Source organism: Callithrix jacchus, chromosome 13, assembly GCF_049354715.1.
Source record: "Callithrix jacchus isolate 240 chromosome 13, calJac240_pri, whole genome shotgun sequence".
Taxonomy (NCBI): domain Eukaryota; kingdom Metazoa; phylum Chordata; class Mammalia; order Primates; family Cebidae; genus Callithrix; species Callithrix jacchus.
The window spans coordinates 85,031,893-85,320,250 of record NC_133514.1 but is presented as its reverse complement, the minus strand read 5'-3'; the positions used below and the strand labels follow the sequence as shown (position 1 = coordinate 85,320,250).

General features: G+C 37.1%; 1 protein-coding gene, 1 long non-coding RNA gene, 1 other non-coding gene and 1 pseudogene across 3 annotated transcripts; 2 read left to right on the top strand and 2 right to left on the bottom strand.

Moving 5' to 3' along the window:
* Window positions 1-64,221: 64,221 nt before the first annotated feature.
* Window positions 64,222-107,521, bottom strand: LOC118146879 (uncharacterized). The gene is made up of 3 exons (XR_004733002.3): window positions 107,230-107,521; window positions 80,211-80,290; window positions 64,222-79,939 (listed from the first exon to the last, which is right to left on the bottom strand). It is a non-coding gene; the product is annotated as an uncharacterized LOC118146879 (long non-coding RNA).
* Window positions 107,522-107,624: 103 nt separating this feature from the next.
* LOC100412053 (thioredoxin domain-containing protein 15 pseudogene) lies at window positions 107,625-109,550 on the top strand (annotated as a pseudogene).
* A 37,470-nt stretch (window positions 109,551-147,020) lies between these two features.
* On the bottom strand, window positions 147,021-277,037 carry PIK3C3 (phosphatidylinositol 3-kinase catalytic subunit type 3). Its single transcript, XM_002757195.7, has 25 exons — window positions 276,882-277,037; window positions 273,303-273,491; window positions 268,402-268,545; window positions 259,329-259,458; window positions 241,367-241,453; window positions 238,728-238,823; window positions 235,994-236,065; window positions 234,052-234,156; window positions 233,335-233,427; window positions 225,470-225,655; window positions 216,789-216,943; window positions 214,740-214,830; window positions 209,718-209,785; window positions 201,739-201,844; window positions 199,795-199,911; window positions 195,397-195,528; window positions 191,190-191,318; window positions 190,533-190,602; window positions 188,782-188,846; window positions 186,018-186,102; window positions 184,289-184,363; window positions 171,570-171,738; window positions 165,907-165,997; window positions 163,313-163,438; window positions 147,021-150,162 (listed from the first exon to the last, which is right to left on the bottom strand). Exons 1-25 carry the CDS (start codon window positions 276,947-276,949, stop codon window positions 150,148-150,150), a joined length of 2,664 nt encoding a protein of 887 aa, XP_002757241.1. The 5' UTR covers window positions 276,950-277,037; the 3' UTR covers window positions 147,021-150,147.
* LOC118147050 (U7 small nuclear RNA) lies at window positions 262,634-262,695 on the top strand. Its single transcript, XR_004733223.1, has one exon. It is a non-coding gene; the product is annotated as a U7 small nuclear RNA (small nuclear RNA).
* Window positions 277,038-288,358: the final 11,321 nt, after the last annotated feature.

Genomic DNA, 288,358 nt, shown 5'->3' with positions numbered 1-288,358 from the left:
CGCCTGGCCTAATATCTTATTTTAATGTGAGAATAATATTTTATCCTAAGTATGTAGCATATTTAACAATTTGTTATAAATGTAGGCATTTTTTCTAATATTCCTTATTTTTAAAAAAGGAACATTGCAATGAATTTCCTTGAATATAAGTTTTCATTTACTCCTATAAAAACACCATTTCTTTAAACATGATTAGTGCCTTGGAGGGTATGAAGGTTTTTAAGGCTTTGATACATATTGCCAAATGTTTTTCCAATAATTGCACCAAATTTCTCACCTGCTTTGTATGGTATTGCTTGTCTTTCTTCATCTTCACCAGCTGTATATTTTATTGTTATTCAAATCTATGCCAATTAATAGGCAAAAACTAGTTCTCTTTAAATTTTGTATTTTTAATTACTCATAAATTTTTTATACTTACTAAGAATTTATTTCTTGCTTTCTATAAATTTAACCTTTTATAATTCTTATATTAAAATATATTTGGCCAGCCAAAAAAAATAACGAGGCAAGTAGTCAGACTAAAAAGCATGTTAGTTGAAATGCACATAGATTACCTGTAAAGTTTTATCCCACAATTTGTTCTGAATTGTTGACTAACTCATCCACGTTTTCTCAAACACAAATAGTTCTTCTCCTCCACCTCATGTCTCTTTCTTTCTGCCATTTCCAGAGCTGTATTTCAGTGTCACCTTCTCCAAGAAACTTCCGCAACTCTTTTTTGTCTTTTGCTTTTTTCCTCCAATTACACTACAGGCATCTTTGTTGCTAGGACTTGAGTGTAATTTTTCATTAAAATCTTCAGTCTCTAATATTATATTCAGGGCCAGGCTTGCAGCAAGTCCTCAATGACTGGAAGATTCCATACCATCGGTTTTATTAAGAGGGGCTTGCACTTGAGGAAGAGGAATATGCACTCTTCCTTTGCAGTAAACTCATAGAATAAAGTTCATCCTGCCTACAGGGCCATTCTATCTAATATGTTAATGACCTTCATTCTATTTTATTGATATTACATCCTTTATTAATATCTAACAAGTAGTTTTTAGTCCCCACTTTTCTGTGCTCAGCTGAAAGAGGGGAGTAAGGAGAAATATCTGTTTCCCCAGAAACGAGGACAACCCAAGACCTAGCCATTTACTACCTATGACGAAGAATCTCAGAACAAGAACACAGGATTAAAAGCCATCTAAAGCAACACTGATATCTTCTTAAATGTCAGTTCAGTGATCTAAATCAGAAGAAATTAATTGAATCTATTTTTGTCTGGCACATTTACTGACGGTGTAAAGCCTAGGGTCAATTTTGCCAAGTTTGGTTTAGGGATGCAGGTAGAGTTAACACTTGAAGCTCTGCCAATGTACTGGCCTCCTTAGTCTTTCAGAGCACAGGATGGAGTCAGGGGCCAAGTCTGAAGTCCACAGATCCTGCAGCAAGTCTGGTCATGCCAAGAGTGCTTTAGGTAAATTACAAATCAGAATATTTAACTTTACAAAACAAGCTAATTGGTAAAACAGTGGAAGACCTGTAAGTGACAACATAATTCTGTTATTTTATCTCCAAAATGTTGGATTACTGCATCCAGTAAGTGCCCTTAATACAACCAAGTCCTAGTTTTTAAGATTATCAGTCAATTGACAGGAAAGCTGTGAGGTAGGAAGGAAGAGTCTGCATCATCAAATTTAAAGGCAAAGGCTAAAAAGCTCAACCACTGAAGATGAATTCAAGATAAAGATGTGGTCCAGTATGTTTCAGCAACAGTCAGAAGAGCCCTGGGTTGGAGATCCGCTTCTGCTCTCTAATTAATTATGTGACCCTGAAAAGGTCATTAAATCTCTGCCTGCATTGTTTTCCTCATATGTGGTCCCACTGTTAATTTTAAGATCTCTTGTCATTTTAAATCCTGACACTCAATTACTCCACTCTGTTTTTAGCACAAACCAATCCTCTTTGTTTTTTGTCCCACGGTGGACATGTCTATAAAGCAAAGATGGTGACACCTGTTCTAACCTAAATGACACATGAGATCCTGGCTTGGTAAGTGCTGTGGGATATGCTCTAAGTGTTCCAAGAGAATAAGGCAAAGCCATCATTACCATCATTTTCAAAACTTCCGCCTTTTTGAAGGGCTGGAATTCAAGCCTCTATGTCTCATTTTGTTGTTTCCTTCAGGAAAGGGCACTGGCTTTGCATAGATTATTCCAGAAAGATGTAGAGAGAGTAGCTGGCTAGGACTAACCATGAGTGACCCAGGCTATTTCTTATACCAGCAAAATGAAGATAACATTTGTAATTGCCTAAAACTTATCATGGAGCTTTCGCAAACATTATTTTATTCTGTCCTTACAGCAGTGAAGATTTTTATCCACTGTTAGTGATAAGAAAACAGAATCACCAAAAAGTTAAAATATTTTCTTTAACTCACACAACTCTTTAGAAGACCTGAAACTGAGCCTATATATCCTAACACATGGCCTGAGATTGGTCCTAGAAATGACAGGGTCCTCGATATCCACTCTTGACTGCCTGTTAATTGAATCATCTCTGAAGCCATTTCCTACTCCCTACAGGGCACAATCAAGCTCTTCTCAGGGGTTTCATAATTCTTCTTAAAAATGTTTAATCAAGCATATTCACATGGCTATTTATTTTTGTATCTATCTTCCTCACTGGACTGTTAGTTTTCTAAAGCTTAGGAAACCACATTTAGAGTCATAGGCTCTGACACAGTGGCTCCCGTAAGCTGGGGCTCAGCAAACAGTGCTAAAATACCTTACCAACAAACAAGTCATGAAAGATGTAGAAGAGTGTGAAGTAAAGGTGGGGGCAGGAGGAGAGAAAGGAAGGTCGGGGAGAGGGAGAAGGCAGAAGAGAGGCTGGCTGACTGGCTGTGCAGTGTCGGACCACATGCCAAACCCAAAAAGCTCATTGGAAATGTTTGCTGCTGAGTTTGCCCACCCACATTCAATTCACCACCATTAACAGTTGAACATGGATGTAGTTGCAAATGTTTCACCCAAACACAACGAAAATGGCAAAAAGGAAGAGGGCATCTGTATTAGGGTTCTCTACAGGGACTGGACTAATAGGATAGATGTATATATTAAACGGAGTTTATTAAGTATTGACTCACATGATCACACCATGAAGTCCCAAAATAGGCCAACTGCAAGCTCAGGAGCCAGGGCAGGAAGCATCCAGCACAGGAGAAGGATGGAGGCCAGAAGACTCAGCAAGTCTAGCCCTTCCATGTTCTTCTGCCTGCTTTTATCCTAGCTGTGCTGGCAGCTGATTAGATGGTGTCCACCCAGATTGAGGGTGGGTCTGCCTCTCCCAGTCCACTGACTCAAATGTTAATCTCCTTTGGTAACAACCTCACAGGCACACCCAGGAACAATACTTTGTATCCTTCAGTCCAATCAAGTTGACACTCAGTATTAATTATCCCAGCATTTCTGTTTGCATTCACCATGGCTGTCCACAGTTACTTCATTTTAGAGTGATAAGGCATATAATAGACTCATCTTTTGGGGTAGAACAAAGAAGGCCAATCATTTAACTAAAAATGGGAAACACAGGAAAACAAAGACAATGGCTATCATCTTGTCATACACAGGCACACACATATACACACAAAAGTACAGTACACACACACACACACATTTAGAAGCTTTTGTAAGTAAAATCAAAATACTCATACCCATCATGAATAATTATAAAGTGACTCATTCACCACTCCCTCTTTTCTCCAGCCATGCCTAATGCATAGTACTGTGCCTGGCATATAGCAGGTACTCTAAATGTTTGAGTGACTGAATTAGTGTGTGTAAAATAAATAAGTATAGTGGGGCCATTAGTTTATTTAAGCAGATGTTTTCTTGCTGAGAAAAAAATACTATTACCCATTACTCATATATACTGCAGTGATATCTCCATATCCACTAAATAATCAGTCTCTACTAAGAATAGGTCACCAGGTTATCTTAAAAAGATTTGGAATGAAGCAAAAACATTTTATTCTGCATATATTCCTATACTGCTGTTGAGAAGAATAACATTCAGTTCACTAGACTGCAATGATCATGTTGTCAGTATACATTTGTTTCAGACATATTCTTTGTAATTATTGAATACTGAGAGGCTATTATGTATCACAGTCTGTGTGGCATGCTAGAAATCAGGTAGTAAGACATATATGGTCTCTGCTTCTATAGTAATAGAGAAAAATAATTCCTTGTTTTGATTTTTAAACTACAAAGGAATATTAAAGCAACATTTAATTTTTCCTACATGAGCCTTTCATACTACAAGCATGTTATAAACTCCTATGATTATTTCCCTTTGTGTAAAAAGGACACAAGTTCACTTCCTTTTTAATAATTATTAATATTCTTGTTTTTCCAGGAAGCAAAACATTAGTTTGTTTCTACTTTCACACTCTGGAACTTTACCTCCCAAATTAACAGACACCATAAAAGTTCTTTTATACCCAATTTCAGTGCTTTGGAGAAGCCCTGTCACTCCCTGAAAGCTGGTGGGAAATTAAACCTTATTGAGCTAAACTATCTTAATAGCTAAAAATCTCCTGTCAATAAAACTATAGTTTTTAAAATTATTTCTATATGTTTTGGGGGAACAGGTGGCGTTTGGTTACATGAATAAGTTCCTTAGTGGTGATTTCTGAGATTTTGGTGCACCCATCACCTAAGCAGTGTACACTGTACCCAATGTATATAGTCTTTTCTCTCTTGCCCCCCTCTGAACCTTTTCCTTAAGTCCCCAGAGTTCACTGTATCATTCTTATGCCTTTGCATTTTCATAGCTTTGCTCCCACTTATGAATGAGACCATACAGTGTTTGGTTTTTTATTCCTGAGTTACTTCAAGTAGAATAATGATCTCCAGTTCCATCCAGTTTGCTGCAAATGCCATTATTTTGTTTCTTTTTTATGGCTCAGTAGTATTCCATGGTGTGTGTGTATATCTCATATGTTCTTTATCCACTCATTGATTGATGGGCATTTGGGCTGTGTGTGTGTGTGTATCATATTTTCTTTATCCACTCATTGATTGACGGGCATTTGGGCTGGCTCCATATTTTTCCAATTGCGAATTGTGCTACTATAAACGCGCATATGCAGGTATCGTTTTTGTATAATTACTTCATTTCCTCTGGGTACATACCCAGTAACAGGATTGCTGGATCAAATGGTAGTTCTACTTTTAGTTCTTTAAGAAATCTTCACAGTGTTTTCCATAGGGGTTGTACTAGTTTATAGTCCTACCAACCAGCAGTGTAAAAGTGTTCCGTTTTCACCACAGTCATGCCAACATCTATTATATTTGGATTTTTTTTATTATGACCACTCTTGTAGAAGTAAGGTGGTATCACATTGTGGTTTTGATTTATATTTCCATGATCATTAGTGAAGTTGAGCTGTTTTTCATATGTTTGTTTACCATTTCTACACCTTTTTTAAAGAATCAGCTATTCATGTCCTTAGCCCACTTTTTACCGGAATTGTTTGGTGTTTTTGTTGATTTGTTTTTCTGATTCATTTGAGTTCCTTATAGATTCTGGATTCCTTTGTCAGATGTACAGATTGCGAAGGTTCTCCCTCATTGTGGGTTGTTTACTCTACTGATTGTTTCTTTTCTATGCAGAAGCTTTTTAGTTTTATTAAGTCTCATTTATTTATTTCTGTTTTTGATGCATTTGCTTACGGGTTCTTGGTTATGAATTCATTTATTTATTTCTGTTTTTGATGCATTTGCTTATGGGTTCTTGGTTATGAATTCCTTGTCTAAGCCAGTGTCTTGAGGGTTTTTCTGATGTTATCTTCTAGAATTTTTATGGTTTCAGGTCTTAGATTCAAATCTTCTATCAATCTTTTATTGATTTTTGAATGAGGTAAGAGATAAGGATCCAGTTTCATTCCTCTACACATGGCTGGCCAGTTATCCCAGCACCATTTGTTGAATAGTATGTCTGTTCATTCCCCACTTTACGTTTTTGTTTGCTTTGTTGAAGATCAGTTGGCTATAAGTATTTGGTTTTATTTCTAGGTTCTCTATTCTGTTCTATTGATTTTACTTTTATATAATAAAACATATTTTTATGTTTATACCTGCCTATTTTTATAGCAGTACCATGCTGACAAACTATAATATTCAAATACAGAAAATCACCAAGAAGCATTACTCATATAGTGATCAATTATCACACAACATTTATTGTTTAGGCCATTGGCAAGGTCAATGACTAATACTTTAAGCAGTTAAGATGAAAACTTGTACAAAAAACAAACGAACCTGAAAAACTTGCACCTAACTCAGAGATAAGTATTTTCGGGAATATTAACACTTAAGTTAACTCGTTTCCCAGCCCACATCAGATTGGAGGTAGCTAAAAAGAAAATGCAGGAGGGAGCAGCCACATGAAGACACAATTACAGCAGTAGAAAGCAAAATAATCATAGCTTAAACAATAGCAATGTTAACAGGCAACAAGTAGTTAATGTGCTATGCCCTTGACTTTCATTCCTCTCGACAACCCACGTGTAGCTCTATCATAAGGCACCTACCATGTACATTCTCTCTAATTCTTACAAGTTGGCATTATTGTACCCAATTTATAACTGATGAAACTGTGGTTCAGAGAAACTAAATAATTTGCGACAAGATTCCTTAACAAGCAAGCAAGGAGTCAGAATGTGGACCTGGCCCAAAGTAAAGTGACTGTAAATCCCAGTTTGAATAAGCGGTCTTATCTTATTCCTGTTGTCCTGCTTAAATAATAACAGTGCCCTAGTTTGGATGTTGAGTTACATGGACCCCTATCCAAAGGGCACATCCTGTATCCAGCCAGTTGGCCACACCTTCTCCACACAATAGTGTCCTTCAAAGCTGACTCCTTGACACTGAGGCAAAAGAAGCATAGCTGTAAAAACGAACCTGAAACACTAAAAATGCATGCCAATGCAGACCATTGAGAGAAGAGGAAGCATGGTTTATTCAGTTTAATTATTTCCAAAAGCAGGAATCTATTAAGGAACTAGAAAATACCTACACAATGACACCATCCCCCCCAAAAATGGTTAGATATATTAAATGTAAACGGAAGAGTATGTAACACATTATAAAAGAATTTTTATCCCAAATTATTAGAGGTTAACTTTTGAACCTAAAGAGGGTAAGTTTTAATTGTCTATAAAATTCACTGTTTTTTGACCCTTTCTTTTTTAAATCATAGTCCAAAGAAAAATTACTGTATTTTTCCCCCACAAAAGGCTTCCCCCTCCCACACTCACAAAAACATTGCTTCTCACTTCAGTCTCCAAAAGTCTGAGTTCAAATACTCACCACATGCTGTGTGATCTTAGACAAGAGTCTTGTCCCTCCTCACCCTGTTATCTGTAAAATTAAGACAATAGCTATACCTAGCTCACCAGAATGCATGGAGGTTGCTATAAAAGCATGGATGTAAAGCACATGGAAAAGTAGACAGTATTTAGCACATAGGCAGTGCTTAGCAATTTTACTTACACTGATGAATATTAACCTTGTTAATATTTCTAATGATAACCCCAGTTCAAGTCCTTTTTCCCTTTGAAAAGTGAACCCCCAAGTAGAAGAAAAATGTTCTAAATCTAGCCAAAATCATACTGACACAAGCATGTATAAAATATTCCCCAAACAGGCTTACAATTCAAAGACAAAGCAGTCTAAAGCACCTAGACCAACCACTCTATTTTATAGAAAAGGAAAATGGAAACAGAGAGATGATATGACTTCCTGAACACTTAAAACCAACTGAGTGGCAAAGGTGGATATTACAGACATCATGCCGAAAATGTCCTGAATACAGAAAGAGCATGGGCCTTCGTGAGGAATAAAGCTTATCTTTCACATGGTAGCTGTGTAACCTCAGGCAATAATACTTAACTTCTGAAGCTTGTTATTCTCTGTTGACAAAAATAAGGATCAGAGTTTTCCTTTGTCAGGGTATTCTGAGGAATAAAAGAACACACAAAGAGCCAGGAGTCACACTCCTACAATACGGTAGCTGTCTGAAGTGGTATAGCTGCTAGAGGGAATTGGTCACTGTCTACCAAACCATGAGATGTACAAATTTTTCCACACATGCATTCCATTTCTAGAATGTATCCTCTGGGAAGATATGTATGGATGTTTACTGAAGCTTTATCTATATTAACCACCACCAAAAAAATTAAATCTCTCTCAAGAGGAAAATGCTGCTAACAATAAAAAATAAAGAGTAAGGAAGATTTATATGAAGTGCAAATAGTAAGCCATCTAAAATTAAGCAAATTAGAATGTCATTGAAAAATGTGCAGAGTAGATTTTGAACTTATGTATGATGAAATGAAACATAAGGATATGAATGTGTATATGTGTATACAGATGCAATTGTTAATAGTTACAGCTGATGAAACTAGAGGTCTTTGAGAAAAAAAGAAATAAAAATAATTTTGACCATTTATCACATATACTCCCATATCTTTTAAAATTTGTATCATATGAATGTACTCATATGTTGTTTATATAACAGAAAAAATATAGCATGCCTAGCATATAGAGGATATTAAATACCTATTTCTGCCTATATACCCCAATGCTCAGTGTTACAATGTTTATTACTATAATTGATATTTCTACCATTGTCATTATCACTTCCAACACAATTTTTAAAGACAAATCTTGTTTCAGGGGCTACTCTATCCCATTAGAGAGCTTTTCCACCAAGTTGCAGATCTGGCTGTTCATTTATGACCTGCACTAAAGGTCTACATCCCACAGCCTGAGCTAAGGGATGAACAAAGGTTAATAAAAACACATAAAGTCAAGGCAGGAGGAGTCTCCCTTGCCTCTGTTTGTGGTGTCATTTGTCTCCCTGTTAAAATGCAATAAAGACAATAAAAGGAAATCGGCTGTGGAAAATGAAAGAGCCCTCTATTCATAAAAATGGTTCAAATGAGAAAAGTCTTTTAATGGGGATAAGACGACTACCATGCAAAGCAGTGGGAGAGGGACACATAAAACCCTTAGGACAATTCATTAACCACAAATTATTGTAGGCAGCTCAAATCTTTTCCTCCAAAGCAGGTTTATGTTCTAACCATCAGCATGATAGATGCCTTCAAGCAAATTCTCAGACTGATGCAAAGACGGTAGGCAAAAGCAAGATATTTGAATACAGGATCTGCCCTAGCAGTATGAGGGTCCTCAGAAGAAACATGACTCTGTAACAGACATGATAAAGGAAGCATGATAAACGGTGTCAGTAGAAGGCCACCAGACTCAACTATAGATCTGACTTCTTGCTCCACTTCAACTAACTCACGCCCCTGAATAAACAAATCCAAGACCTTGGGGAAGCTAATCACCTTGTTTTTGGACCACCTCACCTAAAATGAAGATAATAATATGTGCCTAACCTATCTGTCACAGATTTTATGATGCTTAGATTATTTCTTTAAATAAAAATATATGTATAATGACTCCAAATTGCTCCTATTCAATCATACCAGCCACTCAGACACCACACAGCCTGCACCCATTAAAAGAGCAAACCTGCTCTCAGCAACATTTGACCCTTCATTTACTACCACCTATACTTTCCCTCTTCCTCCCCATTTCTAAGCTTGCAGCATAATTTCAAATTAAACTGTATGTTGAAAAGCTCTACAGTGAATAGAAACAAAATGCACTTTTGTTTTTCAACATACAGTTTAACTTACATTTTTATCCCACCACCTTGTTAGAGGACTAAAATCTGAGATCGTAGATGAAGGTTTTGGCAGACTCCTTTATGTTCTAAGTGGCACACTATGAATCTGTGCTTAATCTGTAGGCCTCTAGCCATGTCCATCTGCCTCTTTCCACCCTTCAAAATCAAAGGCTGAGATCTCTCCACCCTTCAAAATCAAAGACATCAGTGCCACCCTTTCCTGTACTCCACATCTAGTCCAAGGAAATACTCACATTTTCTTTACCCCATGCTATAGTTTGAATGCATCTCCCAAATTTCATGTGTTGAAAACTTAATCCCCAATGTGGCAGCATTGAAAGGTGGGATCAATCCTTAATAGTTGATCGGACCATGAGGACTCTGTCCTCTTGAATAGATTAATCCATTCATGGATTAATGGATTATCACGGGGTATAACTGGCAGCTTTGTAAGAAGAGGAAGAGAAACCTGAGCCGGCATGTCAGTGCTCTCAGCCACCCCACTATATGATGCCCTGCAGCACCTTGGGACTGCAGAGAGCCCCTATGAGCAAAAAGGCTTTCACCAGATGTATCTCTCAACCTGGGACTTCTCAGCCTCCAGAACTGAAAGAAATTCCTTTTATTTATAAATTACCTAGCTTCAGGTATTCTGTTATAAGCAACAGAAAACTGACTAAGAGAACCCACAACCTCTGAGGGGCAGGCCAAGCTCAGTAATGCCTTCTTCTGGTCCTGCCACTAAAGCAATATGGAAGCCATACGCTGTAACCCACAATTACAGGGAATATCCTTGAAAGTCATGTCAGTGGTCCCACTGGAGCTTGAAACATCTCACTTTAAGTATTGATAGCTTCAGCCTAATCTTCTCATTTTTTTTCTCTCCATTGGCAATCCACACTTCACAAGATGAATGAGAACTCACATTCAGAAATAGAGCCCTGGCCAGGTGTGGTAGCTCAGGCCTGTAATCCCAGCACTTTGGGATGCTGAGACAGACAGATCACCCGAGGTCGGGAATTCAAGGCCATCCTGGCTAACATCGTGAAGCCCCATCTCTACTAAAAATACAAATATTAGCTGGGTGTGGTGGGACACACCTGTAATCCCAGCTACTCAGAAGGCTGAGGCACTAGAACTGCTTGAACCTGGAAGGCAGAGGTTATAGGGAGCCGAGATCACAGGCCAGTACATTCCAGCCTAGGCGACAAGGCGAGACTCTGTCTCAAAAAAAGAAAATCAGAAGCAGGGTTCTGCAGTTTGACAAGGGTTTTAATTGGCAAGGAAAGCTGCAGTAAAGTTCACTAGGTTAGATTGATTAAGGCATAGAGAGTTTTAGTCATTTGGAAATGATTTCTATTGCAAAGCATCAAAACCAAAGAGTCTGTACAATTGGGTGCCTGAAGGTCTGTTTCCACTCTGCCACCAGCTAAGAACAAAAGGAAGAGGCTCACCGCTTAAGGACATCAATTTCTCTCTATGTACATGTTTTTCTGAGACAGCTGGACAAAAATGAAAACTTTTCACACTACGTTTGTTCTTCAGGCTCATGTAGGAACCCACCATACCCCAGAACAGTCATGCATGAGACAGGTCAAAACTCAGTAATATTCCGAATTCTGCCTCTCATTCTTCTACAGCTTTGCTGTTCACCATTATTAATTGACATCAGCTAAACTAACTAAACTAAACTAACTACAACTAAACTAAACTAACTAAACTAAAAGTACTTATTTGATACACTGTATTAACCCAACCTCCATCTTTTCTTGGATAGCAAAGTAAAGTGTATTTTACAAACAGGGAGTTCAGATCATCAGCGGGCTGTCAAGTCGATAATGCTTCTGAAAAACACACACAAAACTAAAACAAAACAGAAGAGCACTGCCCTCAGGCATAACTGCTTTGTAGAGTCAGATCATGCTTGATTGGTTATGGCTAATTCCTTGATCTGCATGGGTGAAGTTGCCTATTTGTAAAATAATTAGGCTAAATTTAATAATCTCTAAGGCTACTTCCAGATCTAAAAGTCCCCATCAACATCACTCTGTAAGATGCTGTTTTTATCTTTAACATATCTTGCAGATTTTAACAGGAGTTTAGGAAAATACAGGATGAGTTGCCCCACTGTGGCCTTGGTTGTTCATCTGTTCATGGGAACTAGGGTCAGATAGAGTAAACATGACGTTATATTCAGGAAATCCGAGGGTGTCTATAAGAACAGCATATCTAGTCTTTATCTTCTTCAGGCAATCTGTTTCACTTTTTGTGTTTTTGTTAAATGTATTAGAGAATTATAACGGTAATGGCTATCACTAGAAGGCAAACTCCATAAGGGCAAGGAACTTCTTTCTATTTTATTCTCTGCTGCCTCTTATTTTTTAAAAACAGATTTATAGAGATATAATTAATGCATTATAAAATTCAACTACTTAAAATATATGTTTCAATGTGATTTTCTTTTTTTTAGTATATTCAGAGTTGTAGACCTACCACAAGACCTTCAATTGGGAAAATAAGAATGTTCTGGGTTTAAATAGTGGTGGTGGTTTCACAATACAGTAATACTTAATGCTACTGAATTGTACAGTTTAGAACGGTTACTATAGCAAAGTTTCTGTTGTGTGTATTTTACCACAATATGAAATTCCCTCCCCCAAAATAAACCCCACTGAAGTACTTTTTAACATCATTTATGTTTTCATTCTGCAGCTCAAGTGTTATCACTATTTACTGACTTGATTCCTTACAGAATATTCATCTTTGAAATTACTTGGGCAGTAGTTTTCTCCAGGCAATGAAATTAGAGGAAATTTCCCCTTCTTCTTCAGATCTATCTCTATTTTCTAAAATAATTATGCATAATTTCTTAGACAGAAAACAATTATAAACATTATTTTTTAAATATTAGGAATATATGGAATTAGAACTTTGGAGTGAAAAATTAGAAAGGGCTTTTAAGAATACAAGGAAGATATAAACCTTTTGGAGATAATGCCTTCTCCTATGGCATTGCACCACATGCTTTTATGCTTATGGCTCATTTGTGAAATGTAAAGTTTTGCATTTATCCTACCTTTTCTATACAATCTGTGTTACTTGGTTTATAAAATGTCTATTGGTAAACATATTTCAGAAATATATCCATAGATAACCCTATATATATCTAGTAGATGTATAAGAATAATAGATTTAGCACAGCTTCCTTTTGCAACCTTTAATGAATTGATGGAGCTAATCACTGATCATCACCAGCTGCTAAAAGAGAGACAACCAGACAGTAAATGCTTAATAAGAAAAAAACACAACAACCTTTATCAAGTAGAATTGCTACAAATAAACCTACCTGAATCTGATTAAACCACTAGCACCAATGCTCAATTTACATGAAAAGCAGAGACTAGAGAACGAAGTTAAGCAACACCATGGTAATACAATTGCCAAAACTCTACAGGATAAATAACCTAGTTCCTTGAACACTGAAAAGAATTAATAATGTTCGGACTTAATTCACACAAATGATTGCAAAGATATAATAGTTATAAGAGAATTTGAAATTTGAATAAAGGCTAGGTACTTGAGGATATAAACAAATTATTAGTTTTACTTGTGACAGTGCAACTGTAGTTCTTTAAGGTATTATCTTTTGGAAATGCACACTGAAATTATTTTCAAAGAAATAATTTGATTTCTGGGACTTGCTTCAAAAAATACTCAGTGAGTTTAAGTGAATAAACATATTAATGAAAGAATATTTGTCATGACTGTATAATTTCTGAAGCTGGGTAATGAGTACATGATCATTTATTTTGCTATTATTTCTACTTTTGCATATGATTGAAAATTTCATAATACCTTAAGAATGTATTTTTCAAAAAAAATGTAATGGAAGAAGGGGTATTTGGAAGGTTTTGTTTGTTCATTTGTTTTCTAGATTCACTTTTATTCTTTTGAGTTTGAATAATGTACAAGATATAATTCACCAGAGTAAAATTTTCTAACTAGGTGCCTCTACTTACCACTGCCATATATATAAACTGAAGGAGGAACTTTTTCATGACCAGCCTTCTGGGAATTGCATAAATGTGATAGATCTGGAACACGCTCCACAGTGCATGGGCTGATGTCATGTGGCTCTCTTGTAAATGGGAAGAAATTATGAAATGGTAGAAAATGCTCAATTTTGCAACTGTTTTTGAAAATCTTTAATATTACTTATTTTAAAAGTACATTAGTACATCTGACATAAAGTCAGAATGTAAACTGCATCAGGTTGTGAGCAGAATTATGGTGTGATAAAAATGTGCAGCAGAACTGGACAGTGAAACAGCTCTGAATTTCATTGAAATGTGTTGTATCATTGATCATGGGTATAAAGCACAGCATATTTAGGGATTTGGCAAAAGAGAATGTACAGATTTTTTTCCCTAGGGCAAGCAGACATACTCTGGCACCTGAAAAAAATATATAAATATATTGCAGAAAAAAAAATCACCACCAATATATTATAAAATATACAGTGCAGTGTAAAACACACACACACACACACACACACACACACACAAACTCAAATCGTTTTAAGTAAATATATTTGTGGTAATGCTGACACTACTATTATCTGAGGGTGATGCACGTATATTGTTAGGCAAAGTGAATAATTATATTCATATTATTAAGAACCAGGAATTTTGACATATAAAAGATACATATGTAAGATCACAGAGATTACATAAAAATCCTTATAATACTAAATTTAAATCTGAAGTTTTTTATCAGGTGAATTTGTGATGTATTTTATCATATACATTTAAAAAGTATCAAAATTGGTAGCAAAGACTTCTCCCTAGCAACCAGATGATGATTTATGAACATAATTTTCTACTAAACAAATGAACAAAAAAGGGAAAAATATGGACGGAGCTTTACATCCACAGAGAAGTGGAGAGATCAACAAATCCTCTTCTATGTATGGACTGCGGCAGGAAATATATAAGATCAATTTGGAACAACTGTAGTGCCAGAAAAGAAGAATATGTTCTTACCAAACAAGAGCAACAACAACAAGAAAATAAAAAGCAACAAAATTACAATGGTGGAACATATCGAAGGGACACAGGGACAACTGATGGAGCTTCCGATAACCACACCTGGAAAAATTCAAGCAAAAAAATAAAATAATACCAAATTATAACCCAAAGTATAAAATAAATAAGTCCATATCGATGTAAAAAATTATTGAATACCTAGATAATTGGGGGAGAATTTTTCATGCAAAATTACAAGTAATTTCTATTGCTAGTCCCCCCTCAAGATATAGAGAATAACTCTTCTCTCTTCAAATATAGGATATACCTAGTGACTTTCTTTTAAATAATAGAATACAGAAATGGAGAAGAAAAAAAAAACTTTACAGTGAGGTCTGACAAACTTGTTAGCCATGTGATCAAGGTCAACACCAACAGTGATATGTTGGTTAATAATATGATAAAATGGCATGTTTTTAATAATCTTTTCCCCAAAAACACATAATCTCCATCTAATCATAAAAAAAAGCAGCAGACAAATCCTAGAAGAATATTCTACAAAATACCTGTACATTAATCCTGAAAACTGTCAAGATCATCAAAAACAAGGAAAGTCTAAGAAACTGTCATTGCTAGGAAGAGCCTAAGGAGACATGGTGATTAAATGTAATGTGATATACTTGAAATAATTATTAAACAGAAAAAGAACATTTGGTAACAACTAAGCAAATATAAAAAATTTACAGACTTTAGTCAATAATGCCTCTATATAAGATCATTAATTGCAACAAAGAATAATGTAAGATGTTAATAATAGGGAATACTGGGTATAAAGTTTATAGGAATTATCTGTAATAATTTTACAACTCTCTGTAAATCTAAAACTGTTCTAAAAATAAAGTTTATTTAAACAAGAACATTTTAAGAAACAATCAATGAAGCTTCCTAATTTGATTAAAAGCACTTATCTACAGATACAAGATAATGAAACCCAAATAGACTAAAAGCAAAGAGATAAACACCTCAACACATCCTAAGCAAAGTGCAGTAAAACAAAGACAAAAGAAAATCTTGAAAGCAGCAAGACACATTGTGCACAGGAATTACTGGTACTATTTAAAGTTGACTTTGATCAGAAACAATACAGGCAAAAAGGCATTGGAAGAATATATGCAAAGTGCTGTCAACAAAGAATTATCTAACCAACAAGTCTATTCTTAAAAAAAGGAAAGCAAAAATAAAACATTCCCAAATACACAAAGATTGAGAGACATCATTGTTAATAGATCTGTACGGAAGAAGCACTAAAAGGAAGTCCTTCAGCCTGAAGGGCAATAATACCAGATGGCAGTTTAAATTCACAGACAGAAATGAAGAGTCACAAAAATGATAAAAGTATAGGGAAGTAAAAGACTGCATATTTTCTAAATTGTATAATTAAAAATAAGGTTGTATAGGGTAATAAGAATACTACTGTATTAGGGGTTTATAATTTATAGGGAGATTAGAAGAAATTAAGCTATTTTAGAAGATAGCTACTACATTTTTCTGGAATTAGGTCAGTATTTACTTGAAGTAGATTGTAACAAATTGAGATGTATACTGTAATTTATTATGACTACTAACAAAATAATTCCACAAATTTTGTTTGTTTTTTGTTTTGTTTTAAGACAGGGTCTTTCTCTGTCACCCATGCTGGAGTGCTGTGGTGCAAACACAGCTCACTGCGGCCTCAGCCTCCCAGGTTCAAGTGATATTCTGCCTCAGCCTCCCATGTAGCTGAGACCACAGGTGCACACCACCATGCCCAGATAACTTTTCGATTTTTTATAGAGACAGGGTCTTCTTTGTTGCCCAGGGTGGTCTTCAACCTCTGGGCTCAAGTAATTCTCCCACCTCAGCCTATCAAAGTGCTGGGCTTACAGGCACGACCTACCATGTCTGGCCAAAAATGTAGTCTTAAAAAAAAATCAGCAGCTAATAGAAGATGTTTTGATCAACGTGGGATCCTAAGAGTAAAAGAAAAAATGACAAGGAAAATTAGAAAATATCTTGAACTTGTGTTCATGGGAATGATAGGAGCTGGGAAAAGTAGAAGCCAGGTGGCAGCACTTAATAATCATAAGCAAGGTGGTAAAAATTACCATAATAGGCAGCAAAGTTGGAATGGCAGCTAGGGCAGGGCTACTCAGTGGAAATGGTAAGAAAACACAGCATTCCTAGGAACAACATGGACAATCATTAAGGCCATTGCTTAACAAATCATAATGAGAAGAGATAATAAATGGATGCACAGAGCTGAGATTATCCACTTAATGGATTTGGCCAGTTTCCAGACCTAAGTCAATTCTCAGACTCAGAACCATCAACTGAAGAAGAGGCCAGCTCTTGATAAAGAAGGACTCTGTAACACCACAGGAAGTAGGCACAATAGTGTTCTTCACAGACCCTTTGAAATGGGATTTATTGCTCTTTATTTGGATAAACATGTCCTGGAGAAAGACAAATAACTAGATATTTGTTGTATCTACTGTCTGGATACAACGAAGACAGTTGTATATAGGATATAAAGTTAATGCTGAGAATCAGATATCCGCAGAAGTGTTTATGGTACCCTGTTAGAGTCTGAGTCCCCAGTAATAAATCTACTATTGGCCCAGAGCTATCTCACAGTGGGTTCAATAACTCCAGAAGCCCATCTGGTAGTTATTTCTTTTCTTAAAAAAATTATTTATTATATTTTAAGTTCTGGGGTACATGTACAGATCATGCAGATTTGTTACATAGGTATACACATGCCATGGTCGTGGTTTGCTACATCCATGGCCCCATCATCTACATTAGGTATTTCTCCTAATGCTCTTCCTCCTCAATCCCCCCACCCCCTGCTATTCATCCCCTAGCCCCCCACTCTCCAGGACCCAGTGTGTGACATTCCCCTCCCTGTATCTGATACTTTGCAGCCATAAAAAAGGATGAGTTCACATCCTTTGCAGGAACATGGATGAAACTGGAAACCATCATTCTCAGCAAATTGACACAAGAACAGAAAACCAAACACCTAGTTCTCACTCATAAGTGGGTGTTGAACAATGAGAACATACAGACACAGGTAGTTATTTCTTAGTTAAAAAATATATGACTAGAAAGGACATACACTGCAGTTAAGAAAATTCATATTGGCTCCTTGACCTACGAAGTGAAAGCTAATGTGTAGGAAAAGTCAAAACGGAAAGCATCTGAAATTTCTCCCTTCAGTCAAGGTAGTAATTTCTTTAAACAGTATTGTATTCTGTGGGAGAAAAAAATGCAATTAGTGATACTTTCCAAGACAAAAAAAAAATCAAGTGACCCTAAGATCATAACTGCCCACTGAATACTCCAAACTGTTAGATGCATCAAATCAAAAGATTGGGCAAGGCCAATAACAGTAAATCAAAAAGTGGAACTGCTATATCAGAAGTCAGGCTTGAGCAAATCCATGGGGCTCATACCTATGGTCTTAAGATACATTTCTCATGGAAGAGAAAGAAGTCCAAGCTTGATTCATGGATGAATTAGATTGAAATATAGGTAGAAACCAAAAATAGACCACTGCTTCATGACAGCCCCTTGAAGGAGTGGCTTTGCAAGAAAACAATTAGAAGTCCTCTCAATGGCAAAGATTCAGATGAAGCAACTTGCCATTCACTTTGAGTAGAATGTGAAGTGGCCCAAGGGAAGGCTAAACGTGTACTATGTGAGGTGGTAGATGACTTGCCTATCTGGTTAGAGGCCTTGAAGTTGCAACATTGGAAAGCTAGTATAAGAATGTCTTGGAAAGAGGCAAATGTTAGACTTAGGGTAGTGGACACAAAGTGTGTGAATTTTGATATTGATTTTAAGGCCCCAGAGAAATCATCAACTGCAAAAGAGGTTCAACCAACCAAGTGGAGAAGATGCCTTTACCAGTATATGTCAGTTAGCCTCTCTTCTCAGACATCCAGGGACATGCACAATGGAATCAAGAATAAATTACCTACAACAGGAGGTTAGGAAAATGGAAGATAGGAGGCAGGACTAAACTGCAGCTCGCACTTGGATGGACAGAACAGCATGGGGAGACTCACATTGTGAACCTTTCTCTCCAAGAACTATCACTGGAACATACCAGGAAAAGCCAAGAAAATCCACAGATCCTTTGAAAGAAGCAGATTGCTTCTGCATATCCTCAGAGATAGTCCAAAAACTGTGAGTACCCAAAGTGTGAAAGTGTGAAAAAGGGCTCGTCCACTCCAAACACACCCTCACTGAGGAACCTGAAGGTCTGAATCACGGGAGAAGAATTTGATCTTACCTGGAGCTGAGACAAGTTTAGATATCTAAGCAAACTACAGGGGTAGAACCAGCAGGAAGCACTATGTGAGCTCTCTCAGATCCCAGGGAAGCCATTTCTGACTTTGTTCCAAAAACATCTCTGGGATGGGCTGCCAAAGAAATTGGAAAAAGACCACAGGGAGAAGGAAACTTCCAGCTGAACTTTGTAACAATTTTGACCACACATGAACTTTCCTACACAGAACTTGTAGGAGAAGGTGAATCTGGAGTGCACACACAACACCACTGAAGCCATAGCAGGTGGAGGGGCATGAAACCTGAAAGCCCTGCTTACTTCACAACCAGGAGGCTGGCAGCCTAGGGCAAGTTCTCAGCCCTTCTCACCTGCTGCCTGGAAACAAACTGTGCTATTGCGGTGCATGGTGGAAGTGAACTCAGTCTTTGGGGTTGTGTGGGAGCTGGGTGAGGCCTGTTACTGCCAGCTTTCCCTTACTTCCTTGGTGACCTGCATGATACAGCAGAGGCAGCCATAATCCCCCTTGGAACATAACTCCATTGGTCTGGGAATGACTATCCCCAACAGAAGCTGCAGCAAGCCCCACCCAAAGAGGGTCTGAGCTCAGTCATGGGCCTAACTAGCCCTGTTCCAACCTGATGGTCTTTCTCTACCCATCCTGGTTGCTGAAGACAAAGGACATATTTTCCTTGGAGTTCTAGGACCCCATACACCACTCAATTCTCCCTATACTACCACAGCCGAAGCTATCTTGAAAGTGCCATCTTCTGGCAAGAGGCCAACCAGCACAAAACTAGTTCAATAAACAAAACTATTAATACAACTAAAGATCCTCACAGAGACCCTTTCACTCCCCTATCACCTCCACCAGAGGAGGTGCTGCTATCCATGGCTGAGATTCCTGAAGATGATTTACACCACAGGACTCTGTGCAGACACCTCCCAGTACCAGTCTGGAGCCCAATAGCTCCACTTGGCTATATCCAGAAAAGAAATAACAATCTCTAAAGTTTGGCTCCCACTAAATCATGTCCCTAGGGAAAAAAAGGGAGAGCACCACATCAAGGGAGGACACGGTGGGACAAAATAATCTGAACAGCAGCCCCTGAGCCCCAGATCTTCCCTTTGAAATAGTCTACCAAAATGAGAAGGAACCAGAAAAACAATTCTGGTAGTATAACAAAACAAGTTTCTTTAACCCCTGCAAAATCACACTCGCTCCCCAGCAGTGGATCCAAACCAAGAAGAAATCCCTGAATTGCCAGAAAAGGAATTTGGAAGGTCTGTTATTAAGCTAATCAAGGAGGCACCAGAGAAAGGTGAAATACAACTTAATGATATCAAAAACATAATATAAGATATGAAGGAAAAATCTTCAGTGAAATAGCATGAATAAAAAAATATCACAACTTTTGGAAATAAAGAACACACTTAGAGAAATGCAAAATGCACTGGAAAATCTCTGCAATTAAATTATACAAGCAGAAGAAAGAACTTCAGAGCTCAAAGACAAAGGTTTCAAACTAACCACATCCAACAAAGACAAAAAGAATCCAAAAACATGAACAAAGCCCCCAAGAATCTGAGATTTTATTAAATGACCAAACCTATGAATAATTGGTGTTCCTGAGAAAGAAGAGAAACCTAGACGTCTAGAAAACATATTTGAGGGAATAATAGAGGAGAACATCCCTGGCCTTGGTAGGGACCTAGACATCCAAATACAAGAACCTCAAAGAACACTTGGGAAATGTATTGCAAAAGGATCATAGCTTAGGCATATAGTCATCAGGTTATATAAAGTCAAGATGAAGGAAAAGAATCTTAAGATCTGTGAGGCAGAAGTACCAGGTAACCTATAAAGGAAAATATATTAGCTTAACACCAGATTTCTTAGCAGAAACCCTACAAGCTAGAAGGGATTGGGACCCTACCTTCAGCATCCTTAAACAAAACGACTAGCTAAGCATTTTGTATACTGTGAAACTAAGCTTCATAAATGAAGGGAAAATACCATCTTTCTCAGACAAACAAACGCTGAGAGAATTCTTCACTACCAATCCAGCACTACACAAACTAATAAACAGAGCTCTAAATCTTGAAACAAATCCTCAAAATACACAAAAATAGAACCTCCTGAAAGCATAAATGTCACAGGGCCTATGAAACAAAAACACAATAAATTTAAAACAACAACAACAACAAGACATCCAGGCAACAAATAGCATGATGAATAGAATAGTACCTCATATCTCAATACTAACATTAAATGTAAATGGTTTAAATGCTTCACTTAAAAGATACGGAATGGCAGAATGGATAGGAATTCACCAACCAAGTATCTCCTATCCTTAAGAGACTCACCTAACACACTAAGGACTCACATATACTTAAGATAAAGTGATGGAAAAAGATATTCCCTGCAAATCGACACCCAAAGCAAGCAGGAATAGCCCTTCTTACATCAGACAAAACAAACTTTAAAGAAACAGCAGTTTAAAAAGACAAAGAGAAACATTACATAATGATAAATGGACTTGTCCAACAGGAAAATATAACAATCCTAAATATATATGCAACTAACACTGAAGCTCCCAAAATTATAAAACTACTACTACTAGACCTAAGAAATAAAATAAACAACACAGTAATAGCGGGGGACTTCAATTCTCCTCTGATAGCAATAGACAGGTCATCAAGACAGAAGGTCAACAAAGAAGCAATGGATTTAAAGTATACCCTATAACAAATGGACTTAACAGATATATTCAGAATATTGTACCCAACAACTGCAGAATATACATTCTATTCATCTGCACATGGAACATTTTCCTGGATAGACCGACCATATAATAGGCCACTAAACAAGTCTCAATAAATTTTTAAAAATTGAAATTATATCAAGTACTTTCTTAACCACAGTAAAATAAAGATGGAAATCAACTCCAGAATGAACCCTCAAAATCATACAAATACATGGAAAATAAATAACATCTTCCTGAATGATTACTGGGCCAACAAAGAAATCAAGATCGAAATTTAAAAATTAATTGAACTGAATAATAATAGTGATACAACCTATCAAAACGTCCGGGAATCAGCAAAAGTGGTGCTAAGAAAAAAGTTCATAGCCTGAAATGCCTGCATTGAAAAGTCTAAAAAGCACGAATAGACAATCTAAGGTAACACCTCCAGGAACTAGAGTAACAAGAACAAACCAAATCCAAACCCAGCAGAAGAAAAAAAATAACAGAGATCACAGCAGAACTAAATAAAATTAAAACAAAAAATATAAAAGATAAATGAAACAAAAAGCTGCTTCTTCAAAAAGATAAATAAAATTGATAGACCATTAGTAAGATTAACCAAGAAAAAGAAAAGACAATATCCACATAAACTCAGTTAGAAACAACATGGGAGATATTACAACAGATACCACAGAAATACAAAAGATCATTCAAGGCTACCATGACCACTATGAACAACTTTATGTGTATAAACTAGAAAACCTAGAAGAGACAGATAAATTTCTGGAAATATACAAGCCTCCTAGATTAAAACAGAAAGAACTAGAAACACTGAAAAGATCAATAACAAGCAGTGAGGTTAAAATGGTAATTTAAAAATTGCCAGCAAAAATAAAAAAATAAAAAATAAAAATCCAAGACCAGACAGATTCACTGCCAAATTCTATTAGACATTCAGAGAAGAATTGGTACCAATTCTGTTGACACTACTCCACAAGACAGAGAAAAAAGTAATCCTCCCTACATTATTCTATGAAGCCAGTATCACCCTAATACCAAAACTAGGAAAGAACATAACAAAAGAAGAAAACTACAGACCAATATCCCTAATGAATATAGATGCAAAAATCCTTAACAAAATACTAGTTAAATGAATCCAACAGCATATCAACAAGATAATCCAACATGATCAAGTGGGTTTCCCAGAGGGACAGTTTAACATATACAAGTCAATAACTGTGATACACCACATAAGCAGAATTAAAAACAAAAGTGGCATGATCATCTCTATAGACGAAGAAAAAGCATTTAACAAAATCCAGCATCCCTTTATGATCAAAACCCTCAACAAAATTGGCATAGAAGGTACAAATCTTAATGTAATAAAAGCCATCTATGACAAACACACAGCCTACATAATACTAAATGGGGAAACTTGAAATCATCCCCCCTGAAAACTGAAACAAAAAAGGATTCCCACTCTCACCACTTCTACTTCTATTCAACATAGCACTGGAAGCCCTAGCCAGATCAATCAGACAAGAGAAAGAAAGAAAGGGCAATCAAATCAGTAAAGGGGAAATCAAACTGTCACTGTTGGCTGATGATATGTGTATACCTAGACAACCTTAAAGACTCCAAAAACTCCTAGAACTGATAAATGAATTCAGAAAAGTTTCAGGATACAAACTTTATGTACATAAATAAGTAGTTCTGCTATACACTAACAGCAACCAAGCTGAGAGACAAATCAAGAACTCAATCCCTTTGACAATAGCCGCAAAAAAATAAAAATAAAATACTTAGAAATATACCTAACCAAGGAGGTGAAAGACCTCCTCAAGGAAAATTACAAAACATTGCTGTAAGAACTTATAGCACAAACAAATGGAAACACATCCCATGTTCGTAGATGAGTAGAATCAGTATTGTGAAAATGACTGTACTGCCAAAAGCAATCTAAAAATTCAATGTGATTCCCATCTAAATATTACCATTATTCTTCAAAGAACTAGAAAAAAAATCCTAAAATTCATATGGAACCAGTAAAGAGTTTGTATAGCCAAAGCAAGACAAACCAAAAAGAACAAATCTGGAAGCATCACATTACCTGACTTCAAACTATGCTATAAGGCCATAGTCACCAAAATAGTATGGTACTGGTATAAAAATAGGCACATAGACCAATAGAGGAGAATAGAGAACCTAGAAATAAAGCCAAACACTTACAACCAACTGATCTTTGACAAAGCAAACAAAACCATAAAGTACACCCTAGTTAACAAATGGTGCTGGGATAATTGCCAAGCCACATGTAGAATAATGAAACTGGATCCTCATCTCACATTATGTAAACTTCAACTCAAGATAGATTCATGACTTATATTTAAAACATGAAACCATAAATATTCTAGAAGATATCATAGGAAAAACCCTTCAAGACATTGGCTTAGGCAAAGACTTCATGATCAAGAACCCAAAAGCAAACACCACAAAAACAAAGATAAATAGTGGGACTTAATTAAAGTAAAAAGCTTCCTCACAGCAAGAGAAACAATCAGCAGAGTAAACAGACAACCCAGAGTGGGAGAAAATATTTTCAGTCTATACATATGACATAGAACTAATATCCGGAATCTACAAGGAACTCAAATAAATCAAGAAAAAATAATCCCATTGAAAATTGGGGGCTAAGGACATGAATAGAAAATTCTCAAAAGAAGATACACGAAAGGCAAACAAACATATGAAAAAATGCTCAACATCACTAATGATCAGGAAAATGAAAATCAAAACCACAGTGCAATATCACCTTAATCCCGCAAGAACAGCCATAATCAAAAAATAATATGTTGGCATGGATGTAATGAAAAGGGAACACTTTTACACTGCTGGTCAGTAGGACTAATACACCCCCTATGGAAAACAGTGTGGAGACTCCTTAAAGAAGTAAAAGTAGAACTACTATTTGATCCAGCAACCCCACTCCTGGGTATCTACCATATGTAGGTATCTAAGAAGTCATTATACAACAAAGATACCTATACATGCATATTTATAGCAGCATAATTCACAATTGCAAAAACATAGAACCCACCCAAATGCCCAATGATCAATGAGTGAATAAAGAAATTGTGGTCTATATTAGAATACTTCTCAGCCATAAAAAATGAATGAAATAATGGTATTCACAGTGACCTGGCTGGAAATGGAGACCATTATTCTAAATGAAGTAAATTGGAATGGAAAACCAAACATCGCCTGTTCTCACTTATATAAGTGGGAGCTAAGCTATGAGGATGTAAAGGCATAAGAATGATACTAAGGACCCTGGGGACTTGAGAGAAAGGGTAGAAGGTGTCTGAAGGATAAAAGACTACAAATTGGGTACAGTGTATTCTGCTTGGGTGATGGGTGAACCAAAATCTCAGAAATAACCACTGAATAAATTATTCATGTAACAGTACATCATCTGTTCACCAAAAAACAATGGAAATAAAAATAAAGAAAATGAATTAGCTAAAATGGCAGACACAAGTGCTATGATGGCTTAAAATATGATCTCACTAGGGCTGATCAAGTCATTAAAAATGTCCATTCTCTCAGCAATAGAGGCCAATGATGATACTTCAGTACGACACTAAACCTCAAGTAGAACAGAGTCTTGGTGGCAAGTTCATTACACTGGATAAACTACCTTGAATATAGAGAAGTCTTAGTTTGAATGGCATTGTTACATACTAGCTCAGAGTTTACCTTTGCTACCCACAAGCCCTCCACTACCATTACTATCTCTATTAGATTTTAAGGACTACCATAACAAACTGTCACAAAAATAGGTGGCTTAAACAGCAACCTATTTGTACACAGTTCTGATGTCCAGAAGTCTAAAATTGCAGATGGGTTCCTAGACTCAATTCCATGTCCCTCCCTGAGGAAGATTACAGTTCACTCCTCTTGCCTAGCTCTAAGTAGCTACTGGCAATCCTTGTCCTTCCTGTTTGGTAGATGCATCACCACATCCCTGCTTCTGTCTTTACATCGTCTTATTCTCTCTATCTTCTTCCCTTCTATTTTCTTAAAAGAATTCTTGTTTATGAATTTAAACCCTCCCCTAGTCCTAAGATGATGATTTTTGCCTGGTCACTTTTAATTATTTCTGTTCTTCTAGGTATAGGGCTGTGTGATCATCAAAGGCATAAAAATATTGGTAAGTTTTAGTGAAACATAGTGTCAAACACCATAGCTCCTTCGCTTTTACCTCCCTAAACATTTTCTAGGAAGAGGTCTTCTAATAGGTGCTAAGCACATGTGTTGGTGCTATGCTTATGCTAATTCTGATTGGCTAAAATCTGTTGGGAAAAATTATAAAACCTTATACTGGTGCATTTGTTTATAAAATTGCTAAAAACGAAATGTTTCTTCATCTCTCCTCATATCTTTAGACACCCTTCTCATGCAAATGGACCATTCCCTTATTTTCAGAAACCAAGTAAACATTTGTTGACTCACCACTTCAAAGGTGCCTCAGGACCAGAGTGATCCCCTTCATATTTTCCAGAAAAAACATAGCCACAGTGTTTCATTCCAAGGGGATCTATACTCAGCTATTTGTATTTTAGTGTTCATTCAACTACATTCAATCTTTTCAGATTGTGAGCCTCCTATATTAGCTACCACAATGCTGGTATTTTATATTTACTGGATAGTTGAGTAGATAAATGAAATAATAAATGAACAAATTAATACATGAAAAAATATTTATGTCCTGTCAAAGTAGAGGTGAATCATTTTCACTATAAATCAATGATGTTGTCAAATCATTGCCCCACAGACAGTGCAGAACATAAATTCATTTAATTGATGTTCTACGTGGATGAAGACTGCTTTCCAAATAAATGGGTCCAGACTCCCATTATGAATACTTGGCTGTGGTGCCGTGCTGTGCTTTCTGTAAAAAGCAATTGTTATGAGGGCCAAAAGAGAACTGCTGTGAAACCTGATGGGACTTTAACTCTAACCAGTTTCCAAATTATAAAGTGATTGCTTTTGGGTTTCTACTATTTCCCATTCTCATTACACTTTTGTCATCAGAATGGATTTATGTGGTGCCATATTCTGCACACATTACAATGTTTGTCAAGATAATGAATAGTCTGAAAATTTGAATTTCCAATACAGTCAGTGAATTATGAAAGTGAGTCTTAAAATATTTCCTCCCTCTGTTCACTTACCCAACAAGCTCGGCGTTCCCTCCTCTCAAAGCCTAACTGTTGCCAGGAAGAGGGCCGAGAGGTCAGCAAAGCAAAGATTAGAATACTGAAAAGGTCAGCATGGCAAGGCCACTTCTTTAATTCACACCACATATTAGACATTAAAATTCTAGGTCCTCACTCTTATGACAAATGAGAATAAAAATAGCGTAAAATTAATCGGCAACACTTCTTAAAGTGACAAATGGTTACTAATTTCTTTGGTATTCATTACAATAACATTAATCATGAAAAGCTCTTTGAATGTGAAAGTAGCCGTTACGTGCAGTTCCATAGGAATTTGGTGGTAATTTAGCATTCATTAATGTCCATTTACAATGAAGTGTTACTATATTAATCCACTTTTCTGTGACAAAACCTGTAATAGGCGAAAGACACAATGCCTGTTCCTTCTGTAGTCTTTCCATTTCAATTGTAAAGCCAACTTATGTCTTCAGTTGAGACTAAAATTTTAAGTGATCTCCTGATTATTGTGGCTAGTCTTTGAGTCCAAGGTTTAAAGAACATGAAAAATCAAGATGATTCTGGGTATCAAGAAGCATAATACAGTTTTTAAAACTTACGTCAAAGATGAGTTTTTACATTAGCTACAGGTTCCTCTAGCCAACTCAGTGACACTGAATGTAGGACTCCGTCTTAGAGGTAAGTAGCTTGATACTATTTCATGCCTCGAACCCTACCTCTGCTTCTGGCTTGCTGTCTTGTTGAAAGTGGTTAAAATGAATAGATAATATCCATTCTGATTACAAAGAGTACAATGTTAATGGAAAATATTAGAAACCTAAAGCAATGGCTATTGTCTGGTAAAAAACAAACAACTCTCTACTGGAATAATAGTCAACTTTTCAATAATAATAGTAATAATCATCATCAATGACTACTATTGGACATGTATTCCAGGCATTACTGTAAGAAATTAACATCCATTCGCTAATTAAATTCTTTAAAAACTTTAGAAATACATCACTAATATTATCCCTATTTTACATAGATTAGGAGAGGAACACAGGACATGCAACCAGCAACTGACTGAGCTAAAATTGAAACCTGCCAGCCTGGATCCAGAGTCTACCTTCTGAGGAATTATACTTTGCTGCCTCTTATCTTGCCAGATAGGCTGTTTGCAAGAACACAGAGTAAGATGGTAAACAAAGTAACAGGACAAACACACACACACACACACACACACACACACACACACACACACACACACAAATACTTCCTTCAATTTCCTAAGGATTCTAGAACAAGAAATTTGTCCCTGTAAATGAGAGCTTTCCAAAACATGAGTGCTGCAACAGGTTCCAGGAGATATGATGCCTTTGGCCCTGAGGCAGCCGACGGTAGCCAAAGCCAGGTCAGTTGCAACCCCAATCTGCATCTTCCAGGCTCCTTGCAGCATATTGGAGAGAAGCAGAGTCTGAGGTACTACATGCCTCCGGGTTACTGGCAAGACGAGTGATGTCTGTCATTGCTGCTGTGTGTCAGTTAGGCTGAATGCAGACAGGGAGATGCTGTATTACTTGGCATTACACCTCAGAAGCCAGCTGCAAAGCACAGCCCTGCTGTGGAAATGGAGGAAAGAGCCAACAAAGCTTTTAGAAGAGGTCATGTTGTGAATGGTCAAGGAGTGCTATCCAGCCCAAGGTGTGGCCAGTTGGGAGTGATGGTGGGGGCATGAGAGGATATGGGAGGCCAGACACAAGTACCTGGTGTGCTAAATGCCAGGCAGCACCCTGACTCCCTGCCTTCATAGATTTCAAAACTTCTATCAATTTGCAGCCGATGAGCCCTTTTATTAGAATCCAAACTATCTGCAGTGTGACAGCTCTAACAATGCACTCCCATTCTACAAATTAGAACTCCATCATTATTTCTAAATACTTGATATGAAAAAGTTCAATTAGATTTGAATCCTTTCACATTATCACAGGAAATGTCAACATTTTAGTCCATGAAAGAAAAGGAAGGGCTGTTAGATCCTTCTACGTAATGTCAACTGTTGTAAATTGTGGAACAATCACAAAAAAAGTTATAAGTTTTTTGTAAAACCATTTGTGGAATAAAGTTTCTTTGTCTACAGAGACAATGAAGACTTTGAAGACATCATTAAAAACTCTTTTCAGAAATTGTATGTCATCATTTCAAGCATGAACCCTCACATTAAAAAGGTACATTCATGGAAGAAAGCTCAGTTTTCATAATAAAATAGAAATTCATCTGAAATTTTGTAAATATTTAATAATATCTTCCTTTTTTGCATTTACTGTTCTTATATACTATAAAGAAAAGGTAATGACTGTTTTAGCTAAGCCCTGTAAGAATTTCCTAAATCCTCTCAGCATACCCCAGAATGCCATACAAATACTCTCAGGCTTTCCCCAGGGTTCTCGGAAGAGAAGACACAACAGGAGCTTGCAAAAATCACCCAAGGAAGAACAGAGAGCTTTGAAGCCTTCCTAAATGTTTTAAAAATTTATTATGCCCATAAAGACCTTTTAAAGTGATAAATTCTCACCAGATTAAAAGGTAAACTCAGCTGAGCATAGGGAATCAGGTTTTGAACTTGACAGGCCAAGGAGGCTGCCTAGAGCCTGACAAAACCTCTCTTTGAAAATCCTTGCAATGCACATGCAAGTACTTGGCAGCTATACTAGGGAGGAGGCATTTATTTTCATTCATACTATAAAATCCCCGTCTTCCTAGAGGATTGCTATGCATCTACAGCATCACCACCCTGATTATATCTTTAGTAACAAAAAAGTGAACATGTATTCTGAGGCTGCCCATAAAGCCTGGTGGTCCTAGTTACACATGAGCCTTTGTGAGTATGGGCCACCCCATGTGTGAGGGAGACAGTAAGTACTTCTGCTACCCACTGCCACCTCCCTTATTTAGGTAGGGGTGAATGCCTATGGAGGAGTCTTGAGATTTCCTTGAAGAAAGAAATGTCTTTTTCATAATAGTAGAAAAGTCAGATGGCATAGAGATTCCCTCTGCCATATATTCACTGAGTTTATTGGACAAAATACTTAACCATATTGAAACCGTTTCCTCATCTCTAAAATGGAAATAGACTTACCTATGTCATATGGTCTTTGTAAAGATTCATGGGAATAAGGTTCATTAGGTCCAATAATGCAAGGTCTTCAATACATTTTAACCAATAAAATGATTACCATTATTAATGTTTCTTGAATGAAATTGTTAAAAGTATCATTTAAAGTGTTAACTAACTTCAAAAGTTCTATTTTTTTCCTGAATTGATAAAGTCACAAGATAATGTGTATGTAAATAAATGTGACAATTTTCTCATCAAAGCAATGGGCTCTGTAATTCTCTCCCTTAGTCCTAAAACTCTCAGGTGAGTTTATTGCTAGTTTCTTTCCCTTTTTCCTCGTCATCCCTTATGCCCTAACAGGAGATGCCAGAAAAACCTCCCTGTAATATTGGCTCCCTTTTTGTTTCCTGAAGTAGACTGAATTGGCACATCTGAAGCTTATGATCTATCCTTTAAGCTGCAGGCTCCTCCACTGATCTTTACAGCCAGTTATGAAAGCTTCTGATTCAGGACCATCTCACTTTTCTAACTGTCTTAGTCTATTCAAACTGCTATAACAAAATACCTTAGACTGGGTAATTTATAAACAACAGAAGTGTATTTCTCATAGTTCTTGAGGCTAGGCAGTGCAAGATCGAGGTGCCAGCAGATTCAGCATCTGGGAAGGGTCATGTTCCTCACCAGTGCTACCTTCTGGCTGACCTCACATGGCAGAAGGGGCAAACAAACTTCTGTGGGTCTTTTTAATAACAGCACCAATCCCATGCAGGAGGGTTTTGCCCTCATGCCCTAATCACCTCCTAGTTTCCTACCTCCTATTAGAGATCAGTTTTCAACATACAAATTTAAAGGTGATCCATTCAGAGCATAGCAGTTACATTTTCTTCTGTTCTTACTTTTCCTGCCCTTAGGAATACTCACTCCCCTTGCATCTACTTCTAAGAATAGTTGACTACCTGCCTTGACTCACTGATTTTCAGACCTTAGCTGCCCCAACCCCTGGATTTCCCCTAATTTTAAAGCCCCAAAGTTTGTATTCACTCATTTCTCAGTCATCAGACCAACCCCTTTCTTTTTGCCCACCATCATGGTTCAAGTAGCTGTTACTCTGCCACTGAAATTTCTCCCTTATTCCCTTCCATCACATTTCCTTTCACTCCCTCCATGAGGAGGGTCACAAGAAATCTTTTGCTCTTTCTGAAAGATGGTGAGATCCAAACATAACATATTGAAGACCTGAGAGCTACCCCATAACTGTGGATTCTCCTCCCTCCTGCCTTTGTTTTAAACAGCCAGCATGGAAATGCATGGGACCTATAAGGTTAAAAAAAAGGCATATTGTAAGAGTTTATAAAGAGTTTCATGATAACGATGTAAAAACAATTATGTTTTCCTGCACTTTACTTGTGTCTAGCCCAATGTCTACATGTTGTAGATGTTCCATAAATATTTGCTGCTTACATTTATCAGTTAATGAGTGTATGAATAAAATACTGGATGGCAATATACCCAAATGGTTATCTTTGAGTGATAGGATTATAAATCCTTGTTGTTTTTCCCTACTTTTCTATATTTTTCAAGTTTACTATAATCATCATGCATGGCTTATGCAATTGCAAAAACACTTTACTGGAAAAAGTAATAGTCAAAGACATTCTTAGTACATATGGAGATTACCCTATAAAACACTTTTTGAAACCAAGCACAAAAGAGTACATATTGTATTACCCCATTACATAAATTTCACAAACAGGCAGAATAAACTCATGGTACTAGAGGATGGTGGTGACCTTTGTTGGGAACTAGTTAACTTTGATTTCTTTATCCGATGCTAACTACATCAGTGTATTCATTTTGTGGAAATTGGAAATGTACACATATGTGTACTTTTCTGCATCAATACTAAACTTTAATAGAAAGGTTACCTTTGAAACTTAAAAACAAAACGAATCGTCTTTCAAGTAAAATGCTTCAGAAGAAAACAGTTTTATTTTAAAGTTTTAATCTACTGATTCTAACCTCATTCTATTCATAGAAAAGAAATATAGGTATGAAAATAAAGAAGAGAATAAGTATCACTCCACAGCACTTGAGTAATATTTGAAGTGAAAAAGTATTACATGGGAAGGAGTGATTCTTGCCATGTTAAAACTCAAGTTTTCAGTCTTTAAAAACAGTTGTGGAATTACCTAATAGGCTAATACAATTGGAATAGGTAATATTTACTTTTTCTGTACTTAAAATATGATGTATTAGAATTCTGACCTTGCTCTCTCTAAGGTGGCTGCTCTCACTCTCAAAACCAAAAGCCTTTTTATACTCACTGGTTGTATTAGTCTGTTCTCATGCTGCTGATAAAGATATACTTGAGAGACTGGGTAATTTATAAAGAAAAAGAGGTTTAATGTACTCACAGTTCCACATGGCTGGGAAGGCCTCACAATCATGAAGGAAGGCAAAAGGCATGCCTTACATGGTGGTAGGCAAGAGAGAAATGCGAATCAAGCTAAAGGGGAAATCCCTTATAAAAACATCAGATTTCGTGATATTTATTTACTATCATGAGAATGGTATGGGGTAAACTACTCCCATGATTCAATTATCTCCCACTTGTTCCCTCTTTCTACACATGAGAATTATGGGAGCCACAATTCAAGATGAGATTTGGGTGGGGACACAACCAAACCATATCATTCTCACCCTGACCCCTCCCAAATCTCACATCCTCACATTTCAAAATGAATCATGCCTTCCCAACAGTGCCTCAGTCTCAATTCATTTCAGCATTAACTCAAAAGTCCACAGTCCAAAGTCTCATGTGAGAAAAGGCAAATTCCTTCCATCAATGAACCTGTATAGCCAAAAGCAAGTTTGTTATTTCCTAGATACAATGGGATTACAGCCATTCCAAATGGGAGAAATTGGCCAAAGCAAAGGGGATACAGGCCCCATGCAAGTCCAAAATCCAGTGGGGCAGTCAAATCTTAAAGCTCCAAAATGATCTCCTTGATTCCATGTCTCAAATCCAGGTCATGCTAATGCAAGAGGTGGGTTCCCATGGTCTTGGGCAGCACCGCCCTGGTGGCTTTGCACGGTACAGCCTCCTTCCCAGATGTTTTCATGGGCTAGTGTTGAGTGTCTATCACTTTTCCAGGTGTACAGTGCAAACTGTCAGTGGCTCTGCCATTCTGAATTCTGGAGGATGGTGGCCCTATTCTCACAGCTCCAGTAGGCAGTGCCCCAGTGGTGACTGTGTGTGGAGGCTTCAACCTCACATTTCCCTTCCATACTGCCCTAGCAGAGGTTCTCTATGAGGGCTTCACCCCTGCAGCAAACTTCTGCCTGAACATCCATGCATTTCCATACATCCTCTGAAATCTAGTCGGAAGTTTCCAAACCTCATTTCTTGACTTCTGTGCACCTACAGCCTCCAGAACACCATGTGGAAGCTGCCAAGGCTTGGGGCTTGCACCGCGTGAAGCCACAGCCTGAGCTGTACCTTGGTCCCTTTTAACCATGGCTAGAGTGGCTGGGATGCAGGGCACTAAGTCCCTAGGCTGCACCCAGCAGGGGGATCCTTGACCTGACCCACAGAACCATTTTTTTCTCCTAGGCCTTATGAACTGTGATGGGAGGGGCTGCCACAAAGGTCTCTGACTTGTCCTGGAGACATTTTCCCCATTTTCTTGTTGATTAACCTTTGGCTTCTCGTTGCTTATACAGATTTCTGCAGCTGGCTTGAATTTCTCCTCAGAAAATGGGCTTTTTTTTCCTATGGCATTGTTAGGTGGCAAATTTTCTGAACTTTTATGCCCTGTGTCTCTTTTAAAACAGAATTCTTTTAATAGCATGCAAGTCACCATTTGAATGTTTTGCTGCTTAGAAATTTCTTCTGCCAGATTCCCCAAATCATCTCCCTCAAATGCAAAGCTCCACAAATCTCTAGAGCAGAGGCAAAATGCCACCAGCCTCTTTGCTAAAACATAACAAGAGTCACCTTTACTCTAGGTCCCAACAAGTTCTTCATCACCATCTGAGACCACCTCAGCCTGGATTTCATTATCAGCATTTTGGTCAAAGCCATTCAGCAACTTTATAGGGAGTTCCAAACTTTCCCACATTTTCCTGTCTTCTTCTGAGTCCTCCAAACTGTTCCAACCTCTGTCTGTTACCCAGTTCCAAAGTTGCTTTCACATTTTTTAGTATCTTTACACAATGCCCCACTCTACAGGTACCAGCTTACTGTATTAGTCTGTTCTCACACTGCTGATAAAGATATATCCAAGATTGGGTAATTTATAAAAAAAAAAAAAAAGGTGTAATGAACTCATAATTCCACATGGCTGGGGAGGCCTCACAATCATAGCTGAAGTTAAAAAGCACGTCTTACAAGGCAGCAGGCAAGAATGAAATGAGAACCAAGTGGAAGGAATTTCCCCTTATAAAACTTTCAGATCTCATGAGACTTATTCACTACCACAAGAACAATGTAGGGAAGCCACTCCCATGATTCAATTATCTCCCACCTGGTCCCTCCCACAACACATGGGAGTTATAGGAGCTAAAATTCAAGATAAGATTTGAGTGGGGACACAGCCAAACCATACCACTGGTTAATTTAGAAAAGACTTTAGAAACTACCATTCCCATATTCTTGTTACTAGAGAAGTGCTCATGTTGGGAATCACTCAGACCTTGACCTTGTCTAGCACCTTTTATTTCGTAATGGCAAGAAGTGCCTTATCTCATTTGAGTCCTGTGGACCTACAAGCCTGTTGTCTAATGAACTCCCTCAACTCCACCCTGGAAACTTTCCCTGGGCACCTAACAAAAGCTAAACTGTGTCCGGGTACTCTTTCCAAGCAGGACAGGCTGTGCACAAACCCAGTTTCCCACAAGATCAGCAGGTGCTAAGAGTTGACATGTAAGATACAAGTGCTTGGGGCTGAAGCAGTCTGTTTGTCCCCTGATGAAAGGCCTGATCTAATAATCTCCCATTTAAAAGGAAAGCAAGGTCAGCATGGTAACTTATGCCTGTAATCCCAGCACTTTGGGAGGCAGAGGCAGGCACATCACTTGAGGTCAGGAGTTTGAGACCAGCCTGGATAATAAGGCAACACTCTTTCTCTACTAAAAATACAAAAATTAGCCAGGTGTGGTGCATGCCTGTAATCCCAGCTACTCCAGAGGCTAAGGCTTGAGAATCGCTTGAGCCTGAGAGGTGGAGGTTGCGGTGAGCCAAGACCATGCCATTGCACTCCAGTCTTGGTGACAGAGCGAGACTTTGTCTCAATAAATAAATAAAAAAACAAAAGTAAAGAAAAGTAAAGGAAAGCAAAGGAGGGTGAGGTCCCTCTCCTACAGCCCATGTCCAGTGAGCATAACTGAGATGTTTCCCTCTGCCAAGAGAAAGGGGGACCCACCAAACCAGGCACACGATTGGTGTTCACCTGAGCCCTATGAACAACAGGCCTCCAAAAAATATCCAGTGTAACAGATACGGAGCACTATCTCCTTTAGAGATTCTCAATCCTATCTCTAATTACGGTGTCATCAGGAGCCCAAGCTACACCCTCAGCTCTATCCATCACTGGGATTCAGAAATGTTTGGCAGGTAATTTATTAAAAGGTAAGTAAATTGAAAAGATTATGAGGGAGTTCTGAAGAAATGTCAAAAATATGGAAAAATATTTCACTTTACCACCAATTAAAAATAAAAATACAATAGCATTTCATATCAAAATTAGAAAAATTATTACAAAATCAGTAATTTAACCATTAGAACTCAACGTTATGCCATGTCTACATTGTTGGCACATAAACACTTTAAAAGGCAATATAAATACATGTAACTTGATATATATCCATTTGATTAATATTCCTACTTTTTGACCTAATTCAGGTAATTTTTATTAAGAAAATTTTTTTTTAAATAGTCATTGCAGCATTATCTAAACTATATTTTCTTTAAAAAATTAAGTGAACTATTAAAGTCAATAAAATATGTAGGTTTTTAAAAATAATTGCAATGAACTCTATGTAACTACAAGGAAAAGTGTGTATGTAACTACAAGGAAAAGTGTGTAACATAACTAAAAAGTTTAGATTCAGAAATGTACAATTCCTATTATAATTACATACAACATGGTTGTATACCAATCAAAATGGAAAGAAAACAATATGCTAAAATGAAGTCAGCTATTCTCTTAGGCTTATAAATTGGGATAATTTATGTATTTTAAAAATACATTGAACTGGCCGTGTGCAGTGGCTCACACCTGTAATCCCAGCACTTTGGGAGGCCGAGGCAGGTGGATCATGAGGTCAAGATCGAGATCATCCTGGTCAACATGGTGAAACCCCGTCTCTACTAAAAATGCAAAAAAATAGCTGGGCATGGTGGCGCATGCCTGTAGTCCCAGCTACTCAGGAGGCTGAGGCAGGAGAATTGCCTGAACCCAGGAGGCAGAGGTTGTGGTGAGCCGAGATCGCACCATTGCACTCCAGCCTGGGTAACAGGAGCAAAACTCCGTCTCAAAAAAAAAAAAAAGAAAGAAAAGAAAAAAAAATACATAGAACTCTATTCGTTTGGGCAATAAAAATACATTTAACTGGACAATTACCTCTTAGACATTATTGCAAATTCTATAAACAACAAAATACACTTTATTTTGTCACACTAATAATATAACAAAATCAAAGATATTTTACGCAAATACTTAGAAACTGTAGAATAATGGAAAAGTCACTTAAACTTTCTGAACTTTTATTTCCTTCTTTATGAAATGGATATGTAATACCTGTCACTTAGATCTCACAGATTTTATACTGCTCAAGTGAGTCAATGCATATTAAATTGCTTGTAAATTATGCGTTAAAAATAGAATTTGATACACCCAGGTATTGAAAGTTTAATGTAAAATTCACACGATGGGGAGATTTTGATCCTTGAATTATATGCCAATGTTATTTGGAAATTAATAGCTAGAATAAATAAAACAACTATTATTTAATTAATAAACACTAAGTTTCAGGCAAGAGTTGACAATTTACATACATTTTCCCTCCTTTTGTAACAATTAGTAAGATAGATGTATTCAGGAAATTGAGGCTAAGGAATGGTTAAGGAATTCATCAAAGACAATAAAGCCAATAATGACCAATATCTAGTTTAGCCGGAGTTTAAGTGAAAATTTCAGGTTAGCTCAAAGTCCAGTATCAACCAATTATGTGATGCTGACTTTTTGCAGTTTCTATAATCTTAGCTTATTTTAGTAGAAGTGTTATATTTTGAAAACAGGTAACAATATCACAACCACACTGAGGGATCACAGTGTTAGGGTTAGGGTTGTATGCAGAAGCCATTTTTGAGAAGACATATCAATAAACAATAAAACCAGAATGCAGACACAATGGTAAAGAATTGGGAAACCATGCCATAGAAAAAGCAATTGAAGAAATCAGTGATGGTTTGAAATGGAGAAGAAAAAAAAAAATAACCACAGGGCTGCCATCTTGAAGTAGACTCAGATTAATCCTTTGGGCATAAAGAACCATATATAAATCAACAACTGGAATGGTAGATCACAACAACTTCATTCTAAGAAAGAATACTATCTTTCGAGGCAATGAGCTTACAGGAAAAGTCATTTTCGATTACTGATTACTGCCTAGTTTAAACTGCAAACTATAAAATGGGTCAATGTATGATAGTTTGTGTGTGCCAGTGTGTGTGGATATTTGTGTTTGCATATGAATGGTTAGCAGAATGCTGAAAATTCAATACATCAGCCACCAACATAAAACTTAATTCCCCTAAAGAAAAATTTTTGTGAAGGGTAATGGGAAAAGAATGCAGTGGGTCTGAGAATATCCTCTGAAAATTAAAGAGTATGACAAGGATCTTAAGAGCCATGTGAGCACAAGAGTGTATTTAAAAAAAAAAATGAAATAGCACTTTGCTGAGACGGGAAAAAAAGAAACAAAAAACTCTACAATCAATACATGAGACTTCCAGTTGGAAAGTCAATTGTACTTGTAGTAATACTTCCTCATGGTCTCAAGGTGAGCATCAACAGTATATTTTTTAAAAATCTATCATTAGAGGGCTTCACAAAGAAGCTGAAGTACCTACTACAATAGAAAAATTTCCTGCAAAGAGCAAGAGATAGGCTCATATAACCTTGAAGAAGGCTTCAAGCCTCAATATCAATAATTCAATGACGTGGGTATTTTTAGTTACAGCCCTCTTCTGAAAAAGATATGTATTATAGTCACATTTATTTTAGGTTATGCCAAGCTCTCTTAATTGCATGACGTTTGGGGCAGGGGTTTGGTGAACTTGACATAATAAGACAGAGAAACTGAGTTGTTGTTCTTTTTAATCTGATTCACTTGGTTCTTTTATCTTGCACTTTCTTTCCAAATAGTTTTTTATGTATCTTTATTGGCTTCACTAGAGTAAAAAGTACCTTAAGTACATTCTTTAGTAGGTACAGCCAGCACGGGGTCCAGCATAAAGTTTTGTATAAAAAAATGAATACCATGTATACTGACAAGATAGATAAGTGAATGAAATGGTAGGACACCAGCTATCCTCAATTTCTGTAAGTGGAATAAAATGTAAGTCTATCATGTTTAATAGTCCTTACTACCCTCATAAATTTTCTTTCTGAAAAATTCTACTTATAAGTTAACATTTGTTAAATAAATGCTATTTTTCATTGATTTATGTGATACATTGTGATACATTTCAAAATGCTCTCATTCATTTACGTGCAATTAATCTCCAATGGAAAATGACCTTTAATAACCTATAACCTTTTAACTATATATTTCAGTCTTAAAGCTTTACCATTAAACTTTAACAACTGAAAAAAGCTGAATAGCAGGGAAGAGTACAGAGAGTTAACACCATAATTAATTATCAAAACTATTCCACATTGAGAAAAATCATAGTAATGAAACAGAAAATACAAAAGCTTTGTGTTTAAACCCTGGCTCATGTACCTAACTTTTTCAGTGCCTAAATTTTCTGGTTTAGAAAATAAGAAAGCACCTGTTGCATAGGACCTGTTTGGTTTGAGAATTAAAATATTATACCAAATAGCCTGTCACAGAGTAAATACTCACTAAACAAACCTTTCTTTCTTTAGTCTCTAGATTGCAGAGTACATGGCATTTTTGTGTGATGCTAGTATTCTGGGGATGGTGAAGGAAGAAAGAAGTTTTTAAGAACTGTAACCCTTAAGCTGTTAATTCCCACTGTTATGGACTGCACTGTGTCCTGCCCTAAAATTCATATGTTAAAGCCCTAACCCTCAGTGTGACTGCATTTGGGTTGGAGCCTATGAGGAAGTAACAAAGGTTAAGTGAAATCACAAAGTGAAATCATCCAACAGAACTGATGTCTCTCTAAGAAAAGGAAGAAACATCAGCGCCTGCTAGCCCACTCTCTCACAAGCACAGGTGAAAGGCCATGTAAGAGAACAGCCAGAAGCTGGTCATCTGCAAGCCAGCAACAGATCCCTAACCAGAAACAACCCAGAACACACTTTGACGTTGGACTTCTAGGTTCCAGAACAGTGAGAAAATAAATTTCTGTTGTTTAAGCCCCCACCCTGTGGTATTTTATTATGGCAGCCTGAGCAGACTAATACATCTGCACACAAGAGTTCTAGCTTATAATTAGAGTTGGCGGTGAAGCAGGCAAATATCTCAAGGTGTCATTGGAAATTAAAGTGTCCTTTTGACGATTCATGTTTTACAAGAAGATGAAGGTAGAGGTTATTTGCATTGGCTGGCATGACAAGCTGGAATTCTGATTCCTACCTGGTATTCCAGGACCATTGTTTTTCTCTGGCCATGAAATTCACCTCTCCAAGTAGAAATTGACCTCCCGGCCATGCCTTCATCAGCATCATGTTCACCCACAGACAGACCTTTTGCCTTGCCTTCGCCACACAACATACATATATTTCTTTACCCCGTCTCCTTCCCTACTCTTCTGATGCTAACCCCACACCAAATGTAGTTAATATAGGAAGATCACATGTTGTCATTCATTTGTGTTTTTCCTTCAAATGAATCACGTCTTAAGCAGTAAGCAAGCCTTTAATTCCTGCCACAACAGAGAAATATGTTTGTCATCATTTATAGGCTATAACTGAGGGTTAGCTTTAAGTAGCACTTTTACATATTATTGAGCACAAAATATTATCTTGATATTACAATTGGTAATTCTGGGGCTGCTTCTGAATTTATACAGAGCCCCATTCTCTGCTGAGCTGACAGGACATATGCTACAATTACCACTTGCCAAGACGGAAAGCATACGTGCCCCTTTCAAAAGTCCTTCCCGAATTTAGTGATGGTGTTTTCTAAGGTCCATAGTCAGCCTTCTGCACCCAGACAGTTACAAAAAGAGGAAATACAGCTTTTGGAAATAACCCTCCTTAACTTTCCTCTATCTTCAGAAGTGCCCAGTTTAATAGTATATTGCTTTACTCCTTGAGAATGGACTCACGCAAAGTTTTTAGAGAGTAATTTCCCTTCCTAGGAGCATGTGAATTCTACAAGAATGCTCCAGAGAAGGCATTGTGTAAGCTCCAGTGTGCACAGTTCTTAGTTTATATTCCAACAGAAGAGAATCCTGAAATGAAGATTAAAGTGTAAGAATGTATTTAGAAGGCAATTCTAGAAAACTGGTAGAAGAGTAGGGAGGTGAAGAAAGAAAGAAAATGGCTAATAAAGGGTGTGTCCTCAAGCAGGTTGCCACTGTAGACAACTGGAGCTTAATTTATCTTGGGAACTAGAAAATAGTTTAGAACATGGGCCTCAAAACTATCCCACTTCATAAGGATGGGAATGTGGGTATTTACTATCCACCCAAAGGGAAATGGAGAATATATGGGCAATGTTGGCTTGCTCAGTGGCTTCAGGAGCCAGGTAACACTCAGGCAGAGCTGCAGGTGCAGGTAGACTGAAGTTTGGAAGTCATGCATAAAGCGTCATTGCTTCGGGGATGTGGGTAGGGAATTGACAATGTCAGCTAAAGGGTCCTATTTCTTATTGATTTATTGATAAATTAGCTGCTTCCTTTAAAAAGTGATTAGAATCTCACAAATGTACATTTAATGAGATAAAAAAGTATTGCATAGTTTGTAATAAGCCTAAGAGCCTTCTAACAGTGAGAAATTTTGAACTACATGTAGATTCAAGAGGTTAATATGCTTGAACCGTTTAAGGATCTTGATTATAATCACAGCACAATCTGATAAGCGATCTTTGACAAAAGAATCTCCTAAACAAATGCAAACTTCAGCCCAAGCACTATTTGAACACCAGAAATACTAACCAAGATTGAATTTGTAAAGGATTTTGTTGGTCTGTTGCTTTTCTATATGACAGTAACTTTTTAAGTGGTCACTGCACATTAGCTAGAAGAAATTTAGCTGTTTTCCATTTTTCCAGATGAAATGCAGCATTTTAGCAATTGTCTCTGCCCAGATTGCAGCTTTCTGCAACTCCTTCTTGGCTACTTAATAGGATACAAAGGACTTCCTGTCTGATCTGATCAATTCTGCAAAACAAGCTGCCTTTACATGTCAACTACAGTTTCAGAACGCCCGAGGTGAACAGGCAACTTTTCTGTGGCCTTATTAAAGATATTTAAAAATAGAATACTTGTCCTTCTTTCTAAATATCTTCCTGGGTTTCATATCAGACTCAGGAGGCAATAAGCAACTGCTTGAAAGAAATGCCATCAGTGTGGCATATTCCACATACAGAGTCTCTTAAAGTCTAAAACAAGTATTTGTTGCTTGCATTCCTGAATGTCTGCTTGATTAGTCAAACCTTTTTCGGTTTTCTAGGTTTTTTTTTTTTTTTTTTTGATACTTTGTCTTACTCTGTCATCCAGGCTAGAGTGCAGTGGCACAATCTTGGCTCACTGCAACCTCCAACTCCCTGATTCAATCAATTCCCCTGCCTCAGCCTCCCAAGTAACTGAGATTACAGGCACCCACCACAGCTAATTTTTTGCCCAGCTAATTTTTTTTTTTGTATTTTTAGTAGAGACAGGGTTTGCCATGTTGGCCAGGCTGGTCTTGAACTCCTGACCTCAGGTGATCCACCCTCCTTGGCTTCCCAAAGTGCTAGGATTACAGGCATGAGCCACCGTGCCCAGCCTGTTTTCTAAATTAAAGAAATATGTGTTGCATAATTTTCACAAAGTCAGGTAACTGGACTTTCAAAATAATTATGTAAGTTTTTCCAATACAAAAACTCATTAAGTTTTGACTAGTTGCTTTGTGTAAAACAGGGGTTCACATTTCTATAACTACCTTAGTGAATATAGTTATATCAGGTGTCAAATTTGTCTCAAGGGCTCCAATTGCATTTGTACTCAAAATTTTTGTTTTTTATTCCAAGACCTAAAAAATTAGATTGGAAAATTCTCTATTCTTTTAGAGCCCCTTAACTAGCTGAATTGAAACACATAAATGAATAATTTAAGAAAGATTTATTGAACACTTGTTACACAGACAACCTATGCTTGGCTTTGTGCAGAAGAGAGAAAAGCAAAGGAAAAAGAAAGGGAAGGACTTGTACACATATCACTGTGCTGTCTGCTTTGCCTGCATTGTGTAATCTTCCCATCAATTGTATTTGGTAGTTATTATAATGCTTGTTTTCCAAAAGAGAAGGAACTAAGCTTCAAAGCTCAATATAAATATCCTTTCCCCATTAAATTTCTTTGGCACCTCTATAAAAAATAACCATATACGTGTGGATGTGCCTTCAAAGAGAAACCCTAAGTTACCTTTAAAATTACAGAACAGATTGTGAAAATATGAGATTGGATAGCAATTTTTTAATGTATTGTAGAATAATTCATTGAAAAGTTATGTGTTGATATGCCTGTTACATTTTTGAATCTGAATTTGCAATTAATAATTTCACAAGTTTAGCACCAAAAATTTGTTCATTAAAGGGCATGTTCAAGTTCTGTCCTTGAGGGGTTCATTGGCCAGAAGGAATAGGTAGCATATTTAATTCATACTCACCATACCAAATAAAAACTGGTAAGGGCAATAAGAGACAGCTAAAGGTATTTGAAGACATTGAGAAAGGTGAAAGTATTCTGTTTTTTTCAGTGGGAAGGGGAAGAGAACCTTAAGGGGAACCTTAAGTTTACCCTTCCCACTGAAGAGAACAGAAGGGTAGGATTTACACACACAGAAGTGAGGAAAAGTGAATTCCAGCAGGAATAAAATGCATGAGCAGAGGCATGATAACAAAAAAGCATGGGGCACATCACAAGAACAAAATTTAAACTGAAAAAAAATGTGAGTAATAGTATGTTTTCTATTCCAGAATGTTCTGTGAAGATAATGATGTTTAAACAGTCAGCTTATCTGGAGGAAAATGAGCCAGTAAAAAAAAATTAAAAAATAAGAATTCCAAATTCCAGTATCTTGCCCAGTCCACCATACCCACTCAATCAACTTAAAATGGAAAATTCAAAGAAAATAAATTATTTCTGTAAAACAATTTAACATTTCAGGTAGAAAGTATACAAAACTAGAGACCCAGGTCAAACCACCTTTCTCCAAAAAGTCTTCCCTGGACTTTTTCAGACCTTGAGCTTCTCTGAAAACTAACAACTTCATCACAGCGACTTATCAAGAGACAGCAGTTTCCCCTTACCCAAAAGGGATTCACTCCAAGACCCCGAGTGGATACCTGAAAACCACAGGTTGTGCTGAATTCTGTATAGACTACTTTTTTCTACTACACCTACACACCTATAATAAAATGTCATTTATAAATTACGTGCAATAAGAGATTAACGCCAATAACTTATAATTATAACAATATTACAGCCTCACTACCACTGTGGCTTGGGGCCATTGTTAGGTCAAATAAGGGTTACCTGAACATAGAAACTACAGTATGTCTGATCTGATAACCCAGACAGTTCCTCAGTGACTAATGGGCAGCGAGCCTCTACAGCCTTTATGTTGAACAAAGGGATGATTTGCGTGCTGAGCACAATGGGCAATTTCATCATGGTATTCAGAATGGCACCCAATGTAAAATGTATGTTTTGTTTATTTCTGGAATTTTCTATATAATGTTTTTATACTCTGGTTGACTTCAGAAACCACAAAAAGTGAAACTCTGGATTTCACCTGGACCCTTAGATACCAGATATTATCCTGTGTATTTAGCTCCTAAATATCTCTTCCTTGTTTGAATACACATTTCTACCTTTTGGCTGACAACATTTCTCATAGTGTACTTTTAGTGTACATACATACAGGAAATATCTTCTTCCAGAAATACTTTTGTTTTGTGCTTCATCCAGCAAAGGTTGCGAATGTTGTTGGAATTAAGGTTATTTCTCAAAGGCTAATCTGTTTGTGGTTTGTTTTGAAGCAGCATGCTATCATTCTTTTTATAGCTCCATATCAGGTTTATGTATAATTCAATCAATACCTTGGGGCACACTATTTGATGATTACAATAAAAAAAGAGATCTATTTCGTTGTTCTTTGTGAAGCTACTTTCATTATCACGTGTCACTCAGTTGCAAGAGTTTATGGGACCATTTACACCCAACGGACACTTTAAACATACGGTTTTTATGACACGTAAACTCCAAGATAAATGAAAACATTTTAAAAAGATATTAGGATCCTTTCCTTGGTCTTTGATTGATATGACTGGGGATAGTAAAAAGGATTTTCTTTTGTATAGTCCTGCCTGTTACAAGTCGCCAGAGAAATGGTGCTGAGATGAAGTGTTCAAAATAGCTAATGGTTCGAGCTTGTTCACTCAGCACCAGCAGGGTCCCTAAAGCTGAAAGTAAAAATTGAAAAACAGGCAAATGATTTTTTAACCACTATACAAATACTTCAGGTTAATTAGGCAAATACATTTTGTACCCTTTCTATAAGATGGGTTCAAATGTGGTGAATGGCTACCCCTCTGCTCTTAAATAGCAGCCCCCATGAATTATTGCTCCCCAAAAGCATCATTTTTAATAGAGCAATGAACTGTTTATTACAAATAGTTACAAATATATTGATTTTTGTGTTTTTATTCTTTTATTAACTTCAACTTTTACTTTAGATTAAGGGGTACACACACAGGTTCCATGGGGCAAATTGCGTGATGCTTAGGCTTGGAGTCCCAGTAATCCAGTCACTCAGGAAGTAGACATAGTACCCAACAGATACTTCTTCAGCCCATGCCTCTCTCTTCCTCCCCCTTCTACTGGTCCCCAGTGTCTACTCTTCCCATCTTTATTTTCATGTGTATTCAATGTTTAGCTTCCGCTTATAAGTGAGAACATGTGGTATTTGGTTTTCTGTTTCTGGATTAGTTTACTTTGAATAATGATCTCCAGCTCTATCCAGTTGCGGCATATTACATGATTTTGTTCTTTTTTAAATCTACACAGTATTCCATGATGTATATGTTCCATATTTTCTTCATCCAATCCCTTGTTGGTGGGTACCTAGGTTGCTTCCATGTCTTCACTATTGTGGATAATGCTGCAATGAACATACGAATGCATGTGTCTTGATAGAATAAATTATTTTTTCCTTTGGGTATGTACCCAGTAATGGAATTTCTGGGTGGAATGACAGTTCTATTTTAAGTTCTTTGAGAAATCTCTAAGCCCTTTCCATAGTAGCGGAACTCGTTTGCATCCCCACCAACAGTGTATTAAGCATTCTCATTTCTCCACAGCCTCCCTAACATCTGTTGTTTTTTGATTTTCCATTGTATTTATTTGTATTAATTTATTTTGAGACAAAGTCTTACTCTGTTGCTCTGGCTGGGGTGCAGTGGTGTGATCCCTGCTCACTGCAACCTCGGCCTCATAGGTTCAACTGATTCTCTTCCCTCAGCCTCCCAAGTAGCTAGGATTATAGGTATGCACCACCACTCCCAGCGAATTTTTGTATTTTTTTGTAGAGACAAGGTTTTGCCATGTTAGCTAGGCTGCTTCAGAATTCAAGTGACCCACCTCAAGTGATCCAACCACCTCATCCTCCCAAAGTGTTGGGATTACAGGTGTGAGCCACTGCATCGGCCTTGTTTTTTGCCTTTTTAATGATAGCATTCTGAGTAGTGTGAGATGATATCTCACTTTAGTTTTGATTTGCATTTTTCTGATGATTGGTGATGTTTCTTGGCCACAAAAGCATCATTTCTTGAGTCATGAGTCTATTTTGGCCTCCAAGAAAATTATTTAAAATGCAAGCCCTTTTAATTGGACAAATTTGAATATAAACTACATGTTAGGTACTACCATTGTATCAGTGTTAAATTTTTTAATTTGATGAATTTTAATGTGTGGTTATGTAAAAAAAAATCAAAAAGTCTTGTCTTCTTAGGAACTATACGCTGAAGGGATGAAGAGTCATGACCTCTGCAAATTACTCTCAAATGGTTCAGCAAGATGATGATGATCATCATCAAGATTATGACAAGAATAAATATTGTGACTATTTTATGTAATAAAGAGATAAAGCAAATGTGTCAAGATCTTAACAATGGATTGCATTTAAGTGAAGGAATATGGGATTCCTTCCCATAATGTCATATTCTGGTAACTTTAGGTGTGAAAATTTTTTTAATAAAAAATTTATTTGAGCAGGATTAAGGATCTGCCTGACCACAGAAGCACCCACAGAAAATAGTATCCAAGTGATACCTAAAGGAACAACTGGTCCCTGAATGCCCCTTTGCAATTTATTTCTTTAAACCAAGCCATTGCTGTGCTGCATTTCCTCCAGTACCTGTAAACTTCCAGCATACTCCTCCGCATCTCTAAGTATCTATTCTAGTCATTGTCATCACATGACTTGGTGGCATTTTCTTCACCTCCAGGTTAACCTGTTGACAATATATATCCTAACTTGCTGTCTCAGAAGAAGATGTGTCTTTACCACCTCCGTTATTCACCCACCAATTGCCAACAAGCTAATATCATATTCTATCTTCCTTCCTCCAGGATCTGCTCTATCAATGATGCTTGCCCCTCTTGTGACACTAGACTCTCCACTCAGCCTATTCCGACTTATCCCCTCCTCTTGACCACTCCCTGCCTCCCCTGCCTCCTTTCACAACTTTTAAAGTATAAAAAAAAGTGACAATGAGATACCCCCAACAAAGAAACAGGGGAGGGGAAGGAAATGAGAATTAAACTAAAACCATGCCTGGATCACATGTTATGGATCAAAGTGGAAATCTCCAAGTTACTTTAAAGAGACTTAATGCTTCTAAGGTCATAAAGATTTGGTAAAAACAGGGTAAGTAATATCAGCATAGTTACAGAAACAGTGTGGTAATTACCTAGAAGGTAAGTTCAGAAATACAGTAAAGAAGAAACAAAGACAAAACTATGGTGATAGAAATCAGAACATTGGTTGCCACAGAGTAGAGGGGATGGAGGAGATTGAGTATAAAAAGGCAAAGGGGAACATTTTAGGGTAACAGAAATATTCTAAATCTTGGTTATGGTGAAGATTACAAGACGGCACACATTTGTCAAAACTCATCGAATTGCACTTGTAGAATTAGTAAATTTTACTGTAGGCAAATATAAGTCAACAAAGTTACTTTTAAAAGTATACCAGTTTTTATTAGTAGTAACAAGATTAGGAAGACACAGCTCGCAACTGATTATCACATACCTATAGAAAAGACCCCCGCTTAAGAAGCTGTATAATGAAAACGTGTACACCCTTCTGTTGTACCCCTCAGGGCCAGAGTGCCCTTCCCAGTCAGTGGTAGTTGCTCAGAAACTGCCTTTCTCTGGGAGCTTCTACACTGCACAGAAGGCTTACTGTATGACATGTCACAGTAAAATTATCCTTTACTTTATTTGAATATACTGAGAATTTCCCTCTTGCTCAGAGTATACGCATGACATTATAGCCTTTTCAGAGAGCTGAAAGGACACACACAAACTTATTTGTTATAGATATCATCTCACTCACACTGAGCTTAAAATGACCAATAACAGCACTAAAACTATGTCCTTCACATTTCTTTCTCTATTTCACTGGGGGTGGGAGGGTAAGACAAAGAAAAAATATGCTCTAATTGTATCCAGAATGGATTTTTCTCTTTTGTTAGGTTCAAATAACAAACCTAGGAAATTTTAAATCCTGGAAGGCCATCTGTCAGCAACTGGTTCCCCAGAGACCAAGAAAAAGCTTTCATTTAGCTGAAGACTGCTATAGGCAGCCACATACCCGCCTGAGAAAATACATCATTTTTTGCAAGTGTGAAAATGACTGCTAAGGGGAGTTGGAGCCCTAGTTACGTGCCCCATTTCAGAGCCTTCAGCTCCAGCTGCAGGGACCAAATAAGACAGTGATGGCCCTGGGGATTTCAGAATTTAGTTTCCTTCTGACAGCCTCAGAAACCCCAGGCCACACTGAGGAAGAAGAACTGCCTCTGTCACTAGCTCAAAAAACTCTTCAATGGCAGGGGCCCAATCTTGGCTCCAAAGGATGCCCTGCTGGTCCCTCACTTATCTTCCCTAAATGAGTGAATACTGCCATAAAAGGTAGCTCTAGACAAACAGCTGCAGGCAAAGAAACTCTCTTCATCTTGACTTAGCATCCCCCTAAGCTGCCTGCATGCTCCCAGCTTAGTGGAATTCCTGACCTTGTAGCCCTAACCCCCATCTGCCCTGCCTCTTCCCACATCCCCTCAGCCTCATATCTTGGCAACACCGAGACTGAACAGGCACAACATGATTCTACTGCTTATTTCACATTCATGAATATGTTCAGAGATGTTATTACCTAGATTTACAAATCATAATTTGGCATATCATTTCTGACATAAAATACAGAAGTCTAAAAGAAAAAAATTCAGCGCCTCCCTCAGACCTTCAATAAGAGTTACATAGGTACTCGTAGGTACATAGGTACAGTACAATAGTGAGAAAGGAAACCCTCAGCTATTCTGAGACACAAATGCTAGATGGTCAGCTGGGTCCACACTCAAGCTCATCACTGCTAGAACTGTTACACCTAGCTCTCAGCACATACAATTCAAATTTGTGCCTTAAACCTGGTGCAAATGGCCAGGGAGCCCCAGAGTCCAAAACACAGAAGGCCAAGACTGTTAAATCTCAGACCACTGAGGCTCCTTTATCACCTCCAGCCCCTGTGTACCCATTAGGCCCATCCAACTCCAGAGAGAGAGTGGCAACCCCAGGCTACCCAAGATCTCAGCTTGACTAGCTTAGCCCACCTGCACAAGAAGCAGAACAGACTCCTTGCTGTTGAAGGGCACCCAGGGTTCATATCTGTGCCAAGTAGTTAGGCTGATATGGAGACATTCCAGTTGAATGCTCCTGATGGCCAGAGGCACAACCTTTTTCTCCTCTGAAGGTTGTAAAGTTGTCTTTGTGTTGTGGTGGAGTCCTGTTGGTTTTCATTTATATTTTTCACTGTCACATTGCCTATTCTCTCCACCTCACCATTACAAGCCAATCCCATTAAATCATGCCTAGTTTCCCAGGCTCAACCCCAGAGGCCAGATAGATAGACACTAAAACACCACCTATATTTTCCTCTTGTATTATTTTTTAGAAACATCAGTGAGTCCCTTTGATCTAAAACATCGTATTAGTTCATTCTCACACTGCTATAAGGATACTACCCGAAATTGGGTCATCTATAAACAAAGGAGGTTTAACTGACTCACAGTTATGCTTGGCTGGGAAGGCCTCAGGAAACTTATAATCATGTCAGAAGGGGAAGCAGACACCTTTTTCACCAGGAGGCAAAAGAGAGACGTGCAAGCAGGTGAAATACCAGACGCTTTTAAAACCATCAGATCTCGTGAGAACTCGCTCACTATCACGAGAATAGCATGGAGAAACCGCCCCCACGATTCAATCACTTCCCACTGGGTCTCTCTCCTGACACATGGCAATTAGAGGGATTACAATTTAAGGTGAGATTTGAGTGGGACACAGCCAAACCCTATCAAATATCAACTCCAAATGTCTTGGCCCATCTTTGATTGTCCCCCTACCCCACACATCCTCTCTCTCCATTTTCCAGCACTTACCTTCAACTCCAGCTGGACAGATTTACTCACTTGTCCTTATTTACTCTGATTGGTACTCGAATCTTTTCTCCCTGTCCAATTTTCTCCTTTCTTGTCTCTGGTATAGAAACCACACCCTCCCTTTTACTTCATGGCCCAGAACAAGACTTAGGTTCTCAATGAAGCATTCCTGAAATGTCTTCAGCTGTCACTGTCTTTTTCCTCCTTTTCTGGTGTCTTAATGCCGACACAGGTTAGCACGTCATTGTTAGGAAACTGTTTCCACATGTGTGTTTCTCTGAACTTTGAGATTTACCCTGTATCGTTCTAATGGCTGCAGAGTGCTAGACACCTGTGGGAGACTTCCCAATTGATTTCTGGGCTGAATCAATTTGAGAACAATTGTTTCCAGCTACTTTGTTGTCTCTGAAAAAAAATTATACTTAATCCACTCAGAGTGGTGCTCAAAATGCAGTAATCACCCTGTGAAATATTCCCATTTCCCATGGGATTTGACATTTTTACCCAGGAGAACATCGCTCATCTTTTATACTGCTACTCCATGGCCTTGACAAATAGAGTTCACCTCAAATCTCCCTTCAAACCATATTTAAACCTCCCCCCTTCCAGCAAAGACTCTAGGCTAGATCTCATTGAGCCAGTCAGCTTTGCTAATTTGTAACCAATTTTTGATTTACTAAATGCCAGCATTCAGCTGGAGGACAGATGGAAAAGCCGCAGGTAACTGCTGACCTTCTGATTAGAGGGATAAGATAACCATACCTGATTTCACATTCAGATTATCTACAGAGATTGGATATGAAAGATCTTTCCCAGGGTTGCAGGGAGGAAAGAAAGCATATGGCCCCAAAACGGCATGTGGCTAAAGGATTTATAAATTAACAGAAGGAGGGATTTATTATAACCTTCAAGGCAGGTAAGAAATATGCTGGTGCTGTGCTTTTCTGAAAACCCGAATGCCATTCCGAGAAGGCTAGTTCTAACAGAGAACTTTTATTCTCTAAATAACGAGGATATAGTATTACCAATGAGGCCTTTAGTTCCTAATGACAGGTACTGGTGACTGCTATCACTAAAGCATCCTGAAAACCTGTGGCTGCTCTGTGGCGAGCAGACCAACTTCAGGCTCAATTGTGCAATACGGGTGTTTGATTTGTTCCCTTCTCACCTCCCCTTTTCCTTTCTCCTTCCTTTGTGTCCATATCTCTTCCAAATCCCTTTCCCAGATCCTCTGTGGCTATCTCCCATGTTAGCCATCTGTGATGGTTAATATTGAGTGTCAACTTGATTAGATTGAAGGGTGCAAAGTACTGATCCTGGGTGTGTACAAAAGGGAGTTGCCAAAGGAGATTAACATTGAGTCAGTGGACTGGGAAAGGCAGATCCACCTTCAATCTGGGTGGGCACTATTTAATAAGGTGACAGTGCAGCCAGAATAAAAGCAAGCAGAAGAACGTGGAAAGATTAGACTTGACGGGACACGGAGGCACAGGCCTGTAATCCCAGAGCTTTGGGAAGCCGAAGTGGGTGGATCACTTGAGGTCAGAAGTTTGTTCCAGACCAGTCTAGCCAAGATGGTGAAACCCTGTATCTACTAAAAATACAAAAATGAGCCCGGCATTTTGGTGTGTGCTTGTAATCTCAGCTACTTGGGAGGGTGAGTCAGGAGAATTGCTTGAACCAGGAAAGCATAGGTTGCAGTGAGCCGAGATCACACCACTGCACTCCAGCTTGGGTGACAGAGGGCAATTTCATCTCAAAAAAAAAAAAAAATTAGACTGGCTTAGCCTCCAAGCCTGCATCTTTCTCCCATGCTGGATGCTTGTTGCCCTTAACCATCAGTTTGAAGTTCTTCAGCTTTGGGAACTTGGACTGGCTTCCTTGCTCCTCAGCTTGCAGATGGTCTATTGTGGGATCTCACCTTGTGATCTTGTGAATTAATACACTCCTTAATACACTCCCCTTTATGTAAACATTTGTCCTATAGAATAGGAGTGGTAAGACAGGGTATCTTTGTCTTGTGCCTGTTTTCAAAGGGAATGATTCCAGTTTTTGCCCATTCAGTATGATATTGGCTGTGGGTTTGTCATAAATAGCTCTTATTTTGAAATACGTCCCATCAATACCTAGTTTATTGAGAGATTTTAGCATGAAGGGCTATAGAACCAAAAAAGAGCCTGCATAGCCAAGACAATCCTAAGCAAAAAGAGAACGCTGGAGGCATCAGGCTACCTGACTTCAAACCATATTACAAGGCTACGGTAACAAAAACTTGGTACTGGTACCAAAACAGATATACACACCAATAAAGCAGAACAGAGGCCTCAGAAATAATCCCACACATCTATAACCATCCTATCTTTGACAAATCTGACAAAATCAAGCAATGAGAAAAGGATTCGGTATTCAATAAATGGTGTTGGGAAAACTGGCTAGCCATATGCGGAAAGCTGAAACTGGATCCCTTCCTTACACCTTATACAAAAATTAATTCAAGATGGATTAAAGACTTAAACTTAAGACCTAAAACCATAAAAACCCTATAAGAAAACCTAGGCAAAATCATTCAGGACATAGGCGTGGGCAAGGACTTCATGACTAAAACACCAAAAGCAATGGCAACAAAAGCCAAAGTAGACAAATGGGATCTAATTACCAAAGAGCTTCTGCACAGCAAAAGAAACTATCATCAGAGTGAACAGGCAACCTACAGAAAGGGAGAAAATTTTTGCAGTCTACCTATCTGACAAAGAGCTAATAATCAGAATCTATAAACAACTTAAACAAATTTACAAGAAAAAAAAAAACATCAAAAAGTGGGCAAAGGATATGAACAGACAATTCTCAAAAGAAGACATTTATCCAGCCAACAAACATGAAAAAAAGCTCGTCATCAAGAGCCATTAGAGAAATGCAAACCAAAACTAGAGTGAGATACTATCTCACAGCAGTTAGAACAGCAATCATTAAAAAGTCAGAGAACAACAGATCCTGGAGAAGATGTGGAGAAATAAGAATGCTTATACACTGTTGGTGGGAGTGTAAATTAGTTCAACCATTGTGGAAGACAGTGTGGTGATTCCTCAAGGATTTAGAACTAGAAATACCATTTGATCCAGCAATTCCATTACTGGGTATTTATCCAAAGGATTATAAATCATTCTACTATAAAGATACATGCACATGTATGTTTATTTAAGCACTGTTTACAATAGCAGACTTGGAACCAACCCAAATGCCCATGAGTGAAAGACTGGATAAAGAAAGTGTGAAACATATACACCATGGAATACTATGCAGCCATAAAAAAGATGAGTTCATGTCCTTTTCAGGGACATGGATGAAGCAGGAAACCATCATTCTCAGCAAACACAAGAACAGAAAACCAAACACCACATGTTCTCACTCATAAGTGGGAGTTGAACAATGAGGAACACATGGACACAGAGAGAGGAACATCACACACTGGAAACTGTCGGGGGTCGGGGTCAGGAGGAGAGATAGCATTAGGAGAAATACCTAATGTAAATGATAGGTTGATGGGTGCAGCAAACCATCATGGCACATGTATACCTATGCGACAAACCTGCGCATTCGCACATGTACTCCAAAAATTAAAATTTTAAAAAAGACAGTTTCTGAAATTGTGTAGAGTTTGGTAGCACAGACAAGGTAGCTATAGGAGACTCCGATGTGATTCTGAGGAGCAGCATCAAACAGGCATAGTGGGTGCCTCCAAAGAGGAAGAGTAGTGGCCAGGAATGAGTTGGGTGGGCTACCAGTCTGAAGGGTTCTCTGGATTGGGGAAAAGCAACCAAGGTGAATTCTGGAGAACCACTTGGTTGTTAGTCATGTAGATGTCGTGTCTGGCTCAGCATAACAGGAGGGGAAGACTTTGCCTTTTCCAGAGTGTCTTCTGGGGAAGCCACAAAAATGAGCTGCACTAACCTATCACAAATGAACTTCAGCCTCAAAGGGCCTCCTGGATGGCTAGCAACAGAGAAAGCTAAATTTTCTTCTGTAGATTTCTTTTTTTTTTTTTTAAGTAAAAAAATGACTACTTGCTATTTATGTATGTCCCAAGGAAATGCAGAATTACATCTTTAATCACACTTTTTTTCCTATGAGTCTATTTTTATATTCACCACAGACTAGTAATATTTCTTCTTCAGAGATTATCTAGAAGGATTGCACTGTCATTAGAAGCTTCATGTATTCACATTAGAATAATGTAGACCAAGTACAGACATGACAGCATGCCAAGGGTATTTGTGGACTGGAAAACAGGACAAGCCACAGAGCCTACATGAGATGTGCCAGAGAGTGCCTACATAGTATGCTGAATAAAAAGAGGTGCAACTAGAAGGGCGAATCTGGGCCTGGATGCCCAGGAGGCTCACTGTTGGATAAGAAGATTGAGATACAACACTGGTGGAGCATTTTCTCGTTACCTCATTCAGACGACAGAGCAACCTCACAAGGCTGGTGTTTCACTTCTCCACATTTACAAGTGCAGAAACTATGGCTCAGAGAAACTAAGTACCTTGCTCAAGATGGGAAATCAAGCCAATAACAGCTAGGATTTGAACTCACTCCTGTACACCTCAAAGTGTGTTGTACTCTTATCTCTACTGCTAAAAGAAAAACCTTAAACAAATTAAATTTGACAGAGTTTAATTGAGCAAAGAACCATTCTTGAATCAGGCATCCCTCAAGCCAGAACAGGTTCAGAAAAACTCTGGCACTGCCAGGTAGTTGAAGAAGATTTAAAGAAAGAAAAAGGAAAGTGACACAGAGGTACAGAAACAGTGGGATTGGTTACAGCTCAGCCTTTGCCATATTTGAATGTGGTTTGAACAGTTGGCCACCTCTGATTGGCACCAGAGTAGGTTATAGTCTGTTTACACATCCAATTACATGTACACGATGCACAAAGAAACGTTTAGACAGAACTTATAGTATGTAAGGAAACAGCTTTAGGGTAAATTGTACTTAATACTACCCAGCAACACTCTATTCAGTTTGTGTTTAAACACTGGAGACACTGAGAGAGGTGATTTGGAAACATATAGGTGGCTGTTAGTGGAAAAATTGAATACCATAAGCCCCAAAATTATGCTAAAAGCCATCTAGTTTTCTGTGTTTAGGGAAAGTTTTAGTTTGACATTACCAGCCAAAAAAAAAAAAGGTATTCAATCCAAAAAGACTCTGAGAGAAGTGATTTCACACTCTTGAATGGCGGTAATACTTTTTTTTTAATTGTCTTGTTGTTAAGTGTATCTGTTCATTAGTTTTACCTAAGTCCCTCTAGGTATGAAAGAATTCCTCCTAATTAACTGAATGATAGAACAAATGTCTCCACTGCCATTTTTATTTATGGCATAATTTTCTCATCTCCGAAGAACGTGCTGTAGACTCATTGTCTTTTGGAAATATGGACCATCTAAGCTTGTAGATGCTCAATAACACTCCAAATGTGTTTATTCAAGCACTTTTCTCCTAATTATTAAGTTTGGGTGTATTTCAAGGGACATTTACTCCAACTCCGAGTCATTTAATTTGAGCTCATTCACATCTAGAAGTAGACTGCAAGAAATATTTGCTTTTTAGGTGGTATCAGAGTTACCACATTCCTTAGAACTTAGTTCACTGGGTCAGGAGAAAATGAAAATGCCAGTTTTCAAGCAAATTTTTGTTCTTTGAGAATTAAAGAATGGGTTGTTGGCAAACGGCAGTTGCTTTCTAACTACTTTCTGTGCTGAAATTTGAGTCACTCCCCACATTTAAGAACACACAAAAGGCAAAGGAATGAGTTAATTTTGTTGTCTGTGTTACTCTCTCTTCTGCCCTATACTCATGTCCCTGGGTCAGTATTCATGTTTTTGCCCTGAGGCCAAACTGTGCTCTTTTTTTTAATGCAGCACATTTCCACATGAACCTCTTAGAAAAAGTCAGCATTCAATAAAGAAAAGCCAAGTCAGAAATAAATCATAATATTAAGTTACAGAGGAGCAAGGCTGAATACTGAACAACTGGTACACCATGATAACACAATTTAGGGCAGTCATAAGTAAAATCCAGGTCAGTGTCAGGAAGTCATGCAGGGTGTTCCTTGCTGAACAAAGAGATACTATGTAAATTACAAATCAAATGAAGAGTACATGCAGGATATTTTATCCCATCTGCAGATCAGCCAACCTTCATATCACATATGATATTTTTCCCTGCATTCTTGGCACTAAAAAGTAAAATTCAAATAAGTGATCTTTCAACTGAGATGTATCCTCCACATTTCTTATTGAAATAGTTGAGAAGAATATACAACATTAGCCCTTACTGGAATAATGCAACACCCAGGGCTGGATAGCAGGATATTTTAGATGTGAGGCATAATATGGCCTGAATTTTTTGCATTTTCCTTTGGATCTATGAATGACTGCAAAATTCCTAAAGAAAAAAGGTGATCTTGTACCCCAGATTAAATTTTCCTGCTGGCTATACAGGTAGGCACTCAATTTCTCCTAGTTGGTTAATCAGGTATTGGGTGACCTGGTCCCTCCTAACTTCTCCAGATTGTCTCCAGCTACTCACCTTCAGGTAGACGAAATTTTTCAAAACAGACTCTGTTTTTGCAGGATGTTGTGCCTTGACACATCTGATAGTTATAGAACACCTACCCCATGACTGCCTATGTGGTGAACAAAATCTTCCCTCTTCTGGGAATTTGTTTTATATCACCATGCTCCACAATATTTAGCTAATTTAATCAGTTGCATTGACTAAATAGAAGCCATTGTTTAGTCATCTTCATTCCTCTAACCCCAAGAAAAGGCCTGGAACCCTTTAGAAATTGCTAGATGCGTGTTTTTAGTATGCTGAATAAAAAGCTCCCTAATATGACGAAGTCATCAAGACTCCCACCACATTCACAGCCAAGAGAAATCTAATGTTTTCAAGGTTTTGGGGGGAAATCTACTATTTCCAAGGTTTTGACACTTATTTTATTCATATACCCGTTTTTACTTGGCTAGAGGTGAGACCAACATGTTTCATATCTTCTAAGAAATACAACTGCAAGTCTGTAAGTGGAAGGAAAAAAAACCAACACAATCCACAATCTAGAGGCTCTATGATGCCTGTATTTGATGTGAGGTGGAGTTTGAAACCCTCCAGTGTTTAGATTCCATGATTACACAGCTACATTTATTTAATAAATATATTATATTAAAGACAAAGCTCTAATTACTTTTGGTAAATAGGAACTCTGTTGAAATGAACTTATGGGAGCTTGCAGATTTTTTTTTTTTTGAGATGGAGTTTCGCTCTTGATACTCAGGCCGGAGTGCAATGGCACTATCTCAGCTCACCGCAACCTCCGCCTCCTGGGTTCAGGCAATTCTCCTGCCTCAGCCTCCTGAGTAGCTGGGATTATAGGCATGTGCCACCACGCCCAGCTAATTTTTTGTATTTTTAATAGAGACAGGGTTTCACCATGTTGACCAGGATGGTCTCGATCTCTTGACCTCCTGATCCACCTGCCTCGGCCTCCAAAAGTGCTGGGATTACAGGCTTTAGTTACCGTGCCCGGCCTGAACTTGCAGATTTTTATCTTGGCATTGTATCCACAAGTCAGCAAATATTCACTGGTGACTTACTATGTGTTTGGTACAATATAAAACTAAACACAATTTTTTTTTCTTATGCTGGTTGCCCCCAAAATTCCAGAACTACAACTTTTCACTAGAAAGAAAAAAGAAACTCTTTGCAGAAAGCACAATTTAAGCCAAATAGGTCAAGCTGGTAAACTTTACATTTTGACGGTATTATGGAGAACATTCTGTGCCATTTTGAAGTAATTTAGAGATTGTGTGATACACGACACACTGATGTCCCCATCATTGCCTTCTACTGAAAGAGAGAAAATCAATTCTCTTCCCCTGCATCTTGTCTTCCTAATTCCTGCTAAATGTACACAATAGCAATTCTCTTTGGGGAGATTTTATCATGGCAGGAGAAGAGGATTGCTGATACAATGGCATTAATAACTATTAAAAAATGTAGGCTGAGATCATGGAGGAAAATCTATTCTGACAAGCATCTCCTGAGAGGAATTATCATTCATTTAGACAGTTAAAACCCTCCTTTACCTCTCCATCCTACACATGCAGCCTGGTCATGAGGAATCCTCAACAAAGAAGGCCAGATGTCCTGATTAGGTCTTTCTCCAAATTAATAGTGGATTCCCCAGGCTTTGCCTTCCTGATAAGCAAGAAAAGTTGCAATCCAGTTTTGTCTTGCACGAGGGAAAATAAAACTGGCTTTCTCAATGATGTGCATCCCCAGGGCCTTTGTGATGAATCAGCTTGCATAGATTCCTTCTTTGACCTTATTAAGGACAGACACAGCAGATAATTTTAATAATGCAGCCTTCAATAGATCAAGAGTATTGCTTCCAAAGACTGCAAAGCTGAAAAGACTGATTAATGTTGTTTCTTTGGGGAAGGGATCTGAGAATGCTATATGAAGGTGGAGCAATTTAACTAGAACTTGGAGAATAAAATGCTTGTCTTAATTTTTCTTTATCTTATTTGGGTGACTCACACTACAAATTCAAAGCACACACTTACCCTGGCATTTGGAACCATAATCAGTTCGTGATCAATGGAGCCCTAATGAGAACAGCCTGCTGAGCAGTCACAATAATCACCTTTCGGACAATCAATAGAGAAGGAAATGTGAAAAGAGTTGGATATCAGGTATTTCTCTAATCACCCCTAATCAGAGGGCTGTGGTATGTATTCCAGAGATTTTTGATAAGTAGACAATATCAGAATTTTTTGCAATAATTGCATAATTAAGATGAATGGCCTATATGGCCAGCAGTATATTAGATACCAGGAATGGAAACCCCTTTCTAGGTTTGAAAGAAGTAACTAATCTTTCCTTGGGGCTGAATACTATAAATTAAGTGCTGAATTTAACTTTACCAGAAATAGATGTTTGAAAGAAGAAAAGCTGTATTTGTTCAAAATATCCCCCGTAATAGCAACTAAAACAATAATAAAAAAAATCCACTACCTCCTTCTCAATAGCCAGAGAAACACCCAGTGATTGACCAGAGTCAGTTTCAGTCAGAGTCAAATTTCATATGACTGGCCACAAATTCCTCCCAGAGCCTGCTGTGATGTTCTTCAATTATCCTGCTTCTGAACACTCGTTCTGAAGCGAGAATTCTGACATCCCCCAGCACTGAGAGCAATAGAAATTGAAGTTTGGTACATGTTCTGTCTGTAGTCTACCCAAGTAGCAGCAAGAAATAGAGGTGACACTGTCCTGCCACCAGCTGTGTGACCTTCAGCAAGTTACCTAGCCTTTATGAGCTTCAATTTCCTCAAGGCTAAAATGAGGATGTGATAAGCATCCAAGTTCCTCACAGATCTGAAATTCAGGATCTACAATGATCTGAGCAGCTTGCTTGTGGGGCCATTTTTACTGGAGTGTTAATTCTTTTTACAATGAGCTACAATTACACATTTGGCAGGTCTGGCCCTGCTGTCCTTCCCAAGGAAGCATGAAGCCAGATGACTACTAGCTACATATGGTGAGAAAATAATCAGATAAACAATGAAACATCAGAACATTTGAGCTATTTCCAAATCCCATCTCTCTCTCTCTCCCCCTTCATCCCTCCCTCTCTCTCTTGCTCTCCCTCTCTCTCACCTCTATCTCATATCTCATCCACCTTCCTTTTTCCCTCTCTCCTACCCCCCTCTCCCTCCCTCCCTCCCTTCCTTCTTTCCTTTCCTTCCTTCCTTTTTAAAATATGAATTTAGCACTACTATTTGCCAGTTCCTGTACAGAGACTGTGTTCAGACATAGTCTCTGCACTCATGAAGCATTCATGATAGCCTGAGGGAATATAGACATTAATAAAATAATCATTCAAACATAAGATACAAATATTAAAGGTCTATAAGGGAAGACGCAGGTACAGAGTGTTCAGGATATGTATATGCATCACACAATACTCGATTAATAACCAATAAGTATTCCTGGACACTGCTGCAAAGAATGAGTCATGATGATCATCTCAATGAAGGCACCACTTCTCTGCTGTTTAATACCACATGGACAACCAAATGCTCCCTAATAAAACGTCAACTTTCCAATCTCATTTTCAATAATCCCAAAAGTTGTATCAAGGCTGTGTCAGTTGATCTGTTGTTTAAAACAATGCTATAATTTCAGTCACTTTCATCTTCAGCAGAGTTTGGTAGCCTGGAGAAAACTGAGGCTTTACACCCCAGAGGTAAGGAAATCAATTGTTTTGTTTACAATGTGGTTGGGGAAATAAAAATATCTGGCTTAATCTTAATGCCTTTCCTTCTTGGAAAAGATGCCCTGTATAAATATATGTATGTACATGTTATTATGTTAACATTGCAAATGGGAAATCACACAGAGAGAGCTAAGTATGCCCATAAAGACAGAACAGAGCACCTGCCGACACTCTCCATTAGAGGCTATCTCTTGCCCACAGTAGGGTCTCACCATCAAGTGTGATTTCCTCTTGGTTTAACTTAACCTTAAACCAGTCTTAAAGTGAACTAAGGCTTCAGTAATTTGGATTGTACCAATTGAAACCTGAATAATTCTGACTCAAGTTGAAGCCTTTTTCTAAGTTGTCTGTGAGGGGAGTTTTGCTAAGTATATTGATATTGAAAAGTAAAATGCTGGGAACTGGAGAGAAATATTTTTAAATATTTGTAAATGATATGCAAGCATCTTTTAAAACAAGTTTTCTGTGGAACACTTGAAAAATGCTTCATTTAAATTTTCCTTTGAACTTGGGGTAGTAAGCTTGAAGTTAAAAATAGTTTACATGTCATATTCGGCATGTAAACTTTCCAAACTCATTTTTGGAAATAATATTATCTTGTTACCCCCAAAATATTGAACATGTGTGATGAATGTAGTGTCCTAATCCACTGTTCCCATAGAGATGTTTAATAATTTCTGAAAGTAAACATGTACATCTATTATGTATGAATTTTAAAATTAAATTTAAAAAATAATGAATTTTTAAAATGTTTGCAGGAAATGTCATGCTACTTACATTTCGCACAATGAGGGAACCCATTTTCAACCAGGACTTCAAGAAGTAAGTCCTTGTATAAATGGAGTTAATCACACCTCCTGAACCCTCAAACACCACAATTCATACAGAAATTACTTCACCAAGAAGACCCAGGTCACAAAATGTTGTAATTTCACAAAGCTGAGGTAGCTATGCTCAGAGACCACTGGAGTGGCAGAAACTCTTTCACAACTAACAACGAATAAAAGTTAGATCTATAAAGCCTTTACTCTCAGTAACTGTTTAAGCATAGTCTATACCTTAGTAATAGTGCCATTACCCAAGAGTAAGATGTATTAACATCCAACTTAGAGAAAAGAACACTGTGCTGCAAACAAAAGAAAATAAAACCAGCAATCCCATTACTGGGTATATACCCAAAGGATTATAAATCATTCTATTATAAAGACACATATGTTCATTGTGGCACTATTTACAATAGCAAAGACGTTGAACCAACCCAAATGCTCATCAATGATAGACTGGACAAGGAAAATGTGGCACATATACACCATGGAATACTATGCAGCCATAAAAATGGTGAGTTATTGTCCTTTGAAAGGGCATGGATGAATAATGAAACCATCATTCTCAGCAAACTGACACAAGAGCAGAAAATCAAACACAACATGGTCTCACTCACAGACAGGTGTTGAACAATGAGAATACATGGACACAAGGAGGGGAGCATCACACACTGGGGTCTGTTTGGGGGGGATGGGGAGGAATAGTGGGGAGTGGGGAGGTTGGGGAGGAATAACATGGGGAGAAATGCCAGATATAAGTAACGCAGGATGGAGGCAGCAAACCACATTGCCATGTGTGTACCTATGCTACAACCCTGCATGATCTGCACATGAATCCCAGAACCTAAAGTACAATAAAAAGAAAAGAAAAGAAAGCCTGGATCCAAACTGGTCCCTTAGCCACATCACTTCAGTCAGTCGTCATTGGCCTTCCTGGAGAAATAAGAACTATTGATAGCAATTTTCACACATTATGTTTATATCCTTTTCTGTTCACTCTAAAACATGGCACCAAATATTTATTTAATAAAATGTTTCTCTATGCAAAATACAAGTGACAGCTAACTTCTCAGCCAATTAGAAAGGGCTGAGAAAGAATGCCTTTGATCGGCTCACCACAACCTCCACCTCCTGGGTTCAGGCAATTCTCTTGCCTCAGCCTCCTGAGTAGCAGGGATTACAGGCACGCGCCACTGTGCCCAGCTAATTTTTTTGTATTTTTAGTAGAGACGGGGTTTCACCATGTTGACCAGGATGGTCTCGGTCTCTTGACCTCGTGATCCACCCGCCTCGGCCTCCCAAAGTGCTGGGATTACAGGCATGAGCCACCGCACCCGGCCCTGTCTTCATAAGTCTTAATTTTAAAAAGAAAAAGTCCCTTTGGTTTAGTTGAGCTAGACAACCCCATGGTATCACTGGAAGCATGATTTTCTGGTGCCTGGCTAGGGTAAAACAGTAACAAGATCCTTGACAAATTCTGTTTCAACTAGCCTAATTTATGCTTGGATGTACAATAGGTTTTAATAGTCTATATTGCATTTGTATTGTATTTAGTAATTTTCCCAAAACCATTCTAAAAGAGAAATGAAAGATAACAAAATTTTGATTTGTATTTTTATGAGCCCTCTCTAATGTTTGCTTTTGTGTAAGTTTTATAACATTTAGATTAGGATAGTAAAATATGTTATTAAAAATAACTAAGAACAGCAGGGTACAGTGGCATGTGCCTGTAATATCAGCTACTTGAAAGCATGAGGTGGAAGGATTGCTTGAATCCAGGAGTTCAAGACCAGCCTGGAAAACAGCAAAAACTTGTCTCATAAAAAAACAAACAGAATAATTGGGATATGTATTGGAAAGTGTTTAGCACGCATGCGTAAGATTAAAAAAAGAAATTCGGGGACCATTGCTCTGTACAAAAGATCCTTGAAAAAGAAAGACCATATCTTATTTTGCTTTACATATTCAGAGCCTAGCTAAGTTGCTAGAAAATAGTAGACAGTCCATAAGCATATACTGAATAAATGAAAGAATGATGTTATAAATGAAAACAGCTATAAACTTTGTATTCTTTACCATGTAAGAGCAAATTTTCACCAATTAAGAACAAAACTTCAGGACCCAATCATAAGCAACAACTTCTATGATAGCAATCATCAGCCTCCTTCTACACAGGATACAAAGCCTGAATTCATCAGCCCCTCCTGAGTCATCAAACCCCTTTGGAGAAGTCCCTGTAATTGTCTAAGGAATGTTGGCCTTTCTCATTTGCAGGCTCACTCGAACACAGACATATTTTCACCTTGTCATGCTGAGTAAGAATTCTCAGATGTTGAAGAAATTTGTAGCCCCTAAGAAGGAAGGCAGCTATCTAGTGTAAGCTGAGCAAACATTATCCAGCCCCAAATGTGCCCTTCTTACCACCTGTCATAAATCTGGCCTTTCCCCTTTTGCCTTATCTCTGGCTTTGTTGTAATTTCTCCCAAGTAATAGGGTGGGTTTTTGCTTTCCCAACACTCCTTCTGATTTTATTCTCTCTCCACCTGTGATAGACCTACGTCTACAAACCACAGCCAATAAAGGGCTGACTGCTGCCTCATGTGGGTTGCTGTCCAAGGTACTACACCGTGATGGGCTCTAAATAGAATAAAAATGAATACCTATGTGTGGAGGCTTTTTTTTTTTTTTTTTTTTTTTTTTGAGGAAGTGCATTGTGCAGTTGCCCAGTCAGCAGAAAATCTGATCTGGCATTGTGTTTTTCTGTCTCAAAGGATAGATCTTGGTCCCATAGTTTGTCCAGCAGCACTGGCCTTCATGAGCAAATCAGAACTACTGATCGCAATTTTCACACATCATATTTGTATCCTTTCTGTTCACTCTAATAAATGGCACCAAATATTTATTTAATAAATTTTTTCTCTACACAAAGTAGGAGTGGCAGCTATCTTCTCAGCCAACTAGAAAGGCCTGAGAGAGAATGCCTTTGCTTTTTTGGAATGAAAAGCTTCAAATGGCCAGAGGTCTTGGATATGACACAGATGAAGGTGGCTTTTCAGGAGGTGAAGGGGGTGCATAGAAAAATAAAATATGATTCCTGACTTCAAGTGGCTTACCATTTGATTGTTAGGTCTCTCATATAGGCATCAACTAAAAATGCAAAGCAGCGTAATTTCCATCATTCCATTGATGCCAGTGGGTAAATGTTATAGACACTTCAGAGGATATAGAGGCAAACATTGGCTATAGCAGTCAATTACATTATCAGTGAAGACACAACTTGCTTAGAGTCAAGAAAAAGTAGGACTTTGAAAGTCACAGAGGAAAAGGGTGTACTAGAGGAGAAGAACTCTGTAAACAGAGGTATAGAGAACTAAAGTATAAGAAAATAAGGCATAACTTAAGGTACCACAAAAAAATCAGTAAAAAATATCAATGGTGTGAGAGGCAAGAGTCAAGGGCTTTGAAAACAGATGGAAAATAACAAGCAAAAATGAGTCAAATATCTAAATGCAAATGAAATAAAATTATAAACTTTAGAGCAGAGAAGGTTTTTCTAACTATAACTAAAAACCCAGATGCCACAAGAGAAAAGAATGACAAATGTGAACACATAAAAATAAAATCTTTTGTTTTGCAAAAAGCATCACTGACAGCCAAGAGAAATGACAGACAGAAAAAAAAATGCAGCCTACATTGTAGACAAAGAGCTAAGATAATTATACAGAGTTCCTAGAAATCTAGAAAAGAGAGACCAACCATCCAATAGAGAATAGGCAACAGACAACAACAACAAATTACAAGGTTTCTTTAAAAATAGGAGCAGACTTTCAATATCACACATATACTAAAAGAAACACAAATGAAAGCTCTAACAATATACTATGTTTTACCTAAAATTTCATGATACACTCTGTAGTTGAATATTAGAATATAGATACTACAGTGCATGGTTTAATACTGCTGGTGAGGTTGCACAATGATACCATTTCTGAGGATGAGAATTTAGCAATACCTAACAAAATGACAAATGGATTTTTCCTTTCACCCTACAATTCCACTTCTAGGACTCTATGCCACATATACACCTGCACAAGGGTGAAATGGCATTTTTACATGATTGTTCACTGTAATAAGGGAATACTAAGAAGAATCTAAGTATCAAGCAAGATGAGACAGGTTAGTTATGGTGTACCCTCAAGAAAGAGTGTTTGCAAGGATATTTTAAGTGAGAATAATATTTATGTACTGATATAGCAAAATCACAATAACTATCACAGAATAACCAACAGCAAGACATAGAAGAGTATGCATAGGATATGAAAAACTGTATTTATGTAAACACAAGATTAGAATCAAAAACAAGAAACTATTAAATTATTGCACAAATTGGCAAGTGGGAAATAATGAAAGCAAAATATTTACATGCATGCATTTTGTGTTGTTTGGTCTTTTAATTATGTAAATATATTAACTTTTTCAAGAAAATTATATTCGGAAAATAACCTCTCAATTTGAAAACAAATTTAACTAAAGGAACCTAACTGTATATCAAATTGTTAACAGCAAAATTATTTCATTTGAAGAACTCAAAAACACAGTATTTTGATTATCAGTATGTAGTGTGATACACAAATGACTTCATAATTTTTCAGATATATATTTAAAGACCCTGAAGTCCTAGAAGCACCATAACTTCAAACAGCAATTAAGATTCTTCATGTCCAGGTATGGCCCTATTACCATTCCCATGGATGGGGGTTGACAGGGGGAACAAGGCTCCTTGGAGAAATGGTTGATTTCAAGTCGGGGGCAGAGTAAGAGCAAAGTGAGTTGAGTTTAGGACTTCTTGCTCCAGAAAGCAAAGAAGCCTGCAAAGACAAATGGGGCTGTGACAAACAGACCGGGAGCCAGTGTGGAGCCATAGGTCAAAGTCGTGACAATCTCAACGTCAAAAAAAAAAAAAAAATGAGTTTAGTAGATTGAAACAGATTGAATCAATGAAAAGTCAATGAATCTATAATCATATTTTAGAAAGAAAGTCATAGAAATCTCATTTGTCACCATTTGAGGTAGGTATTAAAACAACTCTTTGAAAACTGGGAAATAAAGTGAAAGAATTGATTGTTTTTTCTCCCTTTCTGCTAGTAACTGGGTTTCAGAATAACGAAATTGCCCACCTGGTGAAGAAACCTTTTCTACATAGAAATCCTGGCTGATAAATAAAGAGTAGTGGGATTCTAAAACATTGTAGAAACCCTAATGAAACTAACTGCTTATTATCAATTGGTGTGTGATTTGCACAGTAATACTTCCATATAGTGCAAACTAATACCACACAGATTACTTTCTAGTCCCAAAAGAAAGGGGTTAATCTACAATGGAGGGAGTAAATTATTATCACAGTAATCCAAGGTCCATGTTAGTATCACTAATGATGGGTCAATGAAGTATTATGTGTCTTCCAGTGTACTACAACCTCATATATCTGAAATCAATTAAAATCAGCCATAAATGTTTAATTTTAATGCATTAAGCCTTTCAACATAATTTCTAGGATATGGGACACATGTGAAATGTAAGAAACTTATGTGCTAAATGATACCACAAGCCAGACAGATACAGAAGGTAGTACATTCCATAGGACAAATGACCTATTTATTATCATTAACAATCCGTGCCACAAAAGAAAAAAATGAGGCTGGGCACAGTGGCTCACACCTATAATCATAGCACTATGGGAGGACGAGGTAGGCGGATCACTTATGGCCAGGAATTTGAGACCAGTCTGAGCAACATGACAAAACCCTGTCTCTACTAAAAATACAAAAAATTAGCCAGGCCTGGTGTCACATGCTTGTAGTCACAGTTACACTGGAGGCTAAGGCACAAGAATTGCTTGAACCTTGGAGGCAGAGGTTGCAGTGAGCCGAGATTGCACCACTATACTCCAGCCTGGGTGTCAGAGTGAGACTCCATCTCAAAAAGAAAATTAAAAAAAAAGAAGCAAAGAAGCAAGGGGTTGCTCTTCTGCTTTTCTGGATTAAAAGAGACTAGGGACAAACAGGGGCAAAGGTGAGTTACTAATGTTTCACAACCAATTTAGAGTGATGAGGAGCCTTTGATTTGCAATATTGGCTGATTTCGATATTGTAAATACTTCTCCATTCACATTTCAAGCTACCAATGTGACATCAACTAACTCATAAAATTCCTGAAAGTTTAACAACTGAGTCTTGTGGGAGGTATAAGCCAGTTGCAATGTCACTACTTAAATGACATCACAACCTGGCTCAGTGTGGTCCTAGATTGATACAGGAGAAACCAACTGCACAAGTCATCTGAATGCCATCTGGGAGAATATTTGATGAGCTTATAATATAATAAAATGGAAAGGTAGACATCATTAGAAAAAGAAGGAGGTTATGAAAAAGGGTGTATAGTATGCTCTCATTTTGATATAAAACATTGCAAATATGCTAAAGTGGATATTCAACAAGGTGCTAACAGTGGTGACTTCTGGAATGATGAAAATATGCTAGTTCTTTTTTTCATTTATCTAAGATTTTCTAATGCACCTCCACCAATACTATAACATTTGGTTGTAATATTATGGTGATATTAAGAGAGATGATAACGAGGCAAAACACATTTTGGAGCAGGGAGGTACACTAATAGTGTCTGGGGGATCAACGCATCTACCTTTTCCTTGGAGGGGCCTTTTCTGGCCAGATGACCTATTTGGGGCTCCTGAAAAAGAAACTGGCTGCACTTGTAGAAGTTTGCAAATAAAGTAGGAACTCACAACTTGTATGTTTTCCTCTTTCTTTTTGAGTCCTGTGTGACCACTGAAGTCCAATCCATTGTGAGTTCTCCCTCAGCTTAAGTCTGCCAGAGCAATTTTTCATTGGTTTATTCCCTCAGTCACTTACTCCTTTACTCCACCAATTGGTCTCCATGCCTTCACTAAGTATTCCAAGCTACTTAGGGAAGCTCAACTTGGCATGAAAATATGGATGCATGATCCTAGCCCCCAGCAACACACTTGGAATTCGACATAGTCTTCTTACTCTTCCCCATCATGAAAGTGCTTTGAAGACAAGGGCCATCATTCCCACTTCTTTGTTTCTATTGAAAAGTTCAGCATAGAACTATTTACATATTAATAATTCATAAAATAATTACTGACTATGAAATGGACTCACTGTTTTTGCAACTTCCTGAGAAAATAATTAAACATACTAACCAGTACAAGCCATGGGCTGGTTATCTCCAGACATTTTTGATCATGTACTCTCCTAAGTAAGGAAAAATAAATACAAACTGAGCATTGTTTCTCAACATATGTACATTTCTCTATAAATTATATACATGTACCACCATGCTAACATAATTTTTTATTATCTTTAGATGATATTTATTTGCACACACTGGAAAATACTGGGCTAAACTAGCCTTCCTTTTGTCTTTTTCCTCCCTAAATCCTCATTGACAAGTATAAAACTCTCCAGAAAAGGAAAGAGATGGCAATTGCAGCAACCTGAGTTAAAGGCAGTTTTCCCAGCCCCCAGCCCCACCCACTACATCTGAAGGATATGTCACTTGATGGGTGTTGTGCTTATGTATCTTCCACCTACACACAAACTTCACATACCTCTTCAATCTGGAATGTAAGCCAAGTAAATACAACTTTGTTACCCAATGCATAAATAATATCAGCCACCATTCAACTTCCAAATGACTCCTGATACACTCTCTTCACATTGCACAGAGATGTGAAGAGAAAATAACTTTGAGCTAGTATCATTTTGGCAGGGAGCTAACTCAGTGATTTTCATCTGGATGAAATAAGGAAGAAGTATCAGGACTTGTCTATTACCCATGCAGGTGAGATAGGAATAGAAACATCCGCTCCGTCAAATTGAATGGCCTCCTGCTTTAGCACTCTTAGACTCTGGTTTAACATCAAGATGTCCCAGGCTTTAAATGAAATGTCAAATATAATTTGGCTCTGGATTCCCAAGATATATGATTGCCCTTGGAGAAAACTTGATAACTCAGCGTTCCTGTGTCAAATGAGTATCTACCTGATGGCACACTCTATAAAGCTGGTCTCCCGCTCTCCCTCCACCACATAAAAAGCCTCAGCCAGCCTGATGAGCCAGGTTCCATTCCTTGCTCTAATGGGCATGGGACTCCACAAAAAGGAAAAAAAAAAAAAACTTTTATGTCCATGAGGCAAAGGCCACTGTTCAGAGTTCTCATTGGCAATCTAATCTGCACAGAATATGATAACTCAGTATTGGAATGCATAGACTTTTAAGGTCTTTTGATGCAGTTAGCCATGTCCATGACAGCACATCACATACATCCCCTTCCCTTAAAAGTCCTCTTACTGAGATGTTCCTATTATCACCTCCTCTAGCTTGGCATTAATTTTCTTCATTGTGGGAGAGTCAGGCTAAGCCCCAAAATTCAACTGAAAAAACAAGTAAAGACAAAGAAAAAAATATATAAAGCAGGCTGCTTCTTTCACGCAAAAGAAATTCAGCCTAAACTTGAAGAACTGAGGGGTTGAGTATGCATCAGGCAGCTGTGAGACGAAGAAGATAAAGCAGTGAATGTGATCAAAAGACTCAGAATCTGGTCCACAGTAGACAAAGAAATCTGACAGCCTTAGCTTTGAGTGTACATACACATTTTAATGGAGTTTGATCTACAGCAAAGGGCCTTTGTCTTATTGACACATTACAATGCCAGAAAGTCTGAACTGCAGTTGGAATGCTATATGTAAATATGGCCATGACATATGTATCTGAAAAGGGCAATGAACCATCCTGATATGAACATACTGATGATTCCTTACTGAGCACTTAAAATGAGCCTGACAATTTTGATCCATTATCTCGAATGCTCAGAACAACAAAGAAAGATATTATGGATTGGATTGTGCCTCCTCCCAACAAAGATATTTTGAGGTCCTAACCCCCAGTATCCCAGAATGTGGCCTTGTTAGGAAATAAAGTCTTTATAAAGGTAATCAAGTTAAAATGAAGCCATTAGAGTGGGCTCTAATCCAGTATGACTGGTGTCCTTATTAAAAACGGAAATTTGATTCAGAGACACACACAGAGAAAAGATGATGTGAAGACACAGGGAGACCACCAGGTGATGACACAGGATCGGAGTGATGCATCTGCAAGCCAAGGAATGCATGGGGCTAACAGAAACTAGGCTAACAGAAGCTAGGAGACCCAGAGCAGATCCTTTCTCAGTGCCTTTAGAGAGAGCATGGCACAACCAACACCTGAATTTTAGACTTTTAGCCTCTGCAACTGTGAGATGATAATTGTTTCTTATTCTAAACCACCCAGTTTGTAGTAATTTCTTATAGAAGCACTAGGAAACTAATACTGAAGGCAATATTACCATGTTTTTGCTACGAATGTGGAAACTGAGATAGAGTTCAAATTCAGCTCCATCTGACTCCAGAGCTCATACTCAAGCAACTGCAGCAATGTTTCCAAACTGGTTTCCATGGGCCCTGGAGTTTCAAAAATATGTGCCTGAGGTTCCAAACACGCAACCCCCAAAATTCTTACTTTTCCATTTGCATTTCAATGGTATTAGAAATGTTGAGTGTATATGGACTTATCTTAATTGCCATCTAATAATCAAACAATGGCCCACAAATTTCATGGCTTGCTAGCAAGAGGAGAAGCAGAGAAAGGGATGGCAGATTTACCTGAGTCTCAAAGGAGAAGAATATCTGAGGGTGCCTCCACGTCCTACTTCCTCTCAGGACAAGCTTGAAAGATGAATAAAGGACTGCTTAGTTCACCTCAGGAAACTGGATCCTAGAGATCTTAGAATTCAATTCCTAGGTCTCAAGCATGGCCCAAAGGGACCAGAGCAGTGGACTTGAAGTTGCTTTGAAATGTGGATAAGGCTGTCTCGCTGATAATTAACAGGCCAATGGCCTACATGCTTTGTCACTGCCTGAGACCCACCTCCCAAAACCTCTGCTCAACCTTTAGTGAATGTGTCAGCTGAGATTCAGGAACCCTAAAAAAAACTAGACTAATATTCTTGCAAGCCTAATGAGAGGATGGAGGCTCAACCTTATTCAATCTGAATGTAAGTATAGGAAGTAATGCTACATATCTGACACAACAAAATGGCCTATATGCCTATATGATTAATATAATAATTAATAATTTTAATAATTATCTAGGTCAATACTTTGGTTCTAAAATTAATTTTTTATTTAAAAAGAAATTTGAACATGACTAGGTTTAAAATGCATGGCATCATTCAGTGTTGCCGCCTTTGGTTGCAACTAACAGATTAGCATGGATTAATCCACCTGCTAGCTAGCTGTCACCTTGGAAACAGAGGAGCAGAGCCCTGAGGGATGAAACAAGTGGATTTATAGACTTAAATCACAATTCCAGAAAACCAGAGAAGAAATGTCACAAGTAATTCAAAATTAATTGCCAAATGACTTGCACAAACATGAACTGCTTAACAATAAGAGTTCTCTACGTTTTCGAAGGTTAGAAGGTTATCGAACATTTTCATGTATCTTACTTCATTCAGTCTTGTGGAGGTGACCAAAATTAGATTGTGGCCATATGACCCTGTTCAATTCACTACCAAATAAATCTTTTCCCCTCCATTTACCAGTGGCTGTCAACCTTCTAGAAGGAAACATGGAAGGCAAAGAGATTGAGGAACACAAGACAACAGAGTAATCTAAGGAATATGTAAGAGGGCAAATTTTGAAGGTACATGAGATTACCTGGGGGACCTCTTAATTGTTGTTCCTGACTCTGTCCTTTGGCTCCTTCTAACTAGAAAATCACTTCACCATATCCCCTCTGAGAAGCTCTTCACAGCCCCACTTCCTTGTTCTGCCTCCAAGCTGCCTCTGCAGTCTTGACTCCCTTCTTCCTGCAGATGACCGGCCACTGTGCTGTGCTGAGTTCACTAAGCCCTTTTATTGTCAACAAGCATGCTCTCATGTCTCTGCCCAGTGTTCCCCCTCACTCCCCTTCCTGATGACCCTCCATTTATTCTCCTAGAGCCGGGTCCTCCCCATGCCTGGCTGCTGGAGGCACTCCTGTCTCTTTCTCCCGATGAATCTGTTCAGCAGCATTGCTCCATTTCAACAATTTCCAACATGGTCCAGAATCATTTGTATTTAATAAAATGTGTCTCTCGTTGTCCTAGAATCTGGGCTAAAACTGAGGACAACATAGTCCTCATACATACTAAAGGAAGAGAAGCTGAAGACCACTACATCGTCCAGGCTGTGTGAAAGACATTAGACATGTGAAAGGAGGCTCAGGAAGGAATTGAAAGTATGTGGCTTTTCTCAACAAAAAGCTGGGGAAGAAGCTTGAAGAGCATCCTTTGTAGATCCTGGGGGTGGCTGCAGGCTGGAGGCCCACGACCCCAGAAAGGTTTACTGTGCCATGAACCACAAGGCCTCATGGCAGCTGGGGATTCCAATGAAGCATAGTTAGTGATTGTAGGTGAGCTTGAGTTTGGGGGTATATGTGGACAGAGAGAATGGAGCCTACTTCCCATGACAAGACTTTGGCAGCATACCACCAGAGCAGTCCAGGATGGCAGGGAGGAGCAGCAGGTAGCAGGAGAGCAGTGTTGGGCTTGAAGAATATATGTGAATTTCCTCTGGACCCAGTGCATGGCTCAATGGGTAGAGAACGGCTAAGCTTAAGGCAACTTAATGGGATCCTACCCAAGAGGGCTCCATGCCTGGGATTGATCTCAGAGGGGCAGGGGATAGAAGGAGATTCCAAAGGGTCAGTGAGAACATGTGGCACCTGCATCAGGAAACTACACTGCAGAAATCCCCATGTTGAGGGTAGGGTGTTGTGCAGGAAAACCCTATGAACAGCTTACCATAGCCTCTGAACACCTGCTACAGCCAGGAGCACTGACGCCTGTACTACAAGCCATTAGCCATGTAAGTCCATGTTTCCTTTGTTCTTCCAATGTCTGTTTCCTCGTATCCCTTCCCATATCCCACAGGGCAGAATGTAAAGAAATGTGAAGCAGAAGTGAAAAAAAAAAGTGAAGGAAGATTGGGGAGAAACCATATTGGACCCCACTCTGCTCTCCAAGGTGCAATCTGAAGGAAGGAAAGAAGCTTGAAATTAAACATGAACTTGAAGCTTTAAAAAAGTCAGAATTAGGCTTTTTAAACCTAGAAGGGACTCTATATTGTCAAAAATGGGTTGAAAGGATTGAACACTTATGGAATCTGCTCAAGATGTCATCAAACTGCAAAGAAAGGAAATGAGAAAAGATAAAGCATATTGAAGGAAATGAGAGGGAAAAAATGCCATTTCCTGTTTATACTCTAGAAAGCTCAATCCAAGTAATAAATTAATTTTTTTACATTTGTATTTATATATGTATATAGTCTGTAGCTTTTTGAGGAATGAATCATATTTGTTCATTTTAATATCCTCAGCCTCTGGCCACCCACTTCCAATGAGATGAAGATGAAGAGCTGTCTGCAAGGCCAGAAATGTCACAACCTGGAGCATACGCAAGTCTCAGCCATCAGACGCAGGAACCCAGGGCCCACACTTTGCTCTCTTTTTCCACTACCATCACTTCCAATCATCACCGTGAACCCAGGTGGAATCCTAAGAGGACCCAGAGTCATTACAGAGGCTCCTTTCATCCTTCCAACTCTACTTGTCTTCCAAAGGTCCACAGAGAGGGGGTGATAAATCCTATGGCCAAGGACATACACCCATATGTCACTCGCCTCCTTTGCCTGCAGGTTTCTACCTGCTAGCTGTGTCCAAATGACAAATGCATTCAATATGAAAATGGCACCTCCCAAGTCATCTTTTATAAAAATGACTTCTTTGCACACCCACACTTGTGTGAGGTCCCACCAGCAAATGGAATTTCTTTGGGAGAACTTGAAGGTAAAGGGGATAGCTTTGGAGCATTTTCCTGGATAAATTGCTTAAAGAAAGTGGCCTTATTATCTATTAGTGTCTAACAAACTACCCCAAACTGTAGTGGTTTAAAATTTAATTTTGATTTGACTCACACTTATGTGGGTCAGGAATTTAGAATAGGTTCAACTGGGTGGCTGAAGGGGCTGGGACAGCTGAGGCAGGCAGATGCCCATTTAATATGGTATCTTCAATTACTTCCCTGAAGCCTGGGCTGGGGTGCCCAGCTGTTGGGTCTATCTGATGGCTAGGAGCCCAGCTCTGGCTGTCAGCTGGAGAGCTGACACTTGGTCAGACAAGATGGTATAAGTCTTCATACGACTAATATCAGAAATGCCAGAATTTCATTTCTGCCACATTCTGTTGGTCAAACAAATCACTGAGAAAGCAGAGTTAGACTCCATCTCTCAATGACAAGAACAGCAAAGAATCTGTTACCATTTTAATCTACCACAGGTTTGTCGAGAAGCATTCTATGTGAAGGGCTGGTGGCTCCCTCTTTAGCTGCTGCTTTTTTCACCTGATTTTTACATAAACACTGTATAGAATAGACATGGTAGTGAGATGAAAAGCTCTGCCTTTTGATGCCCAGAGTTAACCAATTGTTATCACCTTGAACAAGTCATCTAACTTCTGTGTGTGTTAGAAAATGTAGGTTGTCCCTAGGTTTCAGTAGATTTAGAATTCACAAATGCAGAGTATGTAAACCAAACCTAGCCTACGTGTTTGTTCGGTGTGAACTTTGCTTTAATATACATATACGTGTATATTTGTGTGCATAAACATATACATACATATGTTAAACCAAATATCTACTTAACTGACATATTTAAAAACTGAGTGATGCCATATAAAATTCAGAAGATCTGGTGACACTAGAAATGTATTAAAACATAGCAAGAAGTGCCTGGAATTTAGGGTCCAGTGCCTTCTTTTGATGGCATACACACTGTCTGGTCTGTTCACATCACTCACATATGCCTCAGGAAAGGGCTAGACAAGCATCAGAGTTTGCTTCTCTACCACATAGTGTAATGTTTAAGAGTGCACAGATGTTGGCTTTGATGGCATATGTTCAAATCCTGGCTCTGCCACTTGCAAGCTATGCTGAAGGCAATGTTGAAGATGAAACATGCAGCAGCAGGCCACCCACATCAATTTTCAAGGCAAAAGTTAATCTTGTTTGTGCCCCAGCTGACTGGCATCTAACAGCAGAAACAATAGCCAACACCATAGACACCTCAATTGATACTGCTTATACCATTGTAACTGGAAAATTAAAGGTGAGCAAAGTTTCCAGTCAATGAGTGCCTAAATCATTGCACCCAGATCAGCTGCAGACAAGAACACAACTTTAGAAGGAAATCATAAATAAGTGGGATCAAGATCCTAAAGCATTTCTTTGAAGAGTTGTAACAGAAGATGAAATATGTCATTATCAGTGCAATCCTGAAGACAAAGTGCAATCAAAGCAATGGATACCAAAAGACGGAAGTGGTCTAGTCAGAATAAAAGTGGATTGGTCAAGAGCAAAGGTCATGGCAACAATTTTTTGGAATACTCAAGGCATTTTGCTTGCTGATTTTCTAGAGGGCCACACAATGATACATCCACTTATTATGAGAGTGTTTTGAGAAACTTAGCCAAAACTTTAACAGAAAGACACCCTGTAAAAATTTCCCAGGGAGTCCTACTTCACCAGGACAATGCTCCTGCTCATTCTTCTCCTCAAACAAGGGCAATTTGGAAAGAGTTTTGATGGGAAACTGATTTGGCTCCTTCTGACTTCTGCTTGTTTCCTAATCAAAAAAAAAAATCTATAGAAGGCACCCATTTTTCTTCAGTTAACAATGTGAAAAAGACGGCATTGACCTGGTTAAATTCCCAGGACTCTCTGTTCTTTAGGGATGAACTAAATGACTAGAATTATTGCTACAAAAGTGTCTTGACCTTCATGAAATTTATTTCGAGAAATAAAGTTTATAATTTAATTCCACAAACTTTTTCAAGTCCCCACGTGTTTATTATTATTCTTCTGGGATCTGGCAGAACACTCATTTGTTTATTATGTAGAGAACATTTCTCATAGAGTCACCAGTTCTCTTTTGAATACATTAGAGTAGAAAACTTACTTTTATTTGTGACAATCTTGTACCAATTCATTCCATGGTTATTAATTCTAGTCTCAGAAAGTTCTTTCTTTTTTTTGAGACGGAATTGCACTCTTGTTACCCAGGCTGGAGTGCGATGGCACGATCTCGGCTCACCACAATCTCCGCCCCCTGGGTTCAGGCAATTCTCCTGCCTCAGCCTCCTGAGTAGCTGGGATTACAGGCACGTGCCACCATGCCCAGCTAATTTTTTGTAATTTTTAGTAGAGACGGGGTTTCACCATATTGACCAGGATGGTCTCGATCTGTTGATCTCGTGATCCACCCGCCTCGGCCTCCCAAAGTGCTGGGATTACAAGAAAGTTCTTTCTTACATTAACACTACACAAAAGTTATTGTGCCATCTCACCACATAAATGAATTTCCTCATTTCTGTGCAGCTCCAAAAAACTCATATTCTATACTTTTCTTTTAGAATCTATATACTTCCTGGTTTTATCATTTAACTAATTTTTTTTTTCAAATTCCATGTGCCAGATTCTGTTCAAGAGGCCAAGAATACAATAATGAATAACACCCAGCTTCTGCACAACAGAAGCTTAGAGATCAGTGTGCATGTATTATAGGATGCTACATGCTGTCTTTTATATTATCCTGTAATATACCCATAATTACCCATAATTCTGCCTTTTATGTCTCTCCTGTGTTATCATTTATTAGGTGCATCTGCTAGCCTTATATTGATTGATCCACAGAAGAACTCTGTGAAATAAACTTTATTATTTGGAAATGAGATTTTAGAGTTTTAGAGATAAGAAAATTCAGGTTTGTGCACTGCTTTCTCTACGCCAGCCCTCTGACCCGTCTCCAGAAGTTAATCAGCAAACTATGTCTGAGCTAAGGAGGGTCTGGAATAGCTCTGGTCAACACTGTTCCCAGTGCTGAGCAGCCAGTTTAGGAAAAAGACAAAGTAGCCTGAAATATGATGTTTAAATACTTAGTATGGACATAAGTGCTTAAAAAGTGAAAAATTCAGCAATGATCCACATGATTACTCCATAATATTCAAATCCGAGGTTTGTCCTTTTGCATCTATTCGAGTGTTTTATGATATGAGTAGTACAACTCTGGATGAATGAAGCCTATAGCAGAAATTAGATGACCTGGCACGTGACAGATCAGAAAGATCACTGAATCTATAAGTTCAAGCTTTTGTTCCTCCCTATTTAGCTAAGTAACTGTCACTGGATCTGTAAAATCCTTACCAACAGTGTCAGGGACATAAAGGGAACTCAAGGATATCTTTTATATAAATAAATAAAACAAAGGATGCTTAAGAGAGATCACAAACAGAGTGATAGTGTCATTTATACTTCATAAAGATGGAATTACAGTAAAATTACATGGCTCCATGAATAAGTGTCTGATTATGACTCAGAATCTTCTTCTGGATCCTAAATTTACCCCTTTTCCAAAGCAACCACTTATTCTGTCTGAAGATTCTTCTTGGTGCAATTTATATGCTGTAATGGGATAGGAATTAGGTTGCAAAAGAAGACATCAAAGTTATCTAATACGTAATAAAAAAAACCTTGACTAAGTCACTCTGAACACAAGAGAAAAGGACTACCCTTGACCCCTTGACCATGCCTGGTCACTTCTGAATGAATGTCTGTTTGATACCTGTACTTTTAGAAACATTTTGCAAGTACAATTGATATTAGAGGTCCAAACTCCCTAAAAAAAAACAATTTAGGATGTTCCCTTGGCTCACTTGCACATTCAAAAACTCAAATTCTTGGAAACTGGAAATATGACCACTGAGCTTTCTCTCAGCCTGCACCATGTTGCTCACACCTAATGAAACTCTCATTGTTTCCACATTACTCAATGTAGTTGGGATCAACAGTCTAGGATTTTCCTCAATAAGCTTGCTAGATAAGTCTTCAACTGAATTCACATTTTAATGAAATTGAATATAGAAAGTGTATGAACAACAAAAAGGTGAGCATTAAATCCTGAATCCTCTAAGGTGTAAATCAAAAAAATAATAAGGCCTGGAATAGTTAGCTTCAATGGGATATAGCACTAGAGGACCCTGCTAAGATGAGGAAGTTTTTAGTGTGCTTTTGATTTGCATTTCTCTAATGGCCAGTGGTGATGAGCATTTTTTCATATGTTTCTTGGCCACATAAATGTCTTCTTTTGAAAAGTGTCTGTTCATATCTTTTGCCCACTTTTTGATGGGGTTGTTTTTTTCTTGTATATTTGTTTTAGTTCTTTGTCAATTCTAGATATTAGCCCTTTGTCAGATGGGTAGCTTGCAAAAATTCTTTCTCATTCTGTTGGTTGCCAGTTAGAATGGCAATCATTAAAAAAATCTGGAGACAACACGTGCTGGAGAGGATGTGGAGAAATAGGAATACTTTTATACTGTTGATGGAAGTGCAAATTAGTTCAACCATTGTGGAGGACAGTATGGTGATTCCTCAAGGATCTAGAAATAGAAATACCATTTGACCCAGGAATCTCATTACTGGGTATATACCCAAAGGATTATAAATTGATCTGTAATAAAGACACATTCACACGTATGTTCATTGCGGCACTGTTTACACTAGCAAAGACTTGGAACCAACCCAAATGCTCATCAAAGAGACTGGATAAAGAAAATGTGGCAGATATACACCATGGAATACTGTTCAGCCATAAAAAGGATGAGTTCGTGTCCTTTGCAGGGACATGGATGAATCTGGGAACCATCATCCTCAGCAAACTAACACAAGAACAGAAAACCAAACACCACATGTTCTCACTCATAAGTGGATGTGGAACAATGAGAACACATGGACACAGGGAGAGGAACATCACACATTGGGGTCTTTTGGGGGGTCGGGGACTAGGGGAGGGATAGCAGGGGGTAGGGAGATTGGGGAGGGATAACATTAGGAGAAATACCTAATGTAGGTGACAGGGGGATGGAGGCAACAAACCACCATGGCCTGTGTATACCTATGTAACAATCCTGCAAGATCTGCACATGTACCCCAAAACTTAAAGTAAAATAAAATTTTTTTAAAAAGATGAGGAAGTTTTCAAAGACATGTTTTCGTAAGTGGGAAGGCAGGATACCAGAGACAGACCTTTTGAAACTCACTGTTCCATTTAAGGAAAGCCACAAGTACAGAAAATCCTGCGGCTACCTTCAGCTTTCTTTCTCTGCAGCCTTCTTTCAGAATTATCAACTGGAAAAACCACTAAACAAGTAAATACAGCACCTTAGATTTTAGCGGTCCTTATAGTTACTAGCGATGTAAGCCTAATTCAGGCCTTTTGTCTCCACGATCCTCAGCAGCTCTATCTGTAAAATAAAGAGGGTGGTTACGATGGTCTCTCAGGACCTTTTGAGCTCTAAGGTCTTTTGAATCAATAATTCTACTCCCTGTGATGTCCAAGAGTATAATTATTCACCAAATTTGATTATAACTTCTGAGAAACTGCTGGGTGGAGGGAAGAACAGAGGCAGCAGGGGACTTGGTTCAGAAAGACTCTCTCAATGTTTTAGGGCTTGATAGGGGGCCATGACTGTTAATATTAGAATCTACGAATAGGGTTTGGTGACATACACTTACTTCCGTGGTGAAGATTGTGCCTGGCCAACTGCCACTTAGTTAAAGGTAGAGAACACAATCTACCATCAATCAGTGAGAACCTGGAAAGAATAAAGGATTGGAGGGGGTAAAATACCGCAAAAAGTCATGATGATGCAGAGTATTCAAAAATCCGAATCATTCATGCATTTCTCATTTATCTTTCATCATATATTTAGCCTTTTTATGTGCAAATAATTAAAATAATGCTAAAAAACACCTTTCTATATGAATCGTGCTTTATAATTTTAAAGCCAGTTTTATTTTATAGTTTAATTGTTTTAACACCTTGATGGGGCACACATGGCAGAGTAGCATTATTCTGCTTAAAGGAAGAGGAGAGCAAAGCTCAGAGAGGTTAATAAATATTGAAGAGCTAATTAACAAGTCACAATCGACCTTCAGGTCTTCTTATTCCTATTTCTTATGTTCCTCCTGTTAAATAACAGACATGATCATCTGCTCCTACTACAAGTTTCTATTTTTGTCCTAACAAGCTGGGGGTCTTGGGCCCCATCTCATTAAGGCACCCTTTCCTTCATGTGAGAATGAAGGTTGAAGATAAAATTCATACAGAAGTTTAGATTTTGCCCAAGAGGAGATGGGAATGTGCATTTTCTCTTCAAGAGTTAATGCATCTTTGAATGCACCACACAAGGAGCATAGATGAAAAGACTGAAGTTGGGCTCCTGGGTTTGACACTAGCTTTACATCAGTTTCTTCAGGCCTCAGGCCTCAGACCTAACATCTGTCAAATAGGTGATAACACATGCACAATCCAATGTAGAGCTTTTTTTTTCTAGTATGAAATCAAGTGGCGTATATAGAACCCCCTTGAAAACAAGACTTGAACCCATAAATGTGTGGTATGGTTATATGGTTGTTCAATGTGTGGCTGAGGGAATAGATAGTAGCCAATACTGGCTTGACTTCAGGCCTGGAGATCAAGCAAGTCCAGATGAAAGGGATTTGGATCCATTTCCTAAACAAAGAAGCAACGTCCAGAAGCAGCTCAAAGCTTAGAAAATAAGGAACAGTTGGTCTCACAGCTTGGCCAGGCAGGAGGGTTGGCAGAGATCCTCAGATCATTGTGCTCTGCCTAGTGAATTGAGTGGGCCTCACCAGGGGCTGGATGTTAGCCTCCTTCCGGCTGGAGAGAAGCAGTGGGGGGTTGTGACCACCTGTTCCCTCAGAATGTCACTGTACTTCTTGCACATTTTCCTACACAGGCGAAGTCCAAGCCAGGCCCTTGGAAAAATCACAAAACAAAAAATCTGCCTTCATTCTTCCTCATTTTTTCTTCAGTCTTCCCATTTTCCCAACTCATAGTGACTTTCCAGTGATGCCCAGTGGCCCCTGATGGGTCACACCCCTGACTCTAGTGGCTTACCAGACTAGCCTGTGAAGATCTCACCATGTGTCCCAGATATCTCTGTTCCTCACACCCAAATTCATTGACTTAGTACTACCCCTTTCTCATCCTGCTTTCAGCAAGTGAGCTGGAAGTCTGCGCTGATAAGTAGCTTGTACTGAAGAACTTATAAAAGACAATCAAATTAAAAAGTAAATCCTCTCATGAATACTAGTACATTAACAATATGCTCTTAAATAATGTTACTAAAAGAAAGAATGAATGAATGAATGAATGAATGCCAAATGGATCACATCAAAAAAAATCAAAAAGATCATAGGGTTGCTATTTTGAGACCACGGCTTAAGTAGAATTAAGAATTCTCCACTAAAAATCTCTCGTTTCTTGATCCTGATAAAGTTTTTCTTAAAAATTCAAATCTTTAACAACCAAAAAGTATATCTTATGTATGTGTGTGTATATATATATATATGTTGTATATATTTATTATATAATATATATTTATTTTTAAAATTATATATAGTAGCTTTTATCAATTTCAAATAGTGAGTAGAAGGCTATATTTCTTAGTTAAGAAATAAGTAAAATGTTCTGTGAAAACATCAAATGGACAGCACAATATTAATAAAACAAGTGGCTTTATGGCTGAGCGACACATGTAGTTAACTCTAGCTGTGCAGCTAGATTAATTCTGCTTAATAAACTCTTCATCAAACCAAGACCTGATGTCTTTGTCTTAACCCTTAGTAGATTCACAGACTCCTGAGTCTATCCGTCATCTCCAAGAAAGCATCTGAGGACTTGACACCTGCCTAGTTGTTCAATACCTTGGTAGTTGCTCTATATCCTTGCTACAGAATGATCCATACTGGACAGAAATCCAAAGATGCAGCATACAGTGGGCATGTATTTTCTTCTAAACACCTGACATCCCTTCCTTAGGCGAACTGTCTCATCGCCATGCCATATGGTTTTAGTCAGCACCAGCTTAGGTCCTCTATGAGGTAGACATCAAGCCAGCAATAAAAAGCAAGATATTTATTGGAGAAAACACTCTGAAGGTTAAGAGAGAGAGCAGGAATAAGGCAAGGAGAACCTTCATTCAGACTACAAAGTGATTTTGGTATCTATAAAAGTAGAAAGGGAAGAAGGGATTAGATAGGAAGAAGCTTAGACTATAGGGAAGTTAGGAGATTGTCTCAGCTAGGCCAGTGGGAGGAATCCCTCATCTGGCTGGAATGACTGGGTTTGAGTATACCCACTGTGCTTAGTCATTGGCTGGAGGAGCCCAGTGAAAACCTGGCCTGGTGTGAAAGACATAGTGGGTCCCTAGGTGTGGCAGCTAAAAGCTGTCAATCAGCTGTGCTCCCTACAGCAGGTTCTCTGAAAGGGAGATCTGAATGGGACACTTCCACCACTGCTGTATAATGGGACTATCAGTCATACAACCCAATTGACAAAGAGAGGGAACTATCCAAACAAGGCCAATCAAAGCATTTCTCTAGAGTTGATATGCAGACAGTAGCAGGAAATTAGCTCCTTTTTCCACTGGAGAATCTGAAGGAGGTGAATCTAGGGCTGCCAACTTTCCTTAGGACATGCGGAATCCAAACTGCATCAAGGAAAAAATATGATCAAACCCCAGAAGAAAGCAAAGTTCAAACTGGGGAGAAAAGGGAGCCCCGAAGTTAGAAGCCGCTAAATATCATTTTCCCCTTTATTCTAGTTTGAGTTGTATTTCTGCTGCAACTAAAAAGTACTCTCCCTAATACCTAATACTGCTTTCACTGTAATTATCACAGTATATTAGAGCTTGAAAGGCCTTTAGAGGTCATGTAGTTCTCTTACTGCACATTACAATAACCTGAGGAACTTAGTTTTGATACCAAATGCAGGACCTCATTCTAGTCTAATTAAATCAGAATCTCTGTAAGTGGAGCCCATGCACCAGTTTATTCTTTTAAATTATCTAAGTGGTTCTGATGTTTATTCAGGATTCAGACCAATGGTTTTGTCAGACATTCATTTTGCAGATATGAAAGTTGAGGTTTAAACATAGAAACTGATGGGTCCCAAATGCACACGAGACAGAGCCAGAAGTTAAACTCAAATCTTTTTACTTCTAAGCTGATGCCTTTTATTAAAATTATAATATGGCATCTTATTTGAGAAACAAACTTTTTTTCATCTCTGAGTAAAAATTCTTTATTCTTTTTTAATAAAATGTTTAATTCTTGTGAAAAACCCTCTGTTCTTTAAGAAGCCTAAGTTACTATCTCTCCTGATACTTAGAGTTATTTATATATTTATCAAAACAGGATGAAGTTACCACTCCCTGAAACAAGACCCAAATACAAAGTGGAGAGTGCATTCCCCCACCAGCACAAGTAAGTACTCCACCTTCCTGACTGATGGGAATCCATTCCGCCCCCTTAGAGCTGTAGGCTGCTTATCCCTGGAGAGCAAGTAGAGAGGGATTCTAAACTGAACCATGCCATCATGCTGAGCAGGAGCAATTAGGCAAAGAAGATTGCTGACTTTCACTGTAAGCTACTCTGACACACAAGAGCCATTGGGTTTCAATACCCTGATATGAATAACCATCTTCTTTGCTCTTGCAAAAAAATAATTCCTACAATTCAATTGCTTTTATCAAATTGGTCTGAAAAACCACCCTATTTTTGAGTCTTCTTTCTACAGGCATTTCATTGTCACTAAACACACCATCATTCAAAATATTATTAGAAAAAAGCAGAATGCAAAAGGATCAGTGTGGTATGATCATAACCAAGTAAAATAAATAGAAAAGCAAAAGTCTGGGGGGATACTCTCTAGGGCTTTTTGCAGCCTTGTAATTCAATGATTTCATCACTCCAAAATTCCTCTCATCTCTCAAGCTTTTCCAAGCAAGTGGTCCTCTACTTAATCTTTGTTTGAAGTTAGGCCTTTTGTAATCATATGGACAGTGAAAGTGACCTTCCAGATCCAGAAAAAATCCACCTATAGATTGATCACAGCACACATTACTTCTATGACATCCTGTCTACTGACTTCCATTAGTCGCCTGATGTTGATAGCTTTGAAATGCCCTTGTTTATTTAAAATTTTCTGCTTTTTTCATTGTTGTTAGTGGAAATCTACTTTTCCCTAACACCTCAACTTCACAAAACAAACCACTGCCATGGCAGAAGGTACACTCAATAACAACGTATTGATTTTGTATTTCCAGGGGAATGCTTTTCCTCCCTTATCATTTTGTTCCTGGTAGAGCTTGGTTTTTACCTGAGAATATAGTGTTTGTACCAAAAGTACTCTTCCTTCATAGAAAAGTTACTTTTGAAATAGAACTGTGCACAGGAATAAAAAATAATTGTACTCTGTGATAGAGAAGTAATGCTTTTCTGCTTTTATGAAGAGCAAATTGGGCCAGATGTTCTTTCATTTCTGTATTTGGTTGGTTACTTATTAGTTCCCTAGGAGAGAAATGGAATTTCTAAAAGGTGAAGAGAATAAAAGAAATTTTTCCAATGTGTATTATCAAAAATGTGGTAACTCATGTTCAAGAGGCCATAAAACTCTCCTGTATTAGATAATGTGGTTGATGAAAATACCAAAGATGAAACCAGAGTCAGAAATAAAAATCTGGGGCCAGGTTTTCTCTTATTTACAGTTCAAGGCAAATAATGACTGAAGACATGCACTCTCTACTGAAGAATTTACAAAACATGCAACGTCAATTAATGAAAGATAAGTAGAGCAAGAGGTTTTTGTAGGAATTATGTAACGAGCATAAAATCCCTAGTACTCAGGAACTCAACAAATGTCAGCTTTATTTCACACATATGAAACCCCCTGCCAACGGATAGAGAAGTTGCAGATCAGCATAGGCTTGGAAAGGCAGGAAACAGAATACTAAAGGCTTGATGTGCTCTCAGAAAGGTGGGTAGGATTTCTAAAGTCCATTAACAGGGAACTTTGGCAATTGTCTCACTATGTCAACAGTAGAAAGTAATAATAATACCATGTAAGTCAAAAATAATGGTTTGAATCTCACATTTCCATTTTTTTTAAATTTTTTATTGCATTTTAGGTTTGGGGGTACATGTGCAGAACGTGCAAGACAGTTGCATAGGTACACACATGGCAGTGTGTTTTGCTTCCTTTCTCTTTTTCACCCACATTCCCTTCTTTTAAACTTTGATCACGACTAGCTCCATTTTGTAAAAATCTCAATCCCTTTATGCATTAAAAAAAGGTTAATATAACCTGCCCTACTTTTTTTTTTTTTTTTTTTTGAGACAATCTTGCTCTATCACCCAGGCCGGAGTGCAGTGGCATGATCTCAGCTCATTGCAATCTCTTCGCCTCCCAGGTTCAAGCAATTCTCCTGCCTCAGCCTCCCAAGTAGCTGGGATTATAAGCACCCACCGCCACGTCCAGCAAAGTTTTTTTTTTTTTTGAGACAAAGTCTTGTTCTGTCAGGCAGGCTGGAGTGCAGTGGTGCGATCTCAGGTCACTGCAGCCTCTGCCTCCTGGTTCAAGCAAGTCTCCTGCCTCAGCCTCCCGAGTAGCTGGAATTATAGCACCTATCAGGATACCTGGTTAATTTTTGTATTTTTAGTAGAGATGCCATGTTGGCCAGGCTGGTCTCAAACTCCTGATATTTTGTATTTTTAATAAATATGGGTTTTTACCATGTTGGCCAGACTGGTCTCGAACTCCTGAACTCAGATGATCCACCCTCATTGGCCTTCCAAAATTCTGGGATTATAGGCGTGAGCCACCACTCCCAGCCTACCTGCCCTACTTTCAAATTATCTTGTTTTATGAAAAGGGATACTTGACATAAATAAATTTTATAAAACTTAGAGGGCCTTAGAAATAAAAGTTAATAACATTTATCACCCAAGCATACATTGAGAGCCTGGGCTTGGATCACAGGGCACAACTGTGAGTAGCCTGGCCATTTCCCTTCAACAGTTTGCAATGAAGTAAAGTGGGACGAGAGAGGTAAGTGAGGTTTCACAAAAGAGGTGTCGTATAAGCAGGTTATTGAAAGATAAAAAGTAGCTCACCAGTGACAGAATGCCACAGGGTTGGGAGAAGGAATGGCTGAAAGAGGGACTTGAGAGGATTCCAAAGGTAGAAATAACATGAACTAAAATAAGTTCAGTTCAATCAAATATATATGTCCAGAACTGAGTAATTAAGATGAATATGATATAGGTTCTGCTCCTATAGATAAACAAGGTCAATGCAATGTGGTATATCCCATGAGAGAAGTGTGACCATGAAGGGTGCTGCTGGTGAGTCAGTCAATTAGCAAAATGTTAGTTAGGTGACATGAAGATGTAGATTACATCTCAGACCAAAAAACCAGCTTCTGTGAGGACATGTAATCTGCAGGGAGGAAAAATGGCCAGTTTAGGGGAATGCAGAGAGCCAGACAATATGTTTTATTGATGGTGGTGAAAAATACAGATGGCTTATGTATTGCTTTCAACAGAAAACTAAGGAGCTTATTCTTTATCCCGTAGGTGGTAGGATACAGAATAAAATATTCTAAGCAGATAAATGATAGTGTTAGGAAGAATACTTCTGGCAGCAGGAAGTTGGCTATACTGTGGTAGAGAATACTTCAGCTGTGAAAATAAACCAGGGCTAAAATGGTGATGACTCAGACTAAACTAGGCAGGAGAAATGTAATGAACAGACATATTTTTCTCATCTATCAGATGGAGGTGGAGTTCTTTCACAGGATCAACTGAAGGTGTTAACTAATAGAAATTTATTTTGTTCTTTATGTTGAAACTCCCATGCCTTTTAATAATATAAAATCAAAATAGCAGAAATATGGATTAAAAGATTGGATAGATACATTAATTATGAGAGCACCAACTGGTAAAACATCTGTTGGCATCTCAGTGGTTCAACCCAATAGAAGCTTGTTTCTTGTTTTTGCAAAGCCCCATGACAGTGGTGGTAGGGAAGATGTTGAGGTCATCAGCCACAGTCACTCACAAACCTGGGTCCACAGAGGCTCTGACTTCTTCAATACATGCTATTTCCAAGACTGCCTTGGGAGTTGACATCTAAGTCATGATGAAAGAGAAGAGCTTGCTTCTACATCACTGCTCACATTATAGCCATTAACAAGAACCAGCCACATGGTCACACTTAGCTACAAGGGAGGCTGGAAAAAGAATGTGGTACAATGTGTGTGGGACACCAACCATCTCTGCCACAGCAGGCATTGTCACTTAGGGAGGCTACAATCGCAGTGTGCCCAGAATTTTCCAGCTTGGGCACTGAAAGTCCCATGTCCTGAAAACTCCCCTTCCTTCCAGGCAAACTGGAATCATTGTTATACTATTAATTAAAAATAAATTAACCGTTTAAAATAATAATTTAGCAAGTGGGCAAAATTGCCTTTATATGCATCCAAGAGTTTTACAGATGGTACAAAAACCTGAGTAGGTGATTGAAAACACTCATTTTGTTTTTATAACTTCAACTTTTAGATTCGGGGGTACATGTGCAGGTTTGTTACCTTGGTATATTACATGTAACTGATGTTTGGGATATAATGGATTCCATCACTCAGGTACTAAGCATGGTACACAATAGTTTTTCAACCCTTACCATTCTTACTTCCTATCTAATGGTCCTCAATGTCAATTGTTGTCATCTTTACATCCAAGAGTACACAACGTTTAGCTCCCACTTTTAAGTGAGACATGAAGTAATTGGTTTTCTGTTCCTGTATTAAGTTGCTTAAGATAATGGCCTCCAGGTGCATCCATGTTGTTGTAAAAAAAATGATTTTGTTCTTTGTATGGAAGCATAGTATTCCATGTTGTATATGTACCACATTTTCTTTATCCAATCTCCTGTTGATGAGCACCTAGGTTGATTCCATGTCTTCACTAATATGAAGAGTCCTGGGACAAATATGAGTGCATGTGTTTTTTTGGTATAACAGTGTACTTTCTTTTGGATGTATTCCCAGTAATGGGATTGCTGGGTGGAATGGTAGTTGTGTTTTAAGTTCCTTGAGAAATCTCCAAACTACTTTCCACAGTAGTTGAAATAATTTACATTCCCACCAACAGTGTATAAGCATTCTGTTTTCTCCACAGCCTCGCCAGCATCTGTTGTATGTTGCCTTTTTAATAACAGCCATTCTAATTTGTGTGAGATGGTATTTCATTTTGGTTTTGATTTGCATTAATTTAATGATTAGTGATGTTGGACTTTTTTCATGTGTTTTTTAGCCATTTGTATGGCTTCTTTTGAGAGATATCTGTTCACATCTTTGCACATTTTTAATGGTTTTTTCTTGTATGATTGTTTAAGTTACTTATAGATTCTGGAAATTAGACATTTGTTGGATGCATTGTTTGTGAATATTTTCTCCCATTCTGTAGGTGGTCTCTTTACTATGTTGATAGTTTATTTTGCTGTTCAGCAGTGCAAAAACAGACTAATATATATGGTTTTGGTTTTTATTTAGTTTACGTGGTGAATCACATTTGTTGATTTGCCTATGTTGAACCAATCTTGCATCTCAACAATTATGCCTACTTCATCATGGTGAATTGACTTTTTGGTGTGCTGCTGGATTCACTTCGCTAGTATTTTGTCAAAAGTCCCTGCCAGATTTTAGGTTGTGCACTCCTTATGAGAATCTACCTAATGCCAGATGATCTGAAGTAGAACAGTTTCACCCCAAAACCATCTCCCCTCCCTTGCTACCATCCTTAGAAAAGTTTTATTCCACAAAACTGGTCCCTGGTGCCAAAAAGGTTGGGAACTGCTGCATTATAGAATGCTGGGTAGTTCTTTTGTCTTTGCTTCTACAGCCCTATGAATGTCTGTCAGTAGTTTTTTTTTTTTTGAGACGGAATTTCGCTCTTGTTACCCAGGCTGGAGTGCAATGGCGCAATCTCGGCTCACCGCAACCTCCGCCTCCTGGGTTCAGGCAATTCTCCTGCCTCAGCCTCCCGAGTAGCTGGGATTACAGGCACGCACCACCGTGCCCAGCTAATTTTTTGTATTTTTAGTAGAGACGGGGTTTCACCATGTTGACCAGGATGGTCCCGATCTGCTGACCTCATGATCCACCCGCCTCGGCCTCCCAAAGTGCTGGGATTACAGGCTTGAGCCACCGCGCCCGGCCTGTCAGTAGTTTTATATTGGGCTGTGCAGTTGGACTTACAAGCCAGTACATGGGGCTTATGGGTAAGAGTCAATTGCTGTCAAAGCAGCTGGGTGTTTACTCAATCCTTGTTTATTGGCAGAAGCTGTTACCTCAGGGAATAAGCTGATTTATGAGGTGCACTGTGGTCAGAGCTTTCTCTTCAGCCCTAGAGGGGTAGGGAACAAGATGGTCAGGGCTGCACCCAACAGGTCTACTAGTCCACCAATGGCAGGCACAAGAACCAGCACCAAAGGAGAATCCACCAAGTGCCCAGAGGTGTGCATAGATGTGAAGCTGGGAGCCTTCCTTGACCCCAAGTTCCCTGCACAGGAATGGGGGACAGCCTAAACTCCTGATCCAGGAAAGTACATGCTCTGGATGCTTGAAAATCTGCTGCGTATAAAGTGGAGAGGGCCCCCTCCCCAAACCCCACATGAGGATCTCTGCAAAGAAAACATGGGGCTGCTCAGCCTGCTGTTTCAGGCGACTAGTACACCAAATGCCTAGAGATGTGCTTGGGCATAGAGTGGAAGGGGCCCCCCTGCTCCAAGATCTCTGCACAGTATGGGTGGGGTGACTTAGGCTGCTGAATCAGGCAAGCAGTTGTTCTGAATGCCTGGGGCTCTCCCTGGGTATAAAGCAGAGAGGGTCCTCTTGAACCAGCATCTCTACAAAGGAAGGGTGGCGCAGTTTAGGCTACTGATTCATGTGAGTGAGTGTTCCAAATGCCTAGATAGCTGTCTGGGCATGAAGTAGAGATGGCCTCACTGGACCATGATCTATGCACAGGAAGAGTGGGGAAGCTCATACTGCTGATCCAGGTGAGGGGGGTGACCTGGATACCTGGAGATGTGCCTAGATGTGAAGCAGAGAGAACCCCACTGCACCACAATCTTAGTGTAGCAGGCTGGAGCACCCAGCAATGGCACACACAGACCAGTTCCACGGTGTCAAGCTGGTCCTGGCAGCAAGTTCCATCATCCAGGAGAAAATGCAGCTATAGCAGCTCTCCTCCCATCCCAGGCCGGCAACAGGGCAGGGCACAATTCCACTGCCTATTGTGAGGTACTTTCCACAGTTCTGGTTGTGGAGGTGCCTATCCTGCTGCAGAGAAGGTGCTCTAATCTCTGGTCCAAGACTAAAATTCATGCATGGCCATGCTGTCAAGTCACCAAAGAATGGCTGATTTTGATCTGGGCCAAAACCCTGTCCTGCTCTTGTTTCCTGACCTGAGAACACACCTGCAATTTTTCCCAGTGTGTTTCTCCTAAAACATTTCCAAGCCTCTCCTCAAGTTAGTTTCAGGGCTTGGCAGAAACACAATGTTATCCTTCAACTTAAGTTGCTCAGATCCCCAGTGGAAAGTTGAGTCACAAAAAGAGGCTAACTCTCACATACTGAGAATTCACTCACTTTTATCAGCCCGATACCATCACTGGGGCTGTTTGCCTGCATTCTCCTCCCCAGGATCTGGGGTGTCCTTCATGATTCCAATGGATTTCCATTTTCCTTCTTTAATTAAATCTCCCAAAGTTTATCTTTAGGCACTGTTTTGCTGTTTCCAAGTGGCTGAGGCATATTAAAAGCCTATAATTCATCATCTTGGGGGAAAAAAACACTTCTTTTAGAAATGTAGATATTAAGCAATTTATGCTTCAGCATACATTGAAAAGATCATTAGAGTGATTAAGCACTCAATAGCTGACCATTAAGCCTAACTCTGAATTGGACCAATGAGGAGACTAAGGCCCAGAGAAGAGAGACACCTGTCCTACCTCTTGCAGTATTAGTGGTTGCTATGGTTTGAAATGGACGTGTCCTCCAAAGACTCATATGATAGAAACTTAATCTCCAAGTCAATAATATTAAGAGGCAGGGCCTTTAGGAGGTGATTAAGTCATGAGGCCTCTATCCTCATGAATGGATTAGTGCCTTTATAAAATGGCTCGAGGGAACTAGCTAGCTCCTTTTAGCCTTTTGCCCTCCTGCTTTTTGCCATGTGAGGCTACAACAACAAGGTGCCATCTTGGAAGCAAAGAGCAGCCCTCACCACATACTAAATCTACTGGCAACTTGATCTTGGACTTCTTAGCCTCCACTCCTGTGAGTAATAATTTTCTGTTATTTATAAATTACCCAGTCTCAGATATTTTGTTACAGCAACACAAAGTGGGGAGGACAGTGGCAGATAAAGGAGAACAGCCCCATTCTTGTGACTCTAATACTCTCTTGTGACTCCAGAATTACACTCTAGAAACTATCAGTAATCCTCAAGAAAGATCAAGATACAGAGCAAAGATCAAGATGTGCACCTGACAGAAGTGGCAGAAGCTCTCAGGTTATGGCTCTTCTACTCTCTCATAGGGAGAAGTACAAATCCTTCATCCATCAGGCATGCCTTCAATGACAAGTGTTCACTGAACCCTGCTCAGATCACACATTCTCTGACAAATGTTCACTGAACCCTGCTATAAATGAGCCCCACTGCTAGAAGCTGAAAATACAGAACAAATAAATCCGAGGCCTGTGATAGGTCTAAAATGAGTCCTTGTCAAGGCGAGCAATACTTTGCTGAAGTGGACAGCAAATTCATAAGCATGGACCCACTGGCTAGTGGAAACTGCAATTCCCTTTGCTGTTAAGTCTGAAATGCTATCCATGGCACTGTCCCATCTCATGTGCTCCCTGGGGTCAAAACATTGATTTGAAATTCAGTTTCCCTTAGAGAAAGTCTTTTAAACTTTGCCTTGTCAACTCTCTCTGGGAGCTAGGTCCTTCCCACAAATCTATAGTTACTGACTAGGGCCCTGCTCAAAACCAGACTGATATCCTGACAAGAGTTTGTCTTCAAGGATTCCTACTGCTCAAAGACATTTACTGCTATATTTTACTCCATCAGAGTATCTTGGATTCTGCTTGAATTAAATCTCAATTTGCCATGCATTTGTATCCAACCATTCACACTACAGGCCACGTATTTAGGGGTTAACTTGGTCAATTCTTCCAGTCATAACACTGCCTGATTCAAGGTATTCTCTTTCACATGCTCTGTGCTGCAGTCCCAGAAATGCCTTAGATCAAGATCACCTGAGACAAAACAAAAGCAACAGCTAAAATGAAATAAGGGTTCCCTGGATACTGGTTGCAAAGTAACAGAATGTAAAACAGCATGGGCAGATGCCACACAAAGTGGAGCCCCTGAGACAAGCAGAACCCAGATAGATGGTTGTTTAGATACTGCTTCATTTTACCCAAAGATTATTCAAACTGGACTCAGCTGTTCCAAATAAATCATTTGGGTGTGGAACTGTTGTGAGTATTCTCCACCTACAGCCATCAGGTTTATTTGTGTTCCAACCTATCATTATGGTTCTCATAACAGGAAGCAAAGTAAAACAGAAATAGACTAGCCAGAACCATCAAGGTGGAGCTCCTCCTTCCTCTAATGAGCCACTAGCAGTCAAATAAATGATGCTTTGTGATAATGCACACATATTGCCGTAGCCATGGAAACACACTTAGCAACAAAGAGATCTTGACCTTTCCCCATCTGTTTAGAATCTTCACAATGACACATTAATTTCAGCATATGAAAACAAAAAAGAAGGGATAAATGTTACATTTCATCAATATAATTCTTAGGCAGCACCAAGCTCAGTGTAGATAAAACTCATAGATGAGGATGAAATGATGCAGTTAGCTTAAGTCCAATACTACAAGGTGGAACCTGGGTGATATTTTACTAGAATAAGCTATTTGACTCAGATATGTTCTGCTTACCAAGAGGTTCCTGGAAAGGCTCCAAAACTAGGCAGAGATGGAAAGCTTTAAGAGAAAACACTAGCTAATATAAATACTCCCAAGAGAAAAAAACAAAGATCTAGAATAACTAAAATTCTGTGAGAGTGAAAGCTTTTTTTCCATTTAGCTATTGTTACTAGCCTAAGGCTGAAGACAATGGAGACAGATTCAGTATAATTCTAATCAATCCAATACACTTTTAAGGAGGCTGTCTCTGTTTTCATAGATAGCTAAGAATGGAGTATAGAGGAAACATACAACATAGGTTCTGTCTCTAAGATAGTACAGTGCTTGAAAATATAGAGAGAGTAATTCAACTCAAAGGCAAAAACCCCATGAAAAGGGAGATGAACATTGCAGAAGTAGTACGGTAAGGCCCCTGAATTAAGTGTCACTTGAGCTAAACTTGAACATATAAGGACTTAAAAAAATTAACTCCCGTGAGTAGACAGATAAGTCAAAGATGTATTTAGCTCTTTAATTAAGGAATCAGCATTATGACAAAGCTGATGTGATGAAGGATGTGAGAAAATGATGTATGTTAGTGGGGAACAAAATCAGATTACAAACATAGATCAAAAACTGACCATGTCTTTTTTTCTTTTCATTTATTTATTTTTAATTGATTAATTTATTTACCCTTAACACTAATATAAATTAGACTTTCAAAAATATTTTGAAATTAAATTTCAAAACCAGAAGTTTTCAAAGAGAACATAGCATGTAATTAATAAAATTAATTAAAATTAATTTTTTATATAATACAAATTTGGTTTTTTTTAGTTTTTATTATTTTTTTCAATAACTTGCTCTACTTCCTCCCAAAGGATTTCAGTCCAATCAAAAATGTTGCATATCACTCTCTTCAACATCAATTTCTGGAGAACCTAATTAGTGACAATACCCCATAGGTAAATCAGATAGAATTCATTTTACAGCATTTTTTTCCTAAACAGTATTAGTTTTATTAATTGAGCCTCTTCCATTTTTCTTTCTTGATAAAACTTTAATGACTTAGGTAAGTATAAAGTTACTTTATACACAATGATTCAAATACTGATCTTATTAGCTTTTGCAGCTTTATTTTAAAAATTAATAATATGTCTTCCTGAACAGTTCATTGACTCATTGACTGTCTCCACTGTAACAATTCATTTTCTCAGTAAAAATGAGAGAACGAGATCAGAATATGGATATGTTGCAATAGGTGGAGCCATGAAACAAAAATAAGAAGTAACATGTTTTCAAGTTTTTTTCAAATTTGCTTTACTATTTTTCTTCCTTTTTAAATTATACTTTAAGTTCTGGGGTGCATGTGAAGAAAGCACAGGTTTGTTACATAGGTATACACGTGCCATAGTGGTTTGCTGCATTCATCACTTTGTCATCTACATTAGGTATTTCTCCTAATGCTATCCCTCCATTACCCTCCCACACACTGACAGGCCCTGGTATGTGATGTTCCCTCTTTGTGTCCAGGTGTTCTCATTTTTCGACTCCCACTTATGAGTGAGAACATGTGGTGTTTAGTTTACTGTTCTTGTGTTAGTTTGCTGAAAATGATGGTTTCCTGCTTCATCCATGTCCCTCAAAAGGACATAAAATCATCCTTTTTATGGCTGAATAGTATTCCATGGTGTATATGTGCCACAGTTTCTTTATCCAGTCTACCAGTGATGGGCATTTGGGTTAGTACCAAGTCTTTGCTATTGTGAACAGTGCCACAATGAACATACATGTGCATGTGTCTTTATAACAGAATGACTTATAATCCTTTGGGTATATACTCAGTAATGGGATTACTGGGTTAAATGGTATTTCTAGTTCTAGATCCTTGAGGAATCACCACACTGTCTTCTACAATGGTTGGGCTAATTTACACTCCCACCAACAGTGTAAGAGCATTCCCTTTTCTCTACATCCTCTCCAGCATCTGTTGTCTCCTGACTTTTTAATGATTTCTATTTTAACTGGTGTGAGATAGTATCACATTGTGGTTTTGATTTGAATTTCTCTAATTACCAGTGATGATGAGCTTTTTTTTCATATATTTGCTGGCTGTATAAATATCTCCTTTTGAAAATGTCTGCTCATATTCTTTGCCCACTTTTTAATGGGGTTATTTGTTTTTTTTTCTTGTAAATTTGTTTAAGTTCTTTGTAGATTCTGGATATTAGACCTTTGTCAGATGGAGAGATTGCAAAAAACGTCTCCCATTCAGTAGGTTGTCTGTTCACACTGATGATAGTTTCTTTTGCTGTGCAGGAGCACTTTACTTTAATTAGATCCTATTTGTCTATTTTGGCTTTTGTTGCCTTTGCTTTTGATGTTTTAGTCATGAAATATCTGTCCATGCCTATGTCCTGAATGGTATTGCCTAGGTTTTCTTCTAGGGATTTTATGGTTTTAGTTCTTATGTTTAAGTATTTAATCCATCTTGAGTTAATTTTTGTATTAAGATATAAGGAAGAGATCCAGTTTCAGCTTTCATAATATGGCTAGCTAGTTTTCCCAATACCATTTATTAAATAAGGAATACTTTCCACATTCCTTGTTTTTGTCAGATTTGTCAAAGATCAGATGGTTGTAGATGTGTGGTGTTATTTCTGAGGCCTCTGTTCTGTTCCCTTGGTCTATATATCTGTTTTGGTACCAGTACCATGCTGTTTTGATTACTGTAGCCTTGTAGTATAGTTTGAAGTCAGGTAATGTGATGCCTCCAGCTTTGTTCTTTTTGCTTAGGTTTCTCTTGGCTATCCAGGCTCTTTTTTGGTTCCATATGAAATTTAACATTGTTTTTTCCAATTCTGTGGAGAAAGTCAATGGTAGCTTGATGGGGATAGTATTGCATCTATAAATTACTCTGGGCAGTATGGCCATTTTCACAATACTGATTCTTCCTACTCATGAGCATGGAATGTTTTTCCAGCTGTTTGTGTCCTCTCTCATTTCCTTGAGCAGTGGTGGTTTGTAGTTCTCCTTAAAAAGGTCCTTCACATCCCTTTTGAGTTGTATTCCTAGGTATTTTATTCTTTTTGTAGCAATTGTGAATGGGAGTTCACTCATGATTTAGCTCTCTGTTTGTCTGTTATTCGTGTATAGAAATGCTTGTGATTTTTGTACACTGCTTTCATATCCTGAGACTTTGCTGAAGTTGCTTATTAGCTTAAGGAGATTTTGGGCTGAGACAATGGGCTCTTCTAAATACACAATCATGTCATCTGCAAAAAGAGACAATTTGACTTTCTCCTTCCCTAACTGAGTATGCTTTATTTCTTTACCTTGCCTGATTGCTCTGGCCAGAACTTCCAAAACTATGCTAAACAGGAGTGGTGATAGAGAACATCCTTGCCTTGTGCTGGGGAAACTGGCAATGTCTTACTAGTCAATTAAACCACAGTATTTGAAGGTATCTTTTTTACCCAATAAAAATTATTTGCAACATATCAATCTTCTACAATCTAGCATCAACTGTGAAGAATCTGAACCCTAATCAAATAAATAATAAGCTGAAGAAAAGTTACTTTCCTCAAGAGATTTGTTGGGTGGCTTTGTTGTAAAACACTCTAGTATGACATTGAAAGGGCATACAGTATGATTCTGCCTTATTTTTAAATTTTGGATAATTATTCTGAACAATAGTGGAAAAGAGGTAGAGAACAAAAGTGAAAACGAAAATCAATAAAAGAAAGAGTTAGGATGACAAGATCCTAAGCTTGTCCTTTGCTTAAGTACATTATTAGGAGAAAAATAACTCTCAGCTGTGGACTGATTGGAGAAAACAGGATTCAGTTTCAATCTGAAAAATATAGGATTGAGTATATAATCTTTTACAGCATCAGAAATATGCTAAGCATCTTTTTTTCATTTACTAAAAATTCTTGTGGGTAGGTTTCTAACAGACTAACAATGTGGTAGAAAGTCATTGTTGAAATTTACTGATCCCATTGAAAAAAATTAAGTAAGAGTTACATATGAAAAGGAATTTGATTATTTGGTGCTATTTGCCTGAGAAAAAAATCTAAAATGGACAACACTTACTATTTTTAATTAAGAAGTAACTAATATATTCAATACAACCGATATATACTGAAAATATATATTACTCTTACACTCACGTTCATGCCAATTCGAATGAAAGAAGGGGAAAATGTAGGAAAAGGCAAAGAAATGAAAGAAAGAGTAGAAAGAAAAAATAAGAGTAAATTATCAGACAGGAATCAAAGGAACAAAAATGAAGAGTAGGAAGAAACAAGGAAAAGGAGCAGCTGAGACAGGAGGAATCAGAAAAAGTCACAAACTATCAAGAAAGAGGAACAAGGAAGAAGAAACATGTGAAGATTTTAAAAGAGATGAGCCAACAATGAGATACCACTACATAGCTATTAGAATAGTCAAAATCTAGACTATTGACAACAACAAATGCTGGGAGGATGTGGGACAACAAGAACTCTTATTCACTCTTGGTAGAAATACAAAATAATACAGTCACTTTGGAGGACAGTTTGGCAGTTTCTTATAAAACTAACTTTACTATATGTTTTAAGCTGCTTTGGGCTTCTGTAACAGAATACCACAGACTGGGTGGCTTGAACAACAAACATTCATTTCTCAAAGTTCTAGAGGCTGGAATTCCAAGATCAGGGTGTCTGCATGGTTGTGTTCCCAGTGGGAGCCCTCCTCCTCATTCACAGACCTCTGCCTTTTTAAAGTATTCTCACATAGCAGAGAGAGAGATTATTTCTCTTGTATATCTTCGGTATGAGAATGCTCTCTCATTACCTCATTACCTCCTCAAAACCCTACCTTCAAGTACTGTCACACACATTAGTGTTTCAACACACAAATTGAATTTTTGGTGCCATCAACAAACTTTCAGTCATAGCACCATATGATTCTGAAATTGTGCTCCTTCACATTTACCTGAAAAAGCTGAAAACGTATGTCTACAAAAGAAAACCTGCACAGGAATATTTATAGCAGCCTTATTCCTAATTGCCAAAAATTGGAAGTGACAAAGATGTCCCTTCTGTAGGGGATTGAATAAACTATGGTACATCTAGACAGTGGAATACTATTCAGCACTAAAAAGAAATGAGCTAACATCATACTGAATAGGCAAAAGCTGGAAGCATTCCCTTTGAAAACTTATACAAGTCTGCCCTTTCCACCACTCTTATTCAACATAGCATTGGAAGTCCTGAACAGAAAGAAATAAAGGGAATCCGAATAGGAAGAGAGGAAGCCAAACTATCCCTGTTTGTTGATGACCTGTTTATATATCTATAAAACCCCACAGTCTCACCTTAAAGCTCCTTTAGCTGACAAACAACTTTAGCAAAGTTTTAGAATACAAAGATCAACATAAAAAAATTACTAGCATTCTTACACACCAGTAGCCAAACAGAGAGCCAAATCATGATGAATTTCATTCACAACGACCACAAAAAGAATAAAATACCTAGGAATACAGCTAACCAAAGAGGTGGAAGGTTTCTATAATGATAGTTACAAAACATTGCTCGAAGAAATCAGAGATGACATAAACGAATGGAAAAACATTTCATGCTCATGAATCAGAAGAATCAAAATCATTAAAATGGCCTTAAGGTCTAAAACAATTTATAGATCCAATGCTATTCCTATCAAACTATCAATGACATTCTTCACAGAACTAGAAAAGATTATTAAAAAATTTATATGAAACCAAAAGCCCGAATAGCCAAGACAATCCTAAGCAAAAAGAACAAAGCTGGAGATATAATGCTGCCCAACTTCAAACTATATTACAGGGCTACAGTAACCAAAACAGCATGGCATTGGTACAAAAACTATCAAATAAACCAAAGGAAACAGAATAGAGAGTCCAAATATAAAGCCACACACCTATAACCATTTGATCTTTGACAAACCTGACAAAAACAAGCAGTGGGGAAAGGACTCCCTAATACAATAAATGGTGCTGAGATAACTCACTAGCCATATGCAGAAGATTGAAACTGGACCCCTTCCTTACAGCATATATAAAAATCAACTCAAGATGGAAAAAAGACTTAAATTTAAAACCCATACTATAAAAACCTTGGAAGACAACCGAGCCAATATCATCCTAGACATAGAAACTGGCAAAGATTTCATGATGAAGATGACAAAACTAATCATAACAAAAGCAAAAATTGACTAGTGACTCTAATTAAACTTCAGAGTTTCTGCACAGCAAAAGAAACTATCAACAGAGTAAACAGACAACCTACAGAATGGGAGAAAATATTTGCAAACTATGTATCTGACAAAGATCTAATATCCAGCATCTATAAGGAACTTAAACAAATTTACAAGAAAAAAATTCAACTTCATTAAAAAGTGGGCAAAGGATATACACAGACACTTTTCAAAAGAAGACATACATGTGGCCAACAAGCATATGAAAAAAAGCTCAGCGTCACTGATCATTAGAAAATTGCAAATCAAAACCACAATGAGATGCCATCTCATACCAGTTAGAATGGCTAGTACTAAAAAGCCAAAAAATAAATACTGGCAAGGTTGTGGAGGAAATATACTCTTATACACTCTTGGTGAGAGTATAGCTTAATTCAACCATTGTGGAAAGTAGTGTGGCAATTCCTCAAAGAGGTAAAAACAGAACTACCATTCGATCCAGCAATCCCATTACTGGGTATATACCCAAAGGAATATAAATTGTTCCATCATAAAGACACAGGTACACATATGTTCATTGCATTACTATACAAAATAGCAAAGACAGGGAATCAACCTAAATGCCTATCAATGGTAGACTGACTGAAGAAAATACCATGGAATACTACATAGCCATAAAAAAGAATGACCTTATTCCCTTTGCACCAACATGGATGGAGCTGGAAGCCATCATCCTTAGCAAACTAACACAGGAACAGAAAACCAAATACCACAGCTTTTCACTTACAAGTAGCTACTAAGTGATGGGAACACATGGACACAAAGAAGGGAACAACATACATTGGTGCCTACTTGAGGGTAGAGAATGGGAAGAGGAAGAGAATCAGAAAAAAATATTATTAAAGACAGTGGGGTCGCCCATTCTTTGTTCACATCCCCTTCTTGTCAAGTGACTTATATAACTGGAAGGTGACAGAAATTAAAGAGAGGGCCAAAACACCAAGTGCTGGAACAAACTTTATTAAAAGCAAGGGAAAAGCTGCTGGGCTGCACCCAAAATTGGCGCGCAGCACCCATGGCGTGGCAAAGGGAATTTTTATGGCTTACTAGCTGGCAGATACATCCAGTGTGAGGGGCTGTGCAGAAGGGGAGGGTCTGGGAAACTGCTGAGTTTAATAGTTCCTGGGAGGGGGTCATGCTAGGAAACTGCTAAGAGAGTTTCCGGGAGGGCTTTGTGCTGGAGAACTGCTAAGATGGCGAGAGCAGGAGGGTTAGGAACCTGCTGAGATGGAAAGTTCCTCGGGAGGGAGTCATGCTTGGAGGCTGGGGAACTTGAGGTGGCAGCCAGGTTTTACAATGGAATAAATTCTGTCAGAAGGCTCAACATTCCCCGTTCTCTGAGAAGCCCCAGACTTTGACAGGGCTCTTAAAATCTGTACTCCAGACTCATAGCCCCACTTGGGACGACTGCCAACAATTATTACTGATTCTGTTCACCACAGAGGAAAGAGGCAAAATTAGACAAGAAGCGTTGAAAGCCATCACAGGTCCAGGGAGAGGAACAGTAAAAACAAAAACAGAAAAAACAAAAACCGGGACCAAATTGAAAAGGTTTTTCCCTCTACCCGACCCCAATGGGACCCCAACACCTTGGGCGGTCACCAGGCTCTGAACACTTTTCACCAGTATCTTTTAGAAGGGGTTAGAGGAGCAGTCCACAAGTCCACTAACCTCTCCGAGGTAGGGACTGTAACTCAGGGTCTGCAGGAGTCACTGGTTGCCTTCCTTAAGTGGTCTACAAGAGTTTATGGCACCTACACTCCTATTGACCCTGAGGCTCCAGAAAATCAGCAGGCCATCAATCTGGCTTTTGTTTCCCAGTCAGCCCCAAATATTAAAAGAAAGTTACAGAAGTTAGAGGGAATAAAGGTAACCCAATTGCTGGGAATTGCCCAGAAAGTTTTTAAAACAGGGATACTCCTGGAGCCACACAAAACTAAAAAGTTACTAAGGCAGTAATAGCAGCCGTTCAGGAGACACAAGTCATTCCACAAGGGCAGGGGGCCTTGCAAAAGGGCCCCTGGGGTCCCTGGCCCCTGTTAGGAAGAAACCAATGTGCATACTGTAAAAAAGAAAATCATTAGAAAAAATGAATGCCACGAGAGAAAAAGACCAGTAACCACTCAGGAAAAGCCACCGAGGTCTATCCTCAATTTAGAAGGTCAGGATTGACGGGGCCGGGGCTTTTATTTACTAAGTCCCCAGGAGCCCAGGGTCACTTTAAGAGTTGGGGACAAACCTGTCAGCTTCTTAGTCAACACCGGGGTGGCCCACTAGGTCCTTAGCCTCTGGGACCACCATCCAGTAAAAAACAATTATCCAGGGGGCCACAGGGAAAACCACAACAAGCCCTTGGACCACCAGCCTACTCGTTGATCTGGGGAACGGCACCATCATTCCAGAGTGTCCGTAGCCACTCCTACGATGGGACTTACTTCACAAACTTCAAGCAAGTATTTCTTTCTGTGGGAGTCGGGCTTGCCTCTCAATTCCTCCTCCCTTGACATCAGGGCCACCTCAGCAAATCCTCATCACCTGTGCTCTGTCAGACGAGTATCTCTTGCAGGAAGCTCTATCCTCAGAGGCAGATTAACCACCAACATCAGACCTCCTCTGCCAGTTCCAAGAAGATGTACCAGGAGTATGGACTGAGACAAATCCCTCAGGCTTGGCAAGTCGCCGTATCCCAGTCTTAGTCCAGCTATTGGCAATGGCAACTCCAGTCCAGGTACAATACCCCACGAGCCAGGAAACCAGATGGGGAATTGCTCCACATATAACCAGACTCCTACAAGGAGGGAACCTTACTACCTGTAAGTCCCCCTAGAATACCCACTTGCTCCCCATCTTAAAACCAGGCACAAAGGACTATCGGCCTGTACAGGACTTAAGAAAGGTAAACAAATGAGTGAAAACTGTTCAGCCTACGGTTCCAATCCATACACGCTCCTAAGTCTCTTGGGCCCAGAACACCACCATTACACTGTCTTGGATCTTAAGGATGCATTCTTTTGCATCCCACTGGCCTCTGTTAGCCAGCCCATATTTGCTTTTGAATAGGCTGACCCCGATACTGGGGTCTCAGGGCAACTCACTTGGACAAGACTGCCTCAAGGGTTCAAAAACTCCCCTACTCTGATGAGGCACTTAGCCAAGATCTTGCCACCTTCCAAGCTGAGTCCCCCAAGTGTACCCTACTCCAATATGTGGATGACTTACTCTTGGCTACAAAAACCCAGGAGGCCTATAAACAGACCACCCAGTCATTATTAAAGACCATAGAGACTTTGGGTTATCGGGTCTCAGCTAAAAAGGCCCAACTCTACTAACCGAAAGTTACTCACCTGGGCTATATCATAGAGAAGGCAAACTGACACTGGCACCCAGCCAAGTCCAAGTGGTGCTGCAAATACCCACCCCCACCCAAGAAACACCAAGAGAATTCCTTGGGGTGGTAGGGTACTGCAGGCTATGGATTTTGGGATTCCTCAAGATAGCAAGGCATGCCTGCACTGGAGGAAATCAGCCCTTGACATGGACAGAGATAGAGCAATGGGCTTTTGACAAGCTCAAGACTGCCCTGACTACGGCCCCAGCCTTGGCCTTGCCAGACATCTCTAAACCCTTCCGGTTGCTTGTGCATGAAAAACAGGGAGTTGCTAAGGGGGTACTCACCCAGACGTTGGGACCATGGTCCCAGCCAGTCACCTATCTTTCAAAATGTCTTGATCCCATAGCCTCTGAGTGGCCACCTTGTCTGAGGTTGGTGACAGCTACAGCCCTGTTAGTCAAGGAGGCAGACAAACTAACCTTGGGGAAGGAGTTAAATTTAGTGGTACCTCATGGTGGAGTCACTACTCCGTGGAGCTCCGGTAAAATGAATGTCAAATGCCAGCGTAGTCCAATATCACACCTTACTTTTGGACCAGCCCCGCATAAAGTTTTTAAAGGCTACAGTTTTAAACCCCACCACACTGCTACCTGACAGTGAGCTGGAGGAGCCCATACACGACTGCCAACAGACACGGACGTCCTCCACGCTGCTTGACCAGACCTCACCAACATCCCTATGCAGAACCCAGAGGAGGTACTGTATGTGGATGGCAGCAGTTTCATGGTCGATGGAGTCAGGTATGCTGGGGCAGCCATAGTCACCCTAGAGCGGGTTGTCTGGGCTCAGGCTCTTCCACATGGAACCTCGGCCCAAAAGGCAGAACTCATAGCTCTGACAAAGGCCTTAGACTGGGCGGAGGGAAAAATTGTTAACAGCTATATGGATAGCCGATATGCCTTCACAACGGCTCATGTACATGGAGCCATTTATAAAGGAAGAGGACTACTTACCTCAGAGGGAAAAACCATCAAAAAATAAGAAGAAATCCTAGCCCTACTAGAAGCTATATAGAAGCCCAAGGCAGTGGCATTAATACACTGCAAAGGACACCAGAAGGGAGATTCACCAGAGGCCAGGGGAAATAGGGCAGCTGACCTACGAGCCAGACAGGCAGCCCTGGGACCAGTAAAACCTCTGACTCTTTTGTAACTCTGCCGGCCCCAACCCTGCCCCCTACCCCTACATACTGACCTGATGAAGAAAACTTTGCTAAAGAACAAGGGACAACACAAAATTCCACAGGAGGGTGGATTCTACTGGACACAAGGACTGTGGTCCCCAAGGCTCTTGGAGGGGCCCTAGTTAAGGACGCACACTAGGCCACTCACTTAGGACACACCAAACTAACTGAGCTGCTAAGAGCCAAATAATACATTCCCCACTTACATGAGCTTATCAAGAAAATTACCACTCGGTGTGATGTATGTGCCCGAGTAAATCTGGGAGGGAACAGGTCTAGCTGGGTAGGAGTAAAAGTCAGGGAGACTAGCCCTGGGTAGCACTGGGAAGTAGATTTCACTGAAATAAAACCCCCAGCAAATGGCTATAAATACCTCCTGGTGTTTATAGATACGTTCTCTGGATGGGTTGAGGCCTTCCCCACTAGGTCCAAGACTGCTTTGGTGGTCACAAAAAACTATTACAGGACCTTGTTCCTCAGTTTGGCCTCCCTCTAACGCTGGGGTCAGACAATGGGCCCACCTTTACTGCACAAATTTCACAGGGCCTAGCCAAGGCCCTGGGTATACTCTGGAAATTACACTGTGCTTATCATCCTCAGAGTTCAGGGCAAATGAATGAACCTGACCCTAAAAGAAACCCTGAAAAGTTTATCCTAGAGACTGGTGAAAACTGGGTCAGCCTGCTTCCATTTGTTCTCCTCCTCATCCGATGCACACCCTATCAGAAAGACTTCTTCCCTTTTGAAACCATGTTCGGCAAGCCCCCTCCCTTACTCCCCAGACCCGCAGATACTGTGCATGCTAAAATCCATAACTATAGACTCCTTAAGTCCTTACAGGCACTTCAGTCTGTTCAATCCCAGGTACACCAGCTCATTAAAGACACCCATCTCACCCCATTGGACCTCGAAGACCAGCCGACACACCTCTTCCAGCCTGGAGACTCTGTCCTTGGTAAAAGATTCGCCACCTCTGGCCTCACCCCTCGTTAGAAGGGACCCTACATGGTTATCCTGACCACACCCACCATACTCAAGGTGGACGAACTAACGGCCTGGATTCATCAAAACCACGTTAAGAGTGCCTCACTGGAAGGACAATGGAGCGTCAAACACCTTCCCCTACAACCTGCCCTTGAAGAGAACACAACCCTGTTAACCTTGTGGTCCTCAGCTCACCACCTCCTCAACAAATCTAACCCAGATTTAGGAAAAGACTGTTGGCTCTGTCTAAACCCTCAACCACTGTTTTATACCAGGTTGGCTTCCCAATTACCTGCCAATCTGACCAATTCTTCATGCTCCCAATCCATACTCCATTTAACCCTGGGAGACATAGAGGGTCTGGGCACTGCTACCACTCCCCAAATTATACCCTTGCAGGTTCTCCCTATGGGCACTACTGTAATGTCTCCCACAATGTAATCTTTAATGGTAAAAACCTTTACTATCAGGCCCCAGATACCACTTGGTTAGCCTGCACTTTTGGCCTCACCAACTGCATTTCCACATACCAATTCAGCAGCTCTGCTCCCATACTCTGCACCCCAGTACACATCCTCCCCAGAGGTGACATTTATAATGTCCAACAGGAACCTAACCTCCTGGTCCCCTCAGATATTACTGCCAGATGGAAGCAAGTCCCTATCGTCATCCCTCTACTGGTTAGATTAGGCATTGCTGGCTCCACCCCAGTTGGAATATCAGCTCTTATAACTGGGGACCAAAATTTTAAAGCTCTCTCGCAGCACATAGATACTGATTTAAGCCACTTGGAAAACTCCATTTCCCAACTCACTGAACAGGTTGAGTCTTTGGCTGAAATGGTCCTCCAAAACAGGTGAGGACTAGATTTTCTATTCTTAAAACAAGGGGGGTTATGTGCCGCCCTTAATGAACAATGTTGCTTCTATGCCAATAGGTCAGGCCTCATCTGAGAGAGCCTCTCCCTGGCCAGACAGAATCTCAAAACCAGAAAACAACTTGGAGAGGCTTCAGAAAGTTGGTATCAAAAATGTTTTCCTGGTCCTCTTGGCTCACTTCCCTCCTCACAGGCCTGGTGGGACCTCTGGCCCTACTCCTACTGGGACTTAGGTTTGGCCCCTGCCTCCTAAACCAACTGCTCAGGCTCATGAAAGCTAGGGTAGACTCCGTAAAATTAATGATATTAAGGTCTCAATATGGGCCCTTAGAACAAACAATACTGAACTGTTGGAGGAATCAGTGATTCAATTCCTGTAAATAAAACAAGGGGGAATGTGACACGGTAATCGCCCAAAAACTGCATACCTTGACCATACCTCGGCTTCCATTGAAACTGCTCTGTAACCCTAATGTGACAGGCAAGCAGTACAAACCCATGCCATCTTGGCCCCTCCAACTTGCAATAAGTAATTAACGGCTGTAATTTCCACCCTACCCAGACAATGTGTAAACTAACGCTTATCTTGACTTCTGTGAACCACTTATGTAACAATCGGAATGTCCAAAGTCCCCTGGCCCTCGGAATGTCCGGAGCCCCTCACCCTCATCTCCACCCAGGAGGTGATTTACAGAATCCACTGGCCCTCGGAATGTCTGAAGCCCCTCACCCCCACCCCCGCCCCTCACCCTCACCCCTGAGGCAGTTTATGGGCATAAAAGGTCTTGACACCCTCCTTTCCAGGGCCACTGGTTGGAGAGACTCGAGTCCTCCGTGGCCACTGGCAATGAAGACCCTGCAATTTGGCATACTTTTGTCTTGGTGTTGACTTTCTATGCTCACTCCAGTACAACACATGTACCTCAGAACTTAAGAAAATAATAAATTCAAGTAAGATAACAAATGAAAACCTGTTGGCAGGAGTTTGGCAGCCTACCATCCTCAGGCACGGCAGCTGTTGTCAGATTGAACGGCTAGGGGCTACACCCTCATGAGTGCAGGACACAGGGATGGTTCTGAAGCCAGCCTCTTCTACTCTCCTCCTTCGCTGACAGAACCTTCTCCCTGGGACTCCAAGATGGCGCTCGCCACAGCTGCCAGGTATTAAGATGATGGGGCGGGGCCACGCCCGCGCTCCCATGCTCTCCTCCCCCAGCCTTTCTTGGGCAGGCAGCACCACTCGCTGTAGCCTGCCGGTTGCCTTTTGGCCTGGGCGGCGGTCCTGGCTGCTGGCCGACTACCGCCCCACATCATAAAGCTCCGCATCATGCGGCTCCAAGTACTGCTGTGGGTGCTGAGGCTTCCTGTCCGCAGCGCCAAGGTTGCAGAGGAAAGTGGTCACTTATGGTGGAGGAGCAGCCAGCTCATCCTCTCCAGGTAGGGGCTGTGTACCTGGATGAGGAGGAGCTCCCACATGACCAGATGGGCCAGGACAGGGCAGCAGAAGAGGCCGATGCGGTGCCAGGGTTGGATACTCAAGGCGATCGCAGGGTGATGCTGTCTGTGATTTCTGGGGAAGTTGAGGACAAAGTGAGTTCAGAGCCTACTGGCAGCACCTGTAGCACTGGAGGAGCTGAGGACTCAAGGTGCAACCTCCCAGGAGGACTCAAAGTGCAACCTCCGTGAGAGCCTTTTCTCTCTGGACGGTGCTGGAGCACACTTCCCTGATAAAGAAGAGGAGAATTACACTGAGCCAGAAGTGGTGGAATCGGACGCAGCCCAGACAGAAGACTCCAATAGCACTGAAAGTCTGAAATCCCCAAAAGTGAACTGTGAGGAGAGAACCATTACGGGATTAGGAAATTTCACTCTGAAAATTTTAAATATGTCACAGCCTTTCTACCAGGTTTGGCACTGTAGCCATTCCTAATATTTTGTTATTTCAAGGAGCTAAACCAGTGGCTAGATTTAATCATACAGATCGAACATTGGAAACACTGAAAATCTTCATTTTTAATCAGGCAGGTATAGAAGCCAAGAAGAATGTGGTTGTAACTCAAGCCAACCAAATAGGCCCTCTTCCCAGCACTTTGATAAAAAGTGTGGACTGGTTGCTTGTATTTTCCTTATTCTTTTTAATTAGTTTTATTATGTATGCTACCATTCGAACTGAGAGTATTCTATGGCTCATTCCAGGACAAGAGCAGGAACATGTGGAGTAGTGATGGACTGAAAGAAGTTGGAAAGAGGAACCTCAATCCTTTGTTTCAGAAATTAGGGCCACAGTTTCATACATTTTCTCCAGTGAAGTGTTGACTTGAAACTTCAGTCCGATTAAAAGAATCATGCATTTGTTGAACTACTGAAAGTATAAAAATATTATAAACTGGTGTTTTAACTAGTATTGCAATAAGTAAATGCAAAAATATTCAGTAGAGTGCACAATTCTTGTTTTTGCTACATGAACGTAATTCAGTTTGAAAGGTGAAGATGTATTCTGGCATAATAGTGAGTAGAATGACATGCTTACTATACAGAAGGCAAAAATAGGACTCTCAGATTACAGTTTTAGGAAACCCTTGATTCCTTATATATGTTTAAGAAGGTTAGTTTTCTGTTTCTTTGCAACCGTTTTTTCCAGAGTCCATAGCAGGAAAGTATGTAACTAGAATTGGTTAGTGTGACCCCTCAAGTAGCAAGTGAAAGAAAATAAAAGAGTCAAATGCCAAAAAAAAAAAAAAAAAAAAAACTTCCTGGGCCTGCCTTTTATCCTCAGCTCCAAACACAACCAACTCTGCCTTTAAGAGGTTAGTACAAGTTAGATAGAGGGTACTAGGAAGTTTTCTGCTTTTAATTTCTGCTTAATGACTTATTGGCCAGGGCACTACCACATCGTCTTACTTAACAGCCTTTCCTGCACTATAAACCGTGCTTTGCGCCCAGGTCGCCCACAAACCCTACGATTAAGCGATCGTTTGTCCTCGGGAGCTTGACAGAAACAGGAGTCTGAGGCGGGCTGGGAGGAGCCCAGATTTATTAAAGTAATAAATAACCTGGAAGCCCCCACCAAGCTGCCTCCTCCCCCTTCTTATTTACTTCCTTTCTGGCTTCTGAGATGGGGGACTTAATTGCTTGGAAAGAGAGTTGCCTAAGAACTGCATAGCACTTGCATCCCAGAAACAATAAAATAAAACTGGGAGGCTCTAGGGCTACAGCTTAATAACCACTCTGCTGCTGGCTGGGCTGGGTTTCTCAGCAAGCACTCATCACATGTTTCTAGTAGAGCAGCACTCACTCTTGTGCACATAAATGCACTCAGTGAGGCAGAGATGCATCAGGCTGGCCAAAGGGAGGCTCTCTAAGATGAGGTTCTTCTTCACCTTGTCATTTGTTTATCTCTTTTTATTTTTTTAATTATAGTTTTTTTAAGAAAATTATTTGGCAAACATAACTTTAGAAGTAGAAATTCTTGAACATTGCCTTGTACTTAATATTTTTAAATACCTGTCTTCTCTGTATTCTCATTCGATCATAAATTTTTAGATCATCATCATAAAATATATGTGTGTGGCTCAGAAACAACTTATCTAGCCAGAACTCATCTGAATGTTCTGATAGTAGCCAAAACATTATATTATCTAAAAGCATTACATAAGGAAAGCAATTTTCTAAAAAGTCAAAATAGACATTTCATATGTATACATGCCAGTGCTCACTTTTTCTCTCTTACACAGAATTCTTACAAATGTATTTTTTTGCTTTCTTAGCCAGCCTACAAAGTAGTAATACTTCTTATAGGCTTATTATTAGAGCCAGTCACTATTCTTTCCTACTTCACTTGTTTGAGTTAAGCTTGTGAAATTTATATAGCATAAACCATTTTAAAGTGAATAATTCAATAGAAGTTAGTACATTCATAATGTTTTGCAATTACCACCTCCATCTAGTTCCAAATGTTTCATCACCCTAAAACTCCATACCCATTAAGCAATCATTCCCTACTTCCTCCTTTCCCCATCCGTGGCAACCTCCAATTTGCTTTCTGTTCCTACGAAGTCGTCTATATATTTCATACAAATAGAATCATACCACATGTAGCCTTCTGCGTCTGGCTTCTTTGACTTAGATAACTGTCTCCAAGATTCATTTACATTGTAGCAGGTCAGTATTTCATTTTCTTTTGTAGTTAAATAATATTCCATTGTATGGATATACCATGTTATTTATCCATTTGTTCATTGATGAACATGGGTTGTATTGTCAATAGTGCAGACATAAATATTTCTATATAATATATATTAGAATACCTTTCAGTTAGAATCTGCTTGCAATTCTCTTCAGTATATCCACGGGTAAAATTTCTGGGTCATATGGTATTTTTATGCTTTACATTTTCAGAAACGGCCAAACTGTTTTTCACAGTGGCTGCATCATTTTGCATACCCACCAGCAATGTATGAGGGTTTGAATTTCTCTGGTTTCTGTAATTTTATTTCACTCACAATTCCTACCAATATATTTATCTACTTTCCCTGCCCCTAGTCTAGAAAGTAGTTCTACTTTTTGCAGGCTCTGTATTAGGGGCCAGTCACTTTTTTTTTTTTTTTCCTTCCCGTATACAAGTTAAGTTTGTTCCCGGAAATGCATGCACCTACTTCTAGCAGTTCACAGCATTGCCCAGAAGCTGAAAATTACCATTCAAACTTAAGCAAAGTTGCTGTGAAGAAACTTTAATTTTTCAAGTGTCAAGTTCTAAAAAGGTAGTTTCAGATATGCAAACTTCCCCAAATTTTTATATACTATTCCAACCCAGACTGCCGAGACAGGCTTATTCAGGGCTATTATTGTCAGGTTTTCTGCTGTGGTACATTTTTTTTTAACAGGAAGGATATGTTCCACCAAAATAAAAGATGAAACCAAGTAAGAAGAAAGCATAAAATCTGAGAAACAGAAAATCCAAACTTGCTAAACATCAAAGAAGTTTCCAAAATGACAGCAAAAAGTCTCAGGATGACACTGAAAATAATTCCCTAGAAAACAACAGGCAAAAATAAAAGGAAAATGGAAGTCTCCAGGTGGGATGACTCCAGGCCATAAAAAAAAAAAAAAAAAAAACGAAATTGCTAGATTACCTTCTATAATTAACTGGGTAAAAAATTGTACTGAAGACTATTGAAATGAGAGAAAAACAATTTAGTGCAAAGAAAAGTAACCAGATTAAAAATCAAAGAAATCACTAATTAATCACTTAAGATATACAAGAATATGAAAAGGAACAAAGTACACTATAGATATAAGGATGCAAATACAATTATTAACAGAAATTTATAATATAAAATTATATCAGAAGTATAGAGAGAGGAAGCAAAAGAGTTGATGGTATAAGAGAGTTTTATGGTCAAGTACCATTAAAAAATACACAATTGAGTACATCTAAAATTAATGAAATAGAAGATAGCAATGTATATCAGTGTTTCAGTTATTTATTAACATAAAACAAATTCTTCCAAAATCCAGCAATTTAGTACAATAGTCATCATTTTATTATCTCACATGTATGGAACTGGTTCTGCCAGTTGGCCAGGGCCTCAGTTAGGATGGCTGGCTGAAGAACCTACCTGTGGCTTCTCTACATTCCATGAATTACTGTATAGCCTGGCAGCTTCAGATTTCTTACATGGTAGATTAGGACTCTGAAGGCAATTGCCCCAGGAGGCTCATGTGGAAGCTGAACCAGTTCTTATGACCTAGTCATTGAAGTCACAAAGTATTACTTCACCACAGTCACACTCCCACCTTGATCCAGAGAGAAGAAACACAGACACCACATCTCAGTGGGAGGAGCATCAATGTTACATTGCAAGAAGAGCACATGAGATGTTTATCTTATTGAAAAATATAGTTTGCCACACTTATTATTTAGAAAGAAAATATTAAAGCAAGGAAAGAGAAACTAATAATCATGTTTGCTTCTGGTGAGAGAAATTGGGGGCAGATTGTGAAACTATTTTACTTCTTAAAATAGTTGCATACATTACTTGATGAGATATATATATATATTTAAAGAAATAAGCTGGTATTCCTCTCTAAATGGGTACGTGAAGCCTCAGGCGCTCCAAGGACGTACAGCTGGTTTATGTCAGAGCTGTCAGAGCAAACATATGTCAGACTTATGAAAGTTCTGTGTCTCACTTTGCACTCTTCATAGGCATCACAGCTCAAATACCACCAACCTAAAAAGACGACATCCGTTGTTTGGAACAGTCTTCTTATGTGACAATAAGAACCCCTCATTCTATGACATTTGTATCCACCACAAAATGGCCCAAATCCTTAGTATGTGCCTAACATGGATTCAGGCATATAGGGAGTCAATGATTAAATCTCCTGGTCAATATAAGTCTAGTTAGTTAAAAGAAATCTAAGACGCTATCTTAATAAATTAGTTATTTGAGATAGTACCAAAAGTAATATTGAATCTTTGAATCCATGAACCAATGGAATTGACACTTAGAGATCATTTCATTATTCAAAAATTATCTTTGCTGTTTTATGGGTTTTTTTTTTTTTTTTTCAAACCATTTGCTCTAATGAGATTACCCTGAACAGCGTAAAATGTTAAATGAGGTGGCTGCAGTGGGAATTAGGAGAATTCTTAGGTCCCTGCTCAAATATCAGGGATCTGGAATCGAAGCCAGTTTAATTAGTAGTTTTTGTTATGTTATGCCAATATTTTTTTAATCTATTAAACAGAGACACCTACCTATAACCTGCAATTCCCTTCCTTTTGAATGTTTTGCTTTCATCTCTGCCACTCTTCAACACAGTTAATATATTATAAATCATTAATGCATTTTGATATCTGCCAACACTATAGATATTGGACGTGAGAAGGAAGCCTTAAGTGCCGTTATTGTGCCAAAAATCTAGAAAAGCCCACTGTTTATAAAGAACTGCCCAGTGCAACTCTCCCTGAGTTAAGTTCACATAATATAGCACACTGAGTGGTTGAAACTGGAAGGGAATTTTGAAAAGTTTCCCTGAGAGAAGAGGTTTTCCTCTTTCTTATATTAACCTTGTTCCTAATTTCTGTTTCAAAGCTAGGATGGAGATGCTCACACTCTGGATTCGACATCATAATATTATGACATCAACTTTTCTCAGAATCCTCTGAATCAGAGAGATTTTTGACTTTTTATGAATTTTTTCCAGGGCTACTACAAAAGGAGTTCTAGCTCTAGGGCAAAAAATAGGAGGTCCTTTTTCGAGGAAGGGCTAGATGTATGCAAATCCACATGCACACATTTTACATCCAAATGACCCCAGCTCTATTTCTTCATTTAACATGAAGTAAATTATTTGATGTCTGCACGTCTGATGTCTATAGCCTGTATCAAGATCTATGATACATGAAAAGCAATATCTTCTCTGTGATTTCATTGTATTGTATCTAACACCAAGGTCTATATGGATCAATTCCCTCCACATCTCAGTTTCCTGTTTCCATATGTAAAATGAGAGATTTTTGATCTTTAAAAATCCTTCCAATTATAACATTGTCTAGGTCTCTGAAAGTAAAATCAATCATTCTGAGATTTGGCTGCATGGAACATTGTATGCAGGTGGAAGAAAGTTCAGCTTCAGAAAGACTCAGGAAGCAATCGACTTTGTCGTTGGAAAAGAGGTAAGATTTGGTGGAAATTCGTGAAAAGGATTCATTTCTTCCCATTGTCCCATGAAGAAAGCTAAAAACAGACATTGTACGGTTGTCCTAGCTGCATATTTTAAGGTCCTCTCACTATTGGCATTAAATAATAATTCTGGGGTGGAGCCAAGTGTGGAAGAAAAATACATTGTAGCTGTTTTATAATAGCTATTTTTGCAGATTAACATGTAACTCCTCTAGCTTTACCTGAACATAGGCTTTTCTCATTTCCTCACACCTCCACCCAAAGCTGCATTTTCTTATTCTCTTTTTCCCCCTTTTAAGAATATTCATGGGATTTCTGCTATGGCCCAGACAGAGTAACAGGAACCAGAATTATTCTCCCTATGGAACAGTTTTTACAAGGGCAATAAATATAAAATAAATAAAATAGCAGTTTTCAATAGTGTACACCAAATAGTGAAGAAGAGTAATATCTGCGAGATCTAGGAGTTTAAAAATGGGATTATCTCAGCTTGATACATGAGACTGTTCAAGTAGCAATGCAGGGAAATGGAGCTGGGTGGAAGCTGGTGAACTCCTTGAGTTGAAGAGATGAAGCTGAGAATCTGGGAAAAACCAAGGCAGCTAGAATCCACAAGACAGAGTTCCAAAGACAACAAAGCTGCACAGAAAGAAAATCATGAATACCGGTAGTAAGATTCCTTTGAGTATGCATCATGTGAGAATGAATGTGAGGAATCTAGCCGAGGCTAGAAAAAGAACAATCTGAGAAGATTAGAGGAAATAGTGCCCAGTGGTCTTAAATGGCTGGGAACAGTACCTGTTCTCATCTGCCAGACTGGAAAACCTTGTAATTCATAAGATAATGAGGAGAATACTTATAAGAGTCTTTCTCCATTCATGGGGAATAATTAGCACTGGACAAGATGCTGTTCTGGTCCAACCTAACAAATCTTAAAAGCCATTACCAAAAAGCTCAGTTACCAAGTAACTTCTAACTAAAACAGAGTTCAAAAATATGTATAAGAATACTGGTCATTCTGACTGGCATGAGACAGTACCTCATTGTGGTTTTGATTTGCATTTCTGTAATGATCAGTGATGTAGAGCTTTTTCTCATATATTTGTTGGCTGCATGATAGTCTTCTTTTTAGAAGTGTCTGCAAATGTCCTTTGCCCACTTTTTAATGGGATCGTTTGGTTTTTTATTGTAAATTTGTTTGAGTTCCTTGTAGATTCTAGATATTAGACCTTTGTCAGATGGATAGATTGCAGAAATTTTCTTCTACTCTGTAGGTTGCCTATTCACTCTGATGATAGTTTCTTTTGCTGGGCAGAAGCTCTTTAGTTTAAATAGATCCTATTTCTCAATGTTTGCTTTTATTGCATTGATTTTGGCAACTTCATCATGAAAATTTGCCTGTACCTATGTCCTGAATGGTATTGTCTAGATTTTCTTCTATGGTTTTTATAGTTTGGAGTTTTACATTTAAGTCTTATCTTGCACTAATTTTGGTATAAGGCATAAGGAAGGGTCAGTTTCGATTCTCTGCAAATGGATAGCCAGTTATCCCAGCACCATTTATTAAATAGGGTATACTTTCTCCATTGCTTGTTTTTGTCAGGTTTGTCAATGATCAGATAGTTGTAGATGTGTAATCTTATTTCTGAGTTCTCTATTCTGTTCCATTGGTCTATGCATTTTTGTACCATGTTGTTCTGGTTATTGTAGCCTTATAGTATAGTTTGAAGTTGCATAGTGTGATGCCTCCAGCTTTGTTCTTTTTGCTTAGGATTGTCTTGGCTATACAGGCTCTCTTTTGGTTTCATTTGAACTTTAAAATACTTTTTTTTCTAATTCTGTGAAGAATGTAAATGGTAGTTTAATGGGAATACCATGGAATCTATAAATTACTTTGGGCAGTATAGTCATTGTCATGATAACTGATTCTTCCTATCCATGAATGGAATATTTTTCAATTTGTTTGTGTCCTCTCTGGTTTCCTTGGGCAATGGTATGTAATTCTCCTTGAAGAGGTCCTTCACTTCTCTGGTTACCTGTATTCCTAGGTAATTTATTCTCTCTGTAGCAATTGTGAATGGGAGTTCATTCATGATTTGGCTCTCTGCTGGCCTGTAGTTTGTGTATAGAAATGCTTGTGACTTCTGCACATTGATTTTGTAACCTAATGCTTTGCTGAAGTTGCTTATAAGCTTAAGAAGCTTTAGTCTGAGACAATGGGGTTTTCTAGATATAGGATTATGTCACCTTCAAATAAAGACAATTTGACTTTCCCCTTCCTATTTGAATACTCTTTATTTCTTTCTCTTTTCTGATTGCCCTGGCCTGAACTTCCAATACTGTGTTGAATAAAAGTGGTGAGACAGGGCATCCTTGTCTGGTGTCAGTTCTCAAAGGGAATGCTTCCAGCTTTTGCCCATTCAGTTTGATATTGGCTGTGGGTATGTCATAAATGGCTCTTATTATTTTCAGTACCTAGCTTATTGAGAGTTTTTAACATGAAAAGATGTTGAATTTTATCAAAGATCTTTTCTGCGTCTGTTGAAATATTCATGTGGTTTTGTCTTTAGATCTTTTTATGTGATGAATTACTAGAATGAAGAATATCATTTGACCCAGCAATCCCATTACTGGGTATATACCCAAAAAAATATAAATCATTCTGTTACAAAGATACATGCAAACATATGTTCACTGCAGCACTATTCACAACAGCAGAGACATGGAATCAATCTAAATGCCGATCAATGATAGACTAGATAAAGAAAATGTGGTACATATATACCATGGAATATTTTGCAGCCATAAAAATAATGAGATCAAGTCCTTTGCAGGGACATGGATGAAGCTTGAAGCCATTATCCTCAGCAAACTAATGAAGGAACAGGAAATAAACCACCACATGTTTTCACTTATAAGTGGGAGCTGAACAACGAGAACACATGGACACAGGGAGGGAAACAACACAAAATGGAGCATGGTGGGGGTGGGGTAGGTGGAGAGAGAGCATTAGGAAGAATAGCTAATGCATGCTGGCCTTAATACCTAGGTGATGGGATGATCTATGCAGCAAACCAGCATGGCACACTTTTACCTATGTAACAAACCTGCACATCCTGCACATGTACCCAAAGACTAAAAATAAAATTTTTTTAAAAGGTAGTTATTGTCTTTCTAAAAAGAAAGAAAAAAATACAAAAGTCTCAGCACTCAAAAATAATAATAATAATAAAATCCACAATGTCCGACATTCAATCATAGAATCCAGAAAATACAACCCCTATTGAGGAGAAAAATAAACCAATTAAAAATAATAACTTGTCAAAACGATTATTACAATTAGTATACAAAAACATTAGCATGGTCATTACAGCAACTAGAAAACCCTGACACAGTACAAAAAGCAATGATAGAAAGATTCTGAAAGGTGGAAAAGTTACAGGAAATTGAGAAAACACATGATAGTGATTCCCTGGGTTTTCATTTTGTCTTCCACACAGCTCAGAGAGCGTGCTAGAGAAGCCTAGAAAAAAGTTAGTCTAACAAAACAGAAAAAACTTTTTTATAATAGTCACCCTATTTCAGCCAAACACCAATGGAAAAAACATTTACATTGTCTCCCCACTGTGATTTCAGTAGGGCCTACCTAGCAGGTAGATCATCCAATTCCCACTCAGTGGAAGAATGTGGTGCCACCTCAGTTCTCCCACCAAAGTGGTGCTGGCATGAATGAGTAGGGCTTATATTTTCATGCAGCAGTAACAAAGAGGTACAGGTTATTAATTTGCCTTCTCTAGGAAGTTATCAGTAGGGCTCAATAAAAAGCTTAACTTCCAACCACTTACTTGCAGTGAGGCAAGTGAGTAAGCATTTCTCTTTTGCCAGAGTCATGTCAGCTTGGCCTAGGAGGGAACTAAACAGTCAATTCCCACCCTGAACCTATGTACTGTATCTAAGTAAGGTGACTTCCTGACAAAAAAAAACAACAAACAATAAATAAATCCAGTCTTGTAACAATATACCAAAAATGCCCAGGATGAAATTCATTCATACCAAGAACTAGGACTATCAAAAATCCATTAGAAAATAGAGTCAATAGATGTCAATACTGAGATGACTCAGATGTTGGAATTATCTGAAAAAGTTGTAAAGAATCCATCATAAAAATTCTCTAATTACTAATAGCATTTATGGACGCTCTTGAAACAAATGGAAAGTTAAAATTCTTAACAAGGAAAAAGCAGATATTTAAGAGCCAAATAAACAATATAAAAAACATAATACCAAAATTTAAAACTCACTGGACAGGCTAAAAAGCAGATTGGAGGCAATAGAGGAAAAAACTCTGTGAACTCAAAGACAGATCAATAAAAGTTACCCAACATAAACAACATAGAGAAAAGAGACTGCAAAACAAAACAAAAAAGGAAGATAGCTTTAGAGAGTGGTGGGAAAATCATAAAAGATCTAACATAACATTTGAGTTACAAAAGAAGTGGAAATGTATGGAGCTAAAAAAATATTCAAACAAATAATGGCTGAAAAATAAAACAAATTTGGTGAAAGGATAAACCTAATTTCGGAAGACAAGAAAACCCCAACCAGAATAAAGCTAAAGAAATATACACCGAGACATACTTCTGAAAACTAAAGACTTTTTTCTAAAGTTAGTCTAACCTATTGAAGACAAAAACTATTCAAATGACAGCAGATTTCTCATCTTGAAACCATGGAATCCAGAAGGAAGTGGCACAAAAGTGCCACAACAATTTTTAAGTGCTGAAAGAAAAGAACTGTCAACACTGAGCTCTAGCTACTGAACATATCCCTCAGTAATGAAGAGGGAAAGAAAGTCATATGCAGAAGAAAAAAAGACTATCAGAATTTTTTGCCTACAAACCTACCCATAAAAAGTTACCAAAGGATGGTCTGTAGAAAGATAGAAAATGATAATAGAAAGAGTCTTAAACTTAAAAAAAAAAGAACAATGGAATGGGAAAAAATATATGTAAAGAGACTATCTTTTTCCTCATTTTTTAAATTACATTTGATAAATGAAGCAAAAATTATAACATCATCTAATGTGCTCAATGTGCATAGAAAAGATAAAAACATTTATGTTTTAAAATAAAGATCTTCATAATCACTCAAAGTAGTAAAATGCAAACAGGATACAGACAGACTGGGTTACATTTCATATGTATATTTGAGCAACCACTAAAAAAACCCTACACCATAATATGTTGAAAAACAGTGTGGTGGCCGGGCGCAGTGATTCCTGCTTGTAATCCCAGCACTTTGCGAGGTCAAGGAGGGCGCATCACCTGAGGTCTGGAGTTCAAGATCAGCCTGGCCAAAGTGGTGAAACCCCATCTCTACTAAAAATGCAAAAATTAGCTGGGTGTGGTGGTGGACACCTGTAATCCCAGCTACTTGGGAGGCTGAGGTAGGAGAATTACTTGAACCCAGGAGACCAAGGGTATGGTGAGCTGAGATCACACCACTGCACTCCAGCTTGGGCAACAGAGTGAGACTCTGTCTCAAAAACAAACAAAGAAAAAACAGTGTGGGTATGGTGGCTCATGCCTATAATCCCAGCACTTTGTGAAGCCAAGGCAGGAAGATTGCTGAGACCAAGAGTTAGAGACCAGCGTGGGCAATATAATGAGGCCCTGTCTCTACAAAAAAGTTTAAAAATCAGCCAGACATGGTGGTGCATGCCTGTAGTCCCAGCTACCCAGCAGACTGAGGCAGGAGGATTGCTTGAGCCCAAGAGATAGAGGTTGCAGTGAGCTATGATCATGTAACTGCACTCTGGTCTAGTTAACAGAAAAAGACCTTGTCTCTAAAAAAATTAATAAAAATAACAATATATGTAAAACACTAGATATAAATGAAAATAGAATTCTAAAAGTTTAAGCAACTCAAAAGAAAGCAAGAAAAGACAGTGAGAGGAACAGAAAACAGAATGAACAAACAGAAAACAAATAATAAAAGACTCAGGCACTAACATTAAATAAAAACCTATATTCCAGATATCCACAGAAACTTAATTAGACATAGGGATGATATGAAGAAAAGACCCCCCAACATTTCTAAAGTTGAAAATTACAATGTCTGAGAAGAAAAAAATACATAGAATGTATCTAGTGGCAGATTAGATATAGCAGGTGAAAAGATTCATGAACTGGAAGACATAAAGAAACTATCCAAGGCCGGGCGCGGTGGCTCAAGCCTGTAATTCCAGCACTTTGGGAGGCCGAGGCGGGTGGATCACGAGGTCAACAGATCGAGACCATCCTGGTCAACATGGTGAAACCCCGTCTCTACTAAAAATTACAAAAAGTTAGCTGGGCACGGTGGCGTGTGCCTGTAATCCCAGCTACTCAGGAGGCTGAGGCAGGAGAATTGCCTGAACCCAGGGGGCGGAGGTTGCGGTGAGCCGAGATTGCGCCATTGCACTCCAGCCTGGGTAACAAGAGCGAAACTCCGTCTCAAAAAAAAAAAAAAAAAAAGAAACTATCCAAAAGGAAAAACACAAAGAAATAATAATTTTAAAATGATAAAAAGAGCATCAGTAACTTCTGGTACAATTCAAAGGAACCTAATACATGTATAATTGAAGACTTTGGGGAGAGGGACACAAAAATAGTTGAAGGCATAACTTGATGAAAAACGATAAACCTACAGATCCAAGAAGCTCAACAAATCCAAAGAATATGAGAAAAAATTACCAAGGCACATCCAATAAAATTTCTCAAAAACCAGCAATAAAAATAAAAATATTTCCCCTAACTGTAATGGAAATGCACTTCTTATTAACCCATGGACTAAAGGAGAAATAAAGGGAAATTAGAAAGTATTCTGAATTAAATAAAAATGAGAAAGTGACATATGAAATATGGGATGTAACTAGACTAGCAGTGAGAAAAAATGTATAGCACCAAAAAGCTCTCAAATTAATGATTATAACTTCCATTTTAAGATACTGGAATAGAATAAAAATAAATGAACTACAATGTAAGCAGAAGAAGATAAAATAATAATCATTGATGTCAAAATCAGTTAAAGGTATGAATTCTGATATGTAAGAAGCACAATGAGTCCTAAGAAAGAAAAATAAAATGAAACCATTATAGGAATACCTATGTGAAGCTTCAGAACATAATAAATTCCAACTGCTACCAGAAAGAAATTTCCTAAAGGAATGATAATTATATTGATGATACATAATTTTACAAGCAAAAATATATGTCAGAAGACAAAGGACTAACATCTTCAAAGTAGTATGGAAATAACTGTCAGAAGAGATTTCAACAGGCAACTAACTTCAAACAAAATTCAAAACCAAAGTGCAAAATAAAAACATTTTCAGAAATGTAAAAGTTGGACGTGTTAACAACTTACAAATCCTTAATGAAATAACCATATAAGAGATAAGCTTTCACAAGAAGGAAATTAAGCCCAAGAGGAAGATGTAGAATGCAGGAAGCAATAAGCAAAGAAGCTAGCAAATACATTAACAAGTATAAATATCTATTGAGTATTTAGAAGAAAAAGATAATGATAACTAAATTTTGGAGTGTATTTCAGAGGCGAAAAATATGAATTTTAACCTTTCTTAGACTAAGGATACATACTTAAAATGTAAGAGAAACCACCAGAAGAATAAAAATCATATGGATTACTTTCAAACCAACAGAAGTAAAAAGGGAATTGTAGCATCTCAGTCATTCTAACAGAAGTCAGAAAAGGAGGTAGGGTGAAATAGTGGGAGCAAGAAAAGATAACAGAGTCTACATTAGTGTGAGGAGTCAGGGAAAGCCTCATTGAAGGTATAGATTTTGGTTGAGGTGCTTTTTGTTTGTTTGTTATTTTGTTTTGTTTTTTTTTGAGATACAGTTTCACTTTTGTCACCCAGGCTGCAGTGCAATGGTGCAGTTTCAGCTCACTGCAACCTCTGTCTCCTGGGTTCAAGTGATTCTCCTGCCTCAGCCTCCTAAGTAGCTGCGATTACAGGAACCTTGCCACCACACCACGTTTTTTGTACTTTTAGTAGAGGCAGGGTTTCACCATTTGGCCAGGCTGGTTTCCAACTTCTGAGCTCAGGTGATAATGCCCATCTCGGCCTCCCAAACGGCTGGGATTACAGGCATGAGACACTGTGTTCAGATGGTTGAGATTTTAATGACAAAAATTGCCTGAAGAACTCTGTAGGCAGAGTTCTACAAGTCTGTAAGACCTACCAAAAAGCCCTAAGAAAAGGGTGAGTTTGATGGTGGACAAGAGCTTAGTACAGGGAGGAATGCGTAGGATCAGATTTCGGAGAAAGTGGCAAGCACAGACAAAATAGATTAGGATCTCGGGGAAATAATCACTCTTTTTACTGAGATAGAATTAGTAAGGTTTGGTGGAGGAGATGGCACTGGGATCAGGTGATGAAACACGAGTTGGAAACAGGATACTCACAGGCAAAGGGGAAAATAGGAAGCAAGCTCCAAAGTCAAGCTAACTCCAAATCCTAGAGGATATTCAAAGCCAACTAATTTTTTTTTTAAATACTCTAAATACACTGATGGATCTTTCTTCTCGCCATGACTTGGTCTCTCGTTTTTGGATTTCCAAGTCCAAAGTCTCTGTTTATTCCACATGTACTTGTAAGTGTTAGCCTAACCCCAAATTTCTTGATGTGAAGGACAGAAAAAAATGCCTCATTTCTTCCTTCCAAAACTAAATGTTAAGTATTATCTTCAAGGCTGACTTCCACCACACTTTCTAGAACAGCCTTCTTGAATACTCCAGAGTTTCTAATCACCCTTAACTCTGCTTTCTCCAGCCTTACCAAGTCGGTTTCTATTTCATTGTTTGTGTGTCTGTGAATTTTGCTTTGTAGGACAGCATAAGTTCTTTACACAAAATTATAAACATTTTAAGATAGGATTAAATAGCATCCAATCCAAGGAAGAATGAAATCTTTATTTTTGATATCAGTATATGTGGAGCATTAGAAAGATCCCCAATAATAACACTTTTGCAGAGAACATCAGAAAAATCCTTGTCTGGTCATAACCTGTAGTCATCAGATAGAATCATATAATGTTCAGCTACAAGCAATCTTAGAAATAACCCAACTCAAGTTATTGTACTTACATATAAGAAAATTGATGCTGAGAGAGGATACTGTCTTTATCTTGAAGCAGAGCCTAACTTGAAATCCAGAGGTTTCTTACAAATGAAGAGGTCATAGGAAGAGATATCTTCCTGTGTCAAATAAGTCAAACTCTCTCATTAGCTTTAAAATAGGTTTCTTACAAAAGAAGTCCATAGACTGGAAGAAAATATTTGTAAAGACAGGCCATAGACTGGGAGAAAATATTTGTAAAGATATATCTATTAAAGGACATGTACCCCAAATATAAAAAGAACTCTTAAAACTCGGCAATAAGAAAACAAATAATCTAAAAATGGGCAGAAGATCTGTACAGACATTTTAAAGAACACATACAGAAGGCAAATGAGCATTTGCAAAGATGTCCAACATCTTATGTCATTAGGGAATTACAGAACACAACAATGAGATACCTCTACATACCTATTGGAATGGCTAAGATCCAGTGCTAAATACTAAACCAAACGCTAGTGAGGATATGGAACAGCAGGAACTCTCATTCATTGCTGTTAGGAATGCAAAATCATAGTCACTTTGACAGCTCAGCAGTTTCTTATAAAACTAAATATTTTCTTACCATACTTTCGAGCAATCGTGCTCCTAAATATTTATCAAACTGAGTTGAAAACTTACGTCCACATAATAGTTATGGTGGCTTTCTTCATAGATGCCAAAATTTTTGGCATCTAAGCAACTAAGATGTCCCTCACTAAGTGACTTGATGAACTATGGTACATTCATGCAATGGAGTATTATTCGGCAATTTTTAAATATGAGCTAGCAGACGTGAAAAGACATGGAGGAATCTTACACATATTGCTGAGTGAAAGAAGCCAGTCTGAAAAGGCTAACTATTCTATGATCCCAATTATACAACATTCAGGAAAAGGCAAAACTATAGAGCCAACAAAAAGGTCAGTGATTTCCAAGAGCTTGGGGCTGGGAGAAGAAGGAAAGTGTTCTCTTGATGGGGCCCAGGGAATCTTTAGGACAGTGAAACTATTCTATTTGATGCTATAATGGTGGATATATGATACTATACATAGAACTGTACAACACGAAGAGTAAATCCTAAGCAAGCTATGAACTTTAGTTAACAATAATGTGTATCAATACTGTTTCATTAATTTAACAAATAACGACATGGTTTGGCTGTGTACCCATCCAAATCTCATCTTGAATTGTAGCTCCCATAACTTTCACATGTGCAGTGCAATGTAACTGAATCCTGGGGGCAGGTTTTCCTGGGCTGTCCTTGTGACAGTGAATAAGTCTCACAAGACCTAATGGTTTTATAAAGGTCACTTCCCCTGCACACATTCTCTTGACTGCCACCATGTAAGATGTGTCTTTGCTTCTTTTTTGCCTTCTACCATGACTATGAGGTCTCCCCAGCCATGTGGAACTGTGAGTACATTAAACCTCTTTTTCTTTATAAATCACCCAGTCTAGATTATGCCTTTATTAGCAGCATGAGAACTGACTAATACAAATGTACAACATAAATGTAAGAGGTTAACAATAAGAAAACTTGGGGGAGAAGGATAGAAAAGCTCTCTTTCTGTATAATTTTTTTGTAAACCTAAAACTACTCTAAAAAATAGAAAACCCACGCTTATTTTGAAAAGCAAGTCTCAGTAATACCAGGACAGAAATACTTATTATGCACACTGTCAACAAACAGGTAGCAGCACAGTAACATATTACACCCAGCACATGACTGATTTTTCTATACTTATAAACTTAATAGGGTTGCTTTTAAAGAATATTTAGAAGAGAATGAGCATATTAACTGAACACAGAGAAACTAGAATTTTACATACTATTACATTGTTCCCTGTATATCTGCAAATCAGAGGGAATGAAATTTCAAGACAGTATTTTTCCTTGTGATTTATTCTGAGTGATTCTTGTTATCTAGACTGTATCCAAATGGTATGATTTTCTTTCAACAGTAATATTTTAAGTCTTTATCTTTGTTTCTATAAGTTCATGTTTTGTATGAGACGTAGGATTTCTTTTCTTGATGCCCATATCCATTTTAATCATGTAAATTAAAGTACAAAATATAATCCAATCTTCAGAAATTTACTTTATAAATACTGGCTCCAAAACACCCATCCTCTATAAAAAGAGCAGCTTATTCCAGAAACACCCTGTTCAGATCTGCACTATGAGACTAACTACATTAAATTATAGTGGAATGGAGAGAAGTTATGGAAAATCCTAGAACATATAATGTAGCTTTTTTCTTTTAGTTGTTTAAGGGGGGGGGGAAACAAAAACGTTTCAGGCTTCTGTGCTGAGAATCAAGCCTTGGACAGTTGGCAGTGCCGCCTAAACCTCTAGCTTAGTGAGCACCGCCATCTAGTGGAAGAACTTTGTTTCTAGTTTCAGTTTTACCAACAATTAGCTGACTGGCTTCTGGGAAGTCATTTAAACTACCATCAGCAGCCTCGTGCATAAAATTGGAGATAATAGTGCCTATTCTGTCTACCTTCTTAGCTACAGGGGTAAAAAATATGAAGTACTTAAAACCCTCAGGGTCTTCATTATTAGTTCTTAGCTGCACTTGAAAGATGAAAGCTAATTTTTGTTCCAACAAAGCAGAATTCTCCAGGCCCTGAGAATTCAGATAAGTTTGGCTGAAAGTTATTGGTTTTCTCTCCTTCTAGGATTGTGGCACATATAAACCTAATTAGTGCATCTGAAAGTTTATGAAGTGACTGGTTAGAGTCCAATAACCTTTATTGCATGTGGCCCATACAAGCCAATTATAAAGGAAAATTATGGGCACCGTTCTGATGCAATCATGGGTAAATCACAGAAAAGGCCACAAAGAGGACTTCATTCTCAGCAAGAAAATAGAGATAACCAGACTTGGACTTCCGGGGCTTGGCAACAAGGTCAGGCCTGGGATTCTATAGCGATTGATGTGCCCTGTCTGAGGCCCTCTAATTGCTTTCTCTAGCCTCTGGGCCTACTTTGTCTCCTCCTCCCTCATTCATATTCAAGACCATGATTGGAAGCCTTGAACAGATATGCAAAGTGTTTCTTAAATGTAGACAATTGAAATACAAATGTTCCTCCCATGTACTATTAATTATTTTACAGCTTTCCCCAAGCACACTGTGGATAGCAGCTTAAATGGCGATTATAAAATGTGAAGAGAATTTTTTTCTCAGTTTTTCTGTTCCTGCTTCTCATTTCCCCATTCCTTTTTGTACTCATTCCTCTCCTCTCCAAGTATTTCAAGAAGGCAAATATATTTCAAGAAGGCAAAACTGCATCAAAGACACACTTTGCTTTTTTTTTTTTGGTTGAGATTGAAAACAGTCTACACCTATGTAACCCTAGTTAAGTTGCCTTAACACTTGGGCAGAAGTTTCCTTATCTGTAAAACAGAGATGGGCAAAGTGCTAAGTCATGAAAAGCATCAGCTGTGCCTTAAGACCTAAATGGCAAATACTTTTAAAAGTTGGAGAGGGAAAAACCTTTAAAAAAAATCAATAAATCTGGGAAGTTTACCCGTAATAGAAAGTGAGCTCAATCTAGAAAAGTTCATCAGTATTCTCAAAGGAGGACATTACTAAAGAACTCTTGATTCTAGGCAATTGATATGGTTTGGCTGGGTCCCCACCCAAATTTCACCTTGAACTGAAGCTCCCATAATCCCCAGATGTTGTGGGAGGAACATGTGGGAGGTAATTGAACCATGGTCGGGGGGGGGGGGGTGCTTCCCATGCTGTTCTCATGATAGTGAATAAGTCTCATGAAATACAACAGTTTTATAAAAGGTAGTTCCCCTGCACATGTGCTCTTGTCTGCCATCATATAAGACATGCCTTTGCTTCTCCTTTGCCTTCTGCCATGATTGTGAGGCCTCCCAAGCCACATGGAACTGTGAGCCCATTAAATACCTTTTTCTTTATAAATTATCCAGTCTCAGGTATTTCTTCATAGCAGTACAACAATAGACTAATATAGCAATGTATCGACTTTTGTCACTGAGCTGTTGCAAAACAGTGTTTAATATACAGTAGGGTTTTAGTGGATATAATTACATCAATAAAGAATGTGTATGTCATTGGCAGTGAGACAATTCTCTATGGTTCTTGTTTCTGCATATCTTAGAAACAAAGGCTGGACTCCCTTTGTTCTTGACTATGTTCCTAAATACGTTTGTATAGCCAACAGCCTTAGAAGATCTCTCCCTCCAGAGCCAAAGACAGGTTTGTTTGTTGCTTAGTAAAATAGAGATAACAACTCACTCTGCAAAAAGGAAGGACAAATTTGCTTGCAGTCCATTAATAAACTATTGGGGTTTCCTAAATTCAACGTTTCTCATCTGTAACACTATGTGTGCAGCATCTACCTAGGTTATTCCATGTTGCCTCTGAACTTGAGGGCCAAGAGAAACCGACATGAACATGAAGCTCATGCTGCTAGCTTTGTTGAGAACAATGAAATCCACAGTCTCTGACTCAGGAGACTCATGTGTTCTGCCAGTGCCCATGAAATTGTGGTAGAACAATTTGTTACCTTGCAATTAGGGTAAAACTGTGATGAGACCCTTCATGCTTCTTGACATCACGCTTCTTGCTTCGTTTTTTTCCCAGTCCCCCAGATGAACCCTCCAGATGAATGTCTTAGACAGCCAGGTGTGAGAACTCAATGAAATGAGACTTCACCCCTGTTTGGAAAACCCAAATTCAACTGAATCAATAAGCTGTTTGTTAAGAGGAAACTTATTGCTTATCAGAATTAGACCAGTTTTGTGTTTTTAACCCCAAGCCAACCGTGTGTAAATAATTGTATGTATAGCTTGAACTATCTTATTTGAGCTTTTCTTGTCCCCAAAATGGAGACAGCAAGTGTGAGGTGTTAATAATGAGAAAAACCTTGGTCTTGGTTATCCACCATTAGCCAAGAACATTATATGCACATCTCAAATTGTCAAAATTCTTCAAATTTTTTCTATTTTATAGAAGGTGAATAGGAATTAAAGACAGTAAGTAACATACAAAGATCATACAACCAGCAAGTTGCAGGGCTGGATTAAGAACCAAACTCTGTCTGACTCCAAGTAGGTTCTGCTCTACCATGTTCATCTTTAAGACAGGTGGAGAAAAAGCCCATTCTCAAGACTATGGCTAAGCTTTTCTAACCAGAAGTCTAACTTCCTTTTCCATTCTATTGCCTGACACTCCATCATAGTAGAAGATAAGCACTGCAATATCACAGGGAAAGAAAGCACTTCAAGGGAGTTAAAATGAACTTTCATATGTTAGGGCTGGAGCTCATGGTGGCTTTAAATAATACCTCTGAATATCAGCTTTATGATCTGTAAAATATGCACAATAAAATCTACCCTTCCTATTGAAAGAGATTTGTGTAATTTAGAAAGAAATATCAGAATGAGATAATTAATGTAAAAGCACTTTGTTAGGGTGTAGAGAGAGAAAGGGGAGAAGAACACTCATACACTGTTGGAAGAAGTGTAAATTAGTACAGCCACCATAAAACAGTATGGAGGTTCCTCAAAAAACTAAACATGGAACGACCATATGATCCCAAAATTCCATTGCTGTGTATATATTCTAAAGAAAGTAAATCCATCTATCAAAGAAATATCTGTACTCCCATGTTTATTACAGAACTATTCGTGATAGGCAAGATATGGAACCAACCTAAGTGTCCATACACTTAAGTATACAGGAAATGTGGAATACATACACAATGGAATATTATTCGGCCATAAAAAGAATGAAATTCTGTCATTTACAGCAACATGGATGAAACCAGAGGTCATTAGAAGTGAAGTAAGCCATGCAAAAAAAGACAAAAACTGCAAGGTTCACTGATATGTGGGATCTAAGAAAGTGGAACTCATGCAGGTAGAGAGCCGATTCATAGTTACTACCAAAGGCTAGGAAGGATGAGGGGATAAAGAAAGGTTGGTTAATGTATACAAAATTACAGTCAGATACAAGGAATAAGATTTAGCGTTCAATAGTATAGCAGAGTGACTATAACTAATACTGCAAAGTACAGTTCAAAAGAACTAGAAGAAAAAAACTAGAATGCTCTCAACATAAAGAAAACATACATGTTTGAAATGATAGATATCCCAGTTACCCTAATCTGATCATTACACATGGTATGCATGCATCGAAATATCACATGTACCCCAAAAATATGTAAAATTAATATGTATCCGTTTGTGAAAAGCACTTTGTCAACCAGGTTTGCTTTTTTTGTGGAAATTCTTAAAGATGCTATCCTTTTTACTTTTGTATACTTTAGGTCTTCAAGAATGTCTGTTAAACACAAGAGCAGGAAGGTTTCAACAGTAGAAAACAGAACAAACCTTTGAAAATTTGGATGCAGGGTAAGCCTGAAGGTGGGTGGTACAAAAAAAGAAAAAGAATGGAGAAAACTTATTTCACTAATTTGACTATATCCAGCATTAACCCCAAAAGGTCACCCATCCCAAGTGCAAGAGGATCCCTGACACTGGCAGTGAGTCAAATTCCCTGAAATTTTCATGTTTATTTTAAATATTAATTTATCTTCCAAATAGAAGCTGTAATACTAAATCAACTGAGAGCATCCATCTGATAAAAGATATGCAAATATCTTTATAAATATACAGCATCATCTATAATGTTGACAGGTTAGATAAAGGCACCAACTTTCACTTAAAACTCTGAATTCCAAATACAGGCTATAAATACAGAGTCACTCTTTTCCCCCAACACACACACACACACACACACACACACACACACACACACAGAGAGAGAGAGAGAGAGAGAGAGAGAGAGAGAGAGACATGGGCATATAATCGATTTTATTTTCAGTTTCACACTAGTTAAAAATTTCATGTATTATTCAGAGTCCCCAACCCCAACCCACCTTCACATACAAACCAGACTCAAATATTGCAGGAACCTGTAATACCAAGGCTTGAATTTAAAAAACTAATAGATTCACAGGATTGTCAAAGGTGCTATGGTGATGCAATTAGGGCACATATCATCTTTGGATGTGTGAAACAACAACAGTAAAAAGCGTCCAAACAAAATCAAAACAGCAGCAAAACAAACCTGGTCTAACATTTGCTAAGCAAGAGCCCCGCCCCCCACAGCAGCCCATGGCTACTTCCTGCTCTCCAGCCACAGCCTTTATCAACAACTCCTTTCTGTCTTAATAAATAATTGGGATGTGAAGCCCCCAAAGGTAGTGGAATGTCCCACCTGGGAAAGGCAGGATGAATGCATGAGGCGGCCCTAGGAGGGGCTGATGAGTGACTGGCGAGGCAGCTCTCACTTGGTCCAAGCCAGCCTGGAGCTGGAGTCCCTGAGAGATGACAGACGGTGCATCATCGACTTTTCAAAAGGAAGAAGGGAAGGTGGCTGTGGAGAGGGATCCCAATTTGCAATCCTTTTGTTCTTGTGTATCTGTGAGCTCTGACCTCCTACTCCCTCCTTCTTGTTCCCTTCCTTTCCCCTTCCCCAGATCTCCTTCTCCACATCATTCTATAATGCCAAGAGAAACTCAGAATAAAAAGAAAGAATAATCAGGGTCAAAAAGCCAGAGGGCCCATCTCTGATCTGTCCTGTGTGGCTGATGAGGCCTCAGGCTTCAGAGTATCTGACAAGACATCAATGGAATCAATGTGGCTAAATTAAAACGTGCAGAACATACCATGTTTTACACGTAGCTCTTGGGAGAGAGGAGACACAGCCAGCAGGATCTGAGAGAGCGTGAAAGGCTAAGCTGGTTGGCAAGCCTCCTGGAACTAGCAGACAGGGAGGCCAGCAGGAGCTGATAAGAACCCAGGCACACAAATACGTAGAAAGAAAAACCAGCACAGCTGAATGCTGATTAAAGTGCTCCCTGGTCCAAGTTCCAAGGGACTTTTTTTCTGAATATAAACAATGTACTAATTTTATAAAATTTGGAGAACAATGTAGGACCCCTAAAATACAATAGGTCTTTTGTGGAATGGGTGAATGCAGTCAGGGAGGTGACACTATAGGCCAGTGAATGTTCTATATCCAATGCACACTTACTGAGCACTCACTACCAGGCACCACCTGTGTTGGGTATGCATACTCTGCACCTTTTGTTAGCCTAAGAACACAGAACACAATAGCAACTCAATGCCTAAAATGAACAATAACCCAATTGCTGACAGAGGTATTGACTGCCCCTGAGCTAATGATCTGGCATCTTAATTCCTATTGAGCTTCAGTGTTCCTTTGAAATATCAGTTACATCAGTTAGACACTGTTTGAAGTATAAATCGGGACTTTTAAAGTTTACCTAGTTTACTGAGTAAAGAATTAATTGATGCATTTACTTAATGAGGTAGTACGTCCCATCAATTGTTTTTTCCTCTCAGCCAAATGCATAATTTTAATATTTCACTGTTGTCTACTTAACATTTCCTTTTTATGAAGCATAGTTCAAAGAAATTTCAATAATACTGTTTTAAATTAGCTACTTCCTGTCAAGTTAATAAACCTCAAATACTTAAGTCCCCCACTTATAGTCCCAAGTCTCCTGTTCAAGGCTAATTATCTTTGCTTCTCCCATCTCCACAGCCACCTCTATACCTAAAGCCCATAGAACTATAAGGATGAACTAGAGGGTTCATCTGCGTGGCACTGCAATTATGATAATAGCTGAAACTTACATGGCAGCTACATTGTGCCAAGATCTGTTGTAAGTGCTTTACACACATTAACTCATTTAACCTTCACACAATCTTATGAGGTAGGAACTATTATTATCCTCATTTTATATGTCTAGAAGCTCTCTAGAGTGGCCTCGTTAGGGTGCTATATAAGGAAAAAGGAAGAGAAGAGACACTTAGTTCAAAGATATTTTCTCAAGATTGAAAGGAAGAAGAGATTCTGACCCCAACTTCTGTTTCTCATTTAGCTTCTCTAGGGTCCAGCTTCTTCTAGGTTCAATGCTGTAACCAAGTGTTAAAAAGAAGAGGCTTCATTATCTTGCATGATGAAGTACACACAGTGAAATTTATTTTTTTTAAAAGGAGAAAAGCCTACAAGTAGAAAACTCTATGCAGTAAGGAGATTGCTCAGTGGACTGGTGTCCCACTCCAGTCCAGGAACCCCAGAGAACAAAAGAAAAAGCTGGTGTGTGGCTTTGGAGAGGCAGTGAAGAAGGATCACTGCTCTGTCAGAGCAGAGAATACAAACAGGTTTCTAATGTATGACCAGATGTAGGCCACATGGGAGAGAGCTGTCCTGGGGCCATGTGAAATCCCATGCAAGAAAACTACCAGAAAGAGAGTGTCTGTGAAGTAAATTGCCAAGAAGCAGACCAGAGGGCAAGGCAGCCACTTAGAGGAGTATACATAGGGCAGTCCCTAATTGAAGCCTCGGAAAGACCACTGAGGCATGGACAAGAGAAAGAGACGACCTTAAATGCCTACTGGACCCCCAAATCACAAAGTGATCTCACAGCAGTACCATTTAGGTGAAGTATTTCCAGACCCCATTTCTCTCCTCTACCTTCTTACCTTCGAAGGGTCAAAAACCTTCCTTAACAAGATGGGATAAGAAATGTGGGGAGAGATGGACAATGACCTCTCCTCCCATCCCCTTCCCTGGCTATAAGGTTGTTTCCTGCATTAGACCCTACTAGAGGAAGGGGAACAGCTGTACCTCCGAATAAAGTTGGAAGCTTTGGCTGTTACCTGGGACTAAGTGTTACACTGCAACCATGTTCTGTGATTTAAAGGGATTGTAGGAAATTTTATTACCTAAACATGAAAACCCAAAGGACCTGTTAAATTTTCATCAAGGACAGCAGAGGAGTTCCCCAACAGAGCAAGAGTAAAGGGACTGAGGGAGTCAAATAAAGTTGCTTTTATGCTTTCACCCCATGTGTGCAGCTTGTTCAATGCCTGTCACTTAGACAATGAGCTGACAGCCTCCTAATTACACAGCAAAGAAGCAAAATTAAGACTAAAACTCTTCTCTCATTCCATGTTTTTTTTTTTTTATTTTTATGGTTTAGAGCAAGCAAAGCATGAGACCAGACAGCTAACCACCTGGAAGTGCCTATGAAATATTCAGACCAACTTCACGTGCTGAATTAAAGAAAGCACAAAAAAAAAATGGATTCCATTTTTCTGCAAAAACACTAGATGAAGAAAAGTTTACAGAATATAATTGCTTAGAGAAGAGATTAAATAACTCCGCATTTACCGAAAGCTGTAATTCCTAGAAATCATGTTAATACCATTTCATATGTATATCTTAACTGGTAATATGTGTTTCTCCTCTATTTTTAGAGTTGAATTTCTAATTTTCTACAGTAGTACTGCAAGATAATTCAATGCAAGAGAAGGCACAACAGTACACACAAGCAAAACTAAAGGACGCACATCTAAGTACTGAATTGACAAGTGCTGTGAGACAAGACAGACAAAGGAGTGCTGAGATAGAGAATAATAAAGAAGACCTGTTGTACCTTTACCAGAAAAGGTGTCTCTGAGGGGGTGACACTGAACAGAGACATGAAGCATGAGAATACAGCTCTGCAGAAAGCCAGGGAAGGGCATTCCAGAGAGAGGAAACAGTATGTAGAAATGACACTGAGGCCAGGTGTTCGGCTTGTGCCTGTATTCCAGCTACGCAGGAGACTGAGGTGGAAGGCTCGCTTCAGCCCAGAGTTTGAGCCCAGCCTGAGCAACAGAGTGAGACCCTTCTCTAAAGGAAAAAAAGAAAAGAAACAGCATTGAGATGGATCAAGACACAGAACCAATGGGGCCTGGCTGGCAAGAAGCACTATAGTCTGTGTGTAGAAGAGAGTAGGAAATACTTTTAAGCACAGTGATGTGCTGTGATTTACATCTTTTAAAACCACGAAAAGTGTTCTCTGGAGAATGAATTGGGGGAAGGCAAGGAGTAAAGAAGGCAGACAGGTTAGAAGGCAACTGTAATTGTTCTGACAAAAAGTGAGACAGTTTTGCTAGAGTGGCAGGAACAATTGTGTGGAGACTGCAGATGGATGGGAAAAATGGGACCGTGGCTTGGTTTAGATGTAATGAGTGAAGGAGAGGGAAAGTCAAATCTAGAATGACGATTTCTGACTTGAAAATGGTGGGTGATGGTGCCATTAGCCATGATGGGAAAGATGATAGAGGAGTAGATTTGCTGGTGGGAGACAGTGAGTTCCACTTGGAATGTTTTCACTTTGAGATTCCTGGGATTGGTGATAAGGAACATATGCAGTTGGTTATGGATTTCGAGTTCAAAGGGCAGTTCTGAGCTGGAGATGCAATTGGGAAAGTCACCAGCATATAATGATATTCAATAGCGGCAGAAGAGATGAAGTTATGCAAAGATGGAGTGTACAGAAGGAAGCAGAGGCTAAGTGGAGGAGGAGGATCTGAGAAGCTGCTAGAAATGGAAGAGGAAATAGGCACAAGCAATGCCAAGGAAATCAGGGGAAAAAGAGACATTGGCGGACAGTCTTGAATGCCACTGTTAAGCTCACTAAGATGAAGACAAAAGGAGCCACATTCTATACCATGGAAATTCTGCCCTTGGAAATAAATGTCACATGGGGGCTGTTACTGTAATAAGTACTGTGAGGTCAGCTTTCTGTGAGCCTGTCTAGGCTCTAGTCCCTAGTTATTCCATCAAACACTCTCTAGGCATTGCCAAGAAGGCATTTTGTACGTTTGATTAATGTCCATAACAAGATGATTTTAAGGAGTTTATCCTAGATAATCAGATGGTCCAAATTCAACTAGTTGAAAAGGTTTAAGACAGACTGAGATTTCTAGAAGAAATTCTGCCTATAGATTAAAGGATCAACCTGTGTCCAAGAGTTCCAGTCCGCCCTTCTTGATGGCCTCTCCTACAGATTTTGGTCTTGCCTTGCCAGATCTCACAATGGTATAAGCCAGTTTCCTGCAATAAATTGAATATATTTCCTACCTGTTCTGTTTTTCTGGCTATACTGACAGAAGAACAACTTCATTGTTTTCTGGTATTAAAACAAATGCTGAACATTTTTTCATTTAGGAAAATAAAAAGTTGGGAGAGTCTGTCTTTGTTGATTTAATAGCCTTTAGAACAAGATGGACAACTGTAGGCCATTCACTCTACTCCCTTACTTCAAAGATGAAGAAACTTAAGCCCCAATGAGAAGGGCCTGAGTTAAATGCCATGAGGTGGCAGGGCCATTCCAGAGGCCACTCTTGGTCTTCTAGGCCGATTCTTTCACTGGCCCTAGCAGGATTATGTCCAACTGTGCTTAGGAAACTGGAAACATGTTACTAACCGTGGATTACTCAGAAAGCTCTTGCAGGATCCTATTTACTGCATGTGATGTGAATGCCATCCACCACTGTGACAACGCATACTTGAGCAAGAGCTTTCTTGTCAGAGCATGGAGGTCTGTGGCATAGGATGGAGCAAAGTTCAGAAGCCAGAGTCTCTGGAAACAGAGTCAAGAACTTTACTTCCTGGACTGTTTTGAGTGGGGCCAGGAATTTTTTAATCAAAACAACTGAAAAGGGCACATGAGTTGGGTGTACATTGGCTCCCAACCACACACACAAATGCAAGGGCCTGAACTTACTACTAAGTCATGGAAAATGAGGGAGTGGCAGCAGCTGAAGGAAGGGAGGTTGGGGGTCTGTCCCATCAGAGTTAGATAGACTCCAGTTCTATTAAATCACTAATTTATCAAGGCTTCATTCTGACTACATTATGTACTGCTAACAAACATTACAATATTTTTCCAATTAGTATTATGATATCAGAGACTCTTAAACAGTTTGAATCTCACATTCTGTTTTCTCTACAACTAAGCTCTCCTGTGTTTTTCCTAACACATGATCAGCAACCCAAAAGTAAGCTCTTTATGAGACTTTGCCATTGATTAATTATTCATGGATTTTTACAAGGCTTACATACTTACCAGTTCCAAAGGATATTAATTTAAAGGCAGATCCAATATTTAAGCTTTTAGTTTTCATTTTTAATAACTGTTTCATAGAAAACTTTATTGCTAAGACTTCAATTCTTCTGATGAGTTACCTTGTTTGGATTCAGTCCACAGAAAATTGTCACTACTAATTTGTCTTTTTTCTGTATTTGAACCTTCTAAGAAGCAAGCTCAAAACATCTAGCTAGATGGGTTTTTTTTTCTATTCAGCAGTATTAAGCAGCTTATTTAGATTCACAAACCTCTGCTAACTCCTGCCATTTGATCCTTTCCATCAGTCATATTCAAAAAGAAATGCTCCCTCACCAGCTACTCAACTAATTTTTCAAGTTCCTGGAGACATGGCAATTGATATCTGTTGTCCTAATGAACGCTTGGTAGTTCCTCCTCCCCTTTCATTGTTGCTTCTGTTTTTCACACTCTCTCATTCTAGGTGATTTATTTCAGATTGTCACTGTGTTCTGTATTTTTCTCAAAGTCAAGAACAAGATGACAAAGTCAGTGGTCTCCACTCAAGAGACTACATCCATCTCAGCTTGACCTTTTCCTGTAGACTAGACAGAGTCATTCTATCTTTCCCCACCACAGCATGCTAACCCCTTATCAACATATTCAAAGTCCAAGTCCAAGGAGTCCACGTGAGCTACCTCACTCCTTCCCCATGTGAAGACACAGTGAAATGACACTACTTATGAGTAAGAGAGTGAGTCCTCACCAGCCCCTGAATCTGGTAGTGCCTTGATCTTGGATTCCCAGTCAGCAGAAGTGTGAGAAACAAATTTCTGTTGTTTATAAGCCACCCAGTCTATGGTATTTTGCTAAAGAAGGCAGAATGGATTAAGATAGGGTACTTTGCACATGTAAAGTGCTCAATAAATGAATGAATAAATGAAAATAACAGGATCAATAATTGGGAGAATATTACCTAGTATCCTTGGGATTTATTTAGAGGCCTTTTATTTTGAGAACTGCTTTCAATTTCTCTGTTGGATAAAAGGTAATTGAGTTAGTCAAGAGTCTGGCAGATAAAGATAATACAAAACCAATTCAAATTAGCTTAAGCAAAAAAAGAGTAATTTGTTGCCTCACATAATTGGAAGTGCAGGAAGACACTTCAGGTATAGATAAATCAGAAATCTGAGTGATTCTGTCTTTGTTTTTCTTTCTCATTTTCCTGTCATCTCTGCCTGGCACCACCCACCCTCCTGTACCACTTCCTCTGCTCATTTTTACTCCTTGTTGAGGGGCTTAGAGGCCGCGGTGCAGATATGGAGGGATGAGACTATAGATAGATAGTTCTGGGCTTATCTCATCTCAACTAGTAACCGTGAAGCAAAGAATTTTTAACTTTCTCTCCCAGTGACTGTTAAAATTCCATATGTATATAACGTGCCTGGGTACCACGATTAGGGGAAGTGTGAGTTATATAGCCACCTCTGTTGCTGAGAATGCTATGGACCATAACTACAAGGTTCCCTAGAATGGTATGGAATGATACAAAAGTTCAAAGAACTTTTGTATTATTATTTTGAAGAAAAAATTGACCACAATTTGAGATGATGATGAATATCTGCATTTAGTGCATTCTTTTCCTGCCACTTCCATTTCTTTTTGTCCAAATTCAGAGACTACAGTGATTTTGTTTTCTAGCCAGGCAGAACCTTAGACTTATAATTTAACATTTCTATTTTATACATGAGAAAATGCAATCACATCCATCATCAGTGAACAAACTAGCATAATAAAGGAAGGTCTTGCTGTTTCCTCATAATGAGGAGCCATTGTAGGAGCTGAAAAGTCAGCACTCGGTCTCAGCCCCACAAAAGTCCCTTGTGACACAGAGTATTCATGCCACCTTTCTGGGTTTCAGTTTCTTCCATAAAATAAACAGTTTAGAATCCAAAGTTTCTTTCTTTCTTTTTTTTAATGGATGAGAGCTTTCTATGTTGCCCAGGCTGGCCTTGAATGCGCAGCCTTGTCTCCTCAAGTGACAGGACAACTGACCAGAGCCACAGCGGCTCCCTAGAGCCCATAATTTCTAATCATTTCATGATTTCAAGTATTGCAATTATGGATCATAAAGATTTGTTTGTTCAAATCACTGCCATTTTATAAAATCTTTAGAAAAGAAAATAATATCTTCAAAATATTTTCCCTAACAACAGACATTCCACCTGCATTCCACAGAAAATGATGATAACCTCATTTTCAAACATTTTTTTCAAGATCCCAGCTGTTTGTGATTTTAAAAAATTTTAAATCATACTGATAAAATGAAATTAAGTTTTATATAATTTGCAAGACACACTTTAGTAACATGATACATTTCAATGGCAATGCTCATTTTTAATCATGAGTATTTTCAACTAAGCAGAAATATGCAATAGTGTGACATCTGTGATACTAACTTTAGGAAGATAAGGAGAGAAACAGGAAGATGTGGACAGTTGATCTTTCCATCATGAAAGCTCTCATGAAGCATAATATGAACATATCTTTTTAAAGTATAAGGGAAAATTGGTGTATAGGAACAAGAGTATGTGTGTGTGAACACAGTCAGAATTCCTTTTCTTTTTACCAGAGTGGGCAGGAGTGGAGTTGCCAAATGAAGTTGTTAGAGAAGTGGAATGAAGAAGATGTCCTTTCATTGCTAAGCTTAACTACATATGGGTTAAGAAATTGGATTGGCTGGAAACTTGAGCAGAGCTGCTATCTGATTGGCTGAAATACTAAAGTGGGCCAGTCACTCTGGTTTAACATTTGAGCTCTGGGAGGTTTGAAGTATGATTTAAAATGGTTGCCAAAAAAAGAAGAAAAAAAAATTTTATCAATAAAGGCAGCTTTCAGACAATCCTGTATACCAAGCTGAAAAAACCTTATCTCCTTTTTCTAAGCCACTTGTACATCCCAGGAGGAGAGTTTGGAATCTTGCTCTATGTCCCTCTTATTACAATGGAAGATTCACTCTCTTCCCATCTAAAGTACATTTCTCTACTTGTCTCTGGGATGACATGCCCTTTAACTTTCTTGGGGATTTCACTTCTTTACTTACAGCTCCCTTTGCATTTATTGAATTATCACCATCATCTATGGTTCTAGTATCTTCTATTTTTAAAAACTTCTCCCTTTATCCAGTGTCCTCTAGTAGCTGTCCCATCACGTAACTGCTTCTTCAACAGGCAGAAAACAGTGGTCCACAATTATTGTTTCCAGTCCTTCAGGATGAATAATGAGTGTCCCCATGGTACTCTGCTCTGTCTCTGCTCCATTCCACACAAATTAATTAGTGCTTTTATCAACCTGCCTTCAAGGAACTTACAGTCTACTAGGAGATAAAGATAATGCTACGTGGCCAGGCACTGCGGCTGAAGCCTGTAATCCTAGCACTTTGGGAGGCCAAGGTGGGTGGATCACCTGAAGACCAGCCTGGCCATCATGGTGAAACCCTATCTTAAAAAAAAAAAAAAAAAAAAAGATAATGCTATGTCACCAAATCTAATGGTCATCTGTTACCTTTGTAAAGACTTTCTCTCTAGATGACCTTATACATTTTTAAAGTATTTTATTGAAATATTATTTACATATAATACAATGTTGTGAAACCATCACTACTACTTAATTCTGAAATATTTTATCACCCTCCCCCAAAAATCTCATACACACTAGCACCCACTCCCCATTCCCTACTGCCCTATCCCTTATCTATTCTCTATCTCTATGATTTGTTTATCTTGGACATCTCATATAAACGGTATCACAGAAGATGTGGCCTTTTGTGGGTAGCTTAGCATGTTTTCAAGGTTTCCATTTCTAGCATGTATTGGAACTTCATTCCCTTTAATTAACAAATAATTTTCATTGTATTATACATGTCAATTCTGTATCCCTTCATCAGCAGGTAAACATTTGGGTTGTTTCCACTTTTTGGTTATCATGAATAATGCTCTTATAAATATTTGGGTTCATGTTTTTGTGTGGACATGTTTTCATTTCTCTTGGATATATCTAGGAGTGGAATTGCTAGGTCACATGAGAACTCTGTTTAACATTTTGAGAAAGTGCTAACCTGTTTTCCAAAGCAGCGGAACCATTTTTCAATCCCAACAGCAGTGTATAAGGGTTTTGATTTTTCTACATCCTCACCAACATGTTGTCTTTTTGATGACAGCTATCCTAATTTGTATGAAGTGGTATCTCATTATAGCTTCAGTTTGCATCTTTTTAATGATTAATGACGTTGAGCGACCTTTTATATACTTATTGGGTATCTGTATATCCTCTTAGATAAATGTCTGTTCAGATCTTCTGCCCATTTTTTCAATTAGATTTTTTAAATTGGTGAATTGCAAGTTTTCTATTATGTATTTTAGGAACAAGTCCGTCAGCATCAAATATATTACTTCCAAATATTTTCTCCCATTCTGTGGGTTATATGTCACTTCCTTGATGGTGTCTTTTCAAGCACAAATATTTTTAACTTTGATAAAGCTGAATTTATATATATATTTGTTGCTGCTGCTGCAGCTTATGCATGCATTGGCATATCTAAAAAACCATTGTCGGGTCAGGCGCAGGGACTTATGCCTGTAATCACAGTACTTTGGGAGGCCAAGGCGGGTGGATCACGAAGTTAGGAGGTTGAGACCATCCTGGCTAACATGGTGAAATCCTGTATGTACTAAAAATACAAAATATTAGCTGGGTGTGGTGGCATGCACCTGTAGCCCCAGCTACTTGGGAGGCTGAGGCAGAAGAATTGCTTGAATCTGGGAGGTGGAGGTTGCAGTCAGCTGAGATTGCACCACTGCACTCCAGCCCGGGCAACAGAGCAAGGCTGTCTCAAAAACAAACAAACAACAAAAACAAAACTGTCAAATCCAAGGTCACAAAGATTTATGCCTATGTTTTTCTCTAAATGTTTTAGGTAGGTTCACACCTCACAATAATTTCTGTAATGTATTTTGCATCAAATTTTAAACCCAATTTTTTCTTGAAGTATAATTCCAACTTCATTGCTTTACGTGTGACTATACAGTTGTTCCAGTACCATTTTTTGAAGATTATTCTTTCCTTCATTTAATTGTTTTAGCACCCTTGTCAAAAGTCAATTGACCGTAAGTTAATGGTTTAATTGTAGATTGCCAAATTTATTCTATTAATCTGTATGTTTGTCCTTAAGCCAGTACCACACTGTCTTGACTACTGTAGCTTTGTAGTACGTTTATCAGGGAGTTTGAGTTCTCTAATTTGTTTTCAATATTCTTCTTGGTATTCTTGATCATTTGCACCTGTCACTTTTTATATACCATCTACTAACAGACAACTCTCAGAATTGTCTCTCTCAAATCCCTTTTCTGAAACTGTGACTCTTATTGAAGCTATGTTTTTAATTGGCAGCCCAGGTTGAATATTCAGAACTATCCCAAAGTGTATATACTAACTGAAAATTTATATCTATATCTCCCCCTAAAATATCCTACTTTTCTTCTGTCTTCCTAATTGCTGCAAGTGCCCTCACAATTCACTCTATTGCTCACAGCAGAAACCTGGGAGTCAATCTTCATTCCTCCGTCTTCTTCACTCCCACAGTCAATCTATCAGCAAGTCCTATTCAAGTTTTCTCCAAATCATACTTCAAATTCATTTACTTTCTCCCTATATCTACTTTTACCACCCTAATCCAAGCCACCAGAATTTTCTCCTACATTACTAATTGGTCTTCCTGATTTTTCCCCAAAGGTCCGTTTTCTATAAAAGAAACAAAGTGATAATTTAATAAGTTAAATCATTTGGCTCACTGATTTCCTTTGCATTTAAAATAAAATTCTAACTTTTCCCATGGTTTATGAGCCATGTATGATTTGATTCCACCTACCTCTCCAGGCTCCTTTTTAAATGTCACCCCTTGATTACCAAGTTCCAGATATATTAGCTTTCTTTTAGGTTCTTGCACAAAGCAAGCTTTTTCATGGCTTCAGACCTTTACATGCTGTTCTCTCTAATTAAAATGCTCCTCCCGCTGCCTTTACCCCTCTACCTTTCAGGCATGCTTCCTTTCCTCATTTCTTCTTGGCTTAAAGTATTATCTCCTCAGAGTACCTTTTTCTGGTGATGATAGCTAAAGTAGATTTCCCTCTTGTATTCTCTTTTACCATATACCGTTGCTTCCTTCAAAGCACTTACTACATTTTATAACTATTATATGATCGCTTCTTGTCTGTCTCTCCAACTGTTGCCTTACTAGGTTGTAAAATCCATGCAGGTGGGAAACATGTCTGTTCCTTTCACTACTGGATCATCAGTGCTAAGAATACAATACAGGTTCAATAAATTATTACTTGAATAAATATCTCTTTTTGCCAGGTGCGGTGACTCACGCCTGTAATCCAAGCACTTTGGGAGGCTGAGGTGGGCGGATCACCTGAGGTCAAGAGTTCGAGACCATCCTGACCGACATGGAGAAACCCCATCAGTTAAAAAAAAAATATATATATATATATAATATATATATATATTTACCAATGGGGTTTATATACTTATAAAGTATATAAATATATTTTATATATATATTTTAGAGATGGGGTTTCTTCATGTCAGTCAGGATGGTCTCGAACTGTTCTACATTATTAATTTTTTGAAGACGGGTATTGCCTTACTAGGTTGTAAAATCCATGCAGGTGGGAAACATCATTCTTTTCACTACTGTAACTTTGGGATGAATTTAAAAGAATGTTTAAGTCACAGTCAATTTTCTGTTGGTCTGATTTTGCCAAATAATTCCCTAAATAAGGAATCTGATCTATCTAAAATAGAAGTTAATGTACCATCCCAATATTTCCATTCTAAACTCTGAAAACTCAATCCATTTAATTTAAAGTCTTCTCTCAATCCTAAATGCAACCTCATCTTGAAGCACAAGATGTGTGTGTAGGATATTTCCAGTAGATTAATTCTGTCTTCCTCTGCTCATCCTTCCAGGTCATCATTCTCAAATGCTCTTTTCTTTTCCTGTCCCCATACCTAATATATAAGCAGACACCTCCAAACTTTTGAGTAGTTCTCCTGGGGCCTTTCTTTCTTAGCTTGAGAAAGTTCTACCTTGCTCACCATGAGGAGGGAATGAAGGTCCTTTCTTTGAACCTTGCACTCTCCTCAAAAAGGTGACCCTCTCTCTTTGAGTGCTTTCATTTACTCGGCGCGGGTAGTAATAGTGCCAGTTCTGATAACTTTTTGCTTCTTAAATTATGATGGGAAATTATGAGGGCATGACTGTACCTCTATTTCTTGGTTCCATATGAGGAATCAGTCTCTTGTCCTAAAATATACTCTAGGAATGTTCAGGGGTCCTAGTCCATTTCATAGTTACTGCTGTAGCAGCTGCCGTCAGCAGCCAGGTGGTTTTGGCTTATCTTTCCTTAGGAAAAAAAGCCACATACATGTGCTGCCACAGGACCAGTATCATTTCCCAGCCCTCAAACACCTGGTTGGCATGAATACAGACACACGACTCAAATCTCAGCTCCCCTGAACATCCCTCTGAATGCAAAATTGGTCCATAACTTGTTTTTAACTGTTGTCAGACTTCCCTATGAGAGCATTAATGTTCTATTCCACTACAACTAAATGACCTACCTCTATCATACCTACCCATAGTCCTGGCAGTTATCCCAGAATCTATTTCACTAGTGAGCCTCTTGGACACCAGTGCCATCCTGTATAGTCTATCACATAATGAAAGCCACAGAAAATGCAATTAATAACATCATGACCAGATGCCCATTGAACATCCTAAATCTGAAAATCCAAAATCTGAAATGCTCAAAATTTTGAAATGTTTTGAATGCCAATATAATGTTCAAAGGAAAAACTTACTGGAGTATTTTGGACTTTGGGTTTTTTGATTTGGGATTCTAAACCAGTAATTACAATGCAAATATTCCAAAATAAAAAAAGAAAAAGAAGAAATCAGAACACGAAAACATTTCTGGTCCCAACCATTTTAGATAAGGGATATTCAACCTGAATTTCTTCGTATCATGCCCTCATACTTTCACGGCGACTCTTTCTCAGTCTCCTTTGTGAACTCTTTCTACTGTTCAGCCTCTAAGTTTTAGACCACTAGGGTTCTTGCTGCTGGGACTCTTTGTTTTCTGTATTTGTACTCTCACAGTGATCTCATCCAATCCCGTGGTATTAGATGCCATTCACACACTAATTTCCAGGACCAGCTTCATAGGTATGCTACCTGTGAAACTGCACAAGACCTCACATTCTGAAGGGCCCTGTGTTTAGTTTAATACAATGATGTTGCTATCTTAAAAGCTTTAATAGTTAATTTTACCTTGAATCGGTAAATGAAGACTGATGAGACAGTGGAGCAGGTGCACAAAGCAGAGGAGATGCCGCCATGTATGTGTCTGCCACCACTCTTTGACAATCCATTTGCCCCATAAACACAGAATTCTGGTGGGCCTATAATGCATGGATTCAGTAAGACTCAAAGAGAGAAAAAGGTAATGGTTACAACTACAGTGGAATAAGTGGGGATACTGACACTTTCAAGAGGCCACATTTTCCATTTGAACCAGAACTTGTTTGGACATAGAACACAAAAGGCCAAGATACCCTATGCACACCCTGCACTCAGTGTGCCTGTGTGTGAACTGTGGGGGCAGAGGTGATGGTATGAAGGTTAAGGTCCATCCAGTTCATAGCAATGCCTGTGATGAGGCTACCATCTGGCCACACTTTTAGTTTCACACACTCCTGAGCTTAGTCATTTTCTCCTAGGACCTGCAGCTGCACCCGAAAGAGGTGACTTCAACTACCCACCTGTTATTGACCCTAGGTTACCAGCCTAGACTTCTGATTCACTCAACAATATTTTATTTGGGGATTCTTGATGTCTTGCATGTAACTGGGCTTTTGAGAAGCACCTACTCCTACACCATAATATTCCTTTATCTCTGAATTTGAGAGAGAAGGAGTTGCTATACATGTCTTTATTAAAAAACAAAAAGGTCTTTGGGATCCTCATGCAACTTGCTCCATCCTCTCTCCCAAGATCTACATGCAGGGCCAAGAAGAGAATGCTGGCTTCCCTAAGTCAGACCAAAAGCCCCCACCCTCCTTTTCTACAGGAATCGTGTCTTTCTGGTATATGTCAGTGTAGCCTAGTGGTCATGCACATAGGTGTCACAGCCAGAGCACCTCAGTTCTAAATCCATGTTTGCGCATATCTTACCTGGGTAACACTGAAGAAGCTGCTTATCTTCCTTGTACTTCGATTTCCTCATACACACATAAAAGCATATAATAATAGAATTTACCTTATGAAGTTGTTGTATATTTTAAATAAACAACTCAATTTACAAGGCTTGTAACAGTGTTTGGCCTACACGGCATTATGTAACTCTTCTGAATTATTAATTTTTTTAAGATGGGTAAAATATATATTTTATAAATATTTATAATATAAAATATATTTATAATTATATTTTTATATATTTATATATAAATATATATATTTATATAATATATATTTTACATATATTCTATTATCTATATTTATATGTCATATATATATATAGCAGTGGATCGACTAGACTCATTTTCTTATATTTTGATATTCCTAGTGTTCTACACAAAAATAGCATGTGGTATCAGTATTAGCTTTTTCTGTATGAAATACTAGTCTCAAAAGTTAGTGGCTTAAAATAACCATTGACTTAGCTCATGATTTAGTGGCAAATTTTCCTTAAAATTTTTTTTCTAGAATAGTTATTCATATTAAAGTTGTTCATACTCCATGTAAAGTATATGAAGTTTTTGAGATTACCTAGTTCTTAAAATGTTACTAACAGCAATTGAATTTCAATAATGTGTTTTGGAATACGGATTATCTACCTTCAGGGTAGATAAAAGTAAAAAACTAGTGTGGAAATGCAATATGCCAGCCGATAGCACTGAATGAAATGAACTTTCACTTACCAGTATTTACAACGTGCTCATTCTTAATATAAATCACTCATTATATAAAAAAAAGTGCTTTTCATGTATTTTTTTCGCTACATAACCAGTTGAAAATTATTTTCCCCACTATATACAAGACAGAGAAAATGTTAGCAAACAGCAAGATATATCTGGTCAGGTGGGAAGACCACCTAACAAGAGTCTAAAGTGTATCTTCTGTTCTTACACCTTCCGAGCCCTGGCCCGTTTCCTAATACTGGCCTATGGAATCTCTGGGCTAAAGAAAAACTTAACATCTAATCTACTTGTTAAACCTAGCAGACATAGGAATCCCCTGGGAGAAATCACAAGACCCACGTGTAGATTGATTTAGCTGCTCAGGAGTGAGGATTGGGAATGTGCACATTTAAGAGTTCCCAGGAGGTTTTGACATGCCTAGTCCCACCCTAGTTCTTAGAGTGGAAACTGGTTCCTGTGGTCTAGTGCAGTCTCTTACCAGATGCAGGGGTCCCACCTCAGCTTCTCTAAGCTGTCACCCAGGTGGGATGCTTCCTATCTCCTGAGGCTTATTCTGTTTTTCCTTTCTGTTGTTATTGTTGTTTTTAGCTACTCTATACTATATTCAGATTTCTTTCATTTTTACCTAATATTCTTTTTCTGTTCCTGGATCCCATCCTGGATCAGGTGTATGCATTATTCATAAGTGAACTATTAAAATATCAAAAGTATTCATTTTAGCAAATCAGTATATTTTCTGTATATAATTACAGAAAGTCCACATTGTTTTTTCCATTTACTTATAAAAAATTATTTCCTACTTGGCACTAAGGTTTACTCTCAAGGTGTTCAATCTATATCAGTTTTTATTTGAAGTTGTGTGACCTATCTAAAACAAACATTACGTAAAAAATGCTCCTAAGAATCTCAATTTGGTTTATTGTTTTAAATATATTTATTTGCAAGGATATATACAAGGTATATTATGATTGTAGGTTAATGATCACATTGATCGGCAAGATTTAATTTACCTGTATGTTTTTACTGAATGATCTAGTCTCCAACCCAAGTCAAGTATGAATATGTGGCATGATGACACAACATATTTCTTAGAAATGTGTTTACTGACTACTGAGTATGCTGCCTTTGGTTATCCTGTTAAAAGCAATGAAAAAAAAAAACATGAGCAAAAATAAGAAAAGGAGTAAGTTTTGTCTTTTGGGGATTAAAGCTGAATGGACCACATACCCACAAATGCACACGTTAGAGGTCAATACTAACACTACCATTATCTCTGAAAAAGGAAGGCTGGAAGAATTTAATGGTCAAGACTGTGATCACCAAAGCCTAACTCGACTTAAATCCCACTCACCAGTGGCTTATCCTTGGGAAGATGATTCAATTGCTTTAAACTTCAGTTACTTCAACTAGAAAATGAGAAGACAATTCTATCTCATATAATAAAGAGATAAGGCATATGAAGCAATTAGAATAGTCTTGACATGTAATGCTGAGCCCCTACATCATGTTGACTGCTATTATAACAATATATGCCCAGCTGAAAACTCAATAATACAAATGAGCTGGGGAACATCTAAAACTAGCATATGGAAAATGATTTTTGCTAACCCTAGCAAAAACCAAGGCTGTATCATCCTTTATTTGGGAGTGTTAACCATACTTTTCGTCTTTTCTTCTTATAGCCCCACTCTCAACTGCTATCCACATTCTCTCTCCCCCATTCAGAAATTTCACTCTGAATAACTTCATGACCATAGTACTCACACTTTTTAATTAAAGTGATGTATGCTCACAAATACATTTCTCAAACTCAAACATCGTGCTTGAAGTATTACTGCATTTGTCACCAAAGAATTCACATGGCAATGACAAAGAAACACGCAGACTACACTTGAGAATAGAGCTCTAAAAAGTAAAAACAATGGAATTTAGAAAAAATGGGAGTAAAGAGTTACTTTGAGCAATAAAAACAGATTGATAAGTCACTTTTCTTTTTGATATAAGCTTAACACTCACAGCCAAAATCTCTCAGCAAAACAACAGCCACTGTTTACCCTCCTGAGAGATGCTCCTTCCTCACCTAACACTTGTCACCCTTCCTAGAAAGGTTTATCCTCTTTACAATTCTAGTTAAGACGGCACTAAATACAAGGTTATTCAAGAACAACCTTTTTTACTAGTTTTCAGTGTCTTCCCTTATAGAATTTCATATTTGTGTCAAAATTATTTATTGAGTTTCTTATAAACATGCTCCTCTCTATGCAGAGTGCTGTGGAGTTTATAAAGATGAGTAAGATGATACACTTTTGCCTTCTAGTTAGCAGAGTTAAATTAATACTATTAGACCATATGTCCCTCAAAGCTAAAGATACTTACTTTCTTACCCCTTAAAGAAAATGTATGCCAAACCCTGAAATAGGAGATGCAAGTGTAAGAAAAACACTGAACTTTTACTAAATGCCACTTTAAAAGCTAGAAATAATTCCAGGAGTTCACAAGGAAGAAAGGTCACTTTCAACAAGGGAAATTCAGAGAAAAATTTTGGAGAAAGTGCCAATAGAAACAGAACTATTAGAATGAGCATGCAGAGGGTTAAAAATGTCCGAACAACAACAAAAATGACAAACATATTTAAAGAAAAGAAAAAGTAAGGTAGAAGACAGAGCCTGACAATTTAGTTTAGATATAAGTTCTCCTAAGAGGATGTACAAAGGTCTTTCCAGTTTTACTATTTTTCTAATCAGGAGGCATGTTTTACATAAATCACATTCCATATGCTTCTAGGATGTCTCTTAATTACATGCTTGCCCTCCCTCTGGTAACCCCACACTAAAGAGGCAAGCTCAGGACTAAGAATTAGATGACAAGTACACATTATCATTAATGGCATTCTCTGAAATTGTGCCACAATTTTACCTTCATCTTTTCCGTCACTTCATTTCTGATATTTATTCAGCACCAAAACAATTCTTTTTCTTCCAAGACCAAGTCATATGACTATATAACATATTAAGTTGCAAAAGATTATTACTGTATTGCTCATATCATTTGTATATTTGTATTTGTTCTTTTTCTTCAAAGTTCCATCAAAAAAGCTAGAGATTAGTTCTACTCTTAAAAAACAAAAAAATTTTTTGCTTAATTCACGAAGAATATATTACATTAACAGGTCTAGGTGAGCTATTTCAAAAACTTTTTGTTCCTCCTCAATTCCTTTATACCATCAAAAAGCTTTTAAAAACTAAATTTACATCAAAAACATTTATTGCAGAAAGACAATTTACATTGTCTTATATGAAAATGTAAAAATATCTTATGTTCAATACTAAAACTGGTGGTCATAGGACCTTTTGGCCAGGTATCTAAATAGCCACATTTTCATATTCTACTTTACATACTTACAAACGAGAAGAACTATGAACTGGAGTTTACAAAAATCAATTATTTATAAGAGAAAATAAATATCTTTTAAAAATATAAGCAATTCTTGAACTGCAGAAGAATGAGCTATAACATGTAAAACTTGAAGTAAATTTTTAAGTAGAACTTTAAACATGTAAATTAGGCAAAAACAAAAAACAAAAGTGGGTTGGAGAAAGGAGAGGAAAGAAGGAAGAAACAAAAAAAAATGTGTAAACTGTGTCAAGCTAAATTCAGGTTACTGGGGTCCTGATATGAAGACATAAGGGGTTTTAAACTAAAAGACTAAATGTGTTACTATTTCAACATATTACTTCCTCCAGAATTCTCATAACATGTACATAAATAAGAATGTTTCTCATTTTGTAATTTATTAACAATGTATACATTTGAAAATAAATATATACAATATTTCAAAACAAACCCTTCAAGACCATATTTAGGCAATGACATCCAAGAAAGTGGAATTCAGGTACCATGTAATATTTGGAAAATACGGTAACCTGAAGATTAAATTTTCTCTTTCCTGCTGGTTACTCTGAAGTCCCCAATTATACAGGTTGCTCCTAACGTAGTTTTCTTATTGAGCCAAGCATCTTGATGGGTCAAATCCAGTTTCATTTTCTCCAGTACTACAAAAATTAAAAAGAAACAAACAGAAAATAATTTACTTAATTATTCACAAAGATGAAAAAGAGTCTATGGTTTTTAAAAAGACTATGATTAAAATAGAAAGTGCATAAATACGTTTGCTAAATGCTACCAAGAGGACTGCAATTAAATATACTGTATAGGATTCCTGAGGCTTCACTTAAAAACTAGTTTATATGAGAAAATAATTCAGGGGGAGGGTGTTTGCTGACTGTAAGTTCAAGATGATGCAATTAACATGAGACAACCAAAAATCATCTCACCCAGCACTAAAAAGGCAAAAATTCCACTGAATTCTAAAGTGAGTTAAATGAGTACTATTGTGAGTAGTGTGCTTAGTTCTTAGTGAGTGAGAGAAACCCTGTAGCTTATTCCACAGAGTGCAACTACTTCATTCTAGAAATGGTCTGAAAATCAAATCAAAGGAAGTAGTCTTGAAAAGACAAGAGAGGCCTAGTGAAGAGCTATTCTGGGACCAACACGATTAATGGTGTTCAATACTGAGATATCTCCAGTAGGAATAAAATCAGCGAAGATTTCTTTGTTTGGCTGAATATACACTGAGTCATCCATAACTTGTGCCCTTTTTGTTGGATACAAATATGCTGGCATTTTCTTGGAAGAATTATGAATGCTGTTTACATATAATAACATTTCGTTTTATGACCTTCACTTCATTATCACTCAGAGAAAAAGTGAAGGCAAAAAATCTCACTGACAAGGGTGTCTCTGTGTTTGTGCAGGTGCATGTGTGTACATGTACAAATGTGAAAATGCCAAGATGCTAATGGCTTTTAATCTGATACCTTTAAAAGTGGCAATCTAGAAAAAATATGGCAAGATTTATTTTTCGTGAATAAAAATAATGTAATTTAGAATTTGAGAAGCAATTTAAATATTTTTACTAAAGGCAGTATCAGATAAAATAAACTTCCTAAAGAAATGGTACTTGGCACTCACATAAAACCACGTATGTTTATTTGACGCCTACTACGTGCTAGGAAGTGTCTCAGATTATGTGGGAAATCTCAAATTAGGACAAAATGCCCGAGGACCAAATTAATACAGACAGAATCTCACACACACACACACTCTCTCTCTCTCTATCTCTCTCTCTCTCAAAAATTGGGCAAATAGGGGGAACTCATTCAACGCAAAGAGAAGAGCTGTATTGCCTGGAGGTAGTGGGGATGAATCATCAGATCTACAAAGATTCTTTTGAAGGCTTCTGATGATGATAAAGGTGGAAAGTGCAGGTAAAAGCTAAACTGCAAAGGGTCCACACGGACATACTAAGGAGTCTAAACAACCTGGAAGTAATTTGGAAGCAATTACAAACTTGCATATGTACGCGTGTATGTTTCTATGTATGAAGAAAATGTTGCTATGGATCCAATGGTTTCCAGTATACCAGCATGCCTTGCTTTATTGTGCTTAGCTTCATTGTACAGCAGATACTGTGCTTTTTTTTTTTTTTTTTTTACAAATTGAACGTCTGTGGCAACTCTACTTGAGCAAGTTTATTAGAGCCATTTTTCCAACAGCTTGTGCTCACTTTGTGTCTCTGTGTCATAGTTTGGTAATTCTCATAATATTGCAAAATTTTTCATTATTATTCCATCTGCTATGGTGCTCTGTGATCAGTGATCTCTGATATTACTCTTGCAAATGTTTTGGGGAACCACGAACCATGTCCACCTAAGATGGCGAATTTAATTGATAAATGTTATATGTGTTCTGACTACTCCACTAAATGGCCATTCCCCATTTATCTACTTCTGTTTAAGCCTCCATAATCCCTAAGACATAACAATATTGAAATTAGGCCAATTAAGAACCCTGTCATGGCCTCTAGGTAATCAAGTGAAAGAGAAGAGTCATATATCTCCAGCTTTAAATTAAAAGCTAGAAATGATTAAGCCTACTGAGAAAGGCATATCAAAGCTTGGACATGCCAAAACTTAAGACTCTTACATCAAACAGACAAGTTGTAAATACAAAGTAATGTTATTAAAGGAAATTAAAATGCTACTCCAGTGAATACATGAATGATATGAGAGCAAAACACGTTTTGCTGATATGAAGAAAGTTTTTGTGGTGTGGATAGAAGCCCAAACCAGCTATAACATCACCATAAGCCAAAGCCTGATGTAGAGCAAGGCCTTAACCATCTTCAATTCTATAAAGAATTAAACTGTCTTCAATTTTATGGTTCTACAAAGGCTGAGAAAGATAAGGAAGCTGCAGAAGAGAAGTCTGAAGCTAGCAGAGGTTGGTTCATGAGCTTTAAAGAAAGAAGCTGTCTCTATAACATAAAAGTGCAAGGTAAAGCAGACAGTGCTGATAAAGAAACTGCACCCAAGTTATCTACCAAGCTAAGATCATTGATAAAGGTGACTAAGTAACAGGTTTTCAATGCAGATGAAACAGTCTTCTAATGAATAAGATGACACACAGGACTTGCATGCTACAGAGAAGTCAATGTCTGGCTTCAAAGCTTCAAATGACAGGCTGACTTTCTTGGTAGGGGCTAATGCAGTTGGTGACTTAGTTGATGCCAATGTTCATTTACCAATCCAAAAATCCTAGGGCCCTTAAGAATTATAATAAACCTACTCTGCCTGTGCTCTATAAATGAAGCAGTAGCTTGGATGACATCACATTTGTTTATAGTATTGTTTACTGAAAATTTTAAGCCTACTGTTGAAGCCTACTGCTCAGAAAAAGATTCCTTTTAAAATATTACTGCTCATTGACAATGTACCCCATCATCTAAGAGCTCTGATGGAATATACAAAAAGATTAATGTTGCTTTCTTGTTTGCTAATTCAATATCCATTCTTTAGCCCATGCATCATGGAGTCACTTTGACTTTCAAGTTCTATTATTTATGAAATATCTTTTGTAAAGCTATAGCTGCCACAGATAATGATTCCTCTGATGGATCTGGGCAAAATAAATTGGAAACCTAATGAAAAGGATTCACCATTAATGGCACTTAATTCTAGATGCCAGTAAGAACACTTCAGATTCATAGGAGGTGGTGAAAATATCAATGTTAACAGGAGTTTGGAAGAAGTTGATTCCAGTCGCCATGGATGACTTTGAGGGGTTCAACAAGAGTAGTGGAAGTAATTGCAGATGTGGTAGAAACTGCAAGAGAATAAGAATTAGAAGTGGAGCCTGAATATGTGACTGAATTGATGCAGTCTCGTGATAAAAGTTGAGCAGATGAGGAAATGCCCCTTTTGGAAAAGCAAGGTGGTTTCTTGAGATGGAATCCATTTGTGGTGAAGATGCTTTGAACATTGTTGAAATGACAACAAAGGATTTAGAGTATTCCATAAATTTAGTTGATAAAGCAACAGCAAGTTTTGAAAGGGTTTATTCCAATTCTGAAAAAAGTTCTATTCTAGACAAAATGTTATCAAACAGCATCACATGCTACAGAGAGATCTTTCATGAAAGGAAACATCAACTGATGTGGCAAACTTCACGGATTCACAGCTACTCAATTTTAGCAACCACTACCCTGATGAGTCAGCAGCTATCAACATCAAATGCAAGGCTCTCACTAGCAAAAAGATTACAACTCATTGGAAGCTCAGATGATTGTTAGCATTTTTTAGCAATATTTTAAAATAGTTTTTAAAGACATAAAGCTACTGCATAGTATCATGTAAACATAACTTTCATATGCACTGGGAAAACAAAAAAATCATGTGACATGCTTTATTGCAGTGGTTTAGACTCTAAAAAAAAAATCTTTAAGGTATGCCTTTTTCCCCAGATACTTCGACTTCAAAATGTCTGTGTCTTTAGGAAAAAAAAAAAAACACATAGCAGTGACAGTCCAAAAATATTCAACTCTCTGTACATTTGAAGAATGATTATAAAAGGGTTTGACAACACAGAGGGAAAGAAAACAACAGGATAAAACTAACCTTACTAAAAGTAGTTAATGAAGCAAACATGGCAAACCCCATTAAGGATTACATTCAAGTATTTAAAAATCTTCTTGGAAGAAGATAAGAAAATAAAATTTTTATGGATAAGAAACTGTAAGGCTTGGGCTAAAAATTATGGGGCATTCTGCTGATTCTTGCTATTACAATAATTAACTAATCTTACAACTTGAAAACATTTGTCACATAGCAAGTGCCTGTATTCTTTGTTTTTAAACATCATGGGTTTTAATGGGTAGTTGTGCAGCAATGCTGACTGCAGCAGAACAAGAGAGCACAGGTGGGTCAATGAAATCCAAGACTAGTTTTGGCCAATTCGCAAAATAAATGTTATCCCACACTTATCCTATTTATCTTGGATTAACAGTTCCCAGTGACTCCTTTATACAACACCCTTACTTGGCTGTTTGCACAGCTGATTTTGTTTTTTCTTTGATGGGTAGGTGAAAGATGAAGAAAAGATAAAATTTAAACTTAGAAGCAAAAATGTAAAAACTCACTACTCACAACAAAAGCTATTCATGTCTATAAATTAAGGCTTTGATATATGTATGTATGTGTGTATGCAAGGTAAAGCAGCCAGAGCTGATGGAGAAACTGCACACAGGTTATTGAGCTATGATCACTGATGAAGGTGACTACATTAGACAACAGATTTTCAATACAGTTGAAACAGCCCACTAATGAAATAAGATGCCACATAGAAATTTGTGCTACAGAGAAGTCAAAGTCTGGCTTCAAAGCACAGGCTGACTTTCCTGGCAGAGGGTAATGAGCTGGTGACCGGAAATTGACAGTAGTTACTAAATATTTTACATCTAAATATATATTTAGATGTAAAGGATTTTATATATAAACATTTATATGTTTTATATATTTATATATTTTTATATCTAAATATATATTTAGATGTAAAGTATTTTATATATGAACATTTATATATAGATACAAAATTTTATATATAAATGTTCATATATAAAATACTTTACATCTAAAATATATTTAGATATAAAAATATGTCATGTATTTATATAAATTTTATTACTTACAAATACAGGAGTAGATCTGGGACTCAAAATATTTTATTTTCAATTCGAATCTGGGCTTCATCATCTATTAACCTTAGTTTTCTCATGGGCAAAACACACCTTGTAGTACACGTACTTCACAGGTGTGAGAATTAAGAGTTGATGCAGAGAAAGCACCTTACGAAATTCCTGGCACATTTAAATGTTCAATACTTTGCTATTAATAATTTTTTTCCCCTGTTGTTATTTCTGCCAAGAAAATTCAAATAAATTAGACCTGGAACACAAAATGAAAAAAAAGTTGTATGTGATACATTGGTGTTATATTATTTGTTTAAATCACTGATAAGGGAATCATCTCATTCTTTAGAAAATTACTAAATTAAAAAGAATTTGTTTTCGATAAAAAGAATTTCTAATTGACCCCAAAATCAATACTTTTTATTTTGCTCATTGAAATACTTTACACTGCTATTCTTCACTCCTTATGATAAAATGAGGTCCCTATAAAAGGAAACCCAGAAATGGGTTTTCTCTTCCTTTTAGGTCATTATTTTGCATCTATTAAGTAGGAAAAAACCTGATGTTCCAAACAAATTTTAGTTATCATGAAAAAAGTCACAATTGTTTAAAGTGGCAAAATAAGGTGAACTAAATATATAATTAAGACTATATGAATTAGATATACTGAGTGACATGAACTTTTTACCTTTGCACATGGCTATTTGGGTTCTCACAGTCCCACAGCTTTCAACCTCATGGGAAGTATGAGTAGGTACTTAAGTAAAACACAATTTAAAACTAGAGAGCATCCCATCTTCTCTAGTATGGCATGAAGAGGGAACATGAAGGGGGAAAGAGCTTCAATTTGCAAAAAGGAATTCAGTGTTAGTGGTCAATTTACATAAAAAGGGAAATTTCAAAAAGTACAAAGAGTGAATACGAGGCATAAGTGGGTCACCAAAAGAAAAAAAATGGAAGGTTAGTATGAATAAAGTAATGCTATAAAAACAAAACACACATATAAAGAAATCTGTACTCATATTTAACAGTTGAGCACTAGTGATGCTTTAAACCTGCAATAGTTTAGTTCTATTTTGCATCTACATATTTATGTAACGATTTCACAGTAAATACTAAATGCCACTTAATATTTACAGCAGGAAAGAATAAATTCATGAATATTTTTCATAAATTTTATCAACATTTTTATTATTAAGGCCAATTATGTGTTTATTAAAGGAGAGTATATTCTCATTAAAGAATTAAGGTATAGGTTATTTTCTTCTTAACTGTTCACCTAAAAGAAATCAAGACTCAAAATTATACAAGTCTGGGGGTAAGAACTTTAAATAAATTAAAGAAAAAAATGTAAACAAAAATTCCTGTATGTGATAGTTCTCCTTTTCCAAAGAGAGTATTAGCTGATGTATGGCCCTAAAACAGCCTAACTTTGCTAGGTAAGACCAAATATCAAACAAAGTTCATCAAACAAAAATACATTATGGTACATTTAAGACAACCCACTAAGGTCGCAAGTATATCTAAACATTTCCTATTGTTACAAAGGCTTAACAACAAAGACCAAAACAAAATCCCACTGACCCATGAAACAGCCACTTTCAAGTAAATAAAAAATGGAAGAGTTAACACGAGCACAAGTATTGATTTCTTAACTGTCAAAGGTGCTACGAGTATACACATAAACCTAAGGTAAATGTTTTTATACATACTCTGAACACAAAAAATGCCATTACTTTACCTAGAGAAATACAGGGAGAAATGGACTTGAATGATCTTAGTTCCCAAATCTAAAAACCAAGAGGGTCACTCACTGACCTAGAAGGTTGCCTTCTTAAAGAAGATGAAAGAGGATAGCAGTTAAGCGAAATCACTCTACACTGGGTTTAGGTGCTAAAGTCAACAGAGAGAGGAAAAACAAGAATACAAATTAAAAAAAGAAAATTACTCAAGAAAATCCTTCCAGGAGGCAGCATATTAGAGACATGTATCTCTGAAAGTCCAAAATCAGAAGCTTTCCCCTCAGCAATGATACAAGAAAAACCCGTTTTACTGCTTAAGCAGCAAATGGTTTGCACTTAGAAGCCACAACATAGATATCAAAAACTCGGAATCTTCAATTCTGGGATCACATTAAGCACAGTAAGATGCCATGAAAGGCACTTGATACCTGAAACACTTTTGAGACAGTCACTGTCACATTCCTTAGAGGACATATATTCTTTAGGGGAAATTCAAGCAGAATAACCACACCATTTTCCTCCTTCCATTTTTTTGTTTTATTTTGTTTTAAAATCCCCCCAAATATATATAGTTGAATTCCCTTCAGCTAAAGGGAAACGGTCTCTAACTTAAGAATATGTGACTATAGAATCAGGTATCTCTCTGCCTAGACCTGTGCTTTTCCTCCTTGAACACCACAAGCAGAAGTAAGGATTCCCTTTAAATGGACAGCAGTGCTATGTTCCTAGTATCTGGAACTTAGGTAAACCTTCTGAACCCAATCCATTCATTATTATTACTTTTTTAATAGTTATTCTGCAAAAAACAAACAAAAAATATCTGTCTCTAGTTAATCTGCCAAGATCCAATTCATAGATTTAGTATGTATTAAGATTACTGGAAACCACAGCCCCTTCTCAAGATTTTTACTATCAATAAATGAAAAGGAAGGATGACAGGGAAAAAAGCAGAAACAGGAAATGGACTGTAGTGTAAGATATCACCACTAGAAGGCCTACTTGTGCAATTGTATGTGACCCAAACTATATGACCTCTATTTTTCCCATGTATATAAGACTCAAAAGCACTGTGAAGATCACTTCGAAGGCCAGAAATGGCTCGTGCCTATAATCCCAGCACTCAGGAGGCCAAGAAGGGAGAGCTGCTTGAGGCCAGGAGTTCAAGACCAGGTTGGGCAACATAGTGAGACCTCATCTCTACAAAAAACAAACTAAAAATTAGCTGGGTATGATGGCGCATGCCTGTATTCCTAGCTACTGGGGAGGATGAGGCAGGAGGGTCACTCAAGCCCAGGAGGTCAAGGCTGCAGTGAACCATGATTGCACCACTGCACTCCAGCCTGGGCAAAAGAGCAAGACACCAAAAAAGATCATTTTGGCACACAGAAGAGTTACAATGACGCAATTTCAAAGACAATGACTGAAAAGTGTTTTCCAGTGGAAAATTTATATCACTAATAGGTGGGATTTTGCTAAGCAATAAATACTGTAGTATTTAATCTCTACCCTTCCTAAGGAATTGCATGGTGAAAGAAAACAAACTTTTGTTGCATTTGGACATAATAGTTGTATCTAGTAATTCTTAGTCTTCTTTTTGAATGTTGTTTCTTTTATGCTGAAATATTATTCTTGTAAGTATGTATCAATGTACTCCCATTTTGTAAAGGTTGTTTCTACTAACCATAATGATTAATGGGAACATACTAAAATTACCATAAATCAATTAACAATATTGCATCATAATAAATGGCTATGAGTGACAAAAATAGATGCTGGTCATCTGAATTTGAATGCCTATGTGATTTATTAGTATCAAAACTTAGACAATGTATGTAGATATGTGAGTTTCAAAGAGAAAATAAACTCCAGGGATTAAGAAACAGCTATGCGGCCGGGCGCGGTGGCTCAAGCCTGTAATCCCAGCACTTTGGGAGGCCGAGGCAGGTGGATCACGAGGTCAAGAGATCGAGACCATCCTGGTCAACATGGTGAAACCCCGTCTCTACTAAAAATACAAAAAATTAGCTGGGCATGGTGGCGCGTGCCTGTAATCCCAGCTACTCGGGAGACTGAGGCAGGAGAATTGCCTGAACCCAGGAGGTGGAGGCTGCGGTAAGCCAAGATTGCACCATTGCACTCCAGCCTGGGTAACAGGAGCAAAACTCCGTCTCAAAAAAAAAAAAAAGAAACAGCTATGCTTCTATAATTGTTATTTGAAAAGATCTGTATGAAGTTAAGTTCTCATTTAGTATTCCATGTAGGCTGCAGTGCCTAAGGAAGTTCCAATAAAATTAAACATCCATAGGTAACTCTTATTTTGGAGCACAGACGATATATTTAAGGAGCTTTTAGTAATATCATGCACATCTTCAAGTTCATCCCTTGGGATAAACAAGATGAAATCTGGTAAACAAACAAACAAACAAACAAAAAACTGAATCTGTCTGGTAAGTTAGAACTAACAACTTTTTTTTTTTTAAATTTTCACACAGAGTCTTGCTCTGTCACCCAGGCTAGAGGCCAATGGAGTGATCTCGGCTCACTGCAACCTCCACCTCCTGGGTTCAAGTGAATCTCCTGGCTCGGCATCCTGAGTAGCTGGAATAATAGGCGCCCCCCACCATGCCTGGCTAATTTTTGTACTTTGGTAGACACAGAGTTTCACCATTTGGTCAGGCTGGTCTCAAACTCCTAAGCCCGTGTGATTCGCCTGCCTCAGCCTTCCAAAGTGCTGGGATTACAGGTGTGAGCCACTGCGCCCAGCTGAAAACAACTTTTTATGTAGTTCAGTTTTCTCATTTATGAAATGGGAATAACACTAAAACGTATTTGTATTGTCACAGTAAGGGTTACTTAATTAAAAATGGGGAAGCATTGTATGAAATACATTCCAATAAACGGTGAAGCTAATATTGTCCCAAACACTGTGTCTATCATTATAAAGTGGAGAGCTAAGAAATATCTCTAAAAAGTTCTTCTACATAGATATTCATGCTGCAATAAACCTCCACTTTCACAAGTAGAAGATACTAATCCTTAGACTGTTAGATTCATTCAGATATTTGTTCTTAACTCTTATCTTCTTCATGTGGCAATATCCTTGAATAGCAGGGTTATCAAGAATCTATCCTAGTACAAAAGTGCCTGTAACAACCAATGCTAAAGTAATGTTAATTACAGGATTTCTGTATCTTATCTACTATTTTAATGAAGAACTAGAAAATAGGAATCTAGGAAACAGACATAATATTCGTTCTCAAGAATTATAATCATCTGTTAATGTGTATAAAATGATCCCTCCAATGTCTAATTTAAGAGCATGCTCATCACAATTTTACGAATTCGTTTTGCCATTCATATATTTTCTCTATGAATAGAAGAATAGTTACATGCCAATAACTCACAGAATTCTCGACAACTTTAACAATTTAACCGTCCCTACGATGGGGACACAGGAGAGGCAGATTACATTTACTAAACCTTGCAGTAGTCAACATTAGCTTTGTAAAGCTACTAACTTTTGACATTAGATTAAATTCATGTCAAAAATGGATGTTTTATCCTCAATGTCAATCGCTTTATAGGTGTGAATACTGAGGCCCTCTAGAGACTTCAGTAAACCAAAGTCCTTGTATTACTATCTCCCATAAATAATACTAAGGTCCTCTAAATGCTACTACTTTTTTTTTAACCAACCTCTTTTTTTCCTCCATCTTTAATATAGAGAATCCAGAAAATAGTCCTTCTATTCTTAGATCCAGCTAGCAAAATGGGAATCTTATGCAAATTAACAACAGAATTTCAAAACTAGACCACTACAATAAACCATGCCACTAATTTATTTTACAGAACTTGAAGGCTCAATTTTAAGCTGGAGCACATTAGCTGAGTGGCAGTTAAGTCTTCAAAGATGCCACACTTAATTCTTCTCTTTTCTACATATGCAAACCTCTCCTGTCAAGAAACAAAATCTACTTTTTCTCCCTGTGAATTTGGACTGCTCTTGGGACTTATTTTAAGAGGGCTGCCACTTATGCCTTCATATACTCTTGGGGAAATCAGTCACTGTGCTGTAGAGCAGCAGTTCAGGCTGGAGTTCGAAATGATGAGAGAGGAAGTGGAGAGGCAGTCCATGCAGAGAACACCAAACTGCCAGACCTGTTGAGTGAAGCTTTGTTGGACCTCCAAGGCAAACCCAACTACCAGTTGAATACAGCTCAAGGAGTGAAGCTAGTTAACGTCACAGGAAACAAAAGAAAAAATCTCATAACTGGGCTCTAGCTAAATTCCTGACTGAAGCATCCTAAGTAAGACGTAACAAATCATTACTGCTTTTTTACCTGGTAAGTTTGGACTTGCTTGTGTAGCTGTAAATTACTGAAATTAGTTTTAGTTAGCAGCACTAATTTCACCTTTGGAGTTTTAGCTCCATTATATATTACAATTGCCCAGGAAAAGAAAAACCAGAATCTACAAGTATGGATTAAGGAAAACCCCATAATAAGAGATATTTGTACACTTGTAGATAGAGATGGTTTAAGATAAAATGTCAATGACCAACTATAATGAGTAAATCCCCTGCTATAGAAATGCAAAGAGACAGAAGTTAAGAGTTTCTGATTTCAACCATGCTGTAACTAGTTGAGCTTAAAAAAAGAAAAAATAAGGTATACACACAGAGAGATGGGCCGTGGCCAAGAAAAGTTTCATTGACACATAAACGTAGTACAGTGATGACCAAGATACTGAAAATGAAAAGATCTGGTTTAAAAAATACTAAACATGGGAGTCAAAAGATTTGGGTTTAAGTTTTGGCTTTGTCCCTGGTTTGTTACAGGGAGTAGTCACAGTATCTCCCTGACCTTTTTTTCCTTATAGCTCTAAAATCATCTGCTCTGCTGTATGTAGAGCAAGATCCACTATTAGCTAGTTGGTTGACTTTAACAAGTCACCTACTATTTGAATCAAAATTTATTCTCAATAAATGACTGGTTAGGATTAATGGCCCATGAAGCAGACCCTGAGGTGGCCCTTGTAATAAAAATATGATCAAGACTGGTGTACAGGGAAATAAAACTTCTTATTGAGCTAGAAAAAGAGTATAAGCTAACATTTAAAAGTAGCAACTACTTTATGTTCATTAAATATTTGTTAAGTATATAAGGTGACTGACAGACAAAGCCCAGCATTCAGGAAGTCCGTATTTGAGGAGTTCTAAGAGAATCCAAATACCTATGATAAAAAGCAAAACATCAGCTAACTTGGGAAAAGGTGAGGGGAAGGAAAAAAAAGGAAGCAAAACATAAGTGCAAGTCACAATAAAGGTAGAAAATACTATGAAAATTTAGAAAAAAGTGAATCAAAGAGCATTAAGCGCTCTTGGAGCACAGGTTGGATTCTGGCATGCAGAAGTTTACAGAAGATACATTATTAGGAAGGTTGATTTCTGGGCTGAAGAAATGACAGCAGCAAAGTCGTCACTACTATGAAAGAGAACAAAATATTTAGAGAAAGAGAGTATTAGGCAACAAGCTTGGAAAGCAGCACAGAACACAGTATTCTGGAAGGCCTAGAAGTTGCCAGAGATTGGACTTCACTGTTAGGCAGTGGGGAAACTGCACACACTAAGGTATCATAAGGTTAAATTTAAAAACTGGGTTAAAAAGCTTAAAGACACAGATATGGCTTGGTGAGATAGTGGTCACTGGCTGCGGGAAAATTCAAAGCAGTCAAGCTTTGAGCTTGGATGATTAGGAAAATCATTAAGTGAATGTGTAACACCTGGAAGGAGTTCATAGGCAAGAAGGTAAGGGCACAGGAGAAAAAAGCAACCTAATTTTTCCATTTGCTAACCATTTTCATAGTCATCCTTATTATGCAATTCATAATCAAAATGGGTTTTAGATCTAAGGTTTACCATGAAAGGGTAATCACTCACTTATCTGCAGATACTGCTAATACTAAGTCTACACACAGGTCTTTCTGATGTGTGGTGTGGACTGCTTTTCTTAGCTTCTAAACTTTCCCATCACTTTACCATTCACCAAAACCCAACCAGTGTCCAAATTTCAACTGCCAAGGCCTCTGCTGGACCCAAAATCATTCTCAAGAAGGGATGTATAATCACCACTGACTACAAAGAACGAAAATACCTATGCTGGTGCCCAGAAGTTAGTCATTACTAATAAAAGCAGACGTTTAGGAATTAATAATGTGTGAAACACAATTCACTTCAGCTGGCTGGTGAGATGTCAAAAAGGCTTGACAGAAAAACAGAAAAGATGCCAACTGGCAGGAGAAATGTATGGCTCTCCAAGGATTCTGGGGCAGTACATGGAGAAGGTGAGAAAAATGCCCTGCACTCAGAGAACTTACCTGGGCAAACTTGTGAATCTGTTCCACCACTGCAGCAAAAAGGGCATGGACACTTTCATCAATCAGACTCTGCATGTAATGCACAGCCTCTTCATCCGACAGGTCTAAACGGAATTTATCTTGAACCTGTAAGATAACAGTCTCAGTCTTTATAATGAAGAAAAACGGCACATTTTGAACAGACAGAATCAACATAATGCAGACATTATTAAGCAGCATGAGCTATTCCTATGGCAAATAAATGACCTGTAACTTATCAGAGTTCTGAACGCCATTCTTTGGAGTGTGGAAGTTTGCTGTTTTTGTTATATGCTCTGTATATCACCCCGTTCTTATTAGTTGTAAACAGTTTTTAAGAAAAAAGAAAATAGGAAATTGTTCTTAGGGCCCTACATTTTAAAAACAGAAAAACTGCTCTTTTAAGTAAAGGGGTACCTTATCTTTTTGAATTTAAAATCTAGAGTTACTAGATGGAAGTTGTGGCATATTTATTAATAATCTCCCTCACTTTATCCCTGTTATTCCTTGTGAAATGGACGGAGCAAGGTGAGATTATATTCATATTCTCTCATACCTTCAATGTCTATATAAGAACAGGAACGACATCAATCTGTGGCAAAATAAACTAAATGTAATTTTCTAAGGTTTCCTTCCCTATTGAATTTTCCTATATCCCTGCACAAAACTACGTCAATAGGTTTACAATTTCCAAAGATAAGAGAAAATTATTTTAATCTTATTTAAAGCTACACTTAATTTTCAGTAGCATTAAGTACTAGAAAAACTACTATATTTACGTGTGTATATTTTATATATACATAAAAGTCAATGTTACGGAGAACTACTTTGTGCAAAACACCATGTCAATTATTATACCTGCAACATTTCCTCTGACTCACTACACAGCCATACAGTAGATAGTATCTCATCGATAAGATGCGGAAATTGAGGCACAGAGAATTGATGACGCCAGCTCAGGGACCCTTAACTTGCACATGCTTCCAGTCAATCCCACACTACCAGACACAATCATTACAGAGTATTCCTTTCTCTTGCAACTAACCCACATACACTTCTGAAAGACAGTCTAGGAGAAAATGGGATTTTCAAGGGGATAAAGTGTGGTCTACATTTAGTGTTTCCTTTTAAGCACAGAGTTTCACTAGTAGAAAGCTACGAAGAAGGAAGGACCATAGCCCCCGCTCGGTGTTCCTGTCTTCACTGTACTGGAGGTATGCCAGGCGATCCAAGAGTGCTGCGGCTAGAAAGTCAAGACAAGAACAATTTGGCGCAGGGACATCTATAGCTGCATCTTCAATGAACCAGCTCTCTCATTTCTGGATCTCAGATAATGACAAACATATTCCTAGAGTCCAATTTTTTTATTTCCTTGACTTCTACTTTTAGAGAGAATATCTGAGAATTTTGGAACTATTTTTAAGGACATGAAAAATCTACAGAGCAGGTGGATCAAAATAAACTTTAGCCCAATGTATGAAAGCTTGCATACTTACATAAGTGCCTAAATTACAAAGAGAAGATATGTACTTGTCATAAAAATAAAATGCTATTACTGGATATAAAGTTATTTGGTATAAAATTTACTGGCTTATGTTAGGCTGTCCTCTAGGTTCTTAAGATTCTTAATCCACACACTAATTTTTCTAATACTTGATGCTATTGTAAATCAACCACAACTTTATAAATTAAATATAAACTAAAACAAAAAACTCCCCATCTTTGGAAACAACAGATCTATTACAGTAGTCCTTTGCAGGCGTATGGAGAAATTCGATAGGTACAGAGACATGAGATCTAGTTCAGTTTATTTTGTCAGTGATTAGCATCGTTGCTGCTATTCTATAGTCAGTGAAGGTGTGGAAGTATATTAAATAATTTCTATTGATTTATCTTTAAGTTCACTGACTCCTAATGCCATAATCCAATCTGCTGTAAAGCCTACCTAATTAATATTTCACTTTAATTACTGTACTTTTTCTATAATTTTCATTTTGTTCTTTCTTCCTAGTTTTAATTTCTCTATTGATAGTCCTATCTGTTCAGTAATTATGCATTTATTTTCCCTTAGGTGCATGGACATTTATAACAGCTGCTTTAAAGTCCTTTTCTGGCAGTCATGGGTCCTCTCAGCGTGTTTCTATGGATTGTTTTTTTCCATTGGCTTAGTGTCACATTTTCTGTTTATTCACACATCTAGTTATTTTAAAAAAGAAAAAAGATAATAGATATTCCAAATGATATAACAGAGAGACTGAATTCTGCTGTGTTCTTGTGAAGATTCACTGTAGCTGGCAGTTAATGTGGCTAAATTCAATTTTAAATACATCCTCCCTATGATGGAACACAGCTGAACACTCTGTTCAGTTCTTTAAGCTTTGGCCTGCTGCTTCCCCCTCCTTTGGACTGCAGGGCTGGAGTAGTAAGCTGTCTCTCCAGATATGGGAACCTATTCATGTGACTGTAGACATCAACGAGGAAGAGGATAAAACTGGCTGCAGAGACTTGAGAAATTGTTGTATTCTGGAATATGGAAAATTTATACAGAAAAGTTCTTTATGTTACTTAAAAATTACCTTTTTCACAGTTTTATCTGGTTCAAGAGCAATATCTGGAATGTTCGCATCAACCATCAAGGAAAACAAGTTTAAAATCAGATTAGAATACCTGAAGAAGAGCAGAAAAAGAAAAAAAATAACAACAATTAGAATTCTGTATTTCTTTCTCATATTAAGAACACTTCTAGAAGTGGTACTCGGATTTTTATAGGAATCACTATTATTCCAGTAGAAAACTCATCAGTTGGTATCAATAAAATGCAAGCCTTGACAAATATTTAATTCTGGGGTCTTCATATAACACCATTTCTAAATCCTACACCATGGGACAGACTTTTGGAGTAATCATCTAATAATGACATTCTTTTTATTCTTTAGTAAACATGTATATTTTGAGAAGGGATCTGAGGAACATCTACTTTATGTCTAATTCACATTTTGTAACAATTAAGATCTATCTGTTTTTGCTAGGTGAAGATGACAATCTGCCACTTTAAGATGACCTCAGTGTGTCATGGCTAAATGAGTGAAAGGGAAATAATATCATCTGATGAATCACTCATGAGTATCTTCCAAATATATCAACAATCATTTCAGGAACGATATAACTGACCTGGATAAAAGTAATTCTATAAGAAAGAAAAAACTGCTAGTACTCTGCTGTGTTGAAAATGGGCAAAATATCTAAATAATGTTATCTTGGGAGTATGCTGGCCTCTAACAGGAACTAACCATTTCTCTTCACCAATCCTCAAACTCTCCCTCTTCCTCCAAAAAGAACAAATGTTACTATTCTGAATGGTCATTTCCAGAGGTGGGGCTTTGTGGGGAAAGGTTTAAATAAATCTCCACTTTGGGTAGTTATGCTTTTGGTGGCCCCTCCTTAGTACTTATAAAAAGAGATTCAGATTTGATCTTCAGGATGGATGTGAGTAAGGAAAGCATTCGTTTTAGGCAATGAAGGTTTTTAGCTGTTTGAGTAAAAATGTGAACCAAGTGCCTTGTATTCATTGTCTTCTCTAGGGGATAGGGAAAGAGTTGGTGATGCAGAATCTTTATTCCAGCTATCTACCTATCTATAATAATAATAAAATACAAACTGTTACTTAAGAACTGTTTAATACTTGAATTGTAATAATAGAACTTGCATAGAAAAATCCGTATGAGTTTCAAATTATCTATTTTATCCTCATTTCTGAATTTTATATTGCCCATAAAAATCAAGAGGAACTATAAAGAAAAACTTCTACCTTGATGTAGTCCAATCAAATCAGGCCCTAACCCACTTAATCTCTTAGGAAAAAAAAAGTTATGATAATAGCTAAACAGCTGTAACCTGGCTTTAAGTTACTAACTTCTTTGTGGGAATTGATAAATGCATATCATAGATGTCATTCCATTCCTACTCATATAGTCATTTTATTCATTCAACCAACAAACATTTACTTAGTACTCACTAACCCCACTGTTGTAGGCACTAGGGATACAGACTGTGGTGAACTGAACAAACAAGGGCCCCACATTCATGAAGTTTACATCTGAAGGAGGGTAGAAACTAATATAATTAACTTATAAACATGATAATTTTATGTCTGCTTGATTACAAGATTTAAATAGAGGAAAAAAACAGAAAAATGGGTGCGAGAAAGAGCCATCTGATGGGGGTATGGTTTTATTTTAAATGCACTGAGAAGCAACTGAGCTTAAGGAGTGGAGTGACCCATGTTGACAGGTGTTTTTAACAGTTCACTCTGGTCATCTTGAAGGGAATAAGAATCGAAGTAGAGAAAATATAATAGACTTCCAGGTGGACAGGGAACAACATGAGGGCTATCAGGCTTTATTCTGGAGATGAAATAGATGATCCTTGCTGACAGTTTCAATGGAGGTCACAGGGAGAGGACAGAGGAACTGAATGACACAAAAGATTTAGTCTAATGGGACACTAGTGTTATAGACCAAGAAAGGCTAAATGAAGGAGGAACAGGATTTTAGGCAGGGACTCAAGAATTTTGTTTTAGACATGTAGAGTTTGAGGTGCCTACCAGGCTTTTAGTAGATATGTCAGATATATCTCAGAGGAGATATGAAAGCTATTGACATTAAAGTCATCAGGACTAGGATCATATGTAAAGTCACAGGATTGGATGAAAATGGTAAGGAGAGAGGGGGTGCAAAAAATAAAGGTCCAGAATGAAACCCTTTATAATGATATCATGAGGCTTCTACATCAGAGTTGTCCAATCTTTTGGCTTCCCTGGGCCACAATGGAAGAACAACAATTCTCTTGGGCTATACATCAAATACACTAACACCAATGACAACTGATGAGCTAAAAAAATTTTTTCAAAAAATCATCTCATAATGTTTTAAGAAAGTTTATGAATCTGTATTGGGCTGTATTCAAAGCTGTCCTGGGCTGCATGTAGCCTGGGGGCCATAAGTTAGATAAGCCCTTCTCTATGGAAACAGAGATGATCCACTTGGGAGGGCTACAAGGAATGTGGTATGAGCAGAGTACAGTCAGCTGTTACATATTATACAAAAAGATGCTCTTCAGCTAACTCTCCATCATCTGTACTCTGTTTTGTTAATCATATAGGTACACAATTTTTTTCCATCTTGCCAGGGGGAAATCTATCAGAAAGCAACATAAGGAGAATACAAAGTCAATTTTCAAAGAGACATATTAGAAGTTCTCCAACTTGGCTGCCCATCAGATTCACCTAGGAAACGTTTCAAATGTATCAACGCCTGAGACCAATCTCAGACCAATTCAAAATGAAAAGGCCCAGAATTTTCCCCTTGCCACCGCACCTACAAGCTCCCCAGGTGCATCTAATGGGCAGCCAGAATCAATGTTAAAAGTCTGCCTTTATGGATGCAGAATGTGATGTATCTTTTAAAAAAGGTAAATACTAATGCTTTCTGGATATCTCCTGATTTAAAGTTAACCATCCATGCTTCTATTGTTATAGCAAAGGGAAACAGAAATAAATATAAAGGTTAGACATCCAAATACTTTGTGAATAATTTGTCACCAGTTGTTGGCCAGGCTAGTCTCAAACTCCCAGCCTCAAGTGATCCACCCACCTCAGCCTCCCAAAGTGCTGGGATTACAGAAGTGAGTCACTGAGCCCAGCCAGTTAAATGCATTCTTAATTTCACTATTGGAAATTTTTACCACCAAATGAAGAAAGAATATCTTTGTAACATAAGTGACTAAAAATGGTGTTTGGCATAAATGTGGGTTTGGAGAAACACTTAAGATGTACTGATTAATAAGAGATGACAACATTATTTTGTTACATGAAATTTTGTACATACCATTAAATATGTCCTTACATCTGCAAAACTGTAACCATTTATAACTTAGTTCAAAATGGACTACTCTGCTTATGTGGTACGATGTTATTCAGTGGTTTCTTTGTGAAGAAACTGATCAGTTATCAAGAAAAACCATAAAATAACAGGGCTGGTCATACCTACAAAGCCGAATAAAAGTGTCAATAACCTTAGCTCTAAACAACTATCAGGTTAATTCTTATTCTGAAGGCATTTTTTTTTTCAACCAAGTAAAACATACTCTAAAATACAACATTAAAAAATAAATGTTGGCCAGATGAGGCGGTTTATGTCTGTAACCCCAGCACTTTTAGAAGCCGAGGCAGGTAGATAACTTGAACCCTGGAGTTTGAGACCAGACTGGGCAACATAGCAACACCGCCCCATCCAACCCGTTCTCTATTAAAAAAAAACAACTCAAAAATATTAGCTGGGCATGGTGGCATATGCCTGTAGTTTCAGCTACCTCTGAGGTTAAGGTGGAAGGATAATCTGAGCCCGGTAAATTGAGACTGCAGTGAGCCATGATCATGCCACTGCACTATAACCTGGGCAATTGAGTGACAATCTATCTCAAAAAAAACAAAAGTTGATTACACACTTTGAGTCTAGCTAATATTAAGTGAAGTACAGGGAAATTTTAAAAAGTTAAACAGTTTTCATTAAAGTTTTGCATAAAATTATTAAGATTAATCTTTGTGGCTTTTCTTTGTAGTGAGGAAGTCAACTTTGGCTCTCCATTAATAACCTGCCTGTTTTCTCATTCTATTGAATTGCTACTAATCCACTACCACTGACAGTTTATAAAGCACATTGTTTTCCTTCTGCTTTCAAAAAAATAGCACCTTTGATATTTCTTTAGTTATCATTCCTTACCATCTTGTCTGCCACCTCCCTGAGATATTCATGATTCAACCTAATTTTCTATGGGCTTTGACAAGTTTAAATTAAAAATCCCAGATACTAAATGGCATTCTCATCTCTCTCAAAGTGCTTCTGCATGACCAAACAAATCTAAAGAGCACTGATTTTCTCACTATTTTTTTTTTAGCTTTTCTGGAGGGTAACACTGAGCCATTCTGCCACCCAAAGGAGAAATAACGCTGCCATTTGTAAAATGCCTGTTACAGCGTTTATGATACATGGAAAAGACTGAGTTTACAATGAAGACCTAGTCATTGCATAAATGAAACCTCATTACTATAAGAAAACCAGTCTCCTAGGACCAGCACATCAACATCAACTGGGAACGTGGCCTCACACTAGACCTGAAGCGGGAATTCTGAGGCTTCTCATACAAATACGAAGAGTTCTCATTGAATAAATATACAATAAGTGCCTATATATAAAACACTATATGAGAAACTGAGGTTACAAAGGTTATGAAGAAAAAGGAGAGAGAACTCAATGTGCTGGCAACTTGCTATCAATTGGTTATATTTTCACCTGAAAGAGCATGTATGTAGGTTTCCCGGACTGGGATTTTCTGCTGGACTAAGAAAAATTCATTTTGCAGAGTTGGGCTAAAAACGGCATTAGAGTCAAATGATCCTGTCATTTTTGACTAATCATCAGGGCCGTGTCCTGAATTTACCAAACACGACTTTTATTTTTTTCCTGATCATGTACAATAGTCCTAAGTAAATTAGGAAGAAGGAAGCACAGATTTAGTGGCGTTGAAGAAACAAGGACAGAGAAAAAACATTCTTTGTAACAGAATGACTGATGAGGTGTTAAAGAGATAAAAATCATTTTAACATTTACTTCAATCATTGAGCAACTTTTGAATATTCCCAAAGAGTACTCAACACTAAGGCTGCAAAAGAATAAAAATGATGGAACTAATATCACTCTAAAGAATTTGTATCCTACATTCTTTGATTAAAAAAATAGGAAGTAGTCAGCTAGGGAGAAGGAAGAGAACCCAGCAGGTGACTGTAATACTCCAGGACTGTCTCCAGATCTGAATGGTATGAAGTTTCTTAACCTTTTTTCTATCCTAGTACTGTCAAAGTATACTTTATTAAAATGACATAAACCCACTGAGTTGGAAGCCTCCATGTCTGCTTCATCTTATGTGATGCCAGCTTCCTAGCTGGTGGGGTTTAGCAATGAGCTAATTAGTGGGAAAGCAGGAAAGTTTATGTTTTTTTCCTTTGATATTTAACAGTTTCTCAAAATTGGTATTGAATGTGAAATAGGAAATATTGTTGCCTTTATCATTTTGAAAAAGTGATTGATGCCAAAGAATGCATACATTTAAACAACTCCTTCTCTTGTTCCATAAAATAAAAATAAATTTACCCAAATTCTCAGCACCAAGTAAATCAACTTACCTTCGCAGGTGGAGGAAAGCTGTGTAACACTGTTTACGGAACTCTTGGTACTGCTCACTCTGTGTGCCCCCCATTCCTTCTACCATTTCTTTATTCAGCTTCATTGGAGGAGGAAGAGGCTTCGGATCCCGACCCAAAATATATCCAAAGTCTATGTGGAATAGTTTGCCTGGATGTTGACAAGAAATTCATTTGTTTCCAGAATTCTCTTAAAGAACTGGGTAGGGGATATATCAGACAATTGGTATAAACAGTGTCTCTTAATAAAGAATATTAGTTCATGATGAAGCCTATTAAATTCTTTGATATTTCTAACTGCAGGTTTGAGAGTGGCCTTTGGAACATATTTAACTCATTTTAACTCATTCATTCTGATGAAACTATACCTAAAATCATGTCAAAGTAATGGTAATCCAAAAATTTTAAATCCCATTTTTAAGTCTTCAGAATCAAAGATAGAGCCTGGGTAACTTTTTACGTTATTAGCAGAAATCAGAATTTTGTAGCAAATTTTTTGTGCTAAAGTTTAAGTACAGTTCCCTTCATATAGTAAAAGATCACTTCGTTAAATATTCCTGAAAGTAATCTTTCTGTTAAATTATCATTACTCAAAAAAAAAATTAAAAAGAAAAAATTTAAAAAGCCATATTCATACTATAAATAGCAATTTAGTTGTAAAAATGTAATACCTATCATTTTAATGTTGTTAAATTTTACTAATCTGTAGCATAGATTGATTTATAAATCTGTTTCCATCGTATAGTATATAAGAGTAGACACAATTGTCAGGTTTCATGTTGTACATATTTAAGATTTTAAAATGTCAACATGGAGGGGGGTTCATTTCCATTAAAAGAAACCTGTGATTCACTTATGACTGAAAAAATACTCTTTCAGAATCCCAAAATGGGCTTCAATGATCTCTAAGCACAATGAAATAATTTTGGGGGGGAGATCAATATACTTCACCAGATTCCCAAGCAAAGTCCATAATTCAACAAATATGAGGAACCAGTTTTACAAAAGTGAATTTGATAACTTCAGTCCTAGAAAAACAACATCCTTATAGTCTCTTAATGATCTGATGAAAAGTCTGGATCAGTTTGTTAACCATTTTACCACCTTCAACTAAATATGTGTCATCCGTTCAACTAAGCTAAGCAATTCTTTTGGTACTTTATTCTCATTCTGAAGTTCTCATTTATCTTTTACTTTGTTGGATATACACTATTCTGCCCCAGAAGAGGTAAAGAAATGAGAAGTTTACAATATTACAGGTGTAGATACATTTTCCTTGGTTTTATTTAATTATTTAAATAATATTTTGTTACCGATGCACTTGAACAGATGGTCAATCTGGTCAATCTCTGATACAAAACTGCCATCACACATGGTTTATTTGATGGGCTCCATGCTTTTAATAGGACACCTATCACAGTTTTCTTCATTACTGGAATTACTGGAATTCCAATATTGGCTATGTATGGCTGTTTACAAATGAAGAGTATATTTCTATCCTTGTCAGAAAACTCTCAAAGAAGAGGATTACTACTTAATTATGAGGCATAAAAGATTCAGTATCTAACAATGAAACCATCATTATGCTTTACAAGTTCAAATAGCCATGTATTTTGAAAAGGGGCTATTAATGTAATGTTTTAAGAAAATTCATTTTCATAACTACTGAAGGAAAATTTTTAAAACTTAATATCTGAAAATGAAACTTGTAAAGGTTTAAAATATGTGCCTTATGAAATTTAGAAAAAAATGTTTAAGAAGTTCAGAGAGTATGATCTTATTCAAATCTATCACTTTAAACAGTCAAGAAATAAAGTATACATAAAACAAACTGGTTGTTAACCTTCTTTTGTCCCCAACCTGAAAAACACAGGGAATAAGAGGTGCTAATTAAATTTTCCTGTTATTTAGATAAATAACATGAACTTACTTAAAAAACAGTAGTTTGAGGCATTTGTCATTCTTCGATTAAACAGAATATGCACTATTCTCTTTGACAGTGTTTAATGGTAAAGTTTATTTTAAATTTCCATTTTGTTTACCTAATAATTGAACGTGACCAATGTCAAAACTACATTCATTCTCTTTCCATGCCTCTGCTTACTCTCCCCTTCTACTTGACTTTCTTTTGCTGTTCCCTATAATCCAAACTCTATCTTTTAAAGATTCCATATAATTCCCAACTCCAGAAATTCCTCCCTGACAGCCTACTCCAGTGAGTTTCCCATTTGATTTTTTAAATATATAATCTGACATTTATTTGCCATTTTTCCATAAAATGCCTTTTGTCTTATGTGAATGTTACATCTTTCCTATTGTCCTACCACTAAACTTGGAAACAAAGAAGGCAGCAAACAGCAATTTATTCTTACAGCAAAATCTGTATTTGCAGAATTAATAGTACTGCATATGGGGAGTTTATTCAGTATTAACTCCCACATTATAGATATACCTTCCATTAGTTTTATCCCTCTAGAGAACTGTATTACAGGAGCTATATTGAGAAAGAAAATGTCCAATTAAGATTACAATAAGAATAACCATTTTTCTTTACTTTGAGCTTTCTGACAAAAGGTTCAAAGGTTATTACTCTAAAGTGGCAAGGCAGACAAAAAAGCCACTACGTCTCTCACAAATGGCAACTCAAGATTAGGAGGGCCATCCTTAGGACTCACAATGAACTTTCCATTTAGTACAAATACCAGTTCCCTGTTTACTTTTGTGAACGCTTTTCAGTTATTTACAAATGAATTTCAAATACTGATTGTATTAAAAAGTACACCATAAGCAATGAGCATATTTTTCAGTTATACTGCTTCCCCTTTCCTCAAATTCTCAAAATTAAAAACAAAAATTAACCATTCTCCAAAGAGCTGGGATAAACTCAAACTGTGTTTTGTTTGAATCCTGTCACAACTAATTACCCTAAGTAAGCTTTTTAAAGCTTCTCCTAAGGACAATAACTCTGGGGTAAAAAGTCTACTATATTTTCAACACCACATTACAGCTTAAACTTTGTAATTTCTTGTCCAAAGAAGTCTATAGTAATAATAATTTTAAAAATCTACAGTAATGCACTAATAAGTAAAATATTATTCACCCCAAATTTGTTTCAAGAAAACAGCATTATAATCACCTGACAATAAAATCACCATACTTTTACATTTATGATGGATACACAGCGCCCTCTGCTGCACCAGTTGTGTATACTTCAACCAAGCTAAAAGTATTCAAGACAAAGCACGGGCCAAAAAAAATGTCTGGGAAATCCATAATTGGGACTAATATTTTGCATTTCAGAAGATTACTCTTGTATAGATTTTGACGTTCTCTATATGCAGTGAATAATTTTCTTTCACATGCCAAGATTTCTTAGCTGGATCATTTTCTATTTATATTTCTTAGCTGGATCATCTATATTTATAGGGTGGAATAGTTTGTCTGGGGTAAGTCCCCCCAAAATATCAGTGAAGTGAAATCTGTATGTCTCCTTCTTCTACTCCGTCCCCCATATCAAAGAACTAGACACAGATGATACAGTGGAAGTCTGATTACAGTTCAAAACCACTTTAATCTAAAGCAGAATCTTAGACTCTACACCTGCTCAGGCTGGCAATGAGAACAGAAAACAAAGGTGTCTTATTTGGTAGAATAAGAATAATGTTACTTGATATATTAAAAAAACACTCCATCAGCTACTGAAAGACTGGAGAGTTATGTAAAAGAACCCAAAGTTTTCAATTTGAAGGCATAATGAACTCAAAATATACAATGGCCAATTCCTCATGACAGTCAAGGCATTTTTAAACTAAAAACATTGAAATGTATTTCCTGCAATAAACCACATTCAAAATTCACTTTGAACTATACAAAGGCTTTTAGAACCATATATAAACTGTAACTTAAAACCACTTTGAAATAGAGACTCAGTAAAAATGACCAGAAACACAAAATTTTTAAAATTAATTATAAATCGTTACAAGTTGAGGAATGCATTACACTTCTACTTGTCTTGACAATACTCAGTCTTTCCTTACAGAATCTAATTTCATCCAAACCAAAACTAAAAACTTGAAAATATGCATCCTAATAAGAAAGATTTAAAATGCTAACTGCATAGTGTAACTGGATGAAATAATTACAGAGCAGTTAAGAAAACATGAACTGCTGTTTTAACAGAAAAAAAAGTGCATCTTACATTTATGCACATTTTAGGGTTAAGTTTTAGTTTTTAAAAAGCAAATATGGAGCACCCTCTAGTGGAAAACGATTAACAAAAGCTTAAAGCTTCTGTTTCTGAAATTGAATTCAATTTCCATTAAAAAGTAACTGAGAACTGGGCCAAAAAAGTATATTACATAGATTTCTTCTTTCGGTCTTAACTCTTAAATATCCCCCCCAACCCCGCGACACAAATACACATACACAAGGGCACTTTTCAAAGTCCAACAGAAAAAGGTCTTTCACACTATCTGATTATCAATTTTTGTTAAAGAATCAAGTAGAATTTTTGAATATAACATTACAGTTGTAATACTACTTTTTATATTGAAGAATTCCATTGTAGTTATAAATGATTACAACCTAGAAACAAATGGAATCATTTTGGTTGCTTGATTCTTGTGGTTAAAAGACTCAATCAATAAAGAAGAACTAATGAAAATAACACATGAAAACTTCCAAATTATAATTCTCTCCAAACACACCATAATTTTTTATAAATATTCTCTGCTAAACTAGCAAATCAGCCAAGAATTTCCATGACAATCTGATTATATTCTTTTGGTCTTGGTTATTAAGGAGACTGACTGGCTTTGACACAGATATAACATCACACATGCAAGTTCTAACACAGATGATTTTTCATAAGTAATAATTAAAAAATGAATATAAAATAATTTTGTGTTTCTAGTCATTTTTACTGAGTCTCTATTTCAAAGCGGTTTTAAGTTACATTTTATATATGTTATAAAAAGTCTTTGTATAGTACTAATTAAAAACTGAATATAAAAACACTTTAGCTAGGTGTTGCTCAAGGTCTGGAGGCATGGTGGTAACCCCAACAGACAGAGGTTCCTGCTCTCATGGAACTTGCATCTGAATGGGAGAAGATGATAAGCATTCAACAAACTCTAGGAGAGCAAGACTTTCTGTCTGTTCTGTTAACTTTGCTATTCTCAGCATCTACTATGTGTTCAATAACTAGTTGTTGAATTAAACAAAAAAGGTAACCAGCTGGTGATAAATGCTATAAACGAAACAGTAATAAGTAGAGAGCTTTGGAGGAACAGGTAGATATGTTATTACAGATCAAGGAGTTAGAAAGGGCTTCTCCAAAGAGAGGTCATTAGAACTTCAAATTAATAACTAAAGTCAGCCCTGCAAAGATCTGAATAAAAAACTTTCCAGAAAGAGAAAACAACAAAGGCTCTTGCCTGAGGCAAGAATGGTCTGACTTTGAGACAAAAGACCTGCCTGGACAAGCCACAAGGCCCCAGTAAAGAGTTCAGATTTCATTCAGATTGTTTAGGCAACATATATTGGTCACTTCAAGTGGGGTAAGAGTAGTGAAAATGAAGACAGTGGGTAACTTCATGATGTATTTTGGAGTTTAGGAGTAGACAAGATTTGCTAATAGGTTCACTATGTGAGATAAGGCCACCAGACATATTAAGAAGGGCTCTGAGGTCTGGAGCTTGAACAACTGGGTGGACGATGATGCTATCTATTAAAATGGGAAAATGAGGTGAGGAGCGGCATTTAGGCAGGTAGAGGAGGAAGAGACAATCTTTTACAACTGGCCATATACACTGAGAATTTCAAGTAAGGAGTTCGATATTTCAATTTGAAGTTAATGAAACAGACCAAGGTAGAAGGCTCTAAGTCTGGAAGTTGTATGCATAAAGATAAATATGCAGGGCTAAAGAGTTGTCAGGACAAAGCAGGCTGAGGATGTTTATTCCATAGAACTCCAAGGAGAAAAGTAAATAATCAAAGATATTAAAGTGAATTAAGCACACTTTGTAAGAGAAAGGGCATTTTAACAATCTAACTAGAGCTATACAGCAAGAGATTAAGCTGCTTGTATACATTATGGGCTTTACATAAAAAGAGGCATTTCGGGAGAGGACTCAAGATGGCGCTGTGAGAACAACCCAGGATTGAAGCTCTCGCTGGATGCGTGGAGAGGGTGAGTCGGGGACGCATTTCCAGACGGATCTTAGTTGCCCACAGAACGGGGAAATTCTCAGGTATAAAAGAGACGCGGGATGTCAGGCAGAGGTTTTGGCTGGTGTAGCCGGCAGCCGGTGCCGCTGCGGCCCGCGCCAGAGCGCAGAGGCGCTCCACAGCGCTCCATACAAAAGCGCACTGTTACGGGTGCCCTGTTGAACCGGCAAACTGAGTCCTGAGAGGGCTGAACTTGAGACTGAATGGGGCTTGGACAGTGAGCCAGCCCAGGAGATTCCAGGGCCACAGCGTTTGGGGTGGCGCAGTGCGACAAACAAAACGGCGATTCCAAACGCTCCCGGTGAGGAGGTTCCCTTAAAACGCAGCTCCGTGGGGGAGGGGCGTCCGCCATTACTGAGGCAATCAGCCCCTACTGAGGTACACGCCCATTGCTGATGCAGCCTGCCGTTGCCGAGGCAACCTGGTACAACAGAGAGACTCCGCCGCAGGGCATAGCCCACGGCTGCAGGGCGGAGACCACAGCAGAAGGGCAGAGCCTGCAGCAACAGGACGAACCTCACACCAGCAGGGCAGAGCCTCGGCAGGCAAATAGTGACTAGACTGCCTCCTAGCTGGGCAGGACAGCACAGCAGACACTCAAAAGCAAAGCCCCAACCCCTTCAGAAAGAGCAGCTGGGAAAAAAAGGGGTTTTTTAATGAGTTCTGTTGCAGCAGAACTAAACATAGCAGCCTAACAGCCCTGAATGAACAATAGAGCTCACAGCTCAGCAATTGAGCTCCTATAAAGTACAGACTGTCTCCTCAAGCAGCTCCCTGACCCCTCTATATCCAAAAGACTGACATTTAGCAGGCATCATTCTAGGACAAAGATAGCAGAAAAAGAAACTGGTAGCACCCCTCACTGCTCCGCAGCTGCTATAGGTGCACCCCAGACAAGCAGGGCCTGGAGTGGACCTAAGCAGTCGTACAGTGAAGGGGCTAGACTGGTAGAAGGAAAACCAAGTAACAGAAATACTTCATCATCAACAATCTGGGTGTCCATTCAGAGACCCAATCGAAAAGTCAGCAACTACACAGACGACAGGTGGATAAATCCACAAAGATGGGAAGAAACCAGTGCAAAAAGGAGGAAAACACCTGAAACCAGAACACCTCGCCTCTTAGAAAGGACCAAAACTCCTCACTAGCAAGGGAACAAAGTTGGACGGAGAATGACTTTGATGAAATGACGAAATTAGACTTCAGAAGGTGGATAATGAAAAACTTTTGTGAGCTAAAAGAACATGTTTTAAATCAATGCAAACAAACTAAGAACCTTGAAAAAAGATATGAAAAAAGATTCGAGGAAATGATAACAAGAATGGATAACTTAGAGAGGAATATGAATGAATTAAAGGAGCTGAAAAACACAATACGAGAACTTCGCGAAGCATGCACAAGTTTCAATAGCCGAATTGACCAAGCAGAAGAAAGAATATCAGAAGTCGAAGATCAACTCATTGAAATAAAACGAGAAACCAAGAGCAGAGAAAAAAAGCGCAAAAAGGAATGAACAAAGTCTCCAAGAAATGTGGGACTATGTGAAGAGACCTAACCTACGTTTGATAGGTGTACCAGAATGTGACGAAGAGAATGAATCCCAGCTGGAAAATACTCTTCAGGACATTATCCAGGAAAATTTCCCCCACCTAGCAAGACAGGTCAACACTCAATCACAGGAAATACAGAGAACACCAGAAAGATATTCCGCAAGAAGAGCAACCCGAAGGCACATAATCGTCAGATTCAACAAGGTTGAAATAAAGGAGAAAATACTAAGGGCAGCCAGAGAGAAAGGTCGGGTCACCCACAAACGGAAGCCCATCAGACTCACAGCAGATTACTCGGCAGAAACTCTACAAGCCAGAAGAGAGTGGGGGCCAATATTCAACATTCTTAAAGAAAAGAATTTTTAACCCAGAATATCATATCCAGCCAAACTGAGCTTCAGAAGTGAAGGAAAAATAAAATGCTTTGCGAACAAGCAAGTACTCAGAGATTTTGTCACCACCAGGCCTGCTTTACAAGAGCTCCGGAAAGAGGCACTACACATAGAAAGGAATAACCAGTACCAGCCATTCCAAAATCACACTAAACGCTAAAGAGCATCAACATAATGAAGAATTTACAACAACTAATGGGCAAAACAGCCAGCTAGCATCAAAATGGCAGTATCAAATTCACACATAACAATATTAACCGTAAATGTAAATGGACTAAATGCACCAATAAAAAGGCACAGACTGGCAAATTACATAAAAATCCAAAACCCATCAGTGTGCTGTATCCAGGAAACCCATCTCACATGCAAGGATACACAAAGGCTCAAAATAAAGGGATGGAGGAAGATTTACCAAGCAAATGGAGAGCAAAAAAAAGCAGGAGTTGCAATTCTCATCTCTGATAAAATAGACTTTAAAGCAACAAAGATCAAAAGAGACAAAGAAGGCCATTACGTAATGGTAAAAGGATCGATACAACAAGAAGAGCTAATGATCCTAAACATATATGGACCCAATACAGGAGCACCCAGATACATAAGGCATGTTCTTAACGACTTACAAAGAGACTTAGACTCCCACACAATAATAGTGGGAGACTTTAACACTCCACTGTCAATATTAGACAGATCAACCAGACAGAAAATCAACAAGGATATCCAGGGCTTGAACTCAGACCTGGAGCAAGCAAACCTGATAGACATTTACAGAACTCTCCACCCCAAATCCACAGAATATACATTCTTCTCAGCACCACATCACACCTACTCTAAAATTGACCACATAATTGGAAGTAAAGCACTGCTCAGCAAATGCAAAACAACTGAAATCATAACAAATAGCCTCTCAGACCATAGTGCAATCAAGTTAGAACTCAGAATTCAGAAACCAACCCAGAACCGCACAGCTTCATGGAAACTGAACAACTGGCTCTTGAATGTTGACTGGATAAACAACGAAATGAAGGCAGAAATAAAGAAGTTCTTCAAAACCAATGAGAACGAAGACACAACATGCCAAAATCTCTGGGACACATTTAAAGCAGTCTCTAGAGGAAAGTATATAGCAATAAGTGCCCATATGAGGAGAATGGAGAGATCCAAAACTGACACCCTATCATCAAAATTGAAAGAGCTAGAGGAGCAAGATCAAAAAAACTCAAAACCCAGCAGAAGACAAGAAATAACTAAGATCAGAGCTGAACTGAAGGAGATTGAGACACGAAAAACCCTCCAAAAAATCAATAAATCCAAGAGCTGGTTTTTTGAAAAGATCAACAAAATAGACAGACCACTAGCCAGATTGATTAAAAAGAAAAGAGAGAACAACTAAATAGATGCAATAAAAAATGATAAAGGGGAAATCACCACAGATTCCACAGAAATTCAAACCATCATCAGAGAATATTACAAACAACTCTATGCACATAAACTAGTAAACCTGGAAGAAATGGATAAATTCCTGGACTCCTGTGTCCTCCCAAGCCTAAACCAGGAGGAAGCTGAAACTATGAATAGACCAATAACAAGGGGAGAAGTCGAGGCAGCAAATAAGAGCCTACCACACAAAAAAAGCCCAGGTCCAGACGGGTTCACAGCCGAATTCTACCAGACACACGAAGAGGAGCTGGTACCATTCCTTCTAAAACTATTCCAAATAATCCAAAAAGAGGGAATCCTTCCCAAATCATTTTATGACACCAACATCATCCTGATAACAAAACACGGCAGAGACCCAACAAGAAAAGAAAACTTCAGGCCAATATCCATGATGAACATAGATGCAAAAATCTTCAATAAAATACTGGCAAGCCGACTGCAACAGCAAATCAAAAAACTTATTCATCATGATCAAGTAGGATTCATCCCGGGGATGCAAGGCTGGTTCAACATACGCAAGTCTATCAACGTAATTCACCACATAAACAGAACCAAAAACAAAAACCACATGATTATCTCAATTGACGCAGAGAAGGCATTTGACAAAATTCAACAGCCCTTTATGCTAAAAACCCTCAATAAACTCGGTATCGATGGAACGTATCTCAAAGTAATAAAAGCTATTTATAACAAACCAACAGCCAATATCATACTGAATGGGCAAAAACTGGAAGCATTCCCTTTGAAATCTGGCACTAGACAAGGATGCCCTCTCTCACCACTCCTATTCAATATAGTACTGGAAGTTCTAGCCAGAGCAATCAGGCAAGAAAAAGAAATAAAAGGTATTCAAATAGGAAAGGTGGAAGCCAAATTGTCTCTATTTGCAGACGACATGATAGTATACCTAGAAGACCCCATCGCCTCAGCCCAAAAACTCCTGAAACTGATAAACAACTTCAGCAAAGTCTCAGGATATAAAATCAAAGTGCAAAAATCACAAGCATTCGTCTACACCAATAACAGACTTAAAGAAAGCCAAATCAAGAGCGAACTGCCATTCGCAATTGCTACAAAAAGAATAAAATACCTTGGAATACAACTCACAAGGAACGTAAGGGACCTCTTCAAAGAGAACTACAAACCACTGCTCAACGAAATCAGAGAGGACACAAACAGATGGAGAAACATTCCATGTTCATGGTTAGGAAGAATTAATATCATAAAAATGGCTATACTGCCCAAAGTAATTTACAGAATCAATGCTATACCCATCAAGCTACCATTGACTTTCTTCACAGAACTGGAAAAAACCACCATGAACTTCATATGGAACCAAAAGAGAGCCCGCATAGCCAAGTCAATTCTAAGCAAAAAGAACATAGCGGGGGGCATCACACTACCGGATTTCAAACTATACTACAAGGCTACAGTAATCAAAACAGCATGGTACTGGTACCAAAACAGAGATATAGACCAATGGAACAGAACAGAGGCATCAGAGGCAACACAACATATCTACAACCATCCAATCTTTGATAAACCCGACAAAAACAAGCAATGGGGAAAGGATTCCCTGTTCAACAAATGGTGCTGGGAAAACTGGCTAGCCATGTGCAGAAAGCAGAAACTGGACCCCTTCCTGACACCTTACACCAAAATTAACTCCAGATGGATTAAAGACTTAAACATAAGACCTGGCACCATAAAAACCCTAGAAAGAAATCTAGGCAAAACCATCCAGGACATTGGAGTAGGCAAGGACTTCATGAACAAAACACCAAAAGCATTGATAACAAAAGCCAAAATAGACAAATGGGACCTAATGAAACTCCACAGCTTCTGCACGGCAAAAGGAACAGTCTCTAGAGTGAATCGGCAACCAACAGAATGGGAAAAAATTTTTGCAGTTTACCCATCTGACAAAGGGCTGATATCCAGAATTTACAAAGAACTCAAACAGATTTACAGGAAAAAAACAAACAAGCCCATTCAAAAGTGGGCAAAGGATATGAACAGACACTTTACGAAAGAAGACATATATGAGGCCAACAATCATATGAAAAAATGCTCATCGTCACTGGTCATCAGAGAGATGCAAATCAAAACCACATTGAGATACCATCTCACGCCAGTTAGAATGGCGATCATTAAAAAATCTGGAGACAACAGATGCTGGAGAGGATGTGGAGAAAAAGGAACACCTTTACACTCTTGGTGGGAGTGTAAATTAGTTCAACCGTTGTGGAAGACAGTGTGGCAATTCCTCAAGGCCTTAGAAATAGAAATTCCATTTGACCCAGCAATCCCATTACTGGGTATATATCCAAAGGACTATAAATCGTTCTACTATAAGGACACATGCACACGAATGTTCACTGCAGCACTGTTTACAATAGCAAAGACCTGGAATCAAGCCAAATGCCCATTGATGATAGACTGCATTGGGAAAATGTGGCACATATACACCGTGGAATATTATGCAGCAATCAGAAATGGTGAGTTCGTGTCGTTTGTAGGGACAAGGATGAATCTGGAGAACATCATTCTCAGCAAACTGACACAAGAACAGAAAATGAAACACCGCATATTCTCACTCATAGGCGGGTGATGAAAAATGAGAACACATGGACACAGAGAGGGGAGTACTATACACTGGGGTCTATTGGGGGGAAAAGGGGAGAGCCAGTGGGAGGGGGAGGTGGGGAGGGATAGCCTGGGGAGAAATGCCAAATGTGGGTGAAGGGGAGAAAGCAAACAAAACACACTGCCATGTGTGTACCTATGCAACTGTATTGCATGCTCTGCACATGTACCCCAAAACCTAAAATGCAATAAAAAATAAATAAAAAAAATAAAAGTAAGGAAAAAAAAAAAAGAGGCATTTCAAGTACAGAAATATGGGCAAAATGACCATTTGTAGGATTACTACTAAAGCAGTTCTTACAAGGGAAAGGACTTTCCCCAAGGTAACATTAAAGGAATTTTTAAGATTCTGATTTATCTTCACTTATGCAACTTATCTTGTTAGTAAATAGATTCAGGGGTAAAAACCATGGGCATATAAAATGTATGTCTAGCCATTAACTGTTACCTGTTTTTGTTAGCAAAAGGTTATCCAGGTGCCTGTCTCCAACTCCAAGTATATATGTGATCACGCAATATCCAGCTGCAATAACAGTTAAAAAAAAATGAAAACAAATGCAAACCAGGTTATACATTCTACTGAATATGAGAGTAGTTTGTACAATGTTAATATAAGTTTGTTTTCTAATTTCTCTGATTTTTCATCTAAATTCTCAATATGCGATCTTTATGAAGAGTCTGTCACTTGAAACTCAAAGTACTATGTAAAACAATACAGAGGGGGAAAATTTTCTCTCAAAAGCTTCAGCATTTTTAAGTCTTTAAATACTGCATGTAATCATGTTTATGAGCAAATTCGGTTACATGTAATATATGTTTACATTCCTATAGTAAAAATAAGAATTAAAACTATAAAGGATTCTAATATATACAAACACAGTTTTATTTCCATATTCTCAAAGTTCATTTTCTTTCTGCTTTTCAGACAAAAATGTATCATCAAGAATACATTTGAGAATAAGGTCCAATATAATTTGGAAAGTGACTTCAGAGGAGTGTTGTGAAAAACGCAAACATATTACATATAAGAAAGCAACTTCTAAACCATAAAATAACATGCCAGCTTAAATATAGTTTTAACAACTAACTGGAAAGCCCTCTTCCTGCTCTCCCAGCTTAAGTATAGGCATAAATATGAACATAAACATAAACATAGCACTTATATAAAACAGGTATAACATATCATATATCCTAAGTCATTCAGGGATCAACTCTAGTGTCAACTCCTTTATCAATCCTCCCTTAAACAATCTAGTTATAACAAAAAAAACTTAAGAGTAAAGAAATAAACATGCTGGCATGGTGGCTCATGCCTGCAATGTTAGCACTTGCATGGCTGAGGCAGGTGATCATTTGAGCCCAGGAGTTTGGGACCAGCTGGGCAACATGCCAAAACTCCATCTCTATAAAAAATACAAAAAAATTAGCCGGGTGTGGTGGCACATGCCTCCTACAGTCCCAGGTACGTGGCAGGCTGAGGTAGGAGAATCACCTGAACCTGGGAGGTCGAGGCTGCAGTGAGCCATGATTGCGCCACTGCACTTCAGTCAGCCTGGGTGACAGAGTGTGACCCTGTTTCCAGGAAATAAAAATAAAAATAAATACAAGAAAATGAAAAAAAATCCTTTAGAATATAAGCTTTCATGATGTTAGGCATAAATGACTAAAGAATAAAAATTAATCCCTATGTCACCTATTATTTATTTCTAGATAATACTACTACTGCTTACTTATTTCTAGGAATGGACCATAAGTACTGACTATAAAATACTATGAAGGCATCCTCTTAATGAAGCACCATTATCTCCGCTCTTAAACTTTATCTAAAGCACAATTATTTCTGATTGAGACTTTTCCCATAACCTACTTAGTTTCTGTTATTCAAAAACAGAGAACATCTAATGGAAAATTAACAGCTTCCAGGAAGAGATGAATTGTAATTATAAAATAGTTTAATGATTGCAAAGATATATCCATGAAAGACTAAATAGAATTTACAACTTGTTACTACTATTATGTCAAAGCATTAATGAGTACTTTAATCAACATTTATCTTTTACTCTTCCTAGAGAGCATTTAAACATTAACATGTTCTAAATGTATATGATATGGCAATGTCAGGATGGGCTGCTCTTATTTGAACATATCAATGGAAAGTAATAGCCTGAAAAACTTACCACAGCTTTTAACGTAAGTGTCCATGACCTCAGCACTAATCCCATTTGGCCCATTCTCACTTGGTGCATATTTTCTAAAAAAGTTCTGAAAGACATTACTTATATGTTTAGAAATTAAGTATAAACAAATTACATGTTTTGAAACTATAAATAATGGCCAACAAGAGTCTAGCTTAATCAAAATACAGTATAAGAGGGGCTGACCAAACAAAATAATTGTTAAGAGTACAATAAATACACTAGAGTTTCCAGGGTCTAGAATAGTTTTCTCTATTGAGAAACTGTGTCTAATTTTTCCCCCAGATTACCAACTGAATCTATTCTTTTACATTTAAAGGATAAAAAAAGAAAAAAAAGAAAAACCACAGAGCACATTATTTGAAAACACAATTAATGTCCTACTACAAAATAAGTTTATCCTATGCTTTCACCTTTTTGGTACGCCCTGTATGTCTGACAAAGGATTGGTATCTGGAATATATTTTAAAAACTCCTAGAACTAGATCAGTAAGAAACACACAAACAACCCAACAGGAACACGGGCCACAGGAGGATGTGAACAAGCACTTCACAGAAGAAACAAATGGCCTTTACACATATTTTCATATGTTCAATCTTATGGATAATCAGGGGAATGCGAACAAACCAAAATGAGGTAAGAGTTTGACATTTGGCAACACTAAGATTTGGCAAAGATGTGCAGTAAGGAGAAACACGAGAAGTGTAACTATTTTGGAAAACAACTTTTAATTAGCAAAAAACAACTCTGAATTACCAAATAAAGCTGAACATGATCTATCACCCAGCTAAATGACTTACACAGATTAGATGTGCAGTCAAGAATCAAGGTGTAACTGTTTTCATTTTATAAATCTGTTGTAAATTGTGTTCACCAATTCACAAATTGTGTTTTCATTTTATTAAATCATAATTAAACAAAACAACAAATAAAAAAAAAAAAAACTTGTGAAACAATGATGGCAATTAGGACCCATGTTAAAAACTTTAAGTATACTTTATGTCCTCTTCAGAACAATGCTAGAGTAACATGGGTCATACCCAAATTTTACAGATGGAAAAACTGTGTTTTGAATGGAATATTAAAGGGGTTCCCAGGACCACTGACAGGTTTGACTTGCTACAAGGTCTTACAGGCAAAAGATGTAGTTGTACCATGACTAAAGTTTGTTACAGAGAGAGGATACACAATAGAATCAACCTGGAAATCACATACAGAAAAAAATCTAGAGAAATTCATTCATATCCATCTCTGTCCTGTAAAGAGACACACTGAGCTTCTTCTCCAATAGCCAAAGATAAAAAAATAAAAAGCAGTAACATGGGTACAGTGTTCCTGCCAAGGGAAGCTCATTAGAGGCTTAGAACTCAAGGTTTTATCAAGAACCGGTCACCCAGCCACCTTCTGTCTAGCTGCTATAAAATTCCAGACTCCCAGGAGGAAAGCGGGTTTTTGAGTAGAAAGCACATTATTTGAGCAAAGAATCTAGGCACAGTGAACCACCCTTCTCAATTAGGAAGCAAAGGGAACACGCTGAAAGCCAATGACCAATCTCCTGGCAAGGAGGGCTTTCCAGAGATAGCAACCTTAGCCCTATGTTAACTCTTCTCTGCAGTTCACTCAAGGTTACAGAGCTGGAAAGTTACACAGGTGGAATTCAATTCTAGGCAGATTGATGTCTTGCCTGAGCTTTTATCCACTGCATCTGACTGCACTCCAAATCAAAAACACAATAAGCACCTGCTTTGCACAAGAATCAGAATAATAATTTTCTACAAATCTAACTTTCATACTGAATAAATGCAACAATTAAATAGGGAAAGGCAAAAACACACTGTATCAAATATCCTCTACCAAGTCCTTCTATGTATTATCTTTGATCTCAGGTCTATCGATTTTTGTTTGAATTACATACCTTTTTCTTACATGGGAGAATAGAAAAATTATATTTAAAAAATACAAAAATAAACCATTAAGATGTTACAACTAATACATGTATTCAAAGGGTAAAAAAGCTCCAAAGATATACATTTCTTTGTCCCAGGAACCACTCACCTTTTCTCCTATTAAAGGGGAGCAACAGATTGGAGGGAGAGGATAGGGGTCTTAAATAATTATACAAAAGATGGATGAGCAACAATATCATGATAGCAGTGCTCTGAGTAACAAAAACTTGATGGAAATAATCAAAGCTCCCATCAATTAATGTCAAATAAATTACAACCTCTCCATACTTGGGAAATAATGCAAATATAAACATTAACGAATTTTAATTTCTTCACCAATTAACTCTTTTTTTTTTTTGACACAGTCTTACTCTCTCACCCAGGATGGAGTGCAATAATGTGATCTCAGTTCACTGCAGCCTCCACCTCCCAGGTTCAAGCAATTCTCCTGCCTTAGCCTCCGAAGTAGCTGGGACTATAGGTACATGCCACTGCGCCTGGCTGAGTTTTGTGTTTTTAGTGGAGATAGGGTTTCACCATGTTGGCCAGGCTGTGTTCACCAATTAATGCCTGATCCCTTGATATGCAATGCACTGTTCAAGGAACTGAGTATCTGTGTGTAATAAATGGAAAAATCTTCAACTGAGAACAGGCTTACTTCTGAATAAAGGAAGAAAAAAACTAGCAGAAAAAAAAATGGCAAAAGGAGACTTTCATTTTTAACTCTACGTTATAAAGACTGAATTTTTTTATGACAAGAATATATTCATAAATTGCATACTCTTTATTGATACCATACCTGAATGCTTCCCTCTGTATCAAGAACTTCAGCCACAGGAACTGACTGGATAAACTGCATGAAGCCTACACAGAAATGTATGCATTGCATTAAGCATTGCTACTGGTTAAGAAATGAAAATAAAGCTTCTGTTAAGAATAATCTTCATCTGTAAATGAATGCATTCCATAGCTGAACAACTTAAAAATATATGTACACAATATTAAGTTTACACTGGCATTTATGTCACAGTACCTATAAGAAAACTTTTTCTTTTTTCTGTAGACTTACAACATGTACCAATTAAAATATTCCAAATTTAAAATCACCGTAAGATATCCAGACTCGTGGAATACAATCCCCTAACCCTAAATGCCGTATGTAAAACTGTATGCAATGGCTCCTTTTGTCTAACATTCCATCTTGTGTCATTTACTGGTAATGACAGATATGTAAATTTCTTAAACTATCAAAAAAAAAAAAAAAAGGAGGGGAGAGAGGTCAGAATGAGAATGAGAAAAACTCAGTCTGCTAAATCTGAAGACAATAGAAGCATAAAACAATGGATATATTAAAAAAAAAAAGTTGAATGAAGGAAACAATATTTCAAGATCATAAACTATCATGATCTGATTCTGGTAAGCATTACAGGATAATAAATTGCATGCAAATTAGGAGACTGTATACTCCTCTAGAGTAAGAAAGATCTCATTTATTCTTACATCATAAATACAGAATAGCTGGCATTAATTCATTTATTCTTTCTCTACCATGTAGGAAGAAATTTGCCAAGTAAGCCAAAATAGATGCTTGACACTGCCTTCATGGATCTTAAAGCTTATAAACTTCACTGAGATAAATACTATGAATATAAGGTCCAATGAAAGGAAGTAACATAAGGAGACGTAACTTACAGTAGGGATTGAAGGACATCTATCATTTGAGCCATGTTTTCAGGGATAATAAAGTTAACAGGCCATGGAGCAATCAATGTCTTAGACAATGATCACAGTGTATGTGAAGGCCTTAGAGCACAATGCATTAGATAAAACAAGGCAGCCAGTATGGCTAAAACCTAGGATGCAGGGGAAGAGTGGCAAAAGGAAGAGGCTTGAAAGATAGATATAGGGTGTGTCACACTATATCTTAGAAGCTAGGTAGCTTTACCTAGCACTTAGAAGCTAGGTAAAGGTTTTTTGGGTCTTTGTCCCAAGAGAAAATGAAAGCTAACAAATGAATTTTTGCAGGATAGTAAAGATGCATATTTGCACTTGAAGAGTAATTAGGGCATCAAAAAGATTTGTGAGTGGCCAGAGGAAGAATAGAAAACCTACAGTGCATGTTTTGTTTCTCAGTAACTACTGGTATAAAGCTAGAAAGGTAGCAAGACTATGGAATTTACAGTAAGCATTAGCCAAGCATTCCCAGGAAATCTTATACCAAACTTCCAGAGATTATTCATCTCAAAAGGACTTACATGTTCTGTCTGACTCTGTGTGTGTGTGTGTGTGTGTGTGTGTGTGTGTGTGTGTGTGTGTCTATGTTTACGGGATTGTCAGGATTGTCTGAAATATCCTGTTTCTCAGTAACTACATTAACCAGTAGTTACTGACAAACAGGAAAGACGACAGAAGGGAAACAGGCAGGAAAGTCCAACTTGTCTTCAGTGCTACAAATGAAATTTATTTGTATCTCTAACAGACTCAACAATTTTCAGTTTGACAAAGTACACACAATGTACACTAAACAATAATGATTTAAAATACACTCACCATGTTTTGTACTGGTGGCTAACACTTTATAAGGTGTCAATTTCAAGTCGAGATTTTCTTTCCGTAACAACTTTTAATCAAAAGGTAAAATATATTAACCAAATGTAAAGATTGTTAAAAAACAGTTTTATGGGCAAATAGTATAGCAGTTTAATATGATACAGATTTAGGAAGTTAACCGAAATTAAGTTTATATTAATTAATTTAACTTTGATCATTAAAATTAAATTTATTAAGACCTTAGATGATGGGATGCTAAATTTTTCATCTACTCCAAATCTCTGTCAGCAGTTTTCAGTGAACAATAGGCTTTTTCCTATCACTTCATGCAGTCCTTTCTGTACATAAAATACTTTAGAGCTCAGAAAAAGGGAAATGGGCAAACATGTACTTTTTAATGCCAGGGATACAGATGGAATTAAAAAAAAAAAAAGATTTAATAGTGTAAGAGGAAGGAAACTATTAAATCCCATATTTACATAACTTAATCGAGAAAAAAAAAACTATAGAACACATGTATTACACTCATACTCTGTTGAGCTTTCTAGGATCGTACCTGAATATTACAAATACTTCTGTTCCATAAACAGCAAATGTACTAAACCACAGTCTTCTAAAAGGAAATAATGTTCCCCATCAACCTAAGGTCATATTCACCTTGTCCATGAGTGAAATGATTTGAAGTATAAGTTGATCTTGACGTAAATCATCTCCATGCTTAAATATAACTGGATATTTGCCTCCATCTTCTGTCTTAAAAAATAACTGTGCAGGCATAAGGGCACTCTGGAAAATAAAATATTGATTTCAAATCTGGGCTTGAATTAATACATAAAGATTTGCTATACATACAAGAAAATGTTGATATACAAGATAAAGACACAGGGAAACAGGGCCCAAAAAACAAGTTGGGTTGTCAGTGAGATACATTAGGGTACATTAGAAAGAACAATGAACTAGCTAATAGTCAGAAGACTACATGGTGGAAGGGGCACCAGCTCTACAATTAGTCATGTGATTGAAACATTCCAGGCTCTGCCAGGTACTAGTAGGATAGTCTCGTGTATTCTTTAACGTGTTTCCTCGCCTGTAAAACAAAAATAACATCTCCTCTGCAGAGTTACTAAGGCATTCAGAAACTGTACAGGTCAACAGTCTGGCACCATGCATAATACAGACATTCCACATATATATCTATCAACATTTTTATTTTTAGAGGTATACTGGAATAAACAAGGTGAAACAGTACAGCATAACAATGTAACCAGATCAGCATAACAATGTACCAGATGGAAAGTCAAGAGCCCTGTATATTACAGGTTGAGTATCCCATAACAGAAATGCTTGCAAGTGTTTTGGATTTTGGACTTTCCCAGATTTTGGAATATTTGCATAATAAAGTACTTCGGGGATGTGACCCAAGTTTAAACTTGAAATTCAATTATGTTTCATTTACACCCTATACAACATAGGCTGAAAGTAATTTTACACAATATTTTTAGTAATTTTGTGCATGAAACAAAATTCTGGCTGTGTTTTGGCTGGGATGCATGACATAAAGTCATGTTGCGGCCGGGCGCGGTGGCTCAAGCCTGTAATCCCAGCACTTTGGGAGGCCGAGACGGGTGGATCACAAGGTCAAGAGATCGAGACCATTCTGGTCAACATGGTGAAACCCCGTCTCTACTAAAAATACAAAAAAATTAGCTGGGCATGGCGGTGCGTGCCTGTAATCCCAGCTACTCGGGAGGCTGAGGCAGGAGAATTGCCTGAACCCAGGAGGCGGAGGTTGCGGTGAGCCGAGATCGCGCCATTGCACTCCAGCCTGGGTAACAAGAGTGAAACTCCGGCTCAAAAAAAAAAAAGTCATGTTGCAGGGTTTTCCACTTGTGGCATCATGTCAGCACTCAAAAAGTTTCAGATTTTGGATTTTTGGTTTAAAGATGCTCAATCTATACTAGTTGTGCAGACTTAAGACTCAAATTCCTCATTTATAAAATGAGAGGAGATTTCAAATATCTGTATCTTTTACTGTGGAATAATTTTATGTTTTCCTAGAGTCCTTCCCTTAATTATATGACTATCTAAATTAGTTTAGGTATATGTTTAAATCAACAAAAAAATAAATTCTCTTTAGAAAGGGGGAATCATACAAAACCTTATGTAAATGGCATGCTAAGAGAGAGATTCTGGAGATAAACAATCAGAAAATTGTTCTGAGAGAGAAACACTACTGAGTTTGGTCATTGAGAAGAAAGTATACAAAAAAAAATTTGGTGAAATATATTAATCCAAAGAAAACAAATGAGTCAAACAAATTTAAAAACAACAACAATAATAAAATGGTAATAACCAAGAGAAATAATGGCCCAAAAAACATCATACAAAAGGATGAAGAGATGTGAAAAATAAATGGCAAAATGTTAATGACAGAATTAAAGTGGCAGGTACACAGTTGTCTACTATAAAATTCCTTCAACTTTGCTGTATGCTTAAAAACTTTTCTATAAAATGCTGGGAAAACAAACCAACAACATGGAAAATGGTTCAGAGAATATATGTTTAAAACTTACAAACTCTAGTTGGAACAAAATTCTGAACTTTAAATTCCCTTAAATTTGGAATATCCTTTTATCACTCCTGGTGAAAACGTATTTTATAAATTACCCTGAGCCTAGTTCACAAAAATTCAACAATAATTGGAAGTTATCTTCCTAAAGATAAATGACAGGCAGGAGAATCTTTGTTGTGATTTCCTTTTTCAGATTCAATTAGACTTCATCTAATTTAGATTTCATCTGAAATTTAAAGCCAGAAGACAACCACAGGAAAACTAGCAATCATCCCAGTACCTTAAGGGGTCCACTACCCGTGAGTATCAGCTTTGGCTATTACACTAAGGTCTACAAAATTACTTTTATAACTACTAGAAACAAGTGTCCTTAGTCTTTTCAGCTCTAAGGAGCTTATAGAAGGACAATAGGAGTCTATAGATCCCTTGCAAGTGCATGCAGAAATTTCAGTGTATGTGTAAGCATATCGGCAGTCTTCTAAAGTGCATAATCCATGACTTTCATCAGATTCGCAAAGGCATCCATGAGCCAAAAATGAGTATGAATTACTTAGAGTTATGTAGCAACTCTACACAGAGACATTCTACATAACTAATATCATGTGGCAAGTGCCTTAGAACCATTATTCCTAAACTCCAACACAAAATTTTTAAGAATGCCCACATACTAAGGGTTGAAAGAAATATAATCAAGACTGAATATTCAGATCAAAAATATCTCCCATATTTTATTTCATAAGACATAATCATATTACTTTATAATTAAAAAGAATATGAGTCCAGAATACACCTACCAATAGAGACAGATACATTTTCTATTATACTCCACTCTTAAAACACTTGCTGTATGTCTTACTCTTTTCCACCATGATTAGAAAAAAAATGGTAAAATTACTTTTTTAATTCACTGTTCTTGATGAGTTCTTAGCATTCAAGAATACTAGAAGCTGGTCTTCTTTGAAAGTTCTAGCCCAAAGGAATGCCAGTTGTTAAATGTTTATTACCTTGTGCATAGTTTTTTACTTTTTTACATTTCAGTCTCCAGTAGACTGCAAGCACAGACTAAGAAATAGTGCATTGTCTCTCCTATAGCAGGATTTTCAAATTGCATACTATAACACCAGTATTTTTCAAACTGCAGGTTGTAATCTGTTAGTGAGTTTTAAAACCAATTAAATAGGTTGTAAGCAACATTTAAAAATTTAAAAATTAAAGCAACAGGATAATGTATAAAATAATAGCAACTCACCATCTCTAATACCCAGTTAAGGTGAGGTACTGCTTTATGAAACTTATGTTGCAGTTGTATGAGCTGGGCTGCAACCCGTGATCAAATATTAGATTGCCTTGAAACATACCTTTTTAAAAAATATAAACTATTTCCTACTATAATTACAACCCTTTGTATATACACTAGTTGTTGTTCTATGAGCCCTTTCTTAACTCGTGCAAAGTAATATTCAATGCAACTATGCCTTTCTATCATGAGACTCACAAAACATAAAACACCATGTCTCACAAAGATCTTTCAGTACGATGTTGACAGACAATGATGCTCAGGACACTGGCCCTTTGAACCTGATTAGAGAAGGCAGCTGCATCAGCTGTTGCTACCTGAACTGGTGGCCAGCCAATAGGAAAAACACCAACCCTGGTATGCTATTAAGGACTAAAGATAATTGCCACTTGAAAATATAAGAAAAAACTTAAGTTTCAACAGGAACAGATATTGGACTGAGAAATGTTAAAAAGGTCAACTGGGACTCATATCTAACCATCTGAACTCATGAACTGAATGAATGCATGATATGTTTGCAATTTGCCCTTTAAAAAGAAAGAGTACATAAAGAAAAGTAATTATGGCTCGATTAACAATTAGCTCAAAAAAGTAAATATTATATTGGGTATGGTGACACATGCCTATAATCCCAACAGTTTGGGAGGCTGAGGTGGGAAGAGTTCTTGAAGCCAGGACTACGAGACCAGCCTGGATACAAACTGAGGACCCATCTCTACAAAAATAAAACAATAAAAAAACTAAATATTAAAAAACAACCCAGAGATATAAAACTATTTCACATATCATATAAAAATGCCTATGTACTGGTAACAAAAAAAGATCTTAAATCAAAACACATTGATTAATAAAAGTAACCTTTAATCAAGCATTTACTAAATCAACTAGCATTATAGCTATGATCTCTGCAATGTATTAATTTTCTATGGTAGTATCTCTGATCTAGTTTAATAACTAGGTTCCAATCATACACATTAAATATCCATCACAATTACCTTAAACAGTGTAGCTGTTTCTGGAATTATTCCTCTAATTTTCACTTGGGGTTCTAAAGGCAAGGGGATAAGTTCCACGTCTGACAAATTCATCTTTTCATTATCTCCAAGCAATGCCTGTAGTCTCTCATTCTAAAACAAATTGGAAAGGATTATTGAGGTTAAAATGGAAGAGTAGTTCATAAAACATATAGTAAAGACATAAAAATTGATTCCATTAACTTAAAAATATTTGCAAAGCACCAGTGTAATATAAAGGAGATAGTTTGTATATGAGACGAGTACTTATAAATAATCCACCTAACAATAGCAGCAGCATGCTTTAAATGAAGGAATCCTTCGACTGTGAAAAGCTGAACTTTCACAGGAAGGACAGAGAATACGTTTCACTTGCTAAAGCTGACAAAGAATCAAGAATTTATTCAAGTTAGACCTAAAGATTCAATTTCTGTTTCCAAGGATTTGTGAAGCCACAGAGAGAACCTGAAATTTCATTTGACATTTAATTTTGCATGACCAAATAATAAGCAAAAACTTCATTACACTGCCCCAGTGCATTTTTTGAGTTTAAAGAGAAACTTGATTCACTTGAAGGAACTATAAGCCTACTTTCTAAGTTTCACTGAATCTGTATGGTCAAAGTTTTCCTAAGATATCATCATCATTCATTTTCTTCAGCTCATATACATAATGCATTAAGCTAACATTACAGAAACTGAGAAATCCAAGTCATGATGAAACAGTTTTATCATGAAGTAACATCTATACTATTTAGAAGAAGCCCTTCTATTCAATTTCAAAAGAACAATTTCCTTTAAAAGCTGGGAGAGTTCTGCAATCTTTAGCAGCAGAGCTTGCTCCCCTAAATAGGAGAGTTTGTTCTTTAAGATAGAAAACTCGACGTTGACAATTCCAGCAGCATAAAACACTTCAACTATAAGGCCACTGGGAAGTTGAAGTGCTTCGTGCTGCTGGGTACACCTCAAAGGAAAGAACTCTGGCATCAGTGAAAGACAGAAGTTCAGAAAAAAAAAAATACGTTTCAAGGACAACCAAGATATAAAACAATTATTTCCCTTCTGTAATAATCCAATCTCTTCCTGGATGATGAAAAGTTTAAGTTAAAATCAACTGGTATGAATTTCTACATGAGTGTTACAAAAATCACTAAATCTACTCCTTAATTAAACGGATGGTCAGATCTACTAATGTCAAGTAATGTCAACTAAATCGAGAGTAAAGTTATCCTATCTTAACAAATTTCTAGTTGATGTGCTGATTAAAAAAATAAAATAACCAGAAAGTAAATAAGAATGGGGTGGGAAATCTAGCCATTTCTTCCCACCTCTACCACTATAAGCCCTAAGAACCCAACCACCATGATTTCTCATCTTGATTAATGCAATAGCCTCCTGATTACTCCTCCTCTTCAAACTTTTTGCCCTCTTACAGTTTCTTATCAAAAGTAACCAGAGTGCAGCTGCTAAAATGAAAGTCAGTTCATGTTACCCTTCTATTCGAAATCTCCAACAGCTCCTATTCTTACTCTGTTTCAGTCAAAATAATATTGACTATAATGATTTACAAGAATAAATTCCATCTATTTATCAATTATCTCTAACCTCATCTCCTATTACTGTACCCAATGCCGCTGCTCCAAATACACTGGGCTTATTCCTATTTCTCACAACTGCACACATGCTCCCACCTCAGGGCCTGTGCACCGCTGTTCCTCTGGCTGGAACTGGCTTGCTCTCTTACCTGCTTCAGGTCTTTGTGCAAATGTCAATTTCTCAGTGAGGCCTTGTCTGGCCACCACATTAAGAACTGAAACACTGCCTTACTACAGGACACAAGTACTGCCTATTTTCCCTTACTGTTTTATTTTTATCCATCACACATAACACTATCTACATTTTACTTATTTATTGCATTTACTCTCTTCAATAAGAATATAATTGCCATAAGGGAAGAGATGTTTATATTCACTGCTATATCCCAAGAACCTATACCTGGCATAGAGTAGGTATGCAATATATATTTCATAATTGTAGAACACCTAAAAGAGTAACATCCCCCTAAAGAATCATAAAGTGAAAAGAGACTACTTACAATATTAACAGTGAAAGTGTTGATTTATTTCAAATATAGATTGAAAAGATGGCCAGGCATGGTGGTTCACACCTATAATCCCAGCACTTTGGGAGGCCAAAGCAGGCAGATAACTTGAGGTCAGTTTGAGATCAGCCTGGCCAACATGGTGAAACCCCATCTCTACTAAAAATTAGCATGTGTGGTGGTGCACACCTGCAGTCCCAGATACCTGGGAAGCTGAGGCAGGTGAATTGCTTGAACATGGGAGTTGGAGGCTGCAGTAAACAGAGATCATGCCACTGCACTCACTGTAGCCTTCTTAAAAAAAGAAAAAAAGAAGTAGATGAAAAAGGCATTTTATTAGAATTCAAATATGCAGACTCAGACCTCTTCTAACAAAATTTTCCCTAAACTAGAGATCAAAAAAGGAAATACGGCAACAACAATATTATCGTTTTTTTTCACTCATCTGATACTTAATTCAGGGATTTCCTTGCCACAGATCTAACACCGTTGTACCCACTTATATAGCTCTCCCAAATAAATTATGAGGAATGAAAAAGTACTACATGTGATTTTACACGATTAGTGGTCATTTCATTTAGTGATAATGCCAATAATGGTAGTAGAGAGGTATCTCTGCATTTCTTCATTGTGTCAGGGCTGGTTTCTAGTAAATATATGTAAATAAAATTAAGTTTGTCTTTTACCATATCATGATAAAATGCCTATAAAGACTTTTAGCCAATATTCAGACTATATTTGGAAAGGTCTGACTTGAAATATAGGTTATGTGATGTAATCCCAGCACTTTGGGAGGCTGAGGTGGGCGGATCACCAGGTCAGGAGATTGAGAGACCATCCTGGCCGACATGGTGAAACCCGTCTCTACTAAAAATACAAAGATTAGCTGGGTGTGGCAGCACATGCCTGTAATCCCAGCTACTCAGGAGGCTGAGGCAGAAGCATTGCTTGAACCCAGGAGGCGGAGGCCGCAGTGAGCCGAGATCACACCACTGCACTCCAGCCTGGTGACAAAGCTATACTCTATCTCAAAAAAAAATGTGTTTGTGTGGTGTGTGTGTGTGTGTGTGATGTGAGAAACACAAAATTTATTTGGGGAGGACTCTAAGTGATGTCTCAAATAGGTGGTCAGCTAGCTAAATCTGAGTTGTTGCCAAGGTTCCTGTGTCTGCTGAATTGAAGAGCTCTTGGCACTAAAACAAACTGGTTTCAAATATAAGCCCCAAACTGCACATCAGAGCAGCAGACATTCCCTCTGCAGGTGAGCATTTGGAGATCACACTGCTTCTCACACAGGCACCTTTGGGGAGAGGTGCTACAGGGGGAACAGCAGTAGAAATGTATTTATTTGACCAAGGTTTACGATTCCTCTCAACAGCAAAGAAAATGCCAACTCAACAGAACTGTATTTCCTCTCAGAGTGTTTTCCACTCTCTAACCTGCTGAGCATTACTCATTACTCCTTCTATGTATCTCTGCTAACATTTCTCTTTAGACCTGATTCTTTGCTTTTGAACCACTGACTCAAATCTTCATATTTTCCTCCTCTCTCTGCTTTCCTTTAAAATTCTGAAGAATAACAGTGAAATGTGTTGTTTTGTTTTACAAAGGTTACCAAGGAAGACTTGCCAATTAATTATCTAATGGAATTAGGAAAAGATATCAAGTGAATCCTTCTTATCATTTAGGCTATGATCAGAAAAAAATGACATGAAGAACAGATACTCATTTACTTCTACCCATCAAGTGGAAGCCTCATAGTTGAGAGAAAGACTGGTGGACCAGCCAGGAAAGAACAGATACACAGTTAACGCTGTTACTAACAATCAGTTCTGAAACCTTGGGCAAGTCACTCTGGACTTTGATTTTCTCAGAAGAATTCTAGTCTAAATGATCTCTAGAGATTCTTTCCATATTAAATATATTGTATATTCTAATTTGCTAAGATTCTAAAATGAGAGGTGGTAAAGCACTGTGGACTAAGAATGTCTAAGTACAAATCCCCACTCCAATATTTACTAGCTGTATGACTTATGATACTAACAAATTACTTGACCTGTCTTTGCTGCCTTCTCCTCACAATTGGGAAAATAATAGCTCCTAGGGTTGTTATGAAGATTAAATATCATATCAACATATGTAAACTCACAAAACATTCCTATTACTATAAATTCGTAAGAAGTTCACATATCAACTCAAAAAGACAATAGCAAATGTTCAGCACTTTATGATGCCAAGATGCTATTAAGTTATGAACAAAAGCATACATCATAGGCTTACCTTTTTCTTACGATTTCCACTTTCACGTTGTACTGCCTTCATTAGATGCACCAACCGATCTACAAATGTCTGTTGTGCAGCCAGCAAGGAACGCATAACTCTGACAGACTTATCACCCTGAAGGGTTCAAAGTAAGAAAAATTAGTTCTATGTAGCATAGTGGTCAGGGTTTCTTTAATAGCATGGATAATCTTTATTTCTATTTCTCATAGCTGTAAACCTGATTAAAAAGCAAAGTTGAAAAAGATTAATGATCTTGATTCAAAAATAACAAGAAACCCCCTATCTTAAACACCACTAATCCATCCATAACCAAAAATTATCTGAGTCTTCAGCAAATACTGGTCTAACTACAACAGCAATTTTTTCTCACATAAACCATGTGACAAGATAGAATTTATTTATCCTAAAATACGTTCATTCATTATTTGAGTAAATAAGTATCTGACAGCTTATGATCCAGCAATGTGCTGGGCATATACATATAGCAAAAACTAAGACATAGGTCTTCAAGAAACTAAAAATCAACTTAAAAAAAAAAAAACAACTTCAAATAGAACCATGATATGTGCTTAAAATATAAGTAATAAAAACTAAATGCTATACAGTCTTACGTAGTGATTCCTAGTTCATAAAAAATTATAAAACATATTTATAATTTAATCTTCCCAATTACCCTGGTAAGGGAAGCTGGGTAAATGTTATCATCCTCATTTCAAAGATGAGGAAATTTAGGCTTAAAGAAACTGAAATGTCTTCACATGGTGACAAAGGCTGTGACAGAAACAAGAATAGAAGAGAGGACCAAGGGCTTATTTGGCAATCAGTTTGATGTTGAGAAGCTCTGAGAATTAATACAAAAGCTTAGTCTCAAAGTGTTTAAGATGTGATTTAAATTTTTAAGAGCATAAAACATAAAACAGATGAAAATGACATGAAATAGAATATTTCTGCAGCAAGTCACAGATTAATGTGTGGCAGCTTTCTTTTCACTGCCCTTGCACCCTCTGCTGGCTGAACTGTGACACTGCTTTAAGAATCAAAAGAACACAGGAAAGATAAATCTCTTTTAAAAGCTGTTGAAAAAGCAAAAATATGTTATATAAAAAGTATCTGCAATATGGCCATTGCCAGATTTCTGGAAATGTACATAGCCTTGATAAAAAAGATATAAAATAGAAAGGAAAATAAGACGCAAAGCTTTATTCTTTTTAATTCCATGTATAGGTTTATTTCATTAAATCAGGGATCAAATAAACTTCCGTAAAGGGCCAAAGAGTAAATATTTTAGATCTTCTTGGCCTCACAGTTTTCATTCCAATTATTAACTCCTATTCAGTACAAAAGTAGCCATAGACAACATAAAAACGAGAATGATTACTGCAATAATTTATGAACACTAAAATTTGAATACCACATTCTATTCCAGTAATTCATTTATGAACACTAAAATTTGAATTCCACATAATTTTCATGTATCACAAATTATTCTTCTTCTTTTGATTTTTTCAACCATTTAAAAATATAAAAACCAGGCTGGGTATGGTGGCTCATGCCTGTAATCCCAGCACTTTGGGAAGTAGATGCAGGTGGATCACCTGAGGTCAGGAATTCGAGAACAGCCTGGCCCAACATGGCAAAACCCTGTCTCTACTAAAAATACAAGATTTAGCTGGGCATGGTGGCAGGCACCTATAATCCCAACTACTTGGTAGGCTGAGGCAGGAGAATCTCTTGAACCCGGGAGGCAGAGGTTGCAGTGAGCTGAGATGGCAGCACTGCACTCCAGCCTGTGTAATGGAGCAAGACTCTGTCAAGCACACAAAAACAAAATTAAATTTAAATAAATATAAAAACATTCTTACTTCATGGGATGTTCTAAAACGCAAAAGGCTGAAAATGGCCCATGTACTGGAGTTTGCCAACCCCACATTTAGTGGTTACCTTCAACAATGCTTGGCTGAATCTTCTCATTACGTTCAAGTACATTTCATGGGTCTTTGGATCTCTCTGCTGAGTATCTTGATCTTCACATTCCACTATCACATACCTTAAAAATATGTTTCAGTCATTCATGTGATATGAAATTAAACTCAGATTCATTTGGTAAATACTCATACCATTTTACTAAAACAGATTAATTTACATATGCAAAAATAATGAAATTGGAGTAATAAAACATTTTATCATCACTTTTAACAATGAAAAGTTAAGGAGCAACACATACAACCATCTCAGGAGGCTGAGGCAGGAGAATTGCCTGAACCCAGGAGGTGGAGGTTGCCATGAGCCGAGATCGTGCCATTGCACTCCAGCCTGGGTAACATAAGCGAAACTCTGTCTCAAAAAAAAAAAAAGGTAAACTAATAGTAATGCCTTAATTTGTGTAATATCCCAAATTTTCTAAAACTTTTACCACCAAAAGCATTTTCTCCTATTTAGGAGATTCTTAGAGTATTAACATCTTCAGAAATCATCTACGCTCACATATTTACTGAGTAACTCGAGAACAAAAACTATGGTTTTCATAACCTGTGTAATACTTCAGTATCACACACGATTCTCTTATTCTGAAAACCACTCTGAAATTATTGCTTTCACTAATACACTTTTGAAAGATGAATAAAATTTTAAGTAATTTGTCCTTTCCCATCCAGTTTCCTGTTTCTCAAAGATCCATATGTAATCTTTAACTTTCCAATTAAAAAACTATGGTTTTAGAGAGTTAAAGACATCTTAAATGTTTCCTTAAACCTAATCTGCTTATACAATTACAAAACTCATATAAGCAATGATCTGGGTAAGATTTTATAGGTCTTCTAACCTGGTGTTTCTAAATGTTCCACTGGTGTTTCTAAATGGACAAACCAAAACAAATAACAAGTTGGGCATGGTGGCTCACACACCTATAATCCCAGCGTTTTGGGAGGTCTAGACAAGAGGATCACTTGAGGTCAGGAGTTTGAGACCAGCCTCTACATTTAAAAAAATAAATAAATGAAAATAAGCCAGGTATGGTGAAACTGCCTATTCCCCCAGCCACTAGGGAGGCTGAGGCGGGAAGATAGCTTGAGCCCAGGTGAAGCTACAGTAAGCTATGATCATACCATTGCACTCCAGCTTGGGCAACAAAGGGAGATGGTATCTCTTAAAAAAAAAAAAAAAAGTATCACAACTTGAGAAAAAAGAAGAAAAGAAAAACGAAAAAAAAAATAAAGTTCTGAAGGCTGGGAAGATTAAAAGAAAAAATAAAACAACTTGATACAGCCACACACGTACACAGATGCATAAAACTGAAAAGTTTCACAAAGCAATATCCTGTGAACAATATGTTAATATTTGCTATTCTGTTTATTTCACTTTTCTTTAAATAACAAATGCTAGACTGTGAAACTTTAAATTGCTTTCAGTAGATCATGATGATGTGTAGTTTGAAAACCATCAATCTCGATCAACTTGCTTGCTTTATCAACAGTGAAACTTAGAGAGGCTATGTCTTATCTATGGTGGTATGACTGACTGTAAAGCTGAGATAGAAACCCAGGACTTTGGGTTCCCAGGTCAGACTTTTTTTGATTTTACTAAGTTGACTTTCACACTGTTGTATCTTTAAAATACATATGAAACTTTGCAACCTTCTTAACTGATAATGTATCCCAAATCTCAAGTCACAGAGGCTTATTATTATCCTTTCTACTATTTCTGGGAAAGAATAGACTCTGTATTCAGCCTTTCAGACAGTCAATTTCATGAGCAGAGGATATTTAGCCATTCAGATGATCACTTCATGAGAGCAGAGGACTTATCTGTCTTGTTCTCCACTATACCTTCAGCACATCTATGTCTGGCTTATAATAGATGCTCAATACATTATTAATATATTACTGTTATTGAATGAGTAATTCCATTCTTGTGGATTTAGCTCCTATCTCATTAATAATTTTCAAATATAAAATATATTCCTTTTTTACATGATTTAATTCTAATTTCGAATTCCATTACGTGACCTGCTTTCACATTCATCCACCCTAATTTTCAAAGAGCACTTCCCCTTTCCAAGACACTGCTTGTCATTTCTAACTGAAGATGTGGAAAACCAAACTTATCACATTAAATGGATCTTTTTCTACCTCTTTTGAAGGGACTACCAATATCCCAGGCATTTGGACTAGGAATTCTCACATAGCAGGGTTCACAAACTCAAATTTTCTCGAAAGTCAGGCAGGAAACAAATGTTTGAATCACTTAAATAGAAGGAGAGAGAGAGGTGGGGCTGGAGGCAAACCAGAGAACACAGCACTACCTAAAACTTTCTGTGGCAATCAGTTCAATCTGTGATCCATTAATCTAAAGCCAAAGTAGCTCACATTCCCCCATCTCAGATACACTCAATTAGCCCCCTGACCTCGCTGATTTTTCCTATTAAATGACTCTTAAAATGGTTCTGTACTCTACAGTCCTATCTGGAATCAAAATGCCAATACCACTTCCCTGCCCTCTCTAACTCTAAAAATAAATTACATATTGTTTAATACAATCATCCTAAATTTTTCACCTTTAAAATAGCTTCATCATGTCCCATCTATATTAACAAAAACATCAATGGTTCTCCCTTTTCTACTATTTTAAAACAGTTTCTATGGCCCCAACCTTTGGTTTCAAATTTCTACTATCCCCTATGGCCCCAAGCTTCGGTTTCAAATTTCTGCTATCCCCCATTTATGCACTCACATTCCAGTCAGGTCAATCCCCTACTACTCCTACTCCACAGACACCTACTGTGTGCTTCGGCTTATGCTGCAGTGCTATCCAGAAATACCTTCCACATCTCTCCATCTTTCCATATTCTACCCATTCCTCAAGCATAGGTGACAATCTCTCGATTCCAGGTATCTTCATAGACCCTAACAAATTCTTCCTTCTCTGTTTCCTAGAACAGGCATAGTTTCTCACACAACTTGTGGTGATAACCTTTCCTGCTTGTCACTGTTTCACGTTTAACTCTTACTTAACATTTCTTCAAAGGTTATAATGAAACTGATGCCAGGTGCCGTATCTTAAAAACTTTCAGTATCCTCTAACACATCTGATACAGTCTCTCTTAAAGGTTGATAAAATAAGGGCCTTGCCCTTCCTGCTTCCTAATGGAATGCTTTACCATGATAATAACATGTTCTAGCAGTCCTAGAATCACATAACCCAGAATTTTCTGTAAAGTAGTATGAAAAGCCGAACTCATCATATCTACCATATCATATTCCCAACAAAAGTTCTAAATCAAAAATTCAGGAAGACATTGTTGTATCTTGAATCAAGAACATCTTTTAGAAATTAGAACAGGCTGGGCACAATGACTCAAGCCTATAATCCCAGCACTTTGGGAGGCCAAGGCAGAAGAATCACTTAAAGCCAAGAGTTTGAGACCAGGCTAGGCAACGACAGCGAGACCCTGTGTCTACCAAAAATTTAAAAATTAGCCAGGCATGGTGAGTGCATGTCTACAGTCTCAGCTACTCAAGAGGTCGAGGTGGGAGGACCACTTGTGACCAGAAATTAGAAGGTGACGTGAGATGTGATCACACCACTGCACTCCTACCTGGGTGACAGAGCAGGATCCTGAAATGAAAGAAAGGAAAGGAAAATAAAAAAAAGAAAAAGAAAAAAAGAAAAGGGAAGGAAAAAAAAAGGAAAGGAAAGGAAGAAAGAAAGAAAAAAGAACTTTTAGAGCCACTGCTGGACATATTTGACTATTTAAATTAAAATAAAATCAAAATTACATTTCTCGGTTACATTACCTTTTTTTTTTTTTTTTTTTGAGACAGACTCAGCTCTGTCTTCAGGCTGGAGTGCAGTGGTGTTATATCAGCTCACTGCAACCTCCATCTCCTAGGTTCAAGCGATTCCCCTGTCTCAGCCCCCTGAGTAGCTGAGATTATACGTGCATGCCACCATACCCAGCTAATGATTTTTAGTAGAGACAGGGTTTCACCATGTTGGCCAGAATGGTCTCGATATCTTGACCTTGTGATCTGCCCACTTTGGCCTCCCAAAGTACTAGGATTACAGGTGTGAGCCACTGTGTCCAGCCCAATTATCAACATTTCAAATTCTCAATAGCTGCATACATAGATCCGGAAATGATTTCTATCATTTTTGTCACTACAGGAAGTTTCCAGGTAATTAACTAAGAGTAACTACAAAACAAGTTCATATTTCCTATGTATGGTATTCCAGAATGTCTGGTCATTTCAGGACAATACCGAAGAATGTCAAAAAACAAAAAGCAGCAGTTCTAAACTCTGAAACTATCAATATGGTCTTATTCAAATCCATCCATCTCCTTCTACCCTTTAGTTAAAGTCCTGATTGTCCCCATCACCTTAGGGTACGCAGTGTCTTTTCCTGTGTTTAGGCAGCAAACTTACTTTCAAACGAACATACAGAAGACCACAATGAATGGGCCTATTGCTGTGTCCTGGTCTTTCTGACCATCAAGTAAACACTATCACTGCAGTTATTTCCAAAAAAAAAAAAAAGAAAATATACATTGATGTTCATGATAAGCATCAAGTGTCGAACATTTCTCAAAAATCATTCAAGCCAAAGTTCTATGCAAAGAACAGGGCCATCTAAAAAAAAATGACACTGTCATCTCCAAATATGAGAGACAAAGTTAGCTATCAAGCCTAGAAGACCTAGATTTGAATCATCCCTGAGGTTTCTGTTCACGTCAATAAACTAGATTCTACAAAACACTCTAAGGTATTTCTTTGAAAGCTGTCATCTTAAAGTAGGAATGCAAACAAAATTGTCCAGGTACCCATTATAAGATGACATCAGCAGGCTACCTGTTTCCTGGCAATTTTATTTTGTGGAGTAAATAACCTTTATTACCTTGAAAGGTCTTAAAAGTTACAGAAAACATGTCAAAGCATCAAAAGTTTACTTTCAATTTCAACACCCTAGAATGGCTATAAAAATAAAAAACTGCAACGATTTATAGATTCTGATGCCCAACATTTTACAGACTGGAGACTGTAACTCCCTTCTGTGGCTTAAAAGGTTGACACTATTCATTTTAAAAGGATTGTCTGCACAACTATAGGCCCCTAAGGATTTAGCTACAGCAAGAATCCTGTTTAAATCACCAGAAAGGGAACAAATGAAAAAAGGAAATTCATATGTTCAAAGAAAACAGCACAATCAATTAAAATTTGTATTTTAATACATTTGTTATAATAGAGTAGGCTTAGAGAGGCATTTAAATTCTTACATTTTACTATTTTTATATGTTCAAAGGAAAAGAAGAATGATCATTTTAAACCAACTATTTGAAATTATTTCCTATATTGTTACCTTACATTCACAAAAGCTGTGTCTATTAAAGGCAAGAATTCACACATCAATAGCTTTTCTCCCCATGAGTATTTCTGAATATGTAATAGGCAGACTGTAAATATGGGAAAAACAATTACTCCTTAGGGAATGAATAGACACAGCATATGCTATTGATTCAATGAATCAAAGATATAGTGGGAAAACACAAATCAAATCTAAGTCTGAGTGAATGTTTATAAGACTGGGAACTGGGGCTGCACTTTATTTATAGAAAAAACAAAGTGTGCTCCTTATGAAAAGAAACAGCTGCTATGTTGGAAACTGTTCATCTAATAGCTTTCCTACTATTTGGCTGCTTTCAGAAAATTCTTCCTACTTAAAATAAGAGATCAAAGATTCTATTAAAACTCATTTCAAATTTAATAATAAAACCTGGTCTACAATCAAAAACAAAGAATATGTAACTTGAAAGCTTCACATAATCAGTATATATAAATATAGCTCTTACAATAGCGAATATTCTTGACTATAAATTCTGAGCCAGAGAAAAGTTTTTGTAAATGTTGAAAGACAACAAAAATACCTGTAAATGAATTATTCGCAAATGATTCTAAAATACATAAGATTATAATTTAAAAATACCTAAGAAGTTTAGAAATACTTATGCAAAAACTCAGCAACATACCCCACAAGTATTTTTTCTCTTCACTTCCTTTTAAATATTTAGATTTCCATAAGAAAATATTTTTTTCATAAGACTAGTGAATAGACACCCTGAATACACACCCTTAAGTATTCAGATTGGAACAGAGAAAATTAGCGGCAAAAGGTGACATTTAAAGAAGATAGTAGTAATTTGACAATATGAGAATTCTAAGTAAACTTTTCAAAGAAAAAATAGTGATTAACAATTAGCCAAAACTTCCTGTATTTTCAAGGACATAATGAAATTTCAGGTGAGGAAAATGCAGTTTTATGAATATTATATTAAACTGCTAAAGTAAAAGCGAGAAACTATTGTTTTTCCCACTACGGAGGCCAACAGGAAAAAACAAACAGCAACCACCAAACACAGGTTCCAAAGGGGGAAAAAAAAATCACTGATTTATTTAAGATTGTTGACAATGGTTTTTCTTTGTTGCAAAGAGAACCATCAAGGCTTAAACTAAACAAATATTTACTGTTTATGTAAATCAAAAACTGTGTTTCTTCAAAGAGTGCTCCAATTTAGTTACCTACTTCTTAGATACAGGGGCAGGACCCAGCAGAGCATTACCTTTGGAGAGTGGGAGAATGAAGTCATGGCTGGATGTGACCCACAAGGACAGCTTTCCCAATCCAAACTTAAAACAAAATAGTTTGTGTAGTTTTCTCACAAAAACCAAAATACCTCATTATTATTCAAAAATACTGGTTTAGCATCTTTTAGACAAAATACTTGGAATGAGAAGTGTCTTGGATTTATAGTGTTTTGTGTGTTTTTGGATTTTTGAATATTTGCATTATACTTAGCAACTTAAATTCAAAAATCCAAAATCTGAAATGCTCCAAAGAGCATTTCTTTTTCACTTCATGTCAATCCCCACAGAGTTTTGGATTTTGGAGCATTTCAGATTTCAAATTTTTGGATTTGGGATGCTTAATCTGCAGTGAGCTTTCACAATAGACATTATTAATTTGTAATTTGTTTAAGGCTAAAAATTGAGCAGTAAGATTAGATCAGATCATTTCTACAGTAAAAAGTCCCATGACAAGAAATTTAAAAAGTGATTAAGTAGTTTTAAGGATTCTCCCAAAGGTACAGCAAGCTTTACGTAGGTCTTACCCACCTAGCTTTGCCCTTTGTTTGCTCTTTAAAACTAGATAAGGCCCTCTAATCCTAGCACTTTTTTTATTGAAGCAAAATATTTCTGATTGTGGCTTAAGCTTCTTGTCTTCTTCTCTTCAGGATTCAGTAGCAGATAAAGGTGTCTCAGGAAGTCAGTTAGCCACTCTGTTCCTCAGTTTCTCTCTTTCCTTCAACTGACCCAGGACATTGTTTTAATGCAAAACAGAGATATTTATACTTGCCCATTTAACTTCACAGAAATGAATGAGAAAAGGTCACTGAAAGTCCTTGAAAATGTCAAAGCAGTAGACAAATGATTCAGTCCAGGATCAAGGTCTACCAAGTTCAGCTACAGCAAGCCTTTGCCTCAGTTTCTTCGTGTTTAAAATGTCAGAAGGTAATTTTAATTCCAACTTCTTTTTAAATGATTCCAATGTTTTAGTAAATAATGTGAAAATATACATTCCTGAAGAACTGTAAGATATCATACTCAACTACTACATGGCAAACTGAAAGTACCCATTTCCCTCTCCAGTTATATCCTAGCTCCTGGAAAGTCAGTGAAAGGGTGAGAAACAGTGGTGCCAACAAGCATTTCCGAGAACCCAGCTGTCATGGAATAAAGCTAGATATAAATACTGTATCTAGACTTTTGAGGATGACGCAAATATTATTTTAAATTGTCTTTGTGTTTACGGCATGAGAAAAAATAATTCTTAAGGGTAATAAGAAAATAAACAAAATCATTTTCACATACCAGTATAAATAATTAGCCAGTGTTGAGTTTTTGCAGGCTCTCGATATCAAGAAGGTACAGAGATCTTGCTGAAAGAATTAAAAGAAATGTATTATATTTTACCAGCTACAATTAATGGGGCAAAATAAGTAAGTCTACATTTGCCTATGTTTCATCTGTATATCTTATGTAACAGATCAGATTTTCTGCCATCTATCTATCCTTACGTACATACATATAAAAACATTTGAAATCAGACAGCATACAAGTGGTTAGCAAACCAGAGTTCAGAGAACTCCTTGTCCTCCTTGAGCTTCATATTTGGGAGAGGAGAGAGACAACAAAATGGTCATAGAAATATTTTAGGTTGGGAAGTTTTAAAGGCAGCAATGAGTACATGACATTCAGGCAAGACCAAAATGACATTAAAAAGCTCTAAGTTTGGCTTGTTCAAGGAATTTAAAGTAATGTAAATAAAATATAGTGAACACTAAATAGACTGAAAAGCTGGCAAAGGTCAAAAGTATGTGAGACCTTTAAGGTCACACTATTATTGAGTATGGCTTTTATTTAAAAGCAATGGATAACCAACAAAGGACCTTAACAGGAGAATGAGATAATGTGATTTACATTTTATGAAAATGACTGGTTGTCCTGTGAAGTACAGACCTGAGATCAGTTAAGATGCTATTCCAGTAGACTTGAAGAGTAAATAATGAGAGTAGAGATGGTGAAAAGGCAACAAATACAAGAAATATTCTGGAAGTATAATTAACGGGACAGCTGCTGGTGGAGAGGAAGTAGGAAGGCAAGAACGGAACTGATAATAACTCCCAAATTTCTGGACTGATTTGTCATGGCACAAATGGAAATTTCAGAGTAGGAGCTGCCTTATCTATAGAGTGAGAGGAAAGAGTTGTATTTTGAAATATTAAGTCTAAACTGCCTGTCAGATATACAATGGAGACCAAATACATGTTTGGATACATGAATCTAAAATTTGGGTGAGCTAGAAATATACATTTGAGTTTATTAGCACAACTCAGGGCAAGAGTATCAAATGAAACTAGCAGCGGACCCTGAGGAACATTAAGATGTCAAGGAGAGGGGAAAGTGCTGACAAAGGAAACTGAGAAGAAATGGCAAGAGAGATGAAGAGAAAAATAAGAGACACACAGTGTCATCTAAACCCTGAAAAGAGAGTTTTTCAAGAAGAAAATTATTTACTTTATTGACTATTCTAAAGAAGCTGAAAAGAATGTGCAACCAAAAACATTATAGCCATTTATTAACTTAGCAAATTAAGTTTTAGGCAAAAGCCAGAATGATGTGGATTAAAGACTGCAAAGAAGGAAGAGTATGCACAAACAACTCCTTCGATAAGGGAAGTAAGAAAACAAGGTGCTGTTTCAAGCGATGTGCTCTCAAGGGAGGACATCATTTGTTTTTCTAAATTTTTAATATGGAAAGTATTTCTGTCAGGAAAAGAAAATAACACATCTTTGAGGAGAGTTACATTTCTTCTGTGCAAGAAAACAGAAAAAAAGTATGGGGAGTGATTCATGTCTACAAAACTAGTGATGAGAAAGAGACCATTCTTACCTAGTGGTTTCTATTGTTTCCATTAAGTATGAGGCAGAATTGTCATCTGGAGATTGGGAGGCGGGGCATAAAGAACAGAATGGAAATGGTAGGAAAAATCACTGCAGAGCAGGAAGATCAACACGTCTAGGGAAATGTAAGATGGCAGAGAGCAGTGAGTGTTCATCTGAGGTTTGTGATCATGAATTTATAGTGACACCAACATGCTATGTGTTTTTCTTCAGCAATATTCAGGCATAGCAAAAGTGGGTAATTAATTAGGCTTTTCAAGAGTTGTTATTTTTGCCAGGGGAACTACAGGTACAAATAAAAGAATAACTAAAATGACAGCCATGGGATAAAAGCTAGCTTCAGAGGAAAGCAAATACTGAAAAGAGCTGATGAATAATGAAAAGGGTAGGGATCAATGGATTAGAACTTTTTATGCAGTAAATGCAGTAGGTAGGTGTCCTTTCTTAAGCTAAGTCCAAGTAATAAGAGGTTGCTATTAGAAAGTAGATGTGCCAATGCTTTCAGTAAGAATTTTATCTCCGATTTTAAAGCTTAGGTGTACATTTAAAATATGAAACAGAAATACAATTTTAAAAACTCCTCAATCAGAAAGCCATTGTGTAAAGCTGAATCCATGAGTTCATACAGGCAGAATACAGGCCTAAAGTTTCTCTTTTGACTATATGACAAGAACATTATACTTTTGTATAGTGATGTATATATTTTAATAGAAAACATGTTTCATTTCATACTATGCCTTTTTGATATAAAAATTCCCTATAGAACATAAACAAAGAAAAGTTGAATTAATTGTGAAGCAAGAAGTATGTATTGTAAATGTCAAAACTCAATTTGAGTAATCAATACTTTAAGATTTTAAAACAATTTGAAGAAAAAAATGCTTTATAAAAAAAGATAACATATTGTAGGTCAGAGACATAAGAAGAAATGGTGAGGAAGGTGTAGGTATCCTTCATGAAAAGTATCTCTAAATATTTACTGAGTGTATACAATAATAACAATAATATTATCAAATCTGGAGAAAGTTAAATAACAAGACGGGGTGGAGTAAGGCAGAAGGATTTAGCCAATGATGGGCAAGAACATTAAATTTATACATAAAAGAAAGTATAGAAAGTACTACATAAGATGGTAAAATAAGTCAAAATAGAGCTAAAATCACAATAAAAGCAAATGGGTAAAAGTTCCAGTTATAAAACAGAATGTTAAACTAGATTTAAAAACAAAATGTAGCTACCTGGTATTTAGAAGAGACCTAAATATAAACATAAACCTAAAATATAAGAACATAAAAAAATTCAAAGGAAAACATCAACAAAGGCAACAAAAATATTGAAAAGGTCAACAAGAACACTAATCAAGACAAAGCTCTATTAGCATCAGACGATACAGACTTTAAGATGAAAGCATTATTAGATATCAAGAAGGTTACCAAACAGTGATAAAATATTCAATTTAAATACTTAAAGAGCTTCAAATATTTAAAGCAAATAGTAACAGAAATACAAGAAGAAATTAATAATTCTACCAACATACAGGGGAATTTTACCCTGATTCTTTCATGGATAATGAAAAAAAAAAAAAAAAGTCAGGAATGAGTAGATTTCAGTAACACTATTAACAAGCCTGCTCTAATAACATAGGTACAATGCTACACCCAACAGCTAGGAAATACACCTTCTTTTCAAGAACCCATGGAATTAATAAAACATGAGCATATCTGGGCAATAATTGAGTTTCTGACTCCTTTAAAACATTTGGCCAGACATATATAATGTTCTTCTGAAACTCCAAGAGTAAAATGAGGAAGGTCATAAGACACTGCTCAGGTGTCAAGAAGGAGATGTTGGTATCTCAAGTTGTGGTAAGAAGAGAGGTAATTCAGCTTGGTTGTAAGGTGAGAATGGCTTGTACAATATATTCTGTGGGAGCAGGGGAAGGGATAGGGGAAGACAGAAAGATCTCAAAATGATTGCCACTCTTTTCTGGATACCTGAACCCTTTAAAAAACTATTCAGCTGATAAAAAGTTAAATGGTTTAATCACTGACTAGTAACAGATAAGTTCATCAGTCATAAGAGAAACATCAGAAATATATAAAAACTACCATTATTTTTAGCCTAAAAGTTGTGAGTGGTAGGCGGAGTGTAAAACAATATTCTGAACACAGCTTTCAGAATCCAATCACTTCACAGCATCTAGAATGTAAATCACCCTTGTTCAAGCTACCAACATGGAAAACTCATTCAGACTAATGGCCTACAATCCCTACACAACTGATATCCACTTCTCTCTTGGACCCAGTCTTCTGCCAGGTTCTCTTTGCTTACTACCCCGCCAACCAGGCACACTAGCATCTGTTGTTCCTCAAACATAAACACTTAAACTCTGGTCTTAGGACCTCTATACTTACTACTCCCTCTATCTGAAATGCTCTTCCCCAGGTTGTTCCCTCACCTGCTTCACTTTTAGAGGGATGTTACTTGTTTAGTAACATCTGCATCAACCCCAGCATGTAGAACAGTTCCCCTACATATTAAGAGCTCAAAAAATGTATGTGAATGAATGAATAACTGAATCAACCAATCAATATCTTGGCTTTGAAAGGGAAAACTTAAGACTGTAGCAGATTGGGTTCTTAAAGGGCTTATCTAAGGATTCTATGATTCTGTGATTTAAAAATTCTTATTTCAGTTGAATATGAATAGTTTGTTATACCAAGAGATATGCAAACATACAAACTTTAATCAATAGCTAATAGTTAAAAATTTTTTACCACTATTAACATTAACTCCTAAAATCTGACTAAAAACAATATATATACACACACTGAAAAATCACATGAACTTTTCTAATATTAAAACATGTCACTTGTTTTCAACATCAGAGGTGCTAATGATTTCTTTTAAATTATAAGTCTCATAGACAAATTTAAAAATATGTACTACATCAGCTTCTGCAATGCACTTTCCAAAGCACTGTTCAGAGCAATACTGGTCTAACAGGCCTGTTTTATCTAAAAAATGTGTCTTTCTTATATGTATAGTTAAAAAGTTGCTTAGTGTATTATCTCTAACATCAAAGTCATACATTTCTACAATGTAATCACAAGCACTGACAATTACAGAAAGGATCATGAATACACTGACAGTAAATATTCTGAGTTTCCCTAATAAAATATTTAAGCCTTGTTTATTTTCATATTGCATATGAATCCATTTATATGCCCAAAGCACCAATAAAATGAATTGAGGACTATCTGGCACTTTATGCTTAGGGAAAAAGTCATAAACATGCATCATAAAGTAAGTTATTTAATAAAGTTGTAACATTTAGTTATTTAATCAAAACTGAGGTTTTAAAGACAAGCATAAAATGTTTACGCAGTAGAATCTCTCCTATAGGAAGCTGGAAAAGCTTTGTACTCACTTCCAGATTTTCACCATCTGGAACTTCTTTTGTTTTTGATGCAGGAGGAGGTGAAGAGACTGGAGGAAGGGGGCTGGTTATAATTTGGGAGCTGAAAAAATAGTAAAAGAGATCACTGAGATGTATAATACTCTGTCCATAAGAAAAGACACATTTTTTTAAGCACAGTTCACTTCAATTGTGTCTGGTTAATGCAACACTTCCTAACGTGTGTTCTGTGCAACACTAGAGTCACATTGTACTCTGGAAAAAGACCATGGTCAAAGATTATGGGTAATGCCTCTTGGGAGATTTATGTGCAAGTCTGCATATTAAAGGTTTTGATAAGTGCTGTTTATTTGTTTAAGTCCATTTAGCTTCAAACCAGCATTTCCCAAACATATCTGACCAACATTCCCTCTTTTTTATCTTTTTAAAAAGAAAATAAAGCTTTAAAAACAAAAAAACTTCAAAAAGAATCACACAAAGTTAGTGACTAGTAGACTGTAAGTGGGAAAAGACAGTTATAGTTTTTACCCCGTCATAAAATTCTGAATAGACTTTACTCATAAAACATTCTACATGGCACAAGGATGAAAGTAAATAAGCAAGACTTGAGACTGAAGACCTCCAATATAGAGTAGGAGAAAATATAAAGAGCATCTTCTCTTAAAAACAGAAAAATATAAAGCAGCCAGGGAAAGAAAAATTCTTTTTCCTCCTTTTCAGTTCTTCTCCAAATACAACACACAACATAAAGCATAGCATAACCAAATCATAAACAAGAATTCAAAAATCCAATCTTGAGGTTATGTAATAATTGAAATGACTGGACTGATTCAGAAAGTCTAAAATGTGGACCTAGTTTTGTCAATAACAAACCTGATGGTCTTCGCAAAACCATTTTATATCACAAAAACGTCAGATTTTGCACCCAATAGTTACTATTTTTTTCAAGTTTTAAGATTTTCTGAAAAGCAAAAAGTAGAAAAAAAATGTGCTTTGGATTCAACTTTACCATTTGCAAAATACATAAGATTTTGGGCAATTTACTTACCTGGTTAAGCCCTTCATCTCTAAATTAGGGATATGAATACCTACCATAGAGAACAATTGTAACAAGACGATGTGTGTGAATAAGCTGGTACCGTGTTAGATACACATTTGGAAACTCCTAATTGTTATACTTTTAGCTAACTCCTAATAGCTAACTTTTAATTCAAATAATACGATATTATCTTTAGTATAACTACTAATGAGGTGTAAACAGCTCATTTTAAAAATGCAACTTTTTTATTAAAATATTGGAGCTCACCCTATGCCCCGTCCTTCCATTTCTTTCTTTTTTTTTTTTTTTTTTTTTTTTGAGACAGAGTCTCACTCTGTCGCCCAGGATGGAGTGCAGTGGCACAATCTTGGCTTGCTGCAACCTCTTCCTCCTGGGCTTAAGTGATTCTTCTGCCTCAGGCTCCCGAGTAGCCGGGATCACAGGTGCGTGCCATCATGACTAGCTAATTTTTTTGTATTTTTAGTAGAGAGGGGTTTCACCATTGGCCAGGCTGGCTTTGAACTCCTGACCTCAAGTGATCTGCCCGCCTCAGCCTCCCAAAGTGCTGTGTTTACAGGCATGAGCCATCGCACCTAGCCCCTTCCATTTTATTTTAACATAAGTAAGTAATAGTAGCTAACGCTTACTGAGCACTTTATATTAGACAGTTTCCCATGAGTGTCAATTCATTTAATGATTAAACAACCTTTAAAGATGAGTTACTACTGTCATCACACTCTTAAGAAATCAGATATATAGAGAATATGTAATTTATACAAGTTTATACAGCTTGTAAGTGGCAGAGCCAAAACTTTAACTCAGACATTCAGACTTGATAGCCTGCAAAATGCTGCTCTCTAATACAGTAATTTGTATGCTGTGAGTACATGCACAATATTCACTAGTAAAACTTCAAAATTAGTAACACTAGGGTTTGATATATCTAAGGAAAAAAAGAGAAAACAATTTGAAAAGGGAAAAATTAATGAATTTTAAAATATGCCCTCCTTGGATATCCTTACCTATCTATTTCTGCAGAATTTATCCCAGAATTGGACACATTTTCTGACACTGAACTCTGACTATCCTTCTTGGTAGGTTCCAATCCATTCTTTATATCATCAAAATTTTCATATTTGAGAGCCTGGACCAGCTGTAATAGGTACATCAACAAATCCTGAAAAACAAACAAAAAGTAAAGAAGTATTAGGATAAGAATGAAAAATGATTATAGACATAATGTACGCCTCAATATCAAGTGAACATTTTACTTTTATCTATCACTTTTCAGCTGTATTACTTGGGATGTCACCAAGTTACTTAACTTCTCTGTGCCTCACAGCCTCTTCATCTTTAAAATGAACATCATGAGGGTTAAATCAGTTAATGAAAGAATCACAGAATAGTGTCCAGCACAGTAAATGACTTGTTTCAGATAGTAGTTTCCTAGTTTCCAAAAAAAAAAAGGTGGGAAGGAGCCAAGATAGAAGGATCCTTTTTTTCAGTAATAGATCAGAAGACTGCATTCTATGTTTAATGTTACATAAGAAACTCCAAATTTTCAAGTTTTCAAAGGATTTCTGTTTATCAACTTTTTCTAGTTAGAATTTTTTAAAATCCTGTATTTTCTTTTTTCCTGAAAGCTCAGGTTTTAGAGAATCTGGATTGCTTCTTAAATGAAAAAACATATAAAACAGATATTTAAACATTTGATTAAGAGACATGCTTTCTATTCCTGCCAACTACCAGGAGATTTGGACAAAACAAAATGCTAAGCCTAAATTCTCCGTAAGTGACATCCAATGAGATAACTTGGACTAAAAAGATGTCAGTCAACAAAGTAGCTTTCACTTTACTGAGTTTTCCCTTAATAATAACAATAGAAAAACCTCTTTCATGTTTAGGAAGGAAATGCTTCAAGTATTACTCTAAGAGCCAAGGTTGTCCTTAGCTCTTCACAGGTATTACTTTAAAAAGTAACTAAAAGTTAAGAAAACTGCAAAACTCAAAAAAATTTTAAATGTATCTATTACCTTCCAGTTCCAATTGTCATTCACCCTGATAGACACTTGAAACCCATAATTAGAAAACTGTGAGACTTTGGGACCACCAATTCAACTTCAGTCTCCTCTTTAAGCTCACAAACCAGGTTAAGTCTCCTGTAAATACTTCATGGTCCACTCTTTCCTATTTGTAACATCTATAGCACTTGTAATAACTTATTCTTGGCTTTGCCACTATTTGATAAACCAGGAGGACAGAGACCACCTGCCAGTTACATAAGAAACCATATTCCTTATTTAATACTACAGGCATACCTCATTGTATTGTACCTTGCACATACCGCATGTTTTTACAGAATGAAGGTTTATGGCAACCCTGCACACAGTCAAGTCTACTGGCACCATTTTCCCAACAGCATGCGTTCATTCAATGTCTTTGTGTCACGTTTTAGTAATTCACATACTATTACAAACTTTTTCATTATGATTTTATCTGTTATGATGATCTGTGATGAGTGATTTTTAATGTTAGTTTTGTAATCAGGGGAGCCACAAACCACACCCATATATGACGGCAAACTTAATTAATGTTGCATGTGTTCTGACTAATCCACCAACCAACCATTTCCCTGTCTCTCTGCCTCTCCTCAGGCGTCCCTATTCCAAGACACAATAATACTGAAATAAGGCCACTTAATAAACTTACGATGCACTCTAAGTGTTCAAGTAAAAGGAAAAGTTACACGTCTCTCACTTTAAATCAAAAGCTAGACATGATTAAGCTTAGTGAAGAAGGCACAAGAAAAGCCAAGATAGGATGAAAGCTAAGTCTCTTGTACCAAACAGCCAAGAAAAAGTTCTTGAAGGCTATTAACGATGGCTGTTCCAGCGAACCACAAATGAAAAGAAAGCGAAACAGCCTTATTGCTGATAAGAAGTTTTGGTGATCTGGGTAGATCAGACTAGCTACAACATTCCCATTAGCCAAAGCCCAATCCAGAGCAAGGCCCTAACTCTCTCCATTTCTATAAAAGCTGAGAAAGGTGAGGAAGTTGCAAAAGAAAAGTCTGAAGTTAGCAGAGGTTGCTTCATGAGATTTAAGGAAAGAAGTCATTTCCATTACATCAAAGTACAAAGCAAAGCAGCAAGTACTGATGGAGAAACGGCAACAAGTTATTGATCTAGGTGACTATATCAAACAACAATTTCAGTGCAGATGAAACAGCCTTGTATTGGAGTAAGATGTCATCTAAGACTCTCATAGCCACCGGCTGACTCTCTTAGTAAAGGTCTCATGCAGGTAGTGACTTTAAGCTGAAGCTACTGATCATTTACCATTTCAGAAGTCCCAGAGTCCTTAAGAATTATGCTACATCTACTTTGCCTGTGCTCTACAAATGGAAGAACAAAGCCTAGATAACATCACATCTGTTTACAACACAGTTTATGAATATTTAAGCCCACTGTTGAGACCCATTGTTCAGAAAAGAAGATTCCTTTAAAAATATAACTGCTCATAGACAATGTACCTGGTCACTCACCCAAGAGCTCTGATAGAGATGCAGAAGTTGAATGTTGTTTACATTCCTGCTAAAACAGTATACATTCTTCTGCCCGTAAATCAAGGAGTCATTTTGACTTTCAAGTCTTACTACTTAAGAAATACATTTTGTAAGGTCATGGCTTCCATAAATAGTGATTCTCCTGATGGAGCTGGGCAAAATAAATGGAAAACCTTCTGGAAAAGATTCACCATTCTAGATGTCATTAAGAACATTTGAGCCTCATGGGGGAAGGTCAAAATATCAACATTAACAGGAATTTGGAAGAAGTTAATTCTAACTTTCATGGATAACTTTGAGGGGTTCAAGACTTAACTGCCTGTAATCCCAGCACTTTGGGAGGCTAAGGTGGGTAGATCACCTGAAGTCAGAAGTTCAAGACCAGCCGGGCTAACATGGCAAAACTTGCCACTACTAAAAATACAAAAATCAGGTGAGTGCAGTGGCATATGCCTATAATCTCAGCTACCTGAGAGGCTGAGGCAGGAGAATTACTTGAAACCAGGAGGCGGAGGTTGCAGTGAGCCGAGAATATGCCACTGCACTCCAGCCTGGGAGAAAGTGGGAGACTCTGTCTCAACAACAACAAAAAAGACATTAGTGGAGGAAGTAAATGCAGAAGTGGTAGAAACAGCAAGAAAACTAGAATTAGAAGTGCAGGCTGAACATGTGACTGAACTGCTGCAATGTCATGCGAATACTTGAACAGATGAATAGTTGCTTCTTATGGATGAGCAGCAAAGAGTAGTTTCTTGAGATGTAATCTATGCTTGGTGAAGATGCTGTGAACACTGCTGAAATGACAACAAAGGATTCAGAATACTCCATAAGCGTAGTTATTAAAGCAGTGGCAGTGTTTGAGAGGACTGACTTCAATTTTGAAAGAAGTTCTACTGTGGATAAAATGCTAACAAGCAGCATTGTATGCTGCTGACAAACCTTTTGTGCAAAAAAGAGTCACTGGGTGTGTCAAAGTTCACATTTGGTTTTATTTTAAGAAACTCCCACAGCTACCCCAACTTTCTGCAACCACCACCCTGATCATTCAGTGGCGACAAACATTGAAGCAAGATCCTCGATGAGCAAAAAGACTACAATTCGCAGAAGGCTCAGATGATGGTTAAAATTTTTTAGCAATATTTTAAAATAAGATATGTGCATTGCTTTTCTAGACATAATGTTATTACATACTTAGACTATAGTATAATTTACTATATAAACATATAGCAAAGTTATATTTATAAATTTTCTATGTACTTGGAAGCCAAAAAATTCATATGACTTGCTTCATTGTAATATTTGCTTTACTGCAGAGGTCTGGACCAAACCTGTAAAATCTCTGAGGTATGATTGTTTATTGCTGTTTTGTTTAGAATTTATATCTCACACTAAATTTTTTTTTTTTTTTTTGAGTTGGAGTTTCGCTCTTGTTACCCAGGCTGGAGTGCACTGGTGCAATCTCGGCTCACTGCAACCTCCACCTCCTGGGTTCAGACAATTCTCCTGACTCAGCCTCCTGAGTAGCTGGGATTACAGGCACATGCCACCATACACAGCAAATTTCTTTTGTATTTTTAGTAGAGATGGGGTTTCACCATGTTGACCAGGATGGTCTCGATCTCTTGACCTCGTGATCCACCCGCCTCGGTCTCCCAAAGTGCTGGGATTACAGGCATGAACCACCACGCCCGGCCCCTAAATAATTTTTTAAAAGGTCATTAGGCAAACACTAACAAAGAGTAATACATATGACTTCACCATAAATGTAAATTAAATGCAGGCTTATTAATTCTTATTCAAATATGTCAAAGTCAGTAGTCAGGGAAATCAAGTCTCTCTATAGTGTTGTTTCTAAAAACCACTTTTTAATTGAAGCAATAAACATCTGATTTTCTATTATCCCCCTAGTTGAGATTCATGGCATGCACTAATTGTACATATAGTTACATGTTGTTTCCTAAGGAAAAAAGCATTATGTAATGGAAAATTGAACAATATGTTTAATGACTGGTATCCTTCTTTGGAGGTATAAGTAATTCCATTTCACTGCCAGCCTTCATTACCATTGCTGCTGATTACCTGTGTGCTTTCCTAATTACAGAAAAGAGTTAACCATATAAAATAAAAAAAAGCTAAGGTATTAAGTTCCCCAGGAAGGAGAAATTCAGTAGGTAACTTTTCTAAGTCACTTATCATCATCTGATTTCTTGGTCATTTCATATCCATATTCAAACTATACTTTCCTTCATCAGTAGGAAAATGAATTAACTTCATTAATAAATACAGAGTCTGTTTGCTCATTATATAGTCACATCTTGAAAAATATAAAAGTCTTCCAAGCATGAAGGACATAAGCATTGGAGTAAAACAAAGCAAAAAAGAAAAAAAAAATCAGGCTTCCACCTTAGGCATTTCTGTAAATATTTCCCAAGAGCTATGAAATTTTGTTTAGATAGTGATCATCACTTTTCTCAAGAGCAAGTTAATTCTAATGTTTCAAAGTGAAAATGCAAAGTCCCATATCAAAATCACTCAGTGACTTTCCATTTCTTATTGAATTAAGAATAACTCTCCAAATAGGCATTTTCAGTTAGAGACATGGGTTCTGATTTTTGCCTCTCAATGGCTACATATATCCGACACTCTTGTCAAAGTGACATACTTTCCATTCTTCCTGTACTTTCAACTCCCTTGCTCTTGCTCACATTGCTTTCTCTACCTGCAATACAAACTTCAAACATAAAAATTCTACATTTCCTTCAACTCAAATGCTACTTCTTCATTAAACTCTAATATGGACTATCTCTCCTTTTGAACTACACAGCAGTGAGAAATATGATTTAAAAATTCCTAAATAATACAAGATAAAGAATTGTCATTAAAAAATCTTAAATAAGATAGTAACAAATCAAATTCAGAAAGGTACTGAAATTTATTTTACAAGGGTATGGCTGATATAACATTAGGAAATGTATCAGCATACTTACAGTAGATTGATAAAAGAGAGAGACCATATGTTATGAACAGGTGTAAGAAGAGTATTTGATACTATATAAAAGCCATTCTTGATTTAAACACACAGAACAAGATAACAAAGAGAGACAGGGAGAAACTTTGAACATAAATGACAGCATTTGGCTGAAACCAGCAAGCAACCCACGTTAAGAGTGAATGGGAATACTAAAAGTATTCCCATAACGAACAGCAAGATAAAGATAAATATAGAATTACTTTTATTCACCATTATTACTTGCAGCTTTTAGCTAATGCAATGAAAAAATATACTGCTTTTCAGCTAGCATAATGCTATACCCAGAAAATACAAGAGGCAACCTAACATCTATTAAAGTAAGAAAAATCAATAAAGTAGCTAAAACAAATATTGAAACAGAAACAGTATTCCTTTTAACTAAGAAATGTAAATAAAAAATAAATGTGAGGCCGGGCGTGGTGGCTCATGCCTGTAATCCAAGCACTTTGGAGGCCAAGGCAGGAGGATCACCTGACATAGGGAGTTCAAGACCAGCCTGACCAACATGGTGAAACCCCGTCTTTAAAAAAATAAAATAAAATAAAATAAAAAATTAAAAAAAGATAAATAGAGTGGGGTAGTTTATAATAGCAACAATAATAAAATTACTAGGGAATAAATCAAAATTATAAGCATATATATGATTTTTATTAAATTGATAAGTGAGTGAAAAAAAATCATATTCCACTGTGAGGGAAGACATAATATCATAAAGTTGTCTTTTTTATATAATATGCAAATATAACATAATTCTACTTAAGATTCTGGTGCAATTTTAAGAAAATGATAAAAATATTCAAATTCATAGAAAGAATAAATGCAAAAAATATAAAACTGATAAAAAAAGAGGAAAGGATTTGTCTAATCATACATTTTAAGTATTACAAGGCAACCAATGTTTGGAAGTATGATACAAGCCTAAAAATAGAAGACTTATGGGAATTATCAGGCAAAATGTAAAAAGCAGTATCATTTGGTTCAATATCTAATGAAAGCAATTTATTCAAAAATGTAATTTTTAAAACATACCCACCTACCTACCCCCACACACCCATTCACTAAAATATAGTTACAGGAAAAGAATAAGAACAACCACCTATCAAGAGGCTCACTGGTTAAGTAAATTAAAAAATAAATTCACAGTAAAATCTCACGATGTTATTTAGAAAGAATAAGGCAGATCTACAGTGACAGAGTTCAGGACCATGCTACCCCAAAATATAGCATGCTGGCGTTCAAATTTTTTTTATTCATCACAAGTCACTTGCAACCAAATCTGAGTTTATGTTAATGAGGTAACTTTTAGAAAGCCCCTAAAGATGGGGGCTGGCTGAGAGAAAAGTCAGCCATGTGATTAGAGACTGGAACTTTAAGCTCCACCCCTCAATCTCTGGGGAACAGAGAGAAGAACTAAAGATTGACCTAATCACCAACAGCCAGTGATTTAATCAATCATGGCAAAGTAATGAAGCTTCAAAAGCAATCTGAGAGCTTTTGGGTGGGTGAAGAAGAATGCACCCACATACCAGGAGAGTACTGTACCGCAGACTCCAAGGGGACAGAAGCTCTTGTGCTCAAGGCCTCATCCTATGTGTCACTATATCTAACTGTTCATCTGTATCCTTAGGATACCCTTCGTAATAAATCAACAGCAGTAAGTAATGTTTCCCTGAATTTTGTGAGTCATTCTGGCAAATTACCACATCCAAGGACAGGGTTGTAGGAGCCTCCTGATTTGCTAAAGCCAGTCAGAAGTCAGAAGGATGTAATCTAGTGGAGATTAGGGGTTTGGGGTCGAGAGACTGAGCATCATTATTGCAGATGAAACAAGATTGGCTATAAGTTGGCAACTGCTAAGAACAGATGCATGGTCAGGGTTCATTATACTATTTATATAAATTTCACCATAATTAAATGTACACATACAATTATCAACTTTCATAAATATTTCACTTGCTTATTGAAATTCGGATGCCACTGATTCAAAATGATCTCACTGTCCCCTCCCTCTTAAAAATGTATTTGATGATAGTTGTTCTATGCGATCAGCATTCCCATATATACTGAAGCTGAGACATTACTCCACATCCCATAAAGTACCGCTGGCTAGCATAAACTATTAGATTATATTTAAGAACATATTCACCCTATAAAAATTATTTAAAAAATTGCTGAATTAGTCTATCTCATAAAGAATTATTTAAACCCCAAATCCCCTTGTGTCAAAAGAATGTTCCTCCTTCCCTGATGGCCTTACATGTATAGTCATGTGCTGCAATAACAACGTGTCAGCCAAGAGAAGACTACATATATGATAGCAATCCCATACGATTATAATACTGTCTTTTTATTGTACCTTTTCTATGCTTAGGTATACAAATACTTACCATTATATTACAATTGCCTAAAGTATTTATATTTAGTACAACAATATGCTGTACAGGTTTGTAACTTAGGAGTACATAGCCTCAGTGTGCAGCAGGCTATACCATCTAGATTTGGGTAAGTATACTCCATGATGTTTGCACAAAGATGAAATCCCCTAACACTTCCCTGTCATTAACTGATGTATAACTATATAAATAGCCAGCATATAGTTGGGAATATTTGCTTCAGAAAATCTACATATACATATAATTGTCATCAGCTGAAAGTTTAAAAGGCGAATTTGAAGGAGAGTAGGATGACCATGGATCTCTGTGCTTTAAAGGCCCCAAGGGCATTTCAAGGCTACAATTAAACATAGCTTGTTGTATACTGACTGATAGAGGAGATCTGAATTATTCCCTAGCTGGTGCTGCATTAAACCATTTTTCACTAGAATTCCTTCTTCCAGACAGAGCAATACAAGCTCTGCTGCCAGGTAAATGTCCTGGGAGAGACTGTCCTATCACGTAACAGGTGAGGAAGTAAATTTTCATTTCACAGAGGAGTCCCTTGAGGCATATTTTAATTTTCCTTCTGAAAACACACCTAGTATATCCTCTTCCCTTCTAGAAATCTCTCTCTTGCGTGTGCGGGCACTCATTCTCACACACAAATACACACAGTCTATAATTAGGCTCTAGTTTAAAATGACTGAAATTGAATAATAAATAATAACGCACCTCATCATCGGCCTGTCGCAACCGGGCAACAGCGTAACGCCTCACTGTTGGATTGGTGTAATGGGAGGAAAGCAGCTCCAAGGAGTCCTCTACATCCATCGGCTTCCATTTTCCCAGAAGTTCCAAGGCCTGTTTGGCCTCTTGAGGTAGATCCCAATTAACACATTTCAGGAATTTTGTCAAAGCCTAAAATCAGAAAATATTTAAAAATTAGAAACAACCTATTTCTTGGGATAGAGAAGGTGACTAGGCAGAGTTTCACTTGGTCCTAATGGCAGAGCCACGGAATCAGTGATAGACTATTTGTGTAAACCCTAAATGAAGTTATATATATGATCTTAAAGAAGCACTGTGTGACAGAAAAAAATGCATGTTCCTTGTATCTTTATATTTTCCAGGCCAAATCATTTGCAGAGCACTATGACTTTTTAAATTTATTTTGGCTTTTCTTGATTTTGCTATTATTATTTTAAAATACTGCAGACCTCAAGACATGGAAATAGTTGAGGCATTTCTCACAAACTCTAAGATACCTTAGAGACAACCTACATTTTACAACAGAAAATGCTTCAACCACTGAATCAAAGGGCCAGAAAGCATGCAAGCACAGAAATTACCACCACTAGCCTCACTCTTGATCAGCTCCCTAGAGTATGACCACTGGCTTTCGTAGATACTTAAACATGAAGGCTCAAACAATCTGGAGTATGTACGTAACTCTGTGAAATAACTACTTAAGAAGATAGGCAATCCAACAAAACTTCAAAACACAAGTATAAAAATGGATAAGTGGAGAAACAGCAGCAAACAGTCTATGATTCGGCTGGTTGTAGCATCTTTCTAGAACCTCACACCTTTGAATAGGCAGCATACTAAAGTTTTCGTAAGGCTGTTAGTTAAGCAGATTGTCTTAGCACATATCATTCATTGCACAAACAGTATATGCTCTTTTAAGAAAGGTATACACTTGTTGGCCAGGTGTGGAGGCTCATGCCTATAATTCCAGATCTTTGAGATGCTCAGGCACTGCTTGAGGCCAGGAGTTCAAGACCAGACTGGGCAACATAGCAAGACCCCATCTCTATAAAAACAAATTAAAATAAAGAAAAGTATATACTTGTTTTCCATAAAAAGCAACACTTATTGCTGGGTCTCAAAGGCAACACTTTCCTAGCTGAACCCAAGATGTTCTCTTCTTTGTCTTCCTCTGTTGTTATCTGTTAAAAATATAGATAACTTGAAAATTTAAACCTCCTGCTCTGTCCAACCAAAATCTTTTTATTAGTAAACTAAACCAGTCCTCAAGAAAATGTCTACTTGGACAACAAACCAAGTGTCTGGTTAGTATGACACTAAATTAACCCTCATACCCATTCCCTAACTTATTCTTGATTTTACTAAATTAAGAAAAAAGGCACTATGGATATTGTCTAGTTCAATGCTTAAATCATATATAACCTCAGCAAAGTTAAATGGCTTGCCCAACACTTCAAAATGGCGCATGAGCTAGACCTATAAGCCAGGTCCACCAATTTTCAGTCCCATGCTTCTTCCACCATATGGTGCTTCCTTACCAGTAAGGCACTCCATTTCCTAATTAGCCCCATTACTCTGCCAACACTAAGTTCCTAAATCCATTCCAGTCCCTTTTAATTATTTCCTAGCAATATCTCTTATATTTGTCCTCAGCCCGATTCTCATTATATCACACAACTGGAGTTGGACAGAGCCTTCTAGCTAAGAACCTCAATACCAGTTTCTCTTCTAATCATTTCATACAAACTCTTAGAAGCTCAAGTTGGAAGTGGTCTTAGCACAAATTTCCCAATGTTAGCAGAAACACCCCACAACATTAATGCCAAAATAGAGATCCAGTATTTACTTAGGAGACTCCAGGAACTAATTTCCAAATTAGCCATTATATTCATAGAAAGCTAAGCTATTTTGGTTTGGTTTGGTTTTTAACTAAAATGAACCAAAAGAAAAAATGTCTTCATATTGCTTTTTCCAATTGGTTAGTTTCACTCTCTGGAGAGAAATGAGAGTAAATTTAGCCCCATATGATGAGGACAGCCTTTCCAATATTTGAAGATAACTGCCATACTGTTACAAGGTGGTTTCAACTAGATGATAGGGATACTCTAGTTTGTAAATAAACAAATAAAATAACCTTGGCTTCTTTCTCAAAACATTTCATCACTACCACTTACCACAATGCAAGCCTGTTTGATAAAACTCTCATTGCCCTTCCATGCTTCAGCCCAGTTAACTTATATTAACAATGGCTCTCTAACCACTGTGTATAATCCCCGCTTATACTCTTCACCAAAACAGGGATATCCTCTTCTCTAAGGCCATCTTGTCAAAAACTCAAGTTTCACAAGAAGTTTTCAGCGACTTTCAGCTATTCCTTTAGAAGCTAGCTCAATTTTACTACTGTCATTTAAATGATGTTCTTCTGCCTGCCAAATGTTTTTGTGGGCATTTTTATCTCTATAACTGGAGTCTGCATCCCCCAAGGACAGCTGTCCATTTCCTCTACACCTCCTGCACACCATTTAGTATAATGCCCCTTTCTGTATAGAACACAGATTGCCCTACTAACTTATTCCATGAATTTATTTTCCATTTCTAAAATGCATTTCTAGGTTGAATGTGGAAACAAAGCAATACTTCTTAAATAATGATAGTGAAAGCTTTTCCATTTCACAGTACATCAGCAGTCTTAATAGAAATGTGCGGGTATGTACTTATTATAAGCAAATCTTGTAGCATGCTGATGTACTCAATTCAATAACTGAAACAATCTAAAACCTGGATTCTCAGATTTATAGACTTATTAGCAAGATTTATAGAGTATACTGCTGCCAAAGAACATAAGGCACTGTACAAAAGAATTTCACAACTTTTTAATGTTAAATGTTACAAATGTAAACAGGGAGTCAATAGAATGAAGAAGGAAACAGGGAGTCAAAGAATACGAAAGACAAAAAGTAAGAATGTGAAGACAGCAATAATAATAATAATTAGCCCTAGGTCTTTCAAAGATGCTTTACTGATCTTTGAAATGTAAAGATACAGGATTGAAGTACAATTCTCTCTCTCTCTGGAACTTCCATAGATAACTGAAGAGCACACGCTGCAGAGCCAGGGTATTTCAGTTTCAATTATAATTCCCGGCTCCATCAATTCTTAGCTAACTAAATTGAAGTATATTATTTAACTTTTAAAAGACCTTTCTCATAGGCTTGTGGTGAAGACTAAGATAATGAATGTAAAATGTTGGTAATAATACCCTTTATATAGTAAATGATTAGTTATCAGTTATTATTTCATTCTTATTTCTGATGTTGACATCAAATGTTAACCTTACATACTTATTACTGTTTTATTCCCTTCTGATCTGAAAATCACCTGTTATCTCCTATTCTTAGAATCACAATCATGTAAGAACTGAAAATACTATATTTATCTCATGTATATTTCTAATTTAAACTTCTATCAACTAAATTCTTACAAATTTCCATTTTGCTGCTTTTCCAATGCTTCTCAATTCCAAATACTCAAACACGAAAACATCTCATTCTTTTCTTTCCACCTGCCATATGTCCTTACTGATATGATGTGGCTGTATCCCCACCCAAATCTCATCTTCAATTCCAACATGTTGTAAGAGGGACTCGGTGGGAGGTAACTGAATCATGTGGGCAGGTCATTCCCATGCTGTTCCCGTGAGAGTGAAAAAGTCTCATGAGATCTGATGGGTTATATAAGGGAGAGTTTCCTTGCACAAGCTCTTTTTGTCTGCTGCCACCCATGTAAGACATGACTTGCTTCTCCTTGCCTTCCGTCATGATTTGTGAGGCCTCCCCTGACACATACATGCAACTGTTAAGTCCATTAAAACTCTTTTTCTTCCTAGTCTCAGATATGCCTTTATAAGTAGCATGAAAATGGACTAATTCAGTAAATTGGTACCAGAAGTGGAGTACGAACCCACACGAATATAAATCCATCAGGCTCAGGCCTAACCCCTAGGCATAGTCTCCAAGTCAACTTGCTTGTATAGCTTCTTCTCCATCCCTTACCCTCCAAAATTATTCTTTAAGTCAGTATATGAGCTTCCTAAGTATATCACTTTTTTCACTTTCTGCTCTGATCCAACCTATCGTAGTTTGTACTCGTTAAAATATCACTTGTTAGGCCAGGTGTGGTAGCTGACGCCTATAGTCCCAGCACTTTGGGAGGCCGAGGCTGGTCAATCACCTGAGGTCAGGAGTTCAAGCCCAGCCTGATCAACATGATTAAACCCCATCTCTACTAATAATACAAAATTAGCTGGCATGGTGATGCATGCCTGTAATCCCAGCTACTCAGGAGGCTGAAGCAGGAGAATCGCATGAACTCAGGAGGCAGAGGTTGCGGTAAGCCAAGATTGTGCCATTACACTTCAGCATGGGTGACAAGAGTGAAACTCTGTCTCCAAAGAAAAAAAGAAAGAAATAAAATATCACTTGTTAATATACATTTTCCTGCTTTAGTAGTTTCCTGTTGCCACTAAAATTGAATTCCTAAGGGTAGAATTCAAGGCTCATCACAATCTGCTGCCATCTTTTCTATTTCATAACCATTCATGCAAAACTTCTCTATCTCCTGAACCTAACAGCTTACCTTACTCATGCTTTCCTTCCCCATAAAAAATGATCACCAAATAAAAAATGCTATCAAAGTCTGCTCACACTTTAAAGGCAATCTTTGCTCTGTGAAACCTTCGTCATATCATAAGCACACTGATCTTGTCATCCTCCACATTTCTATTATATTAATGACCTGTATGTTTATTAAGACGGTGACCCTTAATTACTATACCTCCTCATTTTAATTACATGTAAATATCCTTACCCCAAAACAATTTTAATTTATATGAATACAGGGACATGATACCTGAAGGCTCATAGTCTTATATAATGCTAGGCCAAGAGGTGATAATAAATAATTGCTGAACTGAATTCATTTACCCCATGGGTCACCATCAACTTCTTGTCAGGAGACACAAATAATGATTGTCCTCATGTCACTGTCTCAGAAACAGCCTTATAAGAATACTCACTGCATCACTATTACCTTCATTATATGTGTATCTTTCTACTGCTTTTTTTCCCCCACGCATAATTAAAAAGGCATGAAGTTAATTTAAATTAGTATTTTTATAAGAAGAAAGCCCATTGTAAAAGCTACTAATTTGTTGAAAAAGTAATTTTAGTTTTTGTCAAATAGTTTTAAAAGATTACAACAGTCACATTTCAGGTTCCGCAGAAGTGAGTCACATCCTACCTGCTATGAACTATGAATCTGAAAATACTTAATAAATTTAAATGGTAAAATATTTAATTAAATAAAGTTATTATTATGACCTTTCTGGGTGCAACATCAAGTCCTGACTAGCAGGTTTTCATCTGAAAGACTTAAGACAGGTCATTGAGAAAAAAAAAGGTTAGAAAGACAAAATGTAACTGAAAAATAAAAAGTGTAACTTTGGTAAGAATCAATTTCATCCAATTTGTTTTCTGAGCACTGCCTTCTCTCTAGGAAAGCTTTTCAGCCCCGGGGCCCAAATATTAACTAACCTAAATCACAATTTCTGAGAGTTTGACGCTAAAAGAATTTCTTTCTGTAAATAAATTAATGGGTGGAGCATGAGAGTATTCGTTTTTCACAAAACCTATTTGAAATTATTACAAGGTTACAAATGTGGCTGTGTGAATAATTCCTTAGGTCACTTCAAGGCCTATATATATTTTGTTTACTCAAAAGAGACTCCTGAACATTAAAACGTATCGTTCACTCTATTCTAGTGGTCATAGGAATCCTGTAATATGTACTGAGAATTGAAGTTTCATCGCTCACCTTTCAAAAACTTGAAATCAACTAGTTAAATGAAACTTGTCACACACTTTATATCACTTGAACATTTTATTTCTTTTGCACATATCTAGAAGTAATTGAATTTCAGTGGGAAGTGACTACTTGTTTAAACAAACAATTTTTCTTGCAAACCTTTCTATCTAAAAAAGTTCTGCTCTGTAAATCTTCTCCTCTATGCTTCTTAAACCTATGCATTCGAACAGGTTCAATTCAATATCTTGCTGTGTATTTTAGATGACAGTGAGCTGCATTCAAGAAGCAATTTCTGTGACCAAGGTTATTGCTCATTTAATACAGTATCATGATACTAACTCAATCTTTTAATAAAACACAAATCACAAACCTGTGTTTCTGTTGGTGAATTTTTTTTTTGTTCAGTGATGAAGAGAATTACACTCAAAGCTATACTAAATGTAAAATACTTATCTCATTCTTATTATGGATATAAAGGAGAATATGATTCATTTACAAAGAATTTCCTAAGGCATCAATAAATGATAAAGCAGAAAAGCTGAAGAGTTAAGATGAGCTGTAACTGGATTTTTATCTTAATGAACTAAAGAAAAGGCATTTGGTTCACAAAAACAACTTAAAATAGTAGTTAAAGATCGTATCACAAGATTATAAAATGTATCACTTTGTTCATTCTCATATAAATATGTAACAACTTCCTGATGGATATTAAGTTTCCTAATGCTTCTCTGCTCTTTCCCTAATGCATTTCAGGATTCCTGCTAAGGCATGTGCATGATGTTGAAAATGTTTTCTCTGTAATTCTCTTTTCTATGACTTCACTGACTTCCTTTTCTTCTAATTCATAGATGCAAGTATATTGAGAGGCAGCATGTACAAGCTTTGTGAGTCTTCATAGATCCCCTAATCTCTCTTGGGCTCAAGTTTCCTCATCTGTAGAACAGTCACAATAATACATATATTGTGGCATTGTCATGAAATTCAAATAATTCCTGGTACACAGTATCTGTTTAAAACATTCTGAATACTATTATTACAACTTAAGAGGTAATCCTCGGCTCTGCTTTAAGATTTTACAGACTATTTTAAAAACTAGAAGAGACAAAGCTCATAATCACATGATTGTCTTATATTAAGTATGAAGAAATGAAAGCTTACACAGGTAAACTAATTTGCCTGTAGTCAAAAGCTTCTTAGGAGCAACTGTAACACTCAAAACTAAGTGTCCACAGACTACAGGTTAGTGATGACTACTTCACCACAATTCTCTCTCCAAAAATCCTATCTTCCCCATGGTTTTATTACAGGAAGCAAATGTCTAACTTTGAACTACACTTTATCCTCCATGCCAGCCTGTATGCTATTCTACAAACTGAATTCCCACATCTCAAATTATATTTCACATACTCTCTCTGTCCAGCCACATTTTGTCCAGAATTCTGTAGCTTTGCTCTTATAACAGCATACATATTCTCTTAGTAACCCAAGTTCAAAGAGGTAAGAAGAGAACCAGTATTTACTCTGCACCTCCTATGTACCAGATACTCTACCACGTTACTTATCTGTATTACCTTACTTGTGAAGGAGAATTGTCTCTATTAGAATAATAAAGACACCAAGCTATCTCGGCTCACCGCAACCTCCGCCTCCTGGGTTCAGGCAATTCTCCTGCCTCAGCCTCCTGTGCAGCTGGGATTATAAGCATACGCCACCATGCCCAGCTAATTTTTTGTATTTTTAGTAGAGATGGGGTTTCACCATGTTGACCAGGATGGTCTCGATCTCTTGACCTCGTGATCCACCTGCCTCGGCCTCCCAAAGTGCTGGGATTACAGGCTTGAGCCACCATGCCCGGCCTGTAACTTTTCTTTAAAGTGACAATAACAATTTCCATGGCAGTCTCCTCATCTTATTAATAACAAAGTTGGTAGATAAATTTGATATATGAAAATATTCAAGACACTCACTTTTTCTTGATTTGTAAGATAATATCTAAACTTCCAAACAAGATCTTGTTCTTCATATGTAAGTTGCTTGGTTGGTGGATAACTCACAATAATCTAAAAAAAAGAAAGAAGAACTAATTTTGTCAACTATATACTTCCTACATATTTCCATTTCACTTAATATTTTTCAACTGTAATTCTATACTAAAATTATTATATAAGCAAGGACAATGTAAATTCAATCAGGAAGGCCTTAAACTTGTAATTATGTGTCCAAAAAGCAGTTTAAAGTAGAAGAAAAGAAGAGAAGGTCATATTCCACAGAAAAACATTTAACTGGAGAGTTCATTTAATTCAATCAGAAACAAGACATAGCAAAATAACAATGTCCCCTACCAGAAAAAGGAAAAATGTGCACACAATAAACTCTTTTCAAGTCAATGCATACAACAAGGCAGGTGTGCCCAATAAGTTATCTCTCAGGCAATGTCTTAAGGCCAGCTTCTAAGAATAATACTATGTCATGAAAGTATATGAGTATTTGTAGTTCTGTCTCCAGAGCTAATAAATTTATGGAAAGCCCCAAATCTGATATGTCAAATTATTAACATGATGTAAGATTCATCAACCTGGAGAAAATGTGCATCTAAATAATTTTTAAGTGAGGTGATAGCTATCAGTTTCAATGAAAATACCCATTTAACTATTTTTAAGTTAATATTTCAAAAATACTCTTACATTTAACTGATCTCTTGTGGCAGCATTGGGTTTGAGATCATGGTCAGAAGGTCCACTTCTTAAACTCCGGGCAAGCTTGTGGTGTTTGCTCTCAACTAAATTCTCCTATAAATTATTTTAAAATATTGACAATGTAAACTTCACCAAAAGGAAACTTCAACAGCTATTCATAAATATAAAAAGTACTTGAGAGGAGTTAATAATATTGAATGTTTTATTCTGATACAACCTTAGCAGTCTTCTACATCCTTTAAAAATATGTATCCTTCTAAAGACTGGAAAACTAAGTATGCCTTAAACTCCACTAGTCCCATAACATAGACACGTCATTCCAGCTTCTTAAAACATCTTCCCCTTACTCTCCACATATTCAAGGTTTCCACATCTTCTAATCAGTCAAATATCACCATCACTATAAAATCTTCCCTGAAAACATAGTCTAAGGCATTTCTTCCTCTTATCAGCTACTAATGACCTTGTGATGTCACTGTATTATCATCCTAGCAGTTATTTAAGCTGTCAGTCACTGAGGGCAAGAAATGATCACGGCGCTTGAATGTACACATCCAGTGTTGATTATTTTACCCATAAAATAAAGTATTAGTTTTAACCATACTGTCATTGCCTAAAACAACATATAAATTTATATTATTTATTTTGTATTGCATATGTAAATTGTCTGTTTATGTCATATTCATAATTTTTATTAGCTTTATTGTCCTTTGTCCTTTATTTTTAAGAGTTCTTTATATATCAGCACTAATATATCTTTAAATTATGTAACTATTTTCTCCCAATTTGTTAACTGTCTTTTGGCTTTGTTGGTGTCTTTAGTCATGTGATTTTATTTTCTTATTTTTTTTTTAATTTCCACAGTACTCTGCTTTATTTTCAAAGTCATGTTAATTTTCATACTTAGTGTATGCTATGAATATCAGAATGTAAAATGTAATTTGATTTTGTACTGAAGATTAAGTGCCAATTTTAGATACATTAACTGGATTCTACTACACTATGCACAGGAACTATAAAAGTCTTTAGAGTATTTCTACCAGATCCTCAAGTGGCTTTTTTTCAACTTTTTATTCTCTACTTTCCCCCACATCTCTTCCTTTGACATTAGGCCATCAGCCACTACATGTCCTGCTTTCATAACCTGTACTTATCTCAATCATCATGATTTCATCATCCAATGTGCCACTTTTAATCCACTTTGGTCTGATAAGGAAAGTAATCTAATTAGAAATGTATAAAATTAGAATAAAAAGAGTTGGAATGATGTAAACGAGCTGAAACTGTGAAAACCATGACATCTATTGTACTGCTAAAACGATTTTGTGCCTAGAAGTTTGTAATTCTAAAATCATCTAACTAAACCTCTATTGCATTGGATGAATTCTTATCCTCATATCCCTGAGAGAAAGCTATCATCTCGAAAATTCGGTAATAAGAAGGTATGCCACCATCATCCAACATACCATGTTCCAAACTGAATAGTTCTAAGGATGCAGCAATCTTCCCTGTTTTCCAACAAAATTGGTCTCCCTAAATTTTTCATGCATTCATCCTAGTTAACAGGCAAAACTTCCTTCTGTATGATGACAATCTTTCAAATACCAGTTCTGCCAAGTCTTCACTTCAAGATTATATCACCTCAACCTGAAAAAAAAAAAACACTATACTCCCTAGCTCTTCCAGCAATTCAAATAAAGTAGATGCCCAACCCTACACTACTACCCTTAACCTTAGTTTTAGGATGTCAATATTCCTCATAAATTCTATCAGAAACAGATTCTAGATAGCTGAAGTCAATTTATGAACCACTTTTAGTTAACAGAGGCAGTTACATATTACTTTGTTTAAAGAAAGTACATGATGTGGCTAACTCACAATTACTCTGAACAAAAATAATTTCATTTAAAAAATTTGCACAATAACTTACCATAGACATCTGGGGGTCAGGAACTTTTACTAATTCAAAACTTGTTAAAATTGGAGATGATTCATCACCGTCCTAGATTACAGAGCAAAAATTAAAAAAAAAAAAAGAAATTTAATACAATAGGAAACAGTATATGATATACACACCAATGTATTTTACTTCTAATTGATGAACATCATTCTTCCCTTTAAAGAAATCCTTATTTTCTTCCAACTATATTATAAAATGCATATCCACTTTGTACCTACCTCTCTTTGGTTGATGATGAAATTATTTTGAGAAAAACTCTAACAAAATTTTTACTACAGGTTTAGAGATATGAGGTCTGGAAATTAGACGGTTTGGGTTTTGTTTTTTTTTTTAATTTTGTTCATAGGATGACAGTGGGTTTTTAAAAACATGCTAATTTTCAAACTCAGAACAAGAAACCACAAACTATACATAAACATGGCACAATGGATGTGTTGCACTACTTGCAAAAACGAAGTGGATGTTGGTAATTTTTCAAGATGATACGATTGAGATCCATTCAAAGGAGCAGAATTTAAGTGTAGGGTTAATGTTACTGAAATGTATACACAGCTAGGAAATCAACAACGTTGTTGCTCAAAGGAACACCTACAAAAAATAATCTAAACTTGAATAATAAAATCAATTAATCAATTTTTCAGAAATAAAGTCATCTTATTTTGTTGGTATTCTCATTTTTGATGAATGTTGGCTTTTATTTTTATCCAATGCAAGCGAGAAAGGTAATTCAAAATAAAAATGTCACTGCCAAACATACTGGTAAAAGGCTAAACTAAGATCAAAATTAACTTTCTCATGATTGTATATCTAGCATCAAGCTTTTCCGTCAATTTCCAAATGCTAGTGTGTTTTTAAATATGGGCAACTAACTCAGGAGAGACTGAAAGTAGGAAAGCACTGTGACTTTACTTCAGTTCAGTAATTGAGTCTTACAGAAAACCACAAATTCCCACAGCCGTTGTTTAACAGGCTTGTTCTCAGTCACAACACCAGAAAACACATTTATCAGCCAAACTGTGACAAGTAATCTTCACTAAGGCTATCTGTCACAAAAGACAGGTGACAAGAAAGTCTATTTCCATTAGATTCAATACACTGGCCCAGCAATCTTTACACTAAGTGGAAATATGACAGGGTGGGTAGACAGGCATTAATTTATGAACAATTTTCAGGAAGCAGTAGAAAGGGGTCAAGAACCTTTTCAAAAATACTTGAAATTCTTCTAATTTCTATTCTGTTATTATTTCATCTGCTACCAAAGCTGTCTTTCAAAAGATCCTTCACATCTCCAATGTTTGAAAGTACCATCTCCATTAGCATGTTTTTACAATATAAACTCAAAATGGGCAGAAAATACTGCTTTTAATGAAATGACATGTAGTATAAAGTGTAAAATATGCTTTTATTAAAATGCACTGGTGACAGAACAGTTTCACTCACACTTCCCTTTTCTGATGTATTTTTTTTCTAATAAATTAATAAACAATGTTAAAGAATCTATCCAAGGAGTACCATTTATAAAATAAAAGGCAGAAACAAGTTAACATTTCCTATTCTTTCACTAACATAAAAGGGATTTAAGCTAAAGACAAAAATATGAACAGTATCTTGAAAAAGGATCATAAACTGTAAAAACTCAAACCTTCATTATGAGACCTTTCAAATAGTAATTTATAAAAGTATATATATTTTTTAAATCACTTGCTATAACTTTAATAAACAACAATAAAGTGTAAATGTAATTTAAAAGCACTGCTTCTAATAAACAAAGACACTGCATATAAGCTTGGTCACATGCTAGAAGAAATACTAATCTATTACTACGTTATGTACCAAAAGTCTGTCATCATTTATGCTGATTTAAACATTTATCGACTATTAACACAGTAATAGAAGAAATTTGATTTATGTGGTTTCAAACTATGCATACATTTTTTTAATTTTTTATACTCATTTTAAATAAACATAGAGTCTCACCATATTGCCCAGTTGGGTCTCAAACTCCTGGGCTAAACTAATCTCACGTGGCCAGCCAAAGTGCTGGGATTATAGGCATGAGCCCTGACACCTGGCCTGCAGATAATGATTTCTGCAGTACTTAAAGGAAGATACTTTCAGGCAGGAACACACTAAGCACAGAACTACTTTCTTTAGCATAATTGGGCAGAATAGAGCAAATCTATAACTGCATATGTTATTACTCATCCTTATGGTAAAACTGTGGTCTTAATTTTGCATATATTGTACAAATAAATAAACATTTCTGAAGTATTTCATAAGTATACTTAAGTGAGGGCCACATACAGACATTACATATGCACTCAAATAACAGACTTAACTTTCAATAAACAGCCTACCACTTAAAATATAATTTCCTCTTTTCATTCTTTAATAATAATAGTAAATAAAGCCAATACTTAGTGTCCTACTTGCCAATTTGCAGAACAATTAATCACAAAGTTTTTAATCACTTGCATACTTATCGAATTCTGTGACCCAGAACTGCATTACATGAGTGATCGGCTTTTGTAATCTTGTTGTAGCTCTATCATTTGATTTGTGTATACATAAACAGCTGCTGCTGACAGCTGTCTGCTGCTACCCTGCAACCAAATAATTCATCCCAGCAGAAACAACAGTAATTTTTTTTAATATTTCCCCTCCCCTCTACTTTAGAGATAAAAAACAGTTCCAAGGCAAATACCTTTTCATAATAAACAATACCATATTCCTTATCATCACACTTGACACATCGAAACTCAACCATCAAGTACATGAAATTAGAACTTCGTTTTTCACTCTGAAAAAGAAAAAAATGATTTTCATGAAAAAGGATTTTCAATATTCTCTTAAGGGATCAGTATATCATTTTTCCCAATTCAGTAATAGATGTACCTATCAAATCCAAGTCAAAATATAACAAATTTTTATTATATACATGTAGTGTTTACTCAGCACTATCATTTTATTATAGACAATACTACTGTTATTCAGTAGTGTCTACTATGCACTTGTAGTTGCTTTCTCAAATTTCACATTTTTGGTTTATTCAGTAGTTTGGATTTTATAATCTTGAAGGTATTTTGTACACATTCGCATGAGAACTATTTTATTTCGAAAATAAAAAGAATGGTTTGTCTTTCTAACAATTTTAAGTAAAGTTCACCCTTAACCAATATGACTAAACAAACTATAGAAATCAATATGTCTAACAAAAATCAAAAGGAAAAAAAAAATCTCTGTGCAACCTAGGAACAGAGGCCATTTGAGTTTACTAAGTTTTTACAAGTTTTTCATAATTTACAAATATTCTTAAAATGATTTGTCATTTGTAATTTTTTATCCACACTTTAAATATACTGTGGAATAATTACTTCTTGTCACAACATTAAAAAAAAAGTTATTTATATAATTGTGTCACCTTAAAAAAGAAAAGCAAACATGGTCACATGTCACTTAACAATAGGTACAGATTCTGAGGAACGCATCACTCGGCAATTTAGTCATGTGAACATCATAGAATGGATAAACACAGATCTAGACGGCATAGCCTACTGCACACCTAGGTTATATGGTATGACCTATTACCCCTAGGGTACGGTCTTGTATTGCAGGTTACTATACTGAATACTGTGGGCAAGTCTAACACAATAGTAAGTATCTATCTAAACTATCTAAGAGAAAAGGTACAGAAAAAATAAGGTACTATAATCTTACAGAACCACCATTGTACACGTGATATATGGTTGATTGAAAAGACTTGACAAGGCACATGACTATACCAGGGTGATGATGAAGTGAAAATACAATGAAGTCTAAAGGGGTAATGAGCCTTGACCCAAAACAACTTTATAAATGTCTTTAGATCTAACAGGTAACATTGCCAGGTATGGTTGCTCACACCTGTAATCCTAACACTTTGGGAGGCAGAGTTGGGAGGCCTGCTTGAAGCCAGGAGCTTCAGACTATCCTGGGTAAGAGAGCCAGACCCTGACTCTACAAAAAACTTTAAAACATTAGCCAGGCCTGTAGTCCTAGCAACTCGGGAAGCTGAGGAAGGAGGACCACCTGAGTCCAGAAGTTTGAGGCTGCAGTGAGCATACCAATGCACTCCAGCCTGGGTGACAGAGCCAGACCCTGTCTCAAAAATAAATAAATAAATAATAAAGGTCTGAGGAGGTTACTTAAATTCTTCATCTTTGTGAACATATTATAGTCTATTGTGGTAATGGTACGGGTGTGGTAATGGTGATTTCTTTTAAAAAAATTAAAATATGAAAAAGGCTGGGCAAAGTAAACTCTAACACATTTTCTACACCCAGTGATATATAAGTTTAAAAAGAGAAAAATATTAGTATTATAAGTAATCACTTTTTGAAATGTGACTATTACAAAAATCAAAAAAATAAGCCTTTCTTCCAGTTTAAGTATATAAGATTGTATTATGAATAAATTTAGAAAAGATACCAAAAACTACAATTGAATGTAAATGTTGTTAAACATCACCAACTTCATTAAAAAAAAGAATAATACTAAAATCTAATTTTTATAATAGTTGACAGTAAAATTAAAAACTTCTCCCTACCTGCTGAAAATTATTTGGAGAATATAAATTAAATAAGTTGTGCCTTATGGTCATTATAAATTAGACAAATCACAAACTGATGTTCTTCTCTCCTAATTTGATTAACATAATTATTATTTCTGTTCTCTAGGTGTGGAATATTGGGTCTAACATTAACACCTGGTATTTTAGAGAAAATATACAAAAAAGGAAACTTTTCTTGTTATAACTTTTGGCAGGACTCTCAATGAAGCCATCTTTATTTAAACAGACACACTGGCTCATATACAAGGTCAAGAAAAAAATCACTTATATCATTTAATTTTATAAAGGAAAATTTCTGCAGAGTCCTATATGTAGTACATAGAGAAACAATAAATTAATTCAAGAGGAAACTTGCCAAAATTATTTATGGTAACTAAAGTGAAAAGTCAGCACTGTGTGATGGAAGATTTATCCAACACTGACTTGAACATGAGCTGATATGACAGAGAACACACCACTGAGGCATTAAGACTGCAAAGGCTTCATTCATATGATATTTAGAACATCTTAGAATAACTACTACATACTTCATGGTTTGATATTATGTTAAAACACAGGGAAGACAGATATCCCAAATTTTCCACTTATTAGCATAGAAATTCCCAGCTACAGGGGTTAACCCTGATAATCCTACATTTGTGAGATACCTAACAACAAACAATCCTTATCAAAAAATTGTTAATTTAAAAATTTACATAAAATATTTTAAAGTAAAAAAGAGGGATAAAACCCACCTCATTTATCATTTCTATTTCTCTAAATGTCAATCTGTCCAGCCAGTCTACTTTCACCATGTGTCCTTGTCGATGAGCTTTGGTGAGCTGTAGAATAAATACAATGACAAAAATTTTATTACAGATCTAGTAGAAAGAAGGACCAAGTATGTCAGAAGGGCAATATCAGCTTCACATATGATACTTTCCTATACACTTAGAAGGCATATGCAACTAAGAAACTGGGCAAAAGACAAATTTTTTTTTAAAGGAAAACTATTTTTTTTTAAAAGGTCCACAATTTGCCCTCTTTTCACATGTTAAAGAATAATGACGCTGTTCCTGAAATTATCTCCATTTTCTATATTTCTTATATTTTAACTATTACAAAGGGATGGAATTATAATAACAATAGTTTCATGAATGGGAAATAAACCACTTTTTCTCTTTTCTTCCCATCTTTCAATGTATCTAAACAACATGAAAAATGACAGTTATAAGTAATGAGGCATTTTTCTAGTTTTATACATTTAACATTTTAAGGTTTAAGCTCACACGTATGCAGGTATGCTTTGATTTTAGGAAACGGTGATAAAAGACTTCAACTTTCTACAGTAGCAGTTGGTAGAGTCCTGTGAGGTCTTGCGTACCAATCTACCCTTAGTTTTATAAATTAAATAATAATTCATCGACTCTTCAAATCCATAGAGAATTCCAGGTAAGTTCCAAAGTCCTCAAATTAGAACCATGTTTTAAGGTTTTAATTTTTAGTATCATACTTTTTGTAATGTTAAAAATCAACACCCTTCTCACTCCTTCTAAACAAATTGACAGTATAAAGCAAAACTGGACATCAAAGCTTTACAAAGTAGTTTATCTAAATCAGTTTCTTCCCCTTCACTTTCCATATCATGACAGCATTCCTATAAGGACAGAAAACATTGCCACCAATTTTATCTCTCTTCTGGAACTAAAAATCTTCACAATCAATCTTTGTTCTCTTCCTCGACTCTCATCACAACTATGTGGTCACACTATTTCAGAAATAAAAATACTAAGTCATACAAAAAGTCTGAAATTCGGGCCGGGCGCGGTGGCTCAAGCCTGTAATCCCAGCACTTTGGGAGGCCGAGGCGGGTGGATCACGAGGTCAACAGATCGAGACCATCCTGGTCAACATGGTGAAACCCCGTCTCTACTAAAAATTACAAAAAAAATTAGCTGGGCACGGTGGTGCGTGCCTGTAATCCCAGCTACTCAGGAGGCTGAGGCAGGAGAATTGCCTGAACCCAGGGGGCGGAGGTTGCGGTGAGCCGAGATTGCGCCATTGCACTCCAGCCTGAGTAACAAGAGCAAAACTCCGTCTCAAAAAAAAAAAAAAAAAAAAAAAAAAAGTCTGAAATTCATAGTAAGTATCAATTTAGCTTACTTCCAATAATGATTCCCTTCCACCTGAGGTAACTTCTATATGAAATGTATAACAAGTTATTAATAAGTGCTTAGAATGATTACAAAAAGCAGAAACTAAGTATTTTATTGGTTCTGGTGGAATCATAGACAAATATGCTAGCAATATAAAAATGGTCACAAGGAAACCAAAAATCAGGCAATGTGACCTACAGAGAAGACTGTGAGGGTAGGAGCCAGAACACCAGAGTTCCAACCTTAATACTCAATTTCCAAACTATGTCCTCTCTGAACCCATATCAATAAAATTCAAGTATTAACTTCCATTCTTACTCCCAAAATTCAAATAAAATAATAGATGCAAAATATAACAGGTGGTATTATTTCATGCAGTCATTAGAAGCTTCTATTATCACTCTACAATATGCTCCAAGTTAGTTTTCAAAAGAAATGAAAATATATGAGGTTATTTTGCATCCTTTGCTTATATGAACAAAGTAACAGTAAAAATTAGTAACAAGAGTTTATATACTTCCTAGAGGAATGGAGAAAAAAATAACATTTATTTACATGCCAAATTATAGGCACTTTTTATAACCACTCTATTTCATAGACAATTTTGACCCCGGTTTGCAGATGACTATCAACTACTACGAGATGGCCAAGCTAGGATTTAAACCCTGGTCTCTATGACTCTAAAGCCTATACTCCTAACACCAGTCTTTGCTATCCTTTCTCTACTGATGTACCAAGAGTTTTAAGTGAAACTCATTTCTGTCATTTGTTGAATACTAGTTTTGTATTTATGATACAATAGTTAATCCACTCCTAATTTCCTATGAGCAAAGAACTGGCAATGGTAAATTTATGTGGGAGAATGTGGTGGGGACTTTTTCCTTCCTTTAGTAAACTATCCAAACAAATTAGAAATGTTCTAAAGCCATTTTCACTAGCTCTTGAATTTGTTTGCTTCTAATATATATTACCTCCCATATAGCATATGAGTAGCTTTCCTACTTGAATACTAAATATGACCTATCTCAATTGTGTAAGAGCTGCTAAGAATGTATGGACAGCATGGCAGTACTAAAATTGGTACACTCATTATGGAAACAAGTTTAAACTATCCTAGAGAAATTCACATTTGTGTACCATTATTTGCAATACAGAAAAATTAGACACAAAAGAATGAAAATGTCCATCAATAGTGGGAACTGTTAAGTTAGAGTACACATATGCTATGAAATACTATAATCAAAAAGAATAAGAAAATCTGTATGCCTTCATAGGAAAGGCTGTTGAGTGCAAAAGCAATTGCAAAATTAAAGGTACTATTTATGCTATGGCAACTGTTTGCATGTCTGTCTCCTGTACCTGACTTTGAAATTGACAGCAAAACTTCTGTGTATTTCTTTGAGCTAACTTTAGAATTTCCGCAGAATCAGTTACCACTCAAAATGTCTCCTAGCTGCCTGTCCTATTTACCTATTTCTACATAACAAACCAACCTAAAACTTAGTGGCTTAAAACAACATTCACTTTATTGTTTCACATTTTTTTTGGCAAAATCATCTTGAGGGACATTTAAATAATTTTTTCTTTTGGTCTCCCTCATCACTAGTCATAATATTGCATGCATTTGGTTGTTGGAGCCACAACATCCAAGCTGGCTCTAGTCACATGTTTAACACATTGGTGATAAAGGGTGGGCTTAGCTGGGATATTACGGTAGTAGTGCCTCTCTTTCCCCATGGATTCTCAGTGTTGCTCCCTCTCCAAATGGTTTTTCAACATGGTCACTCCAACAGAATAGCTGCACTTCTTACATGATAGCTTAATGTTCCCAATATATCAAGAAACAAAAGCTGTCACACTGTTTTGCCTGGAACAGACACAGCATCACTGCTGGTGCACTGTATCAGTTTAAATGGGGTAATATAGATATAATGTGGAATACAGGGTAGTACAGACATAATGTGGAAGAGTGTGACTATGAGAAGACATATTTCATTGAGGGCCATCCTAAGAGACTAGCACAGCGCTTACTTATCAGACAGTGCAAGCACATAATACAACTGACTGTTCCATTGCAAGGGAGCAGGTGGGTAGAGTTTAGAGAAGACAAACTCAGCTCTTGGCTGGACTTCAGGCAGCAGAAAAAGTCTAGAACTAGCTATCACAACTGCTAAATGATCCATCTCTGCCTTCCTCTTCAGAATAATCTCCTTCAACTCTCCAACGAACTCACTAAACTCCAGCTAACAGTTTCTTCTGGTTCTTCAAACCATTAAGCCATTTACCTTTACTGCTCAATGCAGGTGAAATAATTAGTAATTATTAATAATTATATTTAAAAATTTATTAATTTTTTAAAACTATAAAGCACTATGTAAGCTGTAACAGCTATTCTAATTAGCCCATAACCTTTGTCACTTCATCTCTTAATAGGTACTAATAACAATGTAGACATATATGAGTGGTTTTCATCAGTCCAAAGCAACTTCTAGTTATCACCAATCCAGGAACTTCAATAGATACTAAAGACCAAAAATGAACGTTAAAACACAGGTGGCGTAACAATTTATATTTTATTTTGGGTCTGAAATGTCAGTGACATAGATCTTTCCAAAGAGAAAATCTACATTCCATTAAGCGGCAGGGCAAAAGTAGGACAATCTGTTTCAATTGCTCGTGAAGAAATAATCCTCACTTGGATACCCACTCCAGGAACAGGATAGGTCAAGAAATAGGGAAAAAAAAAAAAAGTCATTCTCTCTTTTTAAAGGAAAACGGGTTTCTTACAGAATTTACAAGAAGTCACAAAGAGTTTGGAAGAAAAGTCCACTGTCACAGAGAAAAAAAAAGGCATCATTTAGCCTTAACTTCCCCAAGAATTAAGCAGCAAAGAGTTTTAAAAGCGATTTAAATTAAAGAATCCACAAGAACCAAATAACAACACAGCCGAGAAACTTCTTGGAGTACTAATCATGTATTGTCAGATTTAATGGGAGAACAAAAATATGGGTTTGAGGAACATGTCTCGATTAGTAAGTGTTTAATAAAAGTATCAAGAACAGAGCCAAAAGGAAGCCAACCTGCTGCACTGTGTAAGAATAAGATAATCAAGGAAAACCAATTTCAAAGCAGACAGTGATACCTGTAAATAGACAGACTTCCATGATCATGAGAACTCAGTTCAACGCTCTGTATTTTTCTCTGCTTTACTAGACAAATAAGCTTCTTGAGTGCTAGAGCGATGAATAGTCAATAGAAGCTAGCATTTATTCATTCAATGTCTATTTATACTTATTGAAAGGCATTCTATGTGAAAGGTTACAGGCACAATGGAAAACAAATGCATGTATACTCTGACATTCTGCCCAAGAGCTTGGGGCTTCAGGGAAGGAGGTAGGAGTGACATTCAAAAGGAAGCTAGAGAGAAAAAAAAAAAGATTCCTGCCATTGGTCAATTTTCCCTAATCTTTATACACTCTCAATACAAATATATATAACTTGCTGGCTATTAAATAGACCAACTTCCATCATGTCTATTATACCTTAAGACTGACAACTTGGAAATACAGGACATGAGCAAATCAAATAAGTTGTCTTAAAAACAACTTTAAAAAATCCTTACTTTCATTTCAAATCAATAGAAAATTAACCAAGAATTTCAAACATTTTTAGTGTCCAACCATAGAGGTTTGCTGAAATCAATTATGAGATATCCACACTATGCAAAACCCTCCACTCTTTACAAATCATGTGGTAGAAGTATCTTAAATGACCTCGAACAAATTTGAGACACCATTAACTGTAAAAACAAGATTCAGTTAAACACACACATATAAATTTAAAATAAATGTACACATATTCATCTATAACACACATACATTTATTAATTTACTGAAAGCATATAAACTAGAGTGCTAGAGCTGATTATCTTTGGGTGGTAGGTAGGTTGGGGTGACTTTCATAGTCTTCTTTGTGCTTTTACAATATTCTACCACTGTCGAAGATGTATATTATCTTTGCAGTAAGAAAAAACAGAAGTCATTTAAAAGCTAAAGTGATTTAAAAAACAATTAATTGTGGGGAAATCTCCGTTGGGAAAACCACTAAAGATCAGCAGTTATAAAGATAATGCTAAAGAAAGCAATTTTACTTCATAACAAAAACTCAAAGAATAAAGCCCTATCTCATTAATTTAACTTAACTACCTGAAATTAAAACCAAGTATAAACATGACTGCTCTCTCATTTTCTTCCAAGGGCATTTCAACTAGATCCAACTATAAAACTATATAAATTAGAAGTCACCATGTTTCAATAAGTGTTGAATAATGTCTGGCACTACTACAGACAAGACTGGTTTTCCAATAACACTTTATATGATTACATGCGGTTGCATTTTGTCAACTACCTCACCTCTCATTCCTCTAAACTCCCTCAAGTTAAAGACCATAGCTTAACTCTTTTAACTCTAACTCCTCCCTGAGCCTAAAATAGAACTGAGCTAAACTAATAAATACTTGGACAGAATATCATTATTTGTCTGCTAATATAATTGCATGGTGCACTAGATTTCTATTACTAAAAAGTATTCTTCAAAAAAAAGACAATAAGCATTTCAAATCAAATATAAGCTATACAGTAATTTAAAATTTCAGACAAACTGCATTTGTATATAATAATTTATTTGAACTACTGAGATTAGAAAAAGAATCGTGTAAGTATGCATGTTAGAGAGTTTGCACATGCCTAAGTATTTGATTCTTGGCAAGAACAGAAGTTTCTTCTCTCTTTTTTATTAATGAAGTCTTGGTTACAAAGCTTCAATTTTACTTTCAAACTGTACATGTAAATCTTATCATTCAGGAAGAGTACTGTTTGCTTCATAAAATTTCATTTAGTTAAACTCCTTGAAGATAAATCTAGTTTTAAAAATGTGTTACTATTTTTCTGGCAAAAACTATAACTGTAAAGACAGAAAATAGATTTACAGAATATAAATCAATACTGTTTTAGGGCTCAATTTTACACTGGCAAAAACTAATTTAGTCTATCTTTGGTTTCTAGACAAATCTAAAAGTTTTGACAATCTTAGCAGTAAGCAAACCAAAGTGATTAATAAAAAAGATGCTACCCATGTAGCATTATGAATAAATGTACAAGATATTACCAAACCCTTTTTATAATGTAATTCAATGGTAACACAGAATCAAAGCAATAAGCTATGCTTATAAAAGCTATATTAGCTATTTACACAAAAACCTATAGCTAAGAAGAATATTCGTTGATGTCAATGATAGCATTTAAATAAGTTTGATAGCCTTGAATAATTTCAGCATTTATCATAATTCTGTTGTTTATTATTGTCATTTATAAAACATTCAAGGAAGGAAATAAAACAACGTAAGACTCTTCTGCCCAACCCAATGGTATATAGCCTGGATCCTGTATTTTCATTTGTAAAGTAACAGATGTATTCTTCAACTCTTTTGGACACTATTTTTCTTCCTCTAAAACATATACATTTAAAAGACAGAAATTTTGTTTTGCTCCTAGTGATTAAAGTACATTATTTCAGACACAATAAATAAGGGTGCTATTACTGTCTTTTGAGAAAATGTAATTATTTTTACTATACTCATCATTACAGATGGTCAAATCTCAATTGTTTTTTGCTTGTTTGTTTTTTTATTTATAGAGACAAGGTCTCACCATGTTGCCCACGCTGGTTTTGAATTCCTGAGCACAAGTGATCCTCTCTACTCAGCCTCCCAAAGTGAATTGTTTTATATTGTGGATAAAAAGTAAATGTAACATAAACATATATTAACAGAACACTGTATATATTTTGTATATTCACTTACCTACATGGGGTAATGGTTACATCATTATGGACGATAGATTCACCCTCCTAAATTACTATACCTAATCTAATACTGCTCTGTATGTACTGTTGACATCACAACTAACGGCAGTTGACTAGAAGATAGAAAACTGAAGATTATCAAGCTACTTTATACCCTAAATCATTAAGTGACTGAGCTATAAAGAAAGGACACTTTCTTTATGTGATATGCCTAACTAAGTAAAGACTCCACAAGTACAGATATTTCTTATAAAGAATACCAACTTCCCAAAAAAGGGGTAACATATATAATCAATTGAAAGCAATTTAAGAAACTTAAGTGTTACATTCTAAAAATAATAAATTACATAACAATAATAAGGTGAAAAGATCACTAATGGGTCCTTCTAAACAATTTATTCTGTTAAACTAATTTGATTCAGAATGTCAGTTTATTCATGAACATTATTTCACATAATTTATTCAAGGCATAACTATATTCAGAATCCAGAAGTACACTTAATCAACTTGCTATAATTTATAAACAAAATAGTCTCTGAGGTAAATTTTCCTTTTCAGGATAGCTAAAAACATTAATAATAATGGCATTATTATGACTCCTATAATTAGCAGAGATAACGAAAAGCTGACCACATTTTAACAATAAAAAGGAGCGGTGGCTCACCCCTATTATACAGGATCCTATAATCCCTGTACACAGGAGGCTGAGGTGGGTGGATCATGTGAAGTCGGGAGTTCGAGATCAGCCTGACCAACATAGAGAGACCCCCGTCTCTATTTAAAAAAAAAAAAAAAAAAAATCCAGAAATACAGATATAGCTAGTTATTCAATAAGCCACTATTAGTGAGAGCTGTAACTCAGGAACCTTGACTGCCAATTTTCATCCCCAGTTATAATGTATCTCTTTACTATTTAAACTGTTTTGACAGTTCTACTAATCTTAAAAGCATAAAATACAATGTAATGCTTTCATTTTTCGAAACACCTCCTCCCTGGATACTTTCATGTTTCCCATTTCTCCAGAATCTAACTATGAAATACCATTACATGAATACAGATTTAGAAATTCATATAAATCATCAATTTGATAACCCATTATAGGATTTGTAACAAGAACTGATGTCCAGTTTATAATAAAAATCACTTCTTAAATGATATATTTGAAACCCAAAACATTAGCTGATCTTAACTCTTTTAGAGATAACATGCAAGTATTATCTCTAGTGGGAAAAATGCAGCTTTAAAAAGCCCATTTCAGAATGAGAGTTTAGGGATTTTATTGCGAGTTCGTCACAAAGGCAATCTCTGCCTTGCAACTACCAAAATTTTAGACTTCCAGAAAGAAAGCAGGAGCTCACCATGAATCACACTGTAGAAACAGTCTAGACACGGTTAAATATCTGTATTAGGAATTGTTTCAGAAGCTCTGTTCTCGGACATCAGCCAAGGGCCAACCTTGCAAGCCTAAGGCCCTTCTAAAGAGAGCTGCTTTAGATCTGCTATGTAAACTTTTTTTTTATAAAGGGACAGGGTCTCTTATGTTACTCAGCCTGCTCTTGAACTCCTGGGCTCAAACAATCCCCCTGCCTCAGCCTCCCATGCAGCTGAGCAGCTGAAACTATAGGTGCATATCACTATGCCTAGCTATTAACTCTCTACATGTAAAATGAAAGGGAAACAAGGTAAGATCAAAAGAATCCTACTTTTTTCTTTTTGGGGGGTAAGCTTCAATATTCATTCTTCATGTAAACTTTTAGAAAACTAACAGAAGACTTTTTTTTTGACATGAGGTCTTGCTTCCTAGTCCAGGATCACTACAGTTTCACACTCCTGGGTTCCAGCAGTCCACCTCAGCCTCCAGAGTACCTATGACTACAGGCATGTGCTACCTTTCCCAGCTAATTTTTAAAAATTTTTTTTGTAGAGATGAGGTCATGCCATGTTGCACAAGTTGGTCTCGAACTTCTGGGCTCAAGCAATCCTCCAGCCTCGGCCTCTGAAATTGCTGGGATTACCGGCATGAGCCTCTGCATCTGGCCACTGAAGACTTTTTTTAACCTGATAAAATAAATATACCAAGAACAGCCAACATCTTACCAAAGAGTTAAATGTAAGAAGCCCTCTCATTAAACCCAGAAACAAATCAAGGATGACTCTACTACTGTTTCTATTAAACACTGTTCCAGAATCAACAGTTTCTATTAAAACACTATACCCATTAAAAATAGCAAAAAGTTGAAGTTGAAAGAATAAACAAACTGATTTACTCACACATTGGATTACAGCAGTTTAAATGGAAACAAATGTGCTATATAGATTAAAAAGTATAAATATAAAAAAAGTTGTTTCTTCTTTCAAAAAATAAATTGCAAAATAAAAGAATAAGAAAACTCCTTATGTTATTCTTAAATCTTTTTTTAAAAATGTGAAACAACGCAAAATGTTAATATATATTCAATCCTAATACTGAATATATGGACATCTATTACATGTTTCTGTGTATTTTTCTATTTGAATTTTCTACGATAAAAATAAAAATTTTAAATATATAATGATAAAACCCTGATAGCTAGCCTTCCAGGACTAGGAAAACTGAATAAATCAATAAGTGCCTTTTTGCTACCCTTTCTCACCAATCATGTGTTTCAGTTGCTACTTAGCTAATTTGGTTAACTCCCTCAGTCTGAAGAGCACTTTGATGAAGATTAATTTCAACTAAATCAATTCAGTGTCTAACACAGACTTACTTCTCAATGTGCTTTTAATGCATCAAAACAAATATATATATACATATAATTATCTTCAGGGATTTTTCCTTTCAAATGTCAACCGAAGGCCTTAGGTCCACGTCAAATTGCCCCGTTGAGAATCAATGGTCTTTTTGGGTTATCTTCTTTTTTAGGGTCTCAAATTAATGGAATGTCTTCCCTTTCTCAAGCTTTGTGAGAACTGGCATGTCCCTAACTTGGTCCATTTTCATAACCCTTGATTATAATTGCAATCCCAAAGTATAATGTGACATCTTTAGTTTTGTCCAAAGTTCCTGTTACTCCCTTTTCATTAATCACTTCTTTTATAGAGGTTTAAATTAGCCTAGAGGTCCAGCACGGTGGCTCACACCTGTAATCCCAGCAGTTTGGGAGACTGCTTGAACCTAGGAGTTTGGGATCAGCCTGGGCAACCTAGTGAGACACCAACTCTATAAAAAAAATAAAAACTATTCAAACATAATGATGCATACCTGTAGTTCCAGCTCCCATGTGGAAGGATCACTTGAGTCTGGGAGATTGAGGCTGCAGTGAGCTCTGAGTGTGCCACTGCACTACAGCCTGGGCAAAAGGGCAAGACCCTGTCTCTAAAACAAATGGCCTAGAGAAACAGTGTCCTTTCTTCCTTATCCTTCTGAAAAATAATCCCGTGATCGAGTCAATAATCTGACAAAAGCCTGAGCTGAATGAATGAGACTTTGTTACCATCATTACTAACTTTCTAGCTTCATCATATTTTGTAATCACATACAAGAAAATAGCCATTTCCAGGCCAGAAAGGTGGCTCATGCCTGTAATCCCAACACTTAGGGAGGCCAAGGTGGGCAGATAACTTGAGGTCAGGAATTCGAGACCAGCCTGGCCAATATGGCGAAACCCTGTCTCTACAAAAAGGACAAAAATTAACCAGCTGTGGTGGCACACACCTGTAATCCCAGTTACTTGGGAGGCTGAGGCAGAGAATGGCTTGAACCCAGGAGCTGGAGGATGCAGTGAGCCAAGACTGTGCCACTGCACTCCAGCCTGGGCAACAGAGCAAGGCTGTATCTCAAAACAAATAAACAAACAAAAACTATATATATAAAATCTTTGATTTTCAAGGATTATTTTGTGATTGTGATAATTTGTCAATGCTTTTATATATCTATCTAGTTCCACTTCCTCTCATGGCTCTCAAACGTTCCCATAATTTTGCAGCATCTCTTGTATGTCTCTTGTGTGTGTGTGTATGTGTGTGTGTGTATATATATATATATATATATATATACACACAATGTATGTGTGTGTATATGTGTGCATATATATATATACACATACACTAAAGGGTTCTCTCATATGTTTGTACACTGAGGTTCCTATCCTATTAATAGTTTCTTTGAACAGCAAACACCTTTTTCAGTAATGTTTCCTTTCCTCCTAAGCCTTTGTCCTTTGAGGTTGCACTGACTATGATGAAATAAATCTTAAGATCTACTGTTTTATAATTGCTTTTAATGTATGTATTGGTAACAACTGAAGCCATGTATAATTTATAACTCCAATTCCTTCACAGCACAAATATGCAATGGGTACTCACCATAGGCAGGTCACTGTTTTCATATTTAATGGACATCATCTTTTATGTCACACTTGAGGACCAGCAGTGTGACACTGCTTCATGTTCTTTCTATCTTTTCTCCTATTTTCAATTTTAATCTTCTAAATAAGAACAATATATTCCTCATGCAAACACATTCTTCTCAGTCCTTAAATCTCAAGCATACATCACTGATACTTATTTTGGAAAGAGATTTACATAAAGAATTTAAAGACCTGATTTTAGGTGCTTAAAGTTCTGCAAGTTATCAAATATGTAACCATAAATAAATAGCATAACTTCTCTAAGCTTCCATCTTTTCATGAATTTAAAAACAGTGCAGTGTTTAAGTCCCGATCCTACACTTGTAGAATCAAATACAAGCAAGTAAAAAAAGTAATAACAGCTAACATTTATTATTGCTGAATATTTGCTGGGCAGTATACTAAATCCTTTAAATATTTTATCATTTACACTTAGTCTACACGATAATCTCCAAAAACAGATATAACTACCATTCCTATTTTACAGAAGAGGATTTCATGACTTAGTAAAGGTTAAACAGCTAGGTCAAGATCACAGATGGGATTTGAATTAAAAAATGGTCTCTGAAGCCCTGATCTTAATCCCTTCTCTATTTCAGTTGGCAATCTATGCTAAGAGGTTTTGTTGATACTAAAGCACTTTACACATGCAAGGTGATTATAAATGTAGTCACTATTAGTCATATTAACACGAACAATAATGACATCAGGAACTTAGTAATACACTTTTATTTTTGGTCTTCCACATTTAGAAATGTGCCTTTGACAATGGTGGAGATAAAGAGACTTGTACATGTACATAAAACTAAAATCTCAGAGAGCTCCTCTGATTAATGCTTCAGGACAAATAACCATTTGATGCAAAGTATTAATGAAAACTACCTTCTTTAAAGGGTAAATATTATAGTGAGTCAAACTACTTCAGTCCCACTTTAGAAAATAATTATGTGACCAGAAAACTTATTGCTATCTTAATCTTGATTTTCAAGGATAATTTTGTGATTGTGATAATTTGTCAATGTTTATTCAAAAGATGCAGTACAACCAGCATACTCAAGTAATTTTAAATTAAAAGGATACTATGAGATAAAGACCTTTAGATTTCCAAAAACTAAGAAAAATATCTCAGAAACCTTTCCAGCTTCTTCATGGTTTATTAAGAAATCAAGAGTATCATGAAGACTAACTAAGTTTCCAAAGTATCTTGAAATATGGTGTCCTGGATAGTAGGGACAAGTAATATGGCTACCAGAAAGATGAACTCACCCACCACAAATTTGCAAATTGTCACTCTAACTCAGTGCTGTCAGTAGAACTTTTGGCAATAATGGAACATTCCACATCTGCACAGTCCAGTAGATTATCTGCTAGACACAAAGTGCGACTGAGCTCTTGAAATGTGGTTAAAATAAAGAGCAACTGAATTTTTCATGTTATTTAATTTTAATTAACCTAAATCTAAATTGCTACATGTGACCTGTGGCTGTCATATTAGACACTGCAGCTCCAGATTATAAATGACTCTTTGAGGTGGTTGATATAAACCTATTCTCAAGAAACAATTTCTAAATGAACTTTAAAAATCCGGCACCTATTACAATAAACTTGAGATCTCGACCCTGGTCTCACAGTGACTCCATACAGGTACTCTGTGATTCCGCCTAAAATACCACCACATCTTACCACATGTTCCCTGTAGCAGTGTTCATGTCTATACTCTACTCAACAACAATCCCATACCTATCACAAAGCATGTTTCATCTAGTCGCTACTTTCTCTTTGCCTCCTCTTAATCAAACTGACAAAACTAAAGCACATTCCAAATACATCAAGCAGAGCTGCTACAATGAAAAGTAGACAGCGGAGAAGCATGCCTTTGCACTACCTTTCATGTCTAAAGACATGGTTTCAAATATAAATCAAACACTAAAGCTTGGTAGTTGCATCCAAAACCCCAGGTGGATATGCATTCTAGTCATAAAACTCTTATAATATGACAAGCTGAAAAACATAGCAGATGGGAACAATGGGCAAATCTGTTCAAGTAAGGCCCACAACCACAAAAAGCCTAGGTCATGGACAATGAAAGTTTAATAAATGCTCCATAAGTCTGGTCTTTCATTATTTTCGTAAATCAGTTCAAAAGGAAAGACACTGTATTACTAAAAATTAATTAGGGAAACTTAGAAATGGGAAAAAGAAGAGAATGGGGCAGGGAGCAGGGTGTGATAGTATATTTAAATATATTCATTTCTTTCTGTTCCCTACTAGAAATCTAAGAAATTCAAGTTATAAGCAGTAAGACTTAAACTGAGGAAAACAGTTTTGTTTCCTTTTCTCATACTCGTTTTTCCTCAAAGCAAAACTAGGCATATTTGCAAAATCATGTAAAATCATTAAAGAGGTTAATTCCACTAAACTCATTCTGAAAGGATTGGACTTCTAAACATTGACAAACTTGAAATGCAGGCTTTTAAACTTCAGCTATTCACACCATAGTCAAAATTCAACTTTATAGGGGAGAAATAAATCAGAATAAGGTTAAGTTCAGCTTGTAGTGGAAGTTATTTTCCTTATAATTAACTAACACCATCTTTTCACAAGCCATTAAATAGTTACTCTTCATCGTACAGTCCTCTTGTCCATTATCCCTAGGCAGCCAAGACTGAAATAGTTTTGTAAGTGAGTAAACTTTCTTATACTGCAGTTTAAAAACTGTCACTACGCTATTTATTTAGGCTCATGAGTACCATGCATATTAAGCATGCTTTGCTATTATTAAGATTTATGCATACTTTTTTAGTCTTAAGCCAACTGTCTTCTCAACAATTAGAAACAATCATAGTAAATTCACTGGATGGAAAATAAAAGTGCAACAAGAAATAATCCATTTGATTCTAACTACTTAACCCTTATCTATTTGAATACCAATATCTTTCCTTAAAATGGTCCTGTGAGAAATACAAGCATTACATCTACCATCTTTGTTCCTTCTGTATGAAAATGGAAACAGGGAGCATACAAAATCTTTCCCATGTTTAAAAGTTTATTATACCTAACACAATTTCAAAACGTTTTGAGAGAGTGACAATCTAGCTCAACAACTTTTAAAATGTGTAATCAGAAAAAGAGAGAAGAGTATCAGAAAAATAGCAGACACTGTTGTGGTACAACTGTAAGAACAAAATATGTATCTAAGTATAATTTTAAGTTAATAATATAAGTATGGTAATAAATCTAGTAAAAATAATTTTAAGTTAAGAATTAAGTACCAAAGTATACTCTCTCTGGTAAGTTAGTAAATTAACTAACTTAATTTACTTACTCTCTTACTCTCTGGGAAGAGAGTAAATTAAGACCATACAAGCATCAAAATATATTTTCTCAAGTATAAGGCAAGACCATGTTTTAGGTGAGGAAGGAGTTGTTTTTCAGGAAGCCTGTCTAAAAATTTAAGAAGCAGACACTAATCAAATTACAAAGTTAAGAACAAAGCCGTATTATTCACCTTAGGCAAGCCCTATACAACACTTTATCCTAGGCATACATATTGCAGAAAAAAAAGGAATGACATGAAAACCATACATTCACAGTTGAAAATTAATAACCACAATTTTATTTTCTACTAAGGTAATAACTATGAAACCCAGGTAGATAATCGCAATTATTCCCTATGTCAGTACTTTTAGAATCTATTAAATATAAAGAGCTACATGAGACCATAAAAATAATCCATTCTGTAACACCTGATTTTGCAGATTCAAAAATTATTTTCCCCCAGTTAGTAGAATGGCCAAAACTGTGACTCATAGTACAGTGCTCTTTCCAAGTTTCTAATTTTGTCAAATCTTAAGATATCATTTTTAAAATACATTTGTTTTCAATAGCAGCTGGGATATATAACAGTTCGGATACCCGAAAAATCACAAGCAAGTGCTATATCAAGAAGAAGAGAATATTGAGTTAATACGTCAAGAAATAAAAAGAGCTTTCTTCAAAGAGGCAGCAATTTCGTAACAATGCTATCAACAGGATGCATTTCTCCCCATTAAAAAGGTTATTACTCATTTTGATAGTTTCTGTTTAGTCTTTGGGGAACATAAGTTAATACTAACGCAAGCTGTCACAGCACAGCAAGCTCTGATGTCTCCACACCATTCAGAAGTTAAAAATACAATTCTACTAGGGACAAAGAATGTGGAAAAGAGCTAGGCTCCAATTACTATCAGAAGGACTGTAAGATGCTTACTCTCATTAATTTTTATTCCCATTTTAAAGATATACAAGCCAATAAAAACTTATCTGAAAACTGTTAACCATTTTGAGCAATACAAACAGCACATAAATTTTTAATAACTATTTCCTGAAAAAGTAGGATCTACTTGGCATACTCTAATATAAAGAATTTAGACTGGCAATAATGATTCTTAACAAAAACATTAACAAGGCTTCCTTCCTACACTTCATTTAGCTCTGCACATGCTTAGTCAACATTTCTAGAGTTGCTCATGTGCACAAACAACTAAAAGACAAATAGAAACAAGCATCAGGTTTACTGTTTCACTCATAAAAACGGTGATTATTATTAAGTCACATCTTTTTTTTTTTACCATAAAATTCAAAAGATTAGAATGAGAACTATGTACTACTAATGTGCTACATTAAAAAAACCAGAAGTCCAACTGGAACTAATGTCCATGATTATACTCCATACACTGCTGACTGAAAAATGTCACAGTTGTTACAAAAATTATTGTTTAAAGTTTCCATTAAAAATAATTAGGGAAAGAAAATTAGAAATCTGTGAACAGAAGCCTAAATAATGTGTTTCACAGAGAAACAAATAGTTAAATGGTGCAACCTATAAAGCTTTATATTTCTTGACTCTGGCCATTCCCCCTCAGACAGAATTTCACCTACAATATCAATCATAATGGCTACTCTTAAAAGACAACTGAAGAGCTTTTTTTAAAAAAACATTATTCTTTATTCTTTTTAAATTTAACCTTCATATTATAGTGACCCACAGGCTATAAATGAATTGATTCTAATAAAATTTATATTAACTATTCAATGTTTGTAAAAGGGGCAAAAAGTAGCTCAAATGAAAGTTCATCACTAAGATCAAGTCTTAAAGGTAGACATATGAAAAGCCTGAGACCTTTCTTATATCCCATGTCAAAATGCAAACAAAATCTCAGAATGAGCAGAAAACATGAATATTAAATTTCATTTATTTAATTATGGCTGGGAGACGTAGACAATAGTATACTGGTCAATACAGTTATCAGGTTGTTAGGACATCATTCTTCCTTAAAAGAGCAATACAAAAAGACAAAATGAACTTGACAAAAATTCTATGTTGAAGCACGAAACCTAGCCAACCCAAGTACTTACTCGTCAAGACTTCTTCTATATGTGGGTAAAGGCAAAAAGCTATTAAAACCTTAGCAACAAAACTTCCTCCAGACATTAAACAGGCGCTTTACTAATAAGACTACAAAAGAAAAGTATATGTAATAATTAGAAGAAAGTGTCTTAACCAGATAACTGTAAAAGGATCTTTAAACAGGATCTAACACAGTACTTTGTGAAAGGAGGTTCACAAAATAAATGACAGCGTTGCAATTTATACACAGAATAGAGTTTAGTTTTTATATTTCTAAGTGAAAACACCTGAGTTAGACAATTTTGAAAGGAAAAGGTAGTAACTTCATCTGCTTACAAAAGCGGGGTGGGGGGTGTGAAGGAAATTTATACTAGTTAATTGTTTAAGTCATCAGCACTTCCAAACGGCATAAGCTTTTTTCTAGCATGTTACACTTGCAACTTTAAGGCTATGTCACCAGAAAAAGTGGGTGGTCATCTTGAAAGTATTACCAATGCTCCACATTTTCAAACCTGAGAGATTTCCGGACATAAGGTCACATATTGTATAATCCCATTTATATGAATTTCTAGAATAGGCAAATGCATAGAGACAGTAAATAGATTAGTAGCTGCCTGGAACTAACTGTAGGGAAAAAGAAATGGGGAATGACTGTTCGGGACACACAGTTTCTTTTAGGGGTGATGAAAATATTCTAAAATTATATAGTGGTGGCGATTATACAACTCTGTAAATGTACTAACCCATCAGACTGTATGCTTTCCAAGCATGAAATTTATGGTATATGAATTGAATTTCAATAAAACAATTATTTAAAAGTTAAATTTAGATTTTTAAAAAATCGGATAGAATTCATAATGTCAAGGTATACTATAATAGATATCAGTCAGAACTTTCCAGCTGTTTAAACGACTTTTGTACCTTGGCAAGGCGGCTCATCTGATCTTCTGAGACAGTGCTACTTGTTCTGCCAGGAGTTTTTGTGGGTTCTGATCCATCTGCTTCTACATTAGGCCAGACTTTCAAGTCATGCATCCCTTGGCGAAACATGCTAGGGAAAAAGAGAATGTTCCGGGTAGAAGTAAATTAATATGGTTCATTACAGGAAATTTTAAATTCCTAAAAATAAAGAGAATTCTACACATGGAAATGTTTATCTCCACTGCCAAGCTTTTAGCCCCAGTGGAATGTAAAGCAATTAACCAAGCAACTAAAATCCATGTCACACTGTTTTGCACATGCCATTTTTTTCTCCTCCAAGCAGTCAGAACTATGACAGAGAATTCTACACAACTGGAAGGAGAGAAGGATTAGAAATGAGCACACACATTTCATCACTTTGGAGAAGATCTAAGGAATAGCAGAGATCAAATTCCTATCCAATGGAAGAATGTCACATTTACAATGACTAAAATCAAAATTTTAAAAATTACATAGCTGTTTTCTTTAAATGACAACATAGTAGACTATACAGTCAAACTGCCTGTACTTGAATCACAGCTGTGTATTACCCACATAACCTTGGGTAAACTACTTAACCTCTCTGTACCTCAGGACTTGTATCCCACAAAGTTATTAGAAAAAGTAAATCAGTACAAGTAAAAGGTATTTAGAATAGTGACTGGCATACCGTAAGTATTCAATAAATGTTAGCTATTACTAGTCCTTTTCCTGTACAGATTGCTTTTTCTTTCTTTTCCATAAAAGGCATGTTCTAAAAGTGAATACAATAGTAGATTCATGTGAAAACATTTCCCATGTCTATAAATCAGAAATTTAGCATATAGCCAGAAGATTGGTTATCCTGCTTCACAGTGAAAGAACATATAACCTTTGTCATGCTTTCTTCAAAAAGCTACCCGGAAGATATAAAGATGAAACAAACTCATAAAGAGCTTTAGACAACTATGTGTTGTAATTATGCTGCTGCTAAGTTTCCATGTTTTTTTCTAATGGGGAGGTTAAAGATGTTCTCCTGTTCATGTGTTTTCTTTTTTAAAAATATCTTCAAACAAGAACTTTCAAACATAAAGTCCACTCAAACAGCATCTACTCAAAGCTCAATAAGAAAGTTATTTCTACTTTTAGTAATAAAAAGACTATAGAAATTGCAATAGAAAGAAAAAGACTAGGAGTGTGTTTAGGTGAAAAGGCAAGTCTAAAGCATTTCATACACTTTCACACTTAATACTTTAAAAAAAACAAAGAAGGTAAAGCTTAGGCATGGTGGCTCACACCTGTAATCCCGGCACTGTGAGAGGCTGAGGCAGGCAGACCACTTGAGCTCAAGAATTTGAAACCAGGCTGGGCAACATGGTACAACTCCATCCCTCCACAAAAAGAAAAAAACAAAACAAAACAAAAAAAAAACACTAAAATTAGCTGGGTGCAGTAGCACATGCCTGAAGTTTTTGAGGGGCTGAGATGGGAGGATCGCTTGAGCCTGGGAGGACGAGGCTACTATAGTGAGCCATGTTTGCACCACTGTACTCCAGCCTGGTGACAAACTGAGACCCTGCCTCAAAAGAAAAAAAAATCATCTACTTGACTGCTAAAGGTTAATATAAATTTTTTTCAAATCATTATTATAATGTTCTGGCTAATAAAAAATGTCTTCCTAGGTTTTCCTAAGGTAATAAAGATTTTCACTAAACATTATATAATGTATGTAAGTAATGATGCCATAAACATTTAGATAGGGAACTATAAAAGATAGCTACAAACTCATGAGCACAGTAAGATTAAGGACCATTATCTGTTATAAGGTCTCTAAAGCTGGCAATAAAACAGGTAATTCCCGTAACTGTATTTGCAAAAGCTTACCTTACGGGCCCATACAAAATGCACTGACTGGTTGTGATGAATCATAATTCTCAGTATTTATCATGTTAAACATCAAAAGAAAGTTACAGTACAAAAACTACACATATACATGACTCTTATAAAGTTAATTTCCTTTCTCTTTCAACTGAGATATAGATTCAACATTAAGCAGACCTGCTTAGAGCAGTCTCTAAGGAACTATGTACAGTGAGATGATAATATCACTTTAAATAAATATTCTTAAATGTAGCTTCAGAAATAGCAGAAGGCTTTTCTTCCTTCTCTCCACCTTCCCATCCCCCAGTGAATACTTTGGCTGGCTGAACTTAACTAAATCAAAAATAAGCACATTTGGCAAGAAGTCAGTTTACTAAATGATTTAGGTGCCTTGGGATGGATCTGGAGAAGAGATATAAGGATAGGGGATGTGGAGGGTACAGGTGATGCCAAGTGACTCAAATGAGCAAGTGAACATAATACTTTCTTTTGACGCTAATGGAACTTTGCAGAGAGTTACACAGCGTCCAGGTGGCAAGCCAGAAGATGCTCAAAGCATCGTGTCCACTTGGGAAATTAAGCCAAACAGGCAAGACAGAAGAAACAGCACAGCAGGATCTCCTTCTGACTCCAGCAGAGACCCCAGCAACAGCTGCTGTTGATATTCCAGCTTGCAGTGCCAAGCCACTACAGCAGCAACTGCCTTGACTTCCAGGATTCACATTTAGAAAAAACAACTGCAAGAGAAATCTGCAGCTTGCCTGTGGTTCTTTGCCAGTTCAATCCATTCTGTAGCTACTTAGAAATTTCACAAGCTAGGCTTTCAAATTAAGGACGATAAATTATTCTAGCCTTATCCCTAACAAATAAGTCTTTCAACTGTTAATCAGACTATTCTCCAATAAGTTCTGCATCACACTGACTCAAGTAAACAAGACAGATACTAGCAAGAGCTGACAGTCACAAGATTACCAATACTATAATGTTAGATGTCTTGAGGATCACTTTTTGTTTTTTTCTGAGAGGGAGTCTTGATGTGCCGCCCAAGCTGGAAGGCAGTGGTTTGATCTCAGCTCACTGCAACCTCCACCTCCCTGGTTAAAGCAATTTCCCTGCATCAGCCTCACAGTAGCTGGGATTAAAGGCACATGCCACCACACCCGGCTACATTTTTTTGTATTTTCAGTAGAGGCAAGGTTTCACCATGTTGGCCACACTGGTCTTGAACTCATGACTTCAGGCAATCTGTCTGCCTTGACCTCCAAAAGTGCTGGGATTACAGGCATGAGCTAACAGGCCTGGCCCTTGAGGATCACCTTTAACAGCTACTAAGTACATATCACAACCCTTTAGGGGAAAAGGCTAAGGACAGTTGGTGTTATTTCATTGCATAAGAAACATGTGAGGAGTGTTACTGCTCTTTTAGAATTTGTCTAGCAGGCATTCCAATTTTTGCCAGAAAGCCTCCCCACTCCACCAAAAAAAAAAAAAGAGAAGCATCTGAGGAAACTATGGTTTAAGGCAGTGTTTCCCTAAGTCATGAGAATGGTAGTGGCATATAGCATGGTTTTTGAGGACAGGTGGAAAAACATCTGCACATGCTTCCTGCTGAGACAACTCAGATTGCCCTGTCTCCCTGAATGGCAGCACCATGTAGGGAAGTAGCTGTGAACCAGCAGCAGAAGGAGATGTCAGCACTCTGCTGTACACCAGGAAAGCACAAGGGGATGTCAGCACTCTGCTGTACACCAGAAAAGCACAAGGGAATGTCAGCATTCTGCCGTAGCACCAGGAAAGCACAAGGGGATGTCAGCACTCTGCTGTACACCAGGAAAGCACAAGGGGATGTCAGCACTCTGCTGTACACCAGGAAAGCACAAGGAGATGTCAGCACTCTACTGTACACCAGGAAAGCACAAGGGGATGTCAGCACTCTGCTGTACACCAGGAAAACACAAGGAGATGTCAGCACTCTGCTGTACACCAGGAAAACACAAGGAGATGTCAGGACTCTGCTGTAGCACCAGGAACATCCTGAACATCATCTTTCACAATCCAAAACTGCACAAGAAGACCCGCAGCTGCTTAGGACTGGGGAATGCCTGGATTTTCTCCACTGTGAGGCAGCCCACCCACAGGGCAAGCTGCAGGACAGAGAGAGAAAAAAAAAGAATTGTTTTGATTTCATAGGGTTTCTTAGAATTCCTTCTCTGAGGTGAAGGTCAGTACAAGCGCCAGCACAGGGGGAATAGGATTTGGTGATTAAGTCTTCTTGCATTCCACCCCCTCAAAATATCTAGACCTATATTAAAAGCTTATGTTAGCTATGTTTGGATAACTGCCCTACAACTATATAGAAGTTGCACTGATCAAAAATGAAAATGATACAAAGACTGATCCTCCCCTTAAGCTGAAAGTGAGCTGAATATCCTGTGTATATCTGGTGATGGAAAACTACTCTAATTAAAGGACTACTCTAATTAAAGGACTTTTTGCAGACATTGTATGCATATTTTGCAAATCAAATAAATTTCATATCATTTGTATTGATTAGGTATTCTCTTGCTTCAATTTCTAAAATTTAATAGCATAGTCATTATTATATTTAGTCTTACTATTACCCACCAGTGTAAATACTAGTTTTCCATGTACAGCAGGGATATCAAGTTTTTCTTTTAAAATAACTGGAAGTTCAAAAAATGAAACCTGGGTTAAATAAAAATATCAAGTAAAGAACAAAAGGCCAGGCATGGTGGCTTATGCCTGTAAACCCAGCACTCTGGGAGGCCGAAATAAGCAGATCACCTGAGGTCAGGAGTTCAAGACCAGGTTGGCTAATGTGGTGAAATCCTGCCTCTATTAAAAATATAAAAATTAGCTGGGCGTGGTGGCAGGCACTTGTAATCTCAGCTTCTTGGGAGGCTGAGGCAGGAGAATCACTTAAATCTGGGAGATGGAGGTTGCAGTGAGCTGAGATCACACCACAGCACTGCAGCCTGGGAGACAGAGTGAGACTCCATCTCAAATGAAAAAGAACAATATACTTAGTAAAGAGATATGAATGGAATTCTTTTTTTTTTTTTTCTTTTTTGAGACAGAGTCTCACTCTGTAGGCCAGGCTGGAGTGCGGTGACATGATCTTGGCTCGCCGTAGCCTCCACCTCCTGGGTCACTGTTCAAGCAATTCTCAGCTTCCCAAGTAGCTGGGATTACAGGCACACACTACCATGCCCAGCTAATTTTTTTATTTTTAGTGTAGAGGGGGTTTCATCATGTTGGCCAGGCTGGTCTTGAATTCCTGACCTCGTGGATCTGCCTGCCTCAGCCTCTCAAAGTGCTGGAATTACAGGCCTGAGCCACCCGGCCAGAGATGAATGGAATTCTAAAAGTGATAAGTAAATGACTCAAGATGTTGAAATCAAGCTCTGAGATAATTTCACACAACCAGCGCTTCTAACAGGTTTCATTTACATCGGGCATCTGATGTGTTTGGGATGTGAAGGAGTAAGATGACCTATTTTCCAGTTAAGAAAAAAGAGATGACTTTCCAAGATTCAAAGTCTTATTTTAGTTAATGGCAGAAAACAAATTTAAGTAACCACTCACTTATTGCTACTGCTCCCTTTGTGGAAATCCTCGGAGTTTAATGACTTTTTAAAGTAGAACAAGTGCTACTGATTTGTCTTTAGGCACACTGCCAGCTTGGTTTGGATGGGAGGTAAAGCAATTTTCCTTTCACTGGGATATACAGGAAATTACAAATAAAGCAGGGTACCAAGGGAAAGAGTAAAGAAAGCGGAACACATGAATGCAAGTATAAGGTATATACTTATATATACAGACTACTATCACAAAGGTCAATTCAATGTTTCTCAAAAGGTTGTACATAGTCTCCCTTTCACAGAATAACTCAGGATGCTTGTTTAAAATGCTGATTCTTGGGCCCCACCACAGATACACTGAATTAGTGAGAACCTAGGAAGATGTTTTTCTCATAGGCTTCCTAGATGATTCTTAAACACATTACTACTGATTTAACATAGTACTTTTTAAAAAATGTGCCAAAAGCAAAACAGAACCAAAAATCAATCTGAGACTTTATTTGGATTTAGGCAGGTCATTTCACTGCAATTCTGTGGAAATTCCAATTGTCCCACACCTACATCCTAGTCAGAAAATCCCCTAAAACTAGACCCTAAAGTCATCTAAAATGCATAAATACTAACACAGGTGTTTTTATGAGGGAACCTCCAGTTGATATGCCACAAGGTAAACCACTTGTGATGAATCTGGGAGTAAAAATCAAGAGGAATGTCTGGTTATTTCTCAAAAACATTTCGTCACTAAAAAGGGCTGTACATTTTTTTTTCTTCTCTGTTGCAAAACAAGCCCCTCCCTAGCAAAGAAGAGTAAGTAGCAAACACTCTGTAAAAGGAACAATACTGATTTAGTAATATGTCCATTCTGCTGTAACATTCTATTTTATCAAAAAGTATATTTTAAAACTGAAGATTACCATATTTCAGACTATATCTAAATTACGTTTCCTGTATGGATTTTAATAACAAATATCCCTTTAATAGCAACATTAAACTAAAATACCTAGGTATTAGTAAGCAACCAAGCTATTCCAAATGGGATTACATCTAGATTTCACTCATGAGTTCAGAAGCCTTCCTTACACATTCTATTCCTGGATAAAACAATTGAATATTATAAAGGCATCAGTTCTCTCTTATTAACATATATAATTCAATGAGATTTGCTAACAAAATAACAGTTTTTTAATTGAGAAAATATTAAAATTTATCTGCCAAAACAAACCTGGAAATATTTTAAAAGAAAGACTAATAAAAATTATCTATATCTAATATTTAAACATTTTATAATTCTATCCTAACTGACAAAACAGCCCAGAAATGAGCTCATTATGGTATTTATTCAATTCATAAATATATAATATTTATCAGGCCCATTAAATGTATGTAGTAATATAACAATCATAAACTACTCAATTAAGTAGATACTATTGTTTCTTTAATTCAACAGATGAAGACACTGAGGCATAAGATTAAATAATTTGCCCAAGGATACACAGGTACTAAGCAAAGAAGTGAAGATTTGAAGCCAGAAAACCTACAATTGCTTTCCTAACCACTGTGGCACTATACACTATCATGCCTCTCTTAGACTTCAACACATGATGCATTGGGTATATAAGGATGCTATTTGGAAACAGCTGGGTAAGATGGCTTATTTATTAAGTATTGTTGAGACAAATACACAAACCATTTGTTTTTGTTTTCTCTAAAAAGCTATTCTCAATATATCACTCCTCTCACAAAAGTAATTTTAGATGAATCAAAGGTTTTAATGCAAAGGAATAAAAGCATAACAGAAGAAAGCATTTTAAAGAATCTTAAATGGGAACTTTCTAAAACATTAAATTCACAACCCAAAAACTAAAAACTGATAGATTCAAGATAATAATTTAAAATCCAGGAAGAGCAAACAAATGCATACTAATTCGAAAGAACAAACCAAACAGGAAAAGCAATATTTATAATATAACCCACAAAGGGCTAATTGCATTAATCTACAAAGATTCTTTATATATCAATAAGAAAATGACAATTCAAAAAAAAATGCAAAGAATTTTATGGTATGTGAATTATATCTCAATTTCTAAAAAAGGACAAAGTACATCAAAAGGCAATTCATGGAAACATAAACATGAATAGTGAACAAACACACCAAAATAAGATCCTGCTCATACTTAACAATGTAAAAATTAAGTAACATTTTTTAACTTTAAAGCAAACAAAAATTAAGACAGTTGTAATATTGAGACAGATTAAGATCTATACCACTTCACAATGAAGGAAACCAGAACTTCTTTCAGAGATTCCAGGTTTGGAACAGGCCTGGAAAATAAGCCTGGAAAACTTGTCTACCAGAAATCAAAGAAGCTACCAGTCATTACTAGCATACTGTCAAAAGAGCATGGGGTCCACTTGAAGGGACTCCTACCGACCAAAAAGTAAAGACAGCAGTGGACTAAAACATACCTCAAAATGTTTAAGTCCAATAATTCATGACAAAACTTCAAAACAAAATGTGCAAAAGCCATCAATCACCCCTTTGCAAGTTACTAGGGCACAAACTCATTAGTCTAAAAATTGGTAAAGGGAAAGAAAGTTAAACATTTACCTGCCTTTCCTATATGAACTAACTAAATACATGATGAGGGCCAAGTTCTTTAGCGAAAAATTCCAATTAGTAAATGCAGAGTAATAATAGAATATTACAAATTCTCTTAAGATAGACTGAGCCCTCTGTCCCAGGAAAAAAAGGATCTAGAGAAAATATCCTTTGGGATTACGAGATTTTTTATTTTTACAATAAACAACTAGTATTTGTAAATGTTTCAAAAACTAAAAAATCTTTTTTTTTTTTTTTTTTTGAGATGGTCTCGCTCAGACGCTTAGGCTGGAGTGCAATGGCACATTCTTGGTTCACTGCAACCTCCACTTCTCAGGTTCAAGGGATTCTCTAGCCTCGGCCTCCAGAGTAGCTGGGATTACAGGTGGGCACCACCACATATGGCTAATTTTTTTGTATTTTTAGTAGAGATGGGGGTTTAACCATGTTGGTCAGGCTAGACTCAAAACTCCTGACCACAGGTGATCCACCCACTTAAGCCTCCCAAGGTGCTGGGATTATAGGCATGACCCACCACACCCAGCCTGAATTATCTTTTCTATTACAATCATTACCATCATTAGCAAATGAAAGCTTTTTTAAATCCTGTTTTTCAACCTTTCTGTCAATATTATAAAAAGCAGATAAAACCTGTAACAAAGCAGTTATAGTACATGTCAAAGTCATTTCTCCCTAAATGCAAGGTTCTATTTCCCAATGACTTCTATTTTCTACTAGAAATTGCATTGCCAATCACCAACAATAGAGCAATATAAACTGTATTTCTTAGTCTATCTGCATATCCTATAGGAAATAAGTGTTAAATTCAGTGTAAGGAATGATCAAATCATCTGTACCTAACTGGTTTTCACTGGAGTCTGGGCATAAACTATTAAAGCCTTTCCTCATTCTGAAAAAGAAAAGGATCAGAAAGCTGCTACACTCCTACAGGTGAGAACAATACAATGCTTACCCATATTTTCCAAAAAGTGAAACCGTCGTTCCTCCTACAGGCACCGCTTTTCCGGGTCCATAAACATCCCATATGGTGAGGGCCACCTGGGCATTCCTGGGCAGGTCAGGGTATTTTACTGGTAGTTTTAGCCATTCATTCCAGCTATGGAAATAAAGTCAACATAAATGTATATACATACACATACACATATATCTTTCTTTTAAATTAACAAACCACACAAAAAGTTTTGGCCAGAGGAAAAGGTTTCAAAGTGTTAAGTTAATACTCTGTAAGATATTATGGCAGTCACCTCAATTTTGCTAAAGACAACTTTCCATTTTAAATAATAGAAGACATAATTGTTTTAATAGAACTCATGAAAAAGAGCTGTTAAATCCTTTAATCAAGAAAATCAGCTGGGCACAGTGGCTCACACCTGTAATCCCAAAACTTTGGGAGGCCTAGGTGGGCAGATCACGAGGACAGGAATTCAAGACCAGCCTGGTCAATACAATTAAACCCTGTCTCTACTAAAAATACAAAAATTAGCCAGGGGGTCATGGCAGACACCTGTAGTCCCAGCTACTTGGGAGGCTGAGGCAGGAGAATCGCATGAACCCAGGAGGCGGAGGTTGCAGTGAGCAAAGATTGCACCATTGCACTCCTGCCTAAGTGGTTAAGCGAGACAGTCTAAAAAAAAAAAAAAAAAAAAAAAAAAAATCAAGAAACTCAGACAACATCAAGAGAATACAATGGTGAAAAAAACCTGGGAAAACATTTCAACCTGTTAGAACTTTTTAAACAAACTGTGATTTTCTTTAACCATTCTTCAAAACCCAATTTTACATTGTGAAGATAAAATAATCAAAATTACTCATACTCAAAAGCACTTCTGAGAATGATCAATCAGGCAAAAAACAACCAAAACAAACCTCCTAGTAGAAAACACCTTTATCACATGAAGTTACCACACTGCTCAAGACAGACTTGTGACTACTTCTTACATGAGAATTTTTTGTTCCTCAAATTATTTCATTAATACTGATAATATTAAGCTATTAGTGCCTTATGCCTTCAATGCCCATCTATATGCATTCTCTCACTAAGAAATGTTTGTTTATGATAATATAGTTAATGACAGCACAGCTTTTTTTAACCCTCTATACATTTATGTAAATTTTCTTATACATTTAAATTTCACATTGTATTCATGTAATAATTTCAATCCTCTTCAAGAGCAGCTGGCTTTTAAATTCCGAAAGAATACTGTGTTGACAATATAAAAACTAATATCTAGCAGACACAAAGAATTCTATTTCTCTGTTTACTCAAAATTATTCTGTTCATTCAAAGTTATTATCTAAGGGACATATCCTAGCCTATGATAAATACATCTGTATTGCTAAAACATTTAACAAAATTTCCAGATACTTAAACAAAAAAATCACTTACATACACCAAATAGAGATGGCTATCAATTTAAGAAAAAGAGCTATTAAATACTTTTCTTCTATGAAATTAAAAAAAAAAAAATTGCATGCTTAAGAAAGCCAGTATCTACTACAGATAGGCTCAAACAACTAAATGAAATTATTTAATTACTAGCCACATGGTAGAGCAGGCTAAAAAGAAAAGCACTAAGCAGTGCCATCTTTTGCCAGGGAATAAACCATGGAGGTTAACTAAAGACAGCAATAAGCGATAATATCTAAAATTGTTTGTTTGGATAATATTGTGAAATTTCTTATCCTGTAATCTGTCCTTTAATGACTAGGAGACAATACCAGTGACCAACTAATTATTTGTCTCAAACCTTTTGCTATCCAACAGCAGGCAACAACACCTCTTTAAATCAAAGTAACTGCACTTAATTGGTTCTATATACTAGGCTTCTGCAGAAGGGTTCTTTTGGAGAAAAAAAAAAAAAAAAAGATCCTTCAGCTAAAAAGTTTGAAAGCTGCTTTAGATATTCTAGAAGTTATAGAAAAAATCTAGTCAGACACAAAAAAGGTATATATTTTGGACACCAGTTTGTTCTCTCCCTCTTCACACATTCATCCATACCCCACCCCCTAACCCTCATTAACCTTAAGATTACATTCATCTGGCAACAATCAAAACATGACAAGATTGCAAAGCCTAAATCTGGATCACCCAATCCCCACCATGTACCTCCATCACGCATACCATTGTGCTAGCACTCAAACTGATGCAAATATTTCTAAATCCTAACTTTGTAATTTTTGAATTAGATTTATATTATACGTCTCTCCAAAGCCACTTTCAAATCCTTTACGACACAATGTGGAATATAAGTGTTCTTTAAAATGTAAACTACTTCCCTAAAGAATAATATTCACATAAGAAAAAACTTAAAAATTTGCAGTTCATACAACTAAAAATGAGAATTTACCTTAAGTGTAATTAAAGAAAGTACAAGTGTCCCTCACGGGATCTCTTAGTATAGGACAGAATAAGACATGATATGACAGACTTGAATAAATTTGGGATGAGTTCCTCATTATTAGAACTCTCACAACTCACAATCAGAAACTCAGAAATCAAACAGATTTAAATAACTGGGAATCTCATACTGCCCCTAAAATACTATCTGAACTAAGGAATGCAAAAATTTGCATAGCAAGAGATCCCTTTATCGCCTAATTTCTTCTTTCCAAGGTGTATAGATCTCTTTTAAGCAAATACTTATAAAGAATAAGGATTAAAGTTTTTACCTCCATTCATTTTAGGATGGCAACTTTTGTTTTGATAAACTACTAATAAATTCAACTTTTGAATACGAAAGAGAAGGATGTATAAAATGTGCAAAGGTTTTCTCTTAGTCTCTTAAAGAGTTTTGTTTTTGATGATGTTGTTTTTGATACAGTCTAGCTTTGTCGCCCAGGCTGGAGTGCAGTCGCTCAATCTCAGCTCACTGCAACCTCTCCCTCCTGGGTTCCAGTGATCCTCCTTCCTCAGTCTCCCATGTAGCTGGGATTACAGGCACCCATCACCATGTTCAGCTAATTTTTGTATTTTTAGTAGAGACAGGGTTTAACCATGTTGGTCAGGCTGGTCAACTCCTGACCTCAGATGATCCGCCCATAAAGAATTTTTTTTAAAAGCCTATTCTCATGGTATTTCACTCAAAATAAGCTGTTTTTCTAAATTTATTTTCTACATAGCTTAGACATTTTAATTTAAAAGTCATTTTAAATAATTTGAGAGTACTTTCCTTAGTAAGTACTTTCACAGTTTAAAAACTACAAATTTTAAAAATTCAAACTTTTAGAGGTCAATCGTGGGAGTTTTTACATTCTTGCAAATATATAATATAAAAAATAATGCAGAGAAGAGTTGGTAAATGGGAGGAGCAGAAAACCTTTAATCCTCCTCTAACTGAGAATTTGCTTTTGCTGTAATTTCCTTTTTTGCCAAGACATGGACCAGAACCACTATACATTTTTCCTTACCAAAATGTTTTTGACCTTCTAAACCTAAATTTGTTATAACTCTTTTGTGAGTAATAGGTGACCTCAAAAATCTAATTAAAGCTTTGAGCTCTGTCCCTAAAAAATACACTAGACACAAAATTCTGCATACACCTCCAGGGGTTTGAAGACTTCCTGATTCCAGTTTGAGAACCTCTGATATAATTAAGGAATTCTGGTCCACTGTTCTAGGTGTGATGATAATACTGTAGTTATGCTTTATAAACAGTTATACAGAAATACTTTCAGTTAAGACATTACGATGTTTGAAAAAGAAAAAAAAAAGACATTATAATGTTTGAGATTTGTTTCAAAATGGTGAGAATACAAGATTGGCCATGAGTTAACAGTAGGTATATAACAGAAACTTAAGCATTCACTGTATTATTCTATGTGTGTAGGTTTAAAATTTTCCAGGCTAAAAATTATTAAATACTTTTAAAGATATATAGATATATTTTTTACATGTGCATGTGCATCTACATACACACATATCTATACACACATACATATACATCTATACACACACATATATAGATCGATATACAGATAACTCTCTACAAAAGACTACTGAAGAAATTATACCATTAAAATAGTTGGTTTTGATATGGCCAGATCACCAGAGTTCAGGCTTCTGCTCTCTGAAAACCCTTCCGAGCCACACGGGGTAACACCTAGGACACTCAGGGTTGAACCCTCTCTGGCATAGTCTGGCTGGCCATGTGGCCACATCCTGTCTTCCATGAATACTCCTTCTTTAAAAGCATACAACCTGTGTATCTTGCACTGAGCCTACCAGAGTGCTGAATAACAATCACTGATCAAACACCAGCACTGCACTATATATATCAAATAAGAAGTGTCAAGAGTAAGTTTAAGGATCCACAATACTCTTCTGAAAAAAACAGGAACTTCATGTTCATTATGTTTACCCTGCATCTTGACAATGTTTTGCTAGTGCACCATGCTGAATAAACCATGAATCTAAATAAATTAGTTTCATATGTAAAATAATAATAAAAACTTTACTGAACAGATGACAACAGATCTCTCTAAAGATCTGAGTGTTAAACATCAGGTTGGACAATATTTCAAACTATCCAGAAGTATTTATGTGTTCAAGAGCACAGGATGGTAAAGAATTTTAAAACGCCACAGATATGTTTTTGGTTTTGGTCATGTAAATCAGTCAAGTACTTACCAAAATCTCAATATGCTAAATACAAAGATAAATCCATTTCCATTTCAATTGCAGTTATAATACTACATGCATAATACTTTTTCTGAGTATATTTCTACTTTAAATTATTTGATCAATGCATATAGGATTCAGAAATTCCTCCATATTCCTACTAAATTATACTTGCCACATCCATAAAGAAAGGTAAGAACAGTCTGGAACATATCGTATGTCAGAAAACCACTTACTTCCATCTTGTACTAAATGCCTTGTAGGATGTTCTCACTGGCAAGGCCAGAGGTTTCCCTTCTGCAAAAACTTGACAAGTAACATAAAGGTCAGAGCACGTCTCTTGGTATAGTCCTGAAAACTTCAACATTGGGTCTTCTAGGACAGCTTTATAGCTCTTTTGTTCTCTCTTCCCTTCCAAGCTTCCTCTGAAAGCACAAGAGTAACAATGTTTTAGGTATGAATTTTTCAAGCATGTACATATATGCATAAGTACTAAAAACGGTTTACCTTTGTGTCAAGGCAATTTTTTGCTACGTAAACAACATTTTCCTGTATAGTAATTTAATGTTACTTTTATATAAGATAAAGGTTTCTTAAAATCCTAACATACCTACTATCAGTCCTATCTTAATCAACACCTTTTTCTATTTTATACTTCTGAATTTTAAACCCTTTCACCAACCCTTAAACTACCCTCTGGAAATCACTAGCTTTCTAGGCCTAGGTTTCACTTTCTTTATTTCAAGTTGACCACTTATTCATCTATTCTTTCAGGAAACATTTACTTATATTAGGCATAGAAGACCAGAAGAAAAGATAAACAATACAGTATTGCAAGAAAATATTAAGTCATTGCTTCTGGGGAGAAAAATTTCCTTTTAACTGCATGTTTTCATTCTACTCTTCACATTTTTTTTTCTAAGCATATGCATTATCTGATCATTTCTTTTAAAAAATTAATAAAAGGTATGTACAGGATACTATCACAGAGGGAGAAACATTTATTACACATCAAGATTACATGAGATACTGTCCCAGGTATTTTATATATTGTTTCTTACATAATTTTTACCATATTCTCATTTTGTAAATGAGGAAACAGAGACTTAAAGATTAAACTCATTATCCAAAGTCACAAAGTAAGTAACAGAGCTGAGAATAAACACTAGGGCAGGGAGGCCAAAGCCAATGTTCTTCCCATTATAGAAAGATAAATCAGTGTCTCAAGGGTACTTAGCCTGGTGTGTGAAAGAGATTTAGTATCCCAGATAGATGTCTTAAACAATCCTGAACAATGCATGAGAGTTAAAGCAAAAGACGCAAAAAGTCATCCCCAAAGGCAAAGAACAGCATATACAAAGGCAAACAGGCAAGATGGTGTGTCTGGAGATGTGAAAGTTGTTTGGTATAGCAAAAGCGTAATAAAGCTCACATAGAGCAGCTACAGATGAAAATGAGAAATAGGGGCTAAACGATGAAACTAAGTAGCCCCCAAGTTCAGTACAGTGCCTGGTCAAAATGAACATTTAAACATCTGTTAATGAAATTATCTGAAGTGAGAGAGTAACATTCTCAGATTTGTATTTGTGATACTTTTGGCAGCAGTGTAAGCGCATACTGGAGAGGTGGAACTGAAAGCAAGAAGACCCTCTTAGAAGACTCTGCACCAAAATAGAAAGGAAAAAGGCATACTAAGGCTGGGCCAGTGAAATAGAAAAAGGAGCATGGAACAAAGAGCAGGCAGATTCAAGACAACTTGGTGAGTGATTGAGCAGAGAAGGCAAGAGGCGGGTGTCATTAAGACTCAAAGATTTCTTTGTTAACAAATTTGATGGATGATGGTATCACCAAAAGAAGTAAGAGAAAACAGTGATCAGAGTTAGAGGGATAAGCAAATGTTGCACTCAATTTTGGACAAGTGCTTCAGGACATCCAAAGTGACTACGTCTTGTGAGTAGTCTGATATTCAATTACTAAATGTAAGTTGTTATTAATACCATAGAAAAAGAAAAAAAGGGCCAGGTGTGGTGGCTCACACCTGTAATCCCAGCATTTTGGGAGTCTGAGATGGGCGGATCACGAGGTCAGGACTTTGAGACTACCCTGGCCAACATGCTGAAACCCTGTCTCTACAAAAAATACAAAAATTAGCTGGGCATGTTGGCGGACACCTGGAATTCCAGCTACTCAGGGGGCTGAGGCAGGAGAATCACTTGAAACCTGAAGGAGGAGGTTGCAGTAAGCAGAGATCAGGCCACTGCACTCCAGCCTGGGTAACAAGAGCGAACCTCCGTCTCAAAAAAAATAAATAAATAAATACTGAATGTATCTGTATTTTACTAAAGGACCATCTGGGCATGGTGGCTCATGCCTGCAATCCCAGCACTTTGGGAGGCTGAGGCAGGTGGATTACTTGTGGCCAAGAGTTTAAGATCAGCCTAGCCAACATAGCAAAACCCTGTCTCTACTAAATTAACCAAGCATGGTGGTGTGCACCTGTAGTCACAGCTACTAGAGAGGCTGAGGTGGGAGGGCTGCCTGGCCCAGGAGGCAGAGGTTGCAATGTGCTGAGACCATGTCACTGCACTCCAGCCTGGGCAACACAGCGAGACCTTGTCTCCAAAAAAAAGGACCGGTTTTTTGGTTTTTCTTTATTTTTAATGTTCAAACATTTCAAAAAATGCATCCATATATCCAAGAAATCCTAAGCATCAAGACTGAAGGAAAGCCCTTTATCAAAACTGATCCTGTATAAACTACTAGTGCTGTATGCTACGGAAAATACCTAAAATGGGTGTATAAAGTATCATACAAAGGTACAGGGTGGTTGTTGACTTATTACTTTCACCATCATCACCACAAACTAAAAAATAAAGGATTTGTCTGCGAAAAAGTGACTTCTGAAAATAAAACGATCATTCAAAGGTGCATCTGACAACTGAGAAAACTTACTTATCACTGCAGGCCTTTGACCGACACACATTTGTTGAATATTGACTGAACATACATAAGAAACGTTTAATTACAGATGATGCTCTGGTCAATAATCTGTGGTAGCTTTGACAACACTTCTATACGACCACCTTAAAAATGACATAATTTCCAACTTCGTCTTGCCCATCCCTCATTATTATACCAGTTCCATTATCCTCACCTCAAGATACCATGCTCTTGACCTTTACTTGAGTCGTGGTGCCCCAGTTTTCCTGCAGACTCTCTTCTCCTATCTTGTTGGTATTTTGCAACTGGCACCCTCATCTTCGACTTACTCCTAACTTCCTTCCCTGCCTAAATACTGCCATACTACCTAGAAGTTCAACCTAGGCCTCTATCACCTCCCGTGCTGCTAATACTACATCATGTGCTCATCTTATTCTTGACTATCGCATCTGCCTGTGTCTACCGCTCCATAATTTCTGAAGCCTTCATTCCACCCTACAAGCCCTGTTCTAAAATAAAGACCGTCCTCTTATTTAGAACGAGACTTGATTTCTTAATTTGCAAAATAAGACAGCAATAAACTCTCAAAAGGCTGCACAGCAAAAAGCTTCAAAGACTGTAAAATACCGTGGAATTTAAGGGCTATTCCTACCGCTGTGCTTCTGACAGAGACCACGTATTCCAATTCTTCTCCGGCAGAGCCTCTCTCCACGATTCACTCTGGCGTGGCTCCCTGGCTACAGCCCTCCGGTGGCAGCCCCCAGTCTGGTCCTAGAGACCAGTCACCTCCTTTCTCCCCCTCAGTCCCAGCAGGCCCTTGCCTCCACGTGCCTACGCTCCAGAAATCCCACTCCCTGTCCCGAGAGTTCTCTTACATCTTAAGCTGGACGTTGATATCCAGGTCACAACTGTAGATGTAGTGAAACTTGTCTGCTTCCCCCATCGCAACGTCGGCAAAGGCACCACTTACAGCAGCAACTTAAGAACAGAAAAAAACAACAGAAATGAACCAGCTGAGCCCCACAACACATGAGCTTCCGGTTCCGCCCTCGCCACTACGCAGCCAATCCCCACCTGGAGCGAGTTTCGACGCGACGGAAATCCGCGCCGGATATATTGTTTCTGCGCATGCGCACAAGTGCCCGCCATCTTGCTTCAGGGTAAAGGTATACCGGGAAACGGCTTATCTGGTTACATTCCAGTTTTCCTGTCCTACCAGCACTTTTTTTTTTTTTTTAAGACAGAGACGCTGTCACTTGAGCTTGAGCTGTACTTAAAACAATGCAAAAGAAAATGCAATTCAAAAAGAATTATAACAGCTTTCACTGGCTACCGGCTAAACAGGTACAAGCACAAAAATTGAAATTTTGACATGTTTAAATTCCAGTGGACTTCCCAAAAATTGTAGATTTGACCAGTAATTTGCTATTTCAAGCAAAGATTTTCTCTAAAGAGTAAGGAAAGGATTAAATAGAGAACAAATAAATCTGGGTTTCATTTTTGATGTTATCAATATTTATGCTACTTTGGGCACAGTATTTGCGTGAATGTTTAAACTGGGTAGATTCAAATTCAAAGTAGGTTTCAAGCCTTAACCCAACTTAGAACCTAGAGGCTTCCTATAGTAACTTTAGATCACAGATCTCTGAACTGTGTCAGCTTCTATATTTATTTGTATAATTATTATAGTCTCACATTGTAATATTCGTTTCCAATTAGATTGAAAACTCTTAGAAAGTAAGAATAGTGTGCCATTTACTTCCGTGTATTGCCCCCTCTTGCTGTCTAATACATTACTGAGTTTAATACTTCCTACTTGTCATTAATGATATTGAATGAAAGTCTCCATTTTCTTTTTTGAATTAATTATTTTTTTTATTTTGAAGCACTGTGGTTTGTAGACAGTCTCCATTTTCTATGTATTTCTTTCTCTTTTTTTTGAGTCGGAGTTTCTTTCTTGTCGGCCAGGTTGGAGAGTGCAATGGTGGGTTCTCAGCTCACTGAAGCCTCTGCCTCCTGGGTTCAAGTAAATATCTTCCCTCAGCCCCACAAGTGGCTGGGATTACAGGCACCCGCCACTCTGCCCAGCTAATTTTTGTAATTTTAGTAGAGGCAGGGTATCACCATGTTGGCCAGGCTGGTCTCAAACTCCAGTGATCCACCGGCATCGGCTTCCCAAAGTGCTGTCTATGTCTTGATTTATAAGTGCTGCATTTTAAGGTGGACATCATTAGAGTATGTGCAAATTAGAATATTGAGGGATTCAAAAAATAATATTTCAAAAAAAGGTTCAAAGGTGTGGAGCTGTTTAACCTGGAAAGGGAAAAAGTGGCTGATGCACAATGCTTTACACAAAATAAGTTCTCAAAAATATTTATGGAAACAAGAAAAGGATTTGGGTAGAATAAAGAAAAACATGATAGTTATCCTCCTGTAATTTAAAATTGAAACAAAAAGAGAGCACTTCTGATTTTTTCCTAAGTATAACTGCCACCAATGGTTGGAACTTAGAGGAAACGTAATTTCAACAAACAATACAAACTGAACTAAATTTCAGAGCCATTCAACAGTAACACAATTGTCACAAGTGCTCTGTTTAAGGCATAACTCCAGCAATGAGAGTGAGGTTTCATGTGAAACCTCGATCTGGAATAAAATATTGACAATGTGTAAAGGACTAAATTATCCTATCCCACTGGTGAATAAATTACTTTCATTATATAATGGTATTTCATGTACAAACCTAAGATAATATGATATACATATACAATGAAACAAATTTATAAACTAAATATAAAAATATCAAATTAACAATCTTTATATAATAGATAGTGGGGTTTTTTGCTGAAATTCTATTGCTTGCAAAGTGATTATGGAATATAGTGTTGACTACTCTTACAGGACTGATCCTTTGAAATTCAGCAAGTCTATACTGCTGTATTCTACATGGCAATTCATTTTTCCAGCCTCTTTTTTCTATTCAAATAACTATGAATTCTTCATTAGTATAACCACCATAAAGTCTTTGGCTTTATCTTGGCTAACACACATCTTTTTGTTTTAAGCCTCACTTTGTCCTTTTCTCATTAGCTCATAACAATTAAAGTAATACTGATTGTTCCCAAAACAGATACAAACACAACACAGGTAAAGGCATGAAAATCAAATGTCCCTACTTAGTTATAACATATTCATACACAGAATCCAAGATACATTAAATTTTTAAAGATTATCAGGAGAAAAAAATTAAAAATGTATTATAGAGGGAAAACTTGACTGTAATTGTATTAAATACATTAATACATCAAGAAAAACTAATGTGCCAATAAGGCACAAGATTTTGGTAAGTCATGGAAGCATGGAAAGAGTTATAGAAACCAAAACTGGTAGTGCCTTTTGTACCGTAAGTCAGGGAAGTGTTGGTTGGTAGTCTTGAGTACCAGAATTCAGTTAGTAAGGCCATCTCTATAAGGGGAAAAGAAGCCTTAGGCATCTTATCTTTTAAAAAGAGGAATGATCTTTTTCCTTCCCATGTGAATTTTTCATGAATCATGAATATAACATACACTTATAATTATGGGATACAATTTGCATTGCAAGAGCCCACAGTGGCCTGTCTGTGGAAAAATAGCTTATAGAATTAGATGTTTTTTTCTTTTTTTTTTTTTTGAGATGGAGTCTGGCTGTGTCTTCCAGGCTATAGTACAGTGGAAAAAATCTCAGCTCACTGCAACCTCTGCTTCCTGGGTTCAAGCAATTCTCCTGCCTCAGCCTCCTGAGTAGCTGGGATTATAGGCACATATCACCCACCCAGCTAATTTTTATATTTTTAGTAGAGATAGGGTTTCACCATGTTAGTGAGGCTGGTCTCAAACTTCTGACCCTGTGATCCACCCATCTCAGCCTCCCGAAGTGCTGGGATTACATGTGTGAGCCACCATGCCTGACCCTTCTTGGTGCTGTAGGCCACTCCAGTGATTATTATATGATCCCATATTTAACTTCCTTTGGAGTTGCAATTTTGGCTTTGTGCTTCTTTTGTCATCTTGTTTCAATTTCTATTTTAATTATTCTAGTAACCAGTTTTAATGATGGCTTAGAAATGTGTTGATTGGTGTGTACCTACGCAACTGTCTTGCATGCTCTGCTCATGTACCCCAAAACCTAAAATCCAATAAAAAATTTAAAAAAAAAAAGAAATGTGTTGATTGTGCTTCATTTCTTAAATTTTTTCTTTCTTTCTTTCATTTTTTCCTGAGACAAAGTTTTGCTCTGTTGCCCAGGCTGGAGTGCAATGGTGCAATCACAGCTCACTCCAGCCTCAACTTCCTAGGCTCAAGCAATCCTCCCACCTTAGCCTTCTGAATAGCTGGGACTACAGACAGGCACCACCATGCCTGGCTAATTTTTTAATTTTTTATAGAGTTAGGGTCTTACTATGTTGCCCAGCTGATCTCAAACTCCTGGGCTCAAGCAGTCTTCCCTCCTCAACCTCCAAAAGTTTTGATACTACAGACGTGAGCCACCATGCCTGACCTCCGTTTCTTCAATTGCCCAGGACTAACATAATGATAATCAGGTTTATTTTTGCCAGTTTTTATGACCCAATTTATTCTCTTTGCTTGGAAATTTTTAAAAATGCACTTAGTGCTTTACAAAGCAACCATCTATTATTGAGCTCCCATCAAGAATAAATGTGTATGATACTATGAGATTAAATTTATCTCATAATTTCTTATTTCTAGTTAAAAAATGCCTTTGTAAGTTTTCTAATAACCATGTTTTAGAACTCAGTCACATGATAGAACAGACAACAGTGCCAAGACACTTGAAAAATCCTAACTCATAATTCAAAACTCTTGGTCATTTCTCAGGTGGCATTGTGAAAAAAGGTGGGCTTGATGAATATTTATATATGATCCTAGTGCAGGAACCCCCTAGTGCCTGGGGGATTCATTCAAAAAGATAATTTATATTAGCTGCAAAAGGGAAAGAATAAAAACACAAGTTATTCTGAAAAAAAGTATACTTGCATATGTGTTCCTTTGCAGTATCTCTGTTATATAACAATGAAGCTCCCCTCTCAACGCCACAAGTGAGAAAAGAAAACTTAGAGTCGAGTGATGTCACTGTCAAACATCTCAGCTATAAGGGAGGAATGAGGTCTTACCTCCCCTAGGAAGTATGGTTAGGTCTTCTGATATGGTTTGGCTCTGTGTCCCACCCAGATCTTATCTCTAATTGTAATCTTCTCACGTGGATCGAAGGAGGTGCCCATTATCCCCATGCCGTTGAGGGAGGGAGGGGATTGGATTATGGTGGTTTCCCCCATGCTGTTTTCCTGATAGTGAGTGACTTTTCATGAGATTTGATGGTTTGTAAATGTTTGCAAGATTTTCTGCTCCTCTCTCTCTCTCTTGCTGCCCTATGAAGAAGGTGTCTTGCTTCCCCTTCATCTTCCACCATGATTCTAAGTTTCCTGAGACCTCTCCAGCCACGTGAAACTGAGTCAATTAAAACTCCTTCCTTCATAAATTATCTAGTCTCAGGTATTTCTTTATAGTAGTGTGAAAACGGACTAATAATATGGGTTTCTTATTGTATAAGCAGTAATTATGTTTAAAATTAAGACACTTTCATTTTTTAAAAAATCTTTCTGTTACATACAGCTGAAAGCATATGATTCCTAATAGTGTTAAAAGGCATTGCATGTTCTGGTTCACGTGGTTCAAGCTCTTTAGAGTTAGTTTAATCAGGAACTCTAAGTCCTGTCAAGTTTAGACCTTTTAAAAGCTGTGCTAGGCTCTGGGAAAGACTCCATTTTTCTCCCTGACTCCTACCAAAGGACTTCTGTTAGATGCATTACAAACCTAAGATCACTGTTTTTTGTTTTTTTTTTTTTTTTTTGAGACAGAGTCACTTTGTCACCAGGCGCCAGGCTGGATTGCAATGGCATGATCTCAGCTCACTGTAGTCTCTGCCTCCCGGGTTCAAGCAATTCTCTTGCCTCAGCTTCCCGAGTAGCTGGGACTACAGGCACACGCCACCATGCCCAGCTAATTTTTGTATTTTTAGTAGAGAGGTGGTTTCACCGTGTTGGCCAGGATGGTCTTGATCACTTGACCTCGTGATCCGTCCGCCTCAGCCTCCCAAAGTGCTGGGATTACAGGCTTGAGCCACTGTGCCTGGCTTTAGATTACTCCTTTAAGGAAGCATCTTCTGATGCCACCTCCCTCCTACAAAACTAGTTGAATCAACTCATTCAAAAATCCATTCCTCCTCGTATTCTTCTTTCACAGCACTTCCAAGAGTGCCTGTCATAATGGTTTGGTTGATGGCTGTCTGGCCCACTAGATCATAAGCTCTGTGAGGAAAAGGTTTGTGTCAATTTTATTTATACTTATGATGGATTGAGTGTTTGTGCTTTCCAAAATTTACATGTTAAAATTAAATCCTCAATATTAAAATATTTGGAGACAGAGCCTTAGGAGGTAATTAGATCATAAGGGTGGAGCCATCATGAACGGGAATAGTGTCCTTATAGAACTTGGCCAGAGAGCTCTCTTGCATTCTTGCCATGTGAGGGTACAATGAGAAGTCAGAGTCTGCAACTCTTAAGAAGGTCTTCACTTGAACCCGACCATGCTGGCACCCTAATCTCAGATGTCCAGCTGCTAGAAATGTGAGCAGTAAATGTTTGTAGTTTAAGCCCTCCTTCCCAGTCTATGGTAATTTGTTATATAGCAGCCTGAGCTGCTGTATAATACACCACTTACCCTACTGTCTACTTTAGTTCCTGGCCTAGAACGCATGTTGAAAATAAGGAAAATCAGAAATAAAATGGTACTTGAAAAACTCCTAACTTTCATGTTAGGTGATTTCCTATGTATTATGTTATTATTTCATCAAATTTTTGAAGTAAATGTTATTACCTTATTTTATAGGAAAGTAATTGTAAGGTGGGTTGCATAAATTTGTATATGATTGATAGCTAATCATAGTGGCAAAACAGTTATGTATGACTTCAGAAGGCATAATATTTTTATCAAACTATGAGGCAATGTTTCAGACTAATCCTGAACTTTTTGCAACAGAAAATAAATGATGAATTACAGTATTTTTTTAGAGTCCTTGGCGTTATCAAGCACTGCCATCGGTCCCTCTGCCTCTTTATAGATTATATTCTTTGGCAAGCATCTTGACTCATTACAGATTAGCCCCATGCAGAGAGGATATTTGGGTTCATTCAGCATCTTGCAGATCATTTTTTTATTTAACAAGTATTTACTAAGAGCTTAAAATGTGCTGCCAACTGCAGCAGCAGTATACTAGACATTGGCTTTCTTCAATCTCACTAGGGAGAAAATAGCTTCCCCATCTGTGTGTAGTGCTTCTGTTACTCCTCTGTGTGTGTTTTCTATGTCCTCATGCAACCTATGCTATCAGATCATAGGTTAGAAATAATTTTATTTAATTTTTCCCGTAAATATTGTGGGATGACAATAACTTGAGACATTTCTAAGAACTCACAGTTATCAGGAAACCCATTGCAATCACTGTATTCTCAGCCTGCATTATGTTTGATCTGCAGTTCTGGTCTGTGTTGTCTTGTGCTTTTACATGCTTCACAGGACTGCCTGGATCTGTGTGCAGTTGTACTTGTCCATTGAAAACTTAATCATCAAATCCATGAAAGGTTACTGACCAATACTCAGACTTGCCTCTCTGAGACAGAAGGAAGAGGAGTATTCAGAGTCTTTGAGTCCATAGGCAATGATTAGTGGCACAAGTAATTCTCCATCATCCCCAGCATCATTCTAAGTTACTTTGCCACCTATGCAGATTCCAGAAGTGCACAGGGAAATAGTGACAGAGGCCCTAAGAAAGAGAAAAGAGCTTTACTGTATCTTAGGAATTTACCTTCAATAATAATAAAAAAGAACAAAATGCTTATGTAAACACTAAAAGACTAAACCCTGAAATGAAAAAGAAAAAGGGAGAAAGAGAAGAATTGTTCTCTTACGAATCTGCTTGGTTTTGAGCTGTGCATTAGTTTAAGAATTCTGAAAGTTAACATTGTTTCCAAGAAGAAAGGACTGCTTATTGGGCTGGAGGTAAGATTTGAGAAGAGAACAGAGAAAGACTCAAATGAAGAGAATGTATATAACAAATGAAACACTGGGGCTTCTGCCTTCTCAGAGAAGCCACTCCAACCAAGGTAGGGTGTGTGGAACTCTGTCTCTTTTTCTGTCTAGAGATGAAACAAAAGTGTTCTATACCAGGGCTCTTCACAGCTGTTAAGAGGAAACAGAGGCTTTCCAGGATCTCATAGAATATATAGAATTGGAGCAAAGTTTTAGTTGTTTTGAAATTATCACTTTTTATGTTTCTCTCAGTGTTTGTTTGAGGATATCATTTTTGAATAATATTTCTCTCTGATGCTATATTCAGATTGTGTCTCTATATTCACCTTTGGTGGTAGAGTTGATTCTTATTCCTTGTGATAGCTATTTCTACAAAGTCACAGTAAACACTGCATTACCAAATACTGAACTGCTGCTAGGGAAATATTGGATTATGTTTCTGCCAGTCTCTGCTAATAAGATTTTCATTAAATGATAAATACATAAACTTGTTTTCTATGTTTTCATATAAAGGCATTTTATTTAATATATACTGTAGATTTGTCAACATTGAACTCATGTCTAGCAGCACTATAACTCAAGCTTGAATGAAGCCTAAGTAACACAGTTTTCTCCATAATGCACGTCACAGCTTTTTTGCACTTAGAAACACCAGAGGGCACTTCTACCACCACATTTGGAGGATGTTTTAAATGAAATCATCAACAAAAAGCACAGAAATGCAAATATATGGCACTGAATAAACTCCCCAAAATATACTTTTTTATAGTATGGGAGCTGAAACAAGAAGGCAGAATGTCACCAGCTTGTTTGACCTCAGCTGGGAACATGCACATCAGGGGTAAATTTTTCCCTCTGCACATGACCACAAATGGCCACAAGTATTGATTTTTGCATTACAAATAGATTTTAGTGACCAAGTGAATTCACAATTATGGAATCTATGAATACTGAGAATCAACTATATTTATTCTCAGAAAGAAATGAAGAGCTCTCTAGACCAGTGTGCTTATGATTCAATAGGGAATCTGACTAAAATGAAGATTCTGATTCAGTAGGTGTGGGCTTATTCAGGAGACCTGAGAGTTTGTTTCTAATAAGTGAGACTAGAACTGCCTTGAGTAGTGCTAATCTCTTATTTCCCATTCCTTTCATTTAGAGGCACAGAAATCGAAACCTGTAGAGATTAAAGTAAATTGCCAAGGGTCATGCTGATAACTATAGAATTGAAACTTGACTACAGTTTTCCAGAAGACTTCATAGAGGAGATGAACCTCTGTGATGCTAACAGGTACCAAGTTAAACTAATGGTTAGGACATCCTAGGAAGCTATGACCTGCTTTGGCTCTTCTCTGCTTTTGCCTTCTCCATTCCTTTTCCAAACCTCTGTTGAGTTTCTTGAAGGCTACCTCTAAGATATGAAGGGTCTTAAGACTTCTTTAAAGAAGCAGAGTTCTTTTCAACAACTCCATGTGGCAAAGAAAAAAACATAAAAGAAGCAGCTTTCTGATAGGATTTCTAATAAGCTCAGATAAGAGTTCATTCCTTTCTTTCCATAAGGCTTACATTTTACTACATAGCTCAATGAGTTGGACCTCTCCCTGTTCAAAACCCTTCAATGGCTAATCACACGTGGTGGAAAAAAAAATTAAGTCTTCTTGCTGGGACCTCTTCATCTTCCGCATTCTTTCTTTAGTCTCCTTTGGGGGTATTACTTTCTACTGCTTCTCAACCTGCACTCTCTGATTGTGTTCTAGCCCACTGCAGTTAACTGTGCCGTTCATGTTTCACCACATATCTGTTGCTTACGTTCTATGGTCTCCCTAAAAAAACTTTTCCTCTTAGAGCCACTTATGTCAAGAGTCAGTCTCATTCCATTTAGCTCTCCTGAATCTTCAGCCACAGATTTTCAAAACTACTAGTTATCTTTAAAAATCCTACATGTATTGGCATGGATATGTATATGCATTTGTTATCTTGTATAAATGGCCTAGAGACAAAATTAATTTGTCTTTGTATTTTCCACAGCATAATAACATGCACATTTCTTATTGTACTTGCATTCATTAACTCTTTCAACAAATATTTATTTGTTCAAATCTGCCAGGGGCCAGGCATAGAAATGGAAAGAAAATATTTAATAGACACATGTAAAAATAGCCTCTGCCATTTCTGAACAACGGCTTCATAGGGAAAACAGAAAGCTAAATAAGTATAGTCTATCCTCATTATTCATGGTTTCTGTATTTGTGAATTTGCCTACTTGATAAAATTTATCTGTAATCCAAAAACTAATACTCACAGTGCTTTCAAGGTCATTCACAAATATGTGCAGAGCAGCAAAAAGTTTGAGTAGTCCAACATGCATATTCTTAGCCGAGGTCAAACAGAGTGATGCTCTACCTTTTTGTTTTAGCCCTCATACTCTATGTGTCCTTTCCCTTTAAGTGTACTTTCAGCAGTCAATTTAGTGCCACCTTGTTTTTTTGCTTTTTTGTACTGTGTGTTGGTAATTTCACTGTTTAAAATAGCCTTCAAATGTACTTCTAAAATGGTTTCTGGTGTTCCTAAGGGTAAAGAAGGCTGTGAAGTGCCTTATAAAGAAAATATTTGTGTTTGATAACCTTTATTCAGGCATGAGTTATATTACTGTTGGCCATGAGTTTGATGTTAATAAATCAACAACATATATTAAATAAGGTGCACATAAACAGAAATATACATGAAAAAAGGTTGCATATTCATTGTTTAATGAAAATGTTGTGACCAGAGGCTTGCAGGAATTTGATCGTGCATTTCTCCTAGGACTAATGATTCAGTATTCATTAATTCAATATTCACAACTACTTTTCAGAACATAATTACCACAAATAACCAAAACCATCTGTGATTAGTTATGATAAGTGGAAGATGATACAGCATTCAATGGGAGCACATCAGAGTGGTACTTTACATTTGCTAGAGGCAGGTGCAACAAGGAAGTTTTTACAAATAAAGAAAAGATTAAGCAGTGATCTGAAGCTTGGTAGAAGTTAACTAGATAACTAGGAAGAAGCATAAATGGGGAGGAAGAAAGAAAAGCATTCAAGGCAGAGGAAATAGCCTGTATATGCCAATAGAGGATGACTCAAAAGAAGCACCACACAGTGGAAAGGGAATGTATTAGTTTGCTAGGACTGCGACCACAAAGTACCATAAACTGAGTGCCATAAGCAATAGACACATATTGCTACTTTACTCTTGAGGCTAGAAGTTTAGGATCAAGGTATTATCAGGCTCAATTCCTTCTGGAGACTGTGAAGAGGAAACTGTTTCATGTCCCTCCCTTAGCTTTTGATGGTTTACTAGCAATCTTATATGTTCCTGGGTTTATAAATGCATCATCCCCATCTCTGCCTTCATCTGCTCATGGTGTTCTGCCTGTGTGTGCTTGGGTCCAAATTTTCTCTCTTTATAAGGAAACCAGTCATATTGGATTAGGCATCCACCCAATTTCAGTATGAACTTATCCTAACGAATTACATCTGCAGTAATCCTATTTCCAGATAAGGTCACATTATGAGGTAACTGTGATTAGTACTTCAATATAAAAATTTGGAAGGGGACATAATTCAAAGAGGGAGGAAACCCGCAAAAGAGGGTGGTAAGTTAGGAGGAGCTAGGGGTTAGGAAATAACTCTATACATTTTAGACTTCACTTTGTAACTGAGTAATCTATTTTAAAAGGGAAAAAAGAATTATTTATTTATTTTGCTTTTTAAGAATTATTATTTTTGTACTTTGTTCCTTTTTTTCCACCTCCTTCTTAGCACTTTAGGAATGCAATTATAACCTTTATCTTCTCTCTGCCCGACACTCCCTACATAACAAGCTTGTGTACATGTTTACGTAGACGTTCCAAAGACCAAGGCTTGAGACAAACCACCCCTAGAACTCTCTCTCACCAGGATATTGTCTCAGTTTACAACCTAGCTCTGCCCATGCTATGGCCAGCCAGACCACTCGATAGATAAGGAATCCTAAGCAAGTCACTTAGACCCTGCACTTCCTCACCCCTCCCCTGCATGCCATTCACACGAGGCCCCTCTTTAAAAGCCCCTGCTTTCCGCCCCAGAAGCTGAAGTGGTACCTCAAAGCAGGAGCCTGTACTGCTTCTCCTTGGCTAGCTGTGGAATTAAAGTCACTTTCTTTCTACCAGATCTCAGACC

Coding starts and splice junctions, on each gene's coding strand:
- PIK3C3 (XM_002757195.7), bottom strand. CDS start 276,949: ATGGGGGAAGCAGACAAGTTTCACTACATCTACAGTTGTGACCTGGAT. Junction 233,428..234,051: donor CCACAAGAGATCAGTTAAAT/GTAAGAGTATTT, acceptor TCTTTTTTTTAG/ATTATTGTGAGTTATCCACC. Junction 188,847..190,532: donor AGCCACCAGTACAAAACATG/GTGAGTGTATTT, acceptor ATTTCTGTGTAG/GCTTCATGCAGTTTATCCAG.